Here is a 236,169-nt window from a genome sequence, read left to right on the forward strand (position 1 = left end):
AAATCAAAAGTGTCCGCATCCTAACTCTGCCAATGTCTGTCTTTAGCTGTTTGCACGGAGCTGGCAGAGCCTGTGTGAGCTCAGCTGGGGAGAACGGGGCAGCCAGAGGCTGTGAGGGGCGGGAGAAGTCCAACAGTTCCAGCAGCAAGTGGAACCAATGGTTAGGAGCTCCCACAAGATCTGTCTGGACCGTTTACAGTTAGAAGTAGGGCTGTCAAAGGGGATGGGCTCCGTGAGTCCTGTTTGGCCCAGCTCACTCAGGGGTGCGAGTGAGCTGATTTAGCTAAGACTGTCAGGGGGCGGGGGGACAACACCTCATTACGTCTTAGTTATACCTGGGGAAAAGAAATGTGTTCCTTTTTCAATTTGGTCTGGAATGGGGAGAAAACTCCCAGCACAGTGTGACTCAATCATTTGCCTCTGAAATGCCAGCTGTCAGGCCGGAGCCGAGAGATTAGCACCACAGACAGAAAACGCTGGCTACAGTGGACCTGGTCCACACAGGGCTGTTCTGGACTTTCATGGAGTTACCACCTGAACACAAATGTTTACTTTTCTGGTCTCTGTGCCACCAAAACTTAAAACAGAATTCGGAGCCACAGTCCACACTTATCGTCACATGGTTGTAAATTCTCATTTACCTAAGGTTCTTTGGAGAGTTTGAAGGATGTTTTCCACATGTGATGGTTGTGCTTTTGACCATTTGTTAGATTATTTTTTATATTAAGTATTTTATTTTCATTTGTATGCTGCTGCCAGTGCATATAAAATAATCATTCTTGTGAAATAGAAATTCACAAAAATTCAGAGGGGCAGATGTTAAGGACGGACAAAAGCAGAAGTTTGTACAGTATGGCACATGTTATAGGGCGAGCTTTTTGTACAGGCTTCAGATTTAGCTCTCTCTGAATATCCACCGGTTCAGGAACAGTGGTTGAGTGCCGGAAGCCGGTCCATCCTTGCTGCTTGACACAGTCGCTGCAGGAAAGAAACATCTGCACAGCATATGTTTCAAGGGACCTGGCGTATATAGCATACTGTTCTTAATATGTTTGCTCCCCTTAGCGCTATGTGTTTTAACCAAGGTCACCGCTCTGAGAAAGGTTGTTTCCCCAGGTGGGGATTTTTCCCTGAAGTTAGGGAGGGGATAAAACCCCTTAACTAAGTGCCAGGCGGGTAGTTAATCACTTTAACTACAATCACGCTTAAGCTACATAATCTTTACTCCCTGGAATGGAGATAAGAAACGCCCTAACCTTTGCAATAGAAATTGACAGGATTAAAATCAACTAGTATAAATACAGATGTAACAAGACAATAAACACAGAACCTAGAGACAGAACCTAGTGAGAGAACATGGCAAAAGATCCTGGACAGAACCTGGCCACAGAACCTGGCAAGAGAACCTGACTAGAACCTGATGACAGAACCTGACTGGAGATTTGGAACCTGGCTGGAGAACCTAGCGAGAGAACATGGACACAGAACTTGGCTGGAGATCCTGGCTAGAGATCCTGGCTAGGCTGCTGATCAACTGAACACTGTCTCCTTGTCATTCCTTCTTCGCCGACTCCGTCCACACCTTTGGGGACCCCTGGACCTGCTGGGGCCGGACCCCAGCAGTTGAGAACACCTTCAAAATTCATTTCACTACAGAAAGGAAGAAGCTCTCTGGTGTCTGAAGGGATTGGTACTTGAAGACAGTCTGTCAGCCAGGGGTCATGGTGAGCATTCTGCACACAGAACTGTTCCACGTCTGCAGATGCCTGGCACACCTCCTCGCTCGTGAGCCGGGCCTCCGGCTGGAGCTGCTGAGCCACTTTCTTCATAGCGGTGCCGCGGGAGGAACCAGACCTGGTGCACCGAGTGCCGGGCAGACTGGTCGGTAGCGGGTTGTGGGGTGTGGGGCGTGGGTGTGGGTCTGTAGGGGCCAGACGGTGGGGCAGCGGCGCGAGTAGATTATTTTTTGTGTGTGTGTGTGTGAGGGGGGGGGGGGGAATAAGCATGATTACCAAGTTTTGTCAAATACAGTCAATTTTCAAACTTCATTTCGACTTGAGGAAATCACTGACCGTGAGGGGCCAGCCCTTACCAGGGAAGTGCAGAGAGAAAACCCGGGTCCTCACCACCCAGCGCCGTCCCAGTCACCAGCCACACCCTGAGCCAGCACATTCATCCTAAAAAGCCCACAGCCAAGAAATGTCGGCTCTGTGCTCAAGGGACAGTTGAAGTCTTACACCTTCATAATTTCCCTGTTTTATAGGTCTTAGGGGACTCTGGCATTGAAATGAGCCCTTGATTATAAGTGACCATCAACAAAACAACAAGAGAGCCCACTGCGTGGGAGAACAGATTTGCCAATGCTATTTCATATAAGGGTTTAATCTCCAAAATTTACAGAGAACTCATATAACTTAACAAAAGGAAGATAAACAACCCAATCAAAAAATAGGCAAAGGACCTAAATAGATACTTTTCTAAAGAGGGCATACAGAAGGCCAAGAGACATGAAAACATGCTCAAAGTCACTAATCATCCAAGAGATGCAAATCAAAACAACAATGAGGTACCATCTCACACCTGCCAGGATAGCTATCATCAACAAATCAACAAACGACAAGTGCTGGAGAGGATGTGGAGAAAAAGGAACCCTCCTGCACTGCTGATAGGAATACAGACTGGTGCAGCCACTGTGGAGAACAGTATGGAATTTCCTCAAAACGTTAAAAATGGAACTCCCATTTGACCCAGTGGTCCCACTTCTAGGAATATATCCCAAGAAACCAAAAACACCAACCAGAAAGGATATATGCACCTCTATGTTCTAGCAGCACAATTCACCATAGCTAAGATCTAGAAACAGCCTAAGTACCCATCAGCAGATGAGTGGGTTAAAAAACTGTGGTACAGCTACACAATGGAATACTACGCTGCTATAAAAAAGAAGGAATTCTTACCATTCGCAACAGCATGGATGGACCTGGAGAGCATTATGCTAAGTGAAATAAGCCAGTCAGAGAAAGATAAATATCACATGATCTCACTCATTGTGGGATATAATGAACAACATAATCTAATGAACAACATAATCTGATGAACAAGAATAGATCCAGAAACAAATGGCAGGGGGTGGGAGGGGCTGTTAGAAAGCAACCAAAGGACTTGTATGCATGCATGTTAGCATAACCAATGGACACAGACACTGAGGCAGTGGGGGCTTTCCTGGGGTGGGAATGGCTGAGTGTGGGGGGGGTGTCAATCGGGGGGAAAAAGACATATGTAAAACTTTAGACAATAAAAAATAAAAATTAAAAAAAAGAAAGAAAGAAAAGAAAAGAAAACCTCCTGTGTCTGGTACACACTAAATGTTCCCGTATATTTTAATTTTGTCATAAAGGTGGTTATTATTGTTACAGAGAAATGTACCATCCATTCATCACACAGTTACTCACTCAGCAAACACTACTAAGCACCTACTATGTATCAGACCCCACCCCTCACCCTGGGACACAGGGACTAGTGAGTGCCGGTATTGTCAGGATTTGCCTATGGCATTCCAGCATACATTCTAGAAGGATGACACCAGTCAGCTCAGAGGTGGGAAAGACAGCCCTGGCACCAACATCGGTCCTGGCGCCAGCAGAAAACCTCTAAGTGAAGCCGGGGCTGCTGCCTGGCTGAGTGTAGGCAAGCTGCTCGGAGAATTCGCAAAGCTGCCGAGCCCCGGCTCCCTGGTGGGTCATTTCCCGAATATCTAACGTCATGCTCTAAAGTGCCTTGTCAGAGCAGAGGAACCCGTCTACCAAAATCACTTCTGGGAAACTGATCTCACTACATATCCCCAACAGGAATCAGTATAGACCAGGAATCAGTATAGACCCACGACTGTAGAAGACTATCGGCCATTCAGACCCAAAGCTCATGTGGAGCCCTAGCTCTGCTCAGAACTGTGCCAGCAGCTGGAGGTTCAAAGGGGATGGAGACCTGTTGCTTGGTCCGCATCCTAGAGCTACCCAGACACATGGCAGAGGCCAGGCACACCGAGACATGGCCAGGCACACCGACACAGCCACACAGAACAAGGCAAGGGCTAGGCGGACGGGAGAAGGAAAACCAACTCAGCCAGGCAGCCAGGAGACAGGCCCCGGGCTGAGCGGCTTCAGAGACAGTGGGCCCTGGTATCTGAGCCTGGACCACGCCGACCGTGGTATCTGCTGAGACCCCAAGGCCAATCCTGTCCACAGTGTTGGTGCCGGTGAACTCAGTCACCAACACTCGGGCTCCCAGGGCTCACGGCAGCCTGGGGGGTCTGTATGGGACAGGCCAGCAACCTGGGGATGGCCCCCGGGGGACACTCACCCACTGACCTGCGGGCATCAGGAGACGCCCGAGGCGGTCAGCAGGCAGCTGCAGACCAATGATGGCCCCGCCCAGAGGCCACAGGACACCCTCTGTGCCTTAGAGAAGAACCTGGACCCAGACAGCTCCATGTCCCCACAGGACTGCCCAGGACATGGCAACCCCCAGGCCACACTGTCCTCAGAGGCTTCAAATCCCTTTACAAATGTCGTGTATGGAAACTGTACCCGCGAGAATCGGGTCGAGGCTAGAGGCATGGAGAACAGCAGATTCCATCAGCTCGGCAAACTCTTCACTTGTACTACTGTCACTACTTTTTCATAGGTACATTTTTTGAAATCTATTAATTTCTCCTCTTCTAAAGCAGTCCGGTTTCTATCTGTCTTTGAAAACAACCATTTTGGTTTCTCCTTCTAGGTTTACTTTGCTAAGCAACATTCATTTGACATTCATTCTGAGTCCTTTTTCAAGGGATCTTGGTACATTTGTGGATGGTCTATGCACCTGGTGAACAGATGCTTACAATGAGGACACAAAAAATTGACCATCACATTCACGCCCTCAAAGTGATGCGCTCTCATCACCAGCCCCTCCTTGGTGAATGGTGACCTACAGGCTCCTGGATTACTGCTCAGAGGGGACCGGGCCAGCTTCTCGGTGGCCCAGCACTGCCGAGGCGGACGCTGGCATGACACTGGGCAGCTCAGTAGGCCCTGGGGGTGATGGGATCCTCCCGAACCCCGAAGCAGACGCCACCTTCAAATGCACACAGTCCCCGCCCTCACATGTGGGCTCAAGGGACCTGCAAGGAGGAGAGAGGTCTCGACCTGCTCCTGGACGGGAACCCCCTAGAGCAGGGACCAGCTGGCACGCCCCTTCCTTCCTTCAGTCCATCAGTGAGGCGGTCATGTAGACTTTCTTAGCCGTCTTAAAAGATAAAAGACTCCCAGCCTAGTTACTCTAGAACAGAGGTGGGCAAACTTTTTGACTCGAGGGCCACAATGGGTTCTTAAACTGGACCGGAGGGCCGGAACAAAAGCATGGATGGAGTGTTTGTGTGAACTAATATAAATTCAAAGTAAACATCATTACATAAAAGGGTACGGTCTTTTTTTTTTTTTTAGTTTTATTCATTTCAAACGGGCCGGATCCGGCCCGCGGGCCGTAGTTTGCCCACGGCTGCTCTCGAGTGTTACATGGGCGGTTTGGGTAGCTCGATGAGGCCCAGCCGAGACTCACTCACGTGATGGTTTCACCCCACACCAGGGAGCCCGGTGGCTGGGGAGGGTCTGGACGTCTCTTTTAACTACCTCCTGGGGATGCTCGTGCTGATGGGCTGAGGTCCTGGGCAGAGGGTCTGTCTCAGCCTCAGGGCCTCCCCATCGGGACCAAGTGCAGAAGCTCCTGGCACCCACCCAGAGAGGGGTGACGCTGGGCTCAGGTGGGGCTGACACTCGCTCCCAGCACCGCCCAGAGGTGCCCAGCGCTGCCACACCCTCTGGAGGAGCGGGATCCTCTTCCGTGCTGGTCTCTACGCTTCGGATCATTTCTTGGGGCCGGACACCTGGAGAACAGGCCTGGCCTCCGTGCACAGGACCTCCCTCCCACCAGCGTGGGCACAGGCTGCCTGGGGGCGCCGGGCAAGCACCAGTGCAGCCCTCAGCATCGCGTGGGGAGGGGACTTACCCAAGAGTCTAGCCGCATATTCTTGCTTGTTTGACCGTGGTGCAGAATTTTTCAAGCTCTTTTGTTGAAGGGAACCTATGGGAAAATAGTCCTTGGTTGTGAGCAAATCTCTCCTTGGATCTGTGTGTGATGTTTTCATGTCGAGCTGCCCTCGCGTGGTGCTTTGCGAGCAGTGCCATGCGGTTGGCTGCTCTGGGGAAGACGCCGGGCCTGGGTTTGGGGCCACCCTCTGAGGCTTGTGAGCTTGAGCTGTAAAGCTCTGTGGATCGGGTTTTCTCATCTGACGCTGGTGGGAGCGGCACCAACCGCAGGAGGAGGGGCAGGGCAAGCTCGCTGATGCGCCACCTTATCTATTACGAACTCACGGCTTGCTCAGTGCTCAGTGCTCAGTGCTCAGGGCTCAGTGCTCAGGGCTCAGTGCTTAATGCTCAGTGCTCAGTGGTCAGTATTGGGGCAACAGACATAGACAGACACACATTCAGGTTTTGTGAAGAGAAATGGTCCCCTGTTCAAGGAACGATGCCAACAGGAGGGATTGGGTTGCAGTGGAAACGAGGCGCTTCCTTGCTTGGGGGAGGGGGAACAATACCACCACGTACTCTGCTCCGACCCACACCAGGGTCTACCATGGAAGGGGGCCAGAGGCCTCAGACTGCCCCAGGGGGCCGTTTGATGGGCACAGAGAGCCCCTGGCCTTAGCTGGCAAATGGAAGAATGAAGGTGCCAGTGGAATGGACCGGTGGACAATCTCCTCTAGGACGGCACGGGCTGCTTTCAGGCTTCTGCTCACACTCCTGTGGCTCCAGCCACGATAGGAACCAGCTGGGCTAACCCACGGCAGTGACCTGCGAGGTTCTGAGTTTCATTCCCAGGCTCTGCTTCATGGAGTGTGACATCTCGGTGTGCAGACACATCTTTGTGCTGCGAGGCCATGACCAGCCCTTTTCTCAGACCCCAGGGTAGTGGGCCATCCACCCAGAAGAAACCGATCCCCTAGGCAGGGTCGCTAAGGCCACAGCACCCACCTACTCTGGGGGCCCCAGAGCAGTCAGGAGTGTCCGTGGGCCTGACCTTTAAGTCAAGACCAGTTGCCACACCAACCTTCACCTGGTTCCCAGCAGACAGTGCGCACAGCCAGTGAGTGATGGGTGCACGTGGCAGCTCTCAGCGCTACGGGAAATTGTCACCGGGGTGCCTGGGGCATGGACACGGCTCCCAGGTTCGCTGTCTGTCTAGTAAATGACAGGCACTGAACGTTTTCTTTTGCTGAGATATTAGTGGATCGTTGCAATGGCCGTGTAAGTGAGCCCGTGCAGAAAACATCTGTTCACTAAAACCCATCTGCTTTCAAAGCGCCCTGGCCAGAGGAGTTACTGTCTCCCTTTCCCTGCCGTCACCCCTGGCCTGACCGTTTGCAGAAGGGACTCACTGTCCCTCATGAAACGTGACACCTTTTATGACCTTGATCTACTTAATTTCTGGAGAACAGCACTGCTCTTCCTCTATCAGCACTGCGCCCACTGCTGCTGCTTTCTCCCCCGACCTGATACACGCCACATCCGGAGAACGTCCCAGAATCTGGTCAGCAGCAAGAGAGCAGGGAAACCTGATGTTCACCTGGAAATGCCACGCCCCTGACAGCATCATTCAGATCGGCTACAGGTGGGAACAACCGAACGCCCATCGGCTGCCAATCGGGTTAACACAATGCGGCAGGTCTGTACAATGGGATGTTAGTGAATCATAAAAACCGTGAAAATATGTAAAATGAAAGAAACAGTCACAAAAGACCATATGTTACGTGATCCCACATATGAACTTTTCAGACAACACAAATCTACAGAGCAGACTGTTGTCAGGGGCCTTGGGAAGGGGTTTGGGAGTGGTCGTTAGTGAATGTGACATTACTCTTTGAGGAGATGGAAATGCTCTAACATTACACAGTGGTGATTCACACTTCTTTGTCCTAAAACCTGCTGAATTATACACATGAGAGGGTGAATGTTATTTTCCATGCGAATATCTCAAACTGGTATTTAAAATATGGTGTGTGTGCATATGAAAGGACAGAGGGAACAAGATTGGCCTGATTCACACATGGAGGCTCATTGTACTAATCTTTCTCCTATTCTGCATGTTGTTAAAATGTGCATGTATGCTACCCTCCCGTGGAACTCTGGATGTGGGGAAAGGTTCAAAGTTAGAGGAAATGTGAAAGTTACTCCTGCCTCCTGAGCAAGAAATCCTTATGGTCGATTCAGAGACATGAAGAAGGTAGGAGGTGGGAGACGACCCTGGTCACCACGCCTGCACCTGCAGGCCGTGACCACCCTCTCACGCCTGATTTGGGCTCAAGGTGAGTCTCTCAGTTCTCCATCTGCCACACGATATACCTGTGATAGTACCTTAAAGGCCCGATGCATAAAATTCGTGCACGGCAGGGATGTGGGGGTCCCTCAGCCTGGCCTGCACCCTCTCCAATCCAGGACCCCTGCCTGCCTAATCGCCCCTAACTGCCTCTGCCCGCCAGCCTGATCCCACTAACTGCCCTCCCCTGCCGGCCAGATCCCTTAACTGCTCTCCCCTGACAGCCTGATTGCCCCTAACCACCTCTGCCTTGGCCCCCACCACCGTGCTTTTGTCTGGAAGATGTCTGGTCTAATTAGCATATTACCCTTTTATTAGCATATTCCCTCTTGCTCTGAAATATATACATATATATATATATATATATATATATATATATTTATCAGAGCAAGAGGGAGAGGGAGAGACAGAAACATCAATGATGAGAGAGAATCATTGATTGGCTGCCTCCTGTACAACCCTTACTGGGGATCAAGCCAGAAACCTGGGCATGTGCCCTGACCAGGAATTGAACTGTGACCCCCTGGTTCATAGGTCAAGGCTCAACCACTGAGCCACACCGGCCGGGCTGCCACAGTACCTTTAATGAGGTGGAAAGGGTGGTGGGGCTCTGCACCTTGCCAACAGCCCAAGAAGAGAAGAAAGAAGAGGGTCTCTGCTCTTCTCATCTTTGCCTGGGTCTGTGCACCATTGGAGAGAAGCAAGTCTCCTGAAGTCCTCAGCTGAAGCAGCCTTGGACTCTGGGATTCTGTGGAAACTGACCTCTGTGAGGTCACACTGGGAGCCAGGCGGGGGCAGTTCTACAGCGGGAGGGGGAGGGCGGTGTCTGCAGACAGGCATGGGAGGGGGGCTGGTGGCTAAGCTGCCTCCCTCCATCCTGCGTGCACCGTAGCCTGAAGGCGGTAGCTTGCAAGTGACAAAACTTTACTAAGTTGGTTTAAGTGAATTGGAAGTGGCTAGAGCAGCCAGTAAATCCTTAGAATAAATCAAGGTATCACATTAAGCATTGTTATTTATTGCATTACATAAAACTATAACACCAAAAATTATAAACAAAAGTAGAAGTTGATGTCATTCATGTACCTCTATTTCCCCTATTATCCTATTAATAAAAGCCTACGTGGTCATCACACCCTCACGCCATGACGCCCTCACTCTACAACAAGCAATCCCCAGGAGGCTGCGTGTGCGGCGGCTGGGTGGGGCTGCATGTGCGCACGGGTGGGTGGGGGCTTGATGCTGCGTATGCAGCGTGGAGGTGGGGCCTGTGGTTCTGTGCGGTGAGGCCTGCGGGTCCCTGGGCTCGCATGGCAAAGTGAGGCCTGGGATCCCACGGCTCCACACGGCACAGAGGCGGGGAGTGTGGCTCCGCACAGCGAAGCAAGGCAAGGCCAGGGGTCCCGCAGCTCCGCGCGGTGCGGAGGCAGGACCCCCGGCTCCAGCCTACCTCTTTGGGGCAGTCCATTGAGGAGCCCCGGATGTGTGGGCAGGGCCTACCTCTTTGGGGCCATCGATCCCAGGGCTCCCGCACTGTGAGAGGGCACAGGCCAGGCTGGGGGGACCCCCACCACCACCAGTGCACTGGGCCTCTAGTGTTTTATAAGTATTAAACTATTTCAAAAGGGAACATTTTATATTTTAGCACCTTTAACTGCACTTTTCCCCCTGCATGTTCATTTTGCATTGGGTCTCACAAATTATACAGCTGGCCTTGCCCTTTAGCCCTCCTGTTCACACACTGCACTCAGAAGAGATCTTTTGGGGCAAAAAGTTGCATAAAAAGTTACATAGCTGAGTTCTGAGTAGTTCAGGTGTATTCCTTTGCTGTAACAAAGTACCAGAAAATGGAGGGCTACACAACAGAAATCTACTCATTGTCTTACGTTCTGGGGGCCAGAAGCCCAGGAGCCGGTGTCAGCAGGGGCGGCTCCTTCTGAAATCTCGCGTCTTGGCTGGCAGGTGGCCATCTTCTCCCTGTGTCTTCACACGGTCATCCCTCCAAACGCATCTGCATCCAAAGTTCCTTTTCTAATAAGAAGGTGCCTCTGCTGCCCGCCCCCCATGGTAGAGGAAAGATGCTTTTTCCCCTTTGCACACTTAATCACAGTGGATTAAGGCCCATCCCAATGACCTCTTTTAACTTAATTACCTCTGTAAAGACACGCCAGGTAAAGCCACATTCTGACACACTGAGGGTTAGGACTCCAACGTATGGCTTTAGGGGTGAGAGGTGGGACGTAATTCAACTAAAAACATTAGGTAATGGCAGCAGCATAAGTCTTATTTCTCTAAAATATCTTCAAAAAAGTAAAAACAGATTAAAAATAAAACATATGAAACAACAAGCAACTAAGATGGCGGCATAGGTAAACACCAGGAAATTATCGCCTCACACAACAATTGAAAATTACCGCAAAGGACTGAGCAAACATCATCCAGAACAACAGGAAGGCTGGCTGAGTGTAAATTCCACAACTAGAAGGAAAGAAAAGCACGCTGAGAGCCAGAGGCGCTGCGGAGGTGAAGTGCAGAGGTACGGCGGCGCGCGCGCCCGCGAGGAAAGGGGGTGGCGCCTGAGGACGCGGCTGTCTTTTTGAATCACAAACTCCCGACGGCTCTGAACTCCGGTTCCGGGAAGTCTCTGGGGACCCAGGTCTCATACGGGGAGCAGCTGGTCTGTCCGGCAGCGGGCGAACTTGAGGGCGGCTTTCCCTCAGAGGTGCTTGCAGCCGTTACCGGGACACTGAGACGCGCAACTCTGGGCGGAGAATCGGCCATAGCTGCTTTATCTGCCCTTTGATTCCCTGAGACCCCGCCCCACCCAGGCTGCGGCAGAGGCTTTTGCATGTGAATGTACCTAACTGCAGCCGAACCAGGCAGACCTGGAACTTCCAAGAGAAGGCCCAAGGCCCCGCAGCGGCTTGCATTGCTTCACAGCTGAGCCTCTTCGTGGCTCCTGCTGTGTGGCCTCAGGCAGAGGCTGAATTAGCACCTCCTTAGATCCAGGAGCCACTGTACCCAGTGGTCAGAGGGGGTCCATCCAGACTGCAACTCCTCAGATCCATAAGGGACGCACTCAGGGAGCAGACTCAGTGAGCACCAAAGCCCCACTGAAGCAAGTCTTGCCCCAGAAGGGTGTCTTCAGCACAGAAGTTCTCCCACTTTAGACACAGCTGATTCTCACAGCCAATTGGCCTGGAGGTCAATTCCTCCCAGTGATTCTACAACAACCAAGGCACCAAGAGTGCACCAAGAGTGTCCACCCCAGGTAACTGGGGAGGCTGAGCTACTGGGCCCTACAGGACACCTGGCGCACAGGGCCACTCTATCAACACAGGGAAGCTGCCAAAATGCGGAGACAAAGAAACAGGTCACAAATGGCAGAAATGGAGGAAAGCAAACGATTGGATATAGAGTTTAAGGCCACGGTTATAAGGTTTTTCAAGAATTTTATGGAAACCGCCGATAAATTTAATGAATCCCTCAATAAGTATAGGGAGACCATGGAGGACATGAAAAAGGACCAACTAGAAATTAAGCATACACTGACTGAAATAAAGAATAATTTACAGAGATCCAGCAGCAGAAAAGAGGATCCCAAGAATCAAGTCAAAGATTTGAAATACAAAGAAACAAAAAATACCCAACCGAAAAAGAAAAAAGAAAAGAGATTCCAAAAATATGAAGATAGTGTAAGGAACCTCTGGGACAACTTCAAGCGTACCAACATCAGAATTATAGGGGTACCAGAAGGAGAGAGAGGGCAAGATATTGAAAACCTTTTTGAAGAAATAATGACAGAAAACTTCCCCTACCTGGTGAAAGAAATGGACTTACAAGTCCAGGAAGCGCAGAGAACCCCAAACAAAAGGAATCCAAGGAGGACCACACCAAGACACATCATAATTAAAATGCCAAGAGCAAAAGATAAAGAGAGAATCTTAAAAGCAGCAAGAGAAAGACAGTCAGTTACCTACAAGGGAGTACCCATACGACTGTCAGCTGATTTCTCAACAGAAACCATGCAGGCCAGAAGAGACTGGCAAGAAATATTCAAAGTGATGAATAGCAAGAACCTGCAACCAAGATTACTTTATCCAGCAAAGCTATCATTCAGAATAGAAGGTCAGATAAAGAGCTTCACGGATAAGAAAAAGCTAAAGGAGTTCATCACCACCAAACCAGCATTATATGAAATGCTGAAAGGTATTCTTTAAGAAGAGGAAGAAGAAAAAGGAACTCTTGCCATTTGCCACAGCATGGATGGAACTTGAGAGCGGATAAATACCACAGGATCTCACTCATTTGTGGAATATAATGAACAACATAAGCTGATGAACAAGGACTGATCCAGAGACGGAGAGGCATTGATTGGACTGTCGGGACTTGGAGGGAAGGTAGGGGAGGGTGGGGGTAAGGGGGAAAGATCAACCAAAGGACTTATATGCAAGCATATAGGCCTAACCAATGGACATGGACAACGGGGGGGTGAGGGCATGAGCAGGGGTGGGGGGGGTGGGGGGTAGAGGGTAACGTGGGGACAAGGACACATATGTAATATCTTAATCAATAAAAAATATATTAAAAAAAAAAAACATATGAAACAACTCAAACTCACCCCCTCAGCATAACCCAGAGGAGGCGGCATCAGGCACAGCATTCCATCACCTCTGCCTTTTGGGGTCTGTCACTAAGGGAAGTCTCCGAAGACCCCATCCTCTGGGTTCCTCCATATGTGCTAAGAACTTACTTTCATTGGTGCATTTTGTCTTGTCAACAAAGGGTTGCTGCCACCAATCCAATGCGGACAGGAATCACCAATCTGAAGTGCAGTAAAAGGACACTTTTTTCAGAAAAATGGAGTAAATGCAGCCTCCAGTGCCCTCCCTAGAGGTAAAGCAGAAGCCCACTTATACAGAGAAAGTGCCTGCCCTGATCCCTGATTTGTCCATTTTTATGCAAATTAAGGATCCAAATTTGCAGTTTGATTAGCCCAAATTGCAATGTCCTGATTGGTCAGAATCATGTGTCCCGATTGGTCATTATGGAGCTGCTATGATTGGTTTCTAAAGATGCAAATGAGGCCCTGGCCAGTTTGGCTCAGTGGATAGAGCTGATGCTTTTAGCTCTTATACTTAGGTCTTTAACCCATTTGTGCTAATTTTTATATTTGGTGTCGGTAAGGGACCAACTTCTTTCTTTTGTATGTGAATATCCAGTTTTCCCAGCACATTTGTTGAAAAGACTGTCTTTCCCCCTTTAAATGGGTTGGCCCCCCTGCAAAGATCATTTGATCATATATGTGGGGCTTACTTCTGGGCTCTCTGTTTTATTCTGGGTCTATATGTCTGTCTTCATGATGTATTACTTTAAAAATGAAATAAAACACTGAAGTGCAACGTGTCTGCATAACAAACATTTATAAAAGAGCATTTGTAAAGAAGAAATTCCATGAACACTAGACAACAGGGTAACAGTGTTGGGATGAGGAGTGGCTGCAAAGGAGCCCCACAAGGACATGCTGTTGAAGGCTATGGAGCAAACCCAGCTCAGAGGCAGGCGGACAAGCTCCTCAGTTATCCTCTGAGACAGATGGAAAGGGGAGGGGCCCAGAAGGCTTACCTTGGAGGGAGAAAGAGAGGGGGTGGGGGGAGAGGAAGGGGGGGAGTGGATAGAGCCTGCAAACTGAAGGGTCCCAGGTTTGACTCCAGTCAAGGGCATATGCCTGGGTTGCAGGCTGGCTCAATCCCCTGTACAAGTGGGCATGCAGGAGGCAGCTGATCAATGATTCTCTCTCATCATTGATGTTTCTATTTCTCTCTCCCTCGCCCTTCCTTTCTGAAATCAATAAAAATATATTTTTTTAAAAGATGGCAAATCTATAATAATAAAAGCATAATATGCTAATTAGACCAGACGTCCTTCCGGATGAACTTCCAGGTGAAGCCGGGGCTGTGAGGGAAGCCCGGGTCCCGGGTGCTGGAGGGAAGCCGGTGCAGGCAGCTGGGGGAAGGAAGGCCTGCTCTTGCACGAATTTCGTGCATTGGGCCTCTAGTGAGGATATACTAGTAACAGTGCAGATCCAACTGCACAGGCCTGGTCTCAACCCATTGGTCAAACACCATCCCAGGAAGTCCTGGATGGACTTAACCAAAAGGAACACAATTCAGGAGTCTTGGCAGCCCAGTCTGGTTTTCCCGAGATGCAGCCTGAGTGGACGGCCCCCTGTGAGCCAGAGCTGCTAGGCTCTGCTTATGAACTTGGGCCCAGGTAACCATCAGCAGGCCCTTTAGACAGGTATAACCTTTCCCAGGTCAATAATCTTTATTAGCAAAGTGGGTGTAAGTAACAGTGACAGACTGAGAACATCAACGGCATCTACGTGCGAGGGTAACGTTCAGGCCAGAAAAGGAGATGCTGTCTGGGAGACGCTGAGACGATGGCTCAAGGGGCAGGAGGGCGCGGCTGGTCCTTTGGGCTGGAGGGATTCTCTCTTGCCCACCTTCCTCTCCCCCCCTCTTTCTCCCTCCAAGGTAAGCCTTCTGGGCCCCTCCCCTTTCCATCAGTCTCAGAGGATAACTGAGGAGCTTGTCCGCCTGCCTCTGAGCTGGGTTTGCTCCATAGCCTTCAACAGCATGTCCTTGTGGGGCTCCTTTGCAGCCACTCCTCGCCCCAACACTGTTACCCTGTTGTCTAGTGTTCATGGAATTTCTTCTTTACAAATGCTCTCTTATAAATGTTTGTTATGCAGACACGTTGCACTTCAGTGTTTTATTTCATTTTTAAAGTAATACATCATGAAGACAGACATATAGACCCAGAATGAAACAGAGAGCCCAGAAGTAAGCCCCACATATATGATCAAATGATCTTTGCAGGGGGGCCAACACATTTAAAGGGGGAAAGACAGTCTTTTCAACAAATGTGCTGGGAAAACTGGATATTCACATACAAAAGAAAGAAGTTGGTCCCTTACCGACACCAAATATAAAAATTAACACAAATGGGTTGAAGACCTAAGTATAAGAGCTAAAAGTATAAAACTTGTAGAGGAAAACACTGAGTTAAAAGCTTCAGAACACTGGATTTGGTGTCTCAGATATGACACCAAAGGCAGAGGCAACAAAAAGAATATAGACAAGTTAGACACATTTTTTTAATTTTGTGGATCAAAAACAATATTAACAGAGTAAAAAGGCAACCCACAGAATGGACAATATATTTGCAAATCATATATCTGATAAGGGATTAATATCCAGAACTAAAAATCAACAGCAGAAAAAGAAACCAAACCAATTAAAAAATGGACAAAGGGCTTGAATAGACATATCTCCAAATTATGGTGGAGGTGGGTGGGGGGGGTTGTTATAATTTGATAGCTACAGCACCTGAATTAATCTGAAAAGTAATCAAATTATTTTAAATCTTAGAACACATATACTTATGTGAATAGAGGGTTAAGTTTCTCATATGTGAATAGAAAGTTAAGTTTTTCTTAATTTTCCTTTTCAAGGCCTGTGCGAAGCGATTGAGGAGGTGACTCAGCTGTGAATCCAGCAGCAGAACCGATAAGCAGGGTCAGACTCACCTGAAGTCAAAACATCATCTCATCAACATCAACATCTCATCGCCTGATGACTAAAGACAATAGCTGAGTCTGCGGACCTCCAGGGCTGCCTCACCTAGCCCCTTCCCCTTTATATTCCTGCACCAGACAGGATTTGATCCTTGTAAGCACCCTGTCTTCTTGGTTGGCTAGCCTTCTCGATAAACGCATAACATGATTCAGCCCTGCCTTCATATTGGACACAGCGATGGGCAGCCAGAGCCCAACCGGGGGTTTCCCGGTAACACAAAGAAGACATACAAATGGACCATAAAGCACATGAAAAGATGTTCAATATCACAAATCATTAGAAAAATACAGAGAAACCAAGATGACGGCATAGGTTAACGCCGGAGTTTGCTGCCTTGAACAACCACTTCAAAAATACAACTAAAAGACGGAACGGACATCATCCAGAACCACAGGAAGGCTGGCTGAGTGGAAGCTCTACAACTAGGAGGAAAAAGAAAAGCATACTGAGACTCAGAGGAGGCGCAGTGCTGAAGTAAAATACTAAGGTGCGGAGTGCATGCGGAGTGGGCTGGCGGCTGAGGGCGTGGTTGTCTGTTTCAATCGGGAGGGCTCAGACTCTGAGCTCCAGATCCGGGCGAGTCTCTAGGGACCCAGACTCAAATGGGACTGTCTGGCTTCGGTCGGAACTTGAAGGCAGCTTTCTCTCCGAGGTTTGCAGCGGTTGCTGTGACTCTGAGAGACAGAGCCCCTGGGGACAGGACTGAGAGCAGCCATAACTGCTCGCTCCGCCAGCCCTGTAGATCCCCTGGGACCCGCCCTGCCCAAGCCCTGCACAGAGGTATTTGCCGCATAGCCTCAGGCAAAGGCTAGGTTAGCACTGCCCTAGAGATCCAGCACAGAAGTTCTCCCACTACAGACACAGCTGATTCTCATAGCCAGTTGGCCTGGAGGTCAAATCCCCCCGAGTATTACCTACAACAATCAAGGTTTAACTACAACCAGACTTCGCACAAAGATCACAAGGGGGTGCACCAAGAAAGCATAAAAAATGCAGAGACAAAGAAACATGACAGAAATGGAGGATATAGAGCTCAAAACCACACTTTTAAGGTCTTTCAATAATTTTCTAGAAACTGCTGATAAACTTAATGAGATCTACAAGAAATCTAATGAGACCCTCGATGTTGTGATAAAGAACCAACTAGAAATTAAGCATACACTGACTGAAATAAAGAATTTTATACAGACACCCAACAGCAGACCAGAGGAGCGCAAGAATCAAGTCAAAGATTTGAAATGCGAAGAAGGAAAAAACACCCAACCAGAAAAGCAAAATGAAAAAAGAATCCGAAAATACGAAGATAGTGTAAGGAGCCTCTGGGACAGCTTCAAGCGTACCAACATCAGCATTATAGGGGTGCCAGAAGATGAGAGAGAGCAAGATATTGAAAACCTATTTGAAGAATTAATGACAGAAAACTTCCCCTACCTGGTGAAAGAAATAGACTTACAGGTCCAGGAAGCGCAGAGATCCCCAAACAAAAGGAATCCAAAGAGGACCACGCCAAGACACATCATAATTAAAATGCCAAGAGCAAAAGACAAAGAGAGAATCTCAAAAGCAGCAAGAGAAAGAAACTCAGTTACCTACAAGGGAGTGCCCATACGACTGTCAGCTGATTTCTCAACAGAAACTTTGCAGGCCAGAAGGGAGTGGCAAGAAATATTCAAAGTGATGAATGCCAAGAACCTACAACCAAGATTACTTTATCCAGCAAAACTATCATTCAGAATTGAAGGTCAGATAAAGAGCTTCACAGATAAGGAAAAGCTAAAGGGGTTCATCACCACCAAACCAGTATTATATGAAATGCTGAAAGGTATCCTTTAAGAAGAGGAAGAAGAAGAAAAAAAAGGTAAAGATACAAATTATGAACAACAAATACACATCTATCAACAAGTGAATCTAAGAATCAAGTGAATAAATAATCTGATGTACAAAATGAACTAGTGATTATAATAGAATCAGGGACATAGAAAGGGAGTGGACTGACTATTCTTGGGGGGGAAAGGGGTGTGGGAGATGCGGGAAGAGACTGGACAAAAATCGTGCACCTATGGATGAGGACAGTGGGTGGGGAGTGAGGGCGGAGGGTGGGGTGGGAACTGGGAGGAGGAGAGTTATGGGGGGAAAAAAAAGAGGAACAAATGTAATAATCTGAACAATAAAGATTTAATTTTTTAAAAAAAGAAAAATACAAAGCAAAACTATGCTGAGATAGCAGATATCTCATACTCATTAGGATGGCTACTATTTTTTTAAAATATACAAAAACAAACAAAAAAAAAAACAAGTGTTGGTGAGGATGTAGAGAAACTTGAACCCTAGTGCATTGTTAGTGGTGCTGCTGCCATGGAAAACAGTATAGAGGCTCAAGTTACTTAGTTAATTCATAGAAACAGAAAGTACAACAGTGGTTGCCAGGGGCTGGGGGAGAGTGGGAAGTGGGGAATTAGTGTTTAATGGATGTAGAGTTTCAGTTTTACAAGATGAAAGAGTTCTGGAGATGGACGGTGGTGATGATAACACAGTATTATGAATGTTTTTAATACCACTGAACTGTACACTTAACATGGTTAAGATAAATTATGTTATGTGTATTTTGGAACAATAAAAATGAGAAACAAAAGCAATATATACATAAACAAGTTTAAAACAATTCAGTACAAAAGTTTATATTGCAAAAAGAATTCTCCCCTCATTCACACACATCTACCAATGGTCCCTTTCTCATATTAGAGTCTTGAAGGTGTTGCGTCTGCTCTTCAGAGCCATTCACACATACAATATTCTGGACACTTCGTCCGGCTTTCTTTGCTTTGATTTAACCATATGTCCTGATAGTGTTTCATATCAGATTATATAGAACTCCTGTATGAACTTAAAACGGCTGTACATTGAGCCATTTTATGAATGCACAGACACCAGATACAAGTGAATACATGCCTACGATTCCATTTGCACTAACTTCTGAAATTGGCCAAACGAACGTGTGGTGTTAAATTCGGGAGGGTGGCCGCCTCGGAGGAGGAACGGGGCACTGGCTGCTGGTGGCCGCTGAAGTGCTGGTCATGCTGCTGCTTAAGCTCAGTGATGGTTACATGTGCGTCCACATGGTAACAATACGCTGAATGCACACTTAGGGTTTCTGCACTTTTCTGTATGGTCGTCTCCAATCTTATCCAGTTTATGTCACAGTCTAGTGGGAAAGGCATATATAGAGGCAAATCACTATGGCTCAGTTTGGTAAGCGAATTCAGGACTGTTACAGCCTTTGACTCCAGGGCGGCTAGAAGCTGCCCACGTGCGAATTCCAGGGTGCTAGTTCTATAAACTTGGCTAGGTTCCTCCGTGTCCACACCTGTAAAATGGGACAACATGCAATTACCTGGTAGTTATTGCCCGATTTAATATCATCTATGCAAAGTGGGTAGAAGTGCTCCGCAAGCACCGGATTAGGTGCTGGATAAACGCCAGCTACCAAGTTACCACTAAAGTGTAATTGTTACAGGAGAAAGGACCTTCGTCCGTGCGCAATACATGCTTTGGGTTTAACAGCCAGCGCAGCCTCCTCGGGGACTGCGCGATCGCGAAGGACCGAAGGGGCGTGGTCGGAGGAGCTGGCCGTCGGGAAGACGTCTTCCGGGACAGGTGACATCGCGCCCCCTGACCCTTGATTTCACCTGCGTCCCCTTTAAGAGCGAGGCCATGACGTCATCTCCACACAGCGCAACCTACCTTGAAATCGCCCGGCAGTCCTCCGGGGGACCGCAATTGGCTGATGGGCCCGCGGCGGCACCGCCCCTTGGTCCCGTTGCCCCGGCGCGGGCGGTCAATCGCCCAGGAGGGAGCGGCGATTGGCCGCGGGCGCGCCCTCTCGGGAGGGGCGCATAGTCTGCGCTCTGGGGGGAGGGGCGCGGCGCCGCGTCTGGAGCCCCGCGGTCCGGTCCTCGCGCCCGCCCGCCCGCCCGCGGGTCCCTCCTGCCCCTGCCTGCTGGGCAGGGCCGCCCGCGCCATGGAGTCCTACGACATCATCGCCAACCAGCCCGTGGTCATCGACAACGTGAGACCCGGCAGCTGGGGGGAAGGCGGGCGCCCCGCCCCCGGTCGCACGCGGCGCCGGGAGGGACCCCGCCCGTCTGGGCTCGTCCTCTGCGCGTTGCCCGCCGGGGGCCGCGCGCTGCTTGGCCCTGGAGCCGGGGCCTTGCGGCCGCCCGTGCCCGACCCCGGCCCCAGCCGCGCGATGAGCACCTGGGGAGGGCAGGAGTGACAGCGGCGGCCCCGCGGGGCCCCCCCAGCCCCCTGACCCCTCCGCCGCCCCCGGGTAGAGAAGGGTGCTTTGCCCCTTTGCACACTGATGGCCCCTTTGGGAGCGCTTCCCAAGGGCTGCGCCCAGGCAGGACCCTCCGAGCGCACAGGCCCTCCTGCCCTCCCCCGGGTCTGGGAGACACGCAGGTTGGGCCCGCCACCCACAGTCCGCCGCCTGGGTGGCTGCCGGCTGCTTCGATCCCCGAAGTGCGGAGCAGACCTGCGGCGGCCGGCGGCGCGGGGAGAGCTCAGGCCCCGCCCCCAGGACCCTGCACAGTCGGGGTACTTGTTCCCGAGCTCAGGAGAGGTGCCTGGCTTCCTGCGGCTTGTCCCGCCGCTCTGGCGCTCAGCGTGCCAGCTGCCCTCGGAGGACTCTGGCCTCCAATTTCTGGTCCATAGTAAGAAAACGAGTGGCCCTGTGTCTGCCGCTCGTGCGTGAGCCGGGGAGGTTTTGATGGTGATTCCTTCTCTTTCTCCCTCCCACCTGACCCCATGTCATCCCGGAGCCGCTCTTTTTGGAGTTCCCATGTGGGCTCCCTGAGCCACAGCACAGGATGTGTAATAAGAAGCTAGGACGCGGCGTAGGGGTGCCCTCAGCAGGCTCCAGGAAGGACCAGGCCATGTCCCTTTTGGGGTGAAGTAATTCACTCAGGCCAATCAACATGCTTCTGAGTTTGGGGAGCGGCCTGCACGGTGCTCTGGGCTTCCAGCTGCTCTGTAACTTGGGCTGTTGCTTCCTGCATCGCAGACCCGGAGTGTGATGAAGACCTGTGTGAAGAGGGCCTGGGGGGGGGGGGGGGGGTTCCAGATGCGGGGCCCAGGCTGCAGCAGGGCAGCGCAGTTCTTGTCTGCAGTCTCTAGGAAAACCAGTGGAGCCGCAGTTTCCTAGGCTCCCAGTGGTCTTTCCCGGGGCCTGTCCACTGGGAACGGAGGGGCCAGGGGCTGTTGGACAAAACGATGCTGGCTTTCAGGATAGCTTTGCCCTGGATCCCTCTTGCCGGAGCTGCCTTGGAGCGTGTGGAGGTGCATGGACTTTGTGATGGGCTCTCAGTCCCCTGTTGGCACTCTGAGCTGGATAGTTCTTGGTTGTGAGGGGCTGGCTTGTGCACCCCAGGGTGTTCAGCAGCGTCCTGACCTCTACCCACTAGATGCCAGTAGCATCCCCTACAGACATTGTCAAATGTGGGAGGAAGGGATGTAGAAGTGCCCCTCACACTGTTTTGAGCCACTGGTGTACTTGTAAATGACCTTGCCCTCTCGGCAGGATCTCGGCAGCCTGCTCCCCACTGTAGGACACTGCCTTAATTTGGAGGCGAATGCAGACAGCTAAACAGTGTTTTTCCTTGCAGGGCTCTGGGGTGATCAAGGCTGGCTTTGCAGGAGATCAGATTCCCAAATACTGTTTCCCAAACTAGTAAGTGTTCAGGCAGCAGCCCTAACCTTTTTGTTTGCTTCCCAAGAGAACAGTGATCCTGAGTCTTTGTGGCCAACCTTGAGGCTGACACTGTTGAGGGCTCTGCAAGGAGCAGACAGCTGCTCTGGGCTTCCCCCTCCCCTTTGGAGTCTGGTTTTGGTCCCTCACTGAGCGAGGGAGAAGCGCCAGCATTCCCCTGGGGCCAGGGCGTGGCTGCAGCAGCTACAATAAAAGGGAGAAGATTCCCAGAGAAAGGGGAAGAGTGGGCGATTACTGCACAGCCACCTCTTCCTCCCAGGAGAGGTTTTCTTTGGGGCTTATTTATTTTCAGACTCTAGAAAATACTTTCTCAGAGGAGGTGAAACCTGAGAAAGCCTGGGGCCTTCGGCTACTCCAGTCCCTTGGGAAGTTTTCCCTCAGCAGCGCACCTCGCAAATCCTAGAGGCTTTACAGCAGCGGTTCTCAAGTGGGTCGCGACCCCTTTGGGGGTCGCCTAAGACCATCGGAAAACACATATATAATTACATATTGTTTTTGTGATTAATCACTATGCTTTAATTATGTTCAATTTGTAACAATGAAATTGGGGGTCACCACAACATGAGGAACTCTATTAAAGGGTCGTGGCATTAGGAAGGTTGAGAACCACTGCTTTAGAGTGATTAGCCCAAGCCTGGCGGGGGGAGAGGGGTCCTTTCTGAAACCCACTTGGGTGTAATTAAGGGTCCTGTTGTGCAGGGAACTTAGAGGTCAAATTTTAGAATCTCTATTCTGGAAGCCCCGGCAGTGGAAAAGGGGCAGAATCGACTGAACGGGAGGGGGCTACACGGAGCCACCACCCAGCTTCCCGGGACATCCTCCCTCGTCCTCCTGACCCCAAGAGCATGGGCTGAGTCACTGGCTGCGGAAGCCAACTCCTGCCAGAATAGGCCATGGAGGGCTGATGCTCCAGAGCTCAGCCCTCTATGGAGGCGGGGGGGGAGGACGGGGAGGGGGGCGACGACACCTTTTCTTCTGACCCCGAGCTTCCTGTCCTGCTGAGGCCTGCTCTATAGTCCCTCCTCGGGAGTCCCGCATCCCAGATCCCTGGCTTCTGACCTTTGCCCCATGGCCACATTCTGGTGCTTTGGAGTAAGTCAGTCTTGACCACCGGAGTTGGCTTTCCAGCTGTGCCCCTGCCTGCCTCACTGACTGCCTGTCCCCGCAGTGTCGGGCGCCCAAAGCACATGCGGGTGATGGCTGGAGCCCTGGAAGGGGACCTCTTCATTGGACCAAAAGCAGAGGTAACGTGGAACCTGCACTTCCCTGGGTTTGGGGTCTTCATGGTCCCAGGAGCCTGTCTGGGGGCAGAGCTGTCCTGCAGAGGCCCCCGAGACTGCTCTCTGGGCCACGTGCCAGATGCCCCCTGGGCTCTCCAGGCTTTAGCTCTGAAGTCTACCCTGTAATGAGGCGGTGGCTCCTGGGGTGGGGTACAGTTAGGCACTCATGCCCTGTCTTTTGGAAGCTGCAGAAGAAAGAACTGATTAAAAAGTGACTTCAGAATCTGAATTACCCAGACTTGATTAACTGATCCTAACAAGAGCTGTGGAGCCACCTCTTGCGCCCCAACTGGGGTGACTTGCAGGGGCCACACGGCCAGAGAGGCCCTCAGGAGGAGCGAATGTGGTGGGGGCGGTTATAAGCAAGTGCAAATTAGGCACCTGGGCAACAGTGTGGGGTGCCAGGATCTGGGAGCACAACAGGGGCTCTCAGGAGATGGGTCAGTAGGAAAGAGGCAAAGTGGTGCTTGGCAAGAAGGGACATAGGGACATTGAAGGACAGTTCATGCAGGAGATGTGAGCACTGGGAGAAGGGGCAGGGAGGTGACAGGTGACCACAGAGGGGACAGTACAGGCGCCGATGGGAGCGTAGCCATGTGTGGGGAAAAGGGGAGATGCGATGGCTGTGAGTATAGAGAAGTGTGCCAGGGGAGGAGGCCGAGGGCCTGGGGGGGTGGGAGGAAGCATGTCACCACCCTCCCTGTCCCTGGCCAGGTGAGGCTGGCTAGATTCTGAGAGGCTGCCAGACAATCGAGCCAAGCACATGGGGACACCCAGGAAGCAGCGGTGGTTCTACTCGGGGCAGGGTGTGGGGCCTGGAGCCTGGAGCCACACTGCCTTCCCACCCCTCCTGCGCAGGAGCACCGCGGGCTGCTGGCTCTGCGCTACCCCATGGAGCACGGCGTGGTGCGGGACTGGAATGACATGGAGCGCATCTGGCAGTACGTCTACTCCAAGGACCAGCTGCAGACCTTCTCCGAGGAGGTGTGGCAGCCAGGCCTCCCCCAGGCTCCGAATCCCCTCGCTGTGCCCTCCCTGCTGTGCTCCCTCGGGGCCAGGCTCCCACATTTCCTGCGTTTTGCTGGGGCCTGCTGCCTCTTCACTGTGTGGGGGGCACAACAGTCGGGGCGGCCAAGCAGACACTTCCCGGGAGAGCGGGCTGTGGGAGAGTAACTGCCAGCAGGTGACAGGTCAGTGTCCTTGAGAAGGACACGCGCTCACTGCGGGTGCACGGGAGGAGGGCTCCTCTGGAAGATCCTTTCAGGGCCTCGCGTGCCGTCTGTGCACACGCCCACAGCTCTGCTGTCTCTTGTAGCATCCTGTTCTCCTAACGGAAGCCCCGCTCAACCCGAGTAAGAACCGGGAGAAGGCGGCAGAGGTGTTCTTCGAGACCTTCAATGTGCCGGCTCTGTTCATCTCCATGCAGGCCGTGCTCAGCCTGTGAGTGGTCCCTGGGTCCCATCCTCCCTGGGGCCGTCCTGCTCGAGGTGACCAGATGGGGAGTTCCTTGGGCAGTTGTCCTAGGGTTCCTTCCGGGGGTGGGAGGCCCATGCCTTACCGGCTGAGGCGAGGGGATGCTGACCTGCTGACAGGTACGCAACAGGACGCACGACAGGAGTGGTGTTAGACTCGGGGGACGGGGTCACCCATGCTGTCCCTATCTACGAGGGCTTTGCCATGCCGCATTCCATCATGCGGGTGGACATTGCTGGCCGCGACGTCTCCCGCTATCTCCGGCTGCTGCTGCGCAAGGAAGGCTTCGACTTTCACACCTCAGCGGAGTTTGAGGTTGTTCGGACCATCAAAGAGGTGACGAAGGGCAGGAGGTTGTGGAGTGACGGGAGGAGGGCGAATGGCAGGGGAGGAGGGCAGGACCAAGGCTTGAAGTCGAGCCTGGGTGTGGGTGTCCCAGTCACAGCCTTTGAAGGTGTGTCCCTGCTCCCCACGCCTCGCAGAGAGCCTGCTACCTCTCCATCAACCCGCAGAAGGATGAGGCTCTGGAGACAGAGAAGGTGCAGTACACCTTGCCGGATGGCAGCATGCTTGACGTAAGTCACTAGGCCTGGCCCTGGGTGGAGGTGGTGCTGCTGGGCCCGGAGGAAGAGGCCTATACCTCAATCTTATGTTCCAAAGGTGGGGCCAGCACGATTCCGGGCCCCCGAACTGCTGTTCCAGCCAGACCTGGTAGGGGACGAGAGCGAGGGGCTCCACGAGGTGCTGGCCTTCGCCATCCACAAGTCGGACCTGGACCTCCGCCGGACGCTGTTCGCCAACATCGTGCTTTCAGGAGGCTCCACGCTGTTCAAAGGTGCCTGACCTGGGAGGTGGTGGTGGGGCCAAGGGCGGCTGGGCCTTCTGCATCCCGCTCCCAGCAGCCTGGGACAGGGCCCCTTTTCTATTGGCTTTTCGGTGCTCAGTGAGCAATGCTTTTTAAGAGTAAGATTTAAAATGACATTTACTCACTTCCTAAGTAGGTGATTGGTTCATATGAGATCTAAAATGTGTTAGATGAAGTGTCCTTTCCCATTGTCTTGGTCACCCCTTCCCTCCGCACAGGACTTGCTGGTTTCTCAGGAAACTGTCGGCTGCCTTCCTGCACATATAAACACATGTGCATCAACCCCACATACATGCAAACTGCATGTTCTGCACGTCCCAACCATGTATGGCTTACTTAGCATATTATCTGGAAGGTCTTGTCCTGCCATGTAAGTTCTTCGATATGTCCGTGTGGTATTTCACTGGACGGATGTGCCACATGGCCGTTGTCCTGCTGATGGCCTTTTGCAGTCCCTTCTAGTCTCAGATGTGTACCGTCATTTCCCGTGGTGAGAACAGACCGACAGTAAATCCCAGAGAACAGCCGGGTCAGGGCGGGTGTGCCTTTGTTATTGGGTAGGTGCTGCCCGTTCCCTCCTGGGAGCTTGTGCCCATCGCCTGCCCGACACTGTGTGATCTCTGCCCACCTGATGGGCAGAATGGTAGATGTTTTCTCCTGATTTGTCATTTGCCTTTGACTTTGCTTCTGGCGGGTTTTGACTGCTGGAGCATCGGGTGAGGAAGAACGTGGGGGGCCAGCAGAGCCAGGTGACTTGGGGTTCTAGCTCATGTCACCTCTCTTTGTTAGCGGGGTCACTTGCAGGCATGGGGCTGGGTCTTTTCTGCCCTTGGAGTGGCTCACGCCTACCCTTAATGCTGGAAAGAGCTGCTGAAGGAAGGTGGCGGCTGGGGGGCACCAGGCTGGATGAGGGGAGCTAGTGGTGAGAGGGCCAGAAGGGGACCCCAGGCTAGCCAGCCTTGTGTTCACAGGCTTTGGCGACCGATTACTAAGTGAAGTGAAGAAGCTTGCCCCAAAGGACGTCAAAATCAAGGTGAGGTTGTGGAGCGTGCCCGTGGCGCATGGGGTGCTGGGCAGCCCTGACTGGGAGGAGAGGGCACCGGTCGCCTCCGGGGGCCTCTCATTTCCAGCCCAGCCCAGCCGCTGCTCCCATTCGCCTGTGGCTGCTGCTCCCGGCTCATGTACTTGCTGTCTGTCCTCGGGCGTGGGAATCACCCCCGGCGGGGACGGGGCTGCTGCGGGGGGACAGGCAGTTACGTGTTCTTGCTCCCTCTAGATCTCGGCCCCTCAGGAGCGGCTATACTCCACGTGGATCGGGTGAGGCAGGCTCCCAGGGAGGGCTCGGGAGGAAACCATTTTGCCCTGGACACTTCTCTCAGGGTTAGCCAGGCCGGGAGGAGGTGGGTGGATTTCCTCCCAGGTGAAGGAAACAGCTGAGTGCCCAGGGAGGGCGGCTCTCCCCAAGAACACCACCCTCCCTCCTCACAGTGGCTCCATCCTGGCCTCGCTGGACACTTTTAAGAAGATGTGGGTCTCCAAGAAAGAGTACGAAGAGGATGGCGCTCGTGCTATTCATCGTAAAACCTTCTAGTGCCCAAGGAGGGGACAGCGTTGGGGGAGAATGGGAGGAAAGGGAAGCCAAAGTCTTTGACCCTTTCTGTCTGGGCCCCCTGCATGCCCCGACCCCAGGCAGGGTGCAGCAGCGCCTCCCTGCAGCCCTCCCACATGCACGCACACACACAGGAACGTTTAGCTGCATGGGTGGGAGTCTGGAATATAGGAATTGGGGAGCCCAGCCTTCGGTGGTTCTAGGGGTCCCTCTTGGCAGGACCAATTAAGCCTATGGTTCCTGCCTCTAACCCTTGGGGCTGCTTCCCTGAGCTCCAAGGCCAGACACCCAAATGCCCCCATTTCCTCTGACAGTCCCTCCCAGAGCCGGGGTGCCTGTGTAAGTAGCCTTGGGGAGTGGAGTAGAGGAGGGGCAACCAGTAGCTCCCACTGGTGTATCGCTGTTTTTCATGCCTCCTCCTCTTCCTGACCTGACAGGGTGGCGAGAAGGCCAGCTACTCCTAGGCATCCCTGACCTTCCGCACTGTACCCCCGTCTTCCTGAGTGGATGCCTGGGTGCAGGCTGAGTCCTGGTAGCCTGCCCTCCCCAGTGAGGGATTCTGGCCACGGTTGGACCCTATAGAGCCAGGGCAGAGTACGCTGGGGGCTTGGGCAGCCAGTCTGTTACACTCTCCCCTTCAAAGCACTTCACTGACTTGCTGCTCCTCCTCCTTTACCCCAGTACTGGATGGGGAAGGGTTAATGGTCTTTGCTGGTTGAGGGGGAGTCACTTAATCAGGAATCAGACCCAGAGGGGTGAGGGGGCACAATCCTCTCCCATGAAGGTCTTCATTACCCTGGGGCCAGAGCCCCACCGCCCCCTCCCAGATATGTATAATAATTTAACACAGTTGCCTGAAAAAAAACATTTTTGTAAAGCATTATAGTAATAATTATGGACAAGGCCCAGTGTGTGGCCGTTTTCTTGTGGTTCTTGTGCTGTTGTTTGCTCACCCAGCCCTGGGGACTCAGGGAAAGGACAGGCAGGGAGCAGTATGGCACTGGCTCTAGTTCAGAAGCCTGAGGGTTTTAGTGGTTGGTGGGGCAACGTGGCACGGGAGGCCCCAGGAGGCTGGGCTCTCTGCCTGGAGGCAGAATTCCCAGCCGCATTACCCATCCTCGGAGCAGCGGGACTAGGCTGCCTTCCTCTGCCTGGTCCTGGACAGGGCCTCCTGGCAGGTGGGGCTCAGGCTTTGTGTCTGCGTCCTACCTGTTGGAGCACCTCTGCTGCCCCCTCACGTGTGGCTGTGGCTGACAGACCAGCATTGATGCAGGCAGAGTTCAGACAAGTCAGGAAGGAGAGTGATGGGAGGAGATGGCAGAGGTGGTGTTGATGAGCTGGGCTCTCAAGGTAGAAGCTGAGGCCAGGAAGGCAGTGGAAGGAGCAGTGAGAAACAAGTCCAGAGAGTGTCTGCCCTTCACCAAGTCTTTGAACACCCGGAGTATGTCCCGGAGGGTGCCGTTTGGGGTCAATGGTAAACATCTTTGCCCCCAAAAACACAGGTTGGGAGGAAGAACAGGCTATCTCAGTACAGAGTTGTAGAGCCAAACAGAGGGGCATCTAGCCCAGCAGTGGGGCAGGTTGGCTTGTGTGGGTCCAGGAGTTAACCAGGTGTGGGAGGGTGTTCCAGGCAGAGGTAAGAGCTCAAGGAGACGCCTGGGACCGGAGGGGCTGGACAGAAGGGCACAGACCTGAGTGATGCCAAGTCAGCAGGGAAGGGGAAGTGGTCTCTGGCTAGAATGCAAGGTAGACCAAAGAGGGAGGTGGGACCAGTGTATGGAGGCCTCGGGGGAAGGGGGAGTTACTGTGTCCTGGCTGACGGGCAGCCTGCCACAGGAGCATGGTTGCCATCGCTGTGCGTGGCAGGCAATGGAGTTAGAAGAGCTGAGGGAGGGCCCAGGACTGAGATCATGTGTAAGGGGAGAGATTACTCTGTCTGGCCTGTCTTCACGGGGCATTTTGTGAGGCTTTGTGGTCAGTGAGCAGGTAAGCCCATACCTGCCTTCAAGGGGGAAACAGAATTTACAGAGAACCTATTGTTTGGGGTTCTGTTCATGTATTCTCCCAGCCACACAAGTTGCAGCCCTATTACATTGAGTCCTGCCTCCTCCCTACCTCCACATTCTGTCAGTCACCAGTTCTGTTGGTTCTGTGGTATCTTTCCCCCCGTCACTTCTTTCCCATGATGGCCGCACCCCTCTGGCTCAAGACCACAGCTCCACTTTCCCCAGCAATCTATTTGCTCTTGGAGCTAAAGCCCAGAGAGCCTTGGTTCTGCCACTTCCTAATCCACAGTGTAAGCAGTTCTCCGCTGCCTGGTGAAATCACCTTCATGAACTACCCATTGTTGATTTAGTTCAGGCCCTTTGGGATCTGTCTCTTCCCCGTCTTAGGCTTCCACATCATCACGCCCTGCTTTGCCCGCCAGCCAGCCTCTGCTTATGCTGTTCTCTGCTAGGAGTGACTTTCCCATCTGTCTGTGAAAATCCCATCCTTTAAGCCAAGCACTATGCAGCATGCCCCTCCCTCTCTGGGCAGGGATGGTGCGAGCTCTGGCCCCGCTGGAGCAAAATGACAGATGAGAAGGTAGTAAGGTTAGAATGAACCTTATGGGGGTATATGGATTCCTAGATACATCCAGATAGATACTGAAATAAATATGCCTCTGGGTATGACCACTAGGGTTAGAAATATTTGTATATTTCCTAGCCCTGACTGCTCAGAGGGCCTAGAGGCAGTGATACCCCAGTAGCAATGAGCACATATAGTGTCCAAATCTTGGTTTCTAAATACTATTCTTCAATAAAAGGAACCAGAGCTCCTTGGGGAAATTCTGATCTGAAGCAGAGAGAATATAAAATGAGTCTGGAATATCTTATACCATCAAGTAAGAATGTGCTCAAAAAAGGAAGGAGGCTTGTCTCGACACAGGAACCAACCTGAAGGAGCACCCAGGTTGCAATGAATTATAAGCCATAGACTAAAATAGAATACAATCGTGATGAGTCCACTCTGACATAGATTTATACATGGGAGAGAAGGGACAGCTCTTCCTTACAGTAAAATTGCAATTAATAAATGTTTACTGATCTATTAGTGCCATAAAGAAATCAGCGCACAATAGTTTAAAGCAACATAAATACAGTTCTATAGAAGTCTGACATAGCCCTGGGTGGGTAGCTTGGTTAGAGCATTGTCCCAATACACCAAAGTTGCAGGTTGATCCCCAGTCAGGGCACATACAAGGATCAAACAATGAATGCATAAGTAAGTAGAACAACAAATCATTGTTTCTCATGCAAATCAATTAAAAAAAAGTCTGACATGGGTCTCACTTATGCTGAAATCAAGGTGTCAGAATCCTTCCCCAGCTGCTGGAAGCGACCTGCATATCTTGGCCTGTGGTCCCGTCCGTCTTCAAACCAGCAACACTGCATCTCTCTACTCTTCCAGTTACATCCTTCTCTGACTTCTGACACCCTTATAATTACTGGCCCCCAGACAACCAGGGTAATCTCCATTTTAAGGTCAGGTGATTAAGCAACCTTCACTCCATCTGCTGCCTTAACCTTTCGCTACAGGACCTAATATTCTGTTTCTGGGCATGAGGACATGCACATCTTGGGTGAAGAGAGGCTGTTACTCTGCCTACCACCACCTGGATATGTACTGGAGACTTTACATAGAGAGGATAAAGAAGCGAAGTGGGCTTTGAGATGAGGGAGGGAGAAGGCAGATCGATTAATGATATAGAAAGTCACTGAAGGTGGGAATGTAGGGGTAAATTTAATAGATGGCTACCTGGGTGTTCCCTTTCCCACAGGGAAGGGTCTTCAATGGCAGAGAAATGCTTGTGCATTTCCTGGAAATGAGACGATAACTGATGACAAGGAATGGAAGCAATAGTTGTGACCATACCTTGAAGAGGAGATAATACAAGATTGGGGAAAGGGGGCTTTTCAATTCTCATTAATTCAAGTGAAATATCTAGTTTGAATCAATTTTGTGAGACTGTAACTAAAGTTCCTCTGTGGTTAATCCCAACACAAAGTGGAAAGGTACTTATTTCCATTTTATAGGTAAACAGTTTTTGAAAATTATCGTCACAAATATAATGTGGCTAAATTGGGCTGTTTCTCTGCTCAACTATTTTTGGTGCTGTTTTATTATTATGGCAAAGTTCGAACATACACAAAAGCAGAAAGAACAATGATCTCATACCTACCTAGCTACAAGGGATCAATCACACCCCAAATCACTTCTGTTTTAAAGCTAATCGGGCATATTTTACCCCTAAGTATCGGTATGTACCTCAAAAGCATAAAAAACTAACTCCATTAACACCTAAAAATGTAATAAATCCTTAAACATCAAATATACAATTTAAAATATTCTAATTTCTTTTTTATAGTTGGTGTGTGTGTGTGTTTTGGTTAATCCTCACCCAAGGATATTCTGGATTTTTAGGGAGAGTGGAAGAGAGAGGGAACGAGAGAGAAACATCAATGTGAGAGAAACACACTGACTGGTTGCCTCCTGCATGAACCTGATGACCAAGGCCTGGGCCGGGGAGAAATGCCCTTGACTAGAATCAAACCTGGGACCCTTTGGTCCGCAGGCCGACGCTCTATCACTGAACCAAACCTGCTAGGGCTATAGTTGGTTTTTTAGATCAAGATCCAAACAAGGTTCACCACTGTTCTTGCTCCCACATCCATTTTACTCCGTAGGCTCTCCTTTTTCCCCTCTCCTTGCAATGTGTTTGCTGACAAAACCTGGTCATTGGTTTCTAGAATTGTCCCGTATTCTGGATTTTACTGATTGTACCCCCCAATAACTGGGCTTTGAACCTGGGTCCCTCAAAACCTCGAAGCCCCCCAAAATCTCAAGTCACCCTTTCTAACAATACTGTGAGGACTTACCATCTGCCAAACTCTTAATAAATGTTACTTCTGACACCTGGCAAGGTATTTATCTTTTTTGTGGATATAACGTACCTTGAAGAGCATGTCCCCAGTGACAAAGTTCAGTGATGCAGCTAATATTACAAGTCCAGTCAGCCCGACTCCACAGCACATGCTTTCCCCCGTACAAGGTAGTCCCAATCATGGCATTATGGCATTGTCAGTCTCAGTGTACATGAGTGGATGGCAAGCTAATAGTAACAGATAGCTATTCCTGATAAAAGAATTAACCATATCTCACCAAAAACAGAAAAGAAAGAAGACCAGCCAACTGTGGGAGGAGCCAAAGCAATGGCTAGTCTTTATCGGAAACAAACTTCACAGCACATCTTGAGTGAGTCAGTGCAGGGGCTCAGTGGGACAACTGGTGGGGCACCAGCTTATAATGGGTTCCACAGCTAGGGCATCGCTGGGTCTCGCCTTTGTGCACCCAGAACCAGATGACAGCACTGTTGTCCTCTTCACCTAAAAGGAAAAAGTGGTTGAAGGGCATCTAGTCTAGAAGAGAGGAGACTGGCAATATGAATCTCTTTTCCTCAGACACCTCTGAGACACACAGTTATGGTTGACACCTTGAGAGATCAGTTCAAAGTATCCTCCCATTTTCCAGATGAGGAAATAGAGGCCCAGAGTTTACCTGTGAGTAAACTGACCATATATCAGAGTCAGTATAGGTTCTAACAGTTCCCCTGCCTGTGTAGCATCCCAAAGGAGGGTCATTCTGATATGCAACCCTACTGCCTAAAATGGTATCTAGCAAAGAGCAAGTACAATTAGTATCTTCTGGATGAATACACCTTCATGTTGCATCTCCAGTGAGCCAGCATTAGATATTCTATGCCGTTGATAGTAAGGATGACCTACTCAGGTATAAGGAGGATTGAGAGGGCCAGGGCCCTTAGAACAACTTTTTTACAAACATATCCTCTTTACACACATACAGTCCCACAAAAGATGTAAAGCAGTTTACGGACATCCTGTAGAATAGGGCATATTAAAGAAAAATAAGGAAATAGTGATGAGGTACTTACAAATGCAGCCCACTATTCGCTTGTTGGTGATGGAAGGGACTAAATTAGGGTCTTCCTTGGTTCCTGAAGCTGGCTTTGGGGCTAGCATATTGTATGGGTCCTGAAAAAAACAAGAATTGAGCCATTATACAGAGAACCCCTACTCTAGCGCTCCCGTTACCACAGGCAGGTTTCCTGGACCAGATGCTCCCAGAGAGGAGAATGCTCTGGTCCCATCCAAGGTCATGAGCTCCAAAGACAAGGAAGTTTCTGCTCACCTGTCCCTTCCGTGCAGCCAACATGACCTCCCGCTCCAGCCCAGTCGCCTGTTCGTCGTCAGTAGGAACACCGCCTAAAGGAAGATACGTGAATTTTGGTGTCGGCTAAAATGACCAAGACAGAAAATGCACGCCGTTTAATGAGCTCACAAGCTCTAAAGGCCACCCCAACCCTCTGTCTCCTAAGGACCAGAGTCACGACTCCCCACAGAGACAGCACCAGGGAAATTCTTCCTCCTCCAACCACCGAGGCCAATTTTCGACACATTTTTTTTCTAAAAGCAGGTAAATCAGTCCTGGTGGAGTTCATCCAATTTACAGTGCGGGCGGGTCTGAAGGCGGCTCGGCCCCCACCCATCGCGCCGGCAGCTCCTAACCGCCCAAGGTCACCGGCACCTCCATTTAGGGTTCCCTTCCAGCAGGGTCAGTTAGGCGGGCTGTTCGGCGGGGGCCGGGAGCCACAGGGAAAGTCGGGCGGAGCCTGAGGCCCGCAGGAGCGGAATGGCCAGCCCCGGTGCTGCGCGAGCACCCCCACCCCCGGGGGGGCCGCGGACCCGTCCCCGCGCGTCCGGCGGGACGAGTACCTGCAGACGCCATGGAGCGCACCGCGGCCGCCGCATGGGGACCGCGGGCCCTCAGGGCCTGCGCCACCAGCGCTCCAGTTCCGCGGAGTAACCTTGACGCCATCACGCCCGCTCCAACAGCAGCACTTCCGAGACAGGCTCTGAAGGCAGGCGGGACTTCCTGGGAGGGCTGCTTCCGCCCTGGCGTCAGTCTTCCGCTTCCGCCCTGCCCCGCTCACGTGACTGCCCGGGGACTGAAAGGAAAGCGTGTGCCCAGTGTTGTCTCGCATTTACCCCCTCGCGGTCTCGGCTCTGGGTGGCGGGCTTCGCTTTCACCAACGCTGGGATTTGGGGCAGCCCTTTTTGCGCCGTGGGACCCCGTGTCCTCGTGGGTGGAATGCGGCAGCCACACTGGCTTTCTTGTGCCTGTTGCCTGGCAGTTGTGCTCCCTAAACGTGGAGGTTGCTATGGGAAGTCATTAAGCCTGCCTCTATCAAGGTGCTTGCTGGATCCCAAATGATTTATTTCTTCTCTTTTTATTTTTAATATATTTTTATTGATTTCAGAGAGGAAGAGGGAGGGAGAGATAGAAACATCAATGATGAGAGAGAATCATGGATGGGCTGCCTCCTGCACGCCCCCTACTGGGGATCGAGCTCATAACCCCATCATATGTCCTTGACCATAATCAACCCGGGTCCCTTCAGTCCACAGGCTGAAGCTCTATCCACTGCGCCAAATTGTTGAGAGTGTTATAAATGTCCCCCTTCTCTCTCCCCCGCTGTGCCCCTCTATCCAGTTCCCGCCCCAGGCCTTCACCACCCTACTGTTGGACCCCAAATTTAGGAGTGGGCTCCTAGGCCCTGTGTTCACTGTCATGCTTGTTCATTGTGATGCTGGTTCTGGCAGCGTGGGAGCCAACGCCAACTCGCTGCTTTGGCCTACCCCACAAGAACTCGGGCAGAAAGAACCTACCCGCAGTGCTGGCATCAGCCTGCTGTTACAGGGGTGTTGAGGTGGCAAAGTCATACAAGTGATGAGGGGCAGGAGAGTCGGGCCAGATTTTGGATTTCTTGATGATGGGTGAGAGGGTGGCCACATCCGGAGGTTATCAGCCAAGGAAGAGGTTAAGGGAGGGGCAGCAGGAAGGGAGGTGATATCAGGAAGTGGGATCACAGAACAGTCTGTGCCCAGAGTTCTGTTTAAGACGAGCACATCTATAGCTCTGATGGCCTACAACTAAGGTGTGCTAGCTTCTTAGCAGGGTGGGCATTCAAAGACTTTGCAAACACTGCCCTCCACTGGCTTCTAGGACATTGTTCAGATTATAACTGTAGCCCTGTCACAGTCTGGCTCCATGCGTTATCAGCATTTCCCTACCAGACAGACTATCCCTTCCGAGCAAGAATTACGCCTTGCACAGGCCTCACATATAATAGGGTCAAATAAACTTTAGTGTATTTACTGCTTGGGCAGAATAAGCAATCTGCTTTGTAGGGCTTTTCGAGTCGGGTGGTCAATTTGAGGCAAATTGGGAAATGGTGAATGAAAGGGCGAGGAGTACGACCTCCTCCTTGCCCCAGGGTAAGGGCTACGCCCTCCACCTTACCCCAGGGTAAGAGCTACGCCCTCCACCTTGCCCCAGGGTAAGGGCTATGCCCTTCATCTTAACTTGGCCATGTGCTCAGCAAGCTTCTTCCCGGAAGATAGTCAAGGGAAGTGCACGCCATCACTATGACCACATCCTGTGTACTCGCGCCTGGCCAATCAGCAGGGCCCACAGTCCTTTCTCCTCCCCTTACCCCAAACCCCTATAAAACCTCTCTCCACACAGAGTTCTCTCTCTCTCTCGGCCACTGGAGCTTACCGTTGCATCGGTGAGTGTGGCAGGGGAGCCAAACCTAGGTTTGAAATGAATGACTCTTTGCTTTTGCATCGGACTCGCTGGCTCCCTGTGGGTTCTTGGGAATCATGAAATCTGGGCACAACAGTGAAGTCCCACCTGGTGTTCCCACCTGTCTCCTGCAGGTTATGGTATTTTCAAAAGGACTTAGTGGAGCACAACTGATCTTTGTTAGTATACCCTCCATCAAGAAAAAAACAAACTCTTCTGACGCCGAAAATTTTTTGCAGCTCATCTAAAGCTGGGTTTTGCTTTCAATCACCTCCACTGTTACTCCCTCACTTCTACTGTAACCCCTCAACAATAAATTGAAACTTTTTTCCTTAAATCCTAGGAATGCTCCCCAAGAACCTACAGTTGATTTGTACCTGTAGTTAAATGTTTAGTGAGGGAAAAAAGCCTTGGTCTGGAAGTCAGGTGCCCTGGCATGGAACCCCACCAGCCAGCTCAGCCAGTCACTTTTTCTTTTGGCCGCCATTTCCTCCTCACGGAAACTATGACTAGACTAGGTTAGTATTTCCCAAAGCATAGTCCATGGAATCCTAGTCTTGAGAGATGCTCTCAGTACAAAGGACTTGGTCAGGACACCATCAATAAGTTTTTAATGATTTCAGAGAGAGGAAGGGAGAAGGGGAGAGAGATGGAAACATCAATAAGAGAGAAACATCGATCAGCTGCTTCCTGGCCACCCCTACTGGGGATCTAGCCTACTGCCCCAAAAGATTTAAATTTAGGATCAAACCGGCGACCTTCTGTTACGTGGGACAATGCTCAACCAACTGAGCAACACCAGTCCAGCCAGATTTACTTAACAATTTTTCTGTATATCATACAACAGTATTAGCTACAATCATCATGTTTACATCACTTCCCTGGTACATATTTACCTTATAACTGGAACTTTGCAACTGGAACACCTTCTTCTAATTCCCAGGACCACCCCCTGGTCATTAATGATGTTGAGCATCTTTTCATGTACCTGATGGCCTTTTGTAAGTCTTCTTGGAGAAATATCTATTCAGATCCTTTGCCCATTTTTTTTTTTCAATTGTGTTATTTGGGGTTTTTCCATGGAGTTGTAGAGTTCTTTATATGTTTTGGATATTAACTCCTTATCTGATATAGTTTGCAAATATTTGTCCCATTCCATAGGTTGTCTTTTCACTTTGTTGACGGTTTCTTTTTCTGTGCAGAAGTCTTTTAGTTTGATGTAGTCCCACTTGTTTATTTTTTATTTTGTTTTGTGCTTTAAGTGCCATATTTAAAAAATCATTACCAAGACCCATGTTAAGGAGCTTCATTTCTATGTTTTCTTGGAGATTCATGGTTTTAAGTCTCACATATAAGTCTTTAATCCATTTTGAGTTAATTTTTGTGAGTGGTATAAGATATAGGTCCAGTTTCATTTTTTTTAAAAAAATCCTCACCCCAGGATATGTTTTTATTGCTTTAAAGTGAGAGGAAAGGGGAGGGAGGGAGGGATCAATCGGTTGCCTCCTGTACACGTCCAGACCAGGGACAAGCCCACAATCTTTCTGGTGTATGTGACAACACTCCAATCACCTGAGCTACCCAGCCAGGGCAGTTCAGTTTCATTATTTAAAAATATATGTTTTTTATGATTTCAGAGAGGAAGGAAGAGGGATAGAGAAATAGAAACATCAATGATGAGAGAGAAGCATTGATCAACTGCCTCCTGCATGCCCCCTACAGAGGATTGAGCCTGAAACCCTGGCATGTGACATGACCAGGAACTGAACTGTGACCTTCTGATTCATAGATTGATGCTCAACCACTGAGCTATACCAGCTGGGCTGGGATTGATTTATTTCATTTTCAAAAATTACATTATTATATAATTAACTAGAGGCCCGGTACACAAAATTTGTTCACATTAAAAGGGAATTAATTAGAGGAAATATTTTAATATTGCTATTTGCCCTTTTTCTATAATAGAAGTGTCAGAGATGGAAGAAAATTAGTAAAATGTATATGAAAATCTTCCTCCTGTCAGAGTCTAGGGTGCGCCACAGGAACCAGAGTCAAATCCCTGCCCACCCACATGCATCTCGAAATCTTGCGAGACCCAGACCTGGCCGGCCCCACGTCCATTGGGCTAGATCCAGACCCGGCCGGCCGGACTCCCGTCAAGCCCTGCCGGGTGAGGGGTGTGGCCTCAGGTCTCCTGGCCTGGTGCCGGGGTGGGGGCGCAGCCTGAGGTCCCCCAGCCTGGGGCGGGGTGCACGGCTTGAGGTCCCCCAGCCAGGCACCAGGGCAGGGGGTGTGGCCTCAGGTCCCCTGTCAAGCCCCACCAGAGGGGGGCGCAGCCTCAGGTCCCCTGCCCTGGCCCAGCGCCACACAGCTTCAGGTCCCTGCTGATTGCTCGTTAAGACTTGTTATGGGAACTCAGCCTCCGCTGTGGGCACAGCCATCTTGTGTTACGGAATCCCTGCCTCCACTGTGGGCGCAGCCATCTTGACTGCTCTGGTGTGATGGTCAATTTGCATATTCCCTTTTTATTAGATAAGATGATTTTTGTATCTTATTTTGTATCCTGCAACTTTACTCAATTTGTTGATTAGATCTAATAGTTTTTTGGTTAAGTCTTTAGGATTTTCTATATATACATTCATGTCATCTAGAAATAGAAATAATTTACTTATTCCTTTCCAATTCTGGTGCCTTTTTTTTCTTTTTCTTGCCTGATTATTTTAGTAAGGACTTCTAGTATATGTTAAATAGAAATGTGGACAGTGGGCACCTTTATCTTGTTCTGGAATCTAAAAGAGAAGCTTCCAACCTTTCACCATTGATATGATGCTAATTGTGGGTTTGTCTTATATGACCTTTAGTATGCTGAGATATATTCTTTCTACCTGATTTGTTAAAAGAGTTTTTATCATGAATAGATGTTGAATTTTGCCAAATGCTTATGTATCTATTGAGATGATTATATGACCCTTTTCTTTTATTCTATTAACTAGAGGCCCGGTGCATGAAATTCAAGCACTCAGGGGGGAAGGGTAGTCCCTCAGCCCGGCCTGTGCCTCTTGCAGTCCAGGAGCCCTCAGGGGATGTCCAACTGACAGCCAGCAGTCAGACATTCTTAGCTCCGCCGTGAGCCCAGCTTCTGAGTGAGTGGTGCTCCTCCTGTGGGAGTGCACTGACCACCAGGGGGCAGCTCCTGCATTGAGCATATGCCCCCCCCCGGTGGTCAGTGCATGTCATAGCGACTGGTCGTTCTGCTGCTTGGTCGATTTGCATATTAGCCTTTTATTATATAGGATGTGATGCATCACATTGATTGATTTGTGTATGTTGAACTATCCATGCATCCTGGTGGTAAATCCCATTTGATCATGGTGTATGATCCTTCTAGTGTGTTGCTGAATTCAGTTTACTAGTATTTTATTGTGAATTTTTGCATCTATATTCATTAGGGATATTGGCCTCTAATTTTCTTTTTTAGTAGTGCCCTTTTCTGGTTTTGGTATCATAAAATGAGTTTGGGAGTGTTGGCCTTGAAAATGAGTTTGAGAGTATTCCCTTCTCTGGTTTTGTTTTTTAGGGGGAGAGTTTAAGGATTTTTGTTAATTTTTCTTTAAATGTTTGGTAAACTTCACCAGTGAAGCCATCTTGTACTCGGCTATTTTTGTTGTTGGATAATTTTTGAATAGTGATTTATATCTCCTTACTAGTAACTAGAGGCCTGATGCACAAAATTCGTGCAAGAGTAGGCCTTCCTTCCCCCGGCTGCCAGCACTGACTTCCCTCTGGCACCCGGGACCTGGGCTTCCCTCGCAGCCCCGGCTTCATCTGGAAGGTCGTCCGGTCTAATTAGCATATTATGCTTTTATTATTATAAATTAGTCTGTTCGGATTTTCTATTTCTTACTGATTTAGTCTTAATAAGTGGTATGTTTCTAACAGTTTTTCCATTTCTTACAGGTTGTCCAGTTTGTTGGCACATAGTTAGTTGTTCATAGTAGCCTCTTATGATCCTTTGAATTCTTCTGGTATCAGTTGTAATGTCTCCTTTTTCATTTATAATTTTGTTGAATCCGGTCCTTTTTCTTTTTTCTTTGGTTACTCTACTAAGGATTTTTCCATTTGGTTCATCTTTTCAAAGAACCAACTCTTAGTTTCGTTAATCTTTTCTATTGTTTTTCTGTTCTCTATTTTATTTATTTCTGCTCTAATCTTTCTTATTTCCTTCATTCTGCTAACTCTGGGCTTAGTTTGTTTTTCTCTTTTCTAGTTCCTTAAGGCATAAAGATGGGTTGTTTATTTGGGGTCTTTCTTGCTTCTTAATGAATAGCCCTCTTAATGCGCAAAAGCTCTGATATAAGTATAGCTGCACCTGCTTGAAATGTCTTTTTCCATCCCTTCACTCACAGTGTACATGTGTCTTTTAAGGCTAAAGTGAGTCTCTTGTAGGCAGCATATTGTTGGATTTTGTGGTGTTTTATTTCAATCCATGCCGTTCTTCTGTATCTTTTGATTGGAGAATTTGATCTGTTCAAAGTAATTTTTTTTTTTATAGCAAAGAACAAGTACAGACTCCCACGTGGGGAGGGAGACAGGGTCCCACCGACTTCCTGTTTCCACCCTTTATAAAGGTGGTAGTTTCTGTGTCCTGATATCCCCTCCGATTGGTCAATTTTCCTTTTTGAATTGGTTACTATAGTGACTCCTGAGCCCTCCTCCCTCATTGTCCTCTTATTCCTTCTGGGCTTTTTTTTTCCTTCTTTATTTTGTAAATATAGACCTTTTTTTTTTTTTTTTTTTTTGGCTGCTTCTAGTTCCCTTGTCTTATGGAAATATATCTGTTGCTGCTTCCTTGTTTTATGTAAATGTAACTGTTGTTGCTCCCTTGTCTTATGGAAATGTCACTGCATCTGGCTTCCTTGTGTTATGGAAATGTACCTTCTCCTATCTGTAGCTCTATGTTTTTTTTCCATGGACCCCAATTCTAAAAATTCCCTAAACCTGCCTATGTTCCCTTAAAATTCCTATTTCAGTCCCCCGTACAATTAGGAAACCATTGGGGACTGGGGACGCCGCATCTTTCTGGCTGCTTCCTGCTGGCAAAGGGGTCGTAGTTTGGGGCAGCAGTCAGGGTCCCATCAGAAGTGGGGGGTCTAAGGGTCCATGGAAGATGGATGTAGCGGCCTCCATTTGCTGTTCCATGCGGAGGATCAGTTGTAGCTTTAGAGCTTCTAAATGGGAGGATATGAAACATAGCAAAAGTTAAACAGGCAATGGTTAAAGATGAGTAATAAAAAACAGTATAAACCAAGGTCTGAGAAAGGGAGTTACCTAATAGGGATGGCATTATATCTTTAACTAGTGGCCAGACTTCTGGGGCAAGAGGCTATGAGGCCTTCCTTTTGGCTAAGCTGCTTGCAGCAAGAAGTGTTATTCATGGCACAGACTTTGCCCTGCTCAATGGAGGGCTTCTCTATAAATAAAAATCTGTAGAAGCTTGAGAAGTGGTTCTGGTCTGGTTGTTGGTAGTGGTAGCATAACTTGTCCTATAGATGTGGGAGATATATATTTAATTGAGATTATTTGACCCTGAATTGGGCTGCTTATAATATACTTAGTAGCTAGGGATTTGGGGAGCCAGTATGGCTGAAAAATTTGCTCCAATTAGGGATACAAAAAAAGGAGTTATAAGTGGGAGCATCTCATGGGGTTTCTGGGTCCCAGCAAGGGCAGAGAACGTCTCCTCCAGGTACCAGCCTAGGGTTTAGATGACACTTATAAAAAAAACAGAATAAGAATTATTAAAAAAAATGAAAACATTGTGTATCTAGAAATACCAGAGTATGTTCCTTATGTTAACGTAAAAAGCATTGCAGACCTGTAAAGAATTTTGTGCGTTTATTTGAGCCAAACTGTTGTCATATGCCAGGAAGCAGAACCTCAAGGAACTGAGATAATGCTCCGGAGAATGGCAGGTTACATCTGTACTTATACATTGCAATCAAAGGAAAGGGACAGAGGTAGGTTACATGAAATTCCTTGGTGATGGATTAAGGAGGTGGGATAAAGCAAAGCAGGGAAACCTCTGGGATAGGGTAAAAGTGAAATGATGGACACGTTCTTCTTTTACCCAGATGGATACGGGATAGTTTAACATAATTAACAGTTGAGGATTGACTTGATAACAATAACAATGAGGGAATGTCCTGGTGCCATTTGTTGTGTCCTTAGGGGTGGGGAAGGGGGGGGGGGGCGGTGAAAGGAAGTTACAAGTTACCCAGACATCTCACAGATATGTTATCTTAGAGGCAAAAAGACAAATGGGCTCAGTAAAGATCTAAGTTGATCTTTGTCAGGGAAAAATGCCGGCCTAGGACATCACTACCCACTATAACCTGTTTGTAGTTAAATATTTAATTTTCAGACCATCTTTTGTGGTTATTTTAGGTCTCTGAGTTTGCAAGACTGCCATGCAGGCCTCCCCTGAGTTTGTCACGTTAGCATGTGGCTCCTTGCGTCCACACTTATCAGGCACTCATTGACTTCCCAGGATCCCTTCGAAAGAGAAGTTTCAGGTCCTTTAGAGCAGTGGTTCTCAACCTTCCTAATGCCGAAACCCTTTAATACAGTTCCTCATATTGTGGTGACCCCCAACCATAAAATTATTTTCGTTGCTACTTCATAAGTGTAATTTTGCTACTGTTATGAACCGTAATGTAAATATCTGATATGTAGGATGTATTTTCATTGTTAAAAATTGAACATAATTAAAGCATAGTGATTAATCACAAAAACAATATGTAATTATATATGTGTTTTCCGATGGTCTTAGGCAACCCCTGTGAAAGGGTCGTTCGACCCGCAAAGGGGTCGCGACCCACAGGTTGAGAACCGCTGCCTCAGAGGCTCACATGAGTAGAAGGTTGGTGATCTAGTTGATGGCAATGCAGCTTTGTCCTCCTCCTGTGCTGGCATTCAAGGCTCACTGGACACAGACGGATCTAGGAGTCAATGCTGCTGACCTGTGGGGAGACTTAAAGCTGGTGCCTGTAAAAGGGCTTTTTGAGTTGTTGAAAGGCCTGCCCAGATAAATGAGGGCTATTCCCGAAAGCTCTGGGGCAGTACTGTCCATGTTAGCTGACGGCTTTGATTATTGGGATCTTTTAAAGGCAAACAGGGACTGTGAGTTAGGAGGCAGGAGTATACAGAAAAGGCAGCCTTGAGATTCAGTACTATAAACTACTTTGTGTTTTCTGGAATTTGGGCAAGTAAAGCATAAGGGTTGGGGACAATTGGCTGGATAGGAATCACTGCCTTATTCACTAGTTATAAGTCCTGAACTAGTCCTCTCGCTCTATTAGGCTCTTGTACCCCTAAAATGGGGTATTTGTAAGGACTATGACAAGGTTTCAGTAAACCTTGTGTTGTAATGTACCCCGCGAATGACAGAAGGACGCCTCAAGAAGTCGAATTAAAGAGTCACGTTTATTGCAATCCGGGACTATGAGGGGCCATTCCCAAATCTCATAGCCATAAGATGGTGGCAAAACCAGACTTATATAGGCAAAAATCACAAAGGTATTGATTACATCCCAGGGTTTGGAATGTGGCTCCTGGCTCCCAAAAAAAGCAGATTACAGAAGCAGAATTAAGCATGCTAATTACAGTTTCGGGTCTCGGGGTCACTGAATTGACAGAAATACATTATCTAGAGTCCTTGGGGAACCTGGGTTAAACTTAGGCATGTTATCTAAATTACAGTTTGGGGTCTCCGGATCACTGAGTTGATAGAAACACATTATCTAGAGCCCTCGGGTCTCCCGACCACTGAGTCAGCTGGAACGCACCACCTGTGGCCACTAAAACAATTTAGGGTAATTGTGCTGTCCTGTTTCCAGGTACAGTAGAATGTGCTCTCTAAGACCAGTATGATAACAATCAATGGAATAGTCATTCAATCAATAAGGCATTCAATCGAATGGGATGACTTATACAATTTAGAAAATCAAAGTAACCTGTCCATTGTTAAACAAAGCAAATAGGTACCATACTTCACTTGGGCTTCTAAAACAGATGATTTATTAGAATATTGAGTCCTTCGAGCCTCACGGTTGAGAGGACATTGTTTCTGATGTGAATATGAGGCTTTTTGCAGGATCAGGAAGGCATGGGAAAGGAACAACTTGCCCCAGCTATGCCCTAAAGACTGAGAAAAGGATCTCTTTCTTGGCTTCCCAGACATGCCTATAACGGCTACAGCCCCTGCGGATGATTTACCAGGGTTTGGGAGGAGCATAGAGGAGGTGGCTCCAGCATCGGGGAGGAAATTAATTTCCTTGCCCTCCACTGTCAGGCTTACCTGGGGCTCCTGGGTAGAGATGGCAGTCCTTTGAGGAGCCAGGTTGGGAGACCCCAAGCCCCATCAGTCCTGTTGGGCCAACTGGTCGTCAGCCCCGCCCCAAGGGACCTCAGTCTCCAGGGGCAGTCCGACTTCCAGTGGTTTCCTTGATAGGCAGGACAGGGCTTTTGTAGTCCACCACGCCCCTTGGGCATAAGTCCAACCTGTCTACAGTTGTAGCAGGTGACTGGGACTGACCGTTCACCTCCGGGCTCTGACTGGGGCCCATCCTTGCCAAAGCGCAGCACTAAGAGCCTTGGTTCTGGCCTGGCTTCCCCTGTTTCTCCTTTTTCCCCATGCTGGTCTCTATTATAGAACAGAGGTGGTAACTTTCAGGAGATTTTTTAAAGTACTCTTGGGATCAATAGCCAATTCTTGCAACCTCCTGATGTCTGGGATAGCCTGAGTGATAAATGTGTCCTTTAAAATGAGTTGTCCCAATCTGAATCTGGGGTAATGTTGGTATGCCTAACTAAAAGCCTCCTGGAGCCTTTCTAGAAAAGCCGAGGGTTTTTTGTCAGCCCCTGGGTTAATGGTGGTTAATTTAGAGTAGTTGACAGGCTTTGTTTTACTATGTCTGAGGCCTTCTATAATACAAAACTGGCAGTGCTTTATTTTCCACCTCTCAGTTTCAGGATTCCATTGAGGGTCCACGGGGGAAACTACTTCTTGTCCTGTTAAGAAATCCCTGTTTTGCCCTGGCTGGTTTGGCTCGGTGGATGGAGCGTTGGCCTGTGGACTGAAGAGTCCCGGGTTCAATTCCAGTCAGGGGCATGTGCAGGGGTTGCGGGCTCAATCCTCAGGGGAGGGGGCGGGGCATGCAGGAGGCGGCCAATCAATGATTCTTTCTCATCATTGATGTTTCCATCTCTCCTTCTCCCTTCCTCTCTGAAATCAATAAAAATATATTAAAAAAGAAATCCCTGTTTCTTTCCTCAGAGTCCTCTATTCCCCCAGCATAAGTAAGAAAATGGTCATTCCCAAATTCTTTTGCTTTTTCTAGTATATTTTGCTTTTCAGTGGCTGAGAGGGTCAGGTTTAATATGAGCATGATGTCGCTATATGAGAGATCAAATACTTGAATGAGGTTTTGGAAGATCTCAATATATTTGTCAGGGTCTTCTGAGAACTTTCCTAGATCACTTTTAATTTGTCTCATGTCCCGGGGTAAGAAGGGGATCTGGGCTAAAGTATGGCCAGATCCTTCATCTGTCTTGGGGCAAGCTGAGGTTGGCTCAGCCCTGGGCGGGGGCGCGGCCTCCGCCTTCTCCCTCGGTGGACTTTGGGTTGTTATTGCCAGGAGCGAGGGATTTACTTTACATCTTTAAAATATAAATCTGGATTGTCCCTTAGGGTAAAAACAGTTTGGGCATATGGGTCTTCTGACCATTTCCTATTTTTCCTACAAAAAAGATCTAACTGTGGGATGGCGTTATACTTGAGGCTTCCCTCGGAGGGCCAGCTCTCCCCATCTGCTAGTTGGTCCTTTATCACAATCTCGAGGGTCTCATTAGATTTCTTGTAGATCTCATTAAGTTTATCGGCAGTTTCTAGAAAATTCTTGAAAAACCTTAAAAGTGTGGTTTTGAAATCTATATCCAGTAGTTTGCTTTCCTCCATTTCTGTCATTTGTGTCCTATGCCACTATCTTGGTTTCTCCGTATCCCAATTCTTGAGGATACATCCTAATGGACTGTCTTTTTGTAGTGTAGAGAACACACTTCCCATGGGGAAATTCCCAGCCAACGCACCATTTTGATACAGAATTTTTGGGCTGGAACCCAGATTCTTTGTCTGCCAGAGTCGAAAAATGAGTCCACAGACAGAGGGTAGTATAGCAAAGGTGGAGATTTATTGAAGAACAAGTAGACTCCCACATGGGGAGGGGAAAAGGATCCCAAAGAATGGACTTCCAAGTGGGGAGGGGGAAAGGGTCTTCAAAGTAATTTTTGATAGGTAAGAATTTATTGATTTTTGTAATTTTTTTCTGGTTATTTTGTAGGTTCATTGTTTCTTGTTGTTTTATCCTGCTGTCCTTTTTTTGTGTTATGGGGTCTTTTTTTTTTTTTTTTCATTCAACATAGTTTTATTAACATATAATTAGAATATTTTCTCCATAAGTTTTAAAAGATATTTTATAACATTATAATGTAAATTTATTAGTGGCTTTATTCTTGCTCCTTTGACAAATCGAGGTAGAATATGTTTCTTAACAGTGTATAATGTCGACATGCTTATCTTGAAAGAATGACACTAAAATGCAGATTGGTTTAAGCTACCCTTCCCCTGAGGACATTATCTATTGCCTATAAAGAGTGCTTTGCAAATTCTTTGTATTCTACTAGAGGCCCGGTGCACAAATTCATGCACAGGTGGGGTCCCGAGGAGGTGGGGGTGCGGGGATGCGATCAGCCCTCTGGGCTAGCGGTGGCCACTTTTATATCGTTTCTTCCTTGAGGAGCATCTAGGGAGGGGAAGTGGCTTTGGTGCTGGGGTCCAACCCCAGCAGGTCTAGGGGTCCCCAAAGGTGTGGATGGAGTCGGCGAAGAAGGAATGACACAGAGACAGCGTTCAGTTGATCAGCAGCCTAGCCAGGATCTCTAGCCAAGTTCTGGTTAGGTTCTCCAGCCAGGTTCTGGTCTGGATCTCTAGCCATGTTCTCTCGCTAGGTTCTCCAGCCAGGTTCTGTTGCCAGGTTCTGTAGCCATGTTCTCTCGCTAGGTTCTCCACCCAGGTTCTCCAGGTTCTCCAGCCATGTTCTGTCTAGGTTCTCCAGCCAAGTTCTGTAGCCAGGTTCTGTCCAGGATCTTTTGCCATGTTCTCTCGCTAGGTTCTGTCTCTAGGTTCTGTCGTTATGGTGTCTTTTGGTATCAGTATGCTTTATATTCTTTATGTAATTGCTACATGATTTTCTCTAGTGGCTACTATGAGGCTTACATAAAATATCTTAAACTGTTAATATCCTATTTTAAACAGATAACAACTTCAATAGAATCAGGCCTGAGTGTGCACTGAATTCCCTGAACAGATGAGGCCACTAGTTTTTCTCTGCAGATAAGGGAAGCCATGGGCTGTGCTGTCTGTTCAAGTGCCACTGTACGTAGGGCTGTTGAGTGGGTTACGCAGGCTCCCATATGTTTTAGTTAGGCTCCTTGGTATGACAGCTTGGTATATTACCTGCCTACAAGCAGCAGGAAAAACAGTTCTAAAGTCAATGAAACTGTTGTCTTAACTCAAGCTGACCTGCACTCCAAGTTCTCTAGCCAAGTAGGTCTACTGGCTTTGCTATGCCAACTGTCGTCTCTGCCCTTCTCTCAGCTTGAGTGCTACTGGTCCACACAGCTTCTAGGAGTTGTCACCAGCCCTTCGGGTCAGATGTGGCCCCTAAGACACTCTTTATGGAGGTGGGCTATGTCTCAGCCCCCTTGCCTGAGCAGGAGGTGGGAGGGCCATCCAGGGTACTCTTAGTTTCCAAACAGGCTCTCCTGCTGTGGGGACTGGGAGCAACCCTCAGCCTTGGCTATAAATTAATCCTCTGCTTGTGCGTAGCCTGGGAGCCCTCCATACCCAGTACTGGTTTTACTCTAGGGGCAGTCAGCTCTGCCCATTGCTTCTTGGCTCAAGCATCACTGGGCTGCAGAGCTTCCAGGAATTGCAACAAGCCCTTCTGGTCAGATGGGGCTAGACAGGGGTGGGCAAACTTTTTGACTCGAGGGCCACAATGGGTTCTTAAACTGGACCGGAGGGCCGGGACAAAAGCATGGATGGAGTGTTTGTGTGAACTAATATAAATTCAAAGTAAACATCATTACATAAAAGGGTACGGTCTTTTTTTTTTTTTTTTTAGTTTTATTCATTTCAAACGGGCCGGGTCCGGCCCGCGGGCCGTAGTTTGCCCACGGCTGGGCTAGAAGGCCTTCTCCACAGCAGGTGGGGCTGTGACTCAGCCCCTTGCCTGAGCAGGAGCACACTGGATTCTAGGGCTGGCTAAACTCCTCTTTGAGGATTTGAATCAGGCGAGAGTGTGTTCCCAACTTGGTTCTGCAGATGAGCAAAGCCACTGGTTGGGATTACCACTTGGGCACTGCAAGTATGAACTCAGTCTGCCAAGGTCTGTGTGCTGGTTGTTGCAAATTCCTCCCCTCTCCCCTGTGGCAGTCAGATTCCCAGTGACTGAGTCTCACACACTCCCCTGCATCTCTGTGGTACGGTATCAGGGTAGGGGCTCCCACAAAGCAACCCACAACGCTGGGGAGGCTGGTTGTCCTCTCTGGGTCCTCTTTTCCCACTGGAGGAACTGGAGACTCAGGAGATCTCTATGTGGTGCTGCCCTGACCGAGGGGAGGAGTAATGTAATTAATGTGTAGCAACTTCCTTTACCCTTCGAATGCAGTCTGGCTTGGTGTCTGAGGGGCGGAGGCGGGGGATGGGAGAGGGCCTTCAGCCTCACCCCTGTGTTCTGGGACTCTCTCAGTGGTGTTTTATTACTGACAACTAATATAAATATTAGTTGTTCTTGTCAGAGGAGCAAAATCAGGAATGACATATGTCACCATCCTGGTGATGTCACCCTCAGAGAAACAGCTTTTTAACTAGCTAAGACATCAAGTCCACTAGGAGTGGGCACAAAGCACATGGAGCAGAGCCCAAGGGAAGAGAATTTTAAGACTAGGAGGAGGAGGAAGAGAGGGAGGGGAGACTGGACTGGTCCTCGACTGGGCATGGCTAGGCCATGCAAGGACCGGCTCTTGGGGCCCTCCACCCGAAGCAGCCCCATTAGCCACCCTCCTTTTCTGTTCCTTCCAGGGTCGTCTGGAAGGAATGTGGAGGCCTCGGGGATACAGAGTCCGACCACAGTGTTCCAAAGAAATGAGGACAACCAGTCCCTAAAGTGAGGGCACAATGCTGGATGATGTGGCGCTAAAAAGCTAGGCCAGCAGCAACAAGGGCCCTGAGCTCACATGCTGGTTCTCCTAACCCAGCACAGGGCTCTGGACCAGGTAGGTGGCCTCCAAGCCTGTTTCTTTTTCTGAAAAATGATGGTATTAATCATGCCCTCCAACCTACTGTGAAGACCAAATGTGGTAATGTTGGTGGAAGCAATTTTTATTCTGAAAATTTATTTTCCTTGTGTAGGTTATTTTCCATTTTGCCTGGGGCCAGTGCTGCCTCTTCATATTAAACTTTCAAATGTTCATTAAAATGGATTTACCTGTGTATATTTAAAACATTTAAGTGGCAGTTCTCCAAAGAACAGGAAGGAGTTGGATAGGACTCTTCAACCTCTCAAGTGTCCTTCTGGACAACTGGAAGTCAGATGAACTGATAGGCCCAAGCTCCTAGAGGAGCTGATTGTTATAATAATGTCATGGTCATAAGGAAACACCTCTAATGTGTGGAAATAATTAATAAGTGAAATGTTTGCTCTGTGAACTTCCAAAATGTGGTGAACGCCCCACTATCTTGATGTGAATGCCCTAAGCCAGTGGTCGGCAAACCGTGGCTCGCGAGCCACATGTGGCTCTTTGGCCCCTTGAGAGTGGCTCTTCCACAAAATACCATGTGCGGGCACGCACGTACAGTGCGATTGAAACTTCGTGGCCCATGCGCAGAAGTCGGTTTTCGGCCTGGGCAAGTCTATTTTGAAGAAGTGGCGTTAGAAGAAGTGGGGGGTGTCTGTGGTTGGGCGACGGGAGACGCAGTGTGGGGGAGGCGCACGCGATTCATGCACAAATTGAGGATGGGAGAGTTGAAGGGGTCGACCTCAGCGAATGTACCTCAATCAGATTGAGGACGTTTTTAGCAAAGGCCAGCTTAGGAGTACCCTAATTAAGTTAATAACAATGTACCTACCTATATAGTTTAAGTTTAAAAAATTTGGCTCTCAAAAGAAATTTCAATCATTGTACTGTTGATATTTGGCTCTGTTGACTAATGAGTTTGCCGACCACTGGCCTAAGCCCTTAAAGCGTAAACACCCTGCTCCTAGCAAAAGGCACACTGTCTGGCCCACACTGATAAGACACAAGTTGTTTACCACGGGCTACATAAGCATCAGATTTTTCTTCTGTGAGCGTCTCCTGCCTGAAGAGTGGAGGACTCCACATCTCTCTGTGAGACAAGCCCCTGATTGACTGCTCTGCTGCGCGAGCCTGAACCAACTGTGGCCACCTCTCTGTCTCCATCTTCGTCGTCCGTCTTTTGGTGTGCATCGCCGGGTGGCCTTTGCTGGAGCCTAGGACCCACTAGGAATAGGTAAATAAACCTTTGGTGACTGCATACTAATTCTGTCTGTGTGTTCATGTGTTCCAGTTCGGCTCAGCTGTCTAGACATTGAAGTACCAGGGGATAGGCCGTTATTGCTGACTCCTGGTCACCTGCGTTTGTCCCACTAAGTCTAGACAGATAAATAATTAATTGGGGCATAATTGGGACACTGATCAATGGAAGGAAAAGGTCAAAGAGCAATGCTGCTGGGAAGGCCCTCAGCACCCAGGGCTGCTGCCTCTCACCCCAGGACGGGCTCCGCTGAGGCCCAGCAGCAGCCCTGGCTACACACACACACACACACACACACACACACACACACACTTCTACGCGCTCCTCCTGCTGCTCAACCAGGCGGATCGTAATGGGTCATTCATGACGCCAATTCCCAGTACAAACCAGTTACCCCGAAGGGTAGGAGTGGGTTTTAACCTATGACAGGGCTGGTATAGAATAAAGAGATGATGTGGCTCTTTATAGCCCAGGCCCAGGCCCAGGCCCAGGCCGGGCTCGCCCAGGTCGGGCTCACCCAGCATTTCAGTTTGAATTTGGAGGCCGACGTCCTCCAAACACACACACACACACACACACACACACACACACACGCACACTCAGCTACACACCGAAGGCAGATGTGTTCTCAAAGCAAAACGAGACGAAGAATAACGTGGATGGTAGTTGTGAGCAGAGTGCTCTCAGCACACTTCCCTGTGGTGCTTAGATGACCCTGGAGTGGCCAGATGGCTAAGCGGTCACGATCTGTTCTGGGTTCAAATCTTGGTGCCACCACCTTCTGTCCAGGTGCCCTCGACAGGTGGATCCTTCCCTCTGGGGCTCAGCGCCCTCTTTTGTAAAGGAGACGTCCTCGTTCAGGTGCGGATTCGGTGACTTAGTGCATGAGAAGCCACCAGCACGGCCCCGCGGCTCGGGAAAGGGAAACCGCGGCTGCCTCACCGGTCTGCCAGGCCAACATGGCGGCACGCAGCGTGCACGACGCAGGGCTACACGCAGGGTGGTAGGGACGCAGGGACGCACGCAGCGGGGTTACGCACGCAGCGTGCAGGGCCTAGCGGGGGAGGGAGGGGTGTTGTGTCTGAGTTACCGCGCATGCGTCATCAGGCGTGGAGCTGGCGCTGGAAGTCAGTTTCCTGTCGAAGTCAACGCTGAGGCGCCGGGAGACACTAACAGCCGTGGAGGTAGGACCCGTACCTCTGCCTTGCTGGTCTGGTCCCACCCCGCCCTCCCTGCACCCACCCCCACTACCTTCCACCCGTGGTCAAGCCTGCACCCCCTTCCTTGACCGCTGGCTGGCCCAGCCATCTGTGCTGGCGCTTCCGGGTGCTCTCCCTGCCCTTGGATCCCAGCCCTTCCGCCCTTCGCGCTGAAGGCCACCTACCCGGTTCGGGCCAGCCGTGCAACTCACGTGGCCGACGCCAGCCCCGTGTGGCGGTAGGTGAGGTACAGGAGCCTCGGTCTTGTGGTTACACGGTAAACGGCCCGACTAGAGTTCTGCCTGCCCCGGGCCGGTGCCTGTTGGGCCTTTTCAGGAATCGCTTCGTTCGGCGCCTGCGTGTTTGCCGGCTCCCTGTGACCCGCCTAACCCAGACCTGGACGGGCCGCCCTGCTCTCCTGGGCAGCACACCCCCACGCGCGCTTCACTTGGTTGGGGTAGAATGTTTTCCAAACTAACCTGAGCGTTGCTTTACGTTTTGGTTGGTTTGGTGACTTTTTTTTGGTTTGTTTTTTTCTAATGTTCCTTAGGCACAAAGAGTAGCTGTTGTTTTTCTTTCCAGAAAGACTTTCTGTTCCTAACTCCTGCCCAGTTTGGTGAATGTGCTGTTTATGATACTGGAGACTGTTTGACATTTTTTTTTGGGGGGGGGGGGGGAGTGTAGGGGGGGAACTCATCCCGTTTCATCGTTCAGATTGTGAGCTGAGTCCTTGCTGACCGGAGCGGCTGTCCTCAGTAAAATTCCTAAGTTAGTAGATATTTGTTTAAAAGAACAGACATACAGCATGGCGTTAAAAATAAGGCATCTTGCCCAGCTGGTGTGGCTGAGTAGTTGAGTGTCGATCACCGGTTGGACTCCCTGTCAGGGTTCAATTCCTGGTTCGGGCATGTACCTGGGTTCAGGCTCCATCCCCAGTAGGGCGCTGCAGGAGGTAGCCGATCCATGATTCTCTCTCAACATTGATGTTTCTATCCCTACCCCCCACCCCCCGAAATCAACAAAACCACATCTTTTTAAAAAAAGAATAAGGCGTCTTGAGAAAGCAGTATTCATAAAAAAGAGACAGTTGTAATATTCTGAGTTAATCATGCATCTTTTTTCATCAAGGCTCAAAGCCCTTTGGATCCCATAATTATTTGGCCTCGTGGGCACAATTTAAGACAGGTTACTTTATTTTTCTGGTAGCCAGCAAAGTAAAAGAAGGAAAAAGTGAGGTGCCATGGTAAAGTCACACTGTGAAACCATACTGGAGGGCGTAGAGTTGAGGAGGGAGGCTAAGGTGAAAGGCTTTAGTCCTGGGCTTGCTGTTTGGGGAGGTACGGGCCCTGCAGTGGGATGAGTTGGGCATATGAAGCCACTGCACCACCCCCTCCTCCACCTCGCGCTGGCTGGATTGAAGAGAAGCAGGTGTGGCTGAGCCAGGAGGCCAAGTTCTCACAAGTTCTGAGGTGGTTTCAGTCCTTAGCCTGGAAAGAATGAGTGAGCTGGAGGAGGTATGGTCCTGGCTGGTTGGATATTAGGGGCTTGGGAGGGAGAGGGTGGGAAGAGAAATGAAATTTAGATGCTGAGTGTGTCTCCCTATTCGACTGGGGGAAGAGGCTCGATATCATCACTTTTGTCCCCTCCCATATTCTCTTCTTGACACATAATACAATGCTTAGAGTATGTCAGACTAACCAGAATTTATTTTAAATTGGTTCTAGGATGTATCTTTGTTCACATTTGAACAGCAATGAGTTGGATCCCACAGTGGATGGTATCTTCCTTGGTATTTTATTAAGCTGTCAGTTTGTTTTTCTTAGTGGCACAGAGCATCTTGGTGCTATTAATATCAGCGGCATCTTAATTCTGATAAAGTACTGTACTTAACTGTAGTCTTGGTCCAATAATGAGAGATTTCGGGGTTGGAGACTCAGGCAAAAAAGTTGACCTGTTATCAGACTGTACCCTTCCACTGTTGTTCATTTCTTTTCCTTTGAAAGTGCTAATGTTTTTAAGAAATGTGAGAGAGGGGGTTGGTAAAAGTCCAGAACAGTATGAAGAGTGTATTACTTTGTGGGTTGGAGAGGGAAGAAACAGCTGGTGGGTGTGTCTCCTTTCTAGGTGAAATTGGACTCCATAGCCACAGAAATCAGACAAGAAAAAGAAATAAAAGACATTCAAACTATAGAGGAAGAAGTAAATTTGTCATTATTTATTGATGAAATGATACTATATAGAGAGAACCCTAAAGAGTTCACCAAAAAACTACTAGAGCTAATAAATGAATTCAGTAAAGCAATAGGATACAAAAATAATATTCAGAAATTGACTGCATTTTATACACCAATGACAAACTATCAGAAAGAGAAATTAAGAGAATAATTCCATTTATAAACACATAAAAAAATACCTAGGAATAAATTTATTCAGAGAGATAAAAGACCTGTACTTGGAAATTAAAAGGACACTGAAGAAAGAAATAGAAGCTGCACATAAATGGAAGCATTTATCATGCTCATAGATGGGAAGAATTAACATAATTAAAATGTCCATTCTAGCCCCAGCTGGTTTAGTTCAGTGGATAGAGCGTCAGCCTGCAGACTAACGGGTTCCAGGTTCGATTCCGGTCAAGGGCATATGCCCGGTTTGGGGGTTTGATCTGCAGTGCAGGTCTTGCAGGAGGCAGCCGATCAATGATTCTCTCTCATTATTGATGTTTCTATCTTTCTCTCTCCCTCTCCCTTCCTCTCTGAAATCAATAAAAAAATGTTTTAAAAATGTTTATTCTGTCCAACGCAATCTACAGTTTCAATTCAATCGCAGCAAATACAAATGGCATTTTTCATAGAACTAGAACAAATAATCCTAAAACTTATGTGGAACTACAAAAGTCCCCAAATAGCCAAAGCATTCTTGAGAAAAAAAGAACAAAGTTGAAGGTATCACACTACCTGATGCCAAACTATAAGGTTATAGTAATCAAAATGGCATGGTGCTGGCATAAAAAGAGACACATAGATCAATGGAACAGAACAGAGAGTCACTTTCTTACACCATATACAAGAAGAAACTAAAAGTGAACTAAAGGCTTATATGTGAGTCTGAACTCCTGAAAGAAAACATAGGCAGTAAACTCTCTGACATTGCTCTTGGTAATTTTTTTTTTTGACGTTTCCTCATGCAAGAAAAACAAAAAATAAACAAATGGGACTACATCAGACTGAAAAATTTTTGCACAGCAAAGGAACCATCAACAAAACGAAGAGACAACCTGCTGAATGGGAGAAGATATTTGCCAATGGCATATCTGATAATGGGTTAATATCCAAAATATATAAAGAAGTCATACAACTTAACAGCAAAAAGACAAACAATCTGATTTAAAAATGGGCAGAGAACCTGAGTAGACATTTCTCCAAAGAGGACACACAGATGGCCAATAGACAGATAAAAAGATGCTCAATGTCACTAATCATTAGGGAAATGCAAATTGAAAGGGCATGCACTATCACCTCACACCTATCACAATGGCTATCAACATCAATAAACCAACAAACAATGTGTTGGTGAGGATGTGAAGAAAAGAGAACCCTTGTGCACTGTCGATGGGATTGCAAACTGGTACAGCCTCTACAGAAAGAGTGTGGAGGTTCCTCAAAAGAATTAAAAATAGAACTACCATATGACCCAACAATCCCACTTCTGGGTATTTACCTGAAAAATCCAAAACATCAATTTGAAAAGATACATGCATCCCTATGTTCACTGCAGCATTATTTCCAATAGCCAAAATATGGAAGCAACCCAAGTGTCTATCAATAAATGATTGGATAAAGAAGATGTGATATATACATACAATGGAATATTACTTGGCCATTAAAAAAGAACGAAATCTTACCATTTGCAACAACATGGATGGACCTAGAAGGTATGCTAAGTGAAATGAGAGAAAAACAAAACTACTTATATGTGCAATCTAATAACAAAATGAATAAAACAGAAACAAACTCATAGATGCCAGATGGGAGGTTGGTTGGAAGGCTGGATGGAAAAGGGAAGGGAGTAAGAAGTATAAAGATGATATTCCAAATTTCTTTTTTTTTTTTTTAAATATATTTTATTGATTTTTTACAGAGAGGAAGGGAGAGGGACAGAGAGTTAGAAACAACGATGAGAGAGAAACATCAACCAGCTGCCTCCTGCACATCTCCCACTGGGGATGTGCCCGCAAGCAAGGTACATGCCCTTGACCGGAATCGAACCCGGGACCTTTCAGTCCACAGGCCGACGCTCTATCCACTGAGCCAAACCGGTTTGGCGATATTCCAAATTTCATTTTGATTTGTGAGAACTGCCATTGTAAGATTTTTGAAAAATTTGAAGCTATTAAAAACAAGCAAAAATTTGTTGCAACCACTACCATAAAAAGTAATCAGGAGGATGTGTAAAGTACAGCATAAGGAATGTAGTCAATAATGTATGGTATCAGGTGGGTACTAGACTTATCAGGAAAAGCACTTCATAAGTTACCTAAATGTCTACTCACTATGCTATACACCTGAAACAAATATAAAATTAAATTTCAACAGCAATTGGAAAAAAATTTAAATTCAAAACAAGAAACATTGAATTATAAAAGAAATTAGACTATCATATAACCACTGGTAGATTAGTACCTCTGAGTGAAACATGCTTGGCAGCAGGCAGGCTTAACTACCCACTGGTCAGGCCTGCTCATAACCTGCCAATCTGATTACATCTGTTGGGACAGTGGATTCCAGGTTCCACCATCCCCTGAAGTCTTGATGTCCCTGGTTCTATCCCATGGCAGAAACCTCTCACCACTGTAAGCTTCTCAAGGGTAGAAACCTGACCTTCCCCATCCTTGGTTTCCCAGTGCCTGGCACATCAGGGATGCTAAAGTGGGGTTTGCTGAGAACTGTACTGGACAAGGTGAAATTGTCTGCCTGGCACCTTGGTCAAAGGCTTTAGCTTGTAAGAATTGTGTTCTGAGTGCAGTTTATATTCATAGTCCATGCATCTGCTTTGTGAGTTATTGGTTTTGTAAGCTAACCTGGAGACCTTATTTCTCTTCACACCCTACTCCTATTTAACCCTTGGCTTGCAGAATGAGCTACGGGGACTCAGTCCAGTTATAAATTTGAATGTGCCTGTATATCAACCCACTTGGTGACTTTGCTCCCAGAGAGCCTCACTAGATAAGCCCAGTTGGCACAGCAGGTTTCTGTGCTGCGTTTGGTGTTTAAACAGGTGAGCAGGTCCCAGCCTCGGGAGAGCTAGAAAGGTGAGTGAGGATCTCCTAGAAACACAAGGCCACATTTGACCTTTGTCTCCAGAGAAGACATGGGCTGGACTCTGGGGCTCCTCTGGATTGCCAGACTTGACCCCTACTCCCATCCTCATCCTGGCTGACAGTGTTCCTCTTAGGATGAAATGCTTTGAGCATACAAATCATCCTTTCTCAGCCGTACCAGCATTGTCGGGGGTGGTTTATATAGAAGTGTGACTTTGGCTCACTCTCTGGCTTTCAGGGGAGGGTTATACTTTGAGAAGGGATTAAGAAGTACAAAGTGGTCATTACAAAATAATCAGAAAGATGTGTAAAGTACTGCATAGGGAATGTACTCAATAATGTATGGTATCAGGTGGGTACTAGACTTATCAGGGTAAAAACTTTGTAAGTTATATAAATGTCTACTCACTGTGCTGTATACCTGAAACTAATATAATATTAAATGTCAGTTGTAATTGAAAATTGTTTTTAATTCAAACAAAGAAACATTGAACTAGAAAAAAAATTGGACTATCATATAACCACTGGTAGATTAGTACCTATGAATGAAACATGTTTGGCAGCAGGCAGGCTTAACTACCCACTGGGCAGGCAGCTCTGGCCCATGCGCCTGCTCATGACCTGCCAATCTGAATACACCATTGGGACAGTGGGGTCCAGGTTCCACCATCCACTGGAGTCCCACCACCAGTTTGCCAGTTTTATTTATTTACATATATATATATATATGTGTGTGTGTGTGTGTGTGTGTGTGTGTGTGTGTATATATATATATATATATATATATATATATATATATATTGATTTCAGAGAGGAAGGAAGAAAGAGAGATAGAAACATCAATGATGAGAGTGAATCAATGATGAGAGTGAATCATTGACTGGCTGCCTCCTGCACGCCCCCCACTGGGGATCGAGCCTGAAACCCAGGCATATGCCCTTGACCGGAATTGAACCCAGGACCCTTCAGTCCGCAGGATGATTCTCTATCCACTGAGCCACACCAGCCAGGACCAGTTTTATTTTATTTTTTTTTATCTTTGAGGTGACTTGGGGGAAGTTTTTTTAGTGAATAAGGATGATTTGATTTGTGAGAACTACTGTCATTGTAAGATTTTTGAAAAATTTGAAGCTATTAAAAAGCAAAAATTAGTTTCAACTACTATCATAAAAATTGTTTCAGGCAAGCATCATCAGTGGATGCTAAAACTAGGAAATGAAAGTAAGATGAGAAACAAAGCGTTTACATAATCTCAAGGGCTCTCTCTGTAAGATACTGATTAATTACAAAGAGAAAAATAATGTAGTGGAGAAGTCTGCAGATACCATGTTCGCCAAGTGATTAAAGATAGGAACACCAATAGTAGGATAAATCAACATCATGTGCATTCTAATATGATGCACCGCGAAGGACACATCATCACATCTGTGTATCCTGCATAAAACGTATGATCTGAACTTAATCATTGGGAAACATCCACAAACCCAACTTGTAGGATCTGTAAAGTAACTGGCCAATAGTCTTCAACAGTGTCAAGAGCATATACTTGCACATACATAGACGAGAGAGATAATGATAAAGAAAATACAGGGAGCCCTGGCTGGTTTGGCTCAGTGTATAGAGCATTGGTCCATGGACTGAAAGTTTCCTGGTTCGATTCTGATCAAGGGCACGTACCTTGGTTGCAGATTCCCTGGCCCTGGTTGGGGTGTGTGTAGGAGGCAACCAATCGATGTGTTTCTCTCAATCGATATTTCTCTCTGTCTCTCCTCTCTTCCACTCTCTCTAATAATCAATGGAAAAATATCCTCGGAGGAGGATTAATAACAAAAAAGAAAATACAGGGAAATGTTAACATTTGAGGAATTTGGACATATGGGAATTATTTGTTCTATTTTTACAACTTTTAGTCTGAAATTATTTCAAAATGAAACTAGAAAATACTGGTTTTAACATTTTTTTAAGTAAGAATTATAGATGTGGGAACAAATAAAATATGCTATATGTATGTGGCAGGGAGATCTTGATAAATCTAAATGTTTTTATAATATGGTAACATCTAAATTTTGTGTGTCCTGGCACATATCCAACAGCAATCAGTGCTTATGTTCTTTGAAAGAGATATACAAGAATATAGCAAATTTATTATAAAACCCTAAAATAAGAAACAACCCAAATGCCTTTCAAAGGAAGAGTGCATAAATAATTTGTGATGCCTGCATACTCTGGAATCTGTACAATAATGAAAATGGATGAAGTGTTGACTACAACATGCAACAGCATGGATGAATCTCACTTCCATAATGTTGAGCAAAATACCAGACAAAAGAGTACAAAATGTATGGTTTCATGTATATAAAGTTCAAACACAGGCTTTTTGGGAACAGTTTGAAAAAATAATAGGGATAGATGCAGAGTAATGTTACTTTTAGGAGTTACTCGCTGGAGGAGGTATGAGAGATCGTTCTAGAGCAGTGGTTCTCAACCTTGGCTGCACATTAGAATCACCTGGGAATCTTTTTAAAATCCTGATTTCTGGGCCTCATCCTCTGGAAATTCTGTTTCTTTGTTACTAATGTTGTGGCCCCACCCCATAACAAAGAGAATTTCTGGAGGATGAGGCCCCAAAATCAGGATTTTAAAAAGATTCCCAGGTGATTCTAATGTGCAGCCAAGGTTGAGAACCACTGTTCTAGAGTGTGAGGAATGTTTAACATCTCGATCTGTGTAATTGTTACATATGTACACATACACACATATACATATATACACACATGTAAAAACTCATCAAGCTGAGCACTTAAGATTTGTGTACCATATCTAAGTTGCACATAAATAAAATCAAAAATGTATATTGTGTAGATTATAAATCCAAATGTAATTGTAAAATAATAAAAATCCTAAAAGATGACATGAGAATATGTTCATGGCTTTGGTATAGGGGAAGATTTCTTAAACAGGACCCAGAAAGCACTAATCATAGAAGAAAATGCTGATAAATTGGGCTATATTAGACTTACAAACTTTTCTTTATCAAGACACACCATTAAGAGAGTGAAAAGACAAGCCATACAGTGAGAGAAAATACTTTCAGCACATTTAACTGACGGAGGGCTCATTTTGAGAATATACAAAGAATGCCCACAGATCCAGATCTTTTAAAAAGGACAACTCATTAGAAAAATGGGCAACAGACTTGCACAGGCACTTTATAAAAGGAGATATCCAGGTGAATAATACAGTATGAAAAGGCACTCAATCTCATTAGAATCAGGGAAATGCAAATGTAAAAATATACACCCACCAAAATGGTAGACATTTAAATGACTGACAATCTCAAGTGTTGCCAAGAGTGGAACAAGGTGAACTGATAAGTGGCTGGTAGGAGGGTAAATTCATCCTACTGCTTTGAAAGTGTTTAGCCTGTCTACCATAGTGGGCACATCTATTCCCGTGACCCATTAATTTGGCATCTAGGTGCATTTCCAACAGAAATGTGTGTGATTGTGTGGTGTGGGGGTGGGGCGGTCATAGAAGCATTATTCATAATAAAAACTGGAAATGAGAGAACCAAGATGGCGGCATAGGTAAACACTGGAGAATGCTGCCTCGCACAACCACTTCAAAAATACAACTAAAAGACGGAACGGACATCACCCAGAACCACAGGAAAGCTGGCTGAGGGGAAATTCTTCAACTAGAAGGAAAGAGAACAGTATACCGAGACTCAGGGGGAGGCGCAGTGCGGAAAACACAAAGGTACGGAGGTGCACGCGGAGCGGGCTGGTGGCTGAGGGCGCGGTTGTCGTTTTCAATCAGGAGGGAGGCTCAGGCCCTGAGCTCCAGGTCTGGGCGAGTCTCTAGGGACCCAGACTCAAACAGGAGAAGCGGGACTATCTGGCATCGGTCAGAACGCGAGGGCAGCTTTCTCTCCGAGGTTTGCAGCGGTTGCTGGGACTCTGAGAGGCAGAGCTTCTGTGGACGGGACTGAGAGCAGCCATAACTGCTCGCTCTGCCCGCCCTGTAGATCCCCTGGGACCTGCCCCGCCCAAGCCCTGCACAGAGGCATTTGCCGGATAGCCTCAGGCAAAGGCTAGATTAGCACCTCCCCAGAGGACAGAAGTTTTCCCATTGCAGACACAGCTGACTCTCACAGCCAGTTGGCCTGGAGGTCAAATCCCCCCAGTATTAACTACAACAATCAAGGCTTAACTACAATAAGACTGCACACAAAGACCACTAGGGGGTGCACCAAGATGCAGAGACAAAGAAACAGGACAAAATTGTCAATGGAAGATACAGAGTTCAGAACCACACTTTTAAGGTCTCTCAAGAACTGTCTAGAAGCCGCCGATAAACTTAATGAGATCTACAAGAAATCTAATGAGACCCTTGATGTTATGATAAAGAACCAACTAGAAATTAAGCATACACTGACTGAAATAAAGAATATTATACAGACTCCCAACAGCAGACCAGAGGAGCGCAAGAATCAAGTCAATGATTTGAAATGCGAAGAAGCAAAAAACACCCAACCGGAAAAGCAAAATGAAAAAAGAAACCGAAAATATGAAGATAGTGTAAGGAGCCTCTGGGACAGCTTCAAACGTACCAACATCAGAATTATAGGGGTGCCAGAAGATGAGAGAGAGCAAGATATTGAAAACCTATTAGAAGAAATCATGACAGAAAACTTCCCCTACCTGGTGAAAGAAATAGACTTACAAGTCCAGGAAGCGCAGAGATCCCCAAACAAAAGGAATCCAAAGAGGACCACGCCAAGACACACCATAATTAAAATGCCAAGAGCAAAAGACAAAGAGAGAATCTTAAAAGCAGCAAGAGAAAGAAACTCAGTTACCTACAAGGGAGTACCCATACAACTGTCAGCTGATTTCTCAACAGAAACTTTTCAGGCCAGAAGGGAGTGGCAAGAAATATTCAAAGTGATGAATACCAAGAACCTACAACCAAGATTATTTTATCCAGCAAAGCTATCATTCAGAATTGAAGGTCAGATAAAGAGCTTCACAGATAAGGAAAAGCTAAAGGAGTTCATCACCACCAAACCAGAATTATATGAAATGCTGAAAGGTATCCTTTAAGAAGAGGAAGAGGAAGAAAAAGGTAAAGATACAAATTATGAACAACAAATATGCATCTATCAACAAGTGAATCTAAGAATCAAGTGAATAAATAATCTGATGAATAGAAAAAACAAAAAATAAAAAACAATAAAAAATAAAAAAATAAAAATCAAGTGAATAAATAATCTGATGAACAGAAAAACTGGTGAATATAATAGAATCAGGGGCATAGAAAGGGAGTTAACTGATTATTCTCAGGAGGAGGAACGGGGTGTGGTGATGTGGGAAGAGACTGGACAAAAATTGTACGCCTATGGATGAGAACAGTGGGTGGCGGAGGTAAGGGCAGAGGGTGGGGTGGTAACCGGGTGGAGGGGAGCTATGGGGGGAAAAAGAGGAACAACTGTAATAACCTGAACAACAAAGACTTAACTAAAAAAAAAAAAAAAAAGGAGAAACGGCCTCAGGATGAAACCTATGTTGCCAGCACCTTGACCTGGGGCTTCCAGCCTGTAGAACTATGAGAATTCCGTTGTTGAAGCCCCAGTCTGTGGTGTCTTATTATGGCAGCCAGAGCAGATAAGGCACATGCAAATGAACCCCAGCCTCAGCCACCTCATTTTCTGGGGATCCATTCTTAGCTGGGCCCCAGGCTGAGTGCTGGGATGCAGAACAAGGCTTCATTTGAGCACTCGCATGATTCCCAAGGAAAACTGACTCATCAGTGTGGTGAAGATGTGTGAGTGCCCTGAGGGGGCTGAGAAACTACAGTATCCTCAGTAAGCAGTGACACATCAACTCCTCAGACTTGAAAATGCTCCCCCCTGTGTTCCATCTGGAGCCGTGACCTGCTGACCTTTCTGAATCCAGGGCATGCTACTTTTCATGACTGAGGAACAGCCAAAATGGGAAGAGCAAAACCATCGCGCTGCAGTGGAACAAAGGCTGGTGTGTTTCCTGAGCGAGTAGGTTCTGCATTGTTGGGAAGACACAGAAAGCACTTGTGCTCAGAAAAGAAACGAGTTCAGAAGAACATAGCCTCCTCCCCCGACTCCTTGCACACAACTTTTGCTGCACGGAATTGGTCTCAGCAGTGGATCAGAAGTTTCCGATTCTTTTTGTTTTATTCTATCATCTTTACTACAGACTTCTGAACACTAAACATTTGCTTGGTTTCAGGCAGTCTTCTTGCCTTTGGCAAATGTTCCCAGACTCAACTTGGTACTTTAAGAATCCCAAAGAAAAGGGTTTAAAGGGCAGTTTTCATCCTCCCCACCCCTTCTGAAAAAGCACTATCATCACATAGACTATTTGTGGAAGATTTTAATAATACTTTTTAGTCTTTGTTTTTCTTTTCCTCCTTGATTAGCATCTACCATGTGAACACCCTTAAACTTGCTTCCATGCTTCCTGACTTGCGCTTCTTTGTCCTCTCGGAAGGTTCAACTTCATCATCAGCCGTGACCTTTGGTTTTACTCTCCCTGTGCTTACTTTCTTTCTTTTTTTTTTTTTTTTAGATATATTTTATTGATTTCTTACAGAGAGGAAGGGAGAAGGATAGAGAGTTAGAAACATTGATGGGAGAGAAACATCGATCAGCTGCCTCCTGCACACCTCCTACTGGGGATGTGCCCACAACCAAGGTACGTGCCCTTGACTGGAATCGAACCTGGGACCTTTCGGTCCTCAGGCCGACGCTCTATCCACTGAGCCAAACCAGTTAGGGCTGAACTTACTTTTTTTTTTTGAATCGAAGTGTCGTTGACTTACAATATTATATTAATTTTAGGTGTACAGCATAGTGATTCTGTATTTGTATACCTTGCAGTGTGATCACTATGTTAGTCTAGTAACCATCTGTCACTGTACATAGTTATTATGATACTATTGACTATATACCCTGTGCTATACTTTACATCCATGTGACTTATTTCTTTGATATCTGAAAGTCTATACCTCCTAGTCCCCTTCACCTTTTTCACTTACTTTCTTTGTTTAAAAATAGTTATATTGAGATATAATTCATGTGCCATGTAATTTACCCATTAAACGTGTACAATTCATAGTTATACAGCCATCACCACAGTTAATTTTAGAACATTTACATCGCTCCATAAAGAATCCCTGCATCCCTTAGCTATCACCAACCCCACCCCAATCTTCTCTCCTCTCTCCCATCCCTAAGCAACCACCAATCTGCTTTCTGTCTCTCATAAGAAGAGATTAGGGCATAGAAACAGAGGAGAAACCAGGTGACGACCCAGGGAGAAGACAGCCATTGCTAGCCACGAAGAGAGGTTCAGAAGAAACCAACCCTATTGACACCTTAATCTTGGACTTTTAGCCTCCAGAATTGTGAGAAAATACATTTCCATAGTATAAACTACCTTGTCTATGATATTTGTTTCGGCATCCCAACATGACTAATACATGCACCCCGATACCTCTGTGCCTGACACCTGCCTGCTCTCCTGCCCTGTGGGCATGATGGATAAACCACAACCCAAATCCCAAGACCATATCCTCCTCTTGGATCACCTTGAAGCACTCGTTCTGGTCCCCTTTATCCTGGGCCTACACTGGTCTGTCTGTTTCTCGACGGCCAGAGGTGCCTCCCACGTAGAAGGCATACCCTGGCTCAAGAACCTCAACCTATGAACCAGGAGGTCATGGGTCAATTCCCTGTCAGGCACATGCTGGGGTTGCAGGCTCAATCCCCGATTGTGCAGGAGAGCTCATCAATGATTCTCTTCATTGATGTTTCTATCTTTCTCCTTGTCCCTTCCTCTCTGAAATCAAATATATTTTTAAAAAACACAGAGAATATACTGTATATTCTTATCACCCCCTGAAGAGTCCTCTTGCACCTGTGCCCAAAGGTGGCTTGTGAGCAGAGGAAGTTACAGTTGATGTAACTTCCCAGGCTGAAGATTGAGTTGATGCTCTAGGAAGACCTAATCAGAAGCTCTTTTCAGAAAGGACAAGAAGAAAAAAGGAGTGTAGAGGAAAACAAGCTGGTTAGATTTTAGGGCAGGAAAACTGGAAAACATTCCACTGGCGAATGGAAGGATGGGCAATCCTGGGCAATAGCTCCCTGAAGGCCCAAAGGAGGAGAGAGGGTGATTTTCAGAGCCATCCCTACCTCTTGGTGCCGTAGGAGTGTCTGATCCTGCCCTCCGCTGTATGTAGATAGGTACAAATCTAGAACATTTTATTATTTAACAGTTGTACAAAAACTTCAGTCATACATCATTCATTTAATATGTTTATATTTCTCTAATATTTTCCTCTCTTTAATCAATGATTTCTACCAAGTTGTGTTGACCTCTACTTACTTGACATTATTTTACATGTATTTTTTCCCATGTATAATTTATATATTTATCTTTTATGTGGTTAAAAAACACAAATAAAACTTAAAATTTTAACCATTTTAAAGTGTATCATTCAGAGGTACTTAGTACATTCATGATGTTGTGCAACCATTAGTACTGTCTAGTTCCAGAACATTTTCATTATCCAAAAAGGAAGCCTCGTACCCATTAAGCAGTCACTCCTCCATTCCTCTTTCTCCCCCTCCCTCCCAGCACATGACAGCCACTAAACTTTCTGTCTCTGTGGATTTGCCTATATCATATATAGAGAACCATACAATATGTGGTCTTTTGTGTCTGTCTTCTTTCACAGAGCATAGTGTTTTTGAAATTTATCCATGGTTATAGCATCTAGCAGTGCTTCATTCATTTTTATGGCTCAATAATATTCCATTGTATGGATATACCACATTTTGTTTATCCATTTAATCATTAATGGACATTTGCACTGTTTTCACCTTTCGGCTATGTGACTAATGCTACTAAAAACATTCATGTACAAGGATTTATTTGAATACCTATTTCATTTATCTTGGGTATATACCTAGGAGTGGAATTGTTGGGTCATATGGTAATTCTATTATTTTTTTTAATTAAATCTTTATTGTTCAGATTATTACAGTTGTTCCTCTTTTTTTCCCCAAAGCTCCCCTCCACCCGGTTCCCACCCCACCCTCTGCCCTTATCCCTCCCCACTGTCCTCATCCATAGGTGTACAATTTTTGTCCAGTCTCTTCCCGCACCCCGCACCCCCATTTCCCCCCGAGAATTGTCAGTCCACTCCCTTTCTATGCCCCTGATTCTATTATATTCACCAGTTCATTCTGTTCAACAGATTTTTTATTCACTTGATTTTTAGATTAACTTGTTGATAGATGTGTATTTGTTGTTCATAATTTGTATCTTGACCTTCTTCTTCTTCTTCCTCTTCTTAAAGGATACCTTTTAGCATTTCATATAATACTGGTTTGGTGGTGATGAACTCCTTTAGTTTTTTCTTATCTGTGAAGCTCTTTATCTGACCTTCATTCTGAATGATAGTTTTGCTGTGTAGAGTAATCTTGTTGTACGGTCTTGCTATTCATCACTTTGTATATTTCTTGCCACTCCCTTCTGACCTGCATAGTTTCTGTTGAGAAATCAGCTGGCAGTCATATGGGTACTCCCTTGTATGTAACTGATTGTTTTTCTCTTGCTGCTTTTAAGATTCTCTCTTTGTCTTTTACTCTTTTTTTTTTTAAACTTTTTTTTTTTATATTTTATTGAGTTTTTACAGAGAGGAAAGGAGAGAGATAGAGAGTTAGAAACATCGATGAGAGAGAAACATCGACCAGCTGCCTCCTGCACACTCCCCACTGGGGATGTGCCCACAACCAAGGTACATGCCCTTGACCGGAATTGAACCTGGGACCCTTCAGTCCGCAAGCCGACGCTCTATCCACTGAGCCAAACCGGTCTCGGCTGTCTTTTACTCTTGGCATTTTAATTATGATGTGTCTTGGTGTGGTCCTCTTTGGATTCCTTTTGTTTGGGGTTCTCTTTGCTTCCTGGACTTGTAAGTCTATTTCTTTCACCAGGTAGGGGAAGTTTTCTGTCATGATTTCTTCAAATAGGTTTTCAATATCTTGCTCTCTTTCTTCTTCTGGCACCCCCATAATTCGGATGTTTGTACGCTTGAAGTTGTCCCAGAGGCTCCTTATACTATCTTCATATTTTTTGATTCTTTTTTCTTTTGGTTTTTCCAGTTGGGTGTTTTTTGCTTCTTTGTATTTCAGGTCTTTGACTTGACTCTTATGATCCTCTAGTCTGCTGTTGGATTCCTGTATATTATTCTTTATTTCAGTCAGTGTATGCTTAATTTCTGGTTGGTCCTTTTTCATATCTTTGAGGGTCTCACTAGATTTATCGAGGGTCTCACTAAATTTATTGGCGGTTTCTAGAAAATTCTTGAAAAACCTTAAAAGTGTGGTTTTGAACTCTATATCCAGTAGTTTGCTTTCCTCCATTTCTGTCATTTGTGACTTGTTTCTTTGTCTCCGCATTTTTTATGCTTCCCTGTGTTGATAGAGTGGCTTTCTGTGTTAGGTGTCCTATAGGGCCCAGTGGCTCAGCCTCCCCAGTTTCCTGAGGTGGACACTCTTGGTGCACCCCTTTGTGGGCTTTGTGCACAGTCTTGTTGTAGTTAAGCCTTGATTGTTGTAGGTATCACTGAGAGGAATTGACCTCCAGGCCAATTGGCTATGAGAATCAGCTGTGTCTGCAGTGGGAGAACTTCTGTGCTGGAGACACCCTTCTGGGACAAGACTTGCTTCAGTGGGGCTTTGGTGCTCACTGAGTCTGCCCCCTGAGTGTGTCCCTTATGGATCTGAGGAGTTGTAATCTGGATGGTCCCACTGTGACCACTGGGTACACTGGCTCTTGGATCTCTAAGGAGGTGCTAATTTAGCCCCTGCCTGAGGCTACCCAGCAGGAGCTATGGAGAGATCTGCAGATTCCTCTTCTTTGTTTGGGGTTTGGAGGTGCCCAGATGAGGCCCAGCTGTGAAACAATGCAAGCTTCTGTGGGGCCTTGGACCTTCTTTTGGAAGTTCTGGGTCTCTCTGATTCAGCTGCAGTTTGTTAGGTAATTTTCAGGTTGCAAAGGGTCAGGCCTTTCATATGCAAAAGCCTCTGGGCACAACCTGGGTGGGGCAGCGTCTCGGGATCAACAGGGCAGAGCAAGCAGCTATGGCTGCTCCTCAGTCCTATCCTAAGAGGCCCTGCGTCTCAGTGTCCCAGTAATCGCTGCAAGCACCTCTGAGAGAAAGCCGCCCTTGAGTTCTGCCCGCTGCCAGACAGTCCAGTTTCTCCCCGTATGAGTCTAGGTCCCCAGAGACTCGTCCAGAGTTCAGAAAAGCCGGGAGCTTGTGTCTTCCTCCCGATTGAAAAAGAACCGGTCCTCAGTTGCCAGTTCTACATGTGCTTCCGTACCTCTTCACTTTACTTCCTCACCTCCTCTGAGTATCAGTGTGCTTTTCTCTTTCCTTCTAGTTGTAGAATTTCCACTCAGCCAGCCTTCCTGTGGTTCTGGATGATGCCCGTTTTGTCTTTTATTTGTATTTTTGAAGTGGTTGTGCGAGGCAGCAATTTCAGGTGTTTACCTATGCCACCATCTTGGTTGCTTCTCTGGTAATTCTATTTTTAACTTACTGAGGAACTGCCAAAGTGTTTTCCACAGTGGCTGTACAATTTTACATTCACACCAGTAATGTATAAGGCTTCCAATTTCTCCAGTCCTCACCAACATATTTTGTTTTGTTGATAGCCATTCTAGTGGGTGTGAAGTGGTATCTCATGGTGGTTTTAATGCCCTAATGAAGTGACTAATAACATTGAGCATCTTTTCATGTGCTTGTTGGCCATGTGTACATCTTCTTTTGAAAATGATTAGTCAAGTCTTACTTTTAATTGATTTTTTTTTTGCCTTTTTGTTGTTGAATTGTAAGAGTTCTTCATATAGTCTGCATATTAGACCCTTTCAGATATATGTTTTGGAAATATTTTGTCCCATTTTGTAGGCTTTTCATTTTCTTGACAGTATTCTTTGAAACACAAAAGTTCTAAATTTTGATGAAGTCCAGTTTTATTTTATTTATTTTTTGTTGCCTGTGCTATTGGAGCCCAGAGAGATTGAGTCTGAGTAAGTCTGTGTGCTGGCCCTTTAAGAGGGACTGCCTGGGTCTCCGACAGCCTGTTTCATTTAGCAAAAATCCCCGCTGGTTTTTACAGCCCAAAGTATGGGGATTTCCCTTCCCAGCTCTGGAACCCTGGGCTCGGGGTCTGGTGTGGGGCTGGGACCCCCTTGCTTCTCAAAGGAAGCCTCGCAGTGGAGATAGACCTCCTGATTAAAAACACGCCATACATTGGTGTTGGACCAGGCTGTTCCTCCCTCCGCCCCTCCTACCAGTCTCAGTGTGCTTTCTTTTTTTACTTCTCTAGTTGTAGAACTTTCATTCAGCCAACTTTCAGGCGGTTCTGAATGATGGTTGTTCTGTATTTTATTTGTAATTTTGTCATGGTTGTGTGAGATGGCGAGTACTGGCCATCTTGGTTCCTCAGAAAAGATACTTTATATAATTTCAGTCTTTTAAAATTTATTGAGACTTGCTTTGTGGCCTAACATATAATCTATCCTAAAGAAAATTCCATGTTACTTAAAAAGTGTGTATTCTGCTGTTGCAGGGTGACGTGTTCTGTATGTCTGTTATGTCTAGTTAGTTTGTAGTGTTGTTCAAATTCTCTGTTTTCTTTTGACCTTCTGCCTAGTTCCACTATTGAAAGTAAGATATTGAAGTCCTCAACTATTAATTTATTACTATTTCTTCATTCAACTCTGTTAGTTTGTTTCACATATTTTGAAACTCTGTTTTTAGGCACATGTATATTTATAATTGTTATTTTTTTGTTGATTGGCACATACAACAATATGTAATGGCTTTCTTTTTCTGTTAATCCTCACCTGAGGATAATTTTCCATTGATTTTTAGAGTGAGTGGAAGGGAGGAGAAGAGACAGAGAGAGAAACATAGATGTGAGAGAGACACGTCAATTAGTTGCCTCCTGCATGCACCCTAAGACCAGAACCCAAGATCAAGCCTGCAACCGAGGTACATGCCCTTGACCGGAATTGAACCTGCGACCCTTCAGTCCTTGGGCCGACACCCTCTCCACTGAGCCAAACTGGCTAGGCCGTAGCCGCTAGGGCATGGCTTTCTTTTTCTTAAAGTAATTTTTTACTTAAAGTGCATTCTGTCAGATATTATTATTATAGCTACTCCAGCTCTTTTGCAGTTTTTTTTTTTTTTAAATATATTTTATTGATTTTTTACAGAGAGGAAGGGAGAGAGATAGAGAGTTAGAAACATCGATGAGAGAGAAACATCGATCAGCTGCCTCCTGCACACCTCCTACTGGAGATGTGCCCGCAACCCAGGTACATGCCCTTGACCGGAATCGAACCTGGGACCTTTCAGTCCGCAGGCCGACGCTCTATCCACTGAGCCAAACCGGTTCCGGCTCTTTTGCAGTTTTTATTTCAACGGAGTCTCTTTTCCATTCTTTAACTTTCAACCTATTTACATCATAAAGCGAGTCTCTTGGAGAGAGCATATACATGGTTGAATCATGTTTTTGTTTTGTTTTGCATTGATTTTCAGAGAGAGTGGAAGGGAGGGAGGGAAGGAGGGGGAGAGAGAGAGAGACAAAGGGAAACCAGGATGTAAGATTGGTTGCCTCCTGCACACACCCACACCGAGGCTGGGGATCAAACCTGCAACCCAGGTATGTGCCCTTGACGGGGAATTGAACCCACAGCCCTTGAGGGTGCAGATTGTTGCTCTAAGCACTGATCGATACTGGCCAGCTCTGGATGGTGTTTCTTTTTTTTTTTTTAATGTTTTTAGTTAAATCTTTATTGTTCAGATTATTACATTTGTTCCTCTTTCCCCCCTCCCCCATAAATCCCCTCCACCCAGTTCCCACCCCACCCTCCTCCCTCACTCCCCACCCACTGTCCTCATCCATAGGTGCACGATTTTTGTCCAGTCTCTTCCCCTTCACCTCTTTCCCCCCTAAGAATAGTCAGTCCACTCCCTTTCTATGCCCATGATTCTATTATAATCACCAGTTCATTCTGTTCATCAGGTTATTCACTTGATTTTCAGATTCACTTGTTGATAGATGTGTATTTGTTGTTCATAATTTGTATCTTTACCTTTTTCTTCTTCCTCTTCTTAAAGGATACCTTTCAGCATTTCATATAATCCTGGTTTGGTGGTGATGAACTCCTTTAGCTTTTCCTTATCTGTGAAGCTCTTTATCTGACCTTCAATTCTGAATGATAGCTTTGCTGGATAAAGTAATCTTGGTTGTAGGTTCTTGGCATTCATCACTTTGAATATTTCTTGCCACTCCCTTCTGGCCTGCAAAGTTTCTGTTGAGAAATCAGCTGACAGTCATATGGGTATTCCCTTGTAGGTAACTGAGTTTCTTTCTCTTGCTGTTTTTAAGATTCTCTCTTTATCTTTTGCTCTTGGCATTTTAATTATGATGTGTCTTGGTGTGGTCCTCTTTGGATTCCTTTTTTTGGGGGTTCTCCACGCTTCTTGGACCTGTAAGTCCATTTCTTTCACCAGGTGGGGGAAGTTTTCTGTCATGATTTCTTCAAATAGGTTTTCAATATCTTGCTCTCTCTCTCTTCTTCTGGCACCCCTATAATTCGGATGTTGGTATGTTTGAAGCTGTCCCAGAGGCTCCTCACACTATCTTCATATTTTTGGATTCTTTTTTCATTTTGCTTTTTTGGTTGGGTGTTTTTGGTGTCTTCATATTTCAAATCTTTGACTTGATTCTTGCGATCCTCTAATCTGCTGTTGGGAGTCTGTATAATATTCTTTATTTCAGTCAGTGTATGCTTAATTTCTAGTTGGTCCTTTATCACCACCTCGAGGGTCTCATTAGATTTCTTGTAGGTCTCATTAAGTTTGTTGGCAGTTTCTAGAAAATTCTTGAAAAGTGTGGTTTTGAACTACTCCAGTAGTTTGCTTTCCTCCATTTCTGTCATTTGTGTCCTTTTTTCTTTGTCTCCACATTTTTTATGCTTCCCTGTGTTGTTAAAGTGGTTTTCCGTGCTAAGTGTCCACTAGGGTCCCGTGGTTCAGCCTCCCCAATTACCTGAGGTAGACACTCTTGGTGAACCCCCTTGTGGGCTTTGTGCACAGTCTTGTTGTAGTTAAGCCTTGATTGTTGTAGGTAACACTGGGAGGATTTGACCACCAGGCCAATTAGCTGTGAGTATCAGCTGCATCTACGGTGGGAGAACTTCTGTGCTGGAGACACCCCTCCGGGGCAAGACTTGCTTCAATGGGGCTTTGGTGCTCACTGAGTTTGCCCCCTGAGTGTGTCCTTTATGGTTCCATGGAGCTGCAAACTGGATGGTCCCACTCTGACCTCTGGGTACATTGGCTCCTGGATCTCTAGGGAGGTACTAATCTAGCCTCTGCCTTAGGCTATCCAGCAAAAGTCTCCCTGCAGGGCTTGCAGGGGGGGCGGGTCAACAGGGTGGGGCTAGCAGTTATGGCTGCTCTCAATCTTGCCCTCAGAGGCTCTGCTTCTCAATGTCCCGGTAATCGCTGCAAGCCCCTCCGAGAGAAAGCTGCCCTCAAGTTCCGACTGATGCCAGACAGTCCCGCTTCTCCCATATGAGTCTGGGTCCCCAGAGACTCGCCCAGAACTGGAGCTCAGAGCCTGAGACTCCCTCCCGATTGAAAATGACAACTGCGCCCTTAGCCGCCAGCCTGCTCTGTGTGTGCTTCTGTACCTTAGTATTTTACTGACGCACTGCGCCTCCTCTGAGTGTCCGTAAACTTTTCTCTTTCCTTCTAGTTGTAGAATTGCCACTCAGCCAGCCTTCCTGTGGTTCTGGATGATGTCCGTTCCGTCTTTTAGTTGTATTTTTGAAGTGGTTGTTTGAGGCAGCAAACTCTGGTGTTTACCTATGCCGCCATCTTGGTTTCTGGATGGTGTTTCTTTAATCCATTTTGCCAGTATCTCCCTTTGGATTTGAGAGTTTAATCCATTTACATTTAAACGAATTACTGATAAGGAAGGATTTCTGCCATTTTCCAATTTGTTTCCAGTGTATATTAGGTCTTTTTTGTTCCTCAGTTACTCTATTATTGCCTTTTTTATGTGTTTAATTAATATTTTGTACTACATCATTTTTATTCCCTCCTCATATCCTTTTCTCTATATTTTTAGTTATTTTACTAATGGCTACCCTGGAGATTATAATTTATGTTTTAAATTTATCACAAACTAGTTTGAATTAATATCAACTTAGCTTCAATACATAAAAACTTTGCTCCTATCCAGCTCCATCCCTCCCTTCATGTTTTTGTCACAAATCACATCTTTAAACATTGTGTTTATTAACATAGATATATAATTATTGTTTTACCCATTTGTTTTTTAAATTACATAGGGAAAAGTTACAAACCAAAATACAGTAATACTTCCATTGTTATTTATCTATAAATATCACATAATTCACAGTCTAGTTCAGAATAATACCAAGTTAATGTCAATAGGATACAAAAACTTTGCATTTGTATAGCTCTGTTCCCTCCCTTTCTTTTGTAGTGTTATTGTCAGATAAATGATATCTTTATTCATTGTGCACCATGAAGACAAGATTTATAATTATTGCTCTATGCAGTTAATATGTAAATTAGATAGGAGAAATATAGTTACAAAGAAAAAGTACATTTATACTGTCTTTTACATATGCCCATGTAGTTATCTTTATCAGTGTTCTTTTTTCTTTATGTAGATTCAAGTTACTCTCTAATACCCTTTCACTCAGCCTGAAGGACTTACTTTAGTATTTCTGGTAGGACAGGTTTATTAGCAATGAATTTTCTCAGTTTTTGTATATCTGGGAATATTTTAATTTCTTCTTTCTTGAAGTATACTTTTGTTAAATGTAACGTTCTTGGTCAGTAGTCTTTTCTTTCAGCACTTTGAATATTTTATCTAGTACCTAATAATCTCCATGGTGTCTGATGAGAAATCAGCTGTTAATCTTAATGAGAATCCCTTGTAGGCAAATAATTATTTCTCTTCCTGCTTTTAAGATTCTCTTATTGATTTACAGGAAAGTTTTAATTGATTTTAGAGAAAGGAAATGGAGAGAGAGAGAGAGAGAGAGAGAGAGAGAGAGAGAGAGAGAGAGAGAGAGAAACAGACAGACATCGACTGCCTCCTGCATGCACCCTGACCGGGGATTGAACCTGCAACCTGGGTATGTGCTCTGGCTGGGAATGGAATCCGCCACCCTTTGGTGTATGGGACAATACTCCAACCAACTGAGCTATACCAGCCAGGGCTCTCTTTAGCTTTTTAAGTTTGATTATGATGTACTCCAGGGGTGGGCAAACTTTTTGACTTGAGGGCCACAATGGGTTCTTAAACTGGACCGGAGGGACGGAACAAAAGCATGGATGGAGTGCTTGTGTGAACTAATATAAATTCAAAGTAAACATCATTACATAAAAGGGCACAGTCTTTTCTTTTTTTTTTTTTTTTAGTTTTATTCATTTCAAACGGGCCGGATCAGGCCCACGGGCCGTAGTTTGCCCACGGCTGATCTAAGTGTGTATCTCCTTGTATCTCTTTTGAGTTTATCCTACTTGGACTTTGTTGAGCTTCTTGTAAGTGTAATGTTCTCTCTCTTTCTGTCTCTCCCTCTACACCCCCCATCTCTCTATTCTTCTCTTTCTCAACTCCTTCTGGGACTCCTGTTTTGCTTATGTTGATATGTTTGAATGGTGTCCCACTGGTCTCTGAGGCTCTGTTTGTTTTCTTTGTCCCCTTTCTTTTTAAATTCATAAATCTTTATTGTTCAGATAATTACAGATGTTCCTCTTTTTTTCCCCCATAGCTCCCCTCCACCTGGTTCCCACCCCACCCCATGCCCTTATCCCCTGCCACTGTCCTCATCCATAGGTGTAAGATTTTTGTCCAGTCTCTTCCCACACCCCCCACACATCCTTCCCCCCAAGAATTATCAGTCCACTCCTTTTCTATGCCCCTGTTTCTATTATATTCACCAGTTTATTCTAACTTAATTTTTAGGTTCACTTGTTGATAGATATTTATTTGTTGTCATTTTGTTGTTCATAATTTGTATCTTTACTTTTTTCTTCTTCTTCCTCTTCTTAAAGAATATCCTTCAGCATTTCATATAATCCTGGTTTGGTGGTGATGAACTCCTTTAGCTTTTCCTTATCTGTGAAGCTCTTTATCTGACCTTCAATTCTGAATGATAGCTTTGCTGGGTAGAGTAATCTTGGTTGTAGGTTCTTGCTATTCATCACTTTGCATATTTCTTGCCACTCCCTTCTGGCCTGCATGGTTTCTATTGAGAAATCAGCTGACATTCGTATGGGTACTCCCTTGTAGGTAACTAACTATTTTTCTCTTGCTGCTTTTAAGATTCTCTCTTTGTCTTTTGCTCTTGGCATTTTAATTATGATGTGTCTTGGTGTGGTCCTCTTTGGATTCCTCTTATTTGGGGTTCTCTTTGCTTCCTGGACTTGTAAGTCTATTTCTTTCACCAGGTAAGGGAAGTTTTCTGTCATGATTTCTTCTAATAGGCTTTCAGTATCTTGCTCTCTCTCTTCTTCTGGCACCCCGATAATTCGGATGTTGGTACGTTTGAAGTTATCCCAGATGCTCCTTACACTATCTTCATATTTTTGGATTCTTTTTTCATTTTGCTTTTCTGGTTGGGTTTTTTGCTTCTTTGTATTTGAAATCTTTGACTTGATTCTTGGGATCCTCTAGTCTGCTGTTGGATCTCTGTATATTATTTTTAATTTCAGTCAGTGTATGTTTAATTTCTGACTGGTCCTTTTCCATTTTTTTGGCATTCTCATTAAGATCCTTGAAGGTCTCACTAAGTTCCTTGGAGGTTCGTAGAAGGTTCTTGAGTAACCTTATAACTGTAGTTTTGAACTCTATGTCCTCCATTAGTTTGCTTTCCTCCATTTCTTTCATTTGTGATATGTTTCTTTGTCTCTGCATTTTTGGCTGTCTGCGAGGACCCACTATGTCTACAGTGGAAGAACTGCTGTGCTGGAGACACCCTTATCGGGTAGGACTTGCTTCAGTGGGGCTTTGGTGCTCACTGATTCTGCTTCTTGAGTGTGCCGCTTATGGATGTGAGGAGTTGAAATCTGGTATCTGGCCAGGTGTACCCTGGCTCCTGGATCTCCAAGTCAACCACTGTGTGAGTCCACCCAGCAGGAGCTACAGCGATACCAGCAGATTTCTCCTCTTTGTTTGGGGTTTGGAAGTTTTGGAGCTCTCTGACCCAGCTGCAGTTTGTTAAGTTATGCTGTAAAAGCGCAGGTGGTTCCTTTGTGCCACTGCGCACAGCTTGGATGGGGATGTAAATTGAGTGGGGTGGGGTCTCAGAGAATCACCAGGACGGAGCAAACAGCAATGCCTGTTGTCAGCTGACTCCGCGCCTCTGAGTCCCCCAGTCCCTCTGTGTCCCCGAGTCCTGCGCCCCCACAGCAACAATGATCCGTGCAAGCAGCTCTGCAAGAAAGCCACCCTCGCTTTCTGACCCGCTGCAAGACAGTTCAGTTTCTCCCCGTAGGAGTCTGGGACCCCAGAGTCTCGCTGTAAATGAGTTCAGTGTATTCGAGAGCTTGTATCCCCTTCTGATTGAAAAAAACTGCACACCCAGGTGCAGCTGCCTCGCACGCGCCTCTGTACCTCTGTTCTTGGTGCCTCTGCACCTCCTACCCGGTCGCAATGCGCTTTTTTCTTTCTTTCTAGTTGTAGAACTTCCCCTCAGCCAGCTTTCCCATGGTTCTGGATGATAGCTGCTTTGTCTTATGGTTGTAGTTTTAATGTTGTTTTGGGGGGGGACAGCATGTACAGGCTTATACCTTATGCCACCATCTTGGTTCTCCCACTTCTTCGTCCCTTTTTAATTTTGTTTCTCAGACTTGATCATCTCAATTGATCTATCTAAAAGTTCATTGACTAGGAGGAGGGGGGAAAAAGGGGGGAACAGGGGATACCTGTAATATTATCAACAACAAAAAATACATTTAAAACAAAGTTCACTGATTCTTTCTTCTGCCTGTTCACGTGTGGTGTTGACACCTTCTATTTAGAGTTCATTCCAGTTTTTGTACTTTTTAACTCCAGAATTTCTGTTTGGTTCCTTTTTTTTTTTTTTAAATCCTCACCAGAGGGTATTTTTGCCATTGATTTTTTTTTAATTAAATATTTATTGTTCAGATTATTACATTTGTTCCTCTTTTTTCCCCCCCATAACTCCCCTCCTCCCAGTTCCCGCCCCACCCTCCGCCCTCACTCCCCACCCACTGTCCTCATCCATAGGTGCACGATTTTTGTCCAGTCTCTTCCCGCATCTCCCACACCCCTTTCCCCCCCAAGAATGGTCAGTCCATTCCCTTTCTATGTCCCTGATTCTATTATAATCACCAGTTCATTTTGTTCATCAGATTATTCACTTGATTTTCAGATTCACTTGTTGATAGATGTGTATTTGTTGTTCATAATTTGTATCTTTACCTTTTTCTTCTTCCTCTTCTTAAAGGATACCTTTCAGCGTTTCATATAATCCTGGTTTGGTGGTGATGAACTCCTTTAGCTTTTCCTTATCTGTGAAGCTCTTTATCTGACCTTCAATTCTGAATGATAGCTTTGCTGGATAAAGTAATCTTGGTTATAGGTTCTTGGTATTCATCACTTTGAATATTTCTTGCCACTCCCTTCTGGCCTGCAAAGTTTCTGTTGAGAAATCAGCTGACAGTCATATGGGTATTCCCTTGTAGGTAACTGAGTTTCTTTCTCTTGCTGTTTTTAAGATTCTCTCTTTATCTTTTGCTCTTGGCATTTTAATTATGATGTGTCTTGGTGTGGTCCTCTTTGGATTCCTTTTGTTTGGGGTTCTCCGCGCTTCTTGGACCTGTAAGTCCATTTCTTTCACCAGGTGGGGGAAGTTTTCTGTCATGATTTCTTCAAATAGGTTTTCAATATCTTGCTCTCTCTCATCTTCTGGCACCCCTATAATTCTGATGTTGGTACGCTTGAAGCTGTCCCAGAGGCTCCTTACATTATCCTCGCATTTTTGGATTCTTTTTTCATTTTGCTTTTCCGGTTGGGTGTTTTTTGCTTCCTCACATTTCAAATCATTGACTTGATTCTTGCGCTCCTCTGGTCTGCTGTCGGGAGTCTGTATAATATTCGTTATTTCAGTCCGTGTATGCTTAATTTCTAGTTGGTTCCCCAATATAACATTGAGGGTCTCATTAGTTTTCTTGTAGATCTTATTAAGTTTATCGGCGGCTTCTAAACAGTTCTTGAGAGACCTTAAAAGTGTGGTTCTGAACTCTATATCTTCCATTGACAATTTTGTCCTGTTTCTTTGTCTCCGCATTTTGTTATGCTTCCTTGGTGCACCCCCTAGTGGTCTTTGTGCGCAGTCTTATAGTTAAACCTTGATTGTTGTAGCTAATACCAGGGAGGGTTTGACCTCCAGGCCAAGTGGCTATGAGAATCAGCTGTGTCTGCAGTGAGAGAACTTCTGTCCTCTAGGGAGGTGCTAATCTTGCCTTTGCCTGAGGCTATCCGGCAAATGCCTTTGTGCAGGGCTTGGTCGGGGCGGGTCGCACAGGATCAACAGGGTGCGCTGGAGAGAGCAGTTATGGCGGCTCTCAGTCCTGTCCCCAGGGGCTCTGCCTCTCTGAGTCCCAGCACCCGCTGCAAACCTCAGAGAGAAAGCTGCACTCGCTCTGACTGATGCCAGACAGTCCCGCTTCTCCCGTTTGAGTCTGGGTCCCTAAAGACTCGCCTGTATCTGGAGCTGAGAGTCTGCGACTCCCTCCCGATTGAAAACGCCAACCACGCCCTCCGCCGCCAGCCCGCTCCATGCACTCCGCACCTCAGAATTTGACTTCAGCACTGCGCCTCCTCTGAGTGTCCGTATGCGTTTCTCTTTCCTCCTAGTTGTAGGACTTCCACTCAGCCAGCGTTCCTGTGGTTCTGGGTGATGTCCATTCCGTTTTTTAGTTTCACTTTTGAAGTAGTTGTTCAAGGGAGCAAACTCCAGTGTTAACCTATGCCGCCATCTTGGTTCTCTCTGATTTTTTTTTTTTTTAAAGAGTAGAAGGGAGGAAAGGCGAGAGGGAGAGAAACATCAATGCGAGAGAAATACATCAACTGGTTGCCACCCACTCGAGCCCCAACCAGTGCTGGGGATTGAACCTGCCACCAAGGCATATGCCCTTGATTGGAATTGAACCCTCTACCCTTCCATCTGCAGGCCGATGCTCTAACCCAAGGGTGGGCATCCTTTTTGTGAGTGTGTGCCAAAACCAGCAAAATCTCTGACTCAAAATTCTTCTGCGTGCCAACCCTAATTTTTTGAGAACATGTTACGCCTACTTGATATCTCTTAAGGTGTACGTATGTGAAGAACCTTGAAGAAATAATAAAATTCATTCGAGCGACAAAAACACAGTATATGATGATGAAAAATACATTTATTTTTTAATGTATACATGTACGCTGATAGTCCGACAGAAAACTATGACTCCATTTGTTATTACCCGTGGGACTTTTTTTTTTTTTTTTAATATATTTTATTGATTTTTTACAGAGAGGAAGGGAGAGAGATAGAGAGTTAGAAACATCTATGAGAGAGAAACATCGATCAGCTGCCTCCTGCACATCTCCTACTGGGGATATGCCCGCAACCCAGGTACATGCCCTTGACCGGAATCGAACCCGGGACCTTTCAGTCCACAGGCCGACGCTCTATCCACTGAGCCAAACCGGTTTCGGCTACCCGTGGGACTTTTGCTGCTGCATCACTGATGACAGAGATTTTACATTAGGTTTATATTTTGTGACCTTCAGAAATATGCACAAGCTACTACTTTCATCCGTCAGGCTACTCCTATATGAGACTTAACAAAATTCATCACTGAGAACAAAGATTCACAAGCATATGTTGATGAAACCAAAACACTGGTCGGATCTAGGAAGGCAGGGAGAGTTAAGGCAGAGGCATAGAAATTGTTCTTACCCTCTCTCGCCAATCCATGTCTATGGTCTTTAAGATAGCTTGTTATGTAAAATTATTTATTTATCTAAGATGCACCTACACTGAATTTATCTGAAAAATTAAAAAGTTGATATTAAGAAAAAAATTGGGATGTGAGGGCGATCTGGCTGCGACATCTGTCACCCCATTGATCGCCAGGGTTGATTCGGCTGATCTGGCTGGCTAGGCCGGTGTCCCCCTCCTCCCTCACCGATCCATGTGCGTCCCTCCCGAAGCTGCGCGCTCGGTCGAAGAGGACGACCTTCCCCCCCCCGAGGAGAGGACCGGTCTTCGGTCAAGGGTATATGAGTAGCTGCGCTCCCCTGCTAGAACCTCCAAACAAGCTCTCAAGAAAAAAATTGTAAATGGAAGATTATAAGAGAGGGTTTCGGGTGCCAGCAAAAGTTACTGGCGTGCCATGTTTGGCACGCGTGCCAGGGGTTGCCCATCCCTGCTCTAACCACTGAGCAAACCCAGCCAGGGCTGTTTGGTTCCTTTTTATAATTTCTCTATCTACCTGGTTTCTTTTATTTTTTATTTTTTTTAAATAAATCTTTATTGTTCAGATTATTACAGTTGTTCCCCTTTTTTCCCCCCCTAGCTCCCCTCCACCCAGTTCCCACCAAACCTTCTGCCCTTATCCCCCCCCCACTGTCCTTATCCATAGGTGTACGCATTTTGTCACCGGGTCAAAGGTCATACACATGGAAAATGTAGCTATTTCCATCCATAACGTGTCCCTGTGTTTGGAAAGATCTCTCACGATTTGTTCACACTCTACTCAGAAAGGGTACGGAGCCACGTAATGGCTTTTTAAAATAATGTATCTCCTTATGTTTAAAATGAGGATTTTGCTACCAGAAGTGAGGAGAAAGCAACAATACAGCTGCTCTCGCCCCTCTCACCCTTCGGGTGATAGTTGTGTGTGGGGCTGCGAGCTGGTTCGCGGGCCGTCAACGAAGGCCCACGCGGTTCCGCCGGCTTCCCAGGGGCCATCACAGCCTCGCAGGGGCTGTCAGAGCCTCGCAGGGGCTGTCGCAGCCTCACACAGCCTCACAGGGGCCGTCGCAACCTCGCAGGGGCCGTTGCAGCCTCACGCAGCCTCACAGGGGCCGCTGCAGCCTCGCAGGGGCCGTCGCAGCCTCACAGGGGCCATCGCAGTCTCACAGGGGCCGTCACAGTCTCGCAGGGGCCATCACAGTCTCGCAGGGGCCGTCACAGCCTCGCAGGGGCTGTTGCAGCCTCACGCAGTCTCTCAGGGGGTGTCGGAACCTTGCAGGGGCCGTCACAGCCTTATGCAGCCTCGCAGGGGCTGTCACAGCCTCGCAGGGGTCGTCGCAGCCTCACAGGGGGCGTCGCAGCTTCACAGGGGCCATCACAGCCTCACAGGGGCTGTGAAAGCCTCACACAGCCTCTCAGGGGGTGTCGGAGCCTCGCAGGGGCCGTCGCAGCCTCATGCAGCCTCACAGGGGGTGCCGCAACCCGCGTTGCGGGTGAAGGTGCGAGACAGAAGCTCCTCTCGCTGTCTCTCCTGCTGCTCCCTTGCGTATCGCTAATGCTGTAAGTTTCTGAGAGCAGTCTGCAGGTGCTGGACATCATACTTTGACTGGTCAACATGAAGTTTGGCATTCTGTCTTTTGTTGGGAGGCTCCTTGCTGGACAAAATCTCCAGGCATTCTTGCTGGCTGAGTATCTGGTATGCTTGCTTGGATTTCATTTTCTACTAAGTGCACAGACTGCTTGTCTGCCGTCTCCCGGCATCCCATGTGAGACTGGATCTAGTGGACCTGCTTGTGCATTTGCTGGTACAGCGGTTCCATGTTGCCGGCTCAGCCAGTTCCGGCTCCGGCTTCCTCTGAACCTGATTCTGCTTCTTGAGTGTGTCCCTTATGGATGCGAGGAGTTGAAATCTGCAGTTTGTTGGGTTAAGCTGCAAAAGCGCAGGTGGTTCCTTTTGTGCCACTGGCACAGCTTGGGTGGAGATGTAAATTGAGTAGGGCGGGGTCTCAGAGAATCACCAGGGTGGAACAAACAGCAATGGTTGTCGTCAGCGTCTCTGCAACTCCTCACCTCTCCGCGACTTGGCATCTCCGTGTCCCCAAGTGCCGGTGAGCAGCTCCGTGAGATAGCCACCCTCACTCTCCGACCCACTGCAAGGCAGTCCTGCCTCTCCCCGTAGGGGTCTTGGACCTCAGAATTCCGCCCCAAACAAGTTCAGTGGATTTGAGAGCTTATATCCCCTTCTGATTGAAAAAAACCGCGCATCCAGTTGCAGCCCGCCTGACACGCGACTCCATACCTCTGTTCTTGGCGCCTCTGCACCTCCTACTCAGTCTCAATGTGCTTCTTTTCCTTTCAGTTGTAGAACTTCCACTGGGCCAGCTTTCCCATGGTTCTGGATGATAGCTGTTTTGTCTTATAGTTGGTAGTTTCAATGTTGTTGTGGGAGGCAGCACGCACAGGTCTATACTTTATGTCGCCATCTTGGTTTCTCTTTTATTTTTTTATACCATTAACTACAGGCCTGTTGCATGAAAAGATTTGTGCAGTAGGCCTTCCCTTCCCCTGGCTGCTGGCACCAGTTTTCCTCCAGCACCCGGGACCCAGGCCTTCGCTCCGGCCAGAGCTGCCTTTAGTCTTCGCTGCTCCGGCTGGAGCTGCCTCCAAGCCTTCACTGCTCCAGCCGGAGCCGCCTTCAAGCCTTCACTGCTCCGGCCAGAACCGCCTTCAGTCTTCGTTCTGCTGCTTTGCGCCTATGTATGCAAATTAACCGCCATCTTTGTTGGCGGTTAATTTGCATATCTCACTGATTAGCCAATGGAAGGCATGGCAAAGGTACGGTCAATTACCATGTTTGTCTGTTATTAGATAGGATTATATTAATATATTAATACAATTTTTCTTTTAGTTCTTTGAACATCATTTCCTTTAGTTTTTGGAGCAGTGGTTCTCAACCTCCCTAATGCCGCAACCCTTTAATACAGTTCCTCATGTTGTGGTGACCCCCAATTTCATTGTTACAAATTGAACATAATTAAAGCATAGTGATTAATCACAAAAACAATATGTAATTATGTATGTGTTTTCTGATGGTCTTAGGTGACCCCTGTGAAAGGGTTGTTCGACCCCCAAAGGGGTCGCAACCCACAGGTTTAGAACCACTGTTTTAGAGCATATTTAAGACAGTTGATTTAAAGTTTTTGTCTGAAATTCCTCAGAAACATTTTTTCTTCATTTATTTTTCCTACTAGAGGCCCAGCACACAGTTTTCCCCCTAGGCCTAACCTGCCATCAGGGCCATGTCCGCTGCCCCACGAAGCCTCACATGCTCCGTGGACGCTGCCGGTGACCCGCGACACTCTGCCGACGCTGCCAGCACCTTGGGGGTGGGCCCAAGAGGTGCTCCATCCACCTCCTGGTGACCGGTCGTTTGGTCATTACAGCATTACTGCCACTGGCCTTTTATAATACAGATGATCGAACCATACTTTATTTCTTTGAATGCCTTGTAATTTTTGGTGAAAATTGGACATTTTGAATATTATAATGCAGTAACTCTGGAAATAACATTCTCCCCCTCCCCAGGGTTTGCTGTTGCTGCTTGTTGTGCATTATAGTTGTTTGTTTAATGACTTTTCTAAACTATTTTTTGTAAAGACTTTTGTTGTGCGGGGTTACTGAAGTCACTGTTCCGTTAGCATAGAGGTCAACTGGTGATTTTATTGCAGTCTCTTCATAGAGCCCAAACAACAATGGCAACTAAAAAAACCCCATACAACTCTCCCGGTGTTTGCAGACTGACTCTCTGCTGGAGTTCTCCTTCAACATCAGCTAGGCCTCTTGCAACTCTGCCTTAGCCTTCACTTCTTGATTATGTGGAGCCTGCCCATAAGCCAGAGGGAAGCTGGTGGTCTTCTCAGGTCTTTCCTGAGCATGCGTCAGCCTGGACACACATGCGGCCTTCTAGTCTCTGGCTTTTGTGGGAGCCTTTCAAAATCTTTATTCCTTCTTCCTCTTAGCCTCTTCCTTTTCAGACTGTTCAGTCTCTCTGATGCTTGCCCCATCTATTATCTCTTGCCCCAGCTGGCTGTAGCTAGTAGATCTGTCTTTAAACACTTTTGACAACTGCTGGCCAGGAGGCCACTCCACCCCTGAGAAAGTTCTGAGGTGGGTAAAAAAAAGTCAAGGCCATGAACTGATCCATCAGGGAGCCACTAGACAGGTCAAAACACACACCAACAATTCCGCACCCTCCGCCCTCCCCAGCACCAGAAAACCATACCAGAAACACAGTGCCAGGTCTGCCTCTGAGCTGGGATGATCAGCGGGTACTTTCAAAAACCAGATTGTAATCTTTCTGAAATTTAGCAGCTCCTTTTTTCATTAAGCATTCCCCTGGTTGCAGTTAGTTTTTTATTAGATTCTGAAGTTGTGTATATGTTGGTTCTGACAGTTATTGCCAGCTTACTTGCTTTTGTGAAGGGACAGATTTGGGGGGGGTTCCCTACTCTCAGATATGGACATTTTTACAGTTATTTTTATATTGATAGATTGTCCTCTAAAAAGAATAATAGTGCTAACTAACAGCTATGCATGACAACATTTGTTATAAATTTTTAATTTTCTGATTAATTATTATTGAATAATACTTCGTAGTCACATTGATTTCAATTTAGTGCAGTATTGTTGAGTTTGAACCCTTATTGATTTAGTGTTTGTTTTTCTGTGAACTGTTGATTCCTTTGACCATTAGACTCTTAAGCTTGTTCAGGTATTAGCCTTTCACCTGCATTTTTGTTTACTGAGCCTGGGCTTGATGTGATGAGAGATGCCTGTGTAAATGGCACGGTCCATCTTAGCTGGGGACAGGCAGCCCCTAATACTGGAGGAGACTTGTTGAACCAGACCCGGGGTCTGTTTAAATCATTCACTCATTCATTCATTCATTCATTCAATCCATTAAATCATTCATGCACTGAGCCCTACTGAGTACTAGGTCCGTGCTGGTGCTGGGACAGCCATGCCCCCACCCCTTGTGGGTAAAGAGCTGGAAAGGGGTGACATCAAAGCAAGGTGCTCAGGATGTCATCTCAGAACACGATTTTCCTGCTGAGCAATACTAGTTTTAATTTTTTGCAGGTATTTAGAAAGTTGATGTCCTTAGACTTGCGCATCACATCCTTGAAAAGAGAGGTCAGATTGAGCCCCCATCAACTCAGCAACTTGATCTTTGTGGTGCATGTGCTTAGTCCCTAGGTGAGCTGGAGGGGGATGCTCTCCTGGGTACCAATAGGCTGGGCCCTCCTTTCTGGGAACCTAGGGTCCCAGAACATCAGCTTTCTTCTGGAAGTTCCCCTCACCTCCCCTGACTAGCAATTCCTTCCAGGACAGAACTCCCAGAAGCTTTCAGATGGCCAGGTCCCAGAAGACTATGCTAGTCCTTCCTCAGACTGAAGGTAGGTGTCTCTCACCAGCAGAGGTAGAGCTTTCCTGAGGTTAGGGGCCACAAGGGAGTAGAAAACCCATGGCTGAGGTTTCTCCTTGCATCATTTTTTAAAATACATTTTTACTGATTTTAGAGTGAGAGGAAGAGAGAGAGAGAGAAAGAGAGAGAGAGAGAGAGAGAGAGAGAGAGAGAGAGAGAGAGAGAGAGAAACATCTATCGGCTGCCTTCTGCACACCAGATCAAGCCCACAACCCCAGCATATGGCCCAACCAGGAATCGAATTGGTGACCTGGTGTACAGGGTAATGCTCAACCAACTGAACCACACTGGCCAGGGCCGCCCTTGCATCTTGCAATCCAGAGTTGCCTCCTCTCCTCACCCAGCATGGCGGGATGGTGGCAGTCAGGTGGGATACTGAGTACTCATCCTGTCCACAGGGGTCCAGGCAGCTGCTGCAATCCCCATGGTTCTGCCCAACCTGAAGCACAGTGGCTTTGACCATCCCCTACACCAGGGGATCTGCCGGCCGACCCAACGCTTCTGCAGCCCCAACTCAGCTCCAACTCCCAAATTGTCGAAGAAGCCCAAGATGCAGGCCACAGGAGACACTTTCCCCACCGACTGGAGCCCACCACAGGTCACGTTCCTGACCCCGAGGGCCACGGGGGACGTGGTCCCCACTGACTGGAGCCCACCGCATGTCACGTTCCTGACCCCGAGGGCCACAGGGGACATGGTCCCCACCGACTGGAGCCCACCACAGGTCACATTCCTGACCCCAAGGACCATAGGGGACGTGGTCTCCACCCACTGGAGCCCACCGCATGTCACGTTTCTGACCCCAAGGGCCACGGGGGACATGGTCCCCACCCACTGGAGCCCACAGCATGTTACATTTCTGACCCCGAGGGCCACGGGGGACGTGGTCCCCACCCACTGGAGGCCACCGCATGTCACGTTCCTGACTCCTTGGGCACCGAAAGCCGGCAGGGGGGCCCCAGCCCGCAGGTGGGTGGGCGCGGTGGAGCCTGAGGGCCCGAGGAGACTGGCCTGCTCGGTGCCCGTGGAGCCAGAGCAAGAGCCCCAGGACTCGGGCCCCATGGAGGACCTGGCCTCACGGGAGGAGCAGCTCTGGAGGGCGGCAGGCCCCAGCCAGCAGGCTGTGGCGGGAACCAGCACCGGGGTAAGCAGTGGCCTCCTCTCCTCACTGCCCCTTTCTGGTCACCCTGCCTCTGTCACCCCCAGGCGACTTCTTTTGGCCGTTCCTTGGCCGTACCCCAGCTGTCCTTTGACCACCTCCTTTGCACCACCCCTCCTCAGCCCTAGTCCCCCTCGTCCTTGGGCTCCAAAGGCTAGGGTGACCTCCCTTTATTCCCACTCCTAGCTCTTGCTGAGGGTGGCTTGGCGGTGGGGTCTTTGAGGGTGTAGTTGGGATGTGGCTGCAGAGGAAGGACCTTGGAGCCGGGGCAGGGCTAGTCAGGCGCAGAGGCTGGGCTGGCTGTGGTCCCATGGATCTGGAGTCCTGAATGGACACTTCTGTGATGAACTTCACCAGGGGAGCAAACTCCTGTTGCTAGGTAGACTGAGAGGACACGTAAGGAAATGTGTTCTAAGAACAGAGATTCAGTTGTCTGTGATAGTCCAAGATTGCCAGTCACTGAAATGCCCACCATGGGAGAACTGATGAATTAGGTTCCAGCCACACATCGGGGTCCCCTGAAGGTATTTCTTAAGTTATCTCTGTAGTATTGATGTGGAATGACCCTCAAGACATACTGTTAAGTGCACAGGGTGAGTGCAGGGGTCCTCAGTGTGCTTCCCTCCATGCTGAGAGGGCTCTGTGACGGTCTGTTTGCTTACCTGTGCACAGAATTGCTCTGCTAGCATGCCTGTAGGTAGGGCATTTTACTGTACACCCTCATGTTTTTTATTTTTTAGTCAGGTGAATGGATTGCCTGTTCAGAAAAGTAAACAAGATAAAGGGTGTACTTTAGATTAAATATTATTGTGTTTCCCTCTACTTTGTCTTTCTCTCTCTTCCCCATTCCCATGTCCCATTCTCCAGCTCACCTCTGAGGGCTCAGGAAGCTATGTCAACAGCTTAGGTTACTTGCTGCAGGAGAAGAGGTGAGTGCAAGAAGGGGTCCATCACGGGCTGTTCATTTCCGTGGGTTTGGCAGTACCTTCACGGGGCTCATCCTCTGACTCAGATCAAATGCCTCCGAGGCTAAAGCAGCCCACCTCCTGCACAGTGAGCCCCCCGAGTGCCCTGTGTGCTGAATTAATAATGAACATGGAGAACAGCCAGATCAGAGGAGGGCATGGCCAAGCAGAGAGCCCCAAAACGCCCCACCCCCTGCCCATTACAGAGCCCACGTCCGGCTCCTCTTCCCATCCTGACTCTTGGGCCCAGTTCCTGCCAGTGTGGAGAAGTGGGGGAGCTGGTCTCTCAGTTCCCTCTCATGTGTTAGATGCAGAGAAGGTGCTGGTTCTGACGGGTGTGCAGCCTGCCTCCCAGAGAGGCATCACTTCCCACTGCCTGCTCTGCGCCAACCCTGACGCATGCTTTGCTCATTTTCCCATAGCACGTCATCTGGTTCACGTGTGCCATCTCCCTGGGTTACAGTGAGCCTTATCTCACAAAAACTTACTTCTAAAGGCCCAAGTGATGTCCCTCAGGGAGGTGGAGGTGGTGTTGGAGACACTGACTCTTTTGCACTGGGAGGTTCTCGCTCTGCACTGGGCCCTGACTAAGTGCCAGGTATATAGAGACCAGGCAGCCCCTGCACACCTGGGTATTAACACCATGATTCTGTGTTCCCTGTGCCATCAGCTGCTGTGGAGGGGCCTGGAAGAGTGGCACCTGGAGATCAGGAATGGCTCCTCAGAGGTGTCCTTGTCCTTGAACCTCAGAGGGTTAGAAGACCTGGGAGGGCAGCGGAGGTGACCACACATATAGGTGGCCAGGACTGGGATTCTTGGTGCCGAGTGGAGATGCAGCCACACTGTGAGTGGCAGCTGGGTCATGAGGGGCCTCACGAACACCAGACAGTCAGCGGGGAGGCCTAGGCAGGTAGTGATGCAGTGGCCCACATGTTTGAGAAAGAGCACTCCGAATGCATCATGGAGGATGGATGGGAAGGGTGAGAGGAAGTAGGGTGACTGGTGATGAGATGGGCGCCTTTGTGGGAAAGAGGGATTCAGAACTGGACCTGTGGCATCCAACGGGCATGAGTACATTCAACCAGACATCATCCAGTGAGTGGCTAGCCAGGGGGATCTGCACTCAAGACAGAGGCCAGGCTGGAGGTACAAATCTCAGAACTAGAACCTATGGGCAGAGCCAGGGCAAACCCTGGGAGGGGCAGGACAAGGGCTGGGGAGACAGGACTCCCTCAACAGCCCTAGGGACAAGGACAGTGCAAAGACAGAGAAGGCTGGAGCAGGTGAGGGAGTAGGGGCTCAGGCAAGATAATGGTTGGCAGCAGGGCCTGTGGTAGGGGTCGGTTGAAAAGGGAAGTACAGGGGAACCTCAGTTCTCTAACTTAATTTGTTATGGAAGGCTGTTCGAGAAGTGATTTGTTCAAAAACCGAATCATTTTCCCCATTAGGAATATGTAAATTGAGCCCTGACTGATGTTGATCGGTGGTTAGAGCCCAGCCCAAGCACCTAAGGAAATTGGGTTCGATTCCTGATCCAGGTCACGTACTTGGGTTGTAGGTTTGATCCCTGGCCTCCGTCAGGGCTCGTGTGGGAGACAAGCAACTGATGTTCTCTCTCATATTGATGTTTCTCTTGTTCACTCGCTCTCTCTTTCTCTCTCTCTCTACCTTTCCCCCCCTCCCTCCCTCTCTTCCAGTCTCTCTTAAAAAAAAAAAAAAAGGAAAAATATCTTCAGGGTGAGGATTAACAAAACAAAAAATACTGTAAATTGAATTAATCCATCCCAGACCTCAAATGATTCCCTGTTTTAACCTTTCTTATATACAGTGCACATCCAATATACTATTTAATCTACAAATAACACTTCTTTTCTTAAATTTATTGAGCCACCCCCTACTAGCCTTAAATGAATTTTTCATATATCATTGCCTCGGAAATGCTACCACAGTCTAACTGCTTTTTGTTTATCTAAATCAACAAGATTTTCTACCTTTTCAATTGCCTGTGATTGTTTTGTGAGCACTTTTTTTTAATTGTATTAATTAAATCTTTATTGTTCAGATTATTACATTTGTTCCTCTTTTTCCCCCCATAACTCCCCTCCACCCAGTTCCCACCCCACCCTCCTCCCTCACTCCCCATCTACTGTCCTCATCCATAGGTGCACGATTTTTGTCCAGTCTCTTCCCGCATCCCCCTCACCCTTTTCCCCCCCAAGAATAGCCAGTCCACTCACTTTCTATGCCCCTGATTTCATTATAATCACCAGTTCATTCTGTTCATCAGATTATTCACTTGATTTTCAGATTCACTTGTTGATAGATGTGTATTTGTTGTTCATAATTTATATCTTTACCTTTTTCTTCTTCCTCTTCTTTTTTTTTTTTGTAATATATATTTTTATTGATTTCAGAGAGGATGGGAGAGAGATAGAAACCTCATCCATGAGAGAGAATCTTGTCTTCTTCCTCTTCTTAAAGGATACCTTTCAGCATTTCATATAATACTGGTTTGGTGGTGATGAACTCCTTTAGCTTTTTCTTATCTGTGAAGCTCTTTATCTGACCTTCAATTCTGAATGATAGCTTTGCTGGATAAAGTAATCTTGGTTGTAGGTTCTTGGCATTCATCACTTTGAATATTTCTTGCCACTCCCTTCTGGCCTGAAGAGTTTCTGTTGAAAAATCAGCTGACATTCGTATGGGTACTCCCTTGTAGGTAACTGTCTTTCTCTTGCTGCTTTTAAGATTCTCTCTTTGTCTTTTGCTCTTGGCATTTTAATTATGATGTGTCTTGGTGTGGTCCTCTTTGGATTCCTTTTGTTTGGGGTTCTCTGCGCTTCCTGGACTTGTAAGCCTATTTCTTTCACCAGGTAGGGGAAGTTTTCTGTCATGATTTCTTCAAATAGGTTTTCAATATCTTGCTCTCTCTCTTCTTCTGGCACCCCTATAATTTGGATATTGATATGCTTGAAGCTGTCCCAGAGGCTCCTTACACTATCTTCATATTTTTGGATTCTTTTTTCATTTTCCTTTTCCGGTTGGGTGATTTTTGCTTCTTCGTATTTCAAATCGTTGACTTGATTCTTGCGATCCTCTAGTCTGCTGTTGGGAGTCTGTATAATATTCTTTATTTCAGTCAGTGTATGCTTAATTTCTAGTTGGTCCTTTATCACCACCTCGAGGGTCTCATTAGATTTCTTGTAGATCTCATTAAGTTTATCAGCAGTTTCTAGAAAATTCTTGAAAAACCTTAAAAGTGTGGTTTTGAACTCTATATCCAGTAGTTTGCTTTCCTCCATTTCTGTCATTTGTGTTCTTTTTCTTTGTCTCCGCATTTTTTATGCTTCCCTGTGTTGATAAAGTGGTTTTCTGTGCTGAGTGTCCTCTAGGGCCCAGTGGTTCAGCCTCCCCAATTATCTGAGGAGGACACTCTTGGTGCACCCCCTTGTGGGCTTTGTGCACAGTCTTGTTGTAGTTAAGCCTTGATTGTTGTAGTTATCACTGGGAGGAATTGACCTCCAGACCAATTGGCTGTGAGAATCAGCTGTGTCTGCAGTTGGAGAACTTCTGTGCTGGACACACCCCTCTGGGGTAAGACTTGCTTCAGTGGGGCTTTGGTGCTCACTGAGTCTGCCCCCTGTGTGTGTCCTTTATGGTTCCAAGGAGCTGCAAACTGGATGATCCCACTCTGACCTCTGGGTTTCCTGGCTCCTGGATCTCTAGGGAGGTGCTAATCTAGCCTTTGCCTGAGGCTATCCAGCAAAAACCTCCCTGCAGGGCTTGGGTGGGGCAGGTCCCTTGGAATCAACAGGGCGGGGCTAGCAGTTATGGCTGCCCTCAGTCCAGCCCTCAGAGGCTCTGCTTCTCAGTGTCCCGGTAATCGCTACAAGCCCCGTGAGTTCCGACCGATGCCAGACAGTCCCGCTTCTCCCGTATGAGTCTGGGTCTGGGTCTGGGTCCCTAGAGACTTGCCGGGTACTGGAGCTCAGAGCCTGAGACTCCCTCCCAATTGAAAAAGACAACCGCGCCCTCAGCCGCCAGCCCGCTCCGCATGCACCTCTGCACCTTAGTAGTATTTTACTTCCGCACTGCGCCTCCTCTGAGTCTCGGTATGCTTTTCTCTTTCCTTCTAGTTGTAGAATTTCCACTCAGCCAGCCTTCCTGTGGTTCTGGATGATGTCCGTTCCATCTTTTAGTTGTATTTTTGAAGTGGTTGTTCGAGGCAGCAAACTCCGGTGTTTACCTATGCCGCCATCTTGGTTTCTCTTTGTGAGCACTTTTACATCCTTAGAAACATCAGCACTCTTGATGGCCTCTATGTTTTAAAACTGTGCTAATCTCCATTTTGCCAGCAACAAAAGTATTCTCTTCTTTGTTTGTGGCCTGAGAGATGCTTTTTGTCAGACTGAGGCATGAGCTTGAAAGGGTTGTTAGGTTGAAAACTGAAGTTTGGGTCAACAACCAAGACATTTTTTTCTGTGAACAACTTGGTTGGGAACCTTTGAGAATTGAGGTTTGACTATAAAGCGCTCAGGGGCCGGTGGGAGAAACGTGGGCTCCAGGCCTCTGCGGCTGAGGCACAGGGTGGGGGAGTAAGGGCTGAGCAGGATCTGGAGGCTGCCCTTTGAGGTGGAGAGATGGCGAAGCAGCAGCTGTGAGCACGGGGCTTCTCCTGGCCAGTGTGGCTGGGCCCCAGCAGGAGCAAAAGGGCTGGGCACAGGCATGGTGTGCTAAAAAGTGAGCAGATGCCAAAATAAGGTCCACTAATAAGAGCACACTTTAACCCAGCTGGCATGGCTCCATGGTTGAGCATCAACCTAGGAACCAGGAGGTCGAGGTTCCATTCCTGGTCAGGGCACATGCCTGGGTTGTGGGCTTGATCTCCATTGGGGGGCTTGCAGGAGGCAGCCCATCAATGATTCTGTCTCCCTCTTCCTCTCTGAAATCAATAAAAATATATTAAAAATAAAAATAAGTAAAAGCACACTTTAAGTGTGTAGTGCCACACGTCTTCTTTTATAATTGTTTTTAACCGTCACTGGAGGACATGCTTTTATTGATTTTAGAACGAGAGGAAGGTTGCCCGACTGTTTCCTGCATGCCCCTTGACTGGCGATTGAACCCACAACCTGAGTATGTGCCCAGAATGGGAATCAAACCTGTGACACTTCAGTCTACGGGACAGTGCTCCAGCTAATTAAGCCACACAGGCCAGGGCAGAAATCGTCTCCTTTCAGGCCTGTCTGCTCCTCTCTGCACATCAGGGACGATTCAGTCAGTGCAACGCAGCTCTGCCCCCCATAAAGAGAGAAGTTTTGGGGGTTTATGGTGTGTTTTTGTTGTTTTTTGTTTGTTTTGGGGTTGGGTTTTTTTTTTTTTTTTTTTTTGCAGAAAAGCAAGCAAGAATGCATTGACTGCAGCAAAAATATACTTAGGAGAGTGAAACAAAGAAGGGCATAGAAGAAACCACAACGGAGCCTAGGCTGGGCAGCCGGGCTCACTGGGAAGTCAGAGAAGAGGGGGCCTTGGAGGCAGGTCCAGGGGGTGAGCCCGGGAAGAGATGCCCACTGCTCCCCTGGTTGCAAGTCTCATGAGGTCCCTTAGAGATTAGGGGGTACATGCCTGTGGGGGAAGGAGAGGGGAAAGCAGATGGCACATGCTCCCTGGAGGGAGAGCATCAAGATAAAAGTGTTTTGTTTTGTTTTTAATTTTTTTTATTGATTAAGTTATTACATATGTGTCCTTATATCACCAAGATAGAAGTTTTTGAGTCAGGCATTTCGGCTGCCCGGCCCCTCCTTCTAGGGGTCCCTGCAGCCCAGTGATGGCTGGATGACCCTCAGGAACAGCACTGAGCTGTTGGCTCTCATCTCCCTGCAGGGAACAGGCCCTGGAGCAGGAGCGGGGGGAGCTGCTCCTGCAACACCCTGCTGATCATGACTCCTTGGATCTCCATGAGGAGGCCGTGCCTCTCACGCCCGAGCACAGGTGGCGGTGGGCACCCAGGGGCACAGGGGGCACTGGGGAGGGTATGAGGGGGAGCAGGCAGAGGTGGGGAGGATATGGGGGGAAGGACCCCTTCACCCACCTCTTCACGCAAAGGACTTAGTCCGCCACACTGGATTTTGAACTTTCAGCCAGTGATCTCAGGTTGAGATCTCAGGTTATGAGTTCTCAGGTTGCCTCCTTCCCTTAAACCACATTCATTGAGAAATATGTATTCACCAGCTGTGTGTCAGGGTCTAGTGTGGGCCTTTGAGGACACAGATCCAAAACATGGCCTGCTCGGCCCCACTTGTCTGCCCACATTTATGGAGCCTATTCTTGGAACAATAACTACACAAAACTGCAGCCTGAATGGGAACTGCCTTTGAAGGGGAGCATGCAGCCACATGACACTGTCCCCGGTCCCCACTGGGAAGAGAAGATGGCTTCTCTCCGTGCTGTCATGCCGGGGACTCATCTGTGCCAGTCTCAGAGATGCCCAAGGACCACAGCTGAACCCACCTTCAGGGTACCCTGCTGTGTGTTCATCATGTGTCTGTCCATCCTTCCATCCATTCATCCATCCAACATAAAAAATAAACCGCGCACCTGACCGGCGCCAGGCTCTGTAACAGACTCGGGATGCTGTGGGAACGAAGCCAGGCAGACATCTCTGCCCTCATATCACTTGCTTTTAGGACAGGGAGACAGTGAACCAGCTGGGTAAAGCCATGTGACAGGCGCTAATGAGAAAGGATAAACTGGGGAGGAACATTGGGACTGTTGGGAGGGTTGGGAGGTTTGGGATGAGGGGTCGGGAAAGCCCCCCCTCCCCCCAGCAGATGACTTTTATGCAGAGCCCTGGAAGAGGTGAGTGTTGTCAAGGGGAGACGGGGGGGGGGGGGGGGCAGGGGGGTGGTATTAATCAAAGGGGCCAGAAGGGTTTGGCCTGAGCGAGCAGAAGGGAGTTGTCTGGGGTAAGACTAGGGGTTATGGGGTGGGGTGGGGTGGGATGGAGAGTTCATTTGGGGGATCCAGAGGCAGGATCAAGGAGGCGGCTAGAATGCCATGTCTGGAAAGGCAAATTTGGGAGTTTCTATATACAAATGACATTTAAAGCCATAAAACTGGGTGAGATGACTTGGGAGCCAGTATATAGAGAGAAGAGACAGGGGCCCAAGGCCCAACATAGAGGCCACGCTGACCTTGACAAGAACAACTCTGGTGGGTGGCTTTGGGCAAACCTGACTAGAATAGGTTCCTAGGAGAACAGGAGCAGAACCAAGAGAAAAATGGGCAGTAGCTGAAGGGGGAAGGGCAGTCAGGATAGATCTATCTGTCTTTCTCTCCCTCCCTCCCTCCCTCCCGCTGCCCGAGGGGAGCCACTTCAGCCATGTGACAGCACAAGTTGGTCAACACGCCCTGACTGTGGCTGTCCAAGCTTTCCCTTTTCTTTTTTGTCAGTCCTCACCTGAGGATATTTTTTCCACGGATTTTTAAGAGAGTGGGGAAGGTAGGGGAAAAGAAAGACACATTGAAGAGGGGATACAATCCAACTATGTTGGGAGGGTACACACTGTCAGTACCATCACTGCATGAAGAGGGAATGGGGAAAGGCAGGCAGTGGGATGATTCCTGGGAATGAGGTGGCTGAGGCACCCCAACCGGGCCTATGGATCGAACCTGCAACCCAGGTACAGGTTCCTGACTGGTGCACAGGCCAACACTAACCACGGAGCCACACCGGCCAGAGCAGGCTTTGCTCTTTCCTAGGTCTGAGTGCTGTTATCCGGTGTTGGTTTGCAGCGATAGGCTGAGTGTGTGTTCGGCACCCACTTGCTGAGGATGTTGAGTGAAAGCACACGGACTTCCTCAGGGCCTCCACGTTTGTGACCCAAAATATGATTGTTGACCAGAGATTATTATGAACGACACCTTGGTGGACTGTTTGCTTTTTTCTGCAATTTTCTTGGTAACCAGCCACCTCAGGACTAGATCAGAGCTCAGCACACTTACTGGGAAGTTTGTAAACGGTAAATATCTCAGGCTCTGCGGGCCATGCAGTCTGTTTAAGGACTCAGGTCTTGTGTGGCTGAAGGCCCTGCAGACAACATGTGAGTGGCTATGCTGCCTTCAAGTCTCACTACAGAACTGGGCAGGCGGCACCCCCTGCCCGGTGCCAGTCCTCACTGCAGAGCCAAGTGCCAGATGGGCTGAGCACTGCTCACGCGCTGCCCATGGACCCTGAGGGGAGAGGCTGTGCGCCTCACAGCGCCTCCAAGTGCGGGCACGTGTGCTGAGTGTGGAAACGGTGGAACGTTGGGGGTGGAGGCCTTGATGGCAGCACAGGTGATGAGAGCACTGCCCCTCTAGGTTGGGGCCTCTGGATTTGGTTTCCAGTTCCCCATTCGCTGGACAGATAGCCTTGAAATTGAGCCTTTTAAATATCTCTGCAGCAGGAATAATTACTCTAGCTCTGCCTTCCTGCCACGTGCACTCAGGATTACAGAAGCCACGCTTGGATATTTTTAAATCCTAGCAGGAAGGGAGTTATCTGGGCAACCGGTTTAAGACAGGAGGGGTTTCAGGCTTGGAAATCGCTGATACTTTTCTGGGCACGTGACATTTTCAAGCTGGACTTTGAGAAAGCCCATTGACAATAGCCACTTTGAGGTGGTGGTTTTGATGTGGGATCATGTTGATGGGACAGTTCAACTCTTTGCCTCAAAGAAAATGACTCCCTGATATACAAAGCCAGCAGCCTCTTCCCTCCCTGAGTCGGGTATGGCGCATGGAGGAGCGTAGGTCTGGTGGGGTGAGCTGAGGCGGGGGCCCAGTCTCATCTGGCAGACAAGTCTCCTGTGACTCATATAACCACAGTTGCCCTCAGAAGGGACCCTGAGCATCCTGAGCAGATCATCTGCTCGCACGCAAAGGACTGGCTAGTGTTTGAATGGACAACATCCACATTCTCTATTTCTTCAAGTTGAAAGACCTTGTGTGTGTGCTGGGGTGGGGGAGGGAGGACATTTAAACCACAACAGCATCCTTTATCCTCAGTTCTGGGCTGCACAGGAAGCCCTCGATTAGATGTGTGAGGGTCATCTCGGAACTCTGAATGACAGACAGACGTTATAGTTAATATCACAAAAATCCCTTTGAACAGTGGTTTGGGGACAGGGTAAGACCTTTTTGTAGGTAAGCCTACTTCTTGCAGACTTTGAATAATTTGTACATTTTTAAATTACAAAAGCAACTTCGGATATTCAAACAGCGAAGAAATTAATCTCAAATGGCAAAGAAATGAGTAAAACAGAAAATTGTTTTACCATCTGTGTGGCGGTTTTCCCAGGCTGCTTCCAGAGGCCACAGGGTCAGAATCTCCTAGCGTGAGGTCAACCCTTTGTGCTGCTTCACCTTCAGGGCAACCTGCAATTCTGGTCATCCCCTGACAGTGGGGTACTTGGCATGAAGTGAGAGAGTTCACCTGGCCAGCAGCGAGCAACCACCTCGCTCTCCACCTCCAGTGCCCGCTGCTACATACCACATCCTAATGGGAACCCCAAGTGCTACCCTCTCCGAGTTCACAGTCTCAGCCCAGCTGGGATCCTGGGTAGGGGTAGTCCTCTGGTGAGGGAGGGCATGCAGTACCGTAGCTGCTTTAATTTGTTGCTGTTAACTGTTGTATGAAGTAAACAGGAAATGCCTTCTTTTCCCCAAATCCTGCTGCCCAGGGCTGACCCTAGCTCATAGTTGCATGTGCCAGATAATGGAGTGTGGGGGGGTGCTGTGTGCATTCATGAGTGTGTGTATACCTACACACGCACACACGTGCACACACACACTTCCCGTTCTGCAGCTTGCTCTTCCACCTGCATTGTGGTGCAGCCACCTCATTCCCAGGAATCATTCCACTGCCTCCCTTTCCCCATTCCCCCTTCATGTGGTGACGGTACTGACAGTGTGTACCCTCCCCACATAGTTGGATTGTATCCCCTCTTCTTCTCCCTACTCTCTGATCTCAGTCAGACTCACAGGGAAGGTGGGGCCTGGGCATCTGCATTTTATCAGCTTCCCGGGGAGTCCTTCTGATCACGGAGCTTGAGGACCGCTGCTCTGAGGAAGAGCCTGGGCTCCTTCATGGCGAGAATGCCCTCCCTGACCCTGGCTGACCCAGGTCTGGGCTCTGGCCTGTCCACCTGCTGGAGGGCACTGGGAAGTGCAAGGGCACTGATCCATCCTCCAGCACCTGGCACTACACATGGTGGGCACTCTGGGGTTGTCACCATAGCCCCTAGCTCCTGGACTGAGGCCCACGGAGGGGTCAGGTGTATGACAGAGTGAAAGGAGAGGGCCCCTTAGTCCAGCGGTCGCCAACCAGTGGTCTGCGAGGTCCGAAAGGTTGGCGACTGCTGCCTTAGTCTACATCTCAGGGGTTCTTCTCCATCAGCAGGTGGCGCTGTCCCCCTGGTTCAGTTCACCACCCCCCACTCCCCCCCTCGCCCCAGCTCCCCAGGCCCCAGCTGCAGACCAGGTGTGCCTGCTGACCGGCTCTCTCTCCCTTGCTTTGCCAGGACGCTGGTGGAGAGGTTCTCCATGTCCCTGCAGGTCATCCCCTCAGTCCATCCAGGAGAGGCCGTCTTTCTACCCAGGCATCACCCCCTGCCTTGCGACCTGGACTGTTCGCACCTGGAGCCCCGTAACCACCTGGAAAGACAGTTCCTCAGGTAAGTGTCTGTGCGGCATGACCAGGCCCCTCCCCATGGAGCCCCCTGATGAGGACCACCCCAAAGGAGGAAATCCAAAGCTGTGTTTTGGCCCATTTGGATGTGTCGACTTTTAGAGATGTAAACGAAATAGCCACGGTGTCTAACAATATTTAATTTTTTTTAAATCTTACATTTCAGTACATATTAGCCTGTGTATTTATGTACTTGTATTGCCTTTTCCTTCACACCTGAGCTTCATCAAACGACTTTAATCACAGTCATCCGACATGCCTTCGGAGTTATGTCACCACCAACACTGGAGCCGCTTTCTGGGCCAGCTAGCAGTTTCCAGAGCATGCGCCGCACTGCCAGCCACTCCCTGGGGCCCTGCGTCAGTCTGTGTGCTCTGACGCTGGGAGTGTGTCCGGGCCGAGCACACTGTGTGTAATGTCAGGACAGCTTGTTCCTCTTCCCTGGGAAGGAAGTTCGTGATCGTTATCACATAAGCACTGACTATGTTGCTTTTTAAGGCTTAAAAAAAACTTCATGACAGTAACATGCAACACTTGCAGTTGTGAGTTCATACACGGAAGAAAAAGAGCCGCAGGACTCCGTGCGCAGCATCCCTGCGTGCAGTGCAGGCCGCCAGGAGCTGGCACGGAGGCAGCTGGCCCACCGGCTCACAAGGTCAGGCTGCCTCTGTGGCCCCTTCGGCCACATTAGGACTTGAACCCAGGAATCTTGTTCTCTTTTCCAGCTGTTTGGGGCTTCCTCGTGTCTGTTTCATTAATTCTAAATCTACTTTTTTAAATAATGGATAACATTTTGATGTGTTTCTTTTAAAACTGAGTTGCATGGAAAGTTTCAAACATACCTAACAGTAAAGAGAGCAGTATAATATGCCTCATGTGCCGGCATCAACTTCAACAATTATCAGCTCAAAGCCCATCTTGTTCCATTTCTACTCCTGCCCCCTAACTAGCATTGTCCCCTCGGGTTGTCTTTAGGCAAATCCCAGACACACATAATTTAATCCGTATGTACTTCAATTTGTGTCTCTAAAAGCAGGATTCTATCTTTAGACATTACATCAATGCCATCATTGCACCTAAGAAACACGGTAGCTTCCTATTATCAGTCAATGTTGAGCTTTCCTTGATTGTCTTATAGATGTCTTCTACATGTTGTTCACATCAGGACGCAGACACCGCACGCGGGCAGACAGCGAACGCTGCTCGGGAAGGATGCTGCACTGCACTGGTGCCGCCCTCGTTGCGTGGCGTGCAGGCTGTGTCCTCCTTCCCTGTTATAACAGCGTGTGGAGAATGTGCTTACACACACAGTGTCTGTCTGGAGGTCTGGAGTATACCCCTGGCTGTGATGTGAGGTGGTTTGGCCTGAGCATATGAATATTGATGAAGGTTCACTTTACCAAATTGAAAATGTATCTAATAAAGAGATGATGAAAAGGGGGGAAAGGAATGAAGGGAGAAGAGGAAAGATAGTGGAGCTGGAGAAAGGAGGGGATAGCAAACAGGCCGGGCAGGAGTGGGGTGGGGAGGACACAGGAGAGGAAGGCAGCTTCCTGAACAGCCTCACGGTTTGTGCCAACAGCAGGACTTCTGCCCCGGGCTCAACGGCCCGCAGGAAGTGTTGGACAGATGAGCTGGCCCGTGGAGCAGTGACCTGGATCTGAGCGGCCCTGCCAAATGGGGCCAGGTGGCTGGCCAGCTCCCTTGGAGGGAGGAATGCAGGCCCTCCTGCCTGAGGCGAGCTAACGACAGTGCGGCCTTGCCAGCCGGCAAATCCCAAAGTGAGGGCGTTCTGGTCCGGGCCCTGCTCCTCATGGGTAAGGGCTGCTTCCTGAAGGTCACCATTTAGCCTCGGGGCCATCTTTTAGTTCCTGTTTCTGCCAAGGACTTCAAGTTCAGACACAAGAGTGGGGAATACTGGTCCTTTAATAATTATCCCGTTGTGTTCAGCCGGAAACACGAAAATGGAGGAAGAATAAAAGATCACTTGATCTCAAAAAAGCAGTGTTTCCATTTCCTGCCGTACAGACAGCTAACACTGTGATTACAGGTCATTGTAACTGTCCTCCTTATACTCCTGTGTTTTCCAGACTTTCTGTAGTGAACATTTTTATCATTGAGGGGAGAAAAAGTGAATGCCTCCATAAAAATCACTTCCAGAAATAGAGTTGCTTCTTGCCCGTCTATGAAAAGGAGGATTATCTTTCTCCCCACTGTTCACCATGGGAAACCTTGGCACCGAGTAAGCAAGCTGTTGGTCTCAGACGGCAGAGCAAATGGGTAGCCGAGCGTCGCAGCCGGCGTGTCCCCGGGACTGGGCCTGCACAGGGGTCCGAGCCCGCAGCTGTGGCACCGGAGGTGGCCCGGCCATCCCTCTGCTCATCACCCAGCTGGATGTGTGGCCTCAGTGCAGTTCCCTGGGACCAAGGGCACAGGCCTTCATGACAGAGCCGGTGCCAGGCTGAACTTTTTCCTCCTCCCTGGACAGCAGTTCAACAGGAAATCCGACGCCCTGAGTGGAAGCTTTAGGACATGCCCACTCCCAGCCAGGAGGCAGCTCCAGGGAAGGCGGGGGCTGCCCGCTGAATTATTCAGGGTGCGTGGGGGTGTCCTGCAGGTGGGGCGCCTGGTGCACAGGCCAGGGCTTCGCTCCATGAATACTTTAACAGGAGAACGTGGGCGGGTCCGAGCTGCGAGGGCTCTGCTGCGTGGGCACCGGATCTCTGAGGCCAGCCCGCGCTTTGCCAGGCCCTCCTCTTCCCGGCATGCGGGGGGTGAAGCCTGTGAAATAAACCCAGTGGTTAGAGAGTGGGCAGGACTGAGCCACCCACTGGCTGCGACTGTCCCTGAAAATACAGCGCCCACAGGCAGGGCTGTCGCTGGGGTCCCTCCTCTGACCTGGTGATGCTGCTCAGCTTTGACAAAGGGAAAGCCAGAAAGAGAATAGCAGCAGGGATGAAGGCTCTGAGCACTATTCCTTTCTGTTCTCCGAGGAGGCCGTTAAACTTTCATTTGAGTAACTTGGCAAGGGCGCAGAAACTGATACTGTATAAATAGCTACACTGTGTTTATGCCTCCACCAGCGTGGGATTCCCGAGGCACGGAGAGACTGCCCTCTGGGACTGCTGCCGGGAGGTGGGGGGAGGGAAGGCTGGAGGACTGTTGGCAAGGCACTATCAGGCATGGACGTCCACACAGAGGCCAGAGCTCTGCCCAGCACCCGCGTGGGTCCACGCCGGCCCTTTGGTGCTGTCCCCTTGTTTTGTGCAGTTCTCCTTTGGGGCTGATTCCCCTTTCCTTCCCTCAGCTCCTGGGCCCTCCTCCTCGCCACGGGGTTGGGGATCAGCAGTTTTCTGACTGGCTGCTCCTTGTCCTGGCGAGAACCTCCCTACTGGGACCCCAGGGTGGACAGTGTGGCTTTGTGTTCAGCCAGGCCGTGCGGCATCTGCTGTGACCAAGGCTCCCTCCTCCCGGCTCATTGTCAGCATAACTGCTGACTGTAGCGTTGGCTTAGCCACCCCGCGTCCGAGTTCTTGATTTGTAGACGTGGCAAGGGTTTTGGTAAATCTAACAACCACTGAGTCTGTGACCCACATGTTTGAGTGCTCAGCACACGCCCCCCGCCCCTCCCCTTTCCTCCCAGGTACTGCTGCAGGCTCTCCTGCTCCCATCAGGGCCCTGTGCAGTGAGGCCCTCCTGCCCTTCCACTAAGCTGGAGGTCACTCATGTCTCACCTGTCCCTTCTGCTGCAGGGGCAGCCCGTGAATTTGTGGGGTGAAGCAGCACTTGTGGCCTAGTCCTGGGCACAGAGTTCCTAAAGCCACTCGCTCCGGGCGCCCTGGGCCACTTTTTCTGCCATCTCTTGCTGGTCTTACAGACTAACCCTAACCCAGCAGCCGTGAGCCCAGAGGCAGCCTGATCATTCCTGTGGCAGCAACTGCGCTGCAAAGCGGGTGAGGCAGAAGTGAGACGTTGCCACCTTAGGGGTGTCACTCACTTGGAGCAGCGGTTGGAAATGCATTGATTGAGCCAACGGGGGCTTGTACGGTCAGTCCCCCCAACACCGTGGTCGGCAAACCACGGCTTGCGAGCTACATGCGGCTCTTTGGCCTCTTGAGCGTGGCTCTTCCACAAAATACCATGTGCGGGCGCGCGCATACGGTGCGATTGAAACGTCGTGGCCAATGCGCAGAAGTCGGTTTTTTTGTGGAAGAACCGGTATTTTGTGGAAGAGCCACACTCAAGGGGCCAAAGAGCCACATGTGGCTCGCAAGCCGTGGTTTTCCAAGCCACAGTTTGCCAACCACTGCCCCAACAGAATGCCACAGTCTCCTAAGAGTCCCTGGAGCACCAGCCTCCTTGCCACGTGGCCCCTGGTCAAGTCCTGCTGGTCTGTGAGGTCCTCCAGACATCATCTGCCTGGGTATTGTCTGCATCCGGGGTTCTGTGCTTGAACCACGCGGGCATCATGGGGTCAGTCCATGAAAGTGTCCATGTGACCAAGCGCGTGGAGCCGAGCGGTGCACCAGCAGCCCTGGGGCACACACATGTTTCATGAACAAATAAAGGTCTATTTTAGAGCCGTCAACTTCACAAACACAGGGGGAAAGCTGCTTTCTCCTCTGAACTTAAATGACTTGGAAAATATAAACAATTTGTAAATTGCCTGGACATACTCAAGGAGACAGCATCTTGGCTTGGAGGAGAACTTTTGTTCTGGAGCATTCCGTGCCTCACAGAATAAAATATGTCCTTTGTAAAAAGGAGTGGATGGGCTGGCCGAGGACTCTATCTGGAGTCAGGATTTTAAATGCTGTCCAAAATCTTGGCGTGGGCCTGGCCATCAAAGCAAGAACAAACGGGAAGTAATATGGAATCCATATTAACTGCCTTTAGGACTGTCCCGAGAGAAAAGGGTGCTCACCAATGCAGCGGCAGGACAGGCTCCCCCACTCCAGCCCCCCAGGGATGAAGCCAGCGACCCTCCAAAGTGGCTTCCGGAGCTCCTTCTCCAAGGCCCTAGAGCAGGGGTCCTCAAACTTTTTAAACAGAGGGCCAGTTCACTGTCCCTCAGACCATTGGAGGGCCGGACTATAGTTTAAAAAAAAACTATGAACAAATTCCTATGCACACTGTACATATCTTATTTTGAAGTGAAAAAACAAAACGGGAACAAATACAATATTTGTATTTGCATGTGGCCCGCGGGCCATAGTTTGAGGACCCCTGCCCTAGAGCCACCTGGAGCGTTTCAGCTCCTGGTCACAGGGTGGCCAGCAGGCCGGTGGGCTCGGGCTCCTCTCCATGTGGCAGTGGGATTTGAAGGCTCCTGTTAGGACGCTGTCCTGAGTGGGGCTCTGGTTCGGGCCACAGGCAGGTGGTGCCTGGGTGCCAGTCCCCTGGACTTGGGTCGCTGCTGCTTACATGGTTTCTGGAGTCCTCGGCGGCACCCTTGTTTGTGATTTGCTTCCCAGAATTTCCCTGCCTCCAGCCCCTTTCTATTATTTCCCCATCTTCTCAGGTGTCCCCTTTGTTTCGGAAAAACAGCCCAGGCAGAAAAGCGCCGTGTAATCGGAGTCCGGACGCTGGCCCACGTGGGCCCTGTGGTAACTCTGCCCCCAACGGTGGGGCTCTAGGCTGCGGCTGTGACTCCCGATTCTCCCCTGAGCTGCCTCGGATCCCCCAGTCAACCTTGTGAACCCCTCAGTCCCACTCTGTCCAGTGGGAAGGACAGCGTGTTTAAAGCACTGTGAGATGTGCTCACGGGGAGCAAGTGATTCTGATGAGAGCAGTTTTGCCCTCCCAGCTGCTTGCATCCTGGGCTCTACAAACGTGTTTGTCCATAGCGATGACTGACATGATTCTAGCACCCTGGTGAGGCTGAAACTCTGGAATCCCCCACCCCGTTTTACTGAGACGGGTGTGAAGGAAGGCTGCCAGGCCGCCGGGCCGGAGCCCCCTAACCTGGCTCCGCTCCTCTGCCCCGCAGCTCCCCGCTGGCCCAGCAGCTCTCCTTCCTGCGCAGTGGCCTCCTGAGCAACCTCTACCTGCACCAGCCCGGCTGCCCTGTGCCCCTGCTCCGGTGGCTGTTCCAGGTGAGGACCCAGACCTGCCACCAGGTGGCGGGAGCATTCCGGCCTGCAGCCTGGCATAGCCACGGCGAAGGGGGGGGGGGGGGGGGGGGCGGAGGAGGGGGGGAGGGGAAAGGGCGGGAGCATGCCTTTTCCTCTTCTGGTCTGGGCCCCTTCTGGGTTTGTTCCAGCTGAGGCAAGAGGAGGAAGGTCTGTGATGGCATCATTGGGAAGATGCTGGGACCGGCCTGCGGTCTGTCGCCCAGAGTATGTGCCTCGCAGGGTGCTGTCTGTGCCCCCGAAGTCCTCTCTGTGGTCCTGTCCCTGCTACTCCACAGGTGCCTCCCGCGTCCCAGCTCATCTCTACTCCAAGTCTCAGGGCCTGGCTCAGGGCCTGCCACGGCCTGGAGCACCCTGCAAATGTGGGGGCCCCGTGAATTTCAAGCTGGGGCTGCTCAGGTGTTGAGCGTCTGCCTCTTCTGTGGGTTGTAGTCAGCTGGGGAAGCCCAGAGCAGCTGCACCTGCCCCTTTCTGCCCTGCTGGTTGCCCCTGGGCCTGAGGAAGAAGGTGAGAGCCAGCAGGGACAGCCCAGCACCAGCTGCTGAGATCTGAACGCAGCCAGCCTTGGCACCTACCCAGGACAGAACCGTCCCTGTCCGGGAGGGCAGGTCAGAAGTTCCACCTGGTCTCATTCCTGCACGTTGGAGCCTGGATCCCAGCTGTACATGAGAGCAGCAAGCAGGGCGATTGGTCAAGGAAGTCGCCTTGCTGCCTGGCTGCCTTCCAGAAAGAGCCCTCCAGCTCTCTCCTCCCAGTGCCCCTCCTTGCCCCCGAGGGAAGAGGCACCCTTGGTGCCTGGGGCTATTGTGTGTGGCTGTTGCCCTTGTCCCTCCCCCAGGCCCAGTGGGAATGGTGGGCCAGTGACAGGGAACAGTGTGGCCATTCTTCTCTGCTCCCAGTCAGTGCAGTGTCTCTGTGCTCCGTGCACAGTATATGACAAAACACACAATCAGGCATTGGGAGGCACAAAGGGCCCGTCTGAGACGTCGCCCACAGAGGGTCCTTGTGTGACCCTGGCACGGTGGAGACGGCCTTCCCTGTCCATAAGGCCTGGGAGGAGTGAGCTACCCTTGCCCAGTCTCTTCTCCCACCTCTATCACCCCAGGGGAGCCATAGAGCAGAGGTGCCAGCCCTGAGGCCAGACAGACTGCTGCAGTTCCTCCTCTGCCGCTTCCTGCTGTGTGACCTTGGGCAGGTTAGCTAGTGTCAGCCTAGGCCTCAGTTTTGTTGTCTGTGAACAGGGGCTGAGAGTCCCAGGTGGAGGTTAAATGAAGTCCTGTGACCTGCCTTGTTTGGATGGTCCCCCATGGCTCTGCCAGGGCCTGGCACCTTCTGGAAGGAGTGTTAGCAAGAGGCTCCAGTTCTCCATCTTCAGGAAGGAGACAAGTGGCCATGTGGCTGTCATGTGGTCACACTGCAGGCCTTCACGGGGACCCTGCCATTTCACTTCTGAGGTTTGGGCTTTCTTGCAACTTCCCCACAGTAGCACCATCCATTCATTCATAGACATCGGCCAAGGACCTGCTGTACTGAGCTCTAGGGATGGAGGGTTTTGGGGACTGGTGTCACGGGTGCCTGCCCAGAACGTGGCCCTATGCTCAGCATACTTCTGAGCCTTCCTATTATGGGGACTCTGACTGCAAGAGGCAGAAATCCCTGGGGCTCCCTGAAGCTGCTGAGGAGAGTCTTAGAAAGGTGCAGGGGTCATTTGTGGTGGTGTCAGGAGGAGCAGGAACGAGGATGGAGAAGGTTTGGGATCCTAGGAAAGATCTTGGCTTTTCTCTACTCTGCAGACTCCATGGCCAAGTATATTCTCAGGAAGGAGAGTCTGATTGGACTAAGAAGGGTTAAGTGACACCCCCAACCCCACTCCATCCTATCAAAGGCAGCTGGGTGAGCAGGGTCTTGGAGCTGCCCAAGGCTCCTGGGCACACCTGCAGCTGACTCAGTCGTGTGGGTGAGCAGGGCAGACCTCCCCAACCTGCTCATTCAGCTGTTTCTTTGGAAAGGATAGCCTCAGGTCCCATGGGACAAGGTCCTGCTGCCACCCCCGGATCCCTCCCAGGGGCTTCAGGTGGGTATACAGTGGTCACTGGGTGAATAGACTTTGGCCTTGGTGCTCATGAATTACATGAACTCATTACTAGAGCCCTAGTGTATACCTGCCAAGTGAGCCTTGCTGGGGACGTGGACAAAAGCAGGTATCATTGCTCTGAATTTATATTATGTTGGGAAACAATCAGATGTCCAGCTATGAAGAAAGAAGTTATGAGAAATTATGAGAGGAGGAGGAGGCAGAGTTCTGGTTTCTTAGGTCAGATCCCAGGAAGCTGACTCTGAGACGTGATTTCCCAGCATATTTCTGGGAAGAGGGTGGGGGTGTGCGTCACTCTCAGCAGCTACCCTGGGAGGGAGAGAAGAGAAGGCCTGGGCGGAGTCAAAGCAAATGCAAGAGAGGTCACAGCCAGTCCTGCAAGGGCTTCTGGGACTGGGGGGACCTTTAGAGTTGTCCCAATGGAGGCAAGGGGCATAGGCCTTTGGACCCCAGCCTAGGCCAGTTAGCAGACAAAGGCTGCACTTGGAGAGGGGTGTGACCTTGGGTGAGGCACTCCCTTCAGCCAAGGTTAATGTCCAGAGGGACTGGCTCAGGGCCCTCAGGCAGCAACGGCAGTGAGCCCTGGGGTTGGGACCTTGTCCTGAAAGGGGCTGTGCCCAAGGAGCCCACCATAGCGTCCTTTTCTCAGCCCTCGGAAGGACGGTGCATGGGCAGCATGGCTGGCTCTGTGTGTCCTCAGGCCAGATGGCACTGTCGGGAGGGTGCTGTCCATGCCACTCAGCCCAGATGCCCAACTGTGAGCCTGCGGGGCTAAAAAATATTAATACTTTTCCTCCTACCTTCCAAGTTCTTCTGGCTGGGCTAATAAATGAACAAAGACAGGTTAACAGAGAAAAACAAAGTTTAATGCATGTGCCTGGCATGGAATTCACATAGGCATGGCATTCCAAAGACAGTGAGGCGGCATTGGGTATAGAAGACATTTTTGGGCAAAGGAGACAAGAGGGAATGGGAATTAGATTCCAGAAGTGAGAATGGCTGACTCACAGGTAGTCGAGGAAAAGCAGATCGCACCTGGCAGGACAGCTCTTGCTGGACCACCCAGAGACTGTGGTTCATAGTGTGTAGCTCGCAGGCCCTGCTGGGCCTCTTGTTCACCACACGTCATTCACTTCAGGCTGAGGTGACATCCTAAGGCAGGGGTCCTCAAACTTTTTAAACGGGGCCAGTTCACTGTCTCTCAGACCGTTGGAGGGCCGGACTATAGTTTAAAAAAAAACTAGTCGGCTGCTAAGCAACAGGGAGCGGCGGCAAAAACACCCGGCGGGCCAGATAAATGTTTTCGGCGGGCCGCATGTGGCCCGCGGGCCGTAGTTTGAGGACCCCTGTCCTAAGGTCTCCTTCCTGGAGCAGCTTTCTCTGCCTGAGTCTCTTGGGCAGGAAAGGGAAGGGGGGTCAGAGGTTCTTTCTGAGTCTTTTGCCCAGAAAGGGCAGCTTCAGGGTAGCAGAATTTTGGTCCCTTCAACCCTCAGAGTCCAGGAGCCTTCACGTAAGGATCCCAGGGAGTTTGAGTCAAGTGGGTGACCTGCCTCCCCCGCCCCAGCCCAGGTTGTTGGAGGTTCTGCACTGAGTGCCGGGGCCTCCCAGAGCCGCCATCTCAGATGAAGGAAGTTAAGGCACCGCCCTGGAAGTGGTGGGGGATCAAAAAGAGGGGCCGGCCTGTCATTGTCCAGCTGACTTTCAAGCTCTTTCTCTTTCCTGCACTGGCTCCTGCCTGGAGGGGCCCAGCCGTGACCACGGGGAGTGAGGGGCAGGACAAGACTCCCGCACAGGGAGGTGGACGGAGTAGGAGGTTTCAAGTCACATAGACCAGGTTGCATCCTGGCTTTGCCCTTACTAGCTGGGTGACCCTGGGAAGCTGCTTGAGCGTCTGAGCGTGATTTCCTCCTCTGTAAAATGGCAATAATGACGATATTCGTGTCCCGCATGGGCTCATGAGGATTGAATGGACTTACTTGACGGAGCAGTAAAGGTGCGTGCTGTGCTGTAACTCATAGGAGTGACCGGCACCCTGTGGTTTCTCCCCCCAGCTGCTGACATGGCCTCCAGAAATTTCTTCGGGCGCCTTTGTTCTCCTGTGGGACCTCAGCGTGGATGGTCTCTGTCGTCAGTCTGGTCAGTACCAGGGTGTGGGGTGGAGGCTTCCGCCCTGAGCTGGCGGTCACCTTTCACAGCTCCCAGTCTCCTGGCACCGGCATGGGGGGAGGTGCCGGGGGAAGGGGATGCTGGGGGGACGCTGCGTCACCAGGCTGTGGAGACATGGGGCCATCTTTGGCTCTGGCGTCAAAAGTTGTAGAAAGCTGAGCTGACAGGCTCCGTGGCACCTGGATCTGGCCTCAGGGGAATGTCACTGTGGCCAAGTCCAGGCTGACCTCACAGACTCGAGATCCCAGAACAGTCTAGAAGGCCAGTTCTCTGGATTTAAGGGGACAGTTCTTTCTGAACTACATCAGGTCAGGGAAGCTCCTGGGGTTGGACTAACCAGGGCCAGAGCCAATGAAGGGATGCACGTGAGTCACTCTTACACTTCAGAAGTTCTGAGTTCACAGACGCACGCTTCCTGGGCTGTCACTGTTTCTACCTGAACCCAGACACTTTGGCACCAAAAAAAAAAAAAATCATGTACCAGTTGAAAGTTGCTTACAGCAGGCAGACAGTGAGAGGGACAAACAGGAGTCCAGACCCCGCCTTTGCTCCCTGCCGGAGTCTGCCCACCTCCCGCTGAAACACTGACGGCATAGCTCAGAAGGCCAAGGTCGGAGACCACGATGCACCATTCACACCCACCAGCACTTTGACCCTCGGCTTTTGTGCCTTCCTGTTTCAGGACTTGGCTGAGCTGGGGGCCAGCTGTCAAATTAGAGCATCCAGACCCCTGCCCCCGCCTAGGGCCCCTCTGAGGGTTTCTGAATAGCGCCAGTCTCCGCATCCTCTCCCTTTTCATAACCTCTGCCCCTGCGCCCGGCTGCCCTTTCTGGAGCCCCTGGGGCCACCTCTGCGGCATGCCTGCCCTTTGGGGAACAGAGGCCTCCCTTGTCCTGCTCCTCTCCTCCAGGCAGTGGTATGTCTCCTCCCAGAGAGGGAGAGGCCGAGGCCGTCCCACTCTTCTCTGCTTCTTGCCACATTGTCCTTGATTCGCCCTCCATCAGGAGGGCCAGGGTCTTCTCCTGAGCTCCCAGGTGGCTTAGCTCTGCTCCCTCCACTCCAGAGCATTTCTCATGCACCACGTGCGAGCCCATCTGGGGCCGTTGTCCTCCCCCGCCCCCCACTCCCACCATCACCATTGGAATAGACTGGCCTAGAATTCCAGGCCCCAGGTGCAGTTTTCACGGATTCAGAGAAAGTCAAAGGCCAGGTCCACACAAGAACTGTCTGCAGGGACTTGAGCAGATGTCCCCACACACAGCCTCACAGCAGCATTACTCACAACAGCCTAAAGGTGGGAGCAACCCAAGAACCCACTGGTGGGTGACTGGATAATAGTGTGTAGACACATGAGATGGAGCGTTTCCTCCTTGAAAAGGGAGGAAACGGACAGGCTACAGCACAGAGGAGCCTGGAGGACATCATGCTGAGTGAAATAAGCCAGAATCAGCCGAAACCGGTTTGGCTCAGTGGATAGAGCGTCGGCCTGTGGACTGAAAGGTCCCAGGTTCGATTCCGGTCAAGGGCATGTACCTGGGTTGCAGGCACATCCCCAGTGGGAGATGTGCAGGAGGCGGCTGATCGATGTTTCTCTCTCATCGATGTTTCTAACTCTCTATCTCTCTCCCTTCCTCTCTGTAAAAAAATCAATAAAAAAATTTTTAAAAAAAGAAATAAGCCAGAATCAAAAGGACAACTGCTAGCTGACTCCTTTTATATGAGGTCCCTAAAGTCATCAAAATTATAGGGACAGAAAGTAGAAGGTGGTTGCCAAAGAACGGGAGGAGGGATGGGGAGTTCGTGTTTGATAGGCACAGTATCTGTCTGAGAAGACAAGAAGTTTGGGAGAAGCATAGATTTTGCACTCCTAACCCCCTCACTGCTGTGCAGTCACCATCCCCATCCCATGTTCTGTGCTTTGTACCATAACAAAGAGACAAAACAAAACAGCCAAGTCCGGAGCCTAGAGCCAGTGCCGGGAGAGACTCCCAAAAGCTGGAGCTGAAAGTCGGCCGCCAGTTCAGGAAGCATTTTCGAGATCCATCAGACCCAGGGTCGCTGCAAACAGAATCACGCACCTTGGATTTGTCCACAAGTTGAGGTGCTCTGAGTGTCCTTTCATCCGTGGGTCACAGCCTTCAGGGAAGAACCAGGGGCCCCCTCCCATCGGGATCTGTGATTGGTGCGTGAGTCTTCAAGCTGCCTGATCTTTCTCTTTGTAAACTAGGGATATCTCTCCCCTTTCCTCGAGCTCATAGTTACGGGCAGCCCTTCCCAGACCTGCTGGGGAGTCTTACCCCACCATGCTCCCCCGGCCAGGGGAGGGCAAGGCGGCCTGGCCTCTGGCGGAGCTGACAGTGTGCAGGTGTCCTCCAGGTGAGCGGCTGAGGACTGGCAGCGGGGTCCTTGGAGCATTGTACTGAGTGTGGTGGGAAGGATTGTCCTGACTGAGAAGCACACGTAACTGTTTAGAGCTCCTGGCTGAGCTTGGAGGACGGGACACCCTGCACCCTGACATTCTTCATGCAGGGGGGCTGTATTCATTCATTCAGCAGACATGCGCTGAGGCGTCCTGTATTCTAGCAGCTCGCTCGATGATGGGGCAGAGGGAGAGTTGGGAATGAGGAGGCAGATTCCTGCCCGCAGGAGGCCGCTGGCCCATGGGCGGGATGGCTGCGCAGCTGCAGTAAGAGATGGAAGAGAGGGCAGGGCAACCTGGTGGACTTGCAGTGGTGGAGTTGGTGGGGGCAGGAGTTGGGGCGTGATTTGTAGACTAGGGGCTGGTGATCCATCTTGAAAGGTGGTAGGGCCGGGCTTGTAAGCTCAGTTGCCTCTGGGGACCGAGGTCTCTCTAAGGGCTGGCAGGTCCAGTGCTTCCAGGTCTCTCTCCATGTTCAAGACAAGCTGTGTGTTGGTTAGGATGGACTTTGCCTATAACAAATACCCACGTCAGAGAGGTTTATCATCTCACGTAACAGACATTCCAGAGGCGGGGTTGCAGGCTCTGTCCAGCACGTCTGAGTGTCAGAGCTCTGGCTCAGCCCCAGTGCCTCACGGCTCCTGCGGGGTTGCAGAGTGGCTGTCATAGCTCCAGCATCACCATGTTTTGTGAGGCAGCAGTGTGCAAGGCAGGGCATTCTTTGCATTTTGTTTCACTGAACAGAACTGTGTCACGGGTTTCCTGGCTGTCAGTGCCCTTTGAATCCCTGGCTATGTCTGAAAAATTTCGGTTCCATGAATCCTACTCCTTCAAGGTAGAACTCCAGACACTCACGTTTCCAGCCTCCTTCCAAATATTTGAATTTTTAGTTTTGGAATTTCCATTTAGTTCTTGTTCTTCTTGTTGTTGTTGTTGTTGTTCTTCTTCTTCTTCTTCCTTCTTCCTTCTTCCTTCTTCTTCCTTCTTCCTTCTTCTTCTTCTTCCTCCTCCTCCTCCTCCTCCTCCTCCTCCTCCTCCTCCTCCTCCTCCTCCTTCTTCTTCTTCCTCCTCTCCTTCTTCTCCTCCTCCTCCCCCTCCTCCTCCTCCTCCTCCTCCTCCTCCTCCTCCTCCTTCTTCTTCTTCTTCCTCCTTCCTCCTTCCTCCTTCCTCCTTCCTCCTTCCTCCTTCCTCTTCTTCTCCTCTTCTTCCTCTTCACTGGGATTTCTTATTTGTTCATTCAACATGAGCATATTCCATTGACCTCCTTGAGCATAGTTATGATAGCTGCTTTAAAATTCTTATCTGTGATTCAAACATCTGGATTATCTAATTCATTACATGGAAAATTAAGTATGAAAGTGAACTTTTACTTAGAATGAGTAATGAAATCATGGACCAAAGTCTGGACCTTGGGAGGTTTTTTCTCCTCCATCTTTTTAGGGTGTTTTCCAGAACATTCCTTACCTAACCTAGAGCGTTCGGGGCACGCAGGGGAGGGCCCGGGCCTTAAGCTGCATCAGCTTTGTGGTCAGTTGGCTCTGGCATATGATCAAACGGTTTTCTGCTCAAGCAGCCAGTCCCGGTCTAAGAGTTCTGACTGCTCCAGGAGCCACCCCAGGCCAGTCCCTGCAAAGGGCAGGGGGATGTCACGGTTCTTTCACTGGATGGACCAGCTTTTCCTAGCGGAAGCCTGAACAGAACCCGGCTTCTCCCAGGGAAGAAGAGGAACGTGGCTCTTGGATCCGCAGCCAGCAGCCATGGCCAGACTGTGGATGTTTATGTGAAATCTCAGGGTAACTAATTCAGTTAGAAAACAAAAGTAAAACTGCCCTGGCCAGGTTGGCTGCACAGTTAGAGCGTCAGCCTGAGGACTGAAGGCTCACGAGTTCGATTGTTGGTGAAGGGCACGTACCTCTATCTCAGTTGCAGTTTTAATCCCTGGCCCCTGCTGGAGGCAACCAGTTGATGTGTCTCTCTCACATTGATGTTTCTGTCTCTCCTCCCCCCTCCTCCGCCCCCCTCCAATCTCCCTCCCTCTCCCTTCTTCTCTCTCTCTCTCTCTCTCTCTCTCTCTCTCTCTCCCCAAAGATCAATGGAAAAAATATCCTCGGGTGAGGATTGAAAAAAAGGAAAGCAAAAACTCCCGCTGCGAATCCATCTGCAGACTCTTTTCAACTGCAGATGGAATATAGCTCCCCTGGAGGTACAGGGAAGCAGGGAGCCGCAGAACAAAGAACAGGGGGTACAGGAGATGAGCCTGAACCTGGGGGGAGAGGGGGCCAGGTCTCGGAGGACAGTGGGGTCGTTACAGACAGGGTGAAGCTTACTCTTTGGTAAGACCAAGACAGAACTGTTGCTATTTAGATATAATCCACATACCATATAGTTCACCCTGTTAAAGCGTGTGATTCCGTGTGATTCACAGAGTTGTTCAACCGTCACCATTGTCTAATCCCAGAGCATTTTCCTCACCCTCACAAGAAGCTTCATGCCCATCAGCGGTCACTCACTCTCAGTCCCCACTCTCCCAGGTCCTGGCAATCCCTGGTCTGCGTCTGTCTCGGTGATTTGCTTATTCTGGACATTTCACATAAATGGAATCACACAGTAGGTGACCTTCTTTTTTATTTTTATGGTTGAAAATATTACATGTGTCCCCCTTCCCCCTCTATTGACCTCTTGTAGCCCCCCTTCCCTCCCCCCCAGGCCTTCACCACCCTATCGTCTGTGTCCATGGGTTATGCTTATATGCATACAACGTCTTTGGTTGATCTCTTCCCACCCACCCACCCTCCCTTGACTTCCCTCTGGGATTCCACAGTCTGTTCCATGCTTCTATATCTCTGGATCTATTTTGTTCATCAATACTTTTATACATGGAATACTATGCAGCAGTAAAAAGAAAAAAAAAGGATCTCTTACCCTTTGAGACAGCATGGAGGGACCTGGAGAGTATTATGCTAAATAAAATAAGCCAGTCAGAGAAAGACAAGTATCACATAATCTCGCTCATATGTGGCATCTAACCAACAACAACAAAAAAGTAGGTAATCTTTTGTCTGGCTTACTTTACTCAGCATAATGTTTTCAAGGTCCATACGTGTTGTAGTGTTTGTCAGTATTTCATTCCTTTTTATAGCCAAATAGTATTCGCTGTATGGATGTACCACATTTTATCCATTAGTTGATGGACACTTGGGTTGTTTCTACTTTTTGGCTATTGCGAATAATGCTACTATAAACATCTGCACACAAGTGTTTATGGGGAGATATATATACTTAAGAGTAGAATTTCTAGGTCATAATGGTAATTCTATGTTTAACTTTTTTGAAGGGTTGCCAAACTATTTCAGAAGTGGTGACATCATCTTACATTCCCACTGACAGTATTTGAAGGTTCGGCTTTCTTTACATCCCTACCAGCGTTTGTTATTGTCTACCTCAGGATAGTAGCCTGACTAGTGGGTGTGAAGTGGTCTTTCATCATGGTTTAGATTTGCATTTCTGTAATGGCTAAGGATGTCAAGCATCTGTTCATGTATTTAGTGGCCGTCTTTAGGGAAACATCTATTCAAATGTTTGGCCCATTTTTTGGTTGGGGATTTTTGTCTCTTTTTGTTGACTTGTGGGAGTTCTCTATATACTCTGGATACTAGATTCTCACCAGATATGTAATTTGCAAATATTTTCTTCTATTCTGTGGGTTATCTTCTCACTCTCTTGATAGTGTCCTTGATGCACAAAAGTTTTTAATTATGATAAAATCTAATTTATCTGGGTTTTTTTTCTATTGTTGCCTGTGCTTTTGGTGTGAAACAAGATACCATTGCCTAGTCCAAGGTCATAAAGATTTTCCCTTATGTTTTCTTCACAGGTTTTTTTATTTTGAAATTGATTTTGGAGAGAGAGAGGAAGGGACGGAGGGGAAGAGAGAAAAAGAGAAACGTCGATTTGTTGTTCCATTTTTCTATGCATTAATTGGTTGATTCTTGTGTGTGCCCTGACTGGGGATCAAACCTGGGGTATTGGGATGACACTCTAACCAACTGTGCTCTTCTAAGAGTTTTATAGTTTTAGCTTTTACATTTAGGGCTTTGATCCATTTCGAGTTGATTTTTATATATGGGGTGAGATAGGGAGTCCAGCTTTATTGCTTTGCATGTGGAAATCCATTTGTCCCAGCACCATTTGTTGAAAAGACTGTTCATTGCCCATTGAGTTGTCTTGGCACCTTGTTAAAAATCAATTGACCGTAGATGTATGAGTTTATGTCTGGACTCTCCACTCTGTTACATTGATTTATACATCTGTTCTTATGCCAATACCCCCAAATTCTTGATTACTGTAGCTTGTATTAAATTTTGAAATTGGGGAGAACCAAGATGGTGGCATAGGTAAACATCGGAGATTGCTGCCTCGCACAACCACTTCAAAAATACAACTAAAAGACGGAACGGACATCATCCAGAACCACAGGAAGGCTGGCTGAGTGGAAATTCTACAACTAGAAGGAAAGAGAAAAGCATACCAAGATTCAGAGGAGGTGCAGTGCGGAAGTAAAATACAAAGGTGCGGAGGTGCATGCGGAGCGGGCTGGCGGCTGAGGTCACGATTGTCTTTTTCAATCAGGAAGGAGTCTCAGGCTCTGAGCTCCAGTTCCGGGTGAGTCTCTGGGGACCCAGACTCATACGGGAGAAACGGGACTGTCTGGCATCGGTGGGAACTCAAGGGCAGCTTTCTCTCAGAGGCACACACAGCGATTGCTGGGGCCTCTGAGGACAGGACTGAGAGCAGCCATACTGCTCGCTCCGCCCACCCTGTTGATCCCCTGGGGCTCCGCCCCACCCAAGCCCTGCAAGGGAGGCTTTTGCATATGAAAGTCCCGGCCCTTTGTAATCTGAAAATTGCTTAACAAACTGCAGCTGCCCAAGGCCCAGGGCAACTTGCATTGCTTTACAGCTGGCTTCTGCAGGGTAGCCTCAGGCAGAGGCTAGATTAGCACCTCCTTAGATCCAAGAGCCAGTGTACCCAGTGGTCAGAGTGGGACCATCCAATTATAACTCCGCAGATCCATAAGGGACACACTCAGGGGGCAGACTCAGTGAGCATCAAAGCCCCACTGAAACAAGTCTTGGCCCATAAGGGTGTCTTCAGCACAGAAGTTCTCCCACCATAGACGCAGCTGATTCTCACAGCCAATTGGCCTGGAGGTCAAATCCTCCCAGTGTTTCCTACAACAATCAAGGCTTAACTACAACAAGACTGTGCACAAAGCCCACAAGGGGGTGCACCAAGATTGTCTACCTCAGGTAATTGGGGAGGCTGAGCCACCAGGCCCTAGAGGACACTTAGCACAGAAAATCACTTTATCAACACAGGGAAGCATAAAAAATGCCGAGACAAAGAAACAGGACACAAATGACAGAAATGGAGGAAAGCAAACTACTGGATATAGAGTTCAAAACCACACTTTTAAGGTTTTTCAAGAACTTTCTAGAAACCGCCAATAAATGTAGTGAGATCCTCAAGACATCTAGTGAGACCCTCAATGTCGTGATAAAGGACCAACTAGAAATTAAGCATACACTGACTGAAATAAAGAATATTATACAGACTCCCAACAGCAGACTAGAGGATCACAAGAATCAAGTCAAAGATTTGAAATGCGAAGAAGCAAAAAACACCCAACCAGAAAAGCAAAATGAAAAAAGAATCCAAAAATATGAAGATAGTGTAAGGAGCCTCTGGGACAGCTTCAAACGTACCAACATCCGAATTATAGGGGTGCCAGAAGAAGAGAGAGAGCAAGATATTGAAAACCTATTTGAAGAAATCATGACAGAAAACTTCCCCTACATCATGAAAGAAATAGACTTACAAGTCCAGGAAGTACAGAGTAACCCAAACAAAAGGAATCCAAAGAGGACCACACCAAAACACATCATAATTAAAATGCCAAGAGCAAAAGACAAAGAGAGAATCTTAAAAGCAGCAAGAGAAAGAAACCCAGTTACCTACAAGGGAATACCCATATGACTGTCAGCTGATTTCTCAACAGAAACTTTGCAGGCCAGAAGGGAGTGGCAAGAAATATTCAAAGTGATGAATGCCAAGAACCTACAACCAAGATTACTTTATCCAGCAAAGCTATCATTCAGAATTGAAGGTCAGATAAAGAGCTTCACAGATAAGGAAAAGCTAAAGGAGTTCATCACCACCAAACCAGGATTATATGAAATGCTGAAAGGTATCCTTAAGAAGAGGAAGAAGAAGAAAAAGGTAAAGATACAAATTATGAACAACAAATACACATCTATCAACAAGTGAATCTAAGAATCAAGTGAATAAATAATCTGATGAACAGAATGAACTGGTGATTATAATAGAATCAGGGACATAGAAAGGGAATGGACTGACTATTCTTGGGGGGGAAAAGGGTGTGGGGGATTCGGGAAGAGACTGGACAAAAATCGTGCACCTATGGATGAGGACAGTGGATGGGGAGTGAGGGAGGAGGGTGGGGTGGGAACTGGGAGGAGGGGAGCTATGAGGGGAAAAAAGGGGAACAAATGTAATAATCTGAACAATAAATATTTAATTAAAAATAAATAAATAAATTTTGAAATTAGGAAGTGTGAGTCCTCCAACTTTCCCTTTTCAAAAGTGTTTTGTCTAATCTGGACCCCTTGTATTTCTGTATGAATTTTAGGATTGGCTTGTCAACTTCTACAAAAATAAAAGCTGGGGTTTTGATAGTGATTGTGTTGAATCTGTAAATAACTTTGGGTGTTATTGACAATCTTAATAATATTCACTCTTGCCCTATCAGTTTGCCTCAGTAGGGGGTCCCGGGTTCGTGTCCCGTCAAGGGCACGCAGGCTCGATCCCGGCCCCAGTCAATGTCTCTCTCTCACATCGATGTTTCCCTCTCTCTGTCTCTCCCCCTCCCTTCCACTCTTTCTAAAAATAAAAAAAATAAAAATAAATCATTGGAAAAATATCCTCGGGTAAGGATTAACAACAAAATATTGAGTCTTCCAATCCATGAACATGGGATATTGGGATATCTTTAATTTCTTTCAACAACATTTTGTAGTTTTCAGTGTACAATCTATTCCTAAGTATTGTAAAACCTTTTTGAGGCTATTATAAATGGAATTGTTTTCTTCTTTTTCTTTTCAGATTGTTCCTTGCTAGAGTGTAGAAATACACCACATTTTTGTATCTTGACCTTATATCCTGCAACCTCGCTGAACTCATTTATTAGTTCTAGTAGTTTCTTTTTTTATGGCAGAATTTGGTTTTGAAAACAAACATATTCTTGTGCAATTAATTGCTTGAAAGACATGACCTGGTGTTTCTTTAACAATGTAGGACTGGCCAGTAAACCTGCCCATCATCCTGAGTAGGCAGCAATACCTGGAGAAGGGAGCTCCGTCAGCAAGGTCAGAACACATCAGAAGAGGCATAAAACGTGTAGGCTCTCTCCTGTTAGTGTCCAGGACAATGTTGCTCATTCTTACCTACCCTCCTGCAGTATTTGTGTGGGAGGAGAGAGTATAATAAAATACAATGATCCTGGCCAGTACATTCTTTGGATATTTTTTAAGTGGGCGAGAAATTCAGCTCTCAAAACAGATTAGTTTTATTTTCACCAGTAGTGTCTTCGGGCACTTTGTTCTTCCTCATTTGGTCACCATGCTTTTCCCTTTATTCCCAGAGCTCCCTGGGGCTTTGGGAGTGTCTTTGACATGCCCCTGTTTTGTGGGTAATTTTCTTTTCTGTCGTTGCCTGCTTTCATTCTCCTTCCTCTTCCTCTCCCTTCCTCCTTACCCCCTCCCAGATAATATTTATAAGGCTGCTTCATGGAAAAAGAATAAAACAAACAAAAAATGACCATAATCACACTGGCCAGGTAACCTTTGTTATTTTTTAAATATGTGTTTTATTGATTTTAGAAAGAGAGGAAGGAAGAGGGAAAGAGAGGTAGAGACATTGATGAGAGAGAAACATCAACATCTGTCAGCTGCCTCCTGCACACCCCCCTCTAGGGATCGAGCCCACAACCTGGGCATGTGCTCTGACCAGGAATCAAATTGGCAGCCTCTTGGTGCCTGGGTTGATGCTCATACGCAGAGCCACATCAGCTGGGCTGTTGTTATTTTTAAAGTATTCCATGTACCAAGTGCAGGAAATTTAAATACTAGAGAAAGGTGCAAAGTGAAAGCTCCCTCTGGACTTGCTCCCAATAGCTACTTCCTCTCCCCAATACTCATTATTAGCAATCCCTTGTGATTACTTCCAGGAACAAAGTGAATGCACAAACCACATAATGTAAGTATTCATGCTTACAGATTTACTTACACCATACATCGTTTGCCACTTGAGCAGTCATCTGAAATTACCTCCAGAGCCCGGCCAGCGTGGCTCAGTGGTTGAGCATCCACCTGTGAACCTGGAGGTCACGGTTCGATTCTCAGTCAGGGCATATGCCCGGGTTGTGGGCTCGATCCCCAGTGTGGGGCATGCAGGAACATCATCATTGATGTTTCTCTTTCTCCCTCTCCCTTCCTCTCTGAAATCAATAAAAATATATATTTTAAAAACGAAATGACCTCCAGTGGAGAGTTACTCTTATAGGAGTTTCCACTTCTCTCCTTGGATGTCCAGGAGCCTGCAGAGTGAGAAGTCCTGGAGGTGGCATGAGCCACCAGGCTGCAGAAAGAAAACATTAATGTATATATGTACATTTTAGCCCATTTAAAAAAAGTTTTATTGAGTTTTAATTGACATATGTTAACCTGTACACAATAAAACTCACCACAGTCATGATAATAAACATGTCCATCACTCCCAAAGTGTTCTTGTGCCTTTTGTAATTCCTCCCCTTTTGTCTGTAGGAAACTACTGACCTGCTTTCTGTCACTACAGATTAGTTTGCATTTTCTAGAATTTTACATAAATGGAATCAGGCAGTAGGTTCTCTTTTTCTTGTCTGGCTTTTTACCTCAGCATCATTATTTTGAAATTCATCCATGTTGTTGTGCACCGATAGTTTATTCCTTATTGTAGCTGAGTGGTATTCCAGTGTGGAGATTTACCACACAGGTTTGTTTATCCAGTCACCTGTTCATAGGCATTTTGGTTGTTTCTGTTTGGAACCTATTGAAATAATGCTGTTGTGAACATGCTTATGCACTGACACCTGTTTCTTTCCCCTTGGGGTACCTGTGTAAGAGTGGACAGGCTGGGCCATGTGGGAGATGTATGTTTGCGTTTTTAAGACATTTCCAAACTTTTTTCCAAAGTGGTCATACCACTTCCCACCAGCAGTGGAGGGGCGTTCCAGCGCCCCACGTCCTTCCCACCACTCTCTTAATAGGCATGTGGTGGTAGCCCACTGGCATTTTACTTCACATTTCCCTAAAGACGGATAATGTTTGTGTGACCTCATTTGCCGTCTTTGGTGAAGTGTCCATTTTCTTACTGGGTTGGGTTATCTTATTGAGTTGTGAGGGTTCTTTATATATTCTAGTTACAGTTCTTTGCAAGATACAAGTTTTGCAAGTATTCTCTCCCAATCTGTGGCTTTCCTTTTCATTTAGATGATAGTGTCTTTTGGAGAACATATTTTTTTATTTTAATGAAGCACAATTTATTCATGTTGTTTCATTTCTGTTTTTATTGTCATATTTGTGAAATCCGGGTCACTGAGATTTTTTTCCTGTTTTCTTCTACAATTTTTCTAAGTTATAATTTTTATAATTAAAATAAATTTATAGCTTATAATTAGCCTTACATTTAGGTCAGTGATCCATTTGGAGTTAATTTTTATTTATGGCATAAAGTAAGAGTAATTGCTTTACAGATGGCTGTCCCATTGGTCCAGCACCACTTGTTGAAAGGTTATCCTTTCTGCATTGAACTACCTTGGCACCGTTGTCAGAAATTAATTGATCAAATATGTGTGGGTCCATTTTTGGACTCTATTCTGTTTCATTGATTTATATGTCTAAGTTTACCTGCACTATCTTCATTACTGTAGCTTTATACGTGTGGAAATCCAGTAGTTTAAGTACTTCAACGTTGTTTTTCTTTTTGAAAGTTGTTTTAGCTCTTCTAGTTCCTTTATAAATTTTAGAATGAACTTGTCATTTTCTACCAAAAAAAAAAAAATCCTCCTTGAGTTTTTATTGGGATTGTACTGAACCAATAGATCAATTTGGGACAAATTGACATCTTAGCAATATTGTCTTCCAGTTCATGAACACAGGATATCTTTCCATTTCCTTAGATTTCTTTAGTTTCTTTCAGCACTTCAGTGTACAAGCCTTGAATTTCTTTTGCTGAATTTATTCCTAAGCATTTTATTCTTTTAGAAGGTCTTGTGAATGGAATTTTTTAAAATTTTATTTTTGGTTTGTTCCTTGCCAGTGTACTGATATACAATTGATTTCTGTATATTGACCTTCTGAACTACAATCTTAATAAACTCCTACTTTGCTGAGAATTTTTGCCAGGAATTAGCTTCCAGGACAATGTTGTTCATTCTCACCTACCCATTCCATTCTCTAGCAGCTTCTGTAGTATTTGTGTAGGAGGGGAGAGTATAATAAAATAAAATGACCCTGGCCAGTACATTCTTTGGATATTTTTCAAGACGTTGGATTTTAAGATGTTTATATGGTTTTTCTTATTTAGTCTCTCAATGTGGTGAATTACATTGATTTTTGAATGTTGATTCATTCACCCTTGCATTCTGGAGTCAGTCCTACTTGGTCGTGATGTATTAACTTTCTATGTATTGTTGGATTCAATTTGCTAAATTTTTGTTAAGATCCCTTCCATTATGTTCATGAGGATATTAGTCTGTAGTTTTCTCCTTCTGGTGTTAGCATCAGGGAATGCAGACTTCATAGAATGTGTTGAGAAGTATTCCCTTTTTCAATTTTCTGGAAAAGTTTGTGCAGAACTGGTATTATTTCTTCCTTAAATGTTTAGTAAAAATAGCCAGTGAGGCCATCTGGGCTTTAAGTTTCCTTTGTGGGAAGATTTTTAACCACAAATCTGATTTTTATAATGGCTATGTGGCTGTTTATGTTACCTACATCTAGTTTGTGTTCCTCGCGTCTAAGTTGTCGAGTTTGTTGGTATAGATTTTTCATAATATTCCCTTATTATCCTTTTAACATCTGTTGGGCCAGTGATGGTGGTCATTTTCTCATTCCGATTTGGGAATTTCTCTTTCTGATAACTCACATTACAGGTTTATCAACTTTGTCGATCTTCTGAAAGAACCAGCTTTGGGCTTCATTAATTTCCCTTACAGTGTTTCTGTTTTCTGACTTCTGCTCTTACCTTTATTATTTCCTTCCTTCTGCTTGTTTAGAGTTTGATTTGCTCTCCCCCCCGCCCCCCAAGTTTCTTGAGGTGGAAACTTAGCTCATAGTAACTAATCTTTTTCAAGTTTTCCAAGTTATATAATGGACATATGTAAGCATCATGGTACATTTACGTAATTTACAAATGTGTAATTGTTGGAGATATAAATTGAGATTTTTAATGGTGGACCTGCACATCAGAAAGTTTGGAGACCAGCACCAGCATTCTTTGGAACTTAGGCTGACTCATTGGAAATTTCGAGCAGAGACGGATCTTGGGGACACGGGATGCATGAATGGTGATAGAGCATAGGATGGGGTGAGTGGAGTAGAGACAGTAGTCACCCCCTTGGGGAACCCCGTGGCATACAGGGCAGCGTCGGACAAGGTGGTGCTCAGCAGTCAGACTGGGTGTAGTCACCAGGTGGCCAGCTCCGAGCCCTCGAGACTGTCCCGGTGTCGGCAGCAATGACAGATGGGAAGCACCTGGTGCACAGTGGACACTCAAAACATGACAGCTGTTTTCAGAACAAACGTGTTTTTTTATGAATGAGATGTCACTAAATAAACCAAAGGAACTCTAGGTACTGTCTGTCCCTTTTCTTAATGTCTATAGGTCTGCTTTTGCCATTTCTGTCCCAGATAGTTGGGTTGGGTTTTTCTTTTTGTTTTCTCAGAGGGCTTTTAAGCATCAAAAATCCTTTTGTCTACACATCTGGTGGACACTTTCTGCCCTTTGCTGTCTCGTTAGGAGCTCCACACCTCGCTTGGTTCGCCTCTCACGGGCAGGACAGCCTCCGCGGGTGCTGTGTGGCAGGACGCAGTCCATCCAGGGCCTCCTGGAGCTCCCAGCGGACATAGCTCCCCCAGCCCCACGCTTTGTTAGTGAGCCACATCTCCCGTGGCAGTGGCAGTAGCAGTAACAGCGGACACGTGTGGGTCCCCTTCACTCACTAACTTCCCTGGGCCCAGAGAGGTGGCTGGGACCCAGGTCTGCCAGCTGCACTGTTAACCCCACACTGGTACTGCGAGCAGGTTGTATAGATCCAAACGGGCAGGAAAGTACGGGGGACCACCCATCCCGCAGCTCTCCTGCAGCCGTCCTTTGCTTGGCTCGATCCCTTTAAAGTCTCCAGTTGCAAAGCAAAGATAACAGTAATTCGACTTCATAATTAATCCTCATTTTTTAAATGTAACTTTGTCAGTTGTGATAATAAAGGTTGTTTCATTAAAAATAATAGCTAACGTTTCTAGAGAGCTGTGGCAGGCACTAAGCCCAGGGTTTTGCCTATCTCATTTAGTCGCCAGGATAGTCCAACAGTAGATGGAACTATTTTCCCATTTTGCAGATAATCAGGGCTGGGAAGCCCGAGCTGCACACTTTTTGGGTGACGCTTTTTTTCAGAAAAATGAATGGGAAAGTACATAGTCTCCTGCGTGCCTGACCCAACCCTGGTCCGGCTCACTTTTTCTTTTTTTTTTTTTTATATATTTTATTGATCCTTTACAGAGAGGAAGGGAGAGAGAGAGAGAGTTAGAAACATCGATGAGAGAGAAACATCGATCAGCTGCCTCCTGCACATCTCCTACTGGGGATATGCCCGCAACCCAGGTACATGCCCTTGACCGGAATCGAACCTGGGACCTTTCAGTCTGCAGGCCGACGCTCTATCCACTGAACCAAACCGGTTTCGGCTCACTTTTTCATATTCTCTCTTGGTCTTAGTGCTCCAGCCTTGCAGGCCTTCTTTTCCTCCCATCTTCCTTCCTGCCACAGGGCCTTTGCACGTGCCAGTCCCCTGCCTGGCTGCACACCTGCTCCTCCCCACAGCTGCCCGCATTTGCCTTCTCAAAGCCATCTCCTCCTCTGGCTCACTTCTGTGGCACTCTGCCCTGTACCCCATGTCTTGTCCCCCTTCTCTCTACTCTCACACTCCTTTTCCTCCCTTTGTGGCTCTGCTCACAGTTCATGGTGAATTCTTTGATTCATGTTCTTTCCCAGGCTGTGAGCTCCTGAGCACAGGGGCCACTCTTTGCTTGTTTTTGTTTAACCTTCTTTGGAGTTAGTGCAGCTACGTGAGCCGGGTACACAGGAGGATCAGGTAGTGTCCGTGGAAGGAGAGGATGAGTCTCAGGCAGCAGGTGCATTGCCCACAGTGGACCTCAGCATCCTTTCCCATCAGCTCCTCTGAGCCCCATCGGTCAGTGGGCTATGGAGCTGTCTGTGCAGGCAAGCCCCGGACATGCTGTCTGGCCTCAGCCCCTGCAGCGTTTGGCTGTTGCTGAGCCTCACAAGGGAGGAGGCCTGAGCCCTGCCCGTGAGGTGGCTCTGGAGGGCAACCTGGCCTGGGCATTCTGAGACCTCCTGGGCGATTCCAGAAAACAGCAGGGGCTGAGAACCCCTGGGCCACTACCTTCCCTTCATTCCCCCACCTCATCCCACCCACCCGTTTCCACTGCAGGAGCAGGAGCAGGACAGGAGGGCGGGAGGGAGCCCGGGGGGCCGCGCTTTCCTTAGCTCAGCATTCCCAGCTTGGCTGTGCATCAGAACCACTTGGGAATTTTCAAAAATTCCAAAGCCCCAGCCACACCCCAGACTACTTAACGGCAGTCACTGGTGGGACACAGATGGAGCCATTTCTGAAGCTGCACCCAAAGTGACTCCAAATGTGCAGATAGTCCGGGACCCACCGCGTGCTCCCGCTGTGTCCTTGTCCAGAGCAGAGCACACGCGGTCCCCACACGCGCCCACCTGAGAGGCCGGGCCGTTGCCCGGTGCTGGGTGTGCAGATTCTGTTTCTTTTCTTTTTAAAAAAATTCTTTGTTGTTGTTATTGTTAAATTTCAGAGCAGTTTTAGTGTTTCAGAAAAATGAGTGGGAAAGTACAGAGAGTTCCCATTTTCTCTCCCTCTCCCCCACTCCTCCCCCCCCCCCCTCTCTCTCTCACACACACACAGTTTCTCCTGTTAGTCACATCTCGCATTAGTGTGGTATCTCTATTAGGACTGATGAGACATACATAAAAGGTTACTAACTGAAGCTCGTTCTTTAGCTTAGAGTTCACTCTTTGTGTTGTATGTTCTGTGGGTTTTAATAAATGTGATGACATCTCTCGCCATTGGCGTCTCACACAGAACAGTTTCACTGCTCTCAGAACCCCGTGCCCCACCTGCCACTCCTCCTCCTGCGCCCCGGCCCCTGCAACCACTGCTCTGTCCTGTCTCTGTGGTTGCCTTTTCCAGGTGTCATGCAGTTGGACTCATACTCTTAGCCTTTCAGAGGCTTTTTCACTAATAATATGTGCCAGAGGCTTCCCGTGTCTGTTAATGGCCTGATAGCTTGTTTCTTTGTTTCATCGGCCACGAACGCTCCACTGTCTGTGGGAACCACTGTTCATCCATCACCTACTGAGGACATCTTGGTTGCTCCCAAGTTTTGACAGTTGCGAATAAAGTTGCTATAAACATTCATGTGCGGCTTTTTGTGTGGGCAGGCGTTTTCTCATTCGGGGAAAATACCAAGGAGCACAATTGTTGGTTCATGTGGTTGGTTTTGTAAGAAACTGCCAGACTGTGTTCGAAAGTGGCTGTACCGTTTGGCATTCCCCCCGGCAATGAATGAAATGCCTGTTGCACCAAGTCCTTGCCTGTGTTCGGTGTCTTCTGACTCCTTTTATTCCAGAGATCTGGAATATTCCAATGTCTCAGGTTCAGAAATCAAAATGAGAGAGAACATGGTGGCCCAGGCATTCAGGGACTCACTGGGGAGCCCTTTGCTTGTGTCTACATTCCTCTCAAACTCTTGCTTTCTAAACTTGGGATGGTGATCTGCCACCGCCTTCCCAGGTCACCCTGAGGGGCCCTGCATCCTTAACAACAACCCAAGCATGCACACTGAGGTGGCAAAGTGAGGAAGTGGCTGCCTGGGCCTGGGACGTGATAGCCGGGCCTCTCGCAGCCATCTTGGACCCGAGGCGGCCCGGAGAAGGAGAGGCACATGCTGAGAATGGCACAGCAGGAGGTGGGCACCCAGAGCCCTACAGGTCAGTCAGGTCCCTGCAGCCCACTTGCCTCCAGGCTTCCTTTTTATCAAAGAGAATTAAAATCTAGCTTATTTAAAACCAGGCAGGTTCTTTGTTTTGTCTGTGGTCTCTGTTATTTGCACCTGAACCTAATTCTAGCTGATACGAGTGGTTCAGTGGTTTGGCACAATGCAGGTCTGTCCCACACAGCAGGGCCTGGAGTGCTCCACTGTGTTAGGTGACACCAGGCGGTAGTGTGAGTTACAGAGGCAGAAGAGAGGTGGCGTGAGGACGGCATCACCTACCCTGTGCACACCCTCGGCCCCACGAATAAACAGGCCAGGGCTGACAGAGGCTGTGTGTGGTGGGTGGGTGGAGGGCTGTAGACGGGGCTGCGTGCAGGCTGGGCTACACAAGGCAGGCAGAGAGGCTGTGGTGGCACCAAAGGGGGGCCTGGTCTCAGGGAGTGGGGAGAAAAGGAGAGTGAAGAGGCCCATGGGCGGTTGCACAGCGTCAAGCAAAAAGAAGGTTCTGGAAGAAGGTGGGTAGAGCAGGTCTGGAGAAGGAGCCAGTGGGGGTGAGAGGCCGAGAACAGAGTGGATCATGGCTTGTCAAGATCCTGCTAGGCGCCAGCTTTCTGCTGAGAGAGGCACCGTGAGTGTTGGGAAAACACGGCTCTCCCCAACGATGGGTGGGCACCCTGCTTCCTTTAGGAACCAGCACCCCATTAAGGCTGCTGATGGGAGACCCCCCCCCCCCCCCCGCATGGGGCCTCACCCTGTAGTTGTGCCATGAAATGAGTGCATTTTTAAAATATGGACTTGATAGGCATAATGGATCCCTTTGGTAACATCACTCCCTCCCCACATGACTAGCCTGCTCCTTTGCCCTGCGTCCTTGTCCCAGCCTGCAGGGCAGCAGGCCCCCACCCTGGGCCTCGCACCCCCAGCACCCGGGCTCTGCTGGGAGGAGCTGCACTCTGGCCTCAGGTCCCTGTGGCTCTTTTTTCTGTCTGTGACATCGCCGTCACCCTGGCCACCTTTCTCCCAGGCCAGCCGCCTACCTGCCATCACTTATATATTTATTTGTCGACTTGTCACATGCACTATTTCCCTACCCACTCATCAGTTCCAAGAGACCAGGACACGCACACGCACACGCACACGCACATGTGTCTGTCTCTCCTACATTGCTGGACCCCAGCATTCAGTGTTCACTTACTGTTTGTTGAGTGAATAAGACTTTAAATGACAAAGGCTGAGTCAGTGACGTTGAAATGAGTTTAAATTTGACTAGGAAAGTGCTGAGGGAAGCTAAGGAATTAGAGTTGGGAGGGCAGGCAGGATGGGTTTTAAGCCCACACTCTGGATTGGGGCTCGGTCTGATGATTAGCAGTGATGGTGTTTGGGAGCAGCCCCCATGAAGGCTGAGGCGGTGGAGCCCTCCTCCGGGTCCTGGGCTGTGTGGTTCCCAGTCCCACGCACACAGGGCCTGGACAAAGTGGGGTTATGTGAAGCCACTGCTATGAGGCACAGATGGAAAAGTCACTGGTTTAGGCCTGATGCTTTTCTTGCCCTGCCTGTCTTCGACGCATCCGTTCCATCCCAGGAGAGCCACCAACAGGGACGCCGCCAGACCCTCAACCTCTAAACAGAGGCAGCTGGGCGAGCTGTTGGCGCTGGAGGAAGGCACGGCCGGCCCGGGGATCGCCTCGGATGACTGCCGTGGGCGTGGAGACTGAGGGAGATGGAGCTGGTAGCTCCATGCCTGGGTTTTCTTCTGTGCCAGCTCTCCAAAAAACCCTCACCCGGGACACGCTCAGGAAAAGCTGAGCGCATGGCCTACTTACAGACAGCGTTAATTATGGGCTCTCTGGTGCCTGTTGTCACTTAGCCAACTTCCGGGGCTGTGATGACATTTATCCCCAGGCAGCCCAGCACCCGTTCTCTGAAACTGCTTCTGGCACCTGTGCCTGGGTCACTACTGGACAATGCCAGGCTCCAGGCTTGAGGCTGGTGTCTCCCCGACTCCAACACCAGAGCACCTGTGCGGGCCTCAGTGGGAAGGGTGTAGGCCCCACACAGCACCCTTTGGGTCTGACACCCTGGCAGGATGTTCTGGCCCAGCTGGGCCTCCCAGGGCCTCGCCCTAGCTTGATTCTCTTTCCATACGCGCCTTCCTCTCCCTGGAAAGTTCATCGCCGCCCACACATGCGTGCACGTACGAGCACGTCCCCAAGGGCCTGGTAAACAGCTCTCTCTCCAGCGGAGTCGCATTGTGTTTTGCAGACTTCATTCTTCCCAGCTGGTTGTGAAGCGGACAAGGGCTATCATTACGCTCTCTTGTTAAGCTGCCTGAGAGGGAAAAAAACAAACAAGGAAAGTTTTTCCTCCTCTGGGAGTCTAATTACTTGTTGGGTGAGCCTGGACCCATATACATTTCCGAAGAGAGAGACACCCGATGCGGCCGAAGCCACGTCCTTGGATGGGGCTCAGACCCCCTGCCTGCCCCTCCGCTGGCTGCTGGCTCTGTAGCCGGCTCCACAATGAGTTTAGGCCACTTGGTGACTTGCCTTGGTCTCTGGACATGCTCCTCTGTCTTTGTCATTTCTGTGGCTTTGCAAGTGGTGTGCTTCCTTTCTTGTTGCCTGTGCTGTTCCTTGCCCTCCTTTCTCTGGACAGTTGATTCCGCTCCTCTGAGAAGGCGCCATACTTTTCACCTGCTTTGTTTTCTGCGTGAACATGCTCCTGTATTCATATGTCCACCTGGCTCCTCTCCCTCCTAGACTGTGGGCTCCCTGAGGTCAAGTTCTCACAGGGTCCCCTTTATAGCCTTAGCACCAGCACAGTTCCTGCACATGGGCGCAGGGAGGTGGCCCTCAGGAGAGCGCATCCACCCTCTGACGGCAAGGTTGGGGCATACCTGCTAGTGCCCCAGCCCCGCCTCCAGGTTCTTCCTTTCTTTCTTTTCTTTTCTTTTTTTTTTTTGGGGGGGGGGGGGTTAATCCTCACCCGAGGATATTTCTCCATTGATTTTTAGGGAGAGTGGAAGAGAGAGGGAAAGACAGAGAGAAATATTGATTGAGAGAAACACACCGATTGGTTGCCTCCTGCACGAGCCCTGACCGAGGAGCTTACAACCAAGGTATGTGTCCTTGACTGGAATCAAACCCAGGACCCTTTGGCCCGCAGGACCACGCTCTACCCACTGAGCCAAATTGGCTAGGGCCCTCTTCCAGGTTCCTGATCCGACACCTCATTCATTGTCAAATTCTGCATTTGTGTTCTGACACTGCCGGCTTATTTTGTGACTTGGTGTCAGTTGTCCTCTTAGCCGTGCACTACTTCGTCAGATTGGTTTAGGATGGCCTTCCTTCCTTCCTTCCTTCCTTCCTTCCTTCCTTCCTCCCTCCCTCCCTCCCTCCCTTCCTTCTTTCCTTCCTTCCTTCCTTCCTTCCTCTTCCTCCACTGCGTCTTGATGGGCATGGGGGCATGTCATGTGCAGAGAGGACGTTGTAGCATTTCATCTTTAGGAAACATGCTTGGCCTTGTTTTTATTTTTCTGTTCTCCTGTTTCTGAAAATGTCCTTAAATAGTCTGACAAAAGCAAAAGCCCTGAGTGAAAGGCTAGAGTAAGGAAAAATAGCCGTCTCAGACGGTGATGAAAGAAAATTGAATTTATTTAAGGGAAGGAGATGGGGGGTGGACTATCCAAAGGGAAGGGCTGCACAGAGAAAAGGGGGCCTTGGAGACAGGTTAGGCGGTAAGCCTGGGACGAGCTGCCACTGCCCATTGCTCCCCTGGTTGTGAGTCTCGTGGGGCCCCTTAGAGGCTGGGGGACTCGTGCCTGTGGGGGAAGGGCACGGGCGTGCTCCTTGGAGGGAGAGCGCATGCTGGGTCCTTTGTCCTGAGTGTATTTGTCTCAGGGAGGTCTTTCGGAGTGTCTCATAGAATATCCATCAGGGAGAACCAAGATGGCGGCATAGGTTAACGCCGGAGTTTGCTGCTTTGAACAACTACTTCAAAAGTGAAACCAAAAAACGGAAGGGACATCACCCAGAACCACAGGACCGCTGGCTGAGTGGAAGTCCTACAACTAGGAGGAAAGAGAAACGCATACGGACACTCAGAGGAGGCGCAGTGCTGAAGTCAAATTCTGAGGTGCGGAGTGCGCGAGTGGGCTGGCGGCGGAGGGCGCGGTTGGCGTTTTCAATCGGGAGGGAGTCGCAGACTCTGAGCTCCAGATCCGGGCGAGTCTTTAGCGACCCAGACTCAAACGGGAGAAGCGGGACTGTCTGGCTTCGGTCAGAGCGAGTGCAGCTTTCTCTCTGAGCTTTGCAGCGGGTGCTGGGACTCAGAGAGGCAGAGCCCCTGGGGACAGGACTGAGAGCCGCCATAACTGCTCTCTCCGGCCCACCCTGTTGATCCTGTGCGACCCGCCCCGCCCAAGCCCTGCACACAGGCATTTGCCGGATAGCCTCAGGCAAAGGCTAGATTAGCACCTCCCTAGAGGACAGAAGTTCTCTCACTGCTGACACAGCTGATTCTCATAGCCACTTGGCCTGGAGGTCAAACCCTCCCTGGAATTAGCTACAACGATCAAGATTTAACTATAAGACTGCGAACAAAGACCACTAGGGGGTGCACCAAGGAAGCATAACAAAATGCGGAGACAAAGAAACAGGACAAAATTGTCAATGGAAGATATAGAGTTCAGAACCACACTTTTAAGGTCTCTCAAGAACTGTTTAGAAGCCGCCGATCAACTTAATGAGATCTACAAGAAAACTAATAAGACCCTCGATCTTATATTGGGGAACCAACTAGAAATTAAGCATACATGGACTGAAATAACGAATATTATACAGACTCCCGACAGCAGACCAGAGGAGCGCAAGAATCAAGTCAATGATTTGAAATGCGAGGAAGCAAAAAACACCCAACCAGAAAAGCAAAATGAAAAAAGAATCCAAAAATGCGAGGATAGTGTAAGGAACCTCTGGGACAGCTTCAAGCGTACCAACATCAGAATTATAGGGGTGCCAGAAGATGAGAGAGAGCAAGATATTGAAAACCTATTTGAAGAAATAATGACAGAAAACTTCCCCCACCTGGTGAAAGAAATGGACTTACAGGTCCAAGAAGCGCGGAGAACCCCAAACAAAAGGAATCCAAAGAGGACCACACCAAGACACATCATCATTAAAATGCCAAGAGCAAAAGACAAAGAGAGAATCTTAAAAACAGCAAGAGAAAGAAACTCAGTTACCTACAAGGGAATACCCATACGACTGTCAGCTGATTTCTCAACAGAAACTTTGCAGGCCAGAAGGGAGTGGCAAGAAATATTCAAAGTGATGAATACCAAGAACCTACAACCAAGATTACTTTATCCAGCAAAGCTATCATTCAGAATTGAAGGTCAGATAAAGAGCTTCACAGATAAGGAAAAGCTAAAGGAGTTCATCACCACCAAACCAGGATTATATGAAATGCTGAAAGGTATCCTTTAAGAAGAGGAAGAGGAAGAAAAAGGTAAAGATACAAATTATGAACAACAAATATGCATCTATCAACAAGTGAATCTAAGAATCAAGTGAATAAATAATCTGATGAACAGAATGAACTGTTGATTATAATAGAATCAGGGACATAGAAAGGGAATGGACTGACTATTCCTGCGGGGGAAAGGGGTGTGGGAGATTCGGGAAGAGACTGGACAAAAATCGTGCACCTATGGATGAGGACAGTGGGTGGGGAGTGAGGGCGGAGGGTGGGGCGGGAACTGGGAGGAGGGGAGTTATGGGGGGAAAAAAAAAGAGGAACAAATGTAATAATCTGAACAATAAAGATTTAATTAAAAAAAAAAAAAAAGAATATCCATCAGCTTTCCAGCTGTGTTCTTTCAGGGTCGTGGTCTCCACTGATGGATGGGTCAGTGTCAGGGCCGGGGTCATTAGTCACTGCAGCTGGTCCTGAGGCAGCCACAGCGCTGAGACGGGTGTTTTCTGCGGTTTTGAGGCCTCTGGGGCAGGGCTTGCCTCTGGCTCAGCCCTGAGGGGCTCAGTGTCCTGAGTGCCTTGCTGCTTTCCTAGGCTTGGAGCTAAAATACAACTGAGCCCTGGCCGGTTGGCTCAGTGGATAGAGCGTCGGCCTAAGGACTGAAGGTCCCAGGTTCAATTCCGGTCAAGGGCACATGCCCGGGTTGCAGGCTCTGTCCCCAGCAGGAGGCAGCCGATCAATGATTCTCATTGTTATTTCTATCTCTCCCTCTCCCTCCTCTCTGAAATCAATAAAAATATATTTAAAAAATAAAATACAACTGAGGCCTAGATGTTATCTTTAGGGAGGAAAAGGTCAGGGGTCCAAACCGTCTGACCAGCAATCTGAAAGATCTGGGTCCAGAACGCACAACCAGTGAATGATATGCTAGGGGAGGACAGGTTACCCTGGGGCGAGGGTCTTCTTTTCCAGTTTGCCCTTTGCTAGGCATTGGGGCTTTCTGCCTGGTGACCCTCTGTATCTGGCCCATCGTCCTTGCCCTGGGAGTCTAACACTGAGTATGTAAGGTTTCCCCTTTGTGGATGGGGCCAGATTATCACTCGTGTTTTGTAAACTGGTCAAGAGAAGATGGTGCTCACAGCCTGTGCTTGCTGAGAAGACACCGGCAGGGATGGGGGCCTGGGAAACCCGGTGGCCAGGGCCAGGGCCCTGTGTGGCAGAGCCGGGTGCTGAGATGGGCGTTTTCTGCCATTTTGAGGGCTCGCCGTCTGGCTCCACTCTGAGCAGCTTAGTGCCCTGCGGACTGCCTGCCAGAGATGGTCAGGTGGTCCATGGCTTGAAGGTCAGAGAATGAAGGTCCAGGTTCCCAGAGCCCCAATGAGTGTCTGAGAACCACGGGTCCGTATTTCTGCAGGGGGTGCCTGTGCCGCATGATGCAGAAGCTGGTCCCCTCCGGCCAGGCTGGTCTCCACAGCCCCCCCCATCCCCACCCCCACCCCCACCCCCGCGGGAGGTGTGTGCCCTGTCTTCCTCCGCCTGCTCTAACCCTTGCCTCCCTCTGGCCTGACAGATGGGGATGTGCGCATGTGGTGCCCCTCAACGCAAGAGGTCATGGAGGTGGTCTGCAGCCTGGGCACCCGCATCCCTGCTCTGTGCCCGCAGGGACCCTCTCCGCATGGCAGGAGGTGAGTGCAGCCCCTTTCCCACGTCCTCCCTCACCAGGTACGGGACTCAGTTCAGACCCATCAAAATGTATCCGTTGAGTAGGACCAGGTTTTTCCTCAGTACTAACATTAAGAAACAAAACAAAGTAGTACCCCTACAAAGAAGGGTTCTTCTAAAAATATATTCATGCTGGGAAATATTAATTTAAAGTATATACTGTTCTATAAATGTAACACAACTAGCCATTCATTGCACAAAGCCATCAATTTCATTATTTGTAGAATGATCCTCTGTGGAGAGCGGCTACAGTGTTTGGACAGGTTCAAGCCTCGGACTAATGAGAAGGCACAGTCCTCTCATTGCCACGTGCAAGTCCCAGCCTGGAGGGCAGAGCCCTCCCAGCACAATTATAACCAACAGCTATAGTTGTAAGCTTGAACCTATGGTCTGAACACGTGGCCCCATGTGCCTGAGTGATGTGGGCTTGATAGAGTTCAGGTGCATGTAATTGAGTAGGATCGAAACCCATGAGAATGTTGTAAACATCTTGACCACGCCTTTACTTTGCCTCGTGGAATCTGGCAATAAAATAAAGATTTGGCTTGCAGGCGCTGTCGCTAGCTCTCCATCAGAGAGGATAGCGTCCCTCTGAGACCCAGCTTTTATTTTCTTGTCTGTCTTTTCTAAATCCTTCACCACCCACACTCAGGTTCACCCTTGGCTGTGCTGGTGCGGCATAAGTGGCGCCCAATGTGGGGCTGAGTATGCCATGGCCATGCCGGCTCGCCACAATCCTCAGCTCAGTGAGCATTTATAAGCTAGAAAAAGAAAGATTTCTTCTGACTTTTTATATAAAAAGTTGAGCATCAGTGGTTGAGCATCAGCCAATGAACCAGGAGGTCACAGTTTGATTCCCGGTCAGGACACATGCCCAGGTTGTGGGCTTGATCCCCAGTGTGGCATGTGCAGGAGGCAGCCAATCGATGATTCTCTCTCATCATTGATGTTTCTCTCTCCCTCTCCTCTCCTGTCTGAAATCAATAAAAATACATTTTTTTAAAAGTTCCTAAGCTCGGGGAAGCCGAGTCTGAGGGAATTACACGACAACCCCACACGAGTACCCGAGAACCTAATGCATGAACTGCCAGGCTCCCAGACCTGGCGGCACAGAAAGAGCCAGGCCCATGCGTCTTGCTGCTTTGGTTGGCATCTCTTCTGCTCCTTCCTGATGCAGAGCCCTTGCTGCCCCGCCTCTCCCAAGACATGCCCCAGTCTCTTCAGTCCATCTGCAGGCCTCCGCGTGGCTCCCACCCTCGTGGCCAGCAGGGCACTGTTGCTTGGTGACATCCACGATGCTCAATTTGTGTGCGGGTGTGCCCTTTGTGCACTGGGCTGGGTAATGCTAATTTGCATGAGCATGGTCCCTGCCCTCTAGGAACAAAGCCATACAATACCCATCAGTTGGATGGACAGTGAGGAGACCTGGGCTGTGAAAGCTGTACACGCTATGAGCTTATTCTACAGGTTATGGCCCATCTAACCTCTTTCTGGATAATTCTTTCAGAAGTTGGTTTGAGATACAACAGAGTATTTAGAACCCTGAGTGGGCGGTTACATGGGAGCCCCCTCCTGCAGACTCCCTGGTCCCAGAAGGTGCTGGGACCAATGTCCGTCTGCGGAGAAGGCCCATGCTCTCTAAAGAATTTCTTCCACAACGACGACTAGTAATCATCTGCCAACCAAACCACACTGGCTTGCCGTGACTGCCCCGCGTGTGCCTGCCTGCAGATCCACCCCCACTCCCCTGAGCTTGAGCCAGAGGGATCAGCCTCTTCCCAGCCCAGAGCTGCCATCACACCACCCACTAGGGTGGGTCAGGAGGGAATGACACTCAGGAAACAAATACGCATCGGAAGTAGGGATGCTGTGGGGCTCAGAGAGCCTGGCTGGAGACATAAGCACTCATCTCTCTACGCTCGCAGAGCCACTGCCCTCCCCCTCCCTTCCATGGCTTCCTGCCGCAGATGCTTCAGGATAAACCACTGTGCTTGGAGGCCATGGGAGGCGGGCGGGTGGGCCTGGAACTGTGGCCCTTTAAATGTGTCCCCTCAGATACCTGTGAACAAACCCAGCACGCAGACTTCGGCCTTACCAGGTGCAGTCAGCCTGTGCAGGAGACAGGCAGAGCCAAGTGGTCCTCAGACCAGGCCCAGGCACCATCAGAGCCACGGTGATAGCCCAGCCTCTTTCCCTGGGCCCACACCCTGGGCTTGCGGTTGACGCCGTTTCCCAAGAGCATTTAGAGCTGGCCCCAAGGAGCAGGCAGTGGCCACGGGGGACTCCCTATCACAGAGCTGTAAGAGCCAGTAGAACTGCCTGCCAGATGAGACCTGAGGAGGTGTATCTGCCTGGACACAACCTCCTGCCGAGGAGCAGACAGGTCCTGGACGCCTCCTGTGACCCGCGTGGGGGGCGGTGGCGAAGATGCCCGGTGTTGCTTGTGGGGCTGGCTGGCTGCTGTGCTTGGGGAAGCGCTGGGGGTCATGGGTAGGAAGATGACATGTCTGGGGGGTTCAGGAAGCAGGTCCAGCATCTCCTCCAGCAAGGGTATGGCATCCTTCGTGGATACACGGGTCACAAGAGCACAGCAGGGCCGGCTGCCTCCTCCCACCACCCTCCTCATCTTGTTCCTGACCAGACTCAGAGCAGGCCCGCCCTGTGCCAGCTGGGTCCACACCAGGGACATCTCTCCTCTGTCGGCGTCCGGGATGCCCATCTCGGGCAGAGCAGATGCACTGGGTCTCCTGCGGGGCACCCACAGGGCCTCGTGATGGCCAAGGCTGGACACAGGGCTGAGCGTCTACGCGGCCCACGGCTTGGCTGCCTTTCCCGCTGCTATGAGAAATTCAGGTTTCCCACCATCTGTTCTTAATCTCAGATATCCTTAAACCGTCACCATCTCCCAGAGAGCCTCGAGATGTCCTTTCAGAAAGACACGGCCCTTCTGCAGTGGACACGTGCGACGGTCTGCTGTCCGCCCGTTGCAAAGAGTCGCCCCTCTGCCAGCGACACGCGGAGAGACCAGGAGGGTGTTAGAGTGGGGGAGCGGGGGAGGAGGGACCAGTGTGGGTGCTGAACGAGAGCTCTGCTTCCTCCGAGAGGCTATGCCACGGGTTCCGGAGTCTCACCTGGGAAGAGAGGGCAGGGCCACAGGGACCACGGCTGGTCCTCCAGGGCCGCTTCCGATGACAAAGCTGAGAGCCCTGCTTGGATACAGGCCTGCCTCTCGGCCAGCAGGCCCGCGGCCGTGCCCGGGGCTGGAGGCCCCCCACGTGGCCCTCGGAAAGGAACAGTGAGCAAATGACAGTCCACTGAAAGGGCACCCCGCTGGTCAGGGGCCCTCTTCCCCTCAGAGCAGCTCTGGGTTGTGGGGGTCGGTGCCCACACTTCTTACCCTCCTCCCGCTGAGGTTGCAGTGCTGCCATACAGATAGTAACTTATTTTTTCAACCCTTGGGAGAAACAAAACGGGGCTGGTTTTCCAGAAGACCTGATACATTTCTAATTCTTCCCAGAAAAAGAAAGATTACTCAGTGGGTCACGGTGACCCAGACTCCAGCTCCTGGTGCTGCTAGTGGGGTGGTGAGCCCTGACCTCGCCACTGAGGGACAAGCAGCACAGATGAGGCTGCTTCGCTCATGGACTCACGTGGCTCCCTCTTAACCTGCTGAGTGCAGGAGGGGAAGGGCTAGGGCTAGGCCATCAATCCCTGTGCTCCGTGGCCGCCTGCGGAAGCCGCGTGGAGGTCCGGGACCAGCTGATGCTGCCTCCCAGCATAGCAGTCACAGACACCACATTTCAGTCGAGTGGCTCCTCAAAGGGAGGGGAGGAACCCGTTCTACAGCCTGCTGCTCCCCAGGAGAGGCGCACAGGGAGGCCGAGTGTGGAGCGCTTCCAGGAGGCTGGCCTCTCATGGGGGAGACTGTCCCTCTCACGGGGAGACTGTCCCTCTCACTGGGGGAGACTGTCCCTCTCACTCAGAGACTCCCTCTCACTGGGGGAGACTGTCCCTCTCACTGGGGGAGACTGTCCCTCTCACTGGGGAGACTGTCCTTCTAACTGGGGGAGACTGTCCCTCTCACTGGGAGACTGTCCCTCTCACTGGGAGACTGTCCCTCTCACTGGGGGAGACTGTCCCTCTCACTGGGAGACTGTCCCTCTCACTGGGGGAGACTGTCCCTCTCACTGGGAGACTGTCCCTCTCACTGGGGGAGACTGTCCCTCTCACTGGGAGACTGTCCCTCTCACTGGGGGAGACTGTCCCTCTCACTGAGAGACTGTCCCTCTCACTGGGAGACTGTCCCTCTCACTGGGGGAGACTGTCCCTCTCACTGGGAGACTGTCCCTCTCACTGGGGGAGACTGTCCCTCTCACTCAGAGACTGTCCCTCTCACTGGGAGGCTGGCCTCTCACTGGGAGACAGTCCCTCTCACTGGGGGAGACTGTCCCTCTCACTGGGGGAGACTGTCCCTCTCACTGAGAGACTGTCCCTCTCACTGGGAGACTGTCCTTCTCACTGGGGGAGACTGTCCCTCTCACTGGGAGACTGTCCCTCTCACTGGGGGAGACTGTCCCTCTCACTCAGAGACTGTCCCTCTCACTGGGGGAGACTGTCCTTCTCACTGGGGGAGACTGTCCCTCTCACTGGGGGAGACTGTCCCTCTCACTGGGGGAGACTGTCCCTCTCACTGGAGACTGTCCCTCTCACTGAGAGACTGTCCCTCTCACTGGGGGAGACTGTCCCTCTCACTGGGAGGCTGGCCTCTCACTGGGAGACTGTCCCTCTCACTGGGGGAGACTGTCCCTCTCACTGGGGGAGACTGTCCCTCTCACTGGGAGACTGTCCCTCTCACTGGGGGAGACTGTCCCTCTCACTGGGGGAGGCTGTCCCTCTCACTGGGGGAGACTGTCCCTCTCACTGGGAGACTGTCCCTCTCACTGGGGGAGACTGTCCCTCTCACTGAGAGACTGTCCCTCTCACTGGGGGAGACTGTCCCTCTCACTCAGAGACTGTCCCTCTCACTGGGGGAGACTGTCGCTCTCACTGGGAGACTGTCCCTCTCACTGGGGGAGACTGTCCCTCTCACTGGGAGACTGTCCCTCTCACTGGGAGACTGTCCCTCTCACTGGGGGAGACTGTCCCTCTCACTCAGAGACTGTCCCTCTCACTGGGAGACTGTCCCTATCACTGGGAGACTGTCCCTCTCACTGGGGGAGACTGTCCCTCTCACTGGGGGAGACTATCCCTCTCACTGGGAGACTGTCCCTCTCACTGGGAGACAGTCCCTCTCACTGGGGGAGACTGTCCCTCTCACTGGGAGACTGTCCCTCTCACTGGGGGAGACTGTCCCTCTCACTCAGAGACTGTCCCTCTCACTGGGGGAGACTGTCCCTCTCACTGGGGGAGACTGTCCCTCTCACTGGGGGAGACTGTCCCTCTCACTGCGAGACTGTCCCTCTCACTGGGAGACTGTCCTTCTCACTGGGGGAGACTGTCCCTCTCACTGGGAGACTGTACCTCTCACTGGGGGAGACTGTCCCTCTCACTCAGAGACTGTCCCTCTCACTGGGGGAGACTGTCCCTCTCACTGGGAGACTGTCCCTCTCACTGGGGGAGACTGTCCCTCTCACTCAGAGACTGTCCCTCTCACTGGGAGGCTGGCCTCTCACTGGGAGACTGTCCCTCTCACTGGGGGAGACTGTCTCTCTCACTGGGGGAGACTGTCCCTCTCACTGGGGGAGACTGTCCCTCTCACTGAGAGACTGTCCCTCTCAATGGGAGACTGTCCCTCTCACTGGGGGAGACAGTCCCTCTCACTGGGAGACTGTCCCTCTCACTGGGAGGCTGGCCTCTCACTGGGAGACTATCCCTCTCACTGGGGGAGACTGTCCCTCTCACTCAGAGACTGTCCCTCTCACTGGGGGAGACTGTCCCTCTCACTCAGAGACTGTCCCTCTCACTGGGGGAGACTGTCCCTCTCACTGGGAGACTGTCCCTCTCACTGGGGGAGACTGTCCCTCTCACAGGGGGAGACTGTCCCTCTCACTGGGGGAGACTGTCCCTCTCACTCAGAGACTGTCCCTCTCACTGGGAGACTGTCCCTCTCACTGGGAGACTGTCCCTCTCACTGGGGGAGACTGTCCCTCTCACTGGGGGAGACTATCCCTCTCACTGGGAGACTGTCCCTCTCACTGGGAGACTGTCCCTCTCACTGGGGGAGACTGTCCCTCTCACTGGGAGACTGTCCCTCTCACTGGGGGAGACTGTCCCTCTCACTCAGAGACTGTCCCTCTCACTGGGGGAGACTGTCCCTCTCACTGGGGGAGACTGTCCCTCTCACTGGGGGAGACTGTCCCTCTCACTGGGGGAGACTGTCCCTCTCACTGCGAGACTGTCCCTCTCACTGGGAGACTGTCCTTCTCACTGGGGGAGACTGTCCCTCTCACTGGGAGACTGTCCCTCTCACTGGGGGAGACTGTCCCTCTCACTGAGAGACTGTCCCTCTCACTGGGGGAGACTGTCCCTCTCACTGGGAGACTGTCCCTCTCACTGGGGGAGACTGTCCCTCTCACTCAGAGACTGTCCCTCTCACTGGGAGGCTGGCCTCTCTCTGGGAGACTGTCCCTCTCACTGGGGGAGACTGTCTCTCTCACTGGGGGAGACTGTCCCTCTCACTGGGGGAGACTGTCCTTCTCACTGGGGGAGACTGTCCCTCTCACTGGGGAGACTGTCCCTCTCACTGGGGGAGACTGTCCCTCTCACTGGGGGAGACTGTCCCTCTCACTGGGAGACTGTCCCTCTCACTGGGGGAGACTGTCCCTCTCACTGTGAGACTGTCCCTCTCACTGGGAGGCTGGCCTCTCACTGGGAGACTGTCCTTCTCACTGGGGGACACTGTCCCTCTCACTGGGGGAGACTGTCCCTCTCACAGGGGGAGACTGTCCCTCTCACTGGGGGAGACTGTCCCTCTCACTGGGAGACTGTCCCTCTCACTGGGGGAGACTGTCCTTCTCACTGGGGGAGACTGTCCCTCTCACTGGGGGAGACTGTCCCTCTCACTGGGGAGACTGTCCCTCTCACTGGGGGAGACTGTCCCTCTCACTGGGGGAGACTGTCCCTCTCACTGGGAGACTGTCCCTCTCACTGGGGAGACTGTCCCTCTCACTGGGGGAGACTGTCCCTCTCACTGGGGGAGACTGTCCCTCTCACTGGGAGACTGTCCCTCTCACTGAGAGACTGTCCCTCTCACTGGGGAGACTGTCCCTCTCACTGGGGGAGACTGCTCCTCTCACTCAGAGACTGTCCCTCTCACTGGGAGGCTGGCCTCTCACTGGGAGACTGTCCTTCTCACTGGGGGACACTGTCCCACTCACTGGGGGAGACTGTCCCTCTCACTGGGGGAGACTGTCCCTATCACTGGGGGAGACTGTCCCTCTCACTGGGAGACTGTCCCTCTCACTGGGGGAGACTGCTCCTCTCACTCAGAGACTGTCCCTCTCACTGGGAGGCTGGCCTCTCACTGGGAGACTGTCCCTCTCACTGGGGGAGACTGTCCCTCTCACTGGGAGACTGTCCCTCTCACTGGGGAGACTGTCCTCTCACTGGGGAGACTGTCCCTCTCACTGGGAGACTGTCCCTCTCACTGGGAGGCTGGCCTCTCACTGGAGACTGTCCCTCTCACTGGGGAGACTGTCCCTCTCACTGGGGAAATGTCCCTCTCACTGGGGAGACTGTCCCTCTCACTGGGGAGACTGTCCCTCTCACTGGAGACTGTCCCTCTCACTGGGAGACTGTCCCTCTCACTGGGGAGACTGTCCCTCTCACTGGGGAGACTGTCCCTCTCACTGGGGAGACTGTCCCTCTCACTGGGAGACTGTCCCTCTCACTGGAGAGACTGTCCCTCTCACTGGAGACTGTCCCTCTCACTGGGGAGACTGTCCCTCTCACTGGGGGAGACTGTCCCTCTCACTGGGGAGACTGTCCCTCTCACTGGGAGACTGTCCCTCTCACTGGGAGACTGTCCCTCTCACTGGGAGACTGTCCCTCTCACTGGGGAGACTGTCCCTCTCACTGGGGGACACTGTCCCTCTCACTGGGGGAGACTGTCCCTCTCACTGAGAGACTGTCCCTCTCACTGGGAGACTGTCCTCTCACTGGGAGACTGTCCCTCTCACTGGGGGAGACTGTCCCTCTCACTGGGGAGACTGTCCCTCTCACTGGGAGACTGTCCCTCTCACTGGAGACTGTCCCTCTCACTGGGAGACGTCCCTCTCACTGGGGAGACTGTCCCTCTCACTGAGAGACTGTCCCTCTCACTGGGGAGACTGTCCCTCTCACTGGGAGACTGTCCCTCTCACTGGGGAGACTGTCCCTCTCACTGGAGACTGTCCCTCTCACTGGGGGAGACTGTCCCTCTCACTGGGGGAGACTGTCCCTCTCACACTGGGGAGACTGTCCCTCTCACTGAGGAGACTGTCCCTCTCACTGAGAGACTGTCCCTCTCACTGGGGAGACTGTCCCTCTCACTGAGGAGACTGTCCCTCTCACTGGGAGACTGTCCCTCTCACTGGGGACTGTCCCTCTCACTGGGGAGACGTCCCTCTCACTGGGAGACTGTCCCTCTCACTGGGAGACTGTCCCTCTCACTGGGGGAGACTGTCCCTCTCACGGGGAGACTGTCCCTCTCACTGGGGGAGACTGTCCCTCTCACTGAGGAGACTGTCCCTCTCACTGGGAGACTGTCCCTCTCACTGGGGGAGACTGTCCCTCTCACTGAGAGACGGTCCCTCTCACTGGGGGAGACTGTCCCTCTCACTGGGAGACTGTCCCTCTCACTGGGGAGACTGTCCCTCTCACTGGGGAGAACTGTCCCTCTCACTGAGAGACTGTCCCTCTCACTGGGGGAGACTGTCCCTCTCACTGGGAGACTGTCCCTCTCACTGGGGGAGACTGTCCCTCACACTGAGAGACTGTCCCTCTCACTGGGAGAGACTGTCCCTCTCACTGGGAGACTGTCCCTCTCACTGGGGAGACTTTCCCTCTCACTGAGAGACTGTCCCTCTCACTGGGAGACTGTCCCTCTCACTGGGGAGACTGTCCCTCTCACTGGGAGACTGTCCCTCTCACTGGGGAGACTGTCCCTCTCACTGGGAGACTGTCCCTCTCACTGGGGAGACTGTCCCTCTCACTGAGAGACTGTCCTCTCACTGGGAGACTGTCCCTCTCACTGGGAGACTGGCCTCTCACTGGGAGACTGTCCCTCTCACTGAGAGACTGTCCTCTCACTGAGTGACTGTCCCTGCACTGGAGGACTGTCCTCTCACTGGGAGACTGTCCCTCTCACTGGGGGAGACTGTCCTCTCACTGGGGGGACTGTCCCTCTCACTGGGAGACTGTCCCTCTCACTGGGGGAGACTGTCCCTCTCACTGAGAGACTGTCCCTCTCACTGGGGGAGACTGTCCCTCTCACTGGGGGAGACTGTCCCTCTCACTGGGAGACTGTCCCTCTCACTGGGGAGACTGTCCCTCTCACTGGAGAGACTGTCCCTCTCACTGGGGAGACTGTCCCTCTCACTGGGAGACTGTCCCTCTCACTGAGAGACTGTCCTCTCACTGGGAGGACTGTCCCTCTCACTGGGAGACTGTCCCTCTCACTGGGGGAGACTGTCCCTCTCACTGGAGACTGTCCCTCTCACTGGGAGACTGTCCTCTCACTGGAGACTGTCCCTCTCACTGGGGAGACTGCTCCCTCTCACTGGAGAGACTGTCCCTCTCACTGAGAGACTGTCCCTCTCACGGGGAGACTGTCCCTCTCACTGGGGGAGACTGTCCCTCACACTGGGAGACTGTCCCTCTCACTGGGGAGACTGTCCCCTGGACTCACTGGGAGACTGTCCCTCTCACTGAGAGACTGTCCCTCTCACTGGGAGACTGTCCCTCTCACTGGGGGAGGACTGTCCCTCTCTCTGGGAGTCTGTCCCTCTCACTGAGAGACTGTCCCTCTCACTAGGGGAGACTGTCCCTCTCACTGGAGGAGGACTGTCCCTCTCACTGGGGAGACTGTCCCTCTCACTGAGAGACTGTCCCTCTCACTGGGAGACTGTCCCTCTCACTGGGGGAGACTGTCCCTCTCACTCGGAGACTGTCCCTATCACTGGGGGAGACTGTCCCTCTCACTCAGAGGACTGTCCCTCTCACTGGGAGGCTGGCCTCTCACTGGGAGACGTCCCTCTCACTGGGGGAGACTGTCCCTCTCACTGGGGGAGACTGTCCCTCTCACTGGGAGACTGTCCCTCTCACTGGGGGAGACTGTCCCTCTCACTGGGGGAGACTGTCCCTCCCACTGGAGAGACTGTCCCTCTCACTGGGGGAGAGTCCCTCTCACTGGGAGACTGTCCCTCTCACTGGGAGACTTGTCCCTCTCACTGGAGATGTCCCTCTCACTGGGGAGACTGTCCCTCTCACTGGGAGACTGTCCCTCTCACTGGGAGACTGTCCCTCTCACTGGGAGACTGTCCCTCTCACTGGGGGAGACTGTCCCTCTCACTGAGAGACTGTCCCTCTCACTGGGAGACTGTCCTCTCACTGAGAGACTGTCCCTCTCACTGGGAGACTGTCCCTCTCACTGGGGGAGTCCCTCTCACTGGGGAGACTGTCCCTCTCACTGGGAGACTGTCCCTCTCACTTTGGAGACTGTCCCTCTCACTGGGAGACTGTCCCTCTCACTGGGGGAGACTGCTCCTCTCACTCAGAGACTGTCCCTCTCACTGGGAGGCTGGCCTCTCACTGGGAGACTGTCCCTCTCACTGGGGGAGACTGTCCCTCTCACTGGGGGAGACTGTCCTTCTCACTGGGGGAGACTGTCCCTCTCACTGAGAGACTGTCCCTCTCACTGGGAGACTGTCCTTCTCACTGAGAGACTGTCCCTCTCACTGGGGGAGACTGTCCTTCTCACTGGGGGAGACTGTCCTTCTCACTGGGGGAGACTGTCCCTCTCACTGAGAGACTGTCCCTCTCACTGGGGGAGACTGTCCTTCTCACTGGGGGAGACTGTCCCTCTCACTGGGGGAGACTGTCCCTCTCACTGGGGGAGACTGTCCTTCTCACTGAGAGACTGTCCCTCTCACTGGGGGCGACTGTCCCTCTCACTGGGGCGACTGTCCCTCTCACTGGGGGAGACTGTCCCTCTCACTGGGGAGACTGTCCCTCTCACTGAGAGACTGTCCCTCTCACTGGGGGAGACTGTCCCTCTCACTGGGAGACTGTCCCTCTCACTGGGGGAGACTGTCCTTCTCACTGGGTGACACTGTCCCTCTCACTGGGGGAGACTGTTCCTCTCACTCAGAGACTGTCCCTCTCACTGAGAGACTGTCCCTCTCACTGGGAGACTGTCCCTCTCACTGGGGGAGACTGTCCTTCTCACTGGGGGACACTGTCCCTCTCACTGGGGGAGACTGTTCCTCTCACTGGGAGACTGTCCCTCTCACTGAGAGACTGTCCCTCTCACTGGGAGACTGTCCCTCTCACTGGGGGAGACTGTCCTTCTCACTGGGGGAGACTGTCCTTCTCACTGGGGGACACTGTCCCTCTCACTGGGGAGACTGTCCCTCTCACTGGGAGACTGTCCCTCTCACTGGGGGAGACTGTCCCTCTCACTGGGGGAGACTGTCCCTCTCACTGGGGGAGACTGTCCCTCTCACTGAGAGACTGTCCCTCTCACTGGGAGAGACTGTCCCTCTCACTGGGAGACTGTCCCTCTCACTGGGGGAGACTGTCCTTCTAACTGGGGGAGACTGTCCTTCTCACTGAGAGACTGTCCCTCTCACTGGGAGGCTGGCCTTCCCTCCCAGGAGGCATGGGTCTGTCACAGCCTCGCCTCCCTTGGTGTCACCAGATCCCAGGTCCTGCACTCCACCTCCCTGGCACCAGGCTGTCTGGGAGGCCACTGCTCTCCACGGAGGCATCAAGCCCACTCTAATGCTCCCTTTGGGAAATCTGAAACCACTGTGCTTGCCCACCTGTGAGTTCAGGCTGCTCCAGCTGTAGCTCCCCTTGGACCGACAGCCCTCTTGTCCAGGTGTAAATGCAGGCCTCACCCCTGCCTGCCCCTAATCAAAGGCGGACCCAGGCCTTGCCCTCGCCCCAGCGCGGTTGTGGGCACCGACTTCCCTAGTGCCTAGACTGGGTCTCCTTCCTGCCTGAGATGCAGCGCCAGTGCCCCGTAAGGAGGAGCAGAAGCCTCCCTGAGCGTGCTGGGAGCAGGGCCTGTGGTCGGTAGCACTGCCATCAGCGTCTTTGTCAGCAAGAGCCGCTGTTAGCAGGCCTGCAGGCTGGTCCACACGAGTGGGAACGTGGATGAGACACAGTGTCATACACTGGCCTCGCTTACCTGACATCAACAATACGCACTTGGCCCCAGAGAGAATCACTGGGCAGGGGCGTCCTGCGAAGAAGCTCGTGCAGAGGGTGGTGGCCCTGCTCTCCTGGGGGCATCCTGCAGCCCTGAGTGCGACTAGTCCTGAACTGGTTTTGCTGTGATCCTGGCCTCTGACTGCATCTGTGCTCCACCAGGCCTGCTCCCTCCCCCGGGGGACAGGTCCGTGCTGGGCTCTTGCTCTGATTGTCACCTACCTTACTGACTTTGGAGGCTGCAGCTCCGTGCTTTCGGAGCGCGTGTCTCCACGCCTGGATGGACAGAGGACACACCTTTGAGGACGGCTGTGGGGGCAATGGTGCACGGCTTTCTGTTTCCCAAGTCCTGGGAACCTGCAGCTGGAGGCCTGGCAGGAGTGGAGCCGTCAGGCTGGCCTGGTGTCCGCAGGCTGGGTGTCACTGCCACGGCCAGGTGTGAAAGGCTGCAGCCTCTGTCCCAGGCATTCTCCTCTCCAGTCACTCGAGGGCCTTCAGGAAGCAGGCTGCCTGTGGAGGAGCCTGGGGAGCCGCGAGGAGCCAGGCCTGCTGACCGTGCGAGTGAGCTTGGGAGCTCCGCCTGCCCAGCCAGGCCTGAGAGGACAGCAGCCCATCCCCCAGCATCTTGGGGACAACCTCCTGAGAGACCAGAGCGCAAACCACCGAGCTGAGTTGCTTCTGCATCCCTGACCCTCAGGAACTGTGAGATAATAAAGGTTCTTTAGCCTTTGCATTTGGGGTCATTTGTTACACGGCAGTAGCGACCAGCACGCGGGGTCCAGGCTGAGTGGATGTTCCCTGGGCTCTGTGTCCTTGAGCGAGTGCGGGTCCCTCCACCTCAGTTCTCCCTGGTGCCCATTCCCGTTTCCTTCCTTGTCTCTGTCTTGCCTTAGAGTGCTTGCAAGTGAGGCCAGCCCGAGCTGGCGTGAGCAGCAGGACACCCGCCAGGAGACCGCCTTGGACATCAGCCTGAGCTACATCTATAAGGTGAGTCAAGTGGCTGTCTCTGTGCCCCATCCAGGCCCGTTCCATAGGCCAGCTCCCGGAATGCCCCCTGCACCCACGGGCTCAGCACCACTGCAGGAACTGCATGGGCTGCCAGCACTGACGCATGGGACAGTCACACCCTCCACGCTGCCACCTGAGGACCCCAGGGTCTGCACTCACCTCCCTGCTTATCTCACTCCTACCCAACATGGCGAGGGGCTCACAGTGCGACCCCTCCTGCCTGCCCTGTCTCCCAGGACGGTCCCCACTGCCCTCGTCTTCTCTCTGTTCTCCAGTTCCTGACACTGTGTGCCCAGGCGCAGCCTGAGACCGCCACGGATGGAGACCTCTTGGACCAGATGGAGCTGCTGTGCAGAGCCGGCCTGGACGTGCGGTTGCGCCTGCTGCCCAACGCCGACCTGCAGCAGCTGCTGCTCCTGCTCCTCCAGAGCATCCAGGAGTGGCCGGGGAAGGTACGGAGCCCTGGGCCAGCCAGCCCCCTCCCCTAGAGGGCCCCCAGGTGCCCTTCACAAGCCCAGAGGGGGTGGCATGTCCCTGCCTCCATGGCTGGCCCTCTGACCCTCCGAGTGGGCTGGTGAGAGTCAGGTGGAAGTGGCCCCTCCTTCGCCCACCACGGTGCTGGCTGTCCCCACAGCTCCAGCAGCTGTGCCGTGCCCTGAGCTTGGTGTCGGATCACCACCACAATCTGCTGGCTGTCGTGCAGTTCTTCCCAGATGTGACCTCCCGCAGCAGGTGAGTGCGCCTCCTGGCCTCCTCCCTCTGACATTCAGCCGGCCCCTGCAGATGGGGTGTGGGGACCCAGAGCCATCCCCACCAGTCTCAGCAAACCTCCCACCCTCAGCGGTCTCTAAAACCCGGGAAAGGACTAAAAACAGCACTCAGTAATGAGTTCATTACTAACGGAAAAAGCAAATTTCCTTACCGTGGTTTTATTAGCAAAACAATTGTCTCGCAGAGTTAGCTGGTGACTGTGGTGTCCCCGCCCTCCTTCCCCTGTTGGTGAAGGTTCCTTCTTGTCATTAGACCTCCCTGCGTGAGGTCCCCTGACCTCTGCCCCCTCCCATCCCCCTCTCACATTCTCGGTTTATCATTTGTTATGTCTGCACTGCATTGGTCTCTGCCCCAAGTGCTCTTCCTGTGTTTCCTTGTTTGTGGCTGCGGCCCTCCAGGAGCAGGTCCCTTCCCTGGTCAAGCCACATCCCGCACTAGAACAGCGCCCCACACTGTTGAGCGAGGAACAAGCTCAGCCCACGGGGAGTGCACCCATGGCCTCCCTCTCCTCTCCTCCTTCCTTCTCCCACACTAGCCCAGTCTCAGGGTGTATTGCCCTTCCCTGAGCAGGCCACTCCCCAGCTCCTCTGCTCTCCTGGCTGGTCCACTTGCAGCTCCTCCCACCTAGAATGACACCCCTGCCCACCCTTACAACCTGGCCTGGCCTGGGTCCACCTCAGGAGAACCTCCAGCCTTCAAGGCACCCCCACTGGGCCGGCCCCTGCAGCTCCGTCCCCAGGGTGGCTTGTGGAGGAGCTTGGAGCTTTAATTCAGCCTCATGTCCCTTGGGCCTAGCGGGGTTTGACCAGCCTGAGCCCAACTCCAGTCCTGAGACGGGGGCTCAGTCTCTTTCCTATGACTGGTTGAAGGAGAGGAAGCCTCCCTATAGTCCTGAAAGGGAAGTTTTTGCTCGGTATTTGGAAGAACTGGGCTGTACACACATACACATATACTGTACATATACATATACGTGTACACATGCATGTGCACACTCATGAGGAAGGCCTTCTCTTCCACAGCTGCAGTGTTCCCTTGTGGATGGACGCATGATCAGGCCCCTAACTCTGGATACCCACCCAGTGACTTTCCATGTATACGAACTTTGCACACCTATTCAGATATTTCTTTTTTAATATACTTATATTGATTTCAGAGAGGAAGAGAGAAATAGAAACATCAATGATGAGAGACGCATTGATTTGCTGCCTCCTGCAGGCCCCCCTACCAGGGATGGAGTCCACAACTGGGCATGTGCCCTGACCGGGAATTGAGCCGTGACCTCCTGGTTCATAGGTCGACACTCAACCACTGAACATCACACTGGCCAAGCTATTTAATGATTGTTTAAAGTTTTGCTCCAAAACATTTTGCACATATACAGAAGTAGAGAGACTGGTGTAATGGGCTCCACACATCCATGTTCCATCTCAACAGACATTCACTATGGCCTTGGTGATTTCTTCCACCCTTACCTGCTCTCCCCACCTTTCCTGCCCCGGATCATCGGGAAACAGATCTCAGACGTCAGATCGTTCTAGTTCAGTAGGTATCTCAGAAAGTTAAGGCCTTGCTTCCTGTATGTGTGTTTTTTAACGTAATAGTCTCACGTACAGGACATTTAGCAGTGAAATAACCACCACAAAAAAGTGAGTCATTTCCCTGTCTAAGACTCCCCCAAGGCTTCACATCATGCTGGGAGGGACGTTCATTCCAAGATTGCCTGTAAGGCACATTGTGATGTGGCCCCTGCCGCTGCTCTGCCCCTCACTGTCCCTGGGGCACACAGGGACTTGCATCTTGATGTCCCCTTTTTCCAGCACACTCCCCTCCCCCACATTGGCAGGAGACTCACACATTTGCATCACTGTGATCTCTGCCAAATGTTGCCTCCTCACAGAGGCCTCAGCTGACCATCCTCTCCAAGTCGGCTCCCTCCACGGGGCCTCCAGACCTGAATGTCTTCCTTTCCCTTCTTGACTTACCAAGTACCACATGCTCCCGGCATTTGTTCGTGAATTCTCTCCCCCGGCCCCTTAGAGCGCAGCTCCCTGCAGGGGTCCTCCGCCTGGACCAGTGATGGAATAACCTGGTCAGTCTCCTGAATATTGGATGACTATGTGCAGGCCAGAATTTGCCGCTTGTCTCTGCCTTTGTGATGGAGATACAGTCCGGTGTTGGCTCTTTTTCTTTTTAAGGGGAAGAGCCAGTTGTTCCTTGATGCTGGGCATCCTTCCTGGGTGCGGGAAGTCCCTCACTGTGCTCCCTCTACACAGAGCTTTGTCACCTCCTAGGGGCTCGCGGGCACACCAGGCAGATGCTCCTGTGGCAAGGAGCCCCGAAGCAGCCGCCTGCTCTTCCTCTGCAGGACTTGCCTGCTCACTGCTGCCATGGCCGTTGGCTCCTGACTGGTTTTCAAGCCCAGTTTTGCACCTTCCCTTGAATTCCAGGCCCCCGGTGTCCTCTCAGCACAGTCCCTTTCTGCCTGAAGCAGTGATTCTGAGCACCGAGGGGAGCTGGCTGATGAAGCAGACTTACTCCTCCACCTTTAGCTTTTATTCTCTGCTGGTTTTTTCCTCCTCAGCAAATCGTCGCCCTCGTGAGTCTCCTACCTTAGAACAGTCTGTCTCCACCCCCGTCCCTCCACCTCCTGCTGCTTCTCCAAACTTCCATCCCACTTCCTCTTGCTCCTTGTTTGAACCTGGACACATGCTGATTCTTCAGAGCTCAGAGTGCTGTAGGGGGTTCTCACCTCGGAAGACATTCAGAATGTTCTAGAAGGAGGCAGCCAATGTATAAAAATGCCCTCAATGTTTCAGAAGGGTTCAACATTTGGAGGAACAAGAAACAAAGGTGAAGGTCATGTTGGAGGTCAAGGGGTCATGGCTGGAGCTGGGAGGTAGACAGCAAAGGAAACGCAGCCTTGAAGCAGGAGAGGGAGGGGAGTGGCCGCAGAGGCCGGCTCGCTTTCAGGAGTGTGTAGGGAGGTGGTTGGAGTGACTTATGAGCCAGAAGTGGACGAGACGTACCTTGTGGCACCAGCCTCTCCTCAGCTGCTGTCACCAGGGACCTGGTGGCTCGTTCTCATGAACAGTGTCTCGACCGTCCTCTTCCCCGGTTCCACAGGACCACTGCTGATCCCTCCCTCCCCGTGCCCCTCCTTCGTCGCCATCACCGATTGCCCTCCAGCCTGCTGTGCGTCAGGATTCTCCCAGGCCCTCTTCTCTGCATCGGGGGCCGCCTCAGGGCACCTTCTGGGCCGGATGCTGTGGTTTCTGTCCATTGGGGAACTCGACGCCCCTACCCAGCTGCCGGAATCTTGTTGCCTCCCCAGCCCACCCCGGGGTTGTCTCTGTGGAAGCCGGTCACCTTCCCCAAGGCTGGGCCCCTCCCTCAGGGGCAGCCCAGTGATGGGGTACAAAGGCCCCACTCCGGATGTCTCTGAAGGACTTCGCCAGCCCAGAGCTCCTTGTCGGGTCAGCTTTGCCATGAATGCATCACAGCCTGGCTCCCCTTGGCCCAAGCCTGCTGCCTTCACTCCCCTCCAGGGGTGTCCTGACCTGACACCCATCCCATCCACATCACGGCTTCGGCTCCAACTACATGCAGGGCTGCCAAGGCGACACCTGCAGCCATACTCCCCTGTGCGGCAGGCATTCCCAGTGCGCATGCGTGAAGCAGAAGTCTCCACCTGCCAAGGAGGGCTCCACCCCCCCCCCACCCCCCCCGCTCCACTTGCCCATGGCCCCATGGTGGCATTAGCACCTGCCCACCACCTGAAGCCTGGCAGTGCGGGGCGCCTTATGTCCCGCCAGGCTTCCCATCCCACGCTGGGGAATACGCATCCCTCCTTGTCATCCTGCCGTGGCTGCCACCATTCCAGCTCCCACTACCAGCCAGGGGCTTCCACCAGGGAAGAGCTGTCTCCTACCAGGCTCTGTCCCGCCGACCTACTCCCCCCCCCCGCTGTCCAGCAGTGTGACCTTCACACACATCCGGCCGTGTCACTCCTGTGCCTACAACCCTCCAGGCTCCGGTCCTCAGGATGAACAGCCTCGCCTCACATAGGAGGGCCTCCGGGCCTCTTTCCCAATTCTACCTTCTCCCTCCTCCTGCTGCCATGCTCCAGCCATGTCCTAAATCTTTGCGGCCACCAAAACCATGAGCAGCTATCTCTAAGCTTTTGGACATCTGTTCCTTCTTCTTTTTAAAAGTTTTTTTAAATTGATTTGAGAGAGGAAGGGGGGGAGAGAGAGAGAGGAACACCGATTTGCTGCTCCACTTACCTATACATTCATTAGTTGATTCTTGTATGTGCCCGACTGGGATCCAACCCACAACCCCAAGACATTGGGGCATGGCTCCAACCAACTGAGCCCCGCAGCCAGGGCACCCCCTCTTCTTAGAGAAGCCTCTTCCCCTCTCCTTCCCATTGTCTGGTAAACATTTCCTCACCCTCAAGACAAGGCTCTGAGCAAGGTGTCTTTTCCTCCCAGAAACCACCTGCCACAGCCTCTGGTGCAGTGGTTCTCAACCTTGGCTGTACATTAGAATCACCTGGGAATCTTTTTAAAATCCTGATTTCTGGGCCCCATGAAATTTCCAGAGGATGAGAACCAGAAATCAGGATTTTAAAAAGATTCCCAGGTGATTCTAATGTGCAGCTAAGGTTGAGAACCACTGCTCTGATGGCTGGCACCCTTTGCAGACCCCTCGAGCTGGAGCCTGCCCAGGGAGGAGCGTGGCAAGGGGGGCTCGGTGAGCATGCTGGGGGAGCGGGCGCTTCTGGAGGGCAGAATTCAAAAAGCGTGGAGAGAGAGGTGATCTTTTAGTAGCGGACTCCAAAAACAAAAATGGCTCAGCTGGGCCTAGGAGATCCTGCAATACAACTGACTATGGCCCAGCCGGTGTTGCTCAGTGGTCGAGCATCGCCCTGCACCAAGAGGTTGCCAGTTCAATTCCTGGTCAGAGCACATGCCAGGTTGTGGGCTCAATCCCAGTAGGGGACGTGCAGGAGGCAACCAGTCAGTGTTTCTCTCTCATCAATGTTTCTGTCTATCCTTCTCCCTTTCTCTCTCTAAAAGAAAAAGAAGAAGAAGAAAGGGAGATGGGAGAAAGGGTTCAAAAGCGAGATGAGTAGACCACATGGACCGGTGATAATACTGTGCGGAAAACTAAGGCCTGTGGGAGGGTGTGCAGCTATTTTTGCAGCCTGGAGTGCTGTTTGGGTTGACAGTGAAATGTTCACACTGATGGAGAGAGAGAAGCACTACAGAATTCCTCTTTTGCATCTGTGTTCTTTGTCCGGGGCGTAATGTTTCACCTGGACTCACGTATTGGCCGAAGGGACTTGAGGCCTTAGGAGGAGACGTAGGCAGCATGTGGCTGTGTGGGAGGAGGTGAAGTCCGCTCCAGTGGAGGGGCGTGGCGTCAGCCCTGTGAGGGGGGCAGAGGGTGCCCTGGGTGGGAGAGCGGGGCCTGGGGAGGGGCAGAAGGTGCTCTCCGCCCGCGCTGCATTCCCTGGTGACGGCTGTGTGCTCACAGCCGTCAGGATTCCCGGGAGCAAATCGAGCCAGGCGAGCTTCATTTCTCCTCTGACAGGCAGCCAGGAAGTACTCTGGAGACCTAGGTTCTCCCAGGGCATTGGGTAGAGCCGTCATTGCATCTCGTGGACCGCCGTGAGGAAACGTGGGCCGAGGGATGTAAACTGGACGGGCTCATCGTCAGAAGGCACTGCTGGCCATGGAGGCTGCTTGGGGGCAGCTGTGGCCACCAGCTTGCTGTCTTCACCACCAGCTTGACCAGGCAACGCAGCATCTCCTCGGAGGAGGCCATCAGCGGAACAATAGATTCACGCGGGGCATGAATACAACTGACAGCAAAAGGAAGATCCCTGAAGATCTCAACACACCCTAGTGATGGGCTGGGTAGAAAAGAGACCCCACCCCGCTGCACAATTAAGAGCAAGATGTAGGAAGTGGGATTTGACAGCAAGATGTGTGCAAAAGCCTTTGGGCTCAATCCGTTACTGCCCCGCATCGTGGGGCCTCTGCCCCGGGCGCCTGCCCTGGCGCGATGCCCTGGGAGGACCCAGCCCAGAGTGGCGAGGGGAGAAGCTGGTGGAAGCGCTGCACCTCCCTCCAGCCTTCGAGGGCTGCTGGAATGGATGGCTAGGCAGATGGTAGAGGGTGATGTTTAGGTGTTTTCTAAGCCTAAGGTTATACCAAAACAAAGAGGAAGGAAGGGAGGACGTTGTCTTGCGATTGTCCATATGAGCTTTATGTATTTGCTAAAGAGCAGTAATCTTTCCACTTAGTTATAATGCGCATCAGGAAGGACCCCCGCAGAGGGGGCCCCCAGTGCTCCTTATGGGGCCGCCTGGGTGGCACCAGCACATCTCGGGAGAGACGGAGAGACTGCGCCTGCTCCCCAGGATCTTTCACCGGCTCCCCCTGCAGAGAGACCCTCCCACTCCGCTCCCGGCCCGCAGGTGGGTCTGCGAGGCTGGAATGTGCACAGAACGGGGACCTGCAGAACTCGCTCTCAGGCACAGTGGAGAGCGGCAGCGCTCCGTGGGTTTCATCTCGGTTGAAGAGGGTGGATCCTTCGAGATGCCACACAGCGGTTCATGAACGGGCCTGTGGCTGTCTGTACCCCGCCCGCCGTCTCTTCCTGTCCCCGCTGTGTGCCCACAGTCGGGTGCCACAGCCTGCGTGTGGATGTCCGCAGACCACGGAGGAGGTGGTCCTCAGCTCTGAGCCTAGGCCAGTGATGGCGAACCTTTTGAGCTCGGCGTGTCAGCATTTTGAAAAACCCTAACTTAACTCTGGTGCCGTGTCACATAGAGAAATTGTTTGATATTTGCAAGCATAGTAAAACAAAGACATATTTTTGATATTTATTTTATATATTTAAATGCCATTTAACAAAGAATAATCAACCGAAACAGTGAGTTCATAGGTTCGCCATCACTGGCCTAGGCCCTGGCTCTTTCTGCCTGGGCAGTGCCTGCTTGTGCGCAGGAGGGAGACCTCATGAAGGGCCTGGGGCAGGTGGGTGAGAGGTGAGCCAGGCAGGCACCCTGAGGCAGGGTGTTGGGCGGCATTTCCACTCAGAACAGGCCGCTGCTGCTGCTGCTGCTGCTGCTGCTGCTGCTGCTGCTTCCTGAGCCGCCCTAGAGACATGGAAAAGGCGGCTCACGCCTTTGGCCAGATGCCTGATGGCCTTTTAGGGTAGTTCAGCCTTGCAGGGCCTGGCTCCTGGAGGAGGGAAGACGGGCAACCGGGGACCCGCATTGCCTGGTGGCCATCCTGCCTTCTCTGCAGGGTGCCGGCTGAGCTGTCCCTGAAGGAGCTGAGGGGGTGCATTCCACGTCCAGCTCTGCTGAGTGTTTGGAAAAATCATTTCCAAATTCCCCAGCACTTGGGGCTCCTCTGAGCGCTACTCCAGTGTCCTGGTCTTCGGGAGGCCCCGGGAGTGGCGGGGGCAGGGCGAGGCGGGCCTGCTGCGCCTGGGCTGGAGCCTTGCCTTATATGACAGTGGCTGGGCCGCTCCAGTGGCTTTTGCGTCCTCCTTTGTCCGCCTGGTGCGAGTTCCAGGGGGGAGGAGCCCAGGCCATCCTCTGCTGCCCGGCCCTCTGCCTGCCCCCTGCAGCGGGGTGGGGGTGGGGGTGGGGGGTGTTGAGGGTGCATCCTTGCTTTTCCTCCTCTGCAGAGTGACTTCTCTGTCTAAAACTAGAAAGGGGTCCTGTCCCCTCTCCCTGTGGGAGCTGAGAGCGCAGGGGACTGTGTATAAAAGGCTGGGAGAGCCGTTAGGGTAGAAGGCAGGCGGCGAGGCGGAGCATCGCTCTCAGATGTGGGTTTTTGTATCCATTCACCCCCTCAGTGCTTTTTCTGGGCCTTTCTTCATTTCTGGACAGCTGCCCTGTCCTGACCCACCCACCGCCTCTTCCCTTCTGGACCCACCCCGGCTGCTTCACTGCCCGCCCGCACCCCCACCTAGGGGCCCTCCCCGCCTGCCCACTGTGCCAAGGAGCCTCGCAGTCCTGGCTTGGATTACTGATGCCCAGATGCAGGACTTCTGACTCTGGCTGCACGTTCGCTCTGCGCAGCAGCTCAGAGGGGCCATTTACCTCCCACTGTGTTCCCCACCAGCTGCTGGGGCTCTGAGCAGCTGCAGAGCAGGTCCTGGCTCACTGTGAAGGGAAGCCACGCAGGGTGTGTGATGGGCCAGGGCCCAGGGAGGGCTGAAGGGTGGGGCTGAGGGGGACTCGGCGGCATAGGAACTCAAGATGAGGGGTACTCAGAAGTGCAGGGGACCCAGGATGAGGGCTCCTGTGTTCTGTGCTGGTGCAGTCCACTCAGGACTCGGGAGGTGAGGTGGGAACCCACAGCCCTCTGCGGAGAAGGTCAAGGCTGACAGGAGACAGGGTCAGACGACCTCTTGCTGGTTAATGTCACATCTTCCCCGTCAAGAATGGATAGGAGTGGCCAGACCTTCCCAGGGTTGCCAGATACCATGCAAATATGGCATGGTAGAAACGTATGCCGAAACATTCTTTGTTTATCTATAAGAAATTCAAAAATAACTGGGCATCCTATATTTTTATTGGCCAAATCTGGCAATCCTATCTCCTCCCCCAGCTGGATTCCTTCTTTAAGTAATTATTTGATTGTACTGTAACATATGAACAGAACAGAACACAGACCGTCAGTGTATGGCTCAGCGGATTTCCACAAGTTGAGCCTGTGGAACCAGCACCCAGATCACGAAATGAGCCTTGCCTGGCCAGTGTTGCTCAGTGGTTGAGCATTGACCCTATAAACCCAGAGGTCACAATTTGATTCCCAGTCAGGGCACATGCCTGGGTTGTGAGCTTGATCCCCAGTGTGGGGCGTGCAGGAGGCAGCCAATCAAGGATTCTCTCTCATCATTGATGTTTTTATCTCTTTCTCCCTCTCCCTTCCTCTCTGAAATCAATAAAAATATTTTAAAAAGAAAAGAAATGATACGTGAGTAGAACCTGCCCCACCATGTGTCACCAGTATCCCCACTCCAACGCCTGGTACTTGCCCGTTTTTGTTCTTTCTATAAGTGAAATCATACATATATTATTTTTAATTTTTTATTGATCTGTGTTTAGAGAGAGGAAGGGAGAAAGAGAAACATTGATTTGTTGTTCCTCTTATTCATGTGTTCATTGTTTGATTCTTAACACGTGCCCTGACCGGGATCGAACCGCAACCTTGGCACATCTGCACGCGGCTCTGCCCAAGCTGCCCGCCAGGGCTATTCCTTTGTGTCTGGCCTCTGCACACAGCACTGAGGGGGGCGTGAATGCTGCTGGGTGAGCTGGCAGGCGGTCTACGGTCATCCGTGCAGGGTTGGTTGTAGGATCTTTCACCCACCCCGTGCGGCCGCACTTCCGCCTTCCTTATTTCCGTGCGTGGTGTCCGGGACGAGCACTGCGGGGCCACGAGGTGGGCATGTGGGCGGCTTCCGTAGACCTTCCAGTTTACTGAGTGGGGGCCCCAGGGTGCGCTCCCACCAGCTGTGTGCGAGCCCCTCCGCCCACACCCTCCTGGCGCTGGGCCTTCCCTCCTCCTCATGCTCATCCTGGTGGGAGTGGTACCGCCGGCTGCTGCCTTTTTTCTTTGTTTAATCAAGAGCCTCGCTTTGTTGATTCCTCTGACTTTCTTGACTAAGTGCTAGTGAAGAAAATAAATGAGGCCCTGGTTCAGATGCCAGCCTGCCCAGCCCCGCAGTCCCAGCACCATGGGGGCCTGGGCAGCCTTGGGCATGAGGTGGAGAGTGCAGGAGGCTCAGTCCTGCTCCCCAAGTCCTTCCCTAGGGCAGCGTCATTTCTGAGTGCTGCCCTCAGCCTGCTGCTCCCACGTCCCCGCCCTCCTTTAGTTGCTGAGTCCACGCTGTGGTCCCTCCACAGTGCAGTCACTGGAGGGCGGTTCTACTCTGAGGAGCAGTTCCAGCCCAACTCTCCTCCAGCTCAGGACTCTCCTCGCCTTCCCTGGTGGCGGCTTTCCGCAGGAAGTAGGGGCTGCGGCCACATCAAAGTGCATGCAAGGGGCTGCCATCTCCTCCGAGGTGGGCAACAGGTGTGGGGGTGCATGGAAGACGTAACCTCCTGGTGGAGGCTGTGGCAGGAGTGGAGCAGGGGCCCTGGGCCCCTTCCCATCCCCTCTCCCCCCTCCGGTCTCCACTCCCCTCCTCTCTTCTCTTTGGCTCACTCCAGCCCTCAAGGACTCGATATCAGAGCCCAACGATTAGCATCTCAAATTCACATCAGAGGTCTTCACTCCTAAAGAGAGGAGATGGCAGCCCATCATGAGTGAATCATAGCCGTGTGGTGCTAGACTCAGAAGCCAGCTCAAAATGACTCGAGCAAACGGGACTTCGTTGGCTCACACAACCAGCCAACTGCTAGCGAGCGCACGGTCCTGGGGCTGGAGGCTTCAGGCACAGCTGTTCTGGCTTCTGCCAGGGCTCGCTCTCCATCCGGTCTGCTTCATCCTTCAGGCGCGCCCACAGGGAGGCAGATGGCCACCAGCCGCTGGGGGATCACTTCTGCCAAATAAGTGGCCCTGCTGGAAAGGCACGCACTCAGCGGTCAGGTCCGGCCAAGACGCCCGCACCGCCCAGTGGCTCGCTCACGGGGACTGTGCGGGGCCAGGCCCGGCTCACTCGCCCACCCTGGGAGCCAGGTTTGGGCTGGGGGAGGGGTTCTCCCAGGGAAAGTCAGGCGACCCACCTTCCCTGACCCTGCACGGGCTGAAAGGTAGGAACAGGCAGGGCCTGTGCAAAGGGATCGGTCATGCCCTATCTCTGTGTCCACAGATAAGTGTAAGCACAGAGCGAGAAAACAAACTGAGAAGAAAAACACTGTGCTAGACCCTGAAATTACCAGTTGCTTTAAATTTTCTGTTTGCTTATTTTTTAACTTTCCCATCATGCGTGGCTGATTACTTCTAAAATAAATAAATGAGAAAGCCCACATACTCCAGACAGAGCGGCTCTCCCTTGTTCGTCTCTCTGTGGTGGGTGTCCTCCCCCGCCCCCCCCCTCCCCCAAGGATATCAACCCCTCCTCTCTGACTGCGCACTCTGGTCCCCTCCCTCCTCTCTCACAGGCAGCTTCGACGCCAGCTCAGCCTCGTGGTCATTGCCCGGATGCTGGGCCAGCAGGAGGCAGCCCTGCTCTGGAAAGAGGAGGCCCAGGTGAGTCTGCGCCTCTGCCAGGTGTGTCTGCTGGGGCCTGGGAAGCCGGTGGGCGAGTGAACAGCTCTCCCCTTGGCCTGCTCGTCCCCATGCTTTTCCCAAAGGTTAGGTGCTTCCGGCCGGGAGAGCCAGGAGGTTTGAATTTTTACTCATATCCCTGCGTTGGACAGTTACTTGTATATGCCTGCTGTGTGCTAGGCTCTGAGGATAGAGTGGGGAGCAGGGTGTGTGTACTGCCTTTTGTTAAAATTGTGGTAAAGTTTAGATAATGAAAACTTTACTATTTTTAGCCATTTTAAAGTGTCCAGTTCAGTGGCCTTAGTACGTTCACGGTGTTGTGAGGCTGTCCCCACAGCCATCTCCAGAACTTCATCTTCCCGAACAGAAACCACCTGTAAAACACTAACTCCTCCATCCCCTCCTCCTGCAGCCCCTGGTGGTACCATTTTTTAAAAAAGAAAGTGCATATATATGTTTGATTTTTTAAAGCAGTGGTTCTCAACCTTGGCTGCACATTAAAATCACCTGGGAATCTTTTTAAAATCCTGATTTCTGGGCCTCATTGGCCTCATTGGAGGATGAGGCCCAGAAATCAGGATTTTAAAAAGATTCCCAGGTGATTCTAATGTGCAGCCAAGGTTGGGAACCATTGTTTTAGAGAGAGAGGAACGGAGAGGGAGAGACCAATCAGCTGCCTCCTGCACACACCAGCCAGGGCTGTTACATCACTTTTTATACGTGGAAAACAAATGCTACTCAACTGAAACTGCTCCCTTTCAGTGACCTCCGTGCCAGCGCCAGGCATCCTGAGGGCAGTGGAAGGCAGTCTTGTTTTCTTTCCCGGTCCTCTGCTCTCCAAAAAGCTCTGCCTACAACCTCCTCGCAGCTCAGAGAACATCCCTCAGGGCCCCGGGCAGCTTGGGTCCCAGCCAGCCAGGCTGTATGGCAGGGAGGTTGAGAATGTGCTCACCCTCCCAAGAGTCCCCCCCCTACCCCCCCCCCCCCCCCCGCAAACCCAGAAGTGCTGGGTACAGCCCAATCCTCCAGCTCAGCCCCGGAGACAGGCAGGACAGGCCTGGCCACTGGAGGTGCAACCCCTTACCCAGAGTGCTGAGAGAATGTTCCAGCACATTCGGGGCGGGCAGACGGTATGCTGAGTCTGCCGAGGCAGAGACAGAGCTCAGCAAGGTGACCAGGGCTGGCTTGTCAGAGCAGGCCCCGCTGGCTTTTGCCTTAGCTGTCCCCTTTGCCTTAGAAGCTCCTCCCCTAGGACTCAGCACAGCTGGAGCTTCTTGTCATTCCGATTCCGGCTGAAGAGGTCTTTCCTGACCACCCAACCCAAGTACCCAGGCACCGTCACCCTGTCTTTCAATTACTCCCGGGGTTCACCTCCTGATATTTTCTTGTTTGTTTGTTCATGGTCTGTACACACACACACACACACACACACACACACACACACCAGCAGCTCCTTGAGTGCAGAGACCAAATGGCTCCTGCTTCCTGCTGCCCTTTGGCGCCTAGCACAGAGCTGGCCACAAAGGAGCGCGATATACACTGCAGTGCACATTGCAGGTGTATACTGCAGGTGTATACTGCGGTTGCACACTGCGGGTGTATACTGCGGGTGCACACTGCGGGTGCACACTGCGGGTGCATACTGCAGGTGTATACTGCGGGTGCACACTGCGGGTGTATACTGCGGGTGTACACTGCGGGTGTACACTGCGGGTGCACACTGCGGATGCACACTGCGGGTGCATACTGCGGGTGCACACTGCGGGTGTATACTCCGGGTGCACACTGCGGGTGCACACTGCGGGTGTATACTGCGGGTGCACACTGCGGGTGCATACTGCGGGTGCACACTGCGGGTGCACACTGCGGGTGCACACTGCGGGTGTATACTGCGGGTGTATACTGCGGGTGCACACTGCGGGTGCATACTGCGGGTGCACACTGCGGGTGTATACTGCGGGTGTATACTGCGGGTGTATACTGCGGGTGCACACTGCGGGTGCATACTGCGGGTGTATACTGCGGGTGCACACTGCGGGTGTATACTGCGGGTGTACACTGGGGGTGTATACTGCGGGTGCACACTGCGGGTGTATACTGCGGGTGCACATTGCGGGTGCATACTGCGGGTGCACACTGCGGGTGCACACTGCGGGTGCACACTGCGGGTGTATCCTGCGGGTGTATACTGCGGGTGCACACTGCGGGTGTATCCTGCGGGTGCACACTGCGGGTGCATACTGCGGGTGCACACTGCGGGTGTATCCTGCGGGTGTATACTGCGGGTGCACACTGCGGGTGTATACTGCGGGTGCACACTGCGGGTGCACACTGCGGGTGTACACTGCGGGTGTATACTGCGGGTGCACACTGCGGGTGTATACTGTGGGTGCACACTGCGGGTGTATACTGTGGGTGCATACTGCGGGTGTATACTGCGGGTGCACACTGCGGTTGTATACTGCGGGTGTATACTGCGGGTGCACACTGCGGGTGTATACTGCGGGTGTATACTGTGGGTGCACACTGCGGGTGTATACTGCGGGTGTATACTGCGGGTGCACACTGCGGGTGCACACTGCGGGTGTACACTGCGGGTGCATACTGCGGGTGCACACTGCGGGTGTATACTGCGGGTGCACACTGCGGGTGTATACTGCGGGTGCATACTGCGGGTGTATACTGCGGGTGCACACTGCGGGTGTATACTGCGGGCGCACACTGGGGGTGTACACTGCGGGTGCACACTGCGGATGCACACTGCGGGTGTATACTGCGGGTGCACACTGCGGGTGCATACTGGGGGTGCACACTGTGGGTGTATACTGCAGGTGTATACTGCGGGTGTGTGCTGCGGGTGTATACTGTGGTGTATATTGGGTGCATACTGCGGGTGCATACTGCGGGTGTATACTGCAGGTGCACACTGTGGGTGTACACTTGTGGCAGTGAGTTTCTGGTTCATGTGCAGGGGAACATTCTCCAGACAGAGACCTTGGGAGGTTGGGTGAGGGAGTAGCCTGAACAGGGGTCACTTCACAGAAGTGACAGCTGATGACAGGACATCTCTGTGAAGAACAGAGGGACCAGACAGTGTTACGGGGGATGCCAAGTGGTAGGGGCAGGGCGGGCAGAGATGCAGCAGGGACGGTGGGGGCAAGGCTGAGTGATCCCAGAGGGCTCCAGAGCGGTCACTGAGCCCCACGGAGAGCAGAGCAGTGTCAGCAGAGTGCAGCGAGGCCAGCGCCAAGGTCAAGGAGGGCAGGACTGGCTGTGGACGGTGGGGGCCGGTAGGGGTAGCCGCCCGTAGCATTTGGCAATGACTGGGAAGTCAGAGGTGACTCCAGTGTCAGCATCATCAGTTCAAGGTTTGGGATTTTGTTTTGCTTCCTGTTGTTGTTAATGGATATTTTCCCATTGGTATTTAGAGAGAGTGGGAGGGAGAGAAGGGAGAGGGAGAGACAGAAAAAGAGAAATATTGATGTGAGAGAAACATGTAGATTGGCTGCCTCCCGCACACGCCCTGACCAGGGCTGAGGATCATGCCTGCAAACAAGGTACGTGCCCTTTACCAGAATTGAACCCACAGCCCTTCAGTCCAGCCCACACTCTAACCACTGATGCACATCGGCCAGTGCTGTTTTGGTTGGATTTTATTGACAAGAGCCTGTGCGTGAGGGGAGTGTGGTGGGAGGCCTGGGGGCTCTGCAGGGGAGCCGCCCTCGGGAGAGGGTGTGAGCAGGGGGCAGAGGCAGTGAACAAGCTCCTAGCGGTGTCCTGAGCCAACCCTGGAGGCTGGTCCGTGCTTGTGCTGCAAGAGGAGTCTGCAGCGGGCAGTACAGCTGTGCAAGGCTGTGCCAGACGCCTGGTGGCTGGGAGAGGCAGGACCAGCTCGGGCCTGCCCACGGCCTCCGTGTGTTTCCCCATCTCTGCGCCAGCCCCGCTGCCATGGCCTCCTCCCTGGTGTCGGCTGCAGGCACTCCCCTTTCCAGTCTAGCTTGTCAGACGGATCCTCATGAAACACACCTTCAAAGGGCCATTGCAGCCCACAGCTGCCCATGCTCAGCCCACACGCCCCCCCTCCCAACTTCTCCTCTGCGCAGCCTGCCAGGGCGGCCCATTCCTCTCAGCCGCCTCGCGGGCCAGCTCAGCGCCTCCACACACGGCTCTGTGCACCGACACGTCTTCCTTTTCACCCATCACCTCCCAACTGGATCATGTCCCAGGGCCATCTCAAGCTTACTCTTTCTCACAGCAGCCCCAGGTGTCAGGACTGTTATCACCCATCTTGCACAGATGGGGAAACAAGGCAGGTGCAGTTAGGGCACTGCTCAAGGTCACTCAGCAGCAAGGCCCTGGCTCCAGAGTCCTGCCCTTGACCCGCATGAGCCACCTGCACTTCCCAGCCCCTCCTTGGGTCGCACTGTGGTGACAGCCTGGACTGCACCTGCCATTTCCGGTGGCAGGTGCCTGCTGGTTCCTTGAGCTTTAGTCCTGAATGGCAGGTCAGAGGACAAGGCCATCCCTTCCTTGTCCTTCTTAATGCACAAGTGCTTGATGAACCTGTCAACTGATTCCCTAGGAATGGGGTGCAAGGGCTGAGCACTGGTGTGGGGGAGAGGGTCTGGGACGAGTGCTGGGCAGAGGTCCTCAGGCCCTGCTGGCAGAAGTGTCTGCTGCCTGCACTGCTTGGCTCCCCGTCTCAGGCTGCAGGCTGTGGCCCTGGGAGCAGGAGGAGCAGGTGCTGGACGACTGAATGTGAGGATCAGGACTTCTGTAGATGGTCAGCACGCAACAACTCCAGAGCGTGCATCTTTCAGGAGAGCCTCAGGGTCCAGCTGCCTCCTGGGGTTCCTGTGACTCCCTGGACTATCCCAGAAGCAGCGGGGTTCCGGCCTCAGGCGTCAGTATGCTCCAGACACTCTCAGGTCACTGCAGATATAGCCCTGAGCAAACTCAGTCCCTCCCTCGTGAAACTCATGGTTCAGGGCAAGATGGACATGGGGACCAGGGAAGAAGTACCGAGCCCTGGCATGCCAGGTTGTGTTCGTGCTGCGGAGAAAGATGGAGCCGAGAAAGAGGAGTGTCGGGAGGATGCTGTTTTATAAGGATGAACAGGGACATTTGAGCACAGACCTGAGGGAATCGAACAGGTTTTGGGGGAAGAAGGAACAGCAAGTGCAAAGGCACTGGGGCAGGCAAAGGCCTCTTAGGTTGGAGGAAAACCAGAGGCCAGTGTGGCTGGAGCAGAGGGCTGAGGGTGGAGCAGGAGTGGTGTCAGAGAGGTAAGTGGGAACTCAAGCCCCAGGCACCTCCAGGCGGAAGTGGAGATCCATTGGAAGGAAGAGGAAAAACATAATTGGTTTATAAAATGTTCCCACTCTTGAAATTGACTATTGGGGGTGGGGAGGAGGGAGGTGATGGCAGTAACCATGGTAAGAGCTGGCAGTTCGGCCTGGGGTGGCGGTGCCATAGGTTGTGAGAAGTGGTCAGATTCTAGGTATATTCCCCAAGGACAGCCAGTGGGACCGGATGTGAGAGAAGGAGGCAAGCAGGGCTCCAAGGCTGTACATCCGGCAGGTGGAGAGGCACTTGACGGAGGCAGGCAAGCCCGGGTGGGACAGGCTGTGGAGGGAAGTCGGAGGTAGTGTCTTGTCGCAGCCCACCTCTGGCCACACAGCAAGTATCTTTGGTCAAGTCATGTCTTCCAGTTTGGAGTTTGAAAAACGTGGGCTTCAAATTGCTGACATCAAGGGGGATGAGGTTTGCATCCACGAGGGGAACTAGTTGAGGCACTGCCCGGCTATTCACTTGTTAGTTCACTTAATGATACGGGTTCAACACGTACCACGTGCCAGGCACTGTGCTAGACTCCGGGACAGAGTGAATGAAGGTGCCCTCATGGGGCTTACATTCTAGTAAGGGAGGGGGAACAGATAATAAAAAAAAAGTAAATTGCACAGCATGTTGGAAGGTAATAAATTCCATGGAAATAAGGTAGGGCAGAGTCAGGATCAGCGAATGGAGTGGTGAGGGCGGGAGGATGCAGGTTGCAGGGAGCTGGGCGGGCCTCGCCAGCCAGGTGGGCCTGGAGCTGGGCTGGAAGGAAGGGAGGGCAGTTGTGCAGTGTCTGGTCAGAAGGACCACTTGGCACAGACTCCCGGAAGCAGCAGGGGCCACCGGGGCATCGCACACAGGTGCGATCCTGGCCTTCTCCTCTGGGCAAGAGGAGCAGCGGTCTGGCTGAGCCAGGAGCGACAGGCTTTGTGGCAGTGCTCGCACTGGAACTGGCCTGCCTCCTCTGCCCGCAGCCTGCTGAGGCCAGTATACCGCTGCCTTCCTGGGATCATTTGCTTCTGGCCTAGAAGTGTCTGCCCTCCAGGGCTGAGTGTTTACGGAGTCGGCTCCCAGAAACGGGGGCCAGATGGGGAGATGCGCTGGCCCAGCTGGGACCCATGCAGGCCAAACGAGTCCTTATCCTGGAGAGAGATGGGCTGGCTGAGCTGGAACCACAAGGGATAAGCAACCAGAAGGTGGAGGCTCGCTGTGCTGAGTGGGGTGGCGGGGTGGAGTGAGGGGAAACTGGGAGCTCTGCATGTGTTCCTCTGCCCTGCCTGAGGCTCACTGGCTGGGAGGGTCCACTGGGGGGAGGGCTGCAGAGTGCCCCTGTGTGCCCCTGTGCTCGCACAGCTGTGAGCCCTGAGCAGGCAGCGCTGTTTTGGGACCTCTCCCCAGACTTGCAGGGACTGAGCAAGAGGCACACTGGGTGTGGGGTCTCTCTTCACCTAGCACCTTCCCTCCCTCCCTCTCTCCCTGCCTCCTCTCTGCCCTCCTGATGGATCAGACACTAAGCCCAGAGCTCTCGCTTCCTCAGGCCTGACTCCTCGCCCTCACCCCAGCTGCTCTTTTGGGCTAAGCCCACAGCTGCTGGGGGGCTGAGCAGGTGGCTGAGGGTGTCATAGGGAGGAAGCCAGGTGTGCTGGGCAGGCTGGGCTCAAGCAGGGGTTGGGTTCAGGGCTCAAGCCCTTCCCGCTTCGGCTGCCCTGCACCTGCTACATCTGAAGAGATGGTGCCTCCGTGAACCTCCCCCACCCCCACGCTGCTCCCTGGTTCTGCACCACCACCTCTCCAGGCGGCACGTGGCCTCAGAGGGACGGTTGGAGCCTGCCTGCCCGCCTGCCCTGCCACCGTTCGCCCCGGGGCAGCTGGGCGGTCCTGGCTGGGGCCCAGCTGAGGCTGCCCGCACCAGGTGCAGGGGCTGGCGGGAAGGATCGCTTGCCACAGACACCTGGACTCATGTGGACCACAGTCCAGAGGGTGGGGAACACTGGCCCATTTGTTCAGAGAGGGTGGTCAGTTGGGGAGGGGGGAGCTAGCAGATTAAGTGACATTTCAACCCAATGCAAGTTGTGGGCCTTGTGGGGAATCCCCATTCCAACAGAACAACTACAGGAGAACATACCTGAGACTCCGAGAAAACAGCACAGGTGTTAGATCATAAAAGGAATTCATTCTTGGTGATTTTATTGAGCAAGAAAATGGTATTATGATTATATTGGGAGGGATCCTTATCCTTTTCTGTTAGAAGCTCTTTGTGGGTAAAATAATACAGTGTTTAGATTTGCTTTAAAATTCTCTGGGAGGAAAATGGGGGGGAGAGGATGGAACAGTAGGCAGCATGGTGATGGCATGGACCATTGTTCCCAGCGAGGGAGGGGGGCGGCATGCAGCTTCTCCCCTTCCCCGAGCCCTTGCTCAGGCCCCACAGGGACACGTTAAATGGAAAGAGAGGGACGCGGGCAAGTGGGCCAGAGTAGCTCAGCCAGGGGGCCTCCCTGGAGGCAGAGGAGACCCTCTCTGCTGGCCATGCTTCTAAACCAGTGGTTCTCAACCTGTGGGTCGCGACCCCTTTGGCAGTCGAACGACCCTTTCACGGGGGTCACCTAATACTATCCTGTGTATCAGATATTTACATTACGATTCATAACAGTAGCAACATTACAGTTATGAAATAGCAAAGAAAATAATTTTATGGTTGGTTCACAACATGAGGAACTGTATTTAAAGGTCCAGAAGGTTGAGAACCACTGCTCTAAACCATGAGTGTCTGCTGACTGCAGGCGAGTGGGCGGCCTCCAGCCCCCGGAGCTCTTCTTCCCTGGTCACTCCTCCGAGGGGCTCGCCCTGTTCCAGGCCTGGGTAACCGTGTGCCCTCCTTCTCGGGAAGGTGTGTACGCACCTCCACTGTACAGAGCGAGAGTGAGAGGTGGACCCAGGTTCTGGAAGCTGGCAGTCTGGCTCCAGAACCCACACTCTCAGGCACCAATGCCAGCGAGGTGACGGCCTCTCTCCCCCGCAGCTTGTTGTGCTCAGCCGGCTCCTGCGCCTCATGAGGCCGGCAGCCCTCGGGCAGCACCTGGACTCCGAGGCCTCGCCACCCCGCCAGGAGCAGCAGCCCACGGCCAGTGCTAAGCGAGACTACAAGGTGAGCACGGGGAGCCACGTCCTCTTCGCCTGAGGGCCCTGAGGGGAAAGAGACCTGCAGCTGCCTCCCTGGTGAGCGGAGACTCAGTCTGGGCCCTGCCTGTGGTTGTGCCCTGCCAGGCCCCACGCTGGGCGCTGCGGGCGCAGGCTGCTCGGGTTCTGCTTCCGGGTGCCCGGCCTGGTGGAGGCCACGGGCCCGTTAGTCCCACAGCGCCGGTCAGAGAGGACACAGGCAGCCTGCTGCTGAGGGAGGAGTGGGAAGGGACACGAAGGAGAAGCCAGGGGGTGTCCAGACAATCCGGCCCCCTGTTCTCCGAGGGCAGCGCCCGGTTAACCTGCCTGTGCCCACTTGGCGTGGTTGTCGTTGAGCCCAAGTCATCCCGTTGCCCCTCCAGACACTGCCCAGGTTCCCCGAAACCACCCTCTGGCGGGAGCGGCAGGTGTGGGTTCAGAGAAGTGAGGCCGTGGCCCCGGGGTGAGCGCCAGCAGTTGGTGTGGGGCTTCAGACTGCATCCCAGACCTGGGTCCTGGAGCCATGATCTCAGCGAGCGCGCCCCGGGGCTCCGGGTGAGGAGTGCAGACAGGCACCCTCCTAGTTTAGGAAGGGTGATCCCAAAGGCTCCTGGGGGCTGGCAGTCAGAAGTCTAACCTTTGGGCATCATCCTGCGAATCAGATAAACGAATTAATTACTTAATGAACACAAACCGACCATTAGGAAGAGCGGGAGCCCGCACGCTCTCCTCCGGGGAGTGGAGGAAGGTTGTCTTCCAGCTCCACCTGACACTGGTGCCCTGCCAGGCGTGGCCTCCCGGAGCGTGGGAGCGCCAAGTGTCCCTTCTCCGTTCCAGCTACTTCCTGACACATGGGCGCTGGCTCAGAGGCGAGTGGAGTGTTGGGGGTCAGCCCGGGGCGGTCTGTCTGAGCAGGGCAGTGGTGAGAGGCCTCAGGCCTGGGCTGGAGAAGGAGGAAACAGGACGGAGGAGGGGAGGGGAAAGGCAAGGGAGGGGCTGTCTGTCCACCACGTGGAGAGTGCGACCTCCAGGCGCCTTGGGGCCACTCCCGTGACCTCACCCAGTGGGCGGGGTACCCTTTATTTTGAGGACGGTTCTCTCACATATGCAGGAGTTGTGGAGCGTCCCCCTGGCCGGTGGCCATATAGGACATGACCAGTTTGGCCTGGAAACATGGAGTGGCCCGGCACCAGGACAGAAGTGCAGCGTGTGCTGGCCAGGGCAGCAGAGGGCACAGGGGGCTCCTGATGCCTTTGCAGAGGGAGGCACGAGCCCCCTGGCCTTGGTCCTGCCTGAGAGGGAGGTGGCCCAGGGCAGGGGAGGGGAGAAAGCAGGCCAGGCTGGCGGGAGGCACAGTGGAGACAGAAATGTGAAGTGTCCCGACTCCTGGGCGGGCTCTGCTCTGACCTGGAGGCCATGGTGGGGGCAGTGGGGCTGCTTACGGCTCCAGCAGCCCAGCCCCACTCCCAGGCCGGCTGGCTGACTCCTCATTAGGCCCCAGCATGTTTCATCTTCAAAGATGAACAGGCTACTCACCAGCCGAAAAGAGTGGAGGCGTCACCCGCCCTGTTTTACAGGAGTGGTGGTCTGGGCCGGCTGTGCTTTTATCCCAGAGCTCAAAGGCCTGGCCTTCTTTCTCCTTGAGGTGCGCGGGGAAATCAAGGCCAGAGTGAGGTTGAAAGGGGACGGGCCCTTTCCCAGCCCTTGGGCCCCCTCCCTCAGACCTGCTCGCTCCTGTCTGGGCGATTTCCTGCCCTGGAGAGACTGCGTGGTCACAGCCCTCCCCAGCCTTCAGATAGACACTCCGCCAGGCTCCACGCCCACTTTCCCACCTCCTCTCTCTGCCTGGGGCCTTGGCACAGCCTCCTCTCCCGGTGAGACTCCCAGCCTGCCCCCCAACTGGGAGAGGCGCTCTTGCTGCCCAGGGCATGACTTTTCTGTCCTCCCTGATCTGGTGACTTTGCAGTTGTCCCTTTACTTGTCCTTAGCTGGGCATGGCCTGTGTCTCCCAGCATCGTGTGGTATGCTTGGCGCCAGATGAGTGAATGAATGAAGCAACTTCAATTCCTCTTCCTCTCTGAACTCCCCCTCCCCCACCCCTCATTCTGGAGGGCCTGAGACCTGCTCGCTCTGCACGCCCTCTGACCTCTGACCAGTCTCTGCATGTGGCCCCCTGTCCTCTAAAGTCCTGGTGTCTTAGAGCTGCAGGGGCCTGTAGCCTGTGAGACGCTGGCTTCACAAGTGTCACCTGCTTGTGAGAGAGCCAATCAGAGAACATGGTGGGTAATTCTAAGCCAGTGAGGTTCCTGCCTGGGAACGCTAACCGCTGAGTGCCACCAAGGAGACAGCCTGCTGCTAACAGCCCTCGGTGGGAGGGTAGAGTGCTGCTGTGTCCTGGCAGCTCACACAGAGCTTGTGGAGTAGAGGAGCCCTGCTTCCTGACGGGCGATTAGAATACTTGCAGCATTTTCAAGTGCTTTTGGATAAAGAAATGGTTGCCCAGCCCTGGCTGCTGTGGCTCAGCTGGCTGGGCGTCATCCCCTGAGCAACAGAAACGGTTGCCCAGCCCCTTGTGGTGTGTGGGTCAGACTATTTTGAACAGAAAACAATTAAGCCCAATAAACTCAGGAAGAGTTTGTTAGCTCCCCCTTTCCTGCTAGAGACTCAGAGAGAAAAACCTGCTTCACAACAGGGAACCTTCTCACTTAGGAATGACGTGTGGCAGCTAGGCGGGGTCCAAGAACATCCGATTCCGTGGTTCCCCTCTGCACCCACTGTTGTGGGGGGCAGGCAAGAATGCATTTACCGACCGTTTGATCGTTTTCAACCACCTGTGAATTGCCTACCTCCCCCTCCTTAGTCCAAAAGGACATATGCACCTCAGCTTGCCTTACTAAGGGATATATGTCATTTGTAGTGTGTGTAATTTTTATGTTTATGTGAATTCCCTTGCACAAATATCAAGGTTTGATTTTCGCCCTGGCTGGTGTGGCTCAGTTGGTGAAAGGTTGCTGGTTCAGTTCCCCATCAGGACACATGCCCAGGCTGCTGGCTTGATCTCCGGTCGGGTGCATGTAGGAGGTAGTTAATCGATGTTTCTCTCTCTTTCCCTACCCCTTTCTCTCTCTAAAACCAATTTTAAAAAGATTTGGTTTTCTCCTTTTACCTTCTGTATGTCTTTCAAATCCTTCCACCAGCCAGAAGAGGGACGTTTCCCTGCCCTTGCGTGGCTGGTGTAGGCCCTGTGCTTGCCTGATTTCAGAGGGGCTCTGCCAGAGGAGGACAGACAGAGGTCAGAGGGTGGTTTGGGGTCTGAGAGGGGGAGAGGATGTCTTCATGCAGGAGTGGACTCCAAGAGTTGGCCTCCAGGTTCCCCCTCTGACCCAAGGGCACCAGTTCTGTGAGAGACAGGCCCCTGGGCTCCGTGGGATGCTGCTCCAGCCCCTGGCAGACAGACGCAGGTAACTGCACTCACACGGCCATTGTCTCCAGGAAGCTACCCGCTCAGCCTTCCAACCAGAGCCAGGGATCCAGAGCTTTTTGGTTCTATTGTTAACTCATGTAAACCATTGTCGATGTAAGAAATGTCCAAACCTGTAGATAATTTTTAAAAATATACATTTTAATTGATTTTTTTACAGAGAGGAAGGGAGAGGGATAGAGAACCAGAAACATCGATGAGAGAGAAACGTTGATCAGCTGCTTCCTGCACACCCCCTACTGGGGATGTGCCCGCAACCAAGGTACATGCCCTTGACTGGAATCGAGCCTGTGACCCTTCAGTTCCCAGGCCAATGCTCTATCCACTGAGCCAAACTGGTTAGGGCAATTTTTAATGAATTTGGTTGAAAAATGCTCCTGAAAATGGCAGTTTTGCAGATTCTTTTATACATTAGAGTCGAAGGAGGAGATGTAAAGGGGTTACATGAAACCTGTTGGTAGATTAGGGAAGTAGGAGAGAGCAACGTGGGGTGGGGATCTCTGACATTGGATAAAGGAAAACAGACACATACTTCTTTTTTTAGATATTTTTATTGATTTCAGAGAGAAAGAGAGAGGGAGAGAGAGGGAGAAACATCAATGATGAGAGAGAATCATTGATCGGCTGCCTCCTGCACTTCCCCTACTGGGGATCAAGCCCACAACCCGGCATGTGCCCTGATCAGGAATCAAACCATGACCTCTTGGTTCCTAGGTCGACGCTCAGCCACTGACAGGTACTTCTTTTGCATTGTGGTTACAGGACGGTGAACATTTACCGCACGGAGATGGTATGCGGGGGTTAAGATAACAATGACAGTTCACTCTGGGTTGTGAGGGCTCTGAAAGAAGATTACTCTGACATTTCAAAGGCATGTTATCTTATTGATGCAAAAAGATAGTAGGCAGGCTCACTTAGGTAAAGACTGACTTTGTCACGCAAGCTGCGGGCCTCGGACGTGACCTGCTCTCAGTTAAGAATTTTGATGATCAAACCATCTACGTGATGACTTTAGGTCCCGTGAGTTTGTAAGGCCGCGTTGGCCTCCCCTGAGCCAGCAGGTTTAGCACGTGGCCCCTTTCTTGTCCGCAGCGTTTGGGCAGCTTTTGTCTGGTTGTACCCTGGCTGATCTCAGGGTCTCGGCCTCCCTTTTACTGAGGTTGTTGATACTGGCCTTGCTGAACCTCTGCATCTGCTGTGCCCCATCTCCCGCCCTTCCCTGCAGGGTCTCTATGGTGCAGGGAGTTCTCCCCAGTTTGGTTACATTTGGGAGCTTTGAGGAAGTAGACTGTCTCTCACTGTGAAAGAAAAGGAAGGTCCACAAAGGGGAAGTCCGGGGGCGCTGCGCCAAGGCGCCAGGAGCCCGTCCTGTCTCTTCGTCAGCTTCTGGCCTCATCCTCCTCACAGCCAGATGATGTCCTTGTGGGACAGACACTGAGGTTCTGCACATGTGATGGGCCCTGTCCCTGGTGGACTAGCTGCAAGAGACCACACGCCGGATGAGCCTGGCCGGCCACAGGTGGCTCCTGCCAGCTTCCTCGCCATGCCTACGGCCTGCGGTCAGCCCTGTGCTGGGCGTGCCTACGTGGGAGAAGTGCTGGTGTAGAATTGATGGTTGGAGGCGGGTGTGCTCCAGGCCGGACCACGCTTCGGGCCTCGCGTCCTTTGAGTGCTCTTACCCCGGGGATCCCCGCGTGCCCACCGCAGAGGGCGTTGGCCTGGATGTGCCTGTGTCTGTGTGCCTGCGTCTGTGTGTTGTGCACCTCTCCTGTATATCTTTGTGGTGCATATATCTTTGTGGTAATAGAGCCGACGAACAAGTTTTACTGCTTTTGCTTCTGCTGCTGTGATGGCTGCAGGCCTGTCCCTGTGTCTGGCCTGCTGCCAAGAGCACCTGAAGTGACTGGGGTCGGCTTGGGCGGTTCTGGGAAGGGCAGGGAGGGGGCAGGCCCCTGGCGGCTGTGTGCCTGCCCGCACTCTCCTGCCGCTCCCAGCAGCATGGGACGGCGTTCCCTGGGGCTGCTGAGCACAGGCCTGGTGCCTGTCACCCAGAAGGATGGGCGCACTGGAGCCTCTCCCTCTTCCTATACCCTCTGCCTTCTCCTTGCACGGGACTCCCTGTCTTGCTGCCCCTCCCCCTGCCTTAGGGAGAGCCATGGTTAGTAGGGAAGGGAACTGACTGGGCACGAGGAACAGGAAGCAGATGTTGGGGAGTCGGGAGTCCCTTCCCTGGCTGGTCGTTGGTGCGTTCTTACTTCCTCCACAGTGAGGAGCCTCAGACATCTTTGGGAGTCAATGTCAGAGCTGACCTTGGGAAAGCTGGCCCTAAAGGGCACCCGCGCACTTCACGCGCACCTCAGTGGCCGCCGAGCCTCTACAGAGTGGCCTCCTGAGCATCCGAAGCCACACGGCTCGGGCCCAGGCCTGCTCTGTCGGGTGTGTGAGCAGAGCTTGAAGGGGCAGAGCTCAGCGGGCGGCAGGCGGGCTTCTCCAGGCAGCTGGCACTCAAGCCTGCTCTCTGCCCACCCACCCCAGGCCCAGGGGCCCCAGCACAGTCCTTGCCCCGTGCTTGTAACTTCTCTGTTCTGACCTAACACCTTCCCAGCCTCTTTATCCTGCAAGTCCTCCTGGGCCACCCTGTGATCATCTTCCTCCCATTGCTGCTCGGGAAAAAGCGACCCTCAGTGCCTGTCCGTCAGCCCAAGCCCTGCCATCCCTGCTCCTCAGCTGGCCCTTCATCCATGCGCTTCCCTCCGGGCCCACATCACACCACTTGATTCCAGGCAGTGCTTTCCTTCCCAGAACCCCCTTCTCAGGCCTGAGGCTTTGCTCCTGCTCTTGCTCCTCCTGGCAGCGCCGGCCTGTCCCCTGTCCTGGATTCTGTGGTCCCACAGGCTATTCACTCACCCTATGGCTTCACTCACCTAAACGGGATTACTGTTGAGTCTGTCTCAACTGCATCCCCAGTGGATCCCTCTTCAGAGGGAACAAGCCCCTTCTGCTGGGCACAGCAAGGGCCCAAGGGACCCTTCCCACCCCCTGTGCCCAGCCCACCTGCCTGGGCCTGAGCCAGGAGGTGGAGGAGCAGTGCCTTTTTAAAAAATAAATGTCTCACCCTAGCTAGTGTGGCTCAGTGGATAGAAGGGTCCCGGACTGAAGGGTCCTGGTTTGGATGCCAGTCAAGGGCACATGCCCAGGTTTCAGGCTTGATCCCCATTAGGGGGCGTGCAGGAGGCAGCCAATCAGTGATTCTCTCCTATCTCTCTCTCCCTCTCCCTTCCTCTGAAATCAGTATAGTGAAAACAAATAAACATGTCTCTGCTGATTTGAGAGAGAGAAGAATGGAAAGGGAGAGAGAAAGAAAGAAGCATTGATGTGAGAGAAGCATCAATAGGTTGCCTCCCCCACACACTCCAACCAGGGATCAAACCGGAAACCCAGGCATGTGCCCTGATCAGGAGTCAAACCCACCACCTTTTGGTGCCGGGACGATGCTCCAAGCAACTGGGCCACACCGGCCAGGGCAGGAGCAGTGCCTTCTAAGTGCTGCGTCTAAGCAGCGTAGGCTCAGCAGCACCACACAGCTGAGGAGCCTGGCAGGGGGTGAGGCCCCACCCACTGCTCTGTCTGCAGGAGCAGTTGCCAGGCAGACCGTGCTTCCCAGCAGCTCTCTGCTCTCTGCCTTTCCTGTCCCTGCTCCCTGTCTTTGCCAGGACTTTGTAGTGACAAAGACTCAAACACACCCCGGCAGGTCTGGAGGGCCCCTCCAGCTGGGACAGGGTTGAGCAGTGTCGTGAGGCCTCGGCGTTGCTCCCTGAACCCCGCAGCTCTACCTCCCAGCAGGCTCTCCCCCTGGGGCTGGACCCTCCACACTCCCACCCTGCCCTCATCAGCCCCAGCCAGGGAGAAAGAAAGGCTTCTGTCCCGGCCTCCTAACCAGAGTCCCAGAGTTTAGTCTCAGTGGCTTGGCAAAGAGGTCATGTGCTCATCTCTAAACCAATCACAGAGCCAGGTGCACAGGAATCGGCCAGCCTGGGCCATGTCTCCCCTAGAATCAGGGCTAAAGTCACTCTCTTGGAGCAACTGGCCTGGATGTAGGGAACAGGAGGCTGGGACAGTGACAAAAGAAGGGACAGAATCTGGGCACCTGGAAACCTTAGACATCCATGGCATCCTCCTGGTCTTCAGCCATGGGTAATGGTCCTACGTTGTTATCCTTGGGAGGCAGGAGGAGGGCTGTGCCTGCCAGGAGCCAGATGAGCAAGTGGGAAAGAGAAGGGGGGGAGCCATTGCTCTGGAGGAGGCGCCGCACTGGGAGGCCTCTCCAAGCCTCTGAGGATGCTCGGGCCATGCCCGCTGCTCTCGGGCTCCTCAGCATGGCGCCCACGTACTGACGCGTGGACTCTCGCGTGGAGAACCTAGTCCCGCTTGGGCAGACGCAGAGCTGGGTTTCCGGTCCACATCCCTCTGGGGTCAGGGTCTCTAGTTCTGGCTGGAGAAGCAGGAAGAGCCAGCCAACCCCCACCTGTCATCTCCCCAGCCCTCAGGGCCAGCAGGAAGCTGGAAGGGAAGGGTGGCTGGGTGGGAGGGCTCTAGCAAGGCTTTGCCTACAGCACCCCACCCCTCCTCCCTCAGGCAGATGAGCAGTAAGTCAGATGCCCAGATAACCTCTCTACAGCTGGTCCCCAGGAACAGAAGCCCTCAGCCTTCCTGCTTTCATCCCAACTCCATCTCTCCCCCACCCTGCACCATACTGTGCCCTGGCCTCCAGTTCCGCCCTGGCCTCCAGTAGCAAGAGCTGAGGCCAGGGCCGCCCAGGGCCTAGACCTGAGGCCAGATAGAGCTAAGAAAATCCTGTCTCTCCTAAGTGAGTTCAGTCCTCAGGTCTGAGGTAGTGGACGGACACAAGCCAGGCTCCAGCAGCCTCCAGGTTCCAGGGCCTCTGCAAGCCGTCCAGCCTCTACCCAGCGGGGCTCCGAGCACTCTCTAGGCGCCACCCCAGCAGCTGACCCCAGTCCTACTCCTGTCCAGACGCTACAACTTGTCTCCCATCACCCTCAAGTGCCTCATCTCTGGGCTCAAACCCACCCCCACCTCTGAACAGGCACTTTCATTAAGAGGTGAGTGTGGCAGGCCCTGCTATGACGTCTCTGGCCTCTCTGCCCGGTGCCTGCAGGGACCCTGGCCTGAGAAGAGGTGTGTCACCATCTCTTCTCATTTCCTGGTGATCAGTCCAATGTCCTCGTCATTTCCTTCTCTCTAGGACTTCTGGCCGAGGACTTGTCCTGGTCAGAGTCATTTCCAAACTCTGCTTCCCTCTGCTTGCTGCTGTCATGACGGTCCAAGCCAAGGTCAGGGTGTGACCTTGAGCAGGCTCATGGCTGTGGTAGCTGTGGGGGTCGGGAAGAGATAGCGTCCTCGAGAGGCTAGCAGAGGCCACATTCCAGGACAGGTCCAGACGAGGTCCCCCTTGAAAATGCATCCCCTCTTGTCTTATTTTTGTGGACACACCAGCCGGACGAGCTGCCAGGCTTTCTCGTGGGCTGAGGCCCTTGGCCTGGGGCCCGCAAGTAGCCCTGCGTCAGGATTACTCATCACTAATTATTGTTGTCATATCCCGCCTGTGGCAGAGGACCTAGACCATGCCCTGGGGGCTCGGGCTCTGGGCCTCTCCCTATCCAACCTCCAGTAGGCCCTTGGGCCCTTGCTGTGCCAGCAGTAGGGCCTTGTTCTCTCTGAAGGGGGACCCTAGGGGTGCACGTGCGCATGTGCGCACACACACACACTCGGAGCTTGTCCAGCTTAAGGCAGAAGCACAGACATCTGCTCAGATCTAACCTTCACTGGAGGTGGTCACACAGTCAGGGGACCTCTCCAAGCTCAGTGTCCACATCTGAGGCCCGCCCTGCCCCCTCAGGGCACTGGGAAGTAGGGCTGTAGGTTTAAATTTCATTTTGAAGAACAGAAAGAAGGAAAATAAAAATTCTCCAGGACGCAGCTCTGGCCATGGGTCTGAAATGTGCCACGGGAATAGACCAGGCAGCGTCAGTCTTGCCCAGGCCAGATTAGCTCTAGCGTTGACCCCCTCACCTGTGCGTGAGTCTGACTGTCTCCCTGGAACAACCCCAAGAGGACCGCACAGAACAGTGCCGGGCCTGGGGCAGAGCCTCTCCTGCAGTCTGTGCTGTGGCTGGGCTGCACCGCAGGCCCTCTGGTCAGGCTGAGAGCAGCCCAGCCAGGTGGTGGCTGATGCAGGTCCCCCAGCGCAGCTACCACCCAGAGCCAGTGAGCCAGAGGGGCGAAGCCGGAGGAGGCTGCTCTGGGGTCCCGGGGTCCCAGGCAGAAACCCTGACACCCATAGGCATTCGGGGCTTTTTGAGCAGGAGCCTGGACCCCTGGGCCCCAGAGGGCACGTCCTGTGGGTCCATCTTGGTCCTCCCCAGCAGTTGTTCCTGGGTCAGCCTTAGCTCACCCCCTCCCCCGCCCCCACAGCAGCTGCCTGGGGCCTGGCGGGAGCAGCTCCCACAGGATCCTCCTGCCAGGGGCCAGGTCTGCCATCCCCTCCAGCCTGGCTGCCTTGAGAAGGGCTGGGGTAAAGACTTGCCTTGTTCCTTAAGTCTGGATTCCTGTCATGACCTGAGGTGGGAGAAACCATAGTGTTCTGGGCGGAGCCAGTGGCTTCCTGGGAGATCCTCTCCCTCCTCCTCTCTGCCCCTTTTTAGCACAAATGCTCCTGGCCACAGCCCGCTTCCTTGGCACAGCTGGAGGGGAATTTTGTGAAGGAGGGAAATTTTGTGAAGGAGGGAGTTCCTGGGAAACGGCCACCCTTTCCCCTCTCCTCGTGTGATGCAAGGCTGCAGAGGGAGTCTTGGCCCTGGTTCCTGGGGTCAGAACTCCCCCTTGGTGGGTGACAGGCCCAGCACACTGTCTTCTACCTCTTACCCTTGTCATCCATCCTTCCCCAGGGGCTGGGTGGGCCCTTTAAGACTCCAGAGCCAGGAAGGAGGCATCCTGCACGGCACTTCTCAGAAAAGTCCTCCTGGCTCTGGGAAAGACCCAGGAAGCGAAAGCTGCAGGCCTTGCCAGCGGCAGCGGCGTCGGCAGGGGACGGTCCCGTCTTGTCCACATGGGGTTCAGGCACGTCCCGTTCCGCGCCCTCAGACTCTGCCTCTCCCCAGTTGTTGTCGGAGGTTTCCTGGGCCCGTTTCCCATGGGGGCTTCCCAGCCTCCAACTCAGTGTGTGTGGGGGAGGCTGGGGGTGGGAAGACCAGGAGGGGCGCTGGGCAGCCTGAACGGTGAGGGCCCATTTTTCAGACAAGTTCCTTAAGATTGGACAAGTATAGTCCCTCACCGCCTCCTGCCTCGCTTTAACCCCGCCCCCACGCCTTAGGGAACTGGAGGGGCCTGGGCCACCACGCACTCCCAACTGTGCAGGAAATGGGAGCGGCAGGGGCTTTGGTGGCGACCAGCAGCGTGTGCCTCTGCCCAGCCTCCCCCTTTCCTGTGTCTTGAAAGAAATCAGAGCCCCGAGCCTGGTGCCAGCCGGGACAGGAATGGGCTTGCTAAGTTCAGGAACTGGTCACAGCGACTGGAGCAGGAAACAGCGCTCACACCTGGCTGTCTGCTTTGTGTCCTCCTGGGCGTGCTGGCTCTCACCACGGCTGGCTGGCGCTCGGGCCGCCTCTGGTCCCCCAGCCACAGTGGGACTGTCAGAGAATGGAGACTCCGGCCCGGCCTCCTCTGAGCCAGAGCCCAGTGTCCGCTAACGTCTGCTTTTCTGGGAGGCGCGCACCGGCGCTCTCTTACCTCTCAGGGCTGAGACTGCGGGTCTCGGGCCTGCGGAGTGACAGGGACATGGTCTGGGCGTGTCCTGTGTACATAATGAAGCCTTTTCCCCCAAAGCACTGCTGTACAGACTAGCCGTCAAGATTCTGACCGCAGGGGAACTGTTTCGGGGATCCCAGTGTTTGAGTCCTGCCTGGGTGCACTGGCCAAAGAAATGCAGGAGCAGGAAGTGGGGTGGGCGAACTTTCCTCTACCCTCAAGGTGCACAACTTCTGGCTGGTCTAATAATCAAATAGACTTGAGACAGGTTAGCAGGAGAAATTAACCACATTTAACACATGTGTATGGGAACCCCACATGCCGGCGAGGTTCTGAGACAGAAGGGGACTGAGGTATATAATCTACTGTGGAAGCTTCACAGGCTCAGTGCAGGACAATAACGGCAGATGTGCCCTGGCTGGTGTGGTCAGTGGCTAGAGTGTTGGCCCAAGTACTGAAGGGTCACAAGTTTGATGCCTGGTCAAGGGCATGTACCTGGGTTGCAGGTTGGATCCCTGTCCCCAATTGGGGCACCTGGGATGTTCTCGTTCTCTACCCGCCCCCCCCCCCCCCCCCCCGCCTCCCTTCTACTCTCTGTAAAAGTCACGGGAAAAAATATTCTCAGGTGACAATTAACAAAAAAAAAAAGAAGAGCAGATGTTTACTAAAAGTTTGCCCTGCCATCCAGGTGGGTTGAAAGGATTATTGCTGCAGTGGGCAAGGCCTCTAGCTCAAATTCTTCTAGGCAGTTACAGGTGGGAGGCAGAAGTTGCTCCTCAGCCTGCGGCTAAAGTTGCCTTTAGCTCCAAATAGTCTGCATACCACAAGAGCACATCTTGGGGTAACTCGTTCTGGACCCCCACAAAAGGAAAAATAGTTTCATAGTGAATTGTCCAATCGGGAAAGAGGGAGCTCTAGCAGCCCGATGGTGTATGGGTTGTAGGGCAAAATCACAGGACCCTGGCTTAGGGATGTGGGTTATGCTGGGAGCTGATCGCTGATGGGTCAGGTCTGAGGACCGCTGAGGTCTGTACAGCATCCCACTCTTATTTTGCGGAAAGTAGCCAAGGGGGGTCTTTCTACTTTAGGGTTAAGGAGCTAAAACATAAGTTGGATGAAGATGTTATCTTTAACCTGCAGAGGTCTGAGCCTTGTCAGGGCCCAGGCTGTGTCTTCTGCTGCCTCGGGGACTGCAGATTATTGGAGAAAAGGCTAGGTCTCTGAGGGGTGTATATATAGAGAGAAATGATTTCTAGCGCTAGGATTCAAAATTAAATTTAATCAAAGTTGTAAGGACCCTCGGTTCAGCACCTTATCCCCTTAAGTGGGGTCAAGGTCTTCCTTCAAGGGCCCCCACCCTGATTCCAGGCATCACCCTCGAATGCAAGGAGAAACGCACCAACCCCTCTTCTGGGTAGGAGCCGCCCACCCCCCCACCCCCCCGCTTTGGAAAATCCTATCTAATAAAAGAGAAACATGGTAATTGGCGTACGACTGCTACCCTTCCCATTGGCTAATCAGCGAGATATGCAAATTAACTGCCAGCCAAGATGGTGGCCGGCAGCCAGGCAGCTTGAAACTAACATGAGGCTTGCTTGCTTCAGTGAAGGAAGAAACCAACGTTCCCCACCTGCTTTGCCGGCCTCTGAGCCTACAGTTTAAGAAACATTGTAACGAATATAGAAGCTAAACAAAACCCCAGAAACCTGCTTTCAGGGAGCCCGGGATCTCAGAGCTAGAGTTATACAGTGTTTCAATTATAGAACTGAAATAAACCAGATACCTTCTTTCAGCAGCAGAAGCCTCAGAGCTGGAGTCAGAGCTAAAGCTGGCCCAGAATAAAAAAATAAAATAAAAAAAGGAGCAGTTGGGAGCTTCAGTCGGCCTGAAAACAGCCCTCAGCCCCTCACCCAGACTGGCCAGGCACCCCAGTGGGGACCCCCACCCTGAAGGGTGTGTGACCAGCTGCAAACAGCCATCATCCCCTCATCCAGGCTGGCCAGGCACCCCAGTGGGGACCCCCACCCTGATCCAGGACACCCTTCAGGGCAAACCAGCCAGCCCCACCCATGCACCAGGCCTCTATCCTATATAGTAAAAGGGTAATATGCCTCCCAGCACCGGGATCAGCGGAGCCGAGAGGCCTCCCGGCACCGGGATCAGCGTGACGGGGCAGCGCCCAAACCCCCTGATCGCCCTGCGGCTCTGTGTGTGACAGGGGGCGGGGCCACAACCTCCCTATCAGCCCTGCTCTGTTCGTGACAGGGGAAGGTGCCCCAACCCCCTGATAGGCCCTGCTCTGTGCCTGATAGGGGGGAGCTCCCCAACCCCCTGATCACCCTGCAGCTCTGTGTGTGACAGGGTGCGGCGCCCCAATCCCGCCCCCCCCCACGGGCCCTGCTCTGTGTGTGATGGGGTAGAGCCATAACCTCCCCATCGGCCCTGCCCTGAGTGTGACAGTGGTGGCACCCCAACCCCCTGATCCACCCTGCCCTGAGTGTGATAGGGGGTGGTGCCCCAACTCCCCTATCGGTCCTACTCTGTGAGTGACAGGGGGGAGCTCCTCAACTCCCTGATCGGCCCTGCTCTGTGCATGACAGGCGGGAGCCCCCCAACCCCTTGATTGACCCTGCTCTGTGTGTGACAGGGTACGGAGCCCCAACCCCCCTGATGGGCCCTGCTCTGTGCGTGACAGGGTGGCGCTGCAACCTCCCCATCGACCCTGCCTTGAGTATGACGGGGTGGTCCCCCAACCCCCAAATCGGCCCTACCTTGAGCGTGACTGAGGGTGGCATCGCAACCTCCCAATCTGCCCTGCTCTGTGCATGACAGGGGAAGGCGCCCCAACTCCCCAATTGGCCCTACTCTGAGCCCAACCAGGGGCTGCACCTAGGGATTGGGCCTGCCCTCTGCCACGCGGGAGCAGGCCTAAGCCAGCAGGTCGTTATCTCCCGAGGGGTCCCAGACTGCGAGAGGGCACAGGCCCAGCTGAGGGACCCCCCCCCCCCCCGAGTGCACAAATTTTTGTGCACCGGGCCTCTAGTGGGCTTATAAAATAAAACATGGTTAGTGGGGCTTTTCTTCAGAGCTACCATTTCCTTCTTGCTGTTACACTCCCACTCCCCAAAACTCGTTCATGGGATTTTCCTCCAGCTCAATCATGGGAAAGAGCAAAAGAACAAAGTTGTGAAATTTGCATATAAGTAGCCCTTTTTTCCTCAATAAATCCCTCCTCACAGATTTCCCCCAGGGCATTCCTCAGATCCTGGGCCCACCCCACCACACTGTCTCCTAGGAAGCTGAGTTCTGCAGGGTGCCTGGCCCCAGGGACCCATTCAGGCTGGCGGAAGGTCCCTTCTAGCCTCAGGCTTGCTGTGCACAGCACAGACCTCCACTGAGCATGCGGGCAGAGGGAAGAGCCACTGTTCCCAGCTCAGGGCTAAGGGACAACTAAGTGAAAGGAATGAGAACTAACCCCTTTCTCTCCCTCTCTACCCGGCCCCTCCCTGGCTCTCACACCCACCCTGCAGCTAGGGCCCTTGTCAGCCCCTCAGCCCCTGAATGTTTTCTTTAGCGTCTCACCCTGGCCCTAGCTCCCCAGGGCTCAGCTACTGCTGCTTTTTTTAAAAAAAGTTTTTTTTATTGATTTCATAGAGAAAGGGAGGAGAGAGAGATAGAAACATCAATGATGAGAATCATTGATTGGCTGCCTCCTGTACGCAACCCAGGCATGTGCCCTGACCAGGACCTCCTGGTTCATAGGTCGATGCTCAACCACTGAGCCAATAGTGGGCTCCGCTCCTTTCCAAGGTCATACTCACCCCAAACCCAGCCAGGCCTAGTCAGTTCTAATCGGCACTGTCTTGTTTATAATTAATTTTTAAAAACTTTCATTGCACTTTGATCATATGAGTAAAGTATACACATTGTAGAGAAATAATCTTAAAAAGAAAAAAAAATGAGGAGGATGTCCTATAACCCTTTCTCTCAGAGCCGCATTGCCACTGCTGTTCCCACCTCCGCGGTTCTGTGCCCGCTTCTCCGGGTGTCCATCTGTCCCCCACGTCAGGGAGGAGCAGACTCCTCCACCCTCAAGCTCATCTGGCTGGCCTGATCATCAGAGACCTGAGTCAGATTAACAAGAGAAAATGACATTTAACACATACGTATGTACAGGAACCCCGCAGGCACGTGAGAGAGACAGAGACCCACATGTGGGCGAGGTTCAGAGACAGAAGGGGGCCGAGGTATGTAGGACCTTCTGAGCTGGGAGAAGGTCATGTCCTTGGGGCCTTCCAAGGGTCATGGCAGGGTGGATGGTAAGAAGCACAGGCATTCAGCAAATAGATATTTGCCCCATCTCTTTTGACCTTTCTATAGGTCAAATTCGGCAAGGCCCCTAATTCCATGGTCGGCAAACTGCGGCTTGAGAGTCACATGCGGCTCTTTGGCTCCTTGAGTGTGGCTCTTCCTAAGCCTTAGGAGTACCCTAATTAAGTCAATAACAATGTACCTACCTATATAATTTAAGTTTAAAAAATTTGGCTCTCAAAAGAAATTTCAATCGTCGTACTGTTGATATTTGGCTCTGTTGACTAATGAGTTTGCAGACCACTGCCCTAATTCAAATTTTTCAGGTAGTTAAAAGGAGGGACAGAAGTTTCTCTTGAGCCTGAGGCTAAAGTTGCCTTTAGCTCAAAACAATGTGCATACCAGAGAATCCTGGAGTGACTCAGCCAGCCTCCCTGTTCTCCATTGCCCGCTGCCCAGACCCTGCCACCAGCCTGGTCCTCAGGGTGCCCCTCCCCGGCTCCACCCTAGCCAGCTTCCTGCCTCTGTTTCCCTGAATCAGCCCCAGGTACTGTAATCAGCCCTGCCCACCCGGCCCCACATAGTAACCTCACCACCTCACTTCGACCCTACTATTCCTTAGAAGCCTGTTGTAGCTTAGTCACTTCCTCCTTGAGCCTCTGAGCTGCACACCACCCCCAGGCACTTAGAAGGACCCTTCTCCTTTTGCGCTGGGGAGGCTGAAATTCATGGTCTGTGGCCAAATGATTGCCTTCCTGCAGCATCGTTCTCTAATGTCTAAGGTTGGTGGCTGTGTCTCAGTCCAAGTGCAGTGGGCACACAGGCCTGCGCCTGCTTTACGTCCGGGGTGGGGGAGAGGTGGAGATGAGCTGCTTGGCGGACTGCAGAGGTCAGAGGGGCTCCAATGCTGTGGCCCTCCCTCCAAAGGGCATGGTCAGTCTGGGGACAGGGAGCCCCCGGGGAGCAGGGGGTTGCTAGCAAGTTAGCTCCCTGGTGAGCTGGCCTGCTGGGGGACTGGCAGCTGCAGGACCCTGCAGTCGGGGCTGGCTCAGAGAGGCCAGGCGTGACCCCCAGCCGCACTGCTTCCCCCTCGCTGCATCTCTCTGTGCCTGCCAGCCTTCCGGTCAGGCCCTCTGGGGGCCTCGCTGCCGTGTTGAAGAACAGGCTGGGTCTGCGCAGGGCAGGTGCTGCTGGGGGAGGGGCAGGTGGTCTCTGTCAGGCCTTTGCACTGTGGCATTTGAATTCAAGAAGACTATTCCACAGTGCCAAGTCTGGTACCCTCGAAAGTGGTTCTAGCTTCTGCCCTAAGGAGGCTTCTGGTCGTGCAAAGAGGCTGCCCCATTTCTGGGTACCACCTGGTGCTCTAGGAGGACGTGATGGCAGGGGAAGCTTTGGGCTGGTTCTGAGCTCCAGCCCCATTCTGGAGCCGCCTCTCCCTCCAGCTCAGCCTCAGGGCCGGTTATCTGCAGCTACGGGGCAGGTCAGGGTCATTTCCTGCCACCCTCCCTGTCTCAGACATAGGAGTCCGAGGTGGGGGTGTCCACAGACAGAACCTCAGAGTGCCAGGAGCAGACTGTCTTCACAGCAGGGCCTCGCCTGTCTTTAGGGTGCTCCCAGTACCTCCTTTTCTCTGCACAGCAGATGAGTGAGTACCCACAGAGTCCAGGGCCCTGGGATCACACTGTTCTGACCAAATGGCACCCCTCAGTCTCTAGGGCAAGAGCAAGGGTATGCGTTGGTGGGTAAGGCGTGCAGATGCGCACCCACAGCCATCACTCTGCCACCGCCTCTTCGCCTGCCTCCTCGTGTCTGCAGGTCTGAATGTCTGGATGGGCTGCACATATGTCTGTGCAAGTGGTGTTCCACCCAGGGGTGAGCTGGGCACCCATGGGCCACGCCCCCCCCAATCGAGGAGAGTGGCCCCCAGTGACAGCGCCCACAGATGTAGGTGGCACCTTGAGGAGCAGGGCAGAAGTCAGAGTGGACAGCCCCTCCCTAGCGGCGCTCTTTCCACTGGAGCCCCGGACAGGGCTGGGGCAGCGTGGGCTCTGGAGGGGTTTCTTCCTTTTCTGAAGGGAGAGCCCTGTGAGTGGGGCCCTAGGCTCCTTAAAGACGCCTCCCAGGAAACTGGCTGGAAGCCCGGCCCTCACCCTGCAGGGCCTGGAAGGAGGACTGCGTGAGGGACTCAGGGACGCCCATCTCCTGTGCTCTCTCCAGGTCTGCTACCTGTGCCACAGCCTCCTGACACTCGCTGGGGTGGTGGTCAGCTGCCAAGACATTACTCCAGACCAGCGGGTGAGTCTCCCAAGAGGCTGGGCTACAGTCAGCTGGGGCGGAGCCCAGCCTGCTCTCAGGGACTGCAAAGAGGGGCTGAGAAAGAAGCAGCAGCAGCTGGGGGGTGGGGGTGGGGGGGCGTGGAGCAGGCCTCTGCCTTCTCCCAGCATCCCATGGGGCCTTCTCAAGAGTTCCTGACATGTGCCCCAGCACTTGCCCTGTCCCTCTCCTCTTTCCTGCCCGACTTCTCCGGCCACCCCTCCACGGTGCCTCTGCAGGAAGAACTGCGGCTGTTGTGTATGCAGTTGGACCGTCACATCAGCACCCATATCCGGGAGAGCCCCCAGGCCATGCACCGGACCACGCTCAAGGACCTGGCTACGCAGACCCACATCCGCTGGCAGGAGCTGCTGACCCACTGCCGGCCCCAGGTGGTGCCCCTCTAGCCTCCGGACCTGGGAGGGGAGGGAAGTGGTCAGGCAGCTGACCAGAGCCAGAGCACGCTGCCCCCCCGCCCCCCCCCGTGTCCACCCCCACTGCAGCTGCTGAGCTTCGGGCTGGAAAAGGCTGGAGCAGGCATTGAGGGGGAAGGGAGGCCTGGAGGCCTTCAGCATTCTTATCAAGAGTGAGATACCAGTGTGGGTGTGTGGCGTGGGGCACAGAGAAGCCTCTACTGAGCAGATGCAGAGGAACTTTGCCCAGAGAGGGGAGACCCGGGCACCAGAGGCACCAGCTGTGCCCCCTCTGCCTGCCCGCCCTGCAGGCCCTGCTCTGCCAGGAGCACTCCCAGCTGCCCGGCCCTCCCTCCACCTCTGGAGCATCAACCTCCACACCTCCCTTTCTCACACTGAGGTGATGCTGTTCACAGCTAATACTTATTTCTACACGAGTCCGCACAGCCCCAGGGGGAGGCGGGTGTTACTATGCCCCCATTTCACAGAGAAGGCAACCCGGTCACTGAGAGGTTAACTAGCTTGCCCCATCTCACAGGCAGGCAGCGTGTAAATGTCAGAACCTGTAAATGTCAGAACCTGTAAATGTCAGAACCGAGGCGCCGGGCCAGCCTGGCACCCACGCCTGTGGCCCTGCCCTGGCATCCTCCCTCTGGCCTCCATCCCTCAAGGAGCAGCGCCGGCTGGCTTAGGGGCACTTCCCTTCGGGGCCCCCAGCCCTTGGTGGAGATGAGCAGCCTTTCCTCTGCCTTCTTTCTGCGTGTCCTTCCCCTGTAACCTCTGACATGGGACTGACATGTCGCCACAGGCTGTGGCTTAGGTCTCAGATTTCGCAAGTCCCTGGGAAAGCTGGCGAGTTAACCTCACCCTCAGTCCCCAAGGAACTGGATCACACTAGTCTTTTGATGGGAAACTGTGTTTGTCATGAAAAGAAGGAAAAGTGATTTGTGGCCTGGCCACGCCAGGAGGCAGGCCCACCTCTCACACTGCCCTGGGGCTGCGAACAGCCAGCAGCGAGGGGGTGGAGGGGACCAGGCAGAGGTGTGGCCTGTGGCCTGCTGCCCTGCGCCCTGCCTGGGCTGAGCCCCAGGAGTCCCGTCACTCAGCAACTGGCACAGGGAGGCTGTGCTGGATGGTGCATGGACACTGGAGAATCAGGGAGCACCAGGGCCCAGGGCAACCACACCTTTTCTCACCTTGCAGGCCCAGTGCTTCAGCCCCCGGGAAGACATCTAAAGGAGCAGGGCAGGGGCGGCCCAGGGCTGCGCTCTGCCAGGGAGTGAACAGGACCCATGGAACTGAAGGAAGCAAAGAATGGGGGCCAGAGGAGGACCATCCGATGAAGCAAGAGCCTGCCTCCACCATGCCCTGACTCCCAGTGGCAAGGGACCCTGCCCCTCGCTGCCTGCCCCACCCCGCTCCCGCTCTCCTTCCCTGCCCAGCATGTCCTCCTTGTCCTCCCACCCCCTTCCTCTCTCACGAATGTGAGGTTGCTTTGTGCACACTAAAGCCAAGTTTCACATCAGTGGTTCAGATGGTTTCCTGCAGCCCCTGTCCTGAGGTCTCGGGCCAGTGTCCGGTTTGCTGAATACTCACCTCGGACAGCCATGTGACTGGGCTCCGGCCTTGCTGCCGGAGGTGAGTTTTGTGGGTGCTGATCCCTAACAGGATGCTGAATGTCTTAGACCTGCTCCCCTTGAGAAATGAGTGCGTCTTCCGTACCCCCAGCATCCCATGGGGCCTTCCCAGGAGACCCCGGGTGTCCATTTCCTCCCTCCGTCCACTCCTCCAACCCTGAGCACCCATTTCTAGTCTCTGGCCCCTCCTGACTCTCTGGGGGTTGGGATGGGTATTTGCAGGGGCCACAGAAGTAGAAGGGGAGTAACAAAGGACCACCCCTGCCAACTTGCCTGTGCCCACTCCTCAGTTCAGCCCTAGTGTCTGCCAGTGGAGCGTCACCATGACAGGTGCCTAGACTTGGTCCCTCTCCTTTGTCCTTTCAAGGCACGGAGGTCAGGGGAAGGTGGGCTAACTAGGAGAGAGGCTCCCCCAAAATAAAGGACTTTCAGGGCAAGTAGTTCGATTGGCAAAGCCGCAGCACCCCATCACTTCCTGGGCCTCCCTCCTTGGGCGCCAGAGTGCTGGGAGCCGGGGGCATCTATAATTCAGAGGCTGGGTACCGTGCAGGACGCCTCCCTGCCTCGACGCCTCTGCCAAGTGAGAGGTGGAAGAATCCTCTGCCAGGGGACTTGGCTGCCCAGGTGACTGGACCAAGAGTTTTGGTTTCTGTTCCTGGCTGCATCGCAGGCCCCCTTGGCCAGGGCACTACTGAGGCCCCAGGTAGGCCTGCGATACTGCAAAAAAAGGGCAGGCCGCCTGCACCCTCCCTCAGGGCTGCCCGCTTCTCATACTGTACATCCTGGCAGTTAATCTGCAGCCATTCAGTTCACTCTGGAAACCTGGAAGTCACCTTTGTAATTTCCCTTCTTTGTTTCACTGCCAAGGGCAGAGAGGGAGCAGGGAGACCTGGGGAGTTTCCAGATCTCTCTGTGGCTCTTAGAAAGGGATGGCGCTGTCCCTTCACCGCCGGCTCTGGTTCTCGCACTGCCCCGAACACTCATCCCCCGGAGAGAAATGGACACCAAGGAAAGGAGGTGTTGGTGGCGACTCAGTCGCTCCGGGGGCCTAGCTGTAACCTGAGCGGAGGTGTGCAGTTTGAGGTCACCCAAGGGCATATGCCATCCCCTGGGACCTGTAATGGGCCCTCTCTGGAACTGGCCTGGAGCAGACCTGATCTCAAACTAGTCTGGGGCCAATTGGAGACTCAGCCTGCTCTCGGCCAAGAATTCACAGGTGCTGGTCCTGGCACCCCTGCCCTTTCCAGATGGCGCCCTGGGGAAAGGGAGGGGCATCCTGAGGCCCCTGACCAGCAGTATCCGGGGCTGTGGTGACGGATGTTTTCCTGCTTCCTTTGGGTGATGGTGGCAGGGAGGGGCTGGGAAGGGAAAGGCTTCCCAGGTGGGTGGCTTTGATAACTGTCCTCCAGGAGGAAGTAGAGGGGAAGTCCTTTTCCTCTGTCCCCACTGACCTCAGTCCCAGGCCCTCGGGGAGATCCCTGCAGGGTGGCTGACCCAGGCTTTCTCATTTCCCCTTGGGTTCACAGCAGCTCCAGGCTCCTGGGAAGTAGCCAGGCATGTTGACCAGAGAACCCCAGTGGGAAGCAGGGCTCCTCCTGTCAGCTGCCTCAGAACAGCGGGGAGAGGGGGAAGGGGCTCAAGTGAAGGCCACTCTGGCACAGGACCGATGCGTGTGGGGGAGAGTGGAGCCTTGCTTTCCAGGTGTGACTCCTGGGCCCACCTGTGGGGCCAGCCTCAGCTGCCAGTGCATCTGAGCAAACCTCAGAAGGCGTTTAGCGCCGGCCTTTCCTTGACTTGGCCTCAGCAGTTGAGTTAGTGGGGCAAGTAGGAGTGTCAGGGCCTGAGGCTGAGGTGGGCACTTCCACTGAATATGCCAGACAGGCCCCAGGGAGGTCGATAGATACACAGTAGTTTTGTTTGTTTTTTGTCCTAAAATTTTTATCTTAGTTTAAGACCCAGGAATTCTCATTTTAGACCAGTTGTGCTTATATTAAAAAGTATGACTCATGCCCGCTGGTATAGTTCAGCAGTTGAGCATCAACCTAGGAACCAAGAGGTCACTTGGTCAGGGCACATGCCTGGGTTGTGGGCTCCATCCCTTTTGAGGGGCATCCAGGAGGCAGCAGATCCATGAGGTTTCTCATCGGTGTTTCTATCTTTCTATCCCTCTCCCTTCCTCTCTCTCTCAAAAGTCAATGAAAACGTTTTTTTGAAGTATGAATCATGAGCAAATGGTCATGCAGGAAACTACCCCCTGCTCACTCAGCCCCGGAAAAGGCCAGTCCTGGGAGTGAACAGCGCGCAGAGGAAATGGGCGCAGGTGGCAAAGGGGTGTGGGGGCTGCAGCCGTATCTTTGGGGAGGAGCCTTTGCAAGGGAAGGGCTCCCTGGAGTCTGTTATTGGAACACAGAAGCCTGCCTTGGGGTACGCGGAAGACTGTCCCTGCCAGTGAAACCAAACCACCGTCTGAAACTTTCCACTGGGGCTATCTTGCAGGAGGAGCTCAAGTCTCTGTCTGGTAACCCTCACACCTAGCGGGTGGCCGTGGGGGAGGGGCTGGAAGGGAAGGCAGAACAGCAGGAAATGGAGCATTTGGGGGCTAAAAGTTGCCCGGATCCAATGTGACTTAGTGGAAAGATGGATTTGGAGTCCCAGGGCCCAATTTAACATTCTGACCTTGTTTATATCTATGTGACTTCAAGCAGGTCTCTCTCAGACTCACTGTATTTACAAAGTGGGACAAACAATGCCCACTTTTACAAAGTGGTCCTGAGGGTGGAGCGGAAGAAAATGTAGAGGCGACAGGTTGCAAAGTCTACAGCACAGAACAGTGAGGGGATCTGCATACAGGTCGCCACTTAAATGGATACCGAGTGTCCCCGACTGAGGTCACACACGGCCTCTCCCTCCACCTCTGAGGCAGAGCCTGCTGCCCACCCGTCCTAGCGGCTGGCTGCTCCCTGTCTCCAGCATCTCCACAGCTACACAGCTTTCCTCTGGCCGAAAGGAGCTGGGAAATGTGGCCTCGACCAGAGCGGGAGAAGGGGCCTTTATGTGCACCGGCAAAGACCCAGTTACTGAGTCCAAACTGGGCTGCCTCCCCAGTTATCTCCTCTACTCTTGTCTCTGCTCTTCAGACGCCAAGTTTAAACCCAGAACAAAAGCTTCTGTCTGGACTGATTTATAATCCAGATCTGCTGATGGGGCCCGAAAGCATTCCTCCCCTGCAGGGCTGCAGCAGGCTTAAAGCAACCACCCTAGCCTCGGGGCCTCTCTTCGCCTCTGCCCTCTGCTCCTGGCCAGGAGGTGGCATCTCTCTGGGTGCTGGCCTCTGTCCACCTCCCAGTTCGGAGGACCAGCTGGCAACATCACCCAGTTACTTCTAGGAGCGGCTGTGGGCGGAGACTGGCGGTTCTGAAGGTGGCAGATCTGCAGCGTGGCTACCCTCAGCCCCTTTCATCTGAACATCGGGGCTGTCAATTGTTAGCCCGCCGGAGGCACAGAAGGAATCCTTTCCTGGAGTAGCTCTGTGCCCTCGGCTAGAGGGAGCTGGGCCAGGGGCGCCGAGTGGGGTCCCCGTGCCTGTGGAGGAAAAGCCAGGGCAGTGTCTCCGCAGACAGGGGTCTTCCTGGCCACGGAGGCCCGTGCAGTCCGGCTGCAGGGCCGGCGGTCGGCCCAGAGGAGGGGCCGCGCTCCCCGGCGCCGCTCTCGCACACTCGCCCCGAGGCCCCTCCCGAGCCCGGCCGCGTAGCCCCGGTGGGCCTGGGAGACACTTCGAGAGGCCGGTGAGTCCGCTTCCCCGGACAATGCCGGCGCCCGTCCCGCCCCCGCTCCGGAGCCACGGAGCGCCCGCGACTCCCGCGCGCGGCCGGCAGGGCAGGGGCTGGACGCGGGGACGGACCTCGGGGAGCGAAGCGGGCCGGCGGGCCGCAGCCCCTCCCGGGCCGGCCTCCGGGGCCCGCCCTCGAGCCCCCGCCTGACGTCAGGGGAGGGGCGGGGTGGCGGCCGTAAGAGAAAGAGCCGGCGGCCGCCGCGGTGGCGCGCGGAGCCCGAGCTCAGGGCGCCGAGCCGAGCGGGACCGAGGGCGGCGGCGCAGGGGCCGCGGAGGGGGCGCGCGGGCGGGGCGGCGGGGTCGGAGCCGAGCGTGCGGGCGGCGCCAGGGACTCCAGCCGCGAGGAGACGGTGAGCGAGGCCAGGGCGGCGCGGGGCGAAGCCGCGGGGCTCCGGGCGCCGCTTTGTCCCCCTTCTCGGGCAGGGGCCGCCTCACGCGCGAGGCCGGGATCTCGGGACGCAGGAAAGGGCAGTGGGGGGCCGTTGTCCGCTCGAGATCCTCCCTGCGCCCCCGGCGGGGGCTTGGAGCGGGGCCAGCAGCGCCTGCAGCCAGGGGTCCTGGGCGCGGACTGGCCCGGGAGCGGGGCTGGGAGGAGGGTCCCTCGTGCAGTCGGGTCCGCGGCCGGGATCCTCTCCGGGCCCCTGAGCTGCCCCCGCTTCCCCACCCCCGATGGAAAGTTTGGGGCGGGCTTGGACCGAGGCCAATGTTGTGGGATCGGATTTCCCCGCCGTGGCCCCCCGCCCGTTCCGCCCGGGAGGCGGGGTGTCCTGGAAAGCCAGCTCCCGAGCTCAGCCGGCCCTGTCCCCGCTGGACCGCTCGCCCATCGGCCGCCGTTCGTGGTGGGCAAGGGTGAGGGGCCACCCCCGGGACCCCGCGCCCCTGCACCCACCTCGAGGCCGCCCCGACTTCCCTGGTGGGGGCACACCCGCGCGCGCCGCGGAGTCCGGCCCAGCCTGGGGTAAGGGACAGAGGGAGGCTGGGGTGTTGGGGACCCCGCAGGGTGAGCGTGTCCCCAGCCCCCCGCCCTTCCCGCGCGGGGTCCTGGGCCGACAGGGGGCGTCCGCAGGCCGGTCTCCGGCACGCTCCTTGCGCGGCTGCTTTGTTTGCATTCAAATCCCCGAGCTGGGGGGGCGGGGGGAGGGGACAGGGACAGGGTCTTGGCGGGGACCCTTTGTTTTGGGGTTAACACGCCCCGGCTTCTGTGTCTCCGTGCCCGGCCTTGCAGGCCTGCAGCGGCGGCAATGAGCGCAGTTGGCGCGGCCGGGCGGGGGGCGCGATCCGGGTGGGAACGCTCGTCAGGCCCCGCGCGGCACCGCGGTTCCCCGGGAGCCCCCCGCGCCCCTCGCCCGGGCCTGCCCTTCCCCGCCCCGCCGGAGGGCGCCGCCGTGTCCCGGGCGCGGCTGCTGTCCCACCGCCCCCAGCCCGAGGGCCGGTGTCCTCGGAGGCCGTTCGAGGGACGGAGGAGGCGCTGGTCACTCCACGCCCATCCTATCCACTTCCTGCCTCCCCTCCTGGGCAACAAAGGGGCCCCGGGAAGCGCGGCCCGCAGCCCCGGCCGCTCCGGCCCTGCCTGTGGAGAGCGGGTCTCGGGCTCGGCCCGCCATTGTCTGCGCTGGGGGCGGGGAGAGGCTGGCAGGACCCCCGCCCCGGTCTCCAGCCCCCCGCCCGCCCGCCACGTGCCCCCTCACCGCGCCTCGGGCTCACGTCCCAGAACGAGTCTTGGGCCGGCTGGAGCCCCGGCAGGGTCAAGTCTTGCTTCCAAAGGTTACTTTCAAAAATCATCGAACCTGTCAGGCCTGGTATGGGGGAGGGGACCCTTTTTATTTTCTTAAACAACTTCCTGTTGAGGAGAGGGAATGGGGGAGGGCCTCCTCCCCCCCTCGGCCCCACCCCTTCAGGGAGACTCCCTGGTCCTTTGGTGGCGGGAGTGGGGGCTCAGGTGTGAGAGGGCACTCGGTCTCTGCTCCTAGGACTGGGGCAGGGCGAGGGGCCTCCTAGAGGGCCTGAGCACGGCTGTCCTGGCAGTGCCTTCCGGTCTGTGCGCGGGCTGATTCTGACCCTTTTCTTTCCCCCAGCAGGGCAGCTGGCCTGGAGCCTTAGCCAGGCGCGTGCCATGGCCCCACACTGGGCTGGCTGGCTGCTGGCTGTGGGGCTGTGGGGCCTGGGCTTTGGGGCTGAGATGTGGTGGAACCTGGTGCCCCGCAAGACGGTCTCTTCTGGGGGTGAGTGTCTGAAATCAGAGGAGACAGACCAGCTGGGGAGAGGGGCCAGGAGGGAAGAGACGCTGAGGGGTTGCCCCCTTGACTGTGCCGGCTTCACTCTGCTGTCAAGGCCCGCCCACGCGTGTGACCCAGTTTTGACCCCAGGGACTTAGAACTGATGGTCCAGCCCAGGACCTGGGCTACCCCCTGCCTCTGATGCTCAGGACCCGCAGGCCCCATTCTGCATCCCTCTCCCCATGCCTGCCTTCTGACATTGCCACTCTCACTGAGAGTCCAGCCAGAGAATCCGAACCCGCGTAAGCTTGCAGCCAAGGCCTGCGACCTGGTGGCCCTGGGTGGGTGTGTGTGCACGTGCTCATGTGGGAGAACCACGGACCTGACAGCCCTTACTGTGCGCACACCTGCACCAAGGGGTGATGTCAGGTGTTTGTGTCATCCCTGCGCTCTGGGGACCTGGGATGAGCTCACCTCCCACAGGCGGCACTCAGGTGCTAATGAAGCCCTTCCTTACCTGACTGTGTCTGGGCCCATTTTTGGCTCCAAAGACTAAGCTGGTTTAGGGGGACCCTGAGGACGGGCCAGCAGCTATTTGGGAGCCGACATGGGGTCCTGTGACTATGTGAATGCCTAGTGCCCTGCCTGGCTTCCCAGCCCCCAGGCGTCAGCACCCTCTCTGGTCCCATCCCCTGCCATCCCCGCCTGATCTGGGGGCCAGCTGTGCTGTTATGTCGGGCAGCCTGGATTTGTCTGAGTGGAGTGGGGGGGTTCTAAGACAAGGAGCGCTCACAACTTCGGTATGCCCTGCCCTGCGGGGTCAGGGGCAGGGTCTGGCTGGACTCTGATGTGGGCAGTGGGCAGCAGAGCAAAGAAGGAAGAGGCAGCTGTGGAGCTGGGAAGGAGAATGCCCAGCTCTGCAGCCAGAGGCGCTGCTGGCCTGAGAGTAGGAGCCATAATTCTGATGGCTTCCTCTGGCCGGAAGCTGTGGCTGAGATGTCCTTCCTTCCTCCTCACAGCTCAGATGTGCCTCCTCCCCGGCTTTTCCCAGGGAAAGCAAGGAGGCCCACAGGAGCTGTCAGCCAGGCGGCAACTCAGGAAATGCGCTTTATTGCCCTCAGGGCACTGGGCTGCATTGCTTGTGGGGTTGCTAGCCCTAATGTGGGGAACAAGGACAAGTAGGCCCAGGAGACCATCGCATAGAGCAGCGATTTTTTAACCTTTTTCATCTCATGACACACATAAATTAATTACTAAAATTCTGTGGCACACCAAAAAGATAGTATTGTATTTTTGGCCAGTCTGACAAAAAATATATATATATATATATATATATATATATATATATATATATATAAAATTTTGATTCATTAATACGGGATGGCTACTGTTATATTGCCCATTGTCATTTTTGTATTGGACAATCTAAGGGAAAAGTGGTCAGTGCCCCTGACTAAAATAGTTGGGCATGGTTTTTGTTGTTAACCTCACCTGAGGGATATTTTTTCATTGATTTTTAGGGAGAGTGAAAGAGAGAGGGAAAGACAGAGAGAAACATCTATGTGAGAGAAACACATCGATTGGTTGCCTCCTGCACGAGCCCTGACCAGGGCCCGACTGGGGAAGAGCCTGCAACCAAGGTACGTGTCCTTGACCGGAATCGAACCCGGGACCCTTTAGTCTGCAGGCTCAAGCTCTATCTACTGAGCCAACCCGGCTAGGGCAGGTATTGCATATTTTAAAAATCTTATGGAACACTGGTTGAAAATTTCTGGTGTAGAGGAAGGCTGATTTGGGGTGGGGGGTGCCTGGAGCCCTAAGAAGGCCCACCTATCCACAGCCTTGCTCACTCCCATCTTGTCCCTGCAGAGCTTGCCCCCGTGGTGCGGCGGTTCTCCCAAACGGGCATCCAGGACTTTCTGACGCTGACCCTGACCGAGCAGACCGGGCTCCTGTACGTTGGGGCCCGGGAGACCCTGTTTGCCTTCAGCGTGGAGGCTCTGGAGCTGCAAGGAGTGGTGAGAGGTGGGGGAGTGGGAGGCATACAGGCCTGTGACAGGCAGGACCCCAGAGGCTCATGGTCAGGCTGCCCCCTGGGAAGTTGCTGGGTCTGCAAGGCCACTGTGGGCAGAGTGCGCAAGTTGTCTTGCCGTCTGCAGCACTCATTAGGTTTTGCTACCATGGGGCCGTGTGGAGCCTGTGTCCTCTATGAAGTCAGATGCCAGGGTTGGGGACCATGTACTGTCACTTGGTATTCCTGTGGCTGCCACAGGCCATGCTTGGGCACATGCTCACTGTACACCTGTGACGTTGCTGCGGTGCCCGTCCTGTCCCCAGATCTCGTGGGCAGCTCCTGTGGAGAAGAAGACCGAGTGTGTCCAGAAAGGGAAGAACAACCAGGTGTGTGCTTGGGACAGACCAAGGGAGCTGGGGGCAGGAGCCTTTGTCTCTCCTTGGCTGGGCCTCATGGCTCACGCTCTGCCCAGGGCTCCCTTTTCATTCCTGGTCTGGGTCCTGAACTCCGTCCAGTGTCCCCCATTCTCGGCCCTCCTCTTTTAACTGGACCCCCCATTCTCGGCCCTCCTCTTTTAACTGGACCCCCCATTCTCGGGCCCTCTTTTAACTGGACCCCCCCATTCTCGGGCCCTCTTTTAACTGGACCCCCCATTCTCGGGCCCTCTTTTAACTGGACCCCCCATTCTCGGGCCCTCTTTTAACTGGACCCCCCATTCTCTTTTAACTGGATCCACTTTTCTTCCCAGACGGAGTGTTTCAACTTCATCCGCTTCCTGCAGCCGTACAACGCGTCCCACCTGTATGTGTGTGGCACCTACGCCTTCCAGCCCAAGTGTGCCTACATCGTGAGTGCTGCCCCTCCCTCTGCCCTGCGTGTGCTGCTCTGAACGCTGGGCCTTCTGCACCTCACTCTCTGTCTCTTCCCTGCCTCAGGACATGGTCACCTTCACCTTGGAGCGTGGAGCCTTTGAGGATGGGAAGGGGAAGTGTCCCTACGACCCGGCTAAGGGCCACACTGGCCTCCTTGTGGGTGAGTTCCCACCTGCGGTAGGCTGGGTGTCCCCCAGGGCTCATTCCCATCCGGGGCTGTGTGGCCTGCATGTATGCTCACCTGGTCTGGCTGATCCTGTCTCCATAGATGGCGAGCTGTACTCGGCCACACTCAACAACTTCCTGGGCACAGAGCCCATCATCCTACGTAACATGGGGCCCCACCATCCCATGAAGACAGAGTACCTGGCCTTCTGGCTCAACGGTGAGCGCCTGGAGCTGGTGTGGGCGCTGGGGGAGCTCTGGGAGGAGGCATCAGTAGGGCCTCGCTAAGTCTCCTCCCCTTCCCGTAGAACCTCATTTTGTTGGCTCTGCCTATGTCCCGGAGAGCGTGGGGAGCCTGACTGGGGACGATGACAAGGTCTACTTCTTCTTCAGCGAGCGGGCCTTGGAGTACAACTGCTACATGGAGCAGGTGGTGGCCCGTGTGGCCCGGGTCTGCAAGGTACAGTCTGTGGCGGTGAGTGCTGGGAGCCCTGCCAGCCGGGCCGGGCTGACTGCCAGTGTCTCTTGCCATCTGCCAGGGAGACGTGGGGGGCGCACGGACCCTGCAGAAGAAGTGGACCACCTTCCTGAAGGCACACCTGGTGTGCTCGGCCCCCAGTCGCCACCTCTACCTCAGCCACCTACAGGCACTGCACACCCTGCAGGGCACCTCCTGGCACAACACCACCTTCTTTGCGGTTTTTCGGGCACGATGGTGAGCTGGCCAGGAGTCACTGGGGGTGGGGAGAAGCAGGTCTTCAGGTTAGGGATGGTTTGTGGTGCAGGCCTCTGGGTGAGGCCGGCTGGCCAGTTATCTGGAAGCCAAGGAGGATGTTGGGCATCTGCTCCCAGTGGGACGTGGGTACCAAGCCTGACCCCTGGGGTCCCTCCCTTGCTGTGACAGGGGTGATGTGGACCTGTCAGCAGTCTGTGAGTACCAGTTGGAAGAGATTCAGAGGGTGTTCGAGGGTCCCTACAAGGAGTACCACGAGCAATCCCAGAAGTGGGGCCGCTACACCGACCCAGTACCCAGCCCCCGGCCTGGCTCGGTGAGTTGCCCCGGAGGGTGCACTGCTGCCCTCAGCCCCTGTGCTAATCCCATTGACTAACCGCTCTCCCCGGCCCCAATCTCCAGTGCATCAACAACTGGCACCGTCACCACGGCTACACCAGTTCTCTGGAGCTGCCCGACAACACCCTCAACTTCATCAAGAAACACCCCCTATTGGAGGAGCAGGTGAAGCCCCTCTGGGGCCGGCCCCTGCTCGTAAAGAAGGACACCAACTTCACCCACCTGGTGGCTGACCGGGTCACGGGGCTTGATGGAGCCTCCTATACAGTGCTGTTCATTGCCACAGGTAGGCACATGGCATGCGGGCCTCACTGCTAGAGGCTGGCTGAAGGCCTGTGTGCCCGGATAGGGTGAGGATAGGGTGATCTGGGGATGCCCCGGGGCCCGTGGGCTCTCTCGTTGACACCTGTCCTTCCCCAACCCCCTCACAGGAGACGGCTGGCTGCTTAAGGCTGTCAGCCTGGGGCCCTGGGTCCACCTGATCGAGGAGCTGCAGGTGTTTGACCAGGAGCCTGTGAAAAGCCTGGTCCTGTCCCGGAGCAAGGTAATCATCAGGCCCCGCCCACAGCTCTTCCTCCACCTTCCCTGGTCTGTGCTTGGCCCTTTCAGGGCAGGGGAGGCGCTCCAGCACCCTCGCTCAGCTGGGGGCGAGCTCCAGGTCAGTCCCAGTGGATCCTGCTCCCCGGAGGCCGTGTACATGGCCAGGTCCCAGCGAGGCTGCGTTGCCCCCCAGTCCTGACCCCATACTTTGCCCCCTTTCCTGAGGTGCACTCAGCACCTTTCCCTTTTCTGGCCATTTGCCGCATCTAAAGTTTCACATGCTCCCCTTTTACCAACTGTTGTGGCTCCAGTTGTTCCCCGGAACATGGAATGATGGTAGAAAGAAAGTCTGGGTGAAGAAACACAGATTAGCAGTCACCATGCAGACAGGAAAACACCTTATGCTCGGCTGTTACTATTGTGAGGGCTGCCGGGCCTTGCGGAAAACATACTTCCTGCACTATTTATACCGCCCTGGAGCCGTGTGTGTGTGTGTGTGTGTGTGTGTGTGTGTGTGTGTGATTATACACAGCACCACGGGGCTACTGTTCCTCTCCAGTAAGGTCACCTTTATAAGGTGCTTAGGATGGGGTCTGGCTTGTAATAAGCCCTCCCTGCGTTCTTTGGTCCTGAGATTTCCATCCTTGGTTCTCCCGTCTCTTGGCCCCTTTTGCCTCGTGCTGCCCACAGCAGTCCCAGCTGTGCCCATGCTGTGTCCGGGCCTGGTGGGCCCTCTCCTATGCCCACTGCTTCTCTTGCAGAAGCTGCTGTTTGCAGGTTCCCGCTCACAGTTGGTTCAGCTACCCCTGGCCGACTGCGTGAAGTACCGCTCCTGTGCCGACTGCATCCTCGCTCGGGACCCCTACTGTGCCTGGAGCGTCAACGCCAGCCGCTGTGTGGCCGTGGGCGGCCGCTCTGGGTGAGCGGGACTCTCCTCCTATGGGGACCAGGAGGGGAGGCAGGTGGTGGGAGCAGGGGCTGATGGACCCTCTTCCCCAACCAGATCCCTGCTGATCCAGCAAGTGACAATCTCAGACACCTCGGGCATCTGCAACTTCCGTGGCAGTAAGAAAGGTGAGCTGCCTCTGTGCCCCTCCCAGCGGGATGGGCCCTGGGCCAGAGCTGGAGTGTCTGCACTTCCCTTTGGCCCTGGGTTTCCTGCACTGACTCTGCTCCCTCTCCTCTCCCGGCCGCTGCAGTCAGGCTCACGCCCAAGAACATCACGGTGGTGGCGGGCACAGACCTGGTGCTGCCCTGCCGCCTGTCTTCCAACCTGGCCCATGCCCGATGGACCTTTGGAGGCCGGGACCTCCCTGTGGAACAGCCTGGCTCCTTCCTCTATGATGCTCGGCTCCAGGCCCTGGTCGTGATGGCCGCCCAGCCCCGCCACGCCGGGGCCTACCACTGCTTTTCGGAGGAGCAGGGGGCACGGCTGGCTGCCGAAGGCTACCTGGTTGCCGTGGTGGCCGGCTCCTCACTGACCCTGGAGGCCCGGGCCCCCCTGGAAAACCTGGGGCTGGTGTGGCTGGCTGTGGTGGCCCTGGGGGCCGTGTGCCTGGTGCTGCTGCTGCTCGTCTTGTCACTGCGCCGTCGGTTGCGTGAGGAGCTGGAGAAAGGTGCCAAGGCGGCAGAGAGGACCCTGGTGTACCCTCTGGAGCTTCCCAAGGAGCCCACCAGCCCCCCCTTCCGCCCTGGCCCCGAGACTGATGAGAAGCTCTGGGACCCCGTTGGCTACTACTATTCAGATGGCTCCCTCAAGATTGTGCCTGGACACGCCCGGTGCCAGCCGGGGACTGGGCCCCCTTCCCCGCCTCCTGGCATCCCTGGCCAGCCCCTGCCATCCCCAACCCGGCTTCACCTGGGTGGGGGGCGGAACTCAAATGCCAACGGTTATGTGCGCTTACAGCTAGGTGGGGAGGACCACAGCGAGGGGCTTGGGCACCCCTTGCCCGAGCTGGCGGACGAGATGAGGCGCAAACTGCACCAGCGCCAGCCCCTACCGGACTCCAATCCCGAGGAGTCCTCGGTATGAGGGCCCCCACGTCGGTGGGGCAGCCTGGGGGCCGTGGCTCCTACTTTTGCACAGGCACCAGCTACCTCAGGGACATGGCGTGGGCACCTGCTCTACTGGGACGGATCCTGCCCAGCACCTGCTCGCCCATGAGGACCTGCTCTGCTCAGCACGGGCACTGCCACTTGGTGTGGCTCACCAAGGCACCAGCCGCCACACGGCGTCTTCCTCCTCTCTGTGAGGGGCTGTGAATCACAGACACGGGACCCCAGCAGCCAAACCTTCAGGACAGAAGTTGGAGATATGGGTGTGTTTGTGTATGTGTGTGTGTGCACGTGGGTGTGTTTGTGTGACGTCTTCTGTTTCCGTGGAGTCTTCCCTTGGCCTGGGGTCCTCCTGGTGAGTCATTGGAGCTATGAAGGGGAAGGGGTCGATCACTTTGCTTCTCTTACCCCCACTGTCCCCAGGAGGGGCAGGGATGTACATATGGGGGTGGGCGGGCAGGGTGCTGTGCCCCCGGGGGAGTGCAGGGCTCTGGGGTGGGCCTCGTCCTGCTTCCAGGGTGGTGAATGTTTTCAGGGTTCGGGGGAGGGAGTGGAACCTCCTGTGTGTTTGGGGGAAGGGAGGGAGGGCCTCCCAGTGGCCCTGGGGTTCTTGGTATTTTGTACGTGTCCCCGACAGGGCTGGGAGAGGTGTGGGGGCGGGGGAGAGGGTGGGCATGCTGTGGCTGTGGCATAGCCTCTCCCAGACCTGGAGGAGGGCTCCTAACAGTGTAACTTATTGTGTCCCCGCGTATTTATTTGTTGTAAATATTTGAGTATTTTTATATTGACAAATAAAATGGAGAAAATGAAGCTGACTGGAATGAGACATTTTGGGGCTAAACCCTGAGTGCCAAGAGGGAAGGCTCCCTGTGGGACTCGGGCTGGACCATCCCACTCCCCATGGTCCTGGGCCGCCTGCCTGAGCCCCTCCGGAGGGGTGACGGGACTCCGGGTTCCCCCCCCTCAGCCCCCCCAAGGGGTGGCCGTGGGGAGGGAGCCAGCCTTGGCTTCTGGCCCGAGGGAGAAGCAGGGAGCTGGGAGTCACAGCGGAGAGGAACTGACTTCCCAGAAGCGGGAAGGGCAGGGGGGCGAGCGGGGGGCCGCTCCCTGGACGCACTGGAGGCCGCGGGCGGGCGCTGGCCGAGGCTGGGCCGCCGGGAGGAGGTGGTCCCGCCTCCGCTCTCCAGGCTGCAGCTTCGGGCACTGGAGGCGGGACCGGGCCGACCAGCGCGCACTGCGGAGGCTGCCCGCCTACAGGCCTGGGTGCCGCGTCCTGCACGCGCGGGGGCTGCTGTGGCCACAACGAGCTGCAGCGCCAGGTCCTGGCTGCGGGACACCCGCTGGGACCTGCGACGACGTTCTGATGTCTGAAGGCTGAGTCCGCAAACGGCGCCACTGGGACGGGTTCCGCCCAACCTGAGCCCCGTCCCTGCCCGCGGGGGTTACAGCGGCTCCTGCCTCCCACGGGTTTTTCAGACATGGGCCAGGCCGGCGTGAGGAGCGCGAGTGTCGTGAGGCCTTTCCAGCGGCAGCGGCGAGCCTCCTTCCTGGGTCCTGGGTGGTGCGGGAGGCGGGGAAGGACCTAGGGCTGCTCCGCGCCCCGCCCGGCCCCGCGCCCCGCCCCGCCGCGCCCCGCCCGGCCCCGCGTCCCTGGCCCCGCTCCCCGCCCCACCCCGCCCCGCACTCAGTCTCCGCCGGGCCTGGGGCGCCCCCGTGCGGCCGTCTCGGGCGAGGCGCGCAGCTCGGGTCCCGCCCCGCCGTCCGATTGGCTCTTGTGTGAGAGCCCGGGCGCCTGATTGGTCCGCGCGGCGGCAGACGCCGACTGGCCAGGTGGCCGGGCGGCGCCGAGGCCGGCATGGCGGCGCCCGGGCCCTGCGCTGACGGCGCCTGCTGCACCCACCCCGGCGCGCGGCAGACGCTGGACGAGATGGATTTTGAGAGGGGTGAGGCGGCCGCGGGGGCCAGGGGCGGCCCGAGGGGGCGGGCGGGGGCGCCGGTCCTAGGTCGCCGAGATCCCTCCGGGGCCTGGCGCGAGCTCGGCCACTGGAATCGCCGACCGGGACGAGAGGGAAGCTGGGCCCGTGTGCCGTGGGGACTCCGGCCGCTCGGGTGTCGGAGCGGGGCGGCTGGGGATGGGCGCCCACCGGGGGCTGCAGCTGCGGAGCTGGCGGCCGCGCTGTGCGGGGCTGACGTTTCTGAGCCGGGGCGGCCGCACTGTGCGCCCAGCCGGCCCAGGTGGTCCCCGGGGCCGCCGACTCCCTCCGCGGGGCCGAGGATAACGCTTCCCCACCCGCTCTTTCCTCCCGCTCCGGCCGCCGCGGGTCCCGGGCGGTGAGAACCAGCCGTTCGCAGCTGCCACAGCTCCGCGCCTTAGGGCGCCTTAGGGCTTTGGCACCGTCTACCAGCGGTTCTCAACCTGTGGGTCGCCACGACCCTTTCACAGGGGTCGACTAAGACCATCGGAAAACATACATAATTACACATTGTTTTTGTGATTAATCACTATGCTTTAATTACGTTCAACTTGTAACAATGCCAATACATCCTGCATATCAGATATTTACATTACGATTCATAACAGCAGCAACATTACAGTTATGAAGTAGCAACGACAATAATTGTATGGTTGGGGGTCACCACAACATGAGGAGCTGTATTAAAGGGTCGCGGCATGAGGAAGGTTGAGAACCACTGGGACACACTGAGTCGTTACAGCCCAGGGGCCCCGGGCGCTGTAGGTGCGGACCCATCGCGCTCCCCCCACACCTGCCGGGTGGGCCGCTGCTGCTGCTGCTGCTGCTGCTGGAAACCTGACCCGTGCGAAGCAGGGCCGCCGCCCTCCAGGCTCTGAGAGAGGACCTTGCTTTCATCAGAGCAGTTTTTACAGTCTGACGCCACAGACACAGCGTGGAGTATTGCAGGTTGGACTCAGACCGCCGTCAAAAGGGAGTAGGCGTCGCAGTAAAGCAGCTCTAATGCTTTTGCTGGTGGAACATCTTGCCTTCAGTTTGTGAAATACACAACATCCATGAGGCACAGTAAGGTGACGTGCAATAAAAGGAGGTGTGCCTGTGTTTTGTTTGCTTGTCCATTATCTACGTTGCACACATGGAAAAGATCCTTATCTTTTTTGTTGTGTGGATTTTTTTCATATTTTCTTTCTGGTTCATTTTTATTTTTCCTGAAGTATATCTCTTTAAAAAATATATATATTTATTGACTTCAGAGAGGAAGGGAGAGGGAGAGAAAGAGAGAAACATCAATGATGAAAGAGAATCGTTTGATCGGCTGCCTCCTGCAAGTCCCTTACTGGGGATTGAGCTCACAACCAGGGCATGTGCCCCGACCAGGAATTAAACTGTGACCTCCTGGTTCATAAGTTGATGCTCAACCACTGAGCCATCAGGCCAGGCCTGAAGTATATCCTTTAATAGTTTTTTCACTGAGCATGCGTCACTGACACACACACACACGCACACACACACACACACACACAGTAGCTTAGCTGGTATAAAATTCTAGGTTGACAGTTATTTCCCCCTCCCACCCAATCCTTTGGAAATATTATTCTTTTATTTTTCACACTATTTTTCTGTTGTAGAGAGAGGGAGGGAGGGAGACAAACATCAATGATGAGAGAGAATCCTTGATTGGCTGCCTCCTGCATGCCCTGGGGATCTAGCATGTTCCCTGTGGGAATCTAATTATGGGTCCATGCTCAACCACTGAGCTACACCGGCCAGGGGGTCCTCTTTTGTAAGAGATTGTCACACATAGCTTTGAGGCTAATAGAAGCATCCTTATGGATCATTTTATTATTTTTAAATATATTTTTATTGATTTCAGAGGAAGGGAGAAGGAGAGAGATAGAAACATCAATGATGAAAGCATCCTTGATCAGCTGCCCTCTGCATGCCCCCTTCTGGGGATGGAGCCTGCAACGTGGGCATGTGCCCTGACCAGGAATCAAACTGTGACGCTCAACCACTGAGCCATGCCGGCTGGACCTTAAGGGTCATTTTAAAAAGTTGCCTCTGACTGGCCTTTATAGGGTTCACTTGTCTGGATCAGTTTTTATGCCAGATTCTTAGCTTGGGGGTTTGCTCTTTAAGGTAATGTAGGTAGATATAGGTCCCACACCTCCAAGTGGCATAGGTCAGGACCTCCGATTTTTTAAGTTTCTTCTGCATTGCTATCTTCTCCCCACACCTATTCAGATGATGCTATTTCTCATTTCCTTTAGGTTTCTGTTCAGATGTCACCTTATCAGAGGTGCCATCCCTGACCACTGCCTATACCCCTTCTCTGCTTTATTTTTCCTCACAGCATTTAGCACCACCTGACTTACTTCATGTATGTTTTTTCTCCTTGTCTATCTCATTCTAATTCTCTTAATTAGAATATAAGCTCCATAAGACCAACATTTGGGAGGAGGTCTTTTATTCTCAGCTGACCCTTAGTACCCAGAACAGTGCCAGATATATAGTAAGTATTCAGTGAATATTTGTTGAATGAGTGACGGGCCTGGGCATGGTGGCTGGCTTCCTGCCGCTACCCAGGGCAAGAGAGATTTTTCAGTCCCAGTTCATCCATGGTGTGCCGCCTCCTGGCTTTGTGCACAGAGCTTCTCTAGTTCCCTTTGCTCCAGACCCTGCTCAGGCATTGGAGCCAAGCCCCTGAGGTGTGTGTCTAGTTGTGTGGACTCTTTGAATCCTGCAGACCCAGTGCTTGCTCACCACTGTGGCTGCGGTTTCCTCCTTGTTCTGGCACCTGGCAATGTTCTTTTCTTGCTTTTGAGTTTGTGCATTCAACCATTTTAAACATTACTCAACATTTGAAGTGGGGAGAAGGGATTTCTGTGTCTGTCCCATCCCCCTGCTCTGGTCAGGCAAGCTCATTGTCTGGTTCACTACTATGTCACCAGCACCTAGGGCAATCCTTGGCACAGAGGAGGTGCTTGGTTAATATTTGTTGAATGAATATTAATCCAACACCCATTTCTTACCAATTTTATGGATGGAGAGAAAATGGAGGTCAAGGGGTGAAGGAAATATTAAATGTCCTCGGTCAGCATCGTTCAGTACTTTGGTACTTTGGTTGTCTTTCCTTAGGAATCTGGTCAGCAGCCCTGAATGGAGACCTGGGTCGAGTGAAGTATTTAATCCAGAAGGCAGTGGACCCTAGTCAGCCCGACTTGGCAGGCTACACCGCTCTGGTGAGCTGGGAGGAGCTTGGGGTCAGCCTGCTCCCTGAGGGGGATTGAGGTTTACCTTGTCTCCTCCCTCCCATTCTTCTCTCCCAGCAGGGTTTCTCTTTTAAGTGTCATGTGAACCTGGATTTTTAAAATAAGTGTGCTGTACATCAGTTATTGGATTTCATTTTCATAACAGTCCCGTGAGGTAGAAATGATTGAGGAAACTGATGCCAGACATGAAGGCAGTTGCCCGTCACACAGCTGATGGAGCCAGGCGTCTGCTCTAGGACCAGTGCTTTCCCCTCCCCTTCCCCTGTCGCCTGCCTGGTTCTGCTGTCCAGCCTCGGTCTCTGTTCCCTGCAGCACTATGCCAGCCGCAATGGACACTACGAAGTATGCCAGTTCCTGCTGGAAAGTGGGGCCAAGTGTGACGCCCAGACACGTGGGGGTGCCACCGCTCTGCACCGGGCCAGCTACTGTGGGCACACGGAGATTGCACGGCTTCTACTCTCCCATGGGTCCAACCCCAGGCTAGTAGATGATGATGGCATGACCAGTCTACATAAGGTATGCCCCCTCAAACCCTTCAAAACCTTGTTCTTTGTCATTATAAAAGGTATAGAACATGTTCACTGTAGGAAACATGGGGAAAACGGGAAAGCATAAAGTAGAAAATAAAAGCATTTGTAATTGCAGTGCTCACTTCTCATCACTTTAGGATTATTGTGTAATTTTCCAGCATTTTTCCGGTGCATGTAAATTAGAATTAAATGTAGTATCATTTAATTTTTCCTTCCTTTAGTGATATGTCATGAATGCTTTTCTACATAATTTTTTCCTGTAACTTGCACCTATACTCACCTGTCCCTGTACAATTCAGACTAGAAATACCTACACGTGGTAGACAGTTTGAGGAGTACAAGATGGTATACTGTGAAAATGAGTTTCCCTTCAATCCCTGGCCCCTAGTCCCTCTTCTAGGTCCCTCCCTTAAGGCATACATTTTTACCCATTTCTTATGCGTCTTTGAGAAGTGGTTTATTGGATATGTGTACATTTATTTCTGTCTTGTCCTCACTTGATTTTCCTCCAGAGTGATGGAGTTTTTAAAAAAATATATTTTATTGATTTTTCACAGAGAGGAAAGGAGAGGGATAGAGAGCAGGAAACATCGATGAGAGAGAAACATCAATCAGCTGCCTCCTGCACACCTCCCATTAGAGATGTGCCCGCATCCAAGGTACATGCCCTTGGCCGGAATTGACCTGGGACCTTTCAGTCCGCAAGCCGATGCTCTATCCACTGAGCCAAACCAGCTAGGGCCGGAGTGATGGTTTTAAAAAGCAGTTTGGATCATGCCAAACTTAGACTCTTTCCAAGCTTTTTAAAGTCCTGAATATGGCCCTCACCGGTTTGGCTCAGTGGATAGAGTGTCGGCCTGCGGACTGAAGGGTCCCAGGTTCGATTCCAGTCAAGGGCATGTACCTTGGTTGTGGGCACATCCCCAGTAGGGGGTGTGCAGGAGGCAGCTGATCAATGTTTCTCTCTCATCAATGTTTCTAACTCTCTATCCCTCTCCCTTTCTCTCTGTAAAAAATCAATAAAATATACTAAAAAAAATAAAATCCTGAATATGGTTTACCAGGCTTGAGGTTAGCCTCTGCCTACCTCTCCAGTTTATCTTTTTTTTTTTTTTTTACTTATTTATTTATACAACCAGGAGCAAAATAATATTTTTGAATTGTAGCTTGTGAAACACATTTGTGGCTGTGAATATTAAGATAGAAAAATTTAAGCCCGGTCAGTGTGGCTCAGTGGTTGAGCATCGACCCAAGGAACCAAGGGCCAACTCTCTATCCCTCTCCCTTCCTCTCTGTGAAAAATCAATAAAATATATTAAAAAAAAAATTAGGGTGTTTTTGTTGTTGTTGTTGTTTTTTGTTAATCCTCGCCCAAGGATAATTTCCCATTAGTTCCTAGGGAGAGACACAGAGAGAGAAATATTGATGTGAGAGAGACATATCGATTGGTTGCCTCTTGCACATGCTCCCGACCAGGGCCGGGGATCGAGCCTGCAACTGAGGTACGTGCCCTTGATTGGAATCGAACCCAGGACCCTTTAGTCATTGGACCAACGTTCTATCCACTGAGCCAAACCGGGTATGGAAAAAAATTAGTTTTAATTATAGTTGATATACAATATTATATTAGTTTCAAGTGTACAACATAATGATTGAATTGTTTCATATTAGAGATATGTCCCTCCAAAGGGGATCTCCAATCACAGACTATATTCCACCCCCTCATGCATAGAAGACAAGACACATGGATCATTATTTCCAGGAGAAAGCCTCTGGGAATCAGTGTTCCAACTCTGTTGCCCCCTCTGGTAACAGAGACCTCAGGGTTGACGAATTCACAGCAAGCTGCTGGACTCCAGGAGAGGGACCTGACAGGTGCTTGCATGGGCGCAGCAGCCTTGACATGTTATGTCTGCAGAGATAAAGTTCTTTCTCAAGATTGCTGTGGCTGTTCGGGTCTTTTGTGATTCCATATAAATTTTAGGATTATGTATTCTAGGTCTATGAAAAAAGCTATTGGTATTTTGATAGGGATTGCATTGAAACTGTAGATTGCTTTGGGTAGTATACACATTTATTTATTTATTTAGTATGCACAGTTTTTAAAAAAAATATATTTTATTGATTTTTTTACAGAGAGGAAAGGAGAGGGACAGAGAGTTAGAAACATCGATGAGAGAGAGACATCAATCAGCTGCCTCCTGCACACTCCCCACTGGGGATGTCCCCGCAACCAAGGTACATGCCCTTGACCGGAATCGAACCTGGGACCCTTGAGTCTGCAGGCCGACGCTCTATCCACTAAGCCAAACCGGCTAGGGCTAGTATGCACATTTTAATATTAATACTTCCTATCCATGAACATGGTGTATGCTTCCATTTATTTGTATCTTCTTCAATGTCTTTCTTCAATGTCTTATAGTTTTCCAAGTATAAGTCTTTTACCTTCTTGGTTAAATTTATTCCTATATATGTTATTCTTTTTGAAGCAATTGTTTTCTTTCTTTTTTTCTGATTATTATTGGTGTATAAAAGTGCAACTAATTTTTGAATATTAATTTTGTATCCTGCTACTTTACTGACTTTAGTTCTAATAGTTTTTTGGTGGAATCCTTAGGGCTCTCCATATATAATGTCATGTCATCTGCAAATAATGACAGTTTTACTTTTTCCTCTACAATTTGGATGCTTTTCATTTCTTTTTCTTGTCTGAGTGCTTTGACTAGAACTTCCAATACTGTGTTGAATATAAGTGGTGTAAGTGGACATTCTTGTTCAAGATCTTAAAGAAAAAGCTTTCAGCTTTTCATCATTGAGTGTGATGTTAGCTGTGGGTTTGTTATGTGTGGCCCTTATTAGGTTGAGGTATTTTTCCTCTGTCCCCAGTTTGCTGAGAGTTTATCATAAATGGATGTTGTCTTTTGTCACATGCCTTGTCTGCATTTACTAATATGATCATATGATTTTTATTCTTAATTTTATGTTGTATATCAAGTTCATTGGTTTGTGGATATTGAACCAACCTTGCATCCTAGAAATAAGTACCACTTGATCATAATGTATGCTCTTTTTAATGTATTACTGAAAATTTTTTGCTGATATTTTGTTGAGGATTTTTGCATCTATGTTATTAAGGATATTGGCCTGTAACTTTTTTTGTGTGTGTAATGTTTTTGTCTCATTTTGGTTTTAGGTTAATACTGGCTTTGTAGAATGAGTTTGGAAGCATTCCTCCTTCTTCTATTCTTTGGAATAATTTAAGAAGGATAAGTATTCTTCTGTAAAACCACCTGATCTTGGACTTTTGTTTGTTGGGAGTTTTTTCATTTTTATTGTTAGTGATCAGTGTGTTTAGATTTTCTATTTCTTTCTAGTTCAGTCTTGGAAGGTTATATGCTTCTAGAAAATTAACCATTTCTTCTAGGTTGTTCAGTTTGTTGGCATATAATTGTTCATAGTATCCTTTATCTTTTTATATATATATATATATTTTATTGATTTTTTACAGAGAGGAAGGGAGAGAGATAGAGAGTTAGAAACATCGATGAGAGAGAAACATCGATCAGCTGACTCCTGCACATCTCCTACTGAGGATGTGCCCACAACCCAGGTACATGCCCTTGACCGGAATCGAACCTGGGACCTTTCAGTCCGCAGGCCGACACTCTGTCCACTGAGCCAAACCGGTTTTGGCCATAGTATCCTTTAATGATGCTTTGTGTCATTACAAATTTGTTTGTAATCATTACAAATTCAGTTATAATGTCTCTTCTTTCATTTTTTTTTTTAAAATATATTTTATTGATTTTTTACAGAGAGGAAGGGAGAGAGATAGAGAGTTAGAAACATCGATGAGAAAGAAACATCGATCAGCCGCCTCCTGCACATCTCCCACTGGGGATGTGCCCGCAACCCAGGTACATGCCCTTGACTGGAATCGAACCCGAGACCCTTCAGTCCGCAGGCTGACGCTCTATCCACTGAGCCAAACCGATTTCGGCTCTTCTTTCATTTTTAATGTTATTTATTTGGGCTCTCTCCTGTGAGTTTAGCTAAAAATTTGTCAGTTTTTGCCTAGCCAGAGTGGTTCAGTTGGTTGAGCATCATCCTGTGCACCAAAAGGTTGCCAGTTCAATTCCCGGTCAGGGCACATACCTGTGTTTCAGGTTCAATCTCCAGTTGGGGCACATACGGAAGTCAACCTATCGATGTTTCTCTCTCTGTCTCTCTCTGTTCCTTTCTCTAAGCATGTCCTTGGGTGAGGATTAAAATAGATAGATAGATATTTAAAAATCCCCTACTATTGTACTAGAGGCCCGGTGCACAAAATTCATGCACTCAGGTGGCGTTCCTCAGCCCAGCCTGTGCCCTCTTGCAGTCCTGGAGCCCTCGGGAATGTCCAACTGAGCCCTGCTTCTGGCTGAACGGTGCTCCCTCCCCCCCCCACCCCGTGGGAGCACACTGACCACAAGGGGGCAGCTCCTGCGCGTCATAGTGACTGGTCGTTCCACCGTTCAATCGATTTGCATAGTAGCCTTTCATTATACAGGAGGATTACTGTAGATTTCTACCTTTATGTTCATTAATAATTACTTTATATAGTTAGGTGCTCCTATGTTGGGTGTGTATATACTTATGATTGTTATATCCTCTTCTTCTTTTTTTTTTTTTTTTATATTGCTGAAAGTAATACAAAGGGTATTACATATGTGTCCATTTTTCCCCCCCGCCCTAGACAGTCCCCTAGTCTCCCCTATCCCCCAGTGTCTTATGTCCATTGGTTATGCTTATATGCATGCATACAAGTCCTTTGGTTGATCTCTTACCCCCCTACCTCCTATCCCCAAACCCTCCCCGGCCTTCCCGCTGCAGTTTGACAATCTGTTTGAGGCAGCTCTGCCTCTGTATCTATTATTGTTCAAAAGTTTATAATGGTCTCTATTATCCATGAATGAGTGAGATCATGTGGTATTTTTCCTTCATTGACTGGCTTATTTCACTTAGCATAATGCTCTCCAGTTCCATCCATGACGTTGCAAGTGGTAAGAGTTCCTTCCTTTTTAGAGCAGCATAGTATTCCATCGTGTAGATGTACCACAGTTTTCTAATCCATTCATCTACTGATGGGCACTTAGGCTGTTTCCAGATCTTAGCTATGGTGAATTGTGCTGCTATGAACATAGGGGTGCATATATCCTTTCTGATTGGTGTTTCTGGTTTCTTGGGATATATTCCTAGAAGAGGGATCACATGGGAGTTCCATTTTCAGTTTTTTGAGGAAACTCCGTACTGTCTTCCATAGTGGCTGCACCAGTCTGCATTCCCACCAGCAGTGCACAAGTGTTCCTTTTTCTCCACATCCTCTCCAGCACTTGTCGTTTGTTGATTTGTTGATGATAGCCAGTCTGACAGGTGTGAGATGGTACGTCATTGTTTTAATTTGCATCTCTCGGATGATTAGTGACTTTGAGCATGTTTTCATATGTCTCTTGGCTTTCTGAATGTCATCTTTTGAAAGGTGTCTATTTAGGTCCTTTGCCCATTTTTTGATTGGATTGTTTATCTTCCTTTTGTTAAGTTGTATGAGTTCCCTATAAATTTTGGAGATTAGGCCCTTATCAGATATGACATTGGCAAATATGTTTTCCCACACAGTGGGTTTTCTCGTTGTTTTGTTGATGGTTTCTTTTGCTGTGCAGAAGCTTTTTATTTTGATGTAGTCCCATTTGTTCATTTTTCTCTTTAGTTTCAAGTGCCCTAGGAGCTGTATCAGTGAAGAAATTGCTTTGGCATATGTCTGAGATTTTGTTGCCTTTGGATTCTTCTAGAATTTTTATGGTTTCCTGTCGTACATTTAAGTCCTTTATCCATTTTGAGTTTATTTTTGTGTATTGTGTAAGTTGGTGGTCTAGTTTCATTTTCTTGCATATATCTGTCCAATTTTCCCAACACCATTTATTGAAGAGACTATCTTGGCTCCATTGTATGTTCTTGCCTCCTTTGTCAAATATTAATTGAGCATATTGGTTCGGGCCGATTTCTGGGCTCTCTATTCTATTCCATTGATCTATATGCCTATTCTTGTGCCAGTACCAGGCAGTTTTGAGAACAGTGGCTTTGTAATACATCTTGATATCTGGTATTGAGATCCCACCTACTTTGTTCTTTTTTAGGATTGCTGCAGCTATTCGGAGTCTTTTTTTTTTTTTTTTTTTTTTCAGAGTCTTTTTTTATTCCAGATGAATTTTTGGAGAGTTCGTTCTAGATCTATGAGGTATGCCGTTGGTATTTTAATGGCAAGTGCGTTGAATATATAGATTGCTTTGGGTAGTATGGACATTTTAATGATGTTGATTCTACCAATCCATGAACACGGTATGTTCTTCCATCTGTTTATGTCTTCCTCTATATCTTTTTTCAATGTCCTGTAGTTTTCTGAGTAGAGGTCTTTTACCTCTTTAGTTAAGTTTATTCCTAGGTAGCATAATTTTTTTGGTGCGATGGTAAATGGGATTGTTTTTATAATCTCTCTTTCTGAAAGTTCACTATTGGTGTATAGAAATGCCTCCGATTTCTTGGGGTTAATTTTGTATCCTGCTACATTGCCAAATTCATGTATTAAGTCTAGTAGCTTTTTGATGGAGTCTCTAGGGTTTTCTATGTATAATATCATGTCGTCTACAAATAAGGACAGTTTTACTTCCTCTTTTCCAATTTGGATGCCTTTTATTTCTTCTTCTTGCCTAATTGCAATGGCTAACAATTCCAGTACTATGTTGAACAGGAGTGGTGAGAGGGGGCATCCCTGTCTTGTTCCTGTTCTTAGGGGAAATGGTGTTAGTTTTTGTCCATTGAGTATGATGTTGGCTGTGGGCCTGTCATATATGGCTTTTATTATGTTGAGGTATGATCCTTCTACTCCCGCCTTACTGAGAGTTTTTATCAAAAATGGGTGTTGAATTTTGTCAAATGCTTTTTCTGCATCAATTGATATGACCATGTGGTTTTTTTCTTTCACTTTGTTTATGTGATGTATCACGTTTATTGATTTGTGGATATTGTACCATCCTTGCATTCCTGGGATAAATCCTACTTGGTCATGGTGTATGATCTTTCTGATGTACTGCTGGATCCAATTTGCTAAGATTTTCTTGAGGATTTTGGCATCTATGTTCATGAGGAATATTGGCCTGTAATTCTCTTTCATTGTGTTGTCTTTACCTGGTTTTGGTATTAGGGTGATGCTGGCTTCATAGAATGAGCTTGGAAGTGTTCCTTCCTCTTGAATTTTTTGTAGTAGTCTGAGGAGGATAGGTTTTAGTTCTTCCTTGAATGTTTGATAAAACTCCCCTGTGAAGCCGTCTGGTCCTGGGCTTTTGTTTGCTGGAAGCTTTTTGATGACTGCTTCAATTTCTTCCATAGTTATTGGCCTGTTGAGATTTTTAGATTCTTCCTGATTGAGTTTTGGAATGTTGTATTTTTCTAGGAATTTGTCCCTTTCCTCCAGGTTGTCTAGTTTGTTGGAGTAGAGCTGTCCATAGTATTTTTTAACAATCATTTGTATTTCTGTGGGGTCTGTTGTTATTTCGCCTCTATCATTTCTGATTTTGTTTATTTGGGTCCTCTCTCTTTGCTTCTTGGTGAGTCTGGCTAGAGGTTTGTCAATCTTGTTTATCCTTTCAAAGAACCAGCTCTTGGTTTCATTGATTTTCTGTATTGTTTCTTTGGTCTCTATGTCATTTATTTCTGCTCTAATCTTTATAATCTCCTTCCTTCTGCTCACTCTGGGGTTTTCTTGTTGCTCTCTTTCTAATTCTTTGAGTTGTAGAGTTAGATGATTTACTACCATTTTTTCTTGTTTTTTGAGATAGGCCTGTAGAGCTATAAACTTCCCTCTCAGGACTGCTTTCATTGTGTCCCATAGGTTTTGGATTGTTGTATTTTCATTGTCATTAGTTTCCAGGATGTTTCGAATTTCTTCTTTGATCTCATTGGTAACCCAATCAATATTTAATAGCATGCTATTCAGCTTCCAGGTGTTTGAGTATTTTGGGTTGTTTTTATTGTAGTTTATTTCTAATATTATGCCATCGTGGTCTGCGAAGATGCTTTTTATGATTTCAATCTTCTTGAATTTGGGGATACTTTGCTTGTGACCCAATATATGGTCTATTTTTGCATATGTCTTATGAGCACATGAGTAGAATGTATATTCCCTGGCTTTGGGGTGAAGTGTTCTGAAGATGTCTATTAAGTCCATCTGATCTAGTGAGTCATTTAGGATTGCTGTATCTTTGCTGATTGTTTGTCTAGAGGACTTATCCAGTGCTCTCAGTGGTGTATTAAAGTCCCCTACTATGATTGTATTGTTGTCGATCTCTCCTTTGATATCTTCCAGGAGTTTTTTTATGAATTTGGGTGCTCCTGCATTGGGTGCATATATGTTTACCAGGTTATATCTTGTTGTATTGATCCCTTTAGTATTATGAAGTGGCCTTCCTTATCTCTTGTTATGGCTTCACTTTGAGGTCTATTTTGTCCGATATAAGTATTGCTACCCCAGCTTTCTTTTCCTTTCCATTTGCCTGAAAGATATTTTTCCATCCTTTCACTTTCTGTGTGAGTCCCTTCTAATGAGGTGGGTTTCTTGTAGACAGCAGCTGTATGGGTCATGTTTTTTTATCCATTCAGCCACTTGATGTCTTTTGGTTGGAGCATTTAGTCCGTTTACGTTTAAAGTTATTATTGAGAGGTACTTGTTTGTAGCCATTTCTTTTTTTGTGTGGCTGTTTTCTTTCTGAGCTTTTTATTTCTTCTTTTTATACCAGTCCCTTTAGCATTCGTTGCAATGCTGGCTTGGTCATGATAAACTCCCTTAGCCTTTTTTTTGTCTGTGAAGCTTCTTATTTCCCCTTCAAGTTTGAATGATAGCCTTGCTGGATAGAGTATTCTTGGATTCAGTCCTTTGCTTTGCATCACTTTGTAAATTTCCGTCCATTCTTTTCTGGCCTGATGTGTTTCTGTTGAGAAATCATTTGATAATCTAATGAGAGATCCCTTGTATGTAACTTTCCGTCTCTCTCTTGCAGCCTGTAAGATTCTCTCTTTGTCCTGAACATTTGCCATGGTAATTATGATGTGTCTTGGTGTGGGTCTTTTTGGGTTCACCTTGTTTGGGACTTTCTGGGCTTGTGTGACTTTTTTCTTCCCCACCTCAGGGAAGTTTTCTGATATTATTTCTTCTAATAGGTTTTCTAATCCTTGTTCATCCTTCTGTTGTTCTGGCACCCCTATTATTCGTATGTTGTTTCGTTTCATGTTGTCCCAAAGCTCCCTTAGGCTCTCCTCCTGTCTTTTCATTTTTTTCTCCAATTGCAGTACATTTTGGGTGTATTTTGCTTCCTTGTCTTCTAATTCACTAATTCGGTCCTCCGCTTCTCCTAGTCTACTGTTGATACTTTCAATGGTGTTTTTTATTGCAGCTATATCACTCTTCATTTCTTCTTGGGTCTTACTTAAGTTGTTGATTTTTTCATCTGTTTCTTCTAGCTTCTTCCATATGTTATTGATTTTTTCATCTGTTTCTTCTTGCTTCTTGCATAGGTAGTTGACTTTTTCATCTGTTTCTTCTTGCTTCTTGTAGAAGTTGTTGATTTTTTCCTCCATCCGGTTTATGCACTCTAGGACCCTTATTCTGAATTCTTTTTCTGTCATGTTGCATGCCTCTGTATTACTTAGCTGCTTTTCTGGAGAGTCCTCCTTCTCTTTCTTTTGGGGGTTTCTTTGTCTACCCATGTTTGATCTCACTGACATATCTAGACATTGAGTCATTCAGTGCTGCTCCCTGGGTGGCAGTGACTCCTTGGTCTGTGGTTGTTCTTCGGGCGGTTGCGGTAGCAGCTGCTCCTCATTTGGCAGCAGCTCCTCTGGTGGGTGCTGTTCACAGCTGTGGTGGCTCTTCTGGCTGGTGGGGGGAGGCTTCACGTACAGCTGCTGTTCCTCAGCAGGGGGTGTGGTGCTCAGGAGGCTGCTGTTGCTTGGATCTGCTGCGTTGATTTAAAGGCACAAAATACAACACAACAAGGCACCACGTACCAGGCACTAAACACAAATATATTCACGATATTAATAACCCCAAATAAAGGTGACCACCCGAATTAAGAGAATTAGGGGATAAGGAAGAAGGAAGAGAAAAAGATAAAAGAGAAAAAAGAAAAGAAAAGTAGGGACCAAAAAAAGGAGTGCAAAAATGAAATTGGGAAAAAGGAGGGGGGAAAATAAAAGCAAGAAAGGAAAAGAAAAAAAAAAAAGCGAAAAGAGAGAATGAAGTGGAAGAGGGGAAGAGACTTTTTATATGCGGAGAATACTCCTATAGAACCGCCACTAATCCCAACAAATTCCAGCAGCAGCTCCCTGGAGATGGATGCAAACTAGAAACAACTAATAATATAACGATGAAAATAGAATGGAGGACACTAATCCCAAAATAAATAAAGAAAAAATAAAATGGCACTTTAAAAAACGGTAAAATTGTAGCAGTAATAATACTGGTTAAAAATAAGAAGGTAGTAATTAAAGGGTAAAATCAGGTGATGGAAAAAGAAGAAAAAAAAGAAAGAAAGAAAAAAAAATGGTTTCTTAGTTAAAAGGTGAAAAAAGAAAAAAAAAATTTGCAGTAGTGAAGGTCCTTCGGTTCTTCTATTCTTCAGTCTGGCTCGCCTTTAGTCCTGCCCGGTATTCAGGAGAGTGTTGAGTTTCCCTGCGATACACTGTTCCTCTGTGTTGTAAACCACAGTCCTTATTTTAAAGCAGGTCGTATTTGTTTCCCAGACTGCCTTATTTTGTGTTTAGCAAAGAGACAGTTTGTGGCTCAGCCTCCGGGTGGCAGTGTTCTGGGGTTGGCCTCTGAGGCTATACGGCTTCTCTATCGCATTTAAAACTGATTTGGAGAGGTCAGCTATCCTGAGCTGGTTCCCTAATAGTTACCCACTCTGTGTTGTTGCTGGGACTGAAAATCCCTCTATAGGCCAGACCCTGTTAACTCCCAGGGACTGATCAGAATATTTTAATCCTTGATCTCGTTCAGGGTGGAATCTGGGTGTGGCTGTGCTCCTTGCCTGGGGGCTGGGGGGAGGAGTCTCACTCTCCGGAGAGAATGGCTGCCCCAGTCCTGGGCTCAGGGGTGTCTCAGCGCTCAATTTGCTGCCACCTCTCCCGGCCCCCCTTCTCTCCTCAGTCTCTCCCCAGATTCCACTCCTCCGCACCCTCTCCCTCTCTTCAGCACAGGTGAGTGTCTGTATCCGAAATATCTTAATGAACAGGATTCAGTGAAAACAAACAAACAAACGCTGGCCGTGGAAACGGGGAAGGCTTGGTTTCTGTAAGCTCTTCTCTTACCGGCACTGCATGGTCTGGTCAGCTCTTCAGGCTGCCCCCTTTAGTCTCAGTCCTCCGTGATCACAGAACCCAGCTCGCAATTCCCCCGGCGGCGCCAGGAATCCCGCGGATCTCCTTTCCCCAGTCAGGGGCTATGCCTGTCCCAAGGGACGCGGCTGTCTGCCACGCGGTCTCCCTCCGACCCTCTGGGCTCAGAGGTCTGGCAGACTTTCCTGCCCAAATCCCTGGGTTTTTTTTTTACCTTTCCAGGGGAGTTCTGCCCTTCCCGGCTGCAAACGGTCTCACCAGCTGAGCAATTTTGCCAATTCGGGGTGGGTGTTATTAGTTTCAGCTGCTCACTCCATTTGCTCCGGGACACGACCTGGGATGCATCTGCCTATATCGCCGCCATCTTCAGAATCTGTTATATCCTCTTCTTGATTGGCCCCTTTATAATTATATAGTGTCCTTCTTTGTCTTTTTTTACATTCTTTGTTTTAAAGTCTATTTAGTCTGATACGAGCATTGCTACCCCAGTTTTCTTTTCATTTCTATTTGTATGAAATATCTTCTTCCATCCCTTCACTTTTAGTCTGTATGTGCTTGTCAATTTCAAGTGAGTCTCTTTCAAGCAGCATATAGATAGGGCATGATTTTAATCCATTCAGCCATCCTTTGTATATTTATTGAACATTTAATGCCCTTAAAGCAGGGCTGGGCAAACTTTTTGACTCGAGGGCCACAATGGGTTCTTAAACTGGACCGGAGGGCCGGAACAAAAGCATGGATGGAGTGTTTGTGTGAACTAATATAAATTCAAAGTAAACATCATTACATAAAAGGGTATGGTCTTTTTTTTTTAGTTTTATTCATTTCAAACGGGCTGGATCAGGCCCGCAGGCCATAGTTTGCCCACGGCTGCCTTAAAGTCATATTGATAAGTATGTACTTATTGCAGTTTGTTGTTATTTTGGTTGTTTTTGTAGTTCCTCTCTATTCCTTTCTTCTTTTTATCTCTTTCCGTATGGTTTGATGGTTTTCTTTATTCTTCTGTTTGGGTTCCTTTCTCTATTTTTTTCTGTATCGTTTGTAGGTTTTTGGTTTGTGGCTACCATGAGGTTTATGTGTATCATTCTATATTTATAGCTGTTTATTTTAAGCTGCTAGTCATGTAAGTTCTCATATTCTAAAAGGACTACATTTTTGCTTCCCCTCCCTCCCGTCTTTATGTTATGAGGTCACACTTCATTTATCTTTTTTTAATTTAAAAAAAATTTTTAACTGATTTTAGAGAGGAAGGGAGAGGGAGAGAGAGATAGAAACATCAATGATGAGAGAGAAACATTGATCGGCTGCCTCCTGCACACCCCTTTCTGGTGATCGAGCCCGCAACCCGGGCATGTGCCTTTGACTAGAATCGAACCAGTCCGCAGGCTGACACTCTGTCCACTGAGCCAAACCAACGAGGGTTTTTGAGGTCATACTTTAGATATTTTTTGTTTGTTTGTTTTCTTTTTTTGTTGTTAATAAAACTTTGTTTTGTGTGTCTCCTAACTACTTGTTGTAGTTTTTATTGTGTTTGGTACTTTTGTCTTTTGTCTATCATAGTAGCTTTTTAAATGGCTGATTTGCTGTGTTTATTAAATATTTGCCTTTATCTGTAGGTTATTTTCCTTTCTCATATTTCCTTGTTTCTGATTATGGCCTCTTCTTTTCTGCTTAAAGAATACCCTTTACCATTTCTTGTAAAGCTGGTTTAGTGATGATGAACTCCTTAAGTTTTTGCTTTTCCAGAAAATTCTTTATCTTTCCTTCAATTCTGAATAACAATCTTGCCCAGTAAAGTATTCTAGGTTGTAGGTTCTTTTCTTTTAGCACTTTAAATATGTCCTACTGCTCCCTTCTGGCCTGTACAGTTTCTGCTGAGAAATCAGTGGATAGCCTTATAGGTTTTCCCTTGTATGCAACTTATTTGCCTCTTGCTGCACTTAAGCTTGCCTCTTAACTTCAGTGTGGGCATATATTTCAGTGTGCTCATGGAGGGGTGAGTTCAGTGTCCCCCTGCACCACTGAATTCTTGAACTTTTGCCTTTTTAATTACAATATGTCTTGGTGTGGGGTCTCTTTGGATTCATCTTGTTTGAAACTCTTTGTGCTTTCTGAACCTGGATATGTTTCCTCTCCCAGGTTAGGAAAATTTGTTCCTTTCTTTCTCTTCTGGGATCCCTATAATGTGATGTTTGTGTGCTTGGTGTTTTCCCAGAGGCCCCTTAAACTATCCTCATTTTTATTTTTTTTTATTTTTGCTGTTCTGATTGATTGGTTTCCACTAGTCTGGCTTCCAGGTTGCTGATCCATTCTTCTGTTTTAGCTAATCTGATGCTGATTCCTTCTATTGTATTTTTTCACTTCACTCGTCATATTTTTCAGGTCTGCTTGGTTCTTTATTATACTTTCTAACTCTTTGGTGAAGTTCTCTCTAAGTCCCTTTTTTACTCTGAAGTTTGGTGAGCATCCTTATGACCATTTATTTGAATTTTTTAAAAATATATCTTTATTGATTTCAGAGAGGAAAGGAGAGGGATAGAGAGTTAGAAACATTGATGATGAGAGAGAAACATCCATCAGCTGTGTCCTGCACACCCCCTTATGGGGAGGTGCCCACAACCAAGGTACATGCCCTTGACCAGAATCGAACCTGGGACCCTTCAGTCCACAGGCCAATGCTCTATCCACTGAGCCAAACTGGTCAGGGCTCTTTGAATTCTTTATCGGATAAATTACTTCTCTTTGTTTCAATAAGATTATTTTCTGGGGATATTTCTTGTTCCTTCCCTTGAGAGATATTCCTTCATTTTCTCATTTTGTTTGACATTCTAGTTGATATAACTAGACAAATAGCTATCTTTTCCAGTCTTGAAAAAGTGGCCTTGTGTTGCCCTAGCTGGTTTGACTCAGTGGATAGAGTTTTGGGCTGTGGACTGAAGGGTCCCAGGTTCTATTCTGGTCAAGGACACATGCCTGAGGTTGCAGGTTCGATTCCCAGTGGGGGGCGTGCAGGAGGCAGCTGATCAATGATTCTCTCTCATCATTGATGTTTCTATCTCTCTCTCCCTCTCCCTTCCTCTCTAAATAAAAATAAAAATAAATTAAAAAAGAAAAAGTGGCCTAGTGGCTTTGTGTGCTGGGTCGTTTGGCAGGCCATTGGAGCCAGCTGCATGTGGTAATGCCCTATTGATCCTGTTTTCTCCCTTCGTTCAGAGCTGAAATGGGCTCTGGGTGGTACGGCTGGAAAAGCACTGCAGTAACCTTGCGTGGAGGTCAGAGTCCCTGGATAGAGCTGTGACCTGCCCTGTGGAGGTGGAGGGAAACAGAAGCAAGGGCGTTCAGTGGCACCAGAGAATTCCCACCGGCCTGGAGGCTCCCCCGGTTCCCCAGCCTTCCTGTACAGTTCCTCTCTGACATTTACTGTGCAGAAGCGCTCAGTCGCTCCCAGTGGTCTCTTGGAGGGATGGCTCTCTCTACAGGTGGGCATATATTTCAGTGGCTCATGGAGGGGTGAGTGCAGTGTCCCCCTACACCACCGCCATCTTGGACCTCACTTTCTTTTTTAAAAAAATAAACTACTTGCGAACATTGGTACTTTTTTGTTGTTGTTGTTAAAAAAAATTACTTGAAATGCATCTCACAATTGTTCACAACATACCACTGCCTGAAATGAGGCAACAGAATTAAGAACCTGGGTCTATAATCATCAAAAGGACCTGCTAAAAAATTTGGGTTCAAATTTTAGATGATGGTTGCTATTAATACTAATTTTGATACCTCTCAAAAGCCCCTGTATTTCATCAGTTTGTCTGTTGGGAGGAGTAGGGAGTATAGTAGTATGACAGTTGTTAAGAGTTCAAACTTTGAGGTCAGACAGACCTGCTTTAGAATCCCCAGGCTGCCACGTTAGCTCTGTGACCTTAGGTAAGTCACTTAACTTTTTTTTTTTTTAATATATTTTATTTTTTATAGAGAGGAAGGGAAAGGGACAGAGAGCTAGAAACATTGATGAGAGAGAAACATCGATCAGCTGCCTCCTGCACACCCCCCACTGGGGATGTGCCCGCAACCAAGGTACATGCCCCTGACCGGAATCGAACCTGGGACCCTTCAGTCCGCAGGCCGACGCTCTATCCACTGAGCCAAACCGGTCACGGCGTCACTTGACTTTTATAAGCCTCAGTTTCTTCGTTTATAAAATGGGAATAATGATAGTTCCTACTTCTGATAGTTACTGTGGAAGTGAAATAAGATAATTTATGTAAATCACTTAACTGCTATTTTTTGGAAATAAATTAGAAATTGACATCCAGATTGGGATCATCTGTCTCAGAGGAGGAGAGGAAAAAGCTGGGGACCTGGGCCCGTTTTCCTCTGCTCATCTGCAAGCCCCAAGAGGCAGAGGCCATGTCTGATGTCTCTGTGCTCATGGTGCCCAGCACCCTCTAGATGATCAGAACGTTTGTAAAAGACACTTAGAGACCTAGGGTTCTGTACTTGTCTTCATTGTGCAGCCTGGACAAGGAAGAATGGCCACTGAGCCAGACCACGAGAACCAAAAACTCAAGCTAACTGCCCGGCTGGCCCTAGAGCACTCCGCCCACCTGAGTGCCTGTCGTGGGAGTGGGTCGGAGTTAGGCGAAGTCAACCCAAACATCCAGTGTCTCCATTTCCACGAGGACCAAGAGACCCCCAGAAGTAGTGCAAGAGCAGGGCCCAGTGAGGTGTGACTTTTGATTCAGGCTGTTCTCTCCACAGGCTGCTGAGAATGGTCACGTGGATATCTGCTCCCTTCTGTTGCAACACAGCCCAGCCCTGAAGGCCGTCCGAGATCGGAAGGCACGACTAGCATGTGACCTGCTGCCCCACAACAGTGAACTGCGGGACCTGCTGGCCAGTTGAATCACCACCCTTCTGTCTCAGGCTGCCGTGCAAGGGTACATAGACCAGGTCTCCAGGCCCCAGTTTTGGTCAGCATCCATGCTGCAGGGTGGGAAAGTGAGGCCCAAAGACCCAGGAAGAGCCTGATTTTGGCCCCTGGAGTGACGGAGTAGATTTGGGGGGCTGCAAGTGCTTAAGCCTGGACAGATGACCCTATTCTAAATTAGTTCATGTGGAAACATCTATTCATTTGGAAAAAATAAAGTTATATCCTTACCTCACCCATGCCCAGATTAAATTTCAAGTACCTAAATTGTACGTGGCGAGGTAGCTCAGTTGGTTTGATACTCCAAGGTTGTGGGTTCAATTCCCCATCAGGGCACATATAAGAATCAATCAATGAATGCATAAATAAGTGGAACAACAATAAACATTTCTCTCTTCCTAAAATCAATGAATAACAAAAAACTTAAATAAAAAGACCTGAATTGAAAACCACAAAACTTTGCAAGTAAGTATTAGAAGAAACTACAGAATATGTAACAAAAGCTTCTTGCGATCTGAGGTATCTTGGTAAATGTCACTTCTTCATCTGTGAGATGAGGATGATTTTAGGACCTGCCTCAAAGGCACTGGGGATTTGGTATTTGAATGTATGGGGAGCACTGGAGAGAGTGCCTGGCATGTTGCTAACAGTGTATTAGAGCACACCCTTCCTCAAAATCTGATCAGCACGTTTTTATACCATAATTTCATGCATCTCAATAATCTGATAGATTTAAAAGTGTTGTTGCTATTATTTTGAATTGTTGATTACTAGTGAGGTTGACACCTGTCTTCTGTGAATTTCCTGTCCACATCCTTTGCCCATTAAAAAATTTGTTTTTATTGACTCACTAGAGGCCTGGTGCACAAATTCGTGCACAGGTGGGGTCCGGCCAGCCTGCCCCGATGAGCCCATCAGGCCTGCAGAGGGGAGGGGCCATGGGCAGTTGGCTGGCTGACCCCGGCCCCAATCAGAGTGTTGGCCGATTGCGGGCTGGGCCGGCTAGGGGGGGAGGCCTGATCGGGGCCCAGATCAGGCCGGTTGGCTGCTGCAGTGCACGTCATAGCCACCATTTGTTCCGCTGTTCCAGCTGTTCCAGTTGTTCCGCTGTTCCACACACACACACACACACACACACACACACACACTAGAGGCCCGGTGCACAAAATTAGTGCACTTGGGGGTGGGGGTCCCTCAGCCCGGCCTGCACCCTCTCACGGTCCGGGAGCCCTTGAGGGATGTCCGACTGCTGCGGAGGCAGGAGAGGCTCCTGCCACCACCACTGCACTTGCCAGCCGTGAGCCCAGCTCCTGTGTTGAGCATCTGCCCCCTGGTGGTCAGTGTGCATCATAGCGACCGGTCATTCCGCCATTGTGTTGATTTGCATATTAGCCTTTTATTATAAAGGATAAAGGATAGGAGTTGTTTATGGCTTCTGGATATTGACTCTGTTTTGGATGTATATATTTTTTCCTTTCATACTGTCATTTGTCTTAACTTTGTTGGCATCTGTTCATGGATTGATAACAGCCACTATAGATGGCAATTTGGCAATATCTATTAAAATTTAAATCAGCGGTTCTCAACCTGTGGGTCGCAACCCCTTTGGGGGTCGAACGACCCTTTCACAGGGGTCTACTAAGACCATGGGAAAACACATATATAATTACATATTGTTTTTGTGATTAATCACTATGCTTTAATTATGTTCAATTTGTAACAATGAAAATACATCCTGCATATCAGATATTTGCATTACGATTCATAACAGCAAAATTACCGTTATGAAGTACCAACAAAAATAATTTTATGGTTGGGGTCACCACAACATGAGGAACTGTATTAAAGGGTCGCGGCATTAGGAAGGTTGAGAATCACTGATTTAAATGAACAGCCTGGCCAGTGTGGTTCAGTGGTTGAGTATTGACCCATGAAGCAGGAGATCAGGGTTCGCTTCCGGGTCAATAGGGGGCATGCAGGAGGCAACTGATCAATGATTCTCTCATCATTGATGTTTCGCTCTCTCCCTCTCCTGTCCTCTGAAATCAAGAAAAACATTTTTAAAAAATTTTGTTAAATGGGCCAATAATTTGGTTTCCCTGTAGCTACGTAGAAGAATAGTCAATCTACAAAGACGCCTATTTACGGAGGTATTCACACATTTGAGCCTGGGGTGTAATGTTAAAAAAAGAAAAAAAAGACACAACCCAGGTGCTCCCCAATGGGGAATAGTTACCTTCTGGTCCACATGCCATTTGCGTGCAATGCAGTGGAATGGAGCATGCTAAAGTGGGAACGTGCTGAGTTGTAATCACAGTATGTGCCTCTTAAGACATGTCTGTAGAAACATGTATGTACATGCACAAAATTGCAGGAACGAAGTCAGAGCAAGTATAGCAACAGGTGGCCATGGTTCCCTAGGGCCACTGTGGTTAGTAAGGGGCGCTTTTTGAGCTTTATTTGTTATGTGTGGATTTTTTTACAAGGAGTAATTTTTTAAAAATATATGTTTTATTGGTTTTTTTACAGAGAGGAAGGGAGAGGGGTAGAGAGTTAGAAAAATTGATGAGAGAGAAACATCAATCAGCTGCCTCCTGCACACCCCCTACTGGGTATGTGCCCGCAACCAAGGTACATGCCCTTGACTGGAATCGAACCTGGGACCCTGGAGTCCACAGGCTGATGCTCTATCCACTGGGCCAAACCAGTTAGGGCAAGGAGTAATTTTTTTTTTAATAAGCCAGTTAGTTTCATGTGGAAGAAACTAGTTTTCCGCTGAGTTTCAGGTGAAACCCATCGGAAATATCGAGGGAGAGGAGTGTGAGTAGGTGGCTGGCAGTGGAGCCCCGAGCTCAAGTCTAACTTTTTCTCGTCTGTCCACCCTCACTCAGGTCTAGGTAACCCTTTCCCTCCTCATAAGGAAAGACAAGAAAGCACCTTTGACAGAACACCCTGAAGCTTACAGATTTTCTTAAAAATCTGGTCTCAGCCCAGCCAGTGTGGCTCAGTGGTTGAGCATCCACCCGTGAACCAGGAGGTCAGGGTTTGATTCCCGGTCAGGGCACATGCACAGGTTGCGGGCTCGATCCCCTGTGGGGGCGTGCAGGAGGCAGCTAATTAATGATATTCCTCTCTCATAGATGTTTCTATCTCTCTATCCCTCCCCCTTGCTTTCTGTAAAATCAATAAAAACATACTTTTTAAAAAGAGATGTAACTATTTTTTTAAAAATCTGGTCTCAGAACTATCAAGGACTTACAAATTAGCTAGCCAGCCATGGGTAGGACCTTGGCAGCCCTGAGGTGCCTGGGCTGTCCTTGACCCGAAATCCCCCTCCCTCTCATTTGGTCATCTCTGCTCATGTTACTCCCATTCTGGAGTCTTATTTACTGGCTATCAGGTTTCCTCTCAAAGGTCAAGGCAGAGTTTTGTGCCCGGCTGGTTGAAGGGCATGCTGGCATTTAGGGACTATTAGGAACTTTGATTTTGTGGCTGGTGACAGGTTCCTTTGCGACTGGATTAGCGGTTAATGTTATATACTTGGACCTGAAGCGATGTCAGTCTCGCCTTCCCCATGGAAAGCCAGGTCCCACTCCAGGAGAGCGTCTGGTAGGGACCTGCATGTGGGGCCTGGGTCTCCCAGGGCTGAGGTGCTGGCAACAGGCTGGACTTGGCCCCCGATGGAGAGGGAGAAGTAAGGGCACCTTGAAGGAAGCCACCAAGAGTGGCGGCAGCCTTGGCACTGGGAGACCCCTTGCTGCCTGATTTCTTCCTGTTGGTGCCAGGGGGGTTCCCAGGCCCTCTAGGACTCTGGCCTTTCGCAAGGGCAGTAGGGCTGGGCCTTTCAGGGTCTCAGGCGGCCAGGCCTACAGCAGTGTGGGGGCTCACACTTGACCCTTTTTTGTAAGTGGCGTCTGGACTTAGGAAAGTGGGAGCTCTTTCCCCCTGAATCCGGGCCAGTGGCCCAGGCACCTAGGACACGTGTCTATGTGGAATTGCTCCGGAGTGGGTAGGGGGGTGGCACAGGGGCAGGGCAGTGGGTATCCGAGGATGCACCTGACTCAGCTCAGAGCAGCTCCTCCTGCCTGCCTGCACGGCTACAGGCCCACCCTGGTATTTTGGTGGGCATTACAGAGCCACAGAGTCATCTGGCTCGGGTGCAAGCCACTGCCCTGCCCTGCCTGCCCCCAGGGGACAGCTCGCCTATAAAAGGGCTGGCAGCTCATCTCTTCTCACTGGGGGTTTGGAGAGCGGGGGGACCATGGATGTCATCAGCGTGCAGCAGTTGGTAAGGACGTGGGAAGAGGGGCAGGAGGGCAGCCAGTCATCTGGGTACCCCCAGACCTTCTCAGCAAAATGTGGAGGCAGCAGCTGCTGCTGTGTCTGAGGATGGGGCTTTCAGAGCCGAAACAGGCAGTTCTCTGGTCTGTGTGCTGGTTCTCCTGTGGGTGGTGAGAGAGCAAGAGAGGGAAGCAGTGACGTGAAAATCCTAGAGGGGAGTGAGTTTTGCCCTGGACAGGGATGGTGATGGCTAAAGAGGAACAGGAAATGGCAGGTTGTCTTGGAAAACACCACTGTAGCCGGGTCGTGGTTGAGCTCAGCTGCCGGACATCCACTGCTCTGGAAACGGGCCGGAGGCCGGCTGCCTCAGTGGGGAGGGAGGACGGTGCTCTCTAGTTCCCTGGCTGTGAGAAACGGCAGCCCAGTGGCACTTTAGGACACACTTTGGTACCACAGTGCCCAGCGGCCCCAGACATGTTAGGTGGCCAGCGTTTGCTTTGAAAGGGAATACAGTTCCCTGTGGCTGGAAGCCCCAGAAGCCCCAGGCCGGGCCGTCCTGCCATTCCAGCCTCTCCCTCTACACGCTCGGTCCTCGGTGCGCCCAGCTCCTGATGCCTGGGGTGGGCCAGGCGGGCAGGGCGGAGCACTGTGTGGGGCCTCTGCCCCAGCAGAGCTGAGCTGAGTGCTAGTTCTACACCCTTTTACTGATGAAGAAGCAGCTTTGTGAGGAGCAAAGACTGGAACCCAGGAATTCAAGCTCCCCCCCACCCCCACCCCCCACCCCCAGAGGCATCTCCTGTGCCCTGAGCTCGGGGTCGGCTGGCAGTTATGGCGTGATCTGGTAGGAATGCAAGGGAAGCTGAGGTGTCATGTGCTCCAGCTCCCCTGGACACAAGCCCAGCAGTATAAATAGACGGGGTCACACCCCATCCCGTGCCCTTGCTGGCAGGGCAGGGCAGGGCAGGCGGAGTTGGTGAGAGCCAGCAGCAACCCTGCATCGAGAGTTTTGAAAAGGGTGAGCTCTTGTCGGACCCCCCACTGCACAGCTGGGCTCTCTAAGGAAAGGACGGCTCCTAATTGTCTTCTTCATCCATTCCCTGTCCCTACAGGTAAGTGGAGAAAGAGAAGGAAGGAAAGTGTTGGGATATGGACATGGAATTCCTGATCCTGGAGGCTGGCCAGGAGACTGGAGGCTGGGACCCCATGAGGCCGTGGCCCAGGAGAGGCAGAGGCTGGAAGAGGAGAAGAGGAGGAGAGTGAGTGAGGCGGGTGGCCCTGGCGGGGGGCAGGCCCAGAGCCGGGAGGGCCTGGAGAGCGGGCGTGCTGGTAGCCGGGGCGCTGGTGTTTCTGCGGTGGGTGGGTGGGAGCGTCCTGATGAGAACAAGAAGCCTGCCCCCTGGCAGATGGCTGCATGGTCTTCTGTCTTCTGCCCCAGCTTGAGAGATTTAAGAGTTCCAGAATTAATCTAGAGAATCTGGCTGACTTGGAAAACTTGGTTCAGAGACGAAGAGAAAAGCGATTGAAACGCAGAGTCCCCCCCAGGACACCTGAGCCCGTGGTTAAGGTGGGTGAGAAGTCGGACGGGGGTGGGGAGTAGGGCTTGAGTTCTGAGGAAGAGCTTCCGCACCCGTGGGAGGGCTTGGGGAAGAGGGGGCACTGCCAGCCACGCCTGAGTGGCAGTGACTGCCCAGCTGCACAGACTGAGGGGGAGCCCTGCCTGTGCTCTGGAGTCTGAGGTCAGGGGGAGGCCGGGTCTGCCCCCCGAGCCCCTGGGGGCTGCGGCCATCGTGCTGTTCCCTTGCTTGTGGCCACATCACCCGACGTCCGCCTCATGTCCACATGGCCTTCTCCCTGTGCATGGCTCTGCTCCCAATGTCCCCTTTCTGTAAGGACACCAGTTACACTGGCTTAGGGCCCACCTGCACCCTGAGCCCTCACCTGCACGACAGCTGCAGTGACGGTTACAGATAAGGTCACATCTGAGGTTCTGGGGGACAGGACTTCCAACATATGAACTGGGGGTGCGGAGCACAAGTCAACCCATAACCCCCACCCACCCCACCAGCTATCTGGCCAGAATCTACTGAGATAAGTTTTTGAAAACCTGTCATTTGTACAAGCCAAGTGCCTCTGTGGGGACCACTTGGTGTGACCAGTGAAGCGGTGGTGTCCCTGCAGCCTGCAGCGTGCAATTGACTTGCTCTTGGCCCTGACTCACCAGCCCCAGGCCCAGCCCCAGGCCCAACCAGGGCCCGTGGATCTCGAGGCGTTCCTGAAGGCAGCGGCTGAGAACCAGGAGGCCCTGATTGACAAGTACCTGGCGGACGGAGGGGACCCCGATGCCCACGACAAGGTAGCGAGGGAGGCGAATTGGAGAGCAGCTCAGCAGCTGCAGGAGTGCCATCGGGGTGCTCCAGTCCAGCCTAGGGGACCACAGGCTTTTCCGTATGGGACACAAATCCCAGGGGCCCCCTGAGCCGGGAGGGAGGGGCTCTTTGCATGATTAAGGAGCAGGTAGCTCTCTCTGCAGGGCACCAACTCTGGGAATGGGGTGGGGGTGGGAGTGGGACTCTAGAGGTGGCCCTGTTCCCCCAGCTTCCCCTCCCGTCTCCACCACCAGCTCCACCGCAGGGCCTTGCACTGGGCCTGCCTGAAGGGCCACAGCCAGCTTGTGAACAAGCTGCTGGAGGCAGGGGCCGCTGTGGACACGCGTGACTTGGTGAGAATCGGGGGAGGCTCCCCTCCCGGCAGAGGCTGAGCCCGGCGTGCGGTGCCTCACACTTCAGCGCTTTTGTTTTGCAGCTGGACAGGACACCTGTGTTCTGGGCCTGCCGTGGAGGACACCTGGACATCCTCAAACAGCTGCTTAACCACGGAGCCCAGGTCAACGCACGGGACAAGGTGAGGGCACGCCAGAGGGCGGCCTGTTGGGGCTGACTTCCTGGAGGAAGCACAGCCCTGGGGTGGGGGCGAAGCCTGCCCCTCAGGAGTGACGCTGTCCCTCGTGCCCTTAGATCTGGAGCACCCCCCTGCACGTGGCCGTGCGCACGGGGCACTGCGAGTGCCTGGAGCACCTCATCGCGTGCGGGGCCCACATTGACGCGCAGGACAAGGTCGGCGCTGGTTTGGGGCAGCTCCGGCTCAGGCAGGAGGAGGATGTCCCCTTTTTGAGGATACGTTTACTAAAGCTGGGGACAGTGAAACGAGGGCTTAGGGTAGAAGCAGCAACCGGGGAACGCCGAGGTGGGGCTGCTCTAGCACCCTGGGAAGTCAGAGAGCAGGGGACCTTGGGGACAGATTCGGGGGTGAGTCAGGTAAGAGCTGCTGCTGCCCACTGCTCCCCCGGTTGCACATCTAGCGGGGTCCCTGCGAGTCTAGGAGATGCGTTCCTGTCGGGGAGAGCACCGATGCCCCCCTTCTCGACAGGAAGGAGACACAGCTCTGCACGAGGCTGTGCGACACGGCCACTACAGAGCCATGAAGATGCTGCTACTCTACGGAGCCCAGCTGGGCGTGCGGAACCAGGCGAGTCCCAGCAGGCCCCGCACCCAGGAAGGCAGGGGGGGGCGCTAAGGGGAAAGGACTGACCCAGCCACCTTGTTCCCAGGCTTCAGCGACCCCCGTGCAGCTGGCCCGCGACTGGCAGCGGGCCATCCGGGAGGCTCTGCAGGCCTACCAAGGGCATCCCCGCAGCCGGTGCTGACGACAGCCGCCCGCCGCCGCCCAGCCACCATCCCCGTTCTCCCCATCACGTGTCTGCCGTGCTGACCTCAGGCCTCCAGGGCAGGCAGTCCTGTCAGCTCAGCCCGGCCGCAGGCAGAGGAGCAGCTGCCCGAGGGCCCGAGCCAGGACAGGCTGAAGCAGGACCCGGAGGCCCAGACGGGACAGTGGAGCTGGGAGCTCGGACGGCCACGAAGCCGAGGAAGCTCAGCCTCCAGCTCCCAGGGCTGCGCTCCGAGGAGACTGCTCGTGCCCCTCCCTCCCGCGGGCATTTCCTGCCGGGTGGGAATTTCGCAGCTGCCAGTGCCCGTGGGTGGGTCTCTCAGCGACTCCGCTCCTGTCAGCAGGTGTCTGGAGTGGCTCTGGTGTCTGGACGGGGCTGCTCAGCAGGTCTGAGGCCCCATAGCAGAAGTCCAGTGCCAGCCTGGTTGCCACAGGAGCCCCAAGACTGAGGAGCTGGAGCCAGTACTGAGAGAACCTGCGCCCGCTGTCTAAAGGCTGCGGTCAGGCCTGCCCGCTGCTCTGCAGGGGTCAGCTGGTAGCTCTCCTGGTGACGGCGAAGCGCCTGGGTGCTGGGGTTGCTTGTGGCCCACTCAGCTTTTGGGGCGGTGGCCCGTAACCCTCCTTTGCCTCAGGTGCTAATGCTGCCCTGGCACTGGAGCTCTTATACGTACCCTGCAGCTGTCGCCTCTGCCACCTCCGCAGGGCACCGCGGGTTCTGAGCACCGCCGTGAAGGGACGCAGAGGAGCACGCCTGCCCTGCGCTGGCTGGCGCACGTTTAGGGCCCAACTCCACACACTCTCCAAATGGACCCTCCCCTTCCACTGTCCCTGGCACTTCCAGTTGTGCTGGTGTGGACGTGCTCCTGGCAGGGCTGGGTCTTCAGTGCCAGGAAGTGAGCCTTGAGGAGCTCAGCCCTGACCCGAGAGCTGTAGGCCGAGGGGCAGCTCCAAGGTGAAGGGCCGGCCTCCCTCCCACATGTGCGGCACCTGGGCAGACACTGTGCCAAGCAGTTACTTCTAAGCTGGTGGCCTTCTCAGGCCAAGACCAAGGCTCTTCTTATTGTGTGAAAAAGCCGACTAGAGCCCACACCTTCCCTTCCCTTGGCGGCCCCTGCCCTGGGGGACAGAGCCAGCACTCACCAGATGCTGGGGCCATGGGAGGAGCAGGGACTCTAGTCCACGGAGAAGACGACTCCCCACCCAGAAAACGGGGACACTTAAGTGACAGACAACAGTACCTTTTTATACGCGTCAATATGTTCATTAAAATAGGCTGGTCATCCATCCGGTCTAGTGTGTGCTGGGCTGGAAGCAGCGAGGCCATCAGGCCCTGGGCCAGCCTGTTAACCACGCCACAGTGGACCGCGAGGTAGGCCCCATGCACACTGGGCAGTCTGGGCCCTTGGCCATCATGCTCAAGGCATCTCTACTCATGGATGGACAGGTTCAAAAAGCAGTGGTTCTCAGCCTTTGGCTGCTTATTAGAATCACAGGGAAAGCTTTAGAAGTCCTAATATCCAGACAACTCAATCAGAGTCCCTGGGTGGGACCCAGATGTTAGCATTGTCATGCAGACCACACACTGGTCCATGCAGGAAATCCTAAAGAACCCACAAAACCTCCTAGAATAAGAGTTCGGCAAGATCTCGGGATGTAAGGTAAACATACAAAACCCTATTTCCACATATTAACAAGGACCATGTGATCACCACAATGAAAACCTAAGTACTGCCCTGGCCGGTGGCTCGGCTGGTTGGAGTGTCCTATACACCCAAAGGTTACAGTTCGATTCCCGGTCTGGGCACCTACCTAGGTTGCAGTTTTCATTCCTAGTCGGGACACATACAGGAGGCAACCAATCAATATTTCTCTCTTTCCCTCTCTTTCAAATCAATAAGTATGTCCTCAGGTGAATATTAAAAAATAAAATCAATAAACCATACCCTTGGTGAGGATAAAAGAAAGTACCATTTACAATTGCTTCTAAAAATAAAGTACTTAATTGTAAATATAACAAAATACATAAGGACTTATATGCCAAAAGCTACAAAACACTAATGAATGAAACCAACCAAGAGTTAAATGGAGACTTACGGTGTTCATGGACTACGAGATGGAACACAGCAATGATTTCAATTCTCCCCGAATTGATATACAGATTTAATGCAGTTCCTGCCAAAACCCCAGGAAGATATTTTATAAAGGTAGATAAGATTATTTTTAAACTTATAGCTAAATCAATTTTGAGAAAGAATAAAGTGGAAGGAGTCTACCAGATTTCAGAACTCATTACAGGCATACGTCGGAGATAGCAAAGGTTTGGTTCCACACTGCAGTAAAGTGAACTGTAACCTTGATGGTGGAAGGTCTGGCCTTCCATTTGTCGGCCATGCAGCACCTGTGGCGAGCAATAAGATGAAGCGCAATAAAACGAGGTGTGTCTGTGTGCAGTCTCCGGAATCAGTGTGGTACTGATAGACACACAGATCAACAGTACAGAATACACAATCCAGAAATAGGCACAATATGCCCAAGTGACTTTCTACAATGATGCAAGGTTTAACCAGTTAACTGCCACGGTATTTTGAATTTAATTTAAAAAGGTCCGCTGCTTGAGTCGATAGACACTTATGGTGCACGAATGGTTAATTCATGAAGGAGAGACAAAGGTGCTGGAGCAACTGGACATCTATAGGCTAAAAAAAGTTACCAGGCAGACAACTAACAAAAAAGGATTCCTGGTCAACGTCCACACACACACCTGAGATCCGCACACGAGACACTGAGGGTGGGTGTCCCACAGCGAGGGGAGGCAGGATGGGGAGGACGGGGAGGGGCCACAGATGCAGTCGGCACCCACCATGGCCCCAGCTGATTCAAGAACGGGAAGGAGTCGGGCTGCTCCCCTCACGAAACGGCAGAGGGCAGAGGCCACGCTGCCACCTGAGTGGGTGACAGAGCGGAGGTGAGGTACGGCCATGTGGCAGCCGCACTCAAACCTGCCCGCCCCCACCTGCTGCAGCCCAGCTCACCCGGGAGTGGAGGAGCCAGGGGCAGCCCAAAGGGTGGAATGGGCACAAGTGACATTCCCGCCTGAGCAGCAGGCTCCCACTACAGCTAACCTGGGCTGCGACCTGGCACAGCAGTGTCGCAGCTGCAGCAGACCGGTGGTCACCATTACTAGCAAGAAGGCAAAACTTCAGACTTGTGAACCCGCCTCCCCCCACCCTTACCACCCATCATGGTGGAACCTGGTGTGGAGACACCTCAGATGGCAGCCTCTGGTTACAAAGAGGCAGCACTGGGGACTCACAGGCCTGGAGCCCAATAGCCCATCACAGGATGGTACCGAGACTGAGGAAACCCAGACACGGAGGGGACACCAAACTCCTTGGCAGGCAACACTGCCCCGAGGTCCCAGGAGCCAGTAGAGCGGTAAGAGACCGAAAACTTGCAATATAGCGCCATCTAGTGGAAAACAAGAGAAAGACCTATACTTACCGCCCTGCAGAATTGTGAGCAAAACAGTACCTAGGAGTTCACCGACTGGCGTGCCCAGGCAGAGAACAACCAACCCATCAAGCACCATGAATAACCACAGCGACAAGGTAGCTCAGAAAGAAAAGTCTCTAGAAACAAACTCCAAGACAACTGAAGACTATAATTTAAATGACAGAATTCGATTGCAATTATGAAAAAAACTCAGGCAGTTCAATGAGCCAAGGAACAAAATCTACAAATGAAAGAACTTTATCAGAGAGACGGAAACTATAAAAAGAAACAAAACAGAAATTCTGGAGCTGAAGAATGAATCAGAAAGATGGGAAAGAGCAGACCACATGGAAGACAGAATTGGGGAGCTCAACGATAGAAATCTAGAAATGGCTCCGGTGGCAGAGAACTGAGTGTGAAACAATGAAAGAACCTCCTGCCTCCATTAGAGAGCGACAAGGGCACTGGGAATACCAGAGGAGAGACGAGCAGAGGGAACAGGCTGATTCAACCAAATAACTGAGGAGAACTCACCAAACCTATCAAAGGGCTGGACCCTCAAATTCAAGAAGCGAACAGAGCTCATGTTGTCTTTAATGTGAATATTCTGCCCTGCTGCCTTTCTATCCTGTTACAAACCCACTGCACTGGCTCTCCCTCCTGGGAGCACACCGTGCCTCTCCCTGCCACCTTCCCACCCCCCACCCCCCACCCCGCTCCTTACCATTAGTTCCTCACTCCCAAGCTCCACCGGCCCTGCCTTTACCTCTATAATTGTTTCTTAAGCCCATTTCTTCTAGGAATTACTTTTTCTACCTCTGCACGTTACCCAGTAAATGTACTCTTACAAAAAAAACCCCCAACTTAGTTGAGATATAATTTGCATGCGGTTACAATGCACCATTTTCAGAATACATGAGTTTTGACAAATGTATATTCCCATGTAATTACAACCACAAAACAAAAACAACAAAAAAAACAGAACATCTTCCAAACTGCGCTCCCACACCCCTTTGCAGTCACCCACCAGCCCTCAGGCCCCAGCGGGGGGCTTGTTTCCTGTCACTCTAGGTTACTCTTTTTTAAAAAAAAACTGTATTTGTATTGAATTCAGGTGAGGGAGAGCGGAGGGGGAGGGAGAGGAACATTAATGGTGAGAGAGAATCATTGATCAGCTGCCTCCTGCAAGCCCCCTACTGGGCATCGAGCCTGCAACTCAGGCATGTGCCCTGACCAGGAATCGAACCGTGACCTCCTAGGTCACCAACCACTGAGCTACGCCGGCCAGGCACTATAGGCTACTTTTGCCTCTTCTGGAATTTCATATAAATGGAATCATACAGGAGGGAAAAAAAGAAGCTAACAGAACGCCTAATTGTGTCAATGCAAAAACACCTTCAGGACACCTTATTAAAACTGTCAGAAGTTAATGACAAAAAAAAAAAAATTCCAGGGGGGAAAAAGATTGTAACCTACAAACCAGGAGAGAATGGAGTAAAATATTTAAAATATTGAGACAGAACCTGGCTATGATGATCACCTGAACACTGCCTCCTTGTCATTCCTTCTTCGCCAACTCTGTCCACATCTTTGGGAACCCCTGGATCCCAACATCTGGTGACCGAACAGAGACCCTTAGTTCTTTACAGGACCCCTCACCAGCTCTGTTAATTTACAAACAAATTATCTATACCAAAAATAGGGATATGTCTTCTGGCACTACTGTTAAATCCTTATTAAGAAGTAGATGAGGAGAAACCAAGATGGCGGCATAGGTTAACGCCGGAGATTGCTGCCTCGAACAACCACTTCAAAAAACAACTAAAAGACGGAACGAACATCATCCAGAACCACAGGAACGCTGGCTGAGTGGAAATTCTACAACTAGGAGGAAAGAGAATATCATACCCAGACTCAGAGGAGGCGCAGTGCTGAAGTGAAATACTAAGGTGCGGAGTGCACGCGGAGCGGGCTGGAGGCGGAGGGCGCGGTTGTTGTTTTCAATCG

The 236,169-nt window shown here is 51.2% G+C and overlaps 6 protein-coding genes and 1 pseudogene across 14 annotated transcripts; 5 read left to right on the forward strand and 2 right to left on the reverse strand.

Moving 5' to 3' along the window:
• Window positions 1–1,650: 1,650 nt before the first annotated feature.
• Window positions 1,651–19,710, reverse strand: LOC118652446 (annotated as a pseudogene).
• Window positions 19,711–19,856: 146 nt separating this feature from the next.
• On the forward strand, window positions 19,857–31,437 carry ACTR1B (actin related protein 1B). Of its 2 annotated transcripts, XM_036302235.1 has the most exons (11): window positions 19,880–20,115; window positions 21,710–21,774; window positions 22,982–23,057; window positions 23,952–24,077; window positions 24,409–24,533; window positions 24,686–24,902; window positions 25,049–25,141; window positions 25,227–25,401; window positions 26,403–26,464; window positions 26,708–26,748; window positions 26,920–31,437. In XM_036302235.1, the coding sequence occupies exons 1-11, from the start codon at window positions 20,068–20,070 to the stop codon at window positions 27,020–27,022; spliced, it is 1,131 nt and encodes a 376-aa protein (XP_036158128.1). In that variant the 5' UTR covers window positions 19,880–20,067; the 3' UTR covers window positions 27,023–31,437. The 2 variants fall into 2 exon arrangements, with proteins under 2 accessions (XP_036158129.1, XP_036158128.1); XM_036302236.1 differs by lacking the exon at window positions 21,710–21,774 and having other exon boundaries at window positions 19,857–20,115.
• An 839-nt stretch (window positions 31,438–32,276) lies between these two features.
• LOC118652480 (cytochrome c oxidase subunit 5B, mitochondrial) lies at window positions 32,277–34,034 on the reverse strand. The gene is made up of 4 exons (XM_036302273.1): window positions 33,877–34,034; window positions 33,293–33,366; window positions 33,036–33,135; window positions 32,277–32,469 (listed from the first exon to the last, which is right to left on the reverse strand). The coding sequence occupies exons 1-4, from the start codon at window positions 33,977–33,979 to the stop codon at window positions 32,357–32,359; spliced, it is 390 nt and encodes a 129-aa protein (XP_036158166.1). The 5' UTR covers window positions 33,980–34,034; the 3' UTR covers window positions 32,277–32,356.
• A 51,445-nt stretch (window positions 34,035–85,479) lies between these two features.
• FAM178B (family with sequence similarity 178 member B) lies at window positions 85,480–187,652 on the forward strand. The gene is made up of 16 exons (XM_036302313.1): window positions 85,480–85,545; window positions 85,973–86,718; window positions 87,601–87,662; window positions 93,582–93,689; window positions 98,261–98,413; window positions 104,417–104,522; window positions 108,705–108,789; window positions 133,712–133,826; window positions 147,168–147,261; window positions 147,558–147,734; window positions 147,917–148,014; window positions 159,194–159,281; window positions 167,659–167,784; window positions 185,629–185,706; window positions 185,964–186,116; window positions 187,341–187,652. Exons 1-16 carry the CDS (start codon window positions 85,500–85,502, stop codon window positions 187,371–187,373), a joined length of 2,268 nt encoding a protein of 755 aa, XP_036158206.1. The 5' UTR covers window positions 85,480–85,499; the 3' UTR covers window positions 187,374–187,652.
• Window positions 187,653–191,834: 4,182 nt separating this feature from the next.
• Window positions 191,835–201,350, forward strand: SEMA4C (semaphorin 4C). Of its 6 annotated transcripts, none has more exons than XM_036302271.1 (15): window positions 191,835–191,956; window positions 193,685–193,828; window positions 195,692–195,840; window positions 196,160–196,222; window positions 196,585–196,683; window positions 196,772–196,868; window positions 196,977–197,093; window positions 197,182–197,333; window positions 197,413–197,588; window positions 197,778–197,922; window positions 198,009–198,231; window positions 198,377–198,489; window positions 199,247–199,404; window positions 199,489–199,559; window positions 199,685–201,350. In XM_036302271.1, the coding sequence occupies exons 2-15, from the start codon at window positions 193,720–193,722 to the stop codon at window positions 200,515–200,517; spliced, it is 2,505 nt and encodes an 834-aa protein (XP_036158164.1). In that variant the 5' UTR covers window positions 191,835–191,956; window positions 193,685–193,719; the 3' UTR covers window positions 200,518–201,350. The 6 variants fall into 6 exon arrangements, with proteins under 6 accessions (XP_036158164.1, XP_036158165.1, XP_036158161.1 ...); XM_036302272.1 differs by having other exon boundaries at window positions 191,855–191,956; window positions 193,682–193,828; XM_036302268.1 differs by lacking the exon at window positions 191,835–191,956 and adding an exon at window positions 191,982–192,564 and having other exon boundaries at window positions 193,682–193,828.
• Window positions 201,351–202,328: 978 nt separating this feature from the next.
• On the forward strand, window positions 202,329–228,195 carry ANKRD39 (ankyrin repeat domain 39). Of its 2 annotated transcripts, XM_036302248.1 has the most exons (5): window positions 202,329–202,483; window positions 205,652–205,755; window positions 206,098–206,301; window positions 222,498–222,676; window positions 228,057–228,195. In XM_036302248.1, the coding sequence occupies exons 1-4, from the start codon at window positions 202,396–202,398 to the stop codon at window positions 222,639–222,641; spliced, it is 540 nt and encodes a 179-aa protein (XP_036158141.1). In that variant the 5' UTR covers window positions 202,329–202,395; the 3' UTR covers window positions 222,642–222,676; window positions 228,057–228,195. The 2 variants fall into 2 exon arrangements, with proteins under 2 accessions (XP_036158141.1, XP_036158140.1); XM_036302247.1 differs by lacking the exon at window positions 228,057–228,195 and having other exon boundaries at window positions 222,498–222,901.
• ANKRD23 (ankyrin repeat domain 23) lies at window positions 226,917–235,641 on the forward strand. Of its 2 annotated transcripts, XM_036302245.1 has the most exons (9): window positions 226,917–226,954; window positions 228,057–228,203; window positions 228,383–228,511; window positions 229,169–229,300; window positions 229,568–229,666; window positions 229,750–229,848; window positions 229,962–230,060; window positions 230,374–230,472; window positions 230,555–235,641. In XM_036302245.1, exons 1-9 carry the CDS (start codon window positions 226,928–226,930, stop codon window positions 230,648–230,650), a joined length of 927 nt encoding a protein of 308 aa, XP_036158138.1. In that variant the 5' UTR covers window positions 226,917–226,927; the 3' UTR covers window positions 230,651–235,641. The 2 variants fall into 2 exon arrangements, with proteins under 2 accessions (XP_036158138.1, XP_036158139.1); XM_036302246.1 differs by lacking the exons at window positions 226,917–226,954; window positions 228,057–228,203 and adding an exon at window positions 227,940–228,056 and having other exon boundaries at window positions 229,126–229,300; window positions 229,543–229,666; window positions 229,962–230,472.
• Window positions 235,642–236,169: the final 528 nt, after the last annotated feature.

Source organism: Myotis myotis, unplaced genomic scaffold (genome assembly GCF_014108235.1).
Source record: "Myotis myotis isolate mMyoMyo1 unplaced genomic scaffold, mMyoMyo1.p scaffold_m19_p_30, whole genome shotgun sequence".
NCBI classification, from domain to species: Eukaryota; Metazoa; Chordata; class Mammalia; order Chiroptera; family Vespertilionidae; genus Myotis; species Myotis myotis.

Coding starts and splice junctions, on each gene's coding strand:
- ACTR1B (XM_036302235.1), top strand. CDS start 20,068: ATGGAGTCCTACGACATCATCGCCAACCAGCCCGTGGTCATCGACAAC. Junction 24,078..24,408: donor TGCAGACCTTCTCCGAGGAG/GTGTGGCAGCCA, acceptor TGTCTCTTGTAG/CATCCTGTTCTCCTAACGGA. Junction 25,402..26,402: donor AGGCTCCACGCTGTTCAAAG/GTGCCTGACCTG, acceptor TTGTGTTCACAG/GCTTTGGCGACCGATTACTA.
- LOC118652480 (XM_036302273.1), bottom strand. CDS start 33,979: ATGGCGTCAAGGTTACTCCGCGGAACTGGAGCGCTGGTGGCGCAGGCC. Junction 33,136..33,292: donor TGGCTGCACGGAAGGGACAG/GTGAGCAGAAAC, acceptor TGTTTTTTTCAG/GACCCATACAATATGCTAGC. Junction 32,470..33,035: donor GCGAATAGTGGGCTGCATTT/GTAAGTACCTCA, acceptor TTTTCCTTTTAG/GTGAAGAGGACAACAGTGCT.
- FAM178B (XM_036302313.1), top strand. CDS start 85,500: ATGGCCAGGTCCCAGAAGACTATGCTAGTCCTTCCTCAGACTGAAG. Junction 86,719..87,600: donor TGGCGGGAACCAGCACCGGG/GTAAGCAGTGGC, acceptor CCCATTCTCCAG/CTCACCTCTGAGGGCTCAGG. Junction 147,262..147,557: donor GCCTGAGCTACATCTATAAG/GTGAGTCAAGTG, acceptor TCTGTTCTCCAG/TTCCTGACACTGTGTGCCCA.
- SEMA4C (XM_036302268.1), top strand. CDS start 192,276: ATGGAAAGTTTGGGGCGGGCTTGGACCGAGGCCAATGTTGTGGGATCG. Junction 195,841..196,159: donor CTCTGGAGCTGCAAGGAGTG/GTGAGAGGTGGG, acceptor TCCTGTCCCCAG/ATCTCGTGGGCAGCTCCTGT. Junction 197,334..197,412: donor GTGTGGCCCGGGTCTGCAAG/GTACAGTCTGTG, acceptor GCCATCTGCCAG/GGAGACGTGGGGGGCGCACG.
- ANKRD39 (XM_036302248.1), top strand. CDS start 202,396: ATGGCGGCGCCCGGGCCCTGCGCTGACGGCGCCTGCTGCACCCACCCC. Junction 202,484..205,651: donor CGAGATGGATTTTGAGAGGG/GTGAGGCGGCCG, acceptor GTCTTTCCTTAG/GAATCTGGTCAGCAGCCCTG. Junction 206,302..222,497: donor GCATGACCAGTCTACATAAG/GTATGCCCCCTC, acceptor TTCTCTCCACAG/GCTGCTGAGAATGGTCACGT.
- ANKRD23 (XM_036302245.1), top strand. CDS start 226,928: ATGGATGTCATCAGCGTGCAGCAGTTG. Junction 226,955..228,056: donor TCATCAGCGTGCAGCAGTTG/GTAAGGACGTGG, acceptor CTGTCCCTACAG/GTAAGTGGAGAAAGAGAAGG. Junction 230,473..230,554: donor AGCTGGGCGTGCGGAACCAG/GCGAGTCCCAGC, acceptor CCTTGTTCCCAG/GCTTCAGCGACCCCCGTGCA.